The sequence below is a fragment of the Diabrotica virgifera genome, chromosome 10 (assembly GCF_917563875.1).
Source record: "Diabrotica virgifera virgifera chromosome 10, PGI_DIABVI_V3a".
Taxonomy (NCBI): Eukaryota; Metazoa; Arthropoda; class Insecta; order Coleoptera; family Chrysomelidae; genus Diabrotica; species Diabrotica virgifera.
The window spans coordinates 146,566,912-146,855,269 of NC_065452.1; the positions used below are offsets into that span (position 1 = coordinate 146,566,912).

Here is a 288,358-nt window from a genome sequence, read left to right on the forward strand (position 1 = left end):
TTCCTTGGCATTCGATTGCCAGTTTCTTAATATGTTCTTTCCAATTTAGATGTTGGTCGAATGTCATTCCTAAAAATTTTACAGTATTTTTCCGAACTAAGGAATTATTATATAGTGAGAGTGAAGGGTGATTAGGGCAGCTTTTCTTTGAGAATAATATAAATTGTGTTTTTTCTGTAGAAAATTGAAACCCACAACTTTGCGACCATTTCTCTAGTTGATGTAAGAACGTTTGTAGCATATTCGTGATGTTTTCCATATTTTGACTTCTCGCATAGATAACAAGGTCGTCTGCGTATAAGAGACCTTTCAGTGGTAAGTTCATATTGGTTAGGACATCATTTATTGCTACTAAAAAAAGTGTAGGGCTTAATACTGATCCTTGTGGAATACCATTCTCTAGTTTTGTTTTTGGTGATAGCATACCATTAGTTTTAAGTTGGAATGATCTATTGGTAAGGAAATTGTTAATGAACGCTAGGCAGTGTCCCCTGATATTTAAATTATGTAGTTTCTTGACTATTAGGTGTTTCCAAGTGACATCATAGGCTCCCCTAATGTCAAAAAATATAGCGACGCATTTTTGATTGACAGCAAAAGCTTCAAGTATGTCATTTTCTAATGCTAAAATATTGTCTATTGTTGATCGATTTCTACGAAAACCACTTTGATTTGGAATGATTAGGTTTCGATTCTCAAGAGTCCATAAAAGCCTTTTATTTACAATTTTTTCCATTAATTTACCCATAGCACATGTCAAAGATATTGGTCTATATGAATTTGGATTACTTTTTGGATTGTTTGGTTTTAAAATTGGTATAATAATAGATTCTGACCATTTTGGTGGAAATTTATGTTGAGTCCAGATTAAATTAAATAACCTTAGTAAGTACTGGTGAGCGTTTGAAGGTAAATTTTTTATAAATTTTACCGGAATATCATCAGGTCCCGCTGCCGAATCTTTAAATGAGTTAAGGGCTTCGTTGTATTCTTCCATTAAAAAAGGAGAGTTTATAGGACTTTTATCTATCTCATCGAAGTTAATTAGATTACGTTCTTCATGTTGCTTAAGTGTAATAAAGCTCTGGTTATACTGGGAATCTAAGGTCTTTATTGCAGTCAATTGGTTTCATTTTCACACACGTATTTCTTGCTATTTCTATCCTGGTCCTGATTTCTGTTTGATAATCATTTTCTGAAATCAAGGTTCTCAAGTATTTGTATTTTTCAATCCTTTCTATCGATACATTTCCCAAATGTATATATCTTTTTTGTATATTCGTTATTATCGTATATTTAGTCTTTTATATTCATTTTTATTCCGTATTTTTCACAAAAACTGCTTATTTTGTTTAGTAGCAGTTGAAGTTGTTAGCAGAGCTTGCCATAATCACGGTGTCATCTCCATCTATTATATTATTAATAGTTCTTCCGTTAATTATCATTACTTCACTTTCAAATAGTAATACCTTTTCAAAAATAGATTCACTGTATACTTTGAATAGTAACTTTTGAATACACTCCTGTCTAACTCCTCTGCGGATTTTAATAATAAATTTAACTCTAGCCTTTCTAACTGTTTTCCCTTTATAAACTCAGTAACAGCTCAGTAAACGTAGATTCTCTTCAAACAGTTGTATACCATCATTTTTTCATGGGATGTGGCCTTCACCTTTCTGCTTAGAAACATTGAAAATAGTAAATTAAAAAATCTTAAATCATCGTTCTTTAAAAAAAAACTGTGCCCTTTGTTTAACTGCTTTTCCCTTGATAAATCGTAAACACTCTAAAAAACGTAGATTCTCTTAAACAAATTGATACAATCATTTTTTTATGGACTATAGCCTTTGAATTTCTGCTTAGAAATATTAAAAGTAGTAATTTCTCTATAAAAAAATGTTAAACCGTCGTTTTTGATGCACTGTAGCCTTTCCATTTATGTAATGTCTATTTTACGGACTATAGCCTTTGATTTTCTGCTTAGTAACATTAAAAATAGTAAATTCTCTATAAAAAATATTAAACCGTCGTTTTTTGATGAACTTTAGCCTTTGATTAAGTGCTTTTCCCCCTTAAATCGTAGATTCTCTTAAAAACAAATTGTATACCATCATTTTTTCATGGCCTTTGATTTTTGCTTGGAAACATAAAAATAGTAAATTCTCTCTAAAAAAATATTCAACTGTCGTTTTTTGATGAACTTAAGTCTTTCCATTTATGCAATGTCCATTTGATGGACTACAACATTTGTTATTCTGCATAGTACAACCTTTGTTATTCTGCATAGAAACATTTAAAATAGTAAATTCTCGATACAAAATTTTAAACCGTCGTTTTTGATGAACTGAAGCCTTTGTTTAAGCGCTTTTCCCTTCATAAATTGTAAGAACTTTGAAAAACGTAGTTTCGCATCAACATATTGAATAACCATCATTTTTACATGGACTTGTAGCCTTTGATTTTCTGCTTAGAAACATTAAAAATAGTAAAATCTCTATAAAAAATGTTTAATCGTCGTTTTTTGATGAACTTTAGTCTTTCCATTTATGCAATGTACATTTGATGGACTACAACCTTTGTTATTCTGCAAAGAAACATTTAAAATAGTAAATTGTCGATACAAAATTTTAAACCGTCGTTTTTTTATGAACTTTTCACTTCATAAATTGTAAGAACTTTGAAAAACGTAGATTCGCTTCAACATATTGAATAACCATCATTTTTACATGGACTGCAGCCGTTCACTTTCTGCTTAGAAACATTAAAAATAGTAAATTCTCTATAAAAAATGTTCAATCGTCGTTTTTTGATGAACTTTAGTCTTTCCATTTATGCAATGCCCATTTGATGGACTACAACATTTGTTATTCTGCATAGAAACATTAAAAATAGTAAATTCTCGATACAAAATTTTAAACCGTCGTTTTTTGATGAACTGCAGCCTTTGTTTAAGCTCTTTTCCCTTCATAAATTGTAAGAACCTTGAAAAACGTAGATTCGCTTCAACATATTGAATAACCATCATTTTTACATGGACTGTAGCCTTTGATTTTCTGCTTAGAAACATTAAAAATAGTAAATCCTCTATAAAAAATGTTCAACCGTCGTTTTTTGATGAACTTTAGTCTTTCCATTTATGCAATGTCCATTTGATGGACTACAACCTTTGTTATTCTGCAAAGAAACATTTAAAATAGTAAATTCTCGATACAAAATTTTAAACCGTCGTTTTTTTATGAACTTTTCCCTTCATAAATTGTAAGAACTTTGAAAAACGTAGATTCGCTTCAACATATTGAATAACCATCATTTTTACATGGACTGTAGCCGTTCATTTTCTGCTTAGAAACATTAAAAATAGTATATTCTCTATAAATGTTCAATCGTCGTTTTTTGATGAACTTTAGTCTTTCCATTTATGCAATGCCCATTTGATGTACTACAACCTTTGTTATTTTGCATAGAAACATTAAAAATAGTAAATTTTGATGCAAAATTTTAAACCGTCGTTTTTTGATGAACTGTAGCCTTTGTTTAAGCGCTTTTCCCTTCATAAATTGTAAGAACTTTGAAAAACGTAGATTCGCATCAACATATGGAATAACCATCATTTTTACATGGACTGTAGCCTTTGATTTTCTGCTTAGAAACATTAAAAATAGTAAATTCTCTCTAAAAAATGTTAAACCATCGTTTTTGATGAACTTTAGTCTTTCCATTTATGCAATGTCCATTTGAAGGACTACAACCTTTGTTATTCTGCATAGAAACATTAAAAATAGTAAATTCTCGATACAAAATTTTAAACCGTCGTTTTTTGATGAACTTTTCCCTTCATAAATTGTAAGAACTTTGAAAAACGTAGATTCGCTTCAACATATTGAATAACCATCATTTTTACATGGACTGTAGCCTTTGATTTTCTGCTTAGAAACATTAAAAATTGTAAATTCTCTATTAAAAATGTTCAACCGTTGTTTTTTGATGAACTGTCTTTCCATTTATGCAATATCCATTTGATGGACTACAACCTTTGTTATTCTGCATAGGATCAGTAAAAATAGTAAATTCTCGATACAAAATGTTAAACCGTCGTTTTTTGATGAACTGAAACCTTTGTTTAAGCGCTTTTCAGTTCATAAATTGTAAGAACTTTGAAAAACTTAGTTTCGCATCAACTTATTGAATAACCATCATTTTTTACATGGACTGTACTGCCCTCATAAGCTAAAAGGCCCTCCAAAATTTTTGTAAATGTCTTTTATGGGCATTTATGAATCGACGTATAAAATACACCAATAAATGTCGTTAGAAAGCCTTAAATCCATCAAAATGACTAGTTATTGTGAAATATTGTGGCCCTAAATCCAGTTTGGTGTCATTTTTGTTAAAAGAAATCCCTATGTAGCGAAAAAAAACTAAAAGTACCCCAAATCCACAAACATTTGTATTTAGGGCCTTTTTTCTTCAAATTACGCCTATGAATACAGAATTAAGGCCGTCTTCTGTGAAATACCGTGGAATAGTTTTTGGAGTTACGGTATTCTTTCATAAAATGTTATGGCATTTTTCTCCTAAAGAATTTAAATATTCTTATGTTAACGTTAAAACCATAATTTTATCATTCAAACAAAACCCTTGACACATTAAATTCATTTAAAAATATCAAAACTGTGATGCTGGAGAAAAAATTGGTTTTCCTTGTCTCCTGCAAAATTTTGTTCTTTGGAGATAGGGCTTTTTAACTTATGAGGGCAGTGTAGCCTTTGATTTTCTCCTTAGAAACATTAAAAATAGTAAATTCTCCATAAAAAATGTTCAACCGTCGTTTTTTGATGAACTGTAGCCTTTGTTAACTGCCTTTCCATTAATAAATCGGACGAACTCTAAAAACAAATTGTATACCATAATTTTTTTATGGACTTATAGCTTTTCGATTTTCTCTGTATTTTTGGCAAATTTTAAAAAACATTTAAAATGATAAATTCTTTATAGGCAATGTTAAGCTGTTATTTTAGAATAGATATTTTTGATGTATTTTTTAAATGGCAGCTTTTACATGGCCATGGAAATTTATTTATGTTAATCAGTTATGTAAAATTAGAATAAGTGCTTTATAAGTTGTAACTCACCACAAAACTGTAAATATAAAAATAAGTTTATAATATTAAATAAAAATTTGGAGCAAAACTTGTGTTTTCTTTCAATTGTTCTATTTTTTATTACCTATGAGCATGATTACATGGATAGTGACAAAGATAAATGAATAATATGAGATAAAACAGAACAGCTAAAATAAATAACTCGAGACAAGTCAGCAATTAGAAGGAATAAAGAAATTTCTCAAATTACACAATTACAAAAGACATTATCTTTAGCTCTACAACATTTTCAGGGCCTTAACTTATTCTATCATTGTCTGCCATTATAATCTGTTCCGTGCTTTCTTTTTCCAGTTTTGTTCATTTTGGAGTTTTCAGACCTCTTTTTCATATATTATCTAAGTTTGGGTCATCCATTTGACTTACTGACGTCCATTATACTTACTGACGTTATTATTTTCTTTGGCATTTCATTCTGCTGCATCCTTTCGACATGTCCAATTCAGCGCAAATGTCCAATATTTGTACTTCTGGTTTGTATTTTCCTGTTCATATACTTTTTTCTGGTTAGTTACTCTTCGTTAGATACATGAAAAACACCCCTTGCTCTCCATGTACCCCCTAGAAGTCGCGAGGTAGACGTGAAAGTAGGATTCGATTGTTCGCTTATGAAAACTGTGGGAATTTCTTGAAAGTTTTACTGTAACATGGTTATCGGTATTTCTTTATACCTCCAAGGCCTAATACAAGCCATTTGACTTTCACTCACAAATAAACATTCATAAGATAAGGGGATGTTATATGCATAGAAGAGGGTTAACATACGAAATATGGTGAAGAAGAGGTCATTGTCTAAAATTAATATAAGGAAGCCATGAACAGATCGAATTTGATTATTTATAGCCTTAACTCATCTCTCTAACGTTTTTGTAAAAAAAGATATTTAAGAAAAATCCGAACTCCATCATAATCAACCACCGATTTCGAACAAAATACAACATTTCATATCAGGATAGCAGAAACGCATGAAGATGGTCGGATTCTCGATCCGTGATGAAATTAATTCGCACCTATCGAATCAAACCGTCAAAACATTAAGAATTTCAGATTTCTTATCAGGATAGCAGAAACGTCAGGAGATCGTCCGATTCTTGGTCCCTTGCTACATATGTCTCCCTTCCATCAAACTTTGTACACGCCCACAAAATGGTGGCCTATGGAAGCCATCGTAATTGTACCGACCCCGTACAGTATCCTTATTTTCACTAGTCTGGCACATAACGCATAGATGGCGCAGAGAATCAAACTATTATAACCAGCTAACACGGAAACTGTAATCGGCGGGTTACCATTAGAAACTGTAATTCTCCAGAAATCGACAGCGAATCGGAGGATCTATCAGCAAAACTTTGTACCTTTGATGACAGGTGGCGAAGGTAGTTATTTTTATAAAATAGTTTTTAATTCAAGAAAATACAAAATAAATTTTATTGTATATTTTTATACAGGGCATGATACTATAAATACAGGGTGTTTCAGAAAAAGTAAGAGTCTGTAAGATAGGTAAAAAACTGAAAAATATTTGGGGTTTGTTTAGTAAAATAGTTTTCTAACGCCATCCGTTTTCAAGATACATATTGAAGAACAAAAAATTTTACACATTTTTTTATAATTTTGCCGAAACTACTGGCAATATTGTAATGAAATTTGGTATTAATAGTATCCTTATTTTCACTAGTCTGGCACATAACGCATAGATGGCGCAGAGAATGAAGCTAAATTTTACAAAAATATTAATAAAATTTAATAATATAATTATTATTGATTATATAATAGTTATTTATATTTTATAGTATGCACATTTATTTTAAAATATTTAATTTAATTTTTTTATTAACTAAAAGCCTGTTATTAACTAAAAACAATCTTTATACGTTGTAACTAATTCAGCTACAGAAATAAAGTTTCTAATGCAGTGGCGGCTCGTACCACTTTAAGAAGGTAGTGCCACAACTCGGGCAGCCGCCAAAATTTTTAGTGACGGATTCACGATATTGTCAAAAAAAGGTATACTGACAACAAAAACTAAAAAAAAAAATATGCGCGGATACTTTTATCTTATGTACATATCTTAAGTTTATTGATCTGAGGTGCCAAGCAATTGTTCAACATTGATCAAAACAGTTCCGTAAATTAATTAATAATAAAAACCTCTTAACCTACCACCAGCATTTACTGCTGATAGTGCTTGAAAATTGTTATTACGATTTAGTCTCTATATTTACCAATTTATAAAAATAATATTATTTCATTATTCACACAGATGAACACATTTTTGTAATGTCACTTTTAAAGTTTACGATATATGAAGTTCATTCTTCTATTTTTTGGTTGCAAAGTTTTCAATGTCTTTATAATTAAAATTATCAATACAATTTACAAAATGCTTTTCTGCAGATAGCATACCTAAAGCACTAGGTTTCGATGTAAATATCGAAAAACAGCGTTCTGCTTCAGATGTTGATATAGGAATGGTAACTAAAATACTTAAAAGTTTAATAGTTTCTTTAAATGTGCTTTTTAAACCTTCCCTCTACAATAAAACCGATAGCGAAACAGCCCCAGAGGTAGTGCTTAATTCGTCTCGCTAATACAGTACCTACTTCTAATTCAGTTTTAAACCGAGTTTTGCTTAAAAATTAAAATTGTCTCCATAGTTCATTAAGAAATGATTCGGAGAACTGATGCTTATAAGCAGAAAACTTCTGCGACATAAATAAATTAGAAGCAACTAAATGTCCGGAGAAGGTAGACCTTTGAAAGATCTGGTACTTTGAATAATATGAACCTTTAAGTCGTTGTCTAATTCGGCGCTAAAATTGACCAGCTCCTTAAATATGCCTCTATTTTCTGAATTTTCTTTTTCGTCGTGACCTCTTAAAGCTAACTCGAAAGCTCCACAACACCTTATAACATTTGTAGTTTTGTTTTCTAGCGAAAAATCACCCAGAAAATTTTTAAAATACTAATCTTTATTGTCAATTAATAAATTAAACTTAAGAAATAATCAAAATATTATCAAAATACCCACGATCATGATGCACTAAAAGTTTAATTATAAATACAAAAACTTTTTAACAGAAAATATACATAATAAAAGCGACAAACCAGCACGTAAAGAAACTCAAAATAAATAGACCTGGCTTCATACCCTCGTGCCTGGCACAGAGATTCTAATGTTAAGGTATACTAATAGTCCAATATAGCTCTTTCTCTGTCACTTACATATAATGCTCGTAAAATCTTTCTCTCTTTACTCGTGCCAGTACTGACTTCGGCGCGAAGGAGATTCTCCTGTCGAATACTCTCCGCTGTCGGCAGGGATTGTATTGCGCCCATAGTTGCCATATTTTATATAATTTATGAAGATCAAAAGAAATACACACAAAAAAATTAATAGGAATTAAAAAGTTTTGAAGATAAAAAATATGTTTATGGATAGTTAGCAAGGTAGTGCCATGCCTCTATGGCACTACCTCACGGGCCCCCACTGTTCTAATGCCCCATCACATCAACCCTTGTATTTTCTTCCAATCATCCATTCTTTATTACCTATCAACATTTTCTTTTTGTCACATATCCTTTCAATATAAAATTGGATTGTAATTGTATAACTATATTTATATTACTTTACTAAAGAGCAATCGACAAACCAAGGAGGGGATGAACCAAGAAAGAGAACTGGAAGTGCTTCATCTAACCATCTCTTTTTTGGTTGACCTAGTTTTCCTTTGTCCCCATCTCTGATGTGTGCATAAGGTTTTTGGTATTCTTTCTTCTTTCTAAATGTAGGTACCAACGATTTCCCCATAAGCGTAACCAGAGCAGTGGCGGCCCGTGAGGTAGTGCCATAGAGCCATGGCACTACCTTGCTAACTATCCATAAACATATTTTTTATCTTCAAAACTTTTTAATTCCTATTAATTTTTTTGTGTGTATTTCTTTTGATCTTCATAAATTATATAAAATATGGCAACTATGGGCGCAATACAATCCCTGCCGACAGCGGAGAGTATTTGACAGGAGAATCTCCTTCGCGCCGAAGTCAGTACTGGCACGAGTAAAGAGAGAAAGATTTTACGAGCATTATATGTAAGTGACAGAGAAAGAGCTATATTGGACTATTAGTATACCTTAACATTAGAATCTCTGTGCCAGGCACGAGGGTATGAAGCCAGGTCTATTTATTTTGAGTTTCTTTACGTGCTGGTTTGTCGCTTTTATTATGTATATTTTCTGTTAAAAAGTTTTTGTATTTATAATTAAACTTTTAGTGCATCATGATCGTGGGTATTTTGATAATATTATGATTATTTCTTAAGTTTAATTTATTAATTGACAATAAAGATTAGTATTTTAAAAATTTTTTGGGTGGTTTTTCGGTAGAAAACAAAACTACAAATGTTATAAGGTGTTGTGGAGCTTTCGAGTTAGCTTTAAGAGGTCACGACGAAAAAGAAAATTCAGAAAATAGAGGTATATTTAAGGAGCTGGTCAATTTTAGCGCCGAATTAGACAACGACTTAAAGGTTCATATTATTCAAAGTACCAGATCTTTCAAAGGTCTACCTTCTCCGGACATTTAGTTGCTTCTAATTTATTTATGTCGCAGAAGTTTTCTGCTTATAAGCATCAGTTCTCCGAATCATTTCTTAATGAACTATGGAGACAATTTTAATTTTTAAGCAAAACTCGGTTTAAAACTGAATTAGAAGTAGGTACTGTATTAGCGAGACGAATTAAGTACTACCTCTGGGGCTGTTTCGCTATCGGTTTTATTGTAGAGGGAAGGTTTAAAAAGCACATTTAAAGAAACTATTAAACTTTTAAGTATTTTAGTTACCATTCCTATATCAACATCTGAAGCAGAACGCTGTTTTTCGATATTTACATCGAAACCTAGTGCTTTAGGTATGCTATCTGCAGAAAAGCATTTTGTAAATTGTATTGATAATTTTAATTATAAAGACATTGAAAACTTTGCAACCAAAAAATAGAAGAATGAACTTCATATATCGTAAACTTTAAAAGTGACATTACAAAAATGTGTTCATCTGTGTGAATAATGAAATAGTATTATTTTTATAAATTGGTAAATAGAGACTAAATCGTAATAACAATTTTCAAGCACTATCAGCAGTAAATGCTGGTGGTAGGTTAAGAGGTTTTTATTATTAATTAATTTACGGAACTGTTTTGATCAATGTTGAACAATTGCTTGGCACCTCAGATCAATAAACTTAAGATATGTACATAAGATAAAAGTATCCGCGCATATTTTTTTTTTAGTTTTTGTTGTCAGTATACCTTTTTTTGACAATATCGTGAATCCGTCACTAAAAATTTTGGCGGCTGCCCGAGTTGTGGCACTACCTTCTTAAAGTGGTACGAGCCGCCACTGAACCAGAGGGGGAAAGGGTTTTGGGGGTTATACCCCCCCCCCATTTGGATGTAGGTACTTTGCAGCTCTATATACTTAACATTATTATACTATTGCATACCCCCAGAGACCATCAAGTACCTAGCCACTTTATAGCTCCAAAAATTCTTCGCAATATTTTTTTCACATATCTTTATTTTTCTTCTTGTGATTGGGTTAGTAACATTGTTAATGGGACAATGGAACCACATCAAATTTTATTTTGTAGCAAAAGGTAGGTAGCAAAGAGGCATGCAAAAATTATTTGTTAAATAAATTTAAAAAAGCTTTATAGGTAGATAGAGATACATTTTCTATTTAGATTTTATATAATAAACCTATCTCGTTTCTCTTTTGAAATTATTCCAGTACAGACAGGGAAGCGTTTAAGTCAATTGCCGCCCTAGGCAATCCTTTGTAGCCGCCCTAGGCAATTCTCTAGTAGCGGTCCTTTAACATGTACAATTTTTTGTGTATTTTTGTTTTTGCCGCCCTCTCATAATTTACCAACCTAGGCAACTGCCTATATTGCCTACTAATGGATAAAACAGTCCTGAGTACAGATAAATAAAATCCAACTTCAAATTCACTCATTCAATCCAACCAACTCAGGATTTATAATTTCAGCTTTTGTGTCAGGATAGCAGAAACGCATGAAGATAGTCGGATTCTCGATCTCTCGCTACACACAACACCGAATCGAATAACAAACCGTCGTCACTATTAAGAATTTCTGATTTTGTATCAGGATAGCAGAAACGCATATAGATATCGGATTCTCAATCCGTCGCTAGATCCCAACATCGATCCAAGTGGATCCAATCTCGTCAAAACATTCAGAATTTCACATTTTGTATCAGGATAGCAGAAACGCAAGAAGGGCATTCAATTCTTGATCCGTGGCGCATCGACTACGTCAGTCTCTCCTCCCTATACTTTGTTTTGTAGGTCCACAAAATGGTGACTTGAATAAAATTATAAATATTAACATTTTCAACAATATTTAAAACTGGAAGTGTTTTATATAAAATTATTAGTATAATACTAAAGCTCCTCCATGATAATAACGTAGTAACTATAATTTAAACAATTTATAATATGTTTTATTAAAATAATTCAATAGTGTTGGATTCAGCATTGTTGCCAAGCATTCGTTGTTTACTGTAACCCAGTTCTGCATGGATTAAACATTACTCTTTTACAAGTTAATTCCTAGCAGAAGTTAATTATTAAAAATTATATAAATGATTTTACGATTTTATGATTTTATGATTTTTAAATAATCACTTCTGAATCTGATAAAATTTATAATACATAGTTTTAGTTTCCAACTACAAATATTTTGTAAGATCGGCAACACTGTATGGAGTGAGTCTTTCTGCCATTCGGCCCTGTTACAGTTTCCTTGCACCATCTATGCATTAGTCGTCAAACTATTATAACCAGGTAACACGGAAACTGTAATCGGCGGGTTACCATTAGAAACTGTAATTCTCCAGAAATCGACAGCGAATCGGAGGATCTATCAGCAAAACTTTGTACCTTTGCTGACAGGTGGCGACGGTAGTTATTTTTTAAAATAGTTTAATTCAAGAAAATACAAAATAAATTTTACTGTATATACAGGGTGTTTCAGAAAAAAGTAAGATATAGGATAAGTAAAGAACTGAAAAATATTTGAGGTTTGTTTAGTAAAAAAGTTTTGTAACGCCATTCGTATTCAAAATACAGGGGGTTGAAGAAAAAAAATTTTACACATTTTTTATAATTTTGTCGAAACTACTGGCAATATTGTAATGCAATTTGGTGGGTTTTAAGAGGTAGTTATTGTAGATTTTTTGACATACAATTAAGAATTTTATATTCATGATTGGCGCCCTTACGGAGAATGGTCTTAATGGAGGTTACATACTTAGTTCATCAAATATGCCGAATTAATATTATTTATCGCCAACCGTCACTAAAGTCATTCATTATTGTACTCATTTGCCCTCATTTGCGGCAGTAAAGTAATACTTTATTGTACTGAAAGAAGAATTTTACTTTACCTGCCGCGATTAATCAAATTAACTGAGATTGAATGTAAGTGGTCGATGGCAGTAATCGATTATTTATTTGAGTGAACTTAAAATTTATTTACTTTAATTATTGGAAATATTGTACACAATTTACGTTATTATTAATTAAATTTATGCCAAAAAGTGAAATTCTGTAGTATTTTGCAATTATATTCATATAAAATTAATCAAAGTTTTACCAATTTAGTAATTATTCAATATTGATAACTATCTATCGATTAAAAATCGAAAGCGGCATTCAGAAGTCACCTGTCATCACTGTCATATTTAAAAAATTTAAATTGAAAATTGTATTTATTGTAATAAAAGTTTTAAAACGAATATCAAATTATAGTACCTACAGTAGTGCTGCTTTGGAAATGGAAGAAATTACATGAACGCCACCTGAAATACGCAAGAAATCGTTAGAGGCAGTTTCAGAGCTTCTCCCAGAAAAATCCATCGAAAAATACAATAGGCAATATGACATATTTGAAGCATGGCGTGAAAAAAATTGTATTACAAATTATAGTGAAAGTGTTTTACTAGCATATTTCTCTGAATTGCCTAAAGAATATTCTCCATCGACTATGTGGTCCTAATAGGACCACATGGTGTCATGCCAAAATTAGCAGTGCGGGAACGCAGTGCCGGAACGCACTGCTAATTTTTGTTTACAAACCCTAAATTCTCTATTATTTTTTTTTCTTTTCTTAACCAGTGCGGGAACGGCGTTCCCACACGATGACACCACTGGGTCCTATTATTCAATGTTAAAGGCAACTTTGACCACAAATAAAGACATAGATATAAGCAATTATAAAAAAACTTACAGCTTTTTTGAAACAAAAAGGAAGAAATTACATTCCCAAAAAATCAAAAATCCTGCCGCAAGAAGAAGTGATGACGATAACGATTATTTTTAATGATGAAGGTAATTCAACAAAAATTAAATTACTATTGCATACATTGTACGTTAAGTTCTTTTTCATATCCTTGAATCTACCATGATTTATGTATAATGTCTTTTCATTTGATGTCAATTATTTTTTTTACATTTTTTACTTGCCTATTTGTTCGTTTTATACTTAATACCGGCCGTGTCTAGCAAGTGGTTGCGTAGGCTAGCGGTATGTGTATCTAGCTACGGACGTGTCAGTACTTGGTTCGAATCCCCCGTAAGGAAAACTTTTTTGTTTAATATTAATGGTTATTGACATACTTAGATATTATAAGGGCTAAGTACACACACTCTTTTTTCACTAGAAGGATATAATTAAGGAAGTGTTAAGTAAGTGTTAATGTTTTTTATGATTGGCGATAAAATTTTGTATGCACCACGTCAGTAAAGACTCTTTATCGAACTCGTCTGTTATTCGCCTTGCTCGCTACGCTCGCTCGGCTCATAATGTCAGACTCGTTCGATAAAGAGTCACTTTACTGACTTGGTACATAAATAACTATTATCGAGAATTTATAAATAAATAATGAATTTGTTTCTACTATTTATTTATATTAGAACCGATAACATTATTAATATGATTTACTACTATATTACATAATACAAATAATTCATATTGCACTTCAATTCCTACTTAAACAACGTTATGATACAATTCGTTTGTAGTATTCTTTCTCTAAATTTAGGTGACTTTATTACTGCTCTCAGAGGAAGAAAATACGCCATTATTGTGATTCAGACAAGTGGAACAGTCTACGTTTGGTTTCAGATTCATCGCCATTCCAACTGAAGTTCTCAATATCGATGAAGGTTCATCTGAAATAGTAAAAATTAATCAGTATTTTTAAAAGAAAAATTACAAAATTTATGAATAAAAATTTTTGGGTCGTGTTCAAATCTCCGTAGTTTAAATATATAGGGGAGAGTTGGACAAAACCGGGTATGCCTTAATTCTTCTAACTAACTACTGCTATCTATCAGACAATTTTAAAATTAGTGTCCCTAAACCGCCAACAAAAAACAGTGCCGCAAGGACAAAGCTGATTACATCTCTCAAATATGCAGTATGCAGAGAGGAACATGACTGTCGAAATGAACCGAGGGATTTATTCCAGAAGATCAAACTTCTTACCAGAGAATTTAAACCTCAAACGTGGTCTGTAATAGATAAGGAACGTAATCTAAAGACCGATAGAAATATTGGAAATATTTCAAATTGCAATAAGTCAAATTACAGTGTATGACGTGGCATCTTTATTTAATAGGGGAGACCGGGGTTAGTAGGCCCACTTTTTGGATTTTGATTTTTTACAATTACATGAAACTAGATTACTTTTTCTGAACTATTATACAATATAATACAAGGTGTGAGCACTATATTACAGTAGAAATAAATACTCGAAAACAAATGTTTAAAGGGATTATAGGTACATATTTTTGTTCGGTTGGTCCAGTGGGCGAACTAACCCCTGAAGCGGGGCAAGTGAGCCACATAATCGGGGTAAGTATGCCCATCCTTTTAAATAAATATACAAGACGATAATACCAAGAAAAATATATTTGTAAAAATATACAATCATTAATCCGTATCGGACACACAGTTATCGCACACAAAAAAGGATATCTCCAGCTGTGCAAGCTTCATGAGCCCATTATTTACAGTTAGTGCACTGTACCCATTTCTCCTTACTAATACTATTAGAGAATGATTCGAGACATATTAGACATCGTCCCCTTCTAAAGATGAATCCATCTCTTTAGCTTTCGTTTTTTTAGAACATATGTCTCTTTGTCTATACATTCTTTAAACCTGCTTTACTTTGCTTTGTCTTCTTCTTTTTTCTCTGCTGCTTCTCTAACTCAAGCTCATCTTTTATTGGTGTACCCGTTAAAATTGCTGTGGTTCTACGTTTTCTGCCTCCTGTTTTACTTGTTCTCTCTCCTCCTTTTTTAACGGTCTGATTTCTTCCAAAGATATCTCACAAACGGAAGAAGGAATATGTGACGGTCCGGCTTCTAACAAATTATCGTATCAATTTCTAATGTGCTATTATTAATCGAATTTGGTACAATCACTGTATTTTGACGTCTTTCATTGCTCGCTTCATATACGATTATCTGTTTTCCTTTTGTATGTTCTCATTTTTTTTTAAAGAAAAAGATTTCGTTTTGTATGTAAGCACAATAAAAGAGCAGGGTTTAGTTCGCCATATGGCTAACTAACCCCCGCTAATATGGGCCAACTAGCCCCGACAAGAATATTTTACAAAAATGGTAGCCAGTTAACAAAATAAGCGATATTTTAAAACTAGAATTCTACCAATATATTACAATCGTGGCATGTATTTGCAGATTTAAAACTAAAAACTTTTGGAATACCTATACCCACACAAACTTAAAAAATATAACAGAGGTAAAATTTACTCACCAATTCGAAAAACACTTAAACAGCGGTATGCACGCAACGAAGTCTTATAGATAACTAAAACGGAAGTCGCAGTTGCCGGGCAAGGTAACAAAGGAGTGGTCAGGCCATTGGCGCACTATCGTGGTTTACATCGGAAATACGGCATGTGGGCGAACTTGCCCCTACGGCACACTAACCCCTGACTACCCTAAAGCGTACAATAGAGTTGCCTCAAATACACCAGGGAAATAAGACAAAAATATACCATGTTCGGGACACTTGAGCAGCCAGGTTGCAAATGGTTTTTTTGGGTAGGTACTATATACCTAATACATTATAAATACAAAAATGCCCGTCACAGTTTGGACGAGAAACTTAGTTATTAAGAAATAAGGGTCAAAAATGGCAGTTTTTTCGTTTAAATCGCTACAGGTAAAAATACGGCAATTAAATGTCTTATTTATATTTTTCTTTTAGTAGATGAGCCAAGGTTTAAAATAGCGTTCTTTGAGTTTTGGTCCGATTATTTGTTGCTTCGGATATTGCAAAATAAAACTAAAATTTCGAAAATAAAAAATTTGCTATAACTTTTGCGAAAATGAATTGAGGACTTTCATATTGCATGAAAAGTTGAGTCAAACAGTCCATATTTTGCACAAAACATTTTAAGAAGATGCGTCAATTAGTTTAAATTTTATTCAATTTGTTTATCCCAAAGAGCTATTTTTTCGCAATGTTATTGTTCAGAAAATAATAATGATACAGCAATTCTGTGAAAACAATATGAAAGAAGAATAGTCATATTTTCAAAGCATTTAAAAAAATCATTAAAAAGTCATTTTTGTCACTCAGAAAACATTTTACTATAATAGAGTCATTTTTGGCTTATAAACAATTTGAATAACTTTGTTAATATTGACTGTAGGCTAAAACTACAACGGAATTTAAAAACTGGTATTTTTATACGAATTTTCAAAGAAAAACTTTTCGCCTAGGTTAATTACGGTCAAAGTTAGCCACTTTTTTTATTTAATTGACGGCTACTTTGTTTATAACAATTAAGCAACCTAACTAGAGCCATTTTGAAGTTGAAGTTATATATATAAAGTTTGAGTAAACTTTGAACCTCAATAGAGTGGTTAATAAAGCTTTAAAAATAGCGTCCGAACGGAATTAATTCGTGGTCGGTGGAGGGGAATTACTAAATACGTGCACTCAAAAGATGAAACTGATTCTGCAAACATATGCTACGATTAATATCGCTGGAACTTGTTGATGGATTTTGATCATAATTTGTTTAATTTGTATGTACTCGTAGTCTTATAGAGTACGTTATGTACACACAACCCCACGCCCCACCTAACATTACAAAATGTTAGGGGGAACTCCCCTTATCACTCTGGGATATGAAAAATAGATTACGACCGATTCTAAGACCTACCGAATATACATAATATATAATTTCATAAAAATCGGCCAAGCGGTCTCGGAGGAGTATGGAAACTAAAACAGGTGACAGGAGAATTTTATAGATGTAAATATATAGATGGCTATTAACACATAGAGGTTGGTGATAGAAGAGTAAGAATTAAGGGTTGTATGTATGTATTTTTTAATTCTACATCATATAAAATTAAGTTAGATAATTTTGTGCAAAAAAATAAAAAAAATGTCAGGGGGCAACCCCCCTTATAACTTATGGGTAGGGCTTACAATACCAAGCCAAAATCTCAATACCGGTACATATTTGGTATTTAAAATTTCAAATACCGGGATCCCGGTATTAAAACCGGTATTATGAATAAAAAAGATACACGTTACATTTATACTATTCTCAGTTGTTATATCGACTTGTTATTAAATAATATATAATGAAACCTATTAAATTTTGTTTTGAAATGAGTTGATGTTGTTTATAACATTACATAGAGAGTAGGGATAGATGATACAAAAAATGTGCAAATAGAAAAACTATATATTTGATTCTAGGATAAATTTTGCATATAATAGGATAGTACTTTTACTTATTGCTATTTGTAAATTAATTTAACTTTAAAATATATTAATATAAAGATTAACTTACTGTGACAAATATTTTATATGGATTACTCTTTATTTAGACCGCTATATATTTTCAATTATTATTAATAATTCAGAAAATAAGTAATCCTAATTTATACACCACAATACACAAAAAAATGAAAAATAGATCTGGAAATGTAAAAACAATTCTGATTAATAAATCTTACGACTTATTTATAAAATAAAGTAGTCTAATTTCAAATATTTAAGAATTTTTATATAACTCATTTTATGTATTAATTTGTCTAGACGAGATTTAATAATTTGGTTGTAGAAGCTGATATAACCCTTCGCCTTAAATTAACGACATTCACGCTTTTAGAAAGCTCTATACTTGACTTGTATGTGTAATAAACGTTTTTAATAAATATTTTTTACAATGATATTAGTTGTTTATCTTCAAAAATAATTTCTTGTAATAGAAAAAATATCTTAGAAAAAGTTTATTGTGCATAAATTCACTTTTTATAAATTAATCCAATACCGAAATACCGGTATTTTTATTATAAATACCGGTATCGAATAACGGACAAAGGTATTGGAGATCCCGGAATCCCGGTATTGTAAGCCCTACTTATGGGTATAAAAAACAGATTAGAACCTCTTCAACGTCCTACAGGATAAATTTGTAAAATTTTATAAAAATCCTGTCTCTCTCTCAATGCTCTCCACACTTCCCCAGGAATATCATCTGGTCCGACTGCTTTTCCTTTCTTTATTTTTTGAAGCGCTTGAGCCAATTCCCCGTTTGTTATTCTGGTAACCATTGCTGTTACTGTCTCCGTTAACTCCACAGGCTGTCTGTCAAATTCTTCATTTAATAAACTGTCAAAATACTTTCTCCATCTCTTTTTGACATCTTTTTCGTGAATTAGTATTTTATTATTTTCATCTCGGATACATCTAATCTGATTAAAATCTCTTGCTTTCTTTGCTCTCTGTTTGGCTATTTTATATATCTTTGCTTCGCCTTCCCTGGTATCAAGTTGATCGTATAGGTTTGAATACGCTTCTGTTTTAGCTTTTGCTACTGCTACTTTCTCTTCCTTTTTGGCGACCATATAGTTTTGAAGATCTATGTCCGATCTGGTTTCTTGCGAAGAAGATCGTGGAAGATACCCAATTTTACTACCCAATTTTAACCAAAGAAATTGGATACTCAAAGTATCGATTATGAACAGAACTGAAGTATTCGAAATGTTGATTCATAGACGGATGCTGAAGATACATTAGCCAGCAAGAACCATTAATGAGGAAGTGCTAAGAAGGGTCAACAAAGATATAGAACTACTAAAGACTGTTAAAGCGGAAAGTGTCTGATCTGGGACATATAGTGAAAGGAAATCGATATAGAATACCTACTACAACTGATCCTGAAAGGCAAAATAGAAGGACAGGAAGGCCGTAGAAGACAAGGAAGAAAACAAGTTTCTTGGTTAAAAAACATTCGTGAATGGACTCAGATATCAAATGATGATCGCCAACGTCGGATAATTTTAATAAGGCACGTGAAGAAGAAGAAGAAATTGATTTACAAATCATATTACATTGCTGAATTAATCAATCATTATACCTAATATTATGCCAGTTCTTAAAATTTAATTAAAACTGGATGTACACGAATATAGATCAGGAAAATACTTTGTGATCCTTATACATTTTTGGTGTACCTATTCATTTTCTTTAGTCAGATGTAGTCAGGTGTAGTCAGATTTTTAAACAATCTTGTTTAAGTAACTTTGAAGCTGAATGGTTTCGCTATAAAGCTGTAGGTGGGTATTTAGAATCCGACTGAATAGAGAAAGGTGTAAGTTAACTTCACAGAGTATTCATTTCTAAGCGGATCTGTTAATTACCAAAGTGTAATCAAATCCGGTAAGCATGTATTTTACTTCAATAAGTCTGAATTTAATTGGGAAGGATTCTACCTCTACAAGCCGCGACTGTTTGTGGATTTCTGTACGGATACGGAATTATACGGATGTATTATTCACCTACTAGATAATAAACAATATTGTTCGTATTATATAGTCTAATTTACCAAGAGAATTATATACACGTTTGTATAGTATACAATGTGCCCAAAAACTATATATATATATATATATATATATATATATATATATATATATATATATATATATATATATATATATATATGTATATATATACTTGAGAGAAAAACAATCGATGAATTATACACGTTAGATGTCTCGAATTTCCTAAACCTGTTGCCCGATTTGAGTGATTTTTTTAGTATGTTATAGCCTTATTCTTTAAGAATATCACTGTAATAATGTTGCTCGGCAGGTAAATGTCATTTTATACCGGGTGTAACAATCATACTGTGCTTTTTCCTTAAAGTTCGGAACATCCTGTGGAATATTCTAGCATATATAAAATATTGAATGAAATTAAAACTCAATTGTAGCCTTAGGCTTTATTAATAACTTTATTTTTTGATTAATTTGCTTACGTTGGATAATAAAAAAGTTAGGTACGTTAACAACTAGCCATGTTTTTCATCAACAAATCTCATTTTCTTCATAGTTTAATAAACAAGACTAAAGTCTTCTTCTTCTTCAAATGCAAATCCACTAATGGATGTTGGCGATCACATTTTCCATTAACTCTCTGTATCTTGCAATGTGTATCAGAGATTGTATGTCGTTAATCCCTGTCCATTGCCTTATGTTTCGGAGCCAGGACTCTCTGTTTCTTGCAATGTGTATCAGCACAGCCTCCTAAAGCTTACAAGCCGTGAAATGAGAAAATTGGCAACGTTGAAGCTAGTCCGATGGTAGTCCATATTTACTTTGTTTACATTGGGAGTTATGCTAATTTTGTTAATTTTTAGTGTATTATTGGTGAATTATTTGATTAAAAAAAGAAAAAGTATGTACCTCTTATGTGTATTGTAATATTTGTGTGATTACTAATAATAAGATATAGTACAAACTGTTAAATTCACAACCACAACATCGCTTTAGTAACTACAAACCCCATCTCGATAAGTGTTAATTAATTCATTGGTACAGGTACAATTAATTCATTTTTCTTTTATATCCTTTATTATAACACATTAAATTAGAGATGTCCAGACACTGCAGTGTACCAAATGACAAATCAAATTATGCAACTTACTTTAAAATATGAACAGGCCCAAAGTACATTCTCTTTTCCCAAAAACGATCACCTTCGTAATCAGTGAATTAGATCTATTAACCGTGAAAATTTTACAGTAACTGCTAGTTCAGTGGTATGTAAAAAACATTTTGATTCGACCAACATATTGAAACTAACTTCTTTACCGAAATTTGACATATCCGAAGTTGAAAGAGAATGCAATCCCAAGCATTTTTGAAAATCAACCTTCATATTTATTTAACCCAAAACCACCAACAAGAAAAATCCTGAAACTAGACGTGCTGAAATAAGTCTCTGGGAAGAAAATATTGTAAAGGAATTTGAAAATGAAGACCTTATCATAGCTTTCAATCAACTTGTACATGTTAGTGAGAAGATTGAGTTAAAAAACTGACAGATAAAAGTTGTAGAAGAAAGGATTTGTAATACATTATTAAATATTGACAGTCACTGCAGTGATGAGTGCATGTAAGTTACAGTAAAACCTGCCATATCCGGATCAATGTGGCGACAGACCGATCCGGATATCAAGACTACTACTTCTTTTACAGTCTCTGAAACGTTTTCTCCTTCATACATTCCAGTAATTAACGCCGTCAATAACTTTCGTCAATAGACATGTTTTATAGATTATATAATACATTATTTCGCCTTCTGTTAGTACGTTGTCCAACAACAGCCGTTCTTGGTAGATTTCGGTAGATCCGGACGGCGCAGAACCGTCCGGATATGACAGGTCCGGATATGGCAGGTTGTACTGTATTTCAAACATTAATATTACGAATTCAAAGGAAGGAATTACTTGTATCTGTATATATAAGGACAGCCCACTATAACCTCAGGATTTAAAATGGATTTTACCATTCGACTGTATATTATCGTGCTGGTCACAACTAGAAAATCTGCTATCCAGGTATTCTTTTTGTTTGAAAGCCTCAATGACAATAATTTTAAAATTACTAAAATATGTAGTGAAATTGACAGAGTGATAGAAAATACTGATATAGATAAAATAAAGGGAACTTTGGCTTTTGTGAAAAATTTGTTATTGTTACTAACAGAAAGTAGGCAAATATTCTCTACCAACAGTTCTTTTTGCTCTTACCATATATAATCAGGCAACGTCATGCTATATCATTCGTTAGTACTTTAATTTGCCCACTAAAAGATATTTACAAATGATTACATCATATTTTCATGTATCTCCTGATGATCAATTAGAAAATAATTATTTGTCATATGTAGCATCAAATTTGAATGATTGAGAAAAAGTAGTCAATTTACTTGTAGATGAAATATGTATATGTAAATCCCGGAGTTCTTTATCACTCACAGCAAATTACTGGAGTTGCTGCCAACAATGATAAACAATTAGCCAAAACTATTGTGACAATGTCATGCTTCTGTCATAAATATGTCGTATAACCCATATAAATAATAATATAAATATACGACACATGACGGAAGATTGAAACAAATGACAATCGTTGAAAAGCTCTATTATCCTAGTATTATTTTTGTCATTTAAAATGCCAATACAATGTATGTGTTTATAAATTTATTAACACACTGAGAATAATAAAATCAGACACCAATATAATGTATTTTTTATTTATAAACTTATTAACAAACTGCAGTCCAGTAAAAAAAAATTATCAACATTAACCTTATGGTGAATTATATTTTAAAACAAACACGCACACACACAGAATTTTGTTGTACTAGATTTGCTCCTGGTTGAAAATGTACTGTCACAGTTTGTTCTATATCAATATCAATAGCATCTTCATTTGCTAGTATTTCAAGGTTTTCTCTATTAACTACTGCAACAGAAGAAGAGGTCCAGATGACCAAGACATGAAGACTCGGGGATCCACAACAGAAGCAGTTCAAAGGAGAGCGTGCAACAGTGGAACATCAGTGAAGAAATGAAATATATTAAGTGAATGTATTATAAATATTATTAGGGCAATAAATGTATTTATTTTTATTTTATTTTTTTATATTAACTACCTTGACATTTTTTATATAATAACTTTTATATATGAGCCATTCCACGAACATACGCCTGTTTTGGATTACTTCGACAACGAATATTTTACTGTGCAACATAAGAAGTACGAAAGTAAATGGCGCTAATAATTGGCTCCAATAAACAACAATGTAATTTGCAATTTACTTTCGTTCTTCTTATTTTGCACAGTAAAATATTCGTTGTCGAAATAATCCAAAAGAGGCGTATGTTCCTGGAATAGGCTATATTAACTTTCTGCCTAGTAAATCTGAACTAGCCTTTATTATTTTTTGAACAAAAGGTAACCTGCATCTGATTCCACATGTCAAAATAATAGAAAATGTTCTTTCACTAACAATACTTAAAGCAATTATTAATTATACAGCACTTCAACTGCTGGCTGAGGATTCTGCCATTGTGTCATTGGGTAGTTGATGACTGGATATTCACTCCCCTAATAATACATTGTCCATAAATTCCTCATTTTATATACCCATACCATGCAAAAGTATTTAACAACTTCTAAAATAGCTATTTCTAATTGTATTGCCATCAAATACTATGGACTCTGCGTCTCTGCCATGTAATAAGATGATTATTAGGTTGTAAGATGATTGTGGTATTCTTCAAATCACAAAATAATTAAATTTAACGTGTTACTCCTTTCACTGATCTTATTTTAATTTTAACTAGGATCTTATTTATCCCTCACAACTGGTCACTTGGTCAGAATCTTCTAGGTTATTTTTATATTATACATACATATTCTTAATGTCCTTTGTCAAAATAAAAGTTAAAATACGTTTTCGATAATTCTCTTTTATTAGTCATGTCGTTTATTTTTATTTAAAGGATCTTTTAACTTTGTTTTCGCGATAAATAACTCTCATTATTCTGTTGTGCTGAAATTGTAAACAACGGGACTATCGGACTACCTTAAACAGCTGTTGCGGTGTTGCCTTTCTTAGTTCACGGCTTGTAAGCTTTAGGAGGCTGTGGTATCAGAGATTGTATGTAGTTAATCCCTGTCCATTGCCTTACGCGAAGTTCAGAGTGGACGAGCAAAGAGCAAAGAGCAAAGAGCAAAGAGCAAAGAAGAGAAATCAAACTTATACTGGGAAATGGAGGTACACAGAGTGCTAGCAAAGAGCAAAGCGGCGAAACCAGACAAGTTTGATTTCTCCGCTCGCACTCTTTGGTCCATGTTGTGAGACTGCTCCCGTCTGAAAAAAATTTTGATTCGGTTTCTTTGTCAATTCCTATTCAAAAATGTCCCCTTTAAACAAATCTGAAGAGCACCGGGCGGAATTTTTGGGCAGAAATTGTTTAAACAATTTTATCTACTCTATGTTATGTTATGTGTAAGTTTTTAGTTTGTGAAAACTGTCATTATAGATAGCAGTGCGTGAAGTGTTTAAAGTGAGCGTAAAGTAACAATGTATTTTAAATGGGACTTACTTTTTCGCACTGTTTTTAACACACTTTCATATAATCAAATATCCTTAACTTTGGCGTTGTCATGGTGATGACATAATGAGCAATAAATTACGACAAAAGTTTTTACAGTTTTGTGGTTTGAAAGAAGTTAGAATTTTTAAATGTCAAAGTTCTAAAAATTGTAGAATAGAAATGAATTCCAGTGACGAAGAGTTACAGTTTTTTTATTTGTTTATGGTAGAGTAGATATTGTATGAAACTGTGCATGAAGTACTTTTTGCAAACTTACGCGATGTATAGCACTCGCTCCGCTGTCGCTCGTGCTCTAAATATCGCGTGCGTTCGCAAAAAGCATACTTCACGAACTGTTTCATAAATAACTATTTTTAAACAAATACAAAAGATCACCTTTTTTTGCTCCGGAACATATATTTTTAGGTTTTTTTTGGGTTATTCTAAACAAAAAAGGTATCTTGTAATTTTTCCCAAAAATTAATAGTGTTCGAGTTATAGGCGATTTAAAATCTGAAAAATGCGAAAATACGCATTTTCGAGGCTTAAAAATTCATATTTCAATTAGTATTTTTGAGGTTACCAGATACTTAAATTGATGATTAAACATTCAGCTTCGATTCTGAAGAGTGATCGCGTCTAACCTTAATTTATACCGTTGTTTTTTAATTGTTAAATATGCGTGTTTATCAGATTTTTTGCCGGTGCGGCGCGCTCTCTTTCAAAAATCTCCTATTTCCTCCGAAAATTATTTTTTCTAGATTTTTTGGGATATTCTAAATAAAATAAGTTTCTTGACATTTTTCTCAAAAGTTAATAGTTTTAAAGTTATAGGTAAGTTAATAAAAAACTATTTTTGGATTTTAAATCGCTTATAACTTTAAAACTGTTAACTTTTGAGAAAAATGTCAAGAAACTTATTTTATTTAAAAAATCCCAAAAAATCTAGAAAAAATAATTTTCGGAGGAAAATAGGAGATTTTCGAAATAGAGCGCGCCGCACCGGCAAAAAAATCGGATAAACACGCATATTTAACAATTAAAAAACAACGGCATAAATTAAGGTTAGACGCAACCACTCTTCAGAATCTTGAAGCTGAATGTTTAATCTTCAATTTAAGTATCTGGCAACCTCAAAAATACTAATTTAAATATGAGTTTTTAGGCCTCGAAAATGCGTATTTTCGCATTTTTCAGATTTTAAATCGCGTATAACTCGAAAACTATCAATTTTTAAGAAAAGTTACAAGATACCTTTCTTGATTAAAATGACCCAAAAAACCTAAAAATATATGTTCCAGAGCAAAAAAACGTAATCTTTTGTATTTGTTTAAAAAAATTGTTTAAACAATTTCTGCCCAAAAATTCCGCCCGGCACCCTTCAGATTTGTTTAAAGGGGACATTTTTGAATAGGAATCCACAAAGAAACCGAATCAGAAATTTTTTTCAGACAGGAACGGTCTCACCACATGGACTATAGATGGTATATAATTTATTAAAATTTTTTTTCCTATTTGGATCTTTTTTAGGAAAAAAAATTTTTAAATAAATTATTTACCATCTAGAAAGGAAGATTTTTTACTTCTTTAGTAATGAACATATTAGCGTTTTTAGTAAATATATTTATTATAATTTTTGTGTCTTTGGATTTGTCATCCTCAGGAATAAGATAGTAAGTAATATTTAAAGTATTTTTATACTTCATTTGATCTATTTATCACTATGTCTGGAAATCTTTTAATCCGTAAAAACAAGGGGAGTATAGATCAGTAGTAGAGCGTTCGACTGGAGATCGAGAGGTCCCCGGTTCGAATCCGTGTGTTTTCTAATTTTTTTTTTTATTTTTGGTATTGTTTTAATAAACATTTTTGGGAAAGTAGTAAGTAAAAGTTAGTGTATTCTTTAAATAAAATACAAATAACCTGTTGAAAGTATATTTATTTCGTTGAAATGATATAATAGAAGTATAACTTCTTACATGCGTACAAAGTATACACAAATTCTTTTTTTGCAATAAGATAAGTCAGAAGAAAATAATGTTAGAACCATTTTACTGGTGTCAAATGAAAGAGCATGAGCTAAATTTTCAAATTGTTTTAAAAAAATGAATAAAAAATGCAATTATTAGTAATAAATAATTATGCAAAAGTATCGTTAATTTTCCTTATAAATTTTTGAATAATTGTTTTCAAAAAAATCTATTTTTTACCGTGTTTCAGGTGAACAACTACTAAGTAGTGTTTATGTGTATAATAATTGTTGATAAAAAATTGTAATAAATTTATATAATTTATTATACCGGGTATCCACTTATATTTTCCCCCATTTTAACTGCCTATAACTTCTAAACGGCTCAAGATAGAAATATGCGGTTTTCGCTGAAATGTTTTTTTAGCAAAAGTTTTGTTTGAAAAATGGCGCATTTTTGAAAAAAACGTTGACTTTTTTTAATGGAACACCCAGTATATTTTTTTGTAAATTGAAAGAAAGGTAAAATCACTGAGTAATTAATTTTTAAAATGAGAGGTGCAACGTGGATATCATACCTAAATAACATAAGCAAATTGATATTATGTTATGTGATTTCCACATTGCATCTCTCATTTTAAAAATTAATTGTTCAGTCATTTGACAACCGATTTTAAAAAAATTTATATCGTTAGATAGGTAAATGACCGTTTTTTCAAGTTTTTAGGTAAACAACTATTTTTTATATCGCTTTTAAATAAAAAATGGAGGATTTTTGAAAAAAAAAACGTTGTTGACTTTTTTTATTAAAACACCCAGTATATTTTTTTGTAGCTTGAAAAAACGGTCATTTACCTATCAAACGATATAAATTTTTTTAAAATTGGTTGTCAAATAACAGAAAATAATTTTTAAAATGAGAGATGCAATGTGGAAATCACATAACATAATATCATTTTGCTTAGTAATGTTATTTAGGTATGTGATATCCACGTTGCACCGCTCTTTTTAAAAATTAATTACTCAGTGATTTGACAACCGATTTTGAAAAACTTTATATCGCTGGATAGGTGAATGACCTTTCTTTCAATTTACAAAAAAATATACTGGGTACTCCATTAACAAAAAGTCAACAACGTTTTTTTTCAAAAATCGGCCATTTTTTTTTCGTATTTGAAAGTGATATAAAAAATTCAATACATTCAGACAAAACTTTTACTAAAATAAAACATTTCAGCGAAAGCCGCATTTTTCTATCTTAAGCCGTTTAGAAGTTATAGGCAGTTAAAATGTGGGAAAATATAAGTGGACACCCGGTATAAAAAAATAAAAAGTTTCTAAGGAAAAATTATTGATATCTTTGCATCAGGGCCGGACTGGCTCCTAAAAAAGGCGCCAACCCAAATCCTAAAAAAGGCGCCAACCTAATCTCTAAACAAAGGCGCTAGACCCCCTTCTTTACATCAAACTTTTTTCAAATCCTAGCGCATGTAAAGTAAATATTACTTGTGATTTTTTTTAATTTAATTTTAATTTAAATCCACAAAGTAATTTTCTATTTTTGTTGGGAATAGTAAATTATATTAAGATACCATAAAAATATAGCTTCAGTTTCCCAGTATACCTTTAACTCCGTTACATTTTTTGGTGCTCACTGGGGACTCTAAACAAATTTTTAAAAAGTTTGAGTAATTTTTCAACTGCTTCTACAGAGGAATTTACTGGTTCAAAAACATTTAACAAAAATCATGATTGGTGTTCAATAGAAGTCACTTTTTGAATTTTTTCAAATTTTTAGAGCGCTATGGAACTCTATATAATAGAAGAGTAAACCTCGATAAAAAATCCACAACCACACGGTGTCAAACGATCCATGCCTGAGTGGTGAATGACCTAGGTCAGACGGCAGCAAACGGAGCCCTCGGAGAACTGACGAAACCCTTTGAAATTCAAGCCTTAGCGTGGGCAAGGGCGCACTGCCTCGCCGGAGAGTATAATTCGCCCCTACTCGTGGGAACTATATGGATAAGTATTTAATCACGTAGAAAAAAATAAAACAAAACGAAGGGACAATGCAGCGAGTCACCAAGTCACCAGTGGTGATGCAGCTGGAACAAGCTATGAAGGAGATGATAATATGGTGTTGATAAGTAGTGAAGGAGACAAAGGGAACGTACTCAGCGAAAAAGAAAAGAGGAAGGAGCAGACTTCGGGAAAAAGGGGATCTGTTGAAAGAATTCCGGTCAGCGACCTGAACAAGACGGATCTTTCAGCGGAGGCAACCTTGCAAAGGAGCTGAAAGGAGCATTAGTGAAACTAATGTTCGACCATACAAATGCGAGCGAAAGTCGAAATCTACTCAAAAATACTAATTTAAATATGAGTTTTTAGGCCTCGAAAATGCGTATTTTTTCGCATTTTTCAGATTTTAAATTGCCTATAACTCGAAAACTATCAATTTTTGAGAACATTTACAAGATACCTTTGTTGTTTAGAATGACCCACAAAACTTAAAAATATATGTTCCAGAGCAAAAAACGTGATCTTTTGTATTTGTTTAAAAAAAATTGTTTAAACAATTTCTGCCCAAAAATTCCGCCCGGCACCCTTCAGATTTGTTTAAAGGAAATTTTAAAATATTTTTAAATAGGAATCCACAAAGAGACCGAATCGGAAATTTTTTCAGACGGGAGCGGTCTCATTACGTGGACTACTGTGAGAGTAAAGAGCAAATATCCTACCGCTCCTATCCATACTGCCGAGTGGAAAAGAACTAAACTCTCGTCTAAAGTAACTACCCGCTATTAGCACTTCTTTGCTCTTTGCTCTTTGCTCTTTGCTCGTCCACTCTGAACGTGCACTTTTTGCTCTTTGCTCTTTGCTCTTTGCTCTTTGCTCTTTGCTCGTCCACTCTGAACGCGGCCTTATGTTTCGGAGCCAGGACCTAAAGTAGGCTATGATAAATTAACAATTTAATATTTAATGAATGTCAAATTGTTAACAGTCAAAGAGTGTCTGGTTTGTTGTGAAAATTAGTAGATTTATTATTTAAAGTTTCAATTTCTTATTTTTTAATTTAAGTCCTTATTATTTTGTTGTTTGGTGGAAATGGAACGCGCTACAAGGAAAAGTGTGTTTAAGCATTTATCTTACATAGCGAAGGAAAGTTATTTTAGCTACATACATCATCGGTTCCTATCGGCTCCTTATATTAGACCAGGGTAGAAAAATAAAAACGGGAAAAAAATCAATACAGGTATTTGAAGGTGCTAAATCGTAGGGAGGATATAGTTAATTAAAAATACATACAGAGGTACTCGTAAATCGACCTCATTTTTTTATAAAAAAATGCTAAAGTCAGAAAATATTGTTTTTTGACTATAGCATTTTTAGTATCATAGTTACAGCAAAAGTTGTGTCATGAAAGTTGTGTACCTATCACAAAAAAACGATTAATTTGAATTTTTACAAGTTAAAATCCATAAAGAATTAACCAAGATAATTGCAAAAAACCACGTTTTATGCACTATTTTGGAAACGTTAATAACTTTTACCAAATAGGCCGTAAGGAACTTATTATACCTTGATCATGAGGTAATTAAGTGCCTTTATTAGTTTACAAAATCTCAAGAAGATCTGTTTGTTAGTTTACAAGTTATGTTAAATGTTTTTCCCAGACATCGAATGTTTAAACAATCATTGTTGTCCAAGGAGTGTCTTCAGAGCTTTTTGCCAAAGTTCAATGACTACTTAAAGACTCAAAGTACTAAGAAAGTTAAAAAAAATAATATATTTGTTTTGTAAATGTTGTTAAACAACTCGATAAAAATATGGTAAGTTTTTTCCTTATAAACAATTAGAATATCTTTGTCATTTTTTCTGATAAATGATTATAATTGGTTGTGTCAAAAAGCTGGTAAAAAAATGCAGATAAAAATGAAAAAAATAACTTTCTAGGACCAATAATAGCCAAGTTTTACTTTTTTTTTTTGAAAAATCACATCTCTATTGTTTATAAATATTAAGAGTTGAAATTTTTACAGCATCGTAATAAATATCTATATTTTATATGACAATTGATAAGTACGAAATATCTTCTATTTAAAACGAGTAATAACCCTTTAAAATCAAGTTACTCACGTTGACTGAGCTGGGACCGTGTGATATGGAAGAATGTCGGAGTCCAGTTTCTCTAGTCGAGATTTTGCCATAGAAAGTTCAATTTGGAGCGCTTGAAAAATTTTATAATATCTTAGCTTCCAGAGAACCTAGAGCCTTCAATTTTTTTTAAATTGGGGTAACTCGACGAAAGAATAACAACTAGCTAACTTTCATTGACCGGAAAAATCGGAAAATTCTGGAAAATGGATTTTTTTTATTCAACATTCATTTACAACGTTAGCACTAATATATTTTGATAAATATTTTCATAAAATATTATAAATTTGTGAATAAATATTAAAATATAATTATAGTATGTATATATTTATTTACATACAGGGTTGTTCATTTTATTCGCCTCAGTGTCTGTACGGAAAACGACTTGATTTAAAAAAAATTCTTCTTAGAAATATACAAAGCCATTAACACTACAATCTAAAAATAATATTAATTATACAGGGTGCTTAAAAAAAGAGTGGTATATCAAAGATATATTTTTTATGGAACACCCTACACCTGATGAAATTTTTGAATTGCTCTTAAACAATAAGTTAGAGCTAGCCTATACCTAAGTACAGGGTGTTTTGATATATTTCAATTAAAAAAAATGTAAAGTTTTAGAAAAAATAAATAAATAGGTATTTACGAATCTAAGAATTTACGAGTACCTCTGTGTGTATTATTAATAAACTATATCCCCCCTACGATTTAGCACCTTCAAATACCTGTATTGATTTTTACCCTGAAATCGCTCATATTTATTTTTCTACTCTGGTGTATTGTGAAGAAACAGAAAACACAAAAACACATATTATGTGTTTTTGTAGATACACATTAAAACTAGTTTTGGCCCTATAATGAGGTATGTTTTTGTTTATGTTTTTAGTTTTGTTGAATGTTTTTGTTTTTAATTAATTTTTAAATCTAAAAATGTACGAATAAATAATTATAAATTTTATTACAATAAATATCTGTTCCAATATGCAATAGAATAGTCTATTATAAAGATCCAAGAAAACATTTGTCACCGATTCTTAGATTCGTAGATATTAATTTTTTTTTCTAAAACCTTACATTCTTATAAAAATCGAAATAAGTCAAAGCACCCTGTATTTAGATGTAGGAAACCCTTATAAAAATATAGCTTATTTTTTAAGGAAAATTCAAAAATGGCTCACGTGTAGGGTGTTCCATAAGAGAAAATATAACTTTAATATACCCCTCTTTCTTGAAGCGCGCTGTATAATTATCATTATTTTTAGATTGTAGTGTTAATAGCTCTGTAAATTTCTGTGAAATTTTTTTTTAAATATCAAGTCGTTTTCCGTACAGAGACCGAGGCAAATACGATGAACCACCCTGTATATACATATACTGTACATTCTATTATTTATTTACAAATTTATAATATGTTATGAAAATATTTATTGAAATATATTAGTGTTAACGTTGTAAATGAAAGTTGAATAAAAAAAGTTCATTTTCCAGAATTTCCCGATTTTTCCGGTGAATGAAAATTAGCTAGTCGTTAATATTTCGTCGAGTTACCCCAATTTAAAAAAAATTAAGGATCTAGGTTCTCTGTAAGCGGAGTTATTGTAAAAATTTTCAAGCGCTCCAATTTGAACTTTCAATATCAAAATCTCGACGCGCGAAAGCGGACTCAGAGATCCTTCCCCCATCACACGGTCCCAGTTAAGTCAGCTTGAGTACCTTTATTTTAAGTAGTTATTACTCATTTTAAATAGATGATATACTGTAGTTATTAATTGCAATGTAAAATATAGATGTCTATTATGATTCTGTGCAAATTTCGACTCTTAATATTTATAAACAATATAGATATGATTTTTCAAAAAAAAAGTATAACTTGGGTATTATTAGTCATAGAAAGTTTACTTTTAGTTTTTAATATGTGTTTGTTTACCACTTTTCTGATACAACTAATTATAATTATTTGTCGTGAAAAATAACAAAGTTATTCTAATTGTTTATAAGGAAAAAACTCACTATTTATTAAACGACTTGTTTAAGAACATTTAAATAATAAATGTATCGTTTTTTTTAATTTCTCAGTAGTTTGAGTCTTGAAGAACTCATTTCACTTTGCTAAAAAGCTCTGAGAATACTCCTTGGGCAACAATAGATGTTTAAACATTCAATGTTTTGGATAAACAATTAACGTAACTCGTAAACTAACAAAACGATCTTCTTGATACTTTGCACTCTAATAAAGGCACATAATAACCTCATAATCAAGGTGCAATATGTTCCTTAGGGGATATTTAGTAAAAGTTATTAACATTTATAAAATAGTGCAAAAAATGTGGTTTTTTGCAATTATCTCGGTTAATTATTTATCAATTTTAACTAATAAAAATTAAAATTAATCGTTTTTTTATGATACACAACTTTTATAATACAAATTTTGCTGTAAATATGATACAAAAAATGCTACACGCAAAAAACAATATATTCTGACTTTAGCCTTTGTTTATAAAAAACTGAGGTTGATTTGCGAGTACCTCTGTATGTATTTTTAATTAACTATGTCCCCCCTACGATTTAGCACCTTCAAATACCTGTATTGATTTTTACCCTGAAATCGCTCATTTTTATTTATCTGCCCTGGCGTATATTGGCAACAATCTTTTGCTGATGCACAATCGGCGGGTGTATTTTCCTCACCAAAATAATTTTTTGCCTGCGTTTGGAAGATTATGTCATAATCCCACAGGTATTTTCCTCACCAAAACCGAAATGGTTCTTTCAGGTAGATTTTACTAAAATGCGTTCAAGGGAATTATTTTTATCTACTATAAAATTACAGTAGGTAAGTACCTATAATAATAATTAATTAATTAATTATAGTATCTTATTTTTAATCACAATTGGAATTTTGACAAAAATGGTATGTTTAATAGAAAGTAATCGCGGTAAACCTTTACTGGTATTGTTATGTTCGTGTAAAACTCCCTTAACCATGAATGTAGGTTGGTACTACTGTCATCTGAACGACAGCTGTCACATACTTAATACTGCGATAGAAAATGGAAACCATGTGCATAATTCTTTAAAATAAAGTATTTTACATCGAGTATTATTTCATTACAAATACTTACGTCCTTTAAGTACAAAGGACTTGACATTTGGCGACGAGGATAATGGATACAAATATTACAGACACTACATCAACTACAACGTTCCAACTACAGCCGGTACAAACACGAGTTCCTCGACTACAACTGCGATAGTTGCACCTGCTACAGCTCCAGTAATGTCTACACAAGTTTCTACATTCCAGTTTTCCGTTGAACCTTTTAACCAGACAGCTACAAAATGGTCCAGGTGGGTAAAACGGCTGGAAGGAGCATACAAAGTTTTTAAAATTCCAGAGGAAATGAAATTGCCCTATTTACTACATTACATGGGGTCGGAAGCATACGATACACTGTGCGATAAACTAGCTCCAGAGGTCCCTGAAGACAAGTCATATGAGGATACAGTTAAGTTAATGGATAATTTTTACAACCCTGCACCACTTGAAATTGCTGAAATATTTAGGTTTCAATCAAAAAGACAAGCAGAAGGCGAAAATATACAAGAATACCTACATTCTCTACAGAAACTTGCCATAAACTGCAACTTTTCCACATATTTAAAAAGTGCTATACGAAATCAGTTTGTTTTTGGTTTACAGTCAAAGAGGATTCAAGCCAGACTATTAGAAACAAAGGGATTGGACTTGGACCGAGCCGTAGAAATTGCAGCAAGCATGGAAACTTCAGAAAAGGATAGTAATCAATTTTCTCACAACAATAATTACAATCAGGCTAGTATAAATGTTTTAAATGCGAAAGCAAAAAGTTTTCATAAAAATACAAACACTAGTAAATTTAATGATAATAATACAGTAAATAATCATAGTAGCTCTCCTAATAATACTTTTACAATGTCAAATAACCGTAATAGGGCTTGTTATAGATGCGGAGACACCTCGCATTTAGCCGATAAATGTAATAAAAAGCATTTAATCTGTAACTTTTGTAAAAACGTCGGACACATTCAAAAAGTTTGTTTAAAGGCACAACAAAATTCACACAGGCAAGTAAATTCAGTAAACTCTGCTCAAGAGGTCTTAGAAGTAAATGCTGGAAATTGCAAAGATAAATTTTTTATAAATTTAAAAGTGAATGGTAATATTTTAAATTTTGAAATTGATTCTGGCGCTGCTGTTACAATCATAAATAAAAATATATTTGAAAAATATTTTCCTGCATTACAATTACAAAAATCGGATGTTAAATTAACTACATACTGCAAAAATAATTTGAATGTTTTAGGTTTAGTTTCAGTGGAGGTTGAGCACCAGGAATTAAAGCACACTCTAAAGTTGTATGTGGTGGATGGTGATGGCTACTCACTGGTTGGTCGAGAGTGGATACATGCTCTGGAAATCAATTTACATCAGGTAAATACAATTCTACATGAAAATTTTGAAATTGCAACTTTGTTAGATAAATATAAACATTTATTTGAAAAGTCAGTTGGTGAAATAAAAGGGTTAGAGGCTGAAATTTATCTAAAACCTGGTACTAAAGCAAAATTTTGTAAGGCCCGTCCTGTAGCTTTTGCATTACGCCCTAAAGTTGAGGCAGAATTAGAGTCCTTAGTAAATCAGGGAGTCTTAAAGAAAGTAGCATTTTCGGACTGGGCAACTCCTATTGTTCCTGTAGTTAAACAAAATGGGGACATACGCATTTGTGGTGATTTTAAAATCACATTAAACCCTTGCATTGAAGTGGATGAATACCCTTTACCTACACCAGATGACCTACTTTCCCAATTAGCAGGTGGGGACAAATATACAAAAATAGATATTACGAAAGCTTACTTACACTTGCCAATAAAAGATGAAATGAAACATTTACTTACATTAAACACCCATAAAGGTTTATTTCAACCAAATCGATTAATGTTTGGAATTGCTAGTGCTCCTGCCAAATGGCAACGTTTAATGGAGCAAATGCTACAAGGAATAGATGGTATTTCAATATTTCAGGATGATATAAGAATTACAGCTCCAAATAATACCTTACATTTACAAAGACTTGAACAAGTTTTAAAGAAATTATCTGAACATAATTTACATATAAATTTGGATAAAAGCGAATTTTTCAAAGACGAGATTGACTACTGTGGATATAAGATGAGTAAAACGGGTGTGTCTACTAGTGCAGATAAGGTAACTGCAATTGCAAATGCTCCAATACCTACAAACAGAACTCAAGTTCGGAGTTTCTGTGGCCTAATTAATTATTACAGACGTTTTTTAAAAGATACTTCTACAATTTTACAACCATTAAATAATTTACTTAAAAAGAATGTCAATTTTAAATGGTCGAATACTTGTCAAACTGCGTTTGACAAAGCAAAAAAAACTCATTTGTTCTAGAAATGTTTTATGTCACTATGACCCAAATTTACCATTAGTCCTAGCAACTGATGCATCACCCTATGGGGTAGGTGCAGTACTTTCACATATCTTTTCAGATGGTACAGAGAGACCCTTACAGTTTGCTTCTCAAACTCTTACTACTACACAGCAAAGGTACTCACAAATAGACAAAGAAGCTTACAGCATAATTTTTGGAGTAAAAAAATTTTACAATTATTTATGTGCTAGGAAATTTACTTTGCTCACTGATCATAAACCGTTAGTTCAAATTTTTGCACCTGATAAAAGCCTACCAGTTTTAAGTGCAACAAGAATGCAACATTATGCAATTTTCTTACAAGGTTTGAATTATGACATTCGTTACAAAAATACAGATTCTCATCTCAATGCTGACGCACTTTCACGTCTACCTATAAAATCAGAACAAAATTTCACACATGATGAGCCAGATATTTTTGAAATAAATCAAATTGAAACTTTGCCTACAAATATTAGAGATCTAGCTTTTCATACAAAAAATGATCATACCTTAAAAAAATTACTTGTTGGGTTAAAAACAGGAAAACCTGTTGATAAACGATTTAGCTTCAATATAAATCAAGCTGAATTTTCATTACAATCTGATGTTATTATGAGAGGACAAAGAGTAGTTATACCTACTAAATTGAGAAATAAAATTTTGACAGAATTACATACTGCACATTTTGGAATAGTTAGAATGAAATCTTTAGCTCGTAGTTATTGCTGGTGGCCTCACATATACCAGGATATTGAGTCACTTTGTAAAAATTGTTTAGAGTGCAATAAGCACAAGAACAACCCAATTAAAGATAATTCTCATATATGGGAGCCACCAAAATTTTGTTTTGAACGAGTGCATGCTGATTACGCTGGACCTTTCAATGGAGGTTATTATTTTATATTGGTAGATTCCTTCAGTAAATGGCCTGAAATTCATTTTACAAAAAAATACTACTACAAAAACTACTATTGAAATTTGCCGAAAAATTTTTACAACTTTTGGTATTCCTAAAGTTTTTGTTACAGACAATGGTAGACAATTTGACTCTCATGAGTTTAGAACTTTTATGAAAGATAATGGAATTACACAAAAATTTACTGCACCCTACCATCCTGCAACTAATGGACAGGGAGAGAGATATGTCCAAATACTAAAAAAATGTTTAAGGGCTATGCGAAGTGAGGGAAATGACAGGGAGTTTGAATTATGTAAGCTACTTATGCAATACCGCAGAAGCCCACATACAGTTACAGGTAAAAGTCCCTCAGAACTTATGTTAGGAAGACAAATAAGGAATAGATTAGATTTACTTAAACCTTCATGTAGTGATAGAGTTACCTATACTGATATGAGTCTAAGAAACTTTGATATAGGAACTAGGGTTTCCGTGAGGGATTATTTTCATTCTAAATGGCAATTTGGCATTATTGTACTCAGATTAGGGTTATTGCATTATTTAATTCAGTTAGATGATGGTAGAACATGGAAACGTCATGTAGACCAAATACGGCAAATTGGGGAATATACTCCATCTCAAAATAATCCAACATGTTACATTCCGGATACCATTACTCACAATTTGATTCCGAGGGAGGCATCAATTCCAGAGCACAGTGTCTCACCACCACCTACCGAAGTGATTACTGATGAATCCGAAATTTCAAACAATATGGAAAGTTCGAATAGTGTACCTGGGGCTCAAACTGAAACTGAGGAACCCATTTTAAGGCGTTCCACTAGAGTAAGGAAACCTGTTACCAGACTGAATTTGTAAGTACTTTTACTTCTAGTTAACTTTTGTAATTCATGGTCAAGGGAGGAGGTGTTATGTTCGTGTAAAACTCCCTTAACCATGAATGTAGGTTGGTACTACTGTCATCTGAACGACAGCTGTCACATACTTAATACTGCGATAGAAAATGGAAACCATGTGCATAATTCTTTAAAATAAAGTATTTTACATCGAGTATTATTTCATTACAAATACTTACGTCCTTTAAGTACAAAGGACTTGACAGGTATTTGAAAATGTTACTTACTTAAGCCGTCCTCTTGTACCTTACGGTGTCGAGGTGTTACCTTGAAATATTTGAAAATGTTATTTTTTATAAAGTGAAAGTTTTAAAAAGTGAAGAAGTGTTCTGGAAGTGTAATAAAACAACTTATAGTACGATTTTTTTACTATTGGTGCAAATTTTACAATATCTCGAAGTAGCCTACAACATAATTATGAACCAGATCGTCAGAAGATATATCGAAAAATTGTTTGTAACTCTTGTAAACGTAAATCCGAAGAGAATCTAACTGAAATACCAGCAGAAATTATATGCCAAGAGCTTGCAGCTAATTTGCCTAAAACAATTACTACGATTGATGTGCATAAGAAAGTATATGTATTATAAATATCGACGAAAATTGATGCCTGGTCGACTTTCTCCCAATATTGATGAGGTTCAAGAATTTGTGAGAGCTATGCTCAAAAAACAACCAAGAGGAAAATTTTCTCTTTATAAACTGTGCCAAAAGTAAGATAATTGTATTTTGTTGTGAAATAAATATAAGATTTTAGCCACATTGAATTTTGTACAGAGAGGGGAAAAATTATGGAATAAATTAATTTTCTCTAAAATGGACGATTTTGGAAAAAACTTCCGAAACAGGTCCATTTTTATCTTTAAATTAAAATTTTGTGGCATATATTTCATACTAGTCACATTTGGTAGCTCATTTAAAAGGTTGTTTAATTCTCTATTCAATAATATAAACATTAACATCATTATTTATACAGGGTGACCAACAAATCATTTTGGAATTAAATTAATTGACGCAGAAAGAAAAATGTAGGTATGTAATTTATTTAACTCAAAATGCATTGTACTGCTGTCAGAGTAGAAAATAGAGAAAAATGTTCATTTTACAAATAAACATTTCTTTTCACTTATATTAAAACTCAAACAACCTCGCACCTGCCTCGTGGCTTGATTTAACATCAGAATATACAAATGATTCTGAAGTAGGTATTAAGTGGCTCAAACAGACTTTTGGCCTTACATAAACCAGAAGACGTATCAGATTGTTTTGTGTTTGATTTAAATAATATGTCATGCAAACCAGAAAATGAAATTTTAGATAGATATGTTGATTATTTAGTTGAAACTTATATATAGACAAAAATACCACATTCTCCCCATATTTGTGGACAGGGGCAAATTCTTCTGTTATTGGTACTACGAATGTTTGCGAATCTTTTCATTCGCATTTTAATTCATCGTTTTATAATACTCATCCATCCATATAATATAATCTTAAAATAAATTAAGGAATTTCAGATATATACGTATGTTAAAATTTAAAGTTTGCATATTGCAAAACCAATCAAAGATAAAGAAGTTAAACTGAAATTGAAAAATAAATGTATTAAAGATATCAGTCTAATCAAATGAAATGGATTTTGTAAAGTGTGTCTCTTAGTATAATAATAGTATAATAGTAAATATTAAATAATAATTTATTATATACATTTTGAATATTATATATATTATAACCTATTATTATAATGTAAGGAATTTAATGTCTTTTATTTTCATAATAATCATTACATCTACATTTTTATTTTATTACCTGAGTGAGTTGGTGAGAAAAATACCTAGCGGATTAATAGAAACCCTTAAATTTGGTGAGGAAAATACCTGTCGGATTATATGTGTTTACCTTGTGTTTACTGGTTGGTGAGGAATTTACCTCCGCCCTGCACAATAATGCAAGATGTGTTCACGAATTGTAACCGAATATTTACAACAGTGAATGAATGAATTAATGAATGGATGAATGAATGAATTAATGAACCAACGAATGAACGAATATCGCACATCCGCTCAAACAGTGTCATAAGTCAAAAAAGCAAAGTTTCGAGAAAACAACGGTTCAAGTTTGTCGTACATTTTCGGGTTTAATTAAAAAACTATTAAAATTAGAATAATAACTACTTTAGTCACTTAGAATGGGTTTTGAAGCTCTATAAAATAGCATATTAATAGTGTGACCAACTTCAATTCAGTCGAATTCGGGACAAGGCTGAAAAAAACCCAAGAAATCCGAGACTTTTCAATGAAAATCGGGCCATTTTTTTAAATATTTTTTTTGACATCCATTTTATTGCGATCTATTTTATTCAAAATAATAGACAATACATATGAGTGTCAAGAACGTGGCACAGTCAGTATTCACCCAACGGTGAATACCTAAAAGAGTAATTAATTAATTGAAATAATTTGAATACCTAGTGCAATAGTAATTGGAATGAGTTTTTTGAAATATAGGACTTTAATATAATAGTTTTATTGGTTTTTTTAACATTTTTATGCTGACAATAATATTTTTGATGACATTAAGTTACAATTGGTTATCAGATGATTACAAAAAGTCCACAGTTTGAGTTTTTGTAGAACTATAATACCATGATATAAAATGCATGCGATATTGATGTGGTATTAGTTTTACACTCTAGAAATTGTCGACTTTTTTTCGTCCCGCCAATTCAATTTGATGTGAATTCTTAGAAGAATAACGTCTTCAAAATACACTCACCGGCAGAGAAAACGGGCACCCCACAAAATGGGTCATTTTTAATGTCTTGTATTTCCTAAACCTGATGTCCGATTTAAGTAATTTTTTTAATATGTTATAGCCTTATTCTTTAACAATATCGCTGTAATAATATTGTTGCTAGACAGGTACATTGTCATTGTATACAGGGTGTACGAATCAAACTGTGTTTTTTTCTCAAACTTTGGAACACCCTGTGGAATGTTCTAGCCTTTATAAAATACTGAAATTATAACCAAACTATAGCCTCAGGTTTTCTTAACATTCTGTTTTTTGATTCAATCGCTTATGTTGGATAATAAAAAAGTTAAGCACTTTAACAACTACCCCTGTTTTTCGTTAATACAGGGTGTTTTTAAATAAGTACGGCAAACTTTAAGGGGTAATTCTGCATGATAAAATAATGACAGTTTGCTTTATAAACGTATGCCCGCAAATGCTTCGTTTCCGAGATAGGGGGTGTTGAAATTGTTCTTACAAACTGACGATTTATTTATTTCTCTAAAACGGTTTGTGATATGCAAATTAAATTTGGTAGATTTTAAGAGGTAGTCATTGTGCATTTTTTGGCATACAATTAAGACTTTTATATTCGCCATTGTATGCCAAAAAATGCGCAATAACTAGCTCTTAAAATCTACCAAATTTCATTTGCATATCACAAACCGTTTTAGAGCAATAAATAAATCGTCAGTTTGTAAGAACAATTTCAACACCCCCTATCTCAGAAACGAAGTATTTGCGGGCATAAGTTTATAAAGCAAACTGTCATTATTTTATCATGCAGAATTACCCCTTAAAGCTGGCCGTACTTATTTAAAAACACCCTCTATTGACGAAAAACAGGGGTAGTTGTTAAAGTTCCTAACTTTTTTATTATCCAACATAAGCGAATGAATAAAAAAACAGAATGTTAAGAAAATCTGTGGCTATAGTTGGGTTTTAATTTCAGGGCCTATTTTACCACTAGGCCCGTGAGGCCCCTGCCTCGGGCCCGCATTTTAGTGGGGCCCGAAAAGATCACTAAAAGAATATTTCTATTGACTAAAAAAAAATAAATTTTCAAAATTATTTTATTTTACGAACAGGAAATGATAAATGATAACAAATTAGGTTAAAGTTATATTCCTAAACCATAAACCGTTCTTAAATAAATGCATAAATCATAAAACTGCAATAAGACTAGGTATATTGCCTTGTCGGTATCAATAACAATAAACCAAAGAAGGATTACAACAGGGTGCAAGAGGTAGGGTATCGGCACGTATTGTCATAATATTTATTGGAAATGCACTTTTTAATTCAATATTGAGTTTGATGGTTAAATGCCGTTTTCTGCAAGGCATTAGTCGTTTTATTAAATCTCTTTTAACACTTATTTTTCTTAACTAAGTAATCGTTTCGTTATTATCATGAGTTAAATATTTAAGTGGCAGTGAAAAACGAAAAAAGCAAAAATTAGAAGAATAGAAACGGCACGCACAAAAATATGCAATACTATCAGGGCCGTAACTAACATTGGGTCAGCCGGGGCAGTGCGCGGGGCTCCCGGTTAAGGGGGGCCCCACAGGGGCCCCCGTTGATTGTCCTTGCATAGATTTTAACGAGGAAAATAAAAATATGTATTTTAAAAGCCGATCCCAACGAAATATTTTCAAATGACACAATTTTAAAAATACCTTGCAGGGGCACCCTATAGATCTAGAACATCTGAGGCTGAATTAGAAGTTCTGAGGCCTGAGCTAAGTTGGGGCCCCCGAGACCTTAACATAAAAAATTCAATTACTTATAAAATTAGCTATTTCGGCATAATAAATTAGAAGTCCTGTGGCCAGGGCTAAGCTGGGGCCCCCGAGGCTTTTCTTAAAGATATAAATTGTTACTGAGGAAATTAGTTATTTTGACGAATTAAAAACTAAAATGCAACCGGAATAGGGGCCCAGCTACTTTGTCTTAATCAATTTACCCTAGACCACATCTTGGCACGTGAAAGGAACCAGATTTTTCCGGACCCCCCCTTCCGATGGGGGTAAACCACCAGACCCCCGGCAGGGGGCCCCCAGAGCATGTTTGCTTAGGAGCCCCCAACATCGTACTTACGGCCCTGAATTTTATCATATTTTACACCCCACAACAGTGCGCAAAAAGGAAGTTCGTCCTCCCATCCTGTTCTTCTTCTTCTTCTACGGCACTACAGCCCAGATTAAGCCTTGGCCTTTATTTTTTGCACCCATTCACTCTTGCACCTATTCTCCATACACGGATTCCTAAAAATGCTTGTGCATCGCTGCTTACTGTGTCTTCCCAGCGCTTTCTTGGCTTTCCAACCGGTCTCTTTCCCTGCATTCTCAACGTTCAGTGCTCTTTTTGGTAACCTATCCTATCACATTCTTATCACATGTCCGGCCCATTGCAATTTTTGTATTCCAATGAAGTCTGACAGGAGTGTTTCCTTATAAAGTTGATAAAGCTCGTTGTTGTATCGAATTCTGAAGATTCCGTTTTCCCTCACAGATCCTAGTATTCTCCTTAGTACTTTCCTTTATAATGTTTCTTTCAGGAATCATGTTTCACTTCCATAGCGTGCTATTGGTCGAATTAAGGTTTTATAGGTTCTCATCGTTGTATTTCGGTGGACACTTTTAGACCGAAATATATGGAAGAGGGCAATATAAGTTCTTTTTGCCTGCGTTATTCTCTTCCGTATTTGCCCTTCTTTTCTTCTTCTGATCCGTCGGCATATATTTCTACTCCCAGGTATGTAAACTTTCCAACCGTTTCAATGTCATCTGCATGTATAATGTTTTGTGGGACAATCTCTTCTCGTCTGTATCATTATTTTTGTTTTTCTGTGTTAATTTCCAGACCTAGTCTTTTCGTTTGCGTTTTAAACTCTGCGTATGTTTCCTGTGGTCTTGTTAATGTTCTACTCAAAATATTAATATCATCGGCATAAGCGGCCAGTTGAACGGTTCTGTTGGTCAGTAGGCTTCCTCATCCAGTTTGCATTTGCCCAACAACCGCATACTCCAGTGCCAGGTTAAACAATGTTGTTGGGGGTCAGCCTCCCCTACGTAACGCACTCTAATGGGCGTTTAACTATTGCGTAACGCAATTTTTGAAGATTTTTGACCCCCCCCACAACCTGCGTTACGTAATACTTGAACGGCCCCTTGTGTGGTATGCCAATATATGGTATAGTCTGTTCCTTTTGACTGAGTCGTATGCCTGCTTGAAGTCTACAAACACGTTATGAACATCAATGTCGTGGTTCCATGATTTGCTCAAGACCTGCTGGACTGTAAATATTTGATCCATTGTCGAGCTTCCCTATCTGATACTCTCCAATAATATTTTCTGCTGGTAGTTCGAGCCGCTGGTTTATAATATACTTACGTGAGGATTTTATATGAGAATCCACGTAGAGAAATTCCACGGTAGTTGTTGAACTTTAAACAGTTAAACTATGTTTAATTGTTTAAATATAAATTTTTTTTAATAAAAATTTAAATTTCTGATGCAACTCTAATAATAATTATATTGTAATAATTTATAATAATAATATTAATTAATTAATTATTATTAATAATAATTAATACATTTAAAAAAGTTATTATTATTAAATTATATTTAGGGGCCCGAAAATTATGTAGTGCCTCAGGCCTGATTTGAAGTAAAATAGGCTCTGTTTAATTTTAGTATTTTATAAAAGCTAGAACATTCCACAGGGTGTTCCAAAGTTTGAGAAAAAAACACAGTTTGATTCGTACACCCTGTATACAATGACAATGTACCTGTCTAGCAACAATATTATTACAGCGATATTGATAAAGAATAAGGCTATAACATATTAAAAAAATTACTTAAATCGGACATCAGGTTTAGGAAATACAAGACATTAAAAATAACCCATTTTTTGGGGTGCCCGTTTTCTCTGCCAGTGAGTGTAGAATTTTACAAAAACGTTGAAAATTCGGATGACCCGAAAGCTTTGTCCGGGACGCTGGGACACGACTTCGTAATTCGGGCCATGTCCCGGATTTTGCGGACTAGTTGGTCACACTACGTATTAAGTATATTAAAAATATTTAATTTTTTTTGAGTTGTTACACTATACAGTACCTTAGGCTTACTATTATTTTTCGCATGATTATAAATATATTTGAAAAAATATTGTTTTGTTCCTTTTTTGTGAATAACTCTTAAGGTGCGTATCCATTAGGTTCGCTGCTCCGCGCTCGCTGCAACTGTTCCAATCGATACGGCATGCGCTCCTTTACATATAAAGGTGCGTATCGATGAGGTTCGCCGGTCCGTACTCCTGCAACTGCTCCACATAATGGATACGTTGGCGCTCCTGGACCATGCAACAGTGCGCGCTCTGCTTCGGCGCTCCAATCGGTGGCGGTTTATATGTAGAGGAGCGCACGCCGTATCGATTAGAGCAGTTGCAGGGAGCACGAAGCAGCAAACCTAATGGATACGCACCTTAAAGTTAATATATATTCACAAATAAGGAACAAAACGGTATTTTTTCAAATATTCATAATCATGAGAGAAATAACTTCGTATAGTAAATTTTACTTTGCTTGGCCTAATAATTTGGCCACGTACTGTACAGATAACATAACGAAAAATTTACGAAATATTATTTATCAAAAGTGACACTGGCATAGCATACAGAATATACTATCATTATTATTATCTGGTTAAAAGACTTATACTTTTTAATGATGTAACTTTAAATACAAGTGTTGCTTTAAATACAATATTAAACACAAAATAGTGAAAAAAGAAAGATAAATAAGTGATAAATGTGTCACTTTTCTTGAGCACATATGCAGATTGTTTTGAATAAAGTAATCGCTTATACTGTCTTAACTCGACAAACGACGCTTTATACACTAGCACTAGATGGACAAATGCTTTGCACAAGTCGATATGTGACACTGTTTGTGTTCAATGCGTCGTTGATTTTGGATAATCGTATACTGACTCTAGTGTCATCTAACGATAAATACTTGACCCATAGACGTGACACTTTCTGAGATAGGAGTTTATAGTTTTATTAACCCTTATCCGGGCAAGGTGGGTCCAACGGGCCCGAGACGCCAATTCTTTTATCATAAACTGATAAAGAAAATTTGATTGAATTTTATGCATCACTGAATTTGTTTAGAAGTATATTTTCTTCAACATAGTCATGAGTAGGAAGCGGATTTATATGCGATCAAATTTGATGAAATATGCGCATATATATGCAGTAAAAAATTACGAAATATGCGCAAGATATGCACAAAAATCCAAAAAATGCTCATTTCGAGAAACCACATATTATTTTCTGTTCTATTCTATTCTAGGGGGTTCTTTTATAGGGGGAGCGGAGTTCTTCTTTATTGTCTTTCAAATAAAATCATTATTTTTTATATATGCAATTTATTCACATTTTTTACAAAAACTGGTACCAATAGTTACCTATTTAAAATAAAATAACAATGTCATTATATACAGTGCGTCCATAAAGTAACGCATAAATTCATTATTTCTTAAACCGGCGACTTTAACGAAAAATCCCGACATAGGTCGATTTTTATTTTTAATTTCAAATTTTTTAGCATATATATCATACTAGTGACGCCATCCATCTGAGCGTGATGACGCATTCGATAATTTTTTTTAATGAGATTAGGGGTCATGTGATAGCTCATTTGAAAGGGTATTCAATTCTCTATTCCATAATATAAACATTAACATACTTATTTATACAAAGTGTTTAAAAAACATTTTTTTTAATTAAAATAATTGAGACAAAAAGAAGAATGTATGTAATTTATCTAATTCAAAATACGTTTTAATGTTGTCAGAAAACAGAAAAAATGTTTATTTGACAAATAAATATTGTTTTTCGCTTAAATTCAATGTAGCTGTCACCCACCTATCTCTTGAAAGTTTCAACATTTCGTTAAGGCGAAAATCGATGTTTATTTGTCAAATAAATTTTTTTTCTGTTTTCTGACAGTATTAAAATGCATTTTGAATTAAATATGTTTATTAAATGCATATTAAATTAAATGCATTTTGTCTCAATTATTTTAATTAAAAAAATATTTTTTTGACCACCCTGTATAAACAATTATGTTAATATTTACATTAGTGAATAGAGAATTTAATACATTTTCAAATGAGCTATCACATGACCCCTATTCTCATTTAAAAAAATCATCGATTACGTCATCACGCCTAGACGGATGACGTCACTAGTATGATATATATTGCAAAAAATCGTAATTTCAAAATAAAAATCGACCTGTTTCGGGATTTTTCCTTAAAGTCGTCGGTTTACGAAATAACGAATTTATGCGTTACTTTATGGACGCACTGTATATATTCGATTATAATTCACTACAATGTGTTTTTCCAAATTTTTTACGAGGAAACATTTTCTTTGATCAGATAAAATATTTTTATAACTTGAAAAACTCCTTTCAACATCAACAGAAATAATTAAGGCGTATTTAAAATAACTTGTTAAAGCCGAAAATTCTGCACCAAAATCAATTTCAAAATTTCCATTAAAAATTTCGCATATGTCCTCCAAAGTTTTAAAGCCGTTTAAAGACGGGATCTGATCTAAAGCATGAATATTTCAATTTCCGTTAGAAAATCGTAAAACCATGGTTAAAGGTGTAAATTCTCTTAAGGCGAGTTGACACGATCCAAGTGTACTTTGTCCAAGTCCACTTGGATGCAGCGCGCGCAATACTTGGATGCTACTTTGATCGTATGAGGGGGTTGACACGTTCCAAGTGTTTTTCATCTTCATCCAAGTCCAAGTCCACCCTCCTAGTCTACTTGGACGCTGCGCGCGCAACGCTTGGAAGCTCCCTTGACCGTGTCACCACCCTCGTCAAGTATATTTCCATCAACAGGTTCTATCCAAGTCACATCCAAGTCTAGTAGGACGGTGGCCAACTTTCTTCCAAGTAGCATCAAAGTATAGTTACAATGGCGTGGCATCGGAAAATATAAAACGGGATATAACTACAAATAGAAGAATGTATTATAGTTAAATACAGCACCTAGAGACTTGGAGTTTTTTGCATTATGTTCAGGATGAAGTCAGGAGAAAAGTCTACTATTCAAAAATAAATGGAAATGCATAATTGCACTGTAAAGTAGTGTAAAGTGCATAAAATGCATCCAAAATTGCATAAATATAAAAATAAAGTCAAAATCAGTATACTAAGGACCAAAATTTATTATTTGGGGGGTTTTTGGGGTCACTGAATACGATTACGCCATCAGAACTGAACCCCGGATCACCTGGTGCCCAAGGTCACGGCAAGAGACGTCATCTTCTGGAGTTTCGATGGTTTTCGGCATTAAATCGATGCAAACGGGTTACTAACGGGTTTTAAGGGTCGCTAAATACATTGTCAGATATAAATAAAGTTTATATAAATTTGATATATACATAATAGACGAGGGCATTTAGCACAAAATAAATCAATTTTTAAATACAGCACCTAGAGACTTGCAGTTTTTTGTTTTATGTTCAGGATAACGTCAGAAAGAAAGTCTACTAATCAAAAATGGATGGAAATGCATAATTGCACTTTAAAGTGCATAAAATGCATCCAAAAGTGCATTAACATGTCAAAATCAGTATACTAAGGACCAAATTTTGTTATTCGGGGTTTTTTGGGCCACTGAACACGGGTACGCCTCAAAACCAACCCACGGATCATCTGGTGCCCAAGGTCACTGTAAGGGCGTCGTCTTCTGAAATTTTGAGGATTTTTGGCACTAAATTGATGTGAACGGATTACTCATGGGTTTTTGAGGTCGCTAGACACGAATATGCGATCAGAATTGATCTTCGGAGTACCTGGTGCCCAGGGTCCCTACTAAGGCACGTCGTTTTCTGGGGTTTCGAGAGTTTTCAGCATTTAATTGATGCCTAAGGCACGTCATCTTCTGGATTTTTGAGTGTCTTCGGCATTAAATTGATGCAAATGGATTACTCAAGGGGTTTAAAGTCGCTAAACCTGAATACGCAATCAAAATCGACCTCCAGAGCACATAGTGCCTAAGATCATAGCAAGGGACGTCATTTTCTTGAATTTCAAAGGTATTCGGAGTTTAATTGATACAAATGGATTACTGAAAGGTTTTTAAGGTCGCTAAAGACGAACATGCTATCAGAACCGACCCCTGGTGCCAAGGATCACAACAAGGGGCGTCATCTTCTGGAGTTTCGAGTGCCTTTGGTACTACATTGATGCAGATGGATTACTCATACGTTTTTGGGGTTGCTGAATACGAATACGCCATCAGAACAGACACCGGTGTACCTGGTGCCTAGGGCACGTCATCTTCTGGAGTTCTAGAGTTTTCGGTACTAAATTGATGCAAACAGATTACTCTTATGTTTTTGGAGTTGCTGAATACGAATATGACTTATATGAAAGACTTTGGAGTATCTAGTGACCACGAAGGATCACACTATCAAAAGAAAATATAATAAATCGATTTTGAAATAAATAAAGGAAAAACGCTGTCAGATATAAATTTAGTTTATATTTATAAAGAATTAAAAAAATTGTATAGTACAACATAGTTATTTTAATAAACAGTCTAAGTAAAATAGCAAAAAAAAATGTTACCAATTTGAACGTTTTCTTTGAACAGCAACTCAAAAAAATTCCGAGTACTCGGTGTGTACCAATTTAGTGTCGGAATGCCTCAAAATTCTAAAACATGATGTGCAAAGCAGCCACTCTGGTCACTAGGAAAGTGGGGTTCGGTTCTGATTTGATATTCGTGTTCAGCAAACCCAAAAACCTATGAGCAATTTGTTTTCATCAATTTAGCACCGAAATTTCTCGAAATTCTATAAGATGATATACCTTAGCCACCAGGTGCTCTGGTGTCTGTTCTAATGATGTACAGTCGAACCCGCTTATTGGAATAGCCTTTGTACCAGGCAAAAATATTCTTATAACCGGGATATTCTAATACCCGATCATTGGTGGCTAGTCGAAATAAGTGTACCGAATATACGTAATAATATTATTTACATACTATGCCAATGTGTAGTTTTACATACTATGCCAATATGTAGTTTTACATACTATGCCAATATGTAGTTTTACATACTATGCCAATATGTATATCATATATTATATACCTACATAATCAGTATATGTAAATGTTTTTAGGTCTTTTTACGTCAATAATACAGTAGTGTAACTACTACTTACTACTTATCTATGTATGTGTTAAATACCAAATTACATTATATTATGTATGTGAATGAATACAGTAGCAGTAGGTAATTAATATAAAATGTATGCAATATGTAGATACGTAAATATTTTCTTATTAAAATGCATATAACAAAATTACTTATCTTTTCTTGAGAAATAATCGGTAATTATAGCTTTTTGTATTGTTAATCAGTGTGGTCATCCTTAATCCATTGGTTGAATGGAACTTTTATTGGCGGAAAGAAATGGATGAATTTAACAAAGCCATAATTCGCATCTTGCAAACAGGTTGGTAAATACTCTCTGGGTGAATTCTAAATAAACTGCTTGTAACAATTTTATAGCAGGCAACAGTGTCTTTGTGTAGACAAATAAAAATTACTTTATGACCCATGCATTTTTCGGCTAAAGTTCGAATTGGTAGGTACTCGTAACAAAGTAATAAATATTTATTACCCTAATAATATCTAATCCAGCACTACATGCCCTTGACGACTGACCATAATACCAAACATAATTTAAATTTTTAGTAAATTGTAAAAAAAAATATTCGTTGACCTGCAAAATATGCTAATAAGCGGTATTATCTAATTAGAACCTATTCCAATAAAAGGATAAATTTATTAAGGAGTAAATGGAAACGTTTCGGGAACTCGAATTTATATTCCATAAACCGAGATATTCCTATAACAGGGATTCTAATAAGCGGGTTCGACTGTATTCGTATTCAAAATGTGTTTTCGATCGAAAACTCTAGAAAATCCAGACGATAACGTGCCTCAGGCTTATAGGTACTCCGATGTCTCTTTTGATGGCGTACTTATGTTCATCCACCCCAAGAACCCGTTAGTAACCCGTTTGCATCAACTTAGTACCGAAAACCCTCGAAACTCCAGAAGATTACCTGCCCTAGGTTCCAGGTGCCCTGGTGTCTATTCTGGTGGTGCATTCGTGTTCAACAACCCCAAGAACCCATGAGTAATCCGTTTGCATCAATTTAATGCCGAAACCCTCCGAAACTCCAGAAGATGAGCTGCCTTAGGCACCAGGTGCTCCGTACGTCAGATCTGATGGCGTATTCGCGTTCAGCCATTCCAAAAACCCTCCAGTAATCCATTTTCATCAATTTAATGCCGAAATCCCTCGAAACTCCAGAAGATGACGTCCCTTGCAGTGGCCGTGGTCACCAGGTGCTCCGCGGGTCTGTTCTAATGGCATATTCGTATTTGGCGACCTCAAAACCCCCGAGTAATCCATTTGCATCCATTTTATGCCAAAAATCCAGAAGATGACGTGCCTTAGTAGCGATCATGGACAACAGGTGCTCCGAAATTAAATTCTGATGACATATTCGTGATTAGCGACCACAAAAACCCAAGTAATCCGTTTGTATCAATTTAATACCGAAACCCCTCGAAACTCCAGAAGATGACGACCCTTGCAGCGACTTTGGGCACCAGGTAATCCGGTGGTCTGTCCTGATGGTATATTCGTGTTTAACGACTTAAAAACCCCCGAGTAATCCATTTTTATCAGTTTAATGCCGAAATGTCTCGAACTCCAGAAGAGGACCCCTTGCAGTGACCTTTGGGCTCCAGGTGCACAGAGAGTCGGGTTTGATGGCATATTCATGTTTAGCGAATTCAAAAACCCGTAAGCATCCCGTTTGCATCAATTTGATACCGAAAGCCCTCGAAACTCCAGAAGATGACGTCCCTTACACTGACCTTGGGCACCAGGTGATCCTCAAGTCTGTCCTGATGGCATCTTCGTATTTAACCACCTCAAAAAACCCCCGAGTAATCCAGTTACATCAATTTAGTGCCGAAATCCATTAAAACTCCAGACGATGACGTGCCTTTGTCGCGACCCTGGGCACCAGGTACTCGGGTGGTCAATTTTGGTGGCGTAATCGTATTCAGTGACCCCAAAAACCCCGAAATAATAAATTGTGTTCCTTGGTATATTGATTTTGACTTTATTTTTATATTTATGCAATTTTGGATGCATTTTATGCACTTTACAGTGCAATTATGCATTTCCACCCATTTTTGAATAGTAGACTTTTTTCTGACCTGCATCATCCTGAACATAATTTAAAAAACTGCAAGTCTCTAGGTGCTGTATTTAAAAATCTATTTATTCGGGTGTTTTTAGTGCTAAATGGCCTGGTCTATTTATACTTTGGGTATTGTTATGTATGTACAAATATCCGTTACTTGACGTTACATTACATGAGTTACGCTACATGATAATTGAATGATTTATGCACATGTTCATACAATTTTTTTTCTCTCATATTTGTATCAACTTTTTAAATTTTTGGATTGACCATTTGCAATAGTTGTTCAAATTATTCGGTAGTTATTTTTAAATAGTTTTTAAATGTATCTTAATCTTCATTTTTACTACTTCACTTAGAAAATTAGACGAAGCTCCAAACGCCTCACGTATCCAATCAAGAATCCAAATTTTATTTTTTAAATTTATTTTTTTCTTCTTTTTTCTGAATCTCAAGCTAATGTATTAACATATCAGCAGTCAGCAACCACTTGAATATCCTCCATAATCACTTTCGCCATCTTTGCAATGTTTATTTGTTACTTTTATTTGACATCCAAGTAATTTACACGATCAAAGTAGCTTCCAAGTAGCGCGCGCAGCGTCCAAGTTGACTTGGACTAAGTACACTTGGATGCAACTTGGATAGTGTCAACCCGGCTTTAACATTTAAAATAATCACCAGAATTATAGGCACCTACTAAATTGAGATGCAAATTGTACTAAATATAATAAAAGTAAATAAAATTCGGATTTCCCGGTAAACCATCCTTCATCATTTTAAGAACTTTGTGTAAAGATGGGGTAATTTCTAAGAAAAAATGAAAAGGCAGTGAATGAGCCGTCTCTCTTCAGGTAGTTCTCGAATTGATAGAACAGCCTGTGCGGGGAAATATTTTGTGTGGAATTAAAAATTTAATTTTTAATAGGCACACAATATGCATGTTTCTTTAAAAATATGCAAAATTTAGTAAAGTTCTCAAATATGCGAAATATGCATGCAATATGCATTTAGCATAAAATCCGCTCCCTAGTCATGAGCTATTCAAAATATTCGTTATCATTTTTGAAATTATTGCGTCGAAAGAATTTTGTCACGTAAAGGGGCAACACGGGCCCGTCGGACCCTATTTGTATTTATACCTAAAGTCTAAATCTTTGTTACACAAGTTAATCTGGCAGTCAGGTAATGTTTTTCTGGATTATCTAAACGACTTTTATGATTTCGGAAATCCAATAATAAAGTCTAAACGTGTAACAATGTAAACATCTCTTTGATGTTCACATCTAGTGTTATATCTATTCTTGTTCTCAATAGGTGTTATATCTATTCTAAATGAATTTGAAAAACTGATAATCATTGTTGGAATGCAATCATATCGTTAGGTAGATACCTATACATATTTTGAAATAAATAATGCATCTGCTATCAGTCGTTTGATATCGATGTTAGTGTCGACAACTAATCTCCTAAAATTATATTGAATTACAGTGAAAGTAGATAGTGTGAATAAGATGTCCAGAAAACTAATCTATGGTTTTTTTATTTTTATTGTTTTTTTTAACCAAATACTTAATAATAATTTAATTTGTCATATCAATTTGCTATTCTAGTTGGGAATAAGCTAAACTTGTGGCTTGTAAAAGTAAAATAATAATATTCTTCTGACTTATGCGCTTTATTCATTTTGTAAAGATTGTTTTTATCGGTACTTTATACATGAGCTGCTAATTATCATAATTTTTTCTCAGAAGAGATTTCACACAATAATGAAAGGCAACAACACCGTAATCTTTTTCCAGGGTATGCGTAAACATCAACCCCCCTTTTCTAATAAAATGGCATGGTAGATTTACAAAAGTTTTTATTTATTTATTAATTAAGTCTTTATTGGGCCGGCATAGCTCAGGAGGTAGGGTGCTTGACTTGAGTTCAAATACTCGAGTGGCCGGGGTTCAAATACTAGCGCCGGCAAGAACAACTAGACATTTTTAAAAATGTCTATGGGCCCCAGGTCGACTCAGCCTGAATAAAATGAGTACCTTGGGTAAAACCAGGGGTAATAATAGGCGGTTGAAGCGTAGCACTGGCCCTGTTACCTTCCTTGTATACCGTAGGCCCTAGATATAGCAGACTACCCTGCTATAATCCCAAAGCCACAAAAGCGGTATAAAATGGAAGACTATTATTATAACTAAGTCTTTATTTGGCTCCAAATGTTTATTACATGTGAATAAATATTTTTCTGCAAAAGTTTTCTTGCATTTCATTATTTTGTGCAAATCCTTCAGGTAGATCGCACCCTCGAGGTAGACCGCATACTATAGTAGCATACTTAATCTAGACAATTTAAATTTAACTTTAATAAAAAATCAAAAAAGAGTATTAGAAATATATGGGTAAATATGAATAGTACATTCAAGAACAGTGGTGGGCCCAACGGACCCGACCGAGTTGCCCGGTTACGTAAGTAAAATGTGTTGCCCGGTTAAGGGTTAAACTGTTGGTGCAATAAAACCGATTTAAAAATTTTTTGAGTTAAGTATGACAATCTTTGAGCGGAGGTGCTATATAATAACGAAACTTACCCCCTGCGCCTATTAGAAAATGTCGATGCAAGTCCTGCCTGTATAAGAAATTTGTCCTATCTGTGTTGTCGAAAGACAGTCTTGACAAGTTCCATATTTTCTGCGATATTGCAGAGATATCTTCTCGTTGACCAGCTAGCTCAGGAGTTGACTGAGAACTAGGAGAGGGTTCGACTGATGCAACCTGAAACAAATTTACTGATGCACTAAAGAATATTGGAGGAAAACACTATTTTTCTACATTCTATAAGGCAATTGTCAATTATTCGCCCAGTTGTTACATATGCAAGTAAACATAGATTCTACATCAGTGAGAAATAAATAAGGTGCTGGTATTTAAAAATAAAGTTCTCAGAAGTTTGAATCCTCAAAGAGATGAATTGATGGGAGAGTGGAGAAGGTACCGCAATGCTGAATTGGTGACCCTGTATGCAGTGGCGTAGCTGAAGTGGGGGGCCCCCGTATTATAAACATAACGACAACTAAATAACAGTATAATTACTAAAATATGTGTAAATGACAATGACCTTTCTTTAATAAGTGTTCATCAGTTAGTGTTCATAGATTTTTGGGAATAGACATGAAAACCTATAGACCAGGGCGCATCTGTAAAAATATTAGTACATTTGGACGTTGAGAGGTGACTCAAATTTTTTTGCAGAAATTGCTTGAAAATAAATCAAATAATAATATTTGAGTTATCCTCCCTCTCAAAAAGGTCCGAAACATTGTTTAAATAATCAAAATGTCAAAAAATTAAGGAAAAATTCGATTTTTTTCTTGGTTTTTTGATTATAACTTTAAAAATATTCATTTCCGAGAAAAGTTGTACTGACATAAAAGTTGCGTAATTAAATTTCCTACAATATAGAATTGGTTAAAAATTTATGAAATAGTCACCCTTGTTGCAAAATAGCAATAATTGTGAAAAAAACATACAAAAACAAGTATTCGCGTTTTACGTTTTTCAACCATTTATGCTACACTTAGGACCTTCATATTTCACCCTAAAAAATTTTATGATACAGTAAAACAATACTGTAAATTTCATTAAGATCGGTTCAACAGATTTTGCAAAATAAATTTTGCAATCCAGCTTTCGTAAAAAAAAATCATTTTTTCAAAATGTTACAGGACTGAAAATAAAGCAGATATCAAGTGAAATTTTTTTTGCGTATAGAAGTGTACTGTACCTTTCATTTGCAATTTTGCAAAATTAAAATCGCTTAACACCACGGCGTCAGGAATTTTTTTAAATAAACATTAATTATTGGTGCTACGCGCAGGACAGCGGATAGGTTGCTCTGATTGGGCATTCCAATGACCTTTGATAATGATTGATACATTTTAATTTTTATGACATTTCGATATACATAAATAAATTTGTTTATTGCAAAATAAAAACACATACTCTATCCTTTGAAATAACACTTTTATTAGCAAAAAATTTCTTTGTTCATATATTTTAACTTAAATAATAAAAGTTTATTATTTTTAAACATATGCAATTGTTTAAACAATATTTCACAAACAACAATAAAATTAGTTTAATTTTTGTGGAATTAAAAAATTAAAATACAACAAAATATAGAGTAAGAAAATAATATATTAGATAAAGATTGGAAGAAATTTTGGTGGAAATCAACCTGTGTGAATCGAACATCGCTGTCCTGCGCGTAGCACCAAAAATTATTGTTTATTTCAAAAATTTTCTGACGCCGTGGCAATTAATCGTTTTTAATTTTGAAAATTTCAAATGAAAGGTACAGTGTACTTCTATAAGTAAAAAAAAATTCAACTTGCTATCTGCTTTATTTTCAGTCCTGTAACATTTTGAAAAAATGGATTTTTTTTGCGAAAGCTGTATTGTAAAATTTATTTTGCAAAATCTGTTGAACCCATCTTAATGAAATTTACAGTATTGTTTTACTGTATGATAAAGTTTTTCTGGGTGAAATATGAAGGTCCTAAGTGAAGCATAAATGGTTGAAAAACGTAAAATGCGAATACTTGTTTTTGTATGGTTTTTTCGCAATTATTGCTATTTTGCAACTAGGGTGACTATTTTTTAAATTTTTAACCAGTTCTATATTGTAGTAAACTGAATTATGCAACTTTTATGTCAGTACAACTTTTCTCGGAAATGAATACTTTTAAAGTTATAATCAAAAAACCAAGAAAAAAATCGAATTTTTCCTTCAATTCTTGACATTTTGATTATTTAAACAATGTTCCGGACCTTTTTGAGAGGGAGGATAACTCAAATATTATTATTTGATTTATTTTCAAGCAATTTCTGCAAAAAAATTTGAGTCACCTATCAACGTCCATCTTAAAACAGATCCGCCCTGGACTACTATTATATACATGTCTCTCAATACGACAAACGTATTAGTAAGTTGTTGCAAAATTATAACTCCATTTATATTGAAAACATGAACTTCAAAACTTTTTTGGCTACGTACAAGTTATTTTTTCGTCGCAGCTGAGCCAATTGTAAAATTTTTTATACGTTTTATTGGTTTATTTTTAAATTCCGATAGTAGGGGAGGAAAGTATGCTAAATTTGCAGTTACTCGAGCGTTATGGGGACTTATTTGGTTGTGAAGATTAGGTCCTAAAACCAAAAAAAGTTAAATAAAGTTTTGCATTTAAGTGGGGACTTTCCATTTTTTAATTTAATTTTCCATTTCCAACAATCGTTTTTTCCGATTAAATGTCTCGAATAAGAGTTACTTATTTTTACGTAAGGAATCCAAATCTGCAATAAAAAATGGGGGCTACTATTTAATATTTTAATGTAACCCCCCATCCCACCTCCGTGGGGGGTCGTGTTTGGCGTCATTCGATATATTTTTCAAAAATATATTGAATAGGTGCGTATATTTTGCAGTTTTTCGATGTGATGTTTATTTCGCGAAATATCGCGTGGTTCCTATTTAAAATTTTTAATTTACCCCACCCCTCTCCGTATCGGGTAGAGTTTGGTATCATTCGATAGATTTTTAAAAAATATTGAAAACGTATTTTTAGCTTTTCGGTCTGACGTTTATTTCTCGAAATATTCGCCTTTTTTCTTGTGAAACTTTGTGGCTCACCCATTTCCTTACGCCCCGCTCAAACTGTCAGATTTTTGAAATATACACTGTTCTGCACTGTTCTGCATCTGACGGTTTAGAGTTTTTCTAAGGACAGAATTTTTTTTTGGGCCCCCCTTAACGAACTCCACTGTATTAAGATCTAATATATGGAAGTGGTACATTTACAGGGAACAAGGTTTCTCCCCATGTCATAATCTGACGCGCTCGAGTAACTGCAAAAATCCCCGCTTGGGCTCCCCTACCATAAGCTGATCATGTTTTGAAATATCTTGAGTGGGATCAAGTTTGAGTGGTATCAGTTTCTTGAGAAAGCAAATTTATAACTTCGATTTGTATTTGGAGACTCAAGTAATTTGTTTTAAGTTATTGTTTTTATCGATAAATTTAGCTAAAACAGGATCATATTTAGCTAGTAAAAGACCCACCGACAAAAAAATTACCTTTTTGGGATTCACTTTCATCTAAACTACCAATATGTCCATTCAATGCTAAATTGCACCCGGAAAGAGTAAGAGTTGCGTCAATTACCTGCTTCCTTACTTCCTTCGAAATTCCCTAATTTGATGCTTATTAGGGAAATATATTTTGATCTCCTTTAAAAAAAGTAGCAGTATTAGGCTTAAAGGCTTTAAGGGGCCTCTCCTAACGTCATGCCCCCCCCGCCTTGCGGGCCTATCAGCTACGCCACTGTCTGTATGGTACTGAAAACATCGTAAGACATATAAAAGCTAACTGGATAAGATGGGTAGGTCATGTGGTAAGATCAGAGTGTTAAAGACATTATTTTTTGAGATACCAGATGGTAGACGATCAGTAGTCCGTCCCAGAAAAAAAATAGAGGAATGATGTTGAAGCCGATTTATCTAGGATTGGGGTACAACAATGGGAAGATCTTGCTTCAAATTATCGCCCTATTGCACTCCTGCCCACGTTGTCGAAGATAATTGAAAGTCTGGTAAAAAAAAGAATCTTATCTTTTCTGTTGAAATACAAATTGCTTACTCCACATCAATTTGGATTCCTGAGTGACAAATGCACAAATGATGCTATGTTCTTCCTTTTCGATCATGTTTACTCCAGTCTAAACAACCATTACTCTACAGCAACAATTTTCTGTGATTTCTCTAAAGCATTCGATTGTGTAAACCATAACATCTTGACTGACAAATTACAGCACTATGGATTTAGGGGAAAGGCTCTTAAATGGCTTAAATCATATCTTAATAAAAGAAGTCAGTTTGTAAGGGTTGACACGAAGACGTCTTCTTGCATGCCATTAGAATGTGGGGTACCTCAGGGTTCAGTTCTAGGCCCTATATTGTTTCTGATATACATAAATGACATCTCTAGTCTGAACATTAAAGGTAAAATATGTCTCTTTGCAGAGTAACACGGATATTATGGATCTTCGCAATACCATAGCTACAGACCTAGTCACCATTAAATCGTGGTGCGATTCGAATCTCCTGTTATTTAACGTTTCTAAAACCAAAGTCCTACCTTACAACAGTATGAGTATGATGCCACCTTTAGTACTTAATAACAACAGTCTAGAGGTAGTTGAATCGGTGAAGTTCTTAGGGCTTATTGTAGATAAGTCTCTAAAATGGAACTTGCACATTGATGCCTTACACAAAAAATTAAGTTCTGCTTGTTTTGCGCTAAGATCAGTTGCTACGGAAATGAATTTGTCAACATCTAGGACCGTTTATTATGCCCTTTTTGAGTCTCATCTTCGGTACGCCCTTCCATTCTGGGGTACGTGTTGTGCGACTCAATTTGAGCGTATTTTTAAACTACAAAAGAGAGCTCTTCGTTACTCCCTGAGACTCAATAGCAGAGTTCATTGCCAAGAATTCTTTAAAAAATTTAAAATATTAACTCTTCCTTCTTTGTTTGTTTTTGAATCCGTTTGTTTAATCCGCAAACATGCATCAGAAGGTCCAGAGAGACCCACTCATAACTATCCCCTTAGAAACGTGGAGCATAATCTTTATTTGCCAACCCCACGGTCTGAGCTGGTTAAGTGCTCTATACTATACAATTCGAGAAAAATGTACAATCACCTGCCATCTAACATCAAATCTATTGCAGCATTTCCCGCTTTTCGCAAGACCTTGAAAGCTTATTTGCTGGAGAGAGCTTTATATACAGTGAATGACTTTTTTATAAACGATTTGAATTCAGCAAATTGACTTGCAGGATTATTACTTTCGAGTACTTTTGTACATATTTGCAGCGGCATAGAACTTTTGATTTACTTTCCCTTTCCCCTTTCCTCGTTCGCCTTCTTTTTGCTCTGACGTTGTATACATATTGTTTGCAAAATTTTTAATTTTTTAATGTGTACTTAATAACTGTAAAATTATATTAAGTAGTATAACTCACGCCATTTACTTGGTGTCTGTTTCTGTTTTTGTTTTGTTTGTAGTTTTTTACTATTTTTTGTTTTTTATTGTATTTTTTATTTTGTATAAGCTTTGTCCACAAAGTGGTAAAATTTTTTGACAATAAAGCATATCTTACTTACTTACTAATAGAAGCGCAAGATCGTAGAACAGGGGTCACCAATAATTAGTTTTCCTGACGGTCCGTTTCGAAAACTTATGACACTTCCGGGGTCCGGATTTAATGCTACCTGTGTCTGGTTATTCTGATTCGGTCTCTTTGCGGATTCTTGTTAAAACATATCCCCTATAAACTAATCAGAAGTGTGCTGGGCGAAATTGTTTAACAATTTTTTTAACAAATTCAAAACATCACCCTTTTTGTCCCCGAAAACATGTTTTTAGCATTTTCGGATCATCTTAAACAAAAAAGATCTGTCATTTTCCCAAAACGTGACAGATTTCAAGTTTTAAGCGATTTAGGGCCGGTTGTTCGAAAGCTAATCAACAATGATCATTATCAAATATTTAATTACTGCCACCAACTGTCAATGTCAACTTTGTTTGGGTTGTTGAAAACATAATATGAAATTACTTAATCAATTATGTTAATAATTGTTATGTTAATTGATTAACTAATCTCATAATTTTAATCAATTATGTTTTCAGCAACCCAATAAAAGTTGACATTGACAGTTTTGGTGACAGTAATTAAATATTTGATAGTGATCATTGTTGATTAGCGTTCGAACAACCGGCCCTCAAAGTTTGAAAAATGCGAAAACATGCATTTTTGAATCGTGAAGACTCATGTTTGAATTATTATTTTTGTGGTTGTCAAGTGCCTAAATTGAAGTTTAAACATTCAACTTCAATATTCCAATGAGTAACCGGGGGTTATTTCAATTATTTAGACCGTTGTTTTTAATTGTTAATTATGCGGTATAATTCGCGCGAAATAAGCCCCAATTATCCTTAATAATATTAAGCCTCATTAGAATCTTGAAATTGAATGAATAAACTTCAATTTAGATACTTGGCAACCTGAAAACTAATAATTTGCACAGGACCGGCGATAACGGGCCTGCAAGGGATGCACTGCAGGCGTTCGCCCCTGCTTGGGGGGCGCCAAATTGAGCTTTTTTCTGCTGGTGCTATACAAAATTAAAAGAAACCGAAGGGCGCCTATGCTAGTTTTGCAGACGGGCGCCTTATACCCTAGCGCCGGCACTGAATTTGCATATGAGTTTTCAAGTATCCAAAATGCCTATTTTCGTATTTTTCAGATTTTAATCGCTGATAACTCGAAAACTATCAACTTTTCAGAAATATGACAAGAGAACTTTTTTGTTTAAAATAACTCAAGAAATGCAGAAAGATAATTTTAAATTTGTTTAAAAGTTAAGAATTTATATTGTGAATGTTAATGACCCTTTCTTTAAATCCAGTTATTGAAACTGAGAAATGTAAAATAAATAATCATAGTACAAAATGGTAATTAACATGTTATCTTTTCTACATTAGTTTCAATACAAGCTGTTTGTTGCAAACTTATTAAATCTGAAACCTATTTCAATTAAATGCACAGCTCAAAAGTACTCCCACTTAAATCTACTTATAGTATAGAGAAAATAAATATAAAAAACGCACGTGACAATTTCATGTATACAGGGTGTCCAGAAACTCTACCGACAAACGAAGACAGGAGATTCCTCAGATAATTTTAAGACAATTTAACTCAATTCACCTAGTCCGAAAATGCTTCTTAAGGGAGCTAGAGCTCTTTGAAAATGGCGTCATGAAATTAGTTTTTCTTAAATACCTCCAGAACGCTTCTATTTAGAAAAACGAAAATTAGTATGCATATTTACTTTTCAGAGATGAATCGATTCCATTCATTGCAAATTTCTAGTACTGGTCATAAGCGTGCGTTTTGGGTAGAGCAACGGGTATTTTATCGCATAACATTTTTCTCCTTAACTTTTATGCATTTTTGACACCGGATTATTAAATTGTGAGGTATTCTAGTACTAAAAGGTACTCTTGATTTAAGTCGATAGGACACACCTTTTTCTAGAAAAATCGATTTGAAAGTTCTTTGTTTTTGGAATTTGAAAAAAAATTGAAAGAACTTTTCAACAAAAAACGAAGTATTTTACCAACATAAAGTAAAAGTAACTTTTAGTACTCGAATACCTCATAATTTAATAATCTAGTGTCAAAAATGCTCAAAAATTCAAGACAAAAAAGTTATGCTATAAAATAACTGTTGACCTATCCAAAACGGACGCCTATGACCAGTACTAGAAACTCGCAATTAATGAAATCGATTTATCTCTGGAATATAAATAAATGTACCAGTTTTCGTCTTTCTAAACAGTTTTTTTTTTGAAATTTTTTTTTTAATTCAAAAAGCGAAAAGTTTTCAAATCGATTTTTCTAGAAAACGGTGTGTCCTACCGATTTAAAACAAGAGTACCTTTTAGTACTAAAATACTTCCCAATTTAATAATCCAGTATCAGAAATGTATAAAAGTTAAAGATAAAAAAGTTATGCGATAAAATAACCGTTGCCCTACCCAAAAACGGACGCCTATGATCGGTACTAGAAATTTGCAATGGATGGATTAGATTTATATCTTGAAGATAAATATGTGTACCAATTTTTGTTTTTCTAAATAAAAGCATTCTGGAGGTATTTAAGAAAAACTAATTACAAGACGCCATCTTCAAAGAGCTCTAGCTCCCTTAGGAAGCATTTTCGGACTAAGTGAATTGGGTTAAATTATCTTAAAATTATCTGAAGAATCTCCTGTCTTCGTTTGTCGGTAGAGTTTCTGGACACCCTGTATACAGGGTGGGGCATTAGTGTGACAAAGTCCAATTACTCGTTTGTCGTAAGAGATGCGAAAAAAAGTTATTTAGGTAAAAGTTGGGGCACACATAGTACCATATTTTAAAAATATTTTCAAATATACAGCGGCGTCCGTATTGACAGGGTGACACAAAATTATGTTTTTTTAAATGGAACACCCTGTATATTTTTACATTTTTGAATTCTCCTCGATGTTTTCTTTCTTAAAATATATGGTTTTGTAATATTATACGAGGTAGTTTAAAAGTTAATTAGGTTTTTTTGTTAATTTCGTAGCAAAATCTACACCCTGTAGAATTGTAGTGATTTGACATCAAATTTTCTATTTACATTCAAACGATTTTTAGTATAGTCTACTACTGTTAATCATTAATAATATAGCGAAATGTTTAATTTTAGTATACAGAGTGGGTCGAAACTCGGAATGAGTATTTTCTGAGTTTTCTTAAATGGAACACCCTGTATTTTAGTATTGTAATGAAATTATATTTTATGGTACTTTTTTATTTCTTAAGCATTACCTATACCTAAGTGCTTTAATTTGTAAGTTATTCGTCATTCTTTAAGAAAACATTAATTGCAACAAAAATTACGTAAAATTTCATTAAGTAGCCGTGAAAATATCCAATCAAAAGTAATTTTTTGAAAAAAAATACATAATAATCTAGCCTGATCCTTAATTTATTAATATTGGTTGATAGGTCTGGATCCCGTGTATGAAAAAAAAGTTGATTAATAGCAAGCTGAAAATGTGTTAATAGCTTAAGGGTGTCTATTCGGACAAACTTTGATATATGGGAACACTGAAACAGGAGCAGTTTTAATTGTAGAACAGGTTAAAAATTTGGAACGGTCAGACTACGAAAACGGCACATGTATTTTGTCCGACAGAACAGACTTAAACTCTCCGAACAGAGATTAAACTCTCATGCAAAAACCAGACTGCTATTTATCACCGTTTTAGTGATATGGGCGTTTTAGTGAGTGGAACATGTAGAATATGTCAAATGACAGGAATTATGACAGGTGATAAATAGCAGTCTAATTTTTGCATGAGAGTTTAATCTCTGTTCGGAGAGTTTAAGTCTGTTGTGTCGGACAAAATAAATGTGCCGTTTTCGTGGCATGACCGTTCCAAATTTTTAACCTGTTCCACAATTAAAACTGCCCCTGTTACAATGTTCCCATATATCAAAGTTTATCCGACTAGACACCCTTAAGCTATTAATAAATTTTCAGCTTGCTATTAATCAACTTTTTTTTCATACGCGGGATCCAGACCTATGAGATATCCAAATACATTCGTAGTTAAGGTTGTTGGTGCTTAAAATATGAATCAAACATACAAAATTCTGCCTAGTTGGCTATGTCACAAAATTTTCTTAAACATTTGACATTATACTATTTATATAGTTCCAGTTGATTTGATACCATTACTAATATTAATTTTTGTAATGAGGAACGGATTAAAATGTCTTTGTGCTAGGAGAGTATAACAAAAATGAGATACTTGCAATAAAAATTTATCATCAGCAATTTCCTGATAGACGACAACCAAAAAGAGAAACTTTTGAAAGTATACTAAAACGGTTTCAACAGACTAGATACTTAGATTGTAAGAACGATTGTACTAATATGCAGATCCTCAGTGACACTAAGGATTACATTTAATTGCTGTTTTCTTCACTTACAATAGTTTTTATTCGAGCAGATTTATCATAATCTAAGTGATCAGTCCGTTGAAACCGTTCTAGTATATTTTTAAACGTTTCTCTTCTTAGTTGTCGTCTATCAGGGAATTTCTGATGAAAAATTCTTATTGCTAGTAGCATGTTTTTGTTATATTCCACTAGCACCAAAATCTTATTATTCAGTTTCTCATAAGAAAAATACATATTAGTAATAGTAACAAAGCAACTGGATCTATAAAAATAGTATAATGTCATATTTTTAAGGAAATTTAGTGTCATAGCCGACTAGGTAGAATATTGTATGTTTTTATTAATATTTTGCGCACCAACAACTTTAACTACGAATTTATTTGGATATTTCATCCAATATTAATAAATTAAGGATCAGACTAGATTATGATGTATTTTCTTTTCCAAAAATTATTTTTGATTAAATATTTTCACAGCCACCTAATAAAATTTCACGTAATTTTTCTTACAATAATATTTGGCTTAAAGAATCACGAATAACTTACAAATTAAAGCACTTAGGTATAGGGAATGCTTAAGAAATAAAAAAGTACCATAAAATATCATTTCATTACAATACTTAAATACAGGGTGTTCCATTTAAGAAAACTCAGAAAATACTCATTCCGAGTTTCGACCCACCCTGTATACTAAAATTACACATTTCGCTATACTGTTAATGTTTAACAATAGTAGACTATATTAAAAATCGTTTGAACATAAAATAAAAATTTGATGTCAAATCACTAAAATTCTACAGGGTGTAGATTTTGCTACGAAATTAACAAAAAAACGTAATTAACTTTTAAACTACCTCGTATAATATTACAAAACCATATATTTTAAGAAATGAAACATCGAGGAGAATCCAAAAATGTAAAAATATACAGGGTGTTATAAAAAACATAAGTTTGTGCCACCCTGTCAATACGGACGACCCTGTATATTTGAAAATATTTTTTAATTATGGTACTATGTGTGTTCCAACTTTTACCTAAATAACTTTTTTTCGTATCTCTTACGACAAACGAGTAATTGGACTTTGTCACACTAATGCCCCACCCTGTAGATCAAAATTAAATTATCAGTGAGAAAAATGACATTTTTTATTATGCAACCTGTCTGAAGTTTTGAGTGAGTTTAGTCCAACTGATTCTTATTAGGCAAGCCGCACACCAAAGAAACATGAAACGAAAAACATGAAACATTAAACGAAAAACATGTTTCATGAAAAGAAAACACTGCTAAACAAATCTCAAAGTCCGCCTACCAATGAAACGAGTGTGATTCATGCTCATGACACATTTTTATTTTCGGAGAGTTTCATAAATGGCCAGACGTATATTTGTTTAGCAGTGGTATATTTCCATGAAACGTAATTTACGTTTCATGTTTCTTTGATGTGCGGCCGGGCTAAGGGAGTTCTGTTAGCTGAGATCTGTACCAATTTTTAATAAAGTTCATTCCTGATAAAGCGGCTTCGCAAACAAAAGTTGAGCCAAACGTAGTACACAATTTTATGGCCAAACATTTTCAAAATTGCCAAGCACTATATTCTGAATTTAATGGCGGTCCGCACAAAACTAGCCCACGGTCCGGATGCGGACCGCGGTCCGCCAATTGGTGACCCCTGTCGTAGAAGATCGAAGCAGATCGAAGGGCTGTAGTGGATGCGGAGAAGACTCACAAAATTGTAAAGCCATTAAAGAAGAAGAAGAAGAAGAAAATAATAAGTAAGTTGACATTACGTTCCTGAATTTGTCATAATAAAATATTTTAAATAAATAGAATTGGGAAACATGTATAATAACCATTAACAAAACATTTGAAGCTCCAGTATTGTTACGTGAAGGAAATGACATAGTTTTATCATTCGATCTCGAAAAATCAGAAACTTAACAACTGTTACCTATTATTACTATATCCAGTGATATACACATGAAATTATGCCATGGAAATTATTCATGTCAATTATTCACTATCTGTCACGCTAATCAAAATCATATAATGAAATCACTTGCCACAAAATCCCAATATGTTATCTCTGTCTCTTTTTCACTTTCAGCTCATCATAATACTTTTATTCCACATGACCCGGCGTAAATAAAAATGGATTGTCGAGGATATGTAATAAAACCACAAAAAAACATTCAACCATTCATTTAGTAAAGCTTGGTAAAGCTCTCCACTCTGCCTCTGCGATTTCCAATAAAAGGGTTTTGATACTGGCGCATGAATTTTTAATTCGATAATAAAAATGATTAATACTTCATTATTCGAATTTGTATGGATTCATTAAATTGAATGAACATTGTGTGAATTTATTGATGGAGTGGGGAGCTACTGTTTGATGACATACCGGATATATATCTACCTGTAGTATCAGTTCTAATACTTTTTATCGACTGTCAATACCCCTAACGAACTCAATAATGCGATAAAATCATTCATGCTAATATAAATTAAATATTTGAGGGTCCAAGAATACAAAAAAGACTTAAAAAAGTTCGATAAAAATCATAAAACCTCAATGGGAAATTATAAATTGGTGAATTCCTAATAATTTTGGATCAAAGTCATAAAAAACTATTTATAGAGGTCTAAAATCCGTATTGAAATCAATCTATTTTGCTACGAATTTAACACATTTCCAAATTTTGCAATTTTGCGTCATTTTATTTCTAGACTATACGGTCCCATTGTTCATTTAGCTTACACACCAGGTAATCATATCTTGGTACTTTCTCTGCAGCTTTTCCTTTAATGTCGATTCTTTCCTCTTTAATCTTGTTCTTACATACATACTTGTTCTTACAATCATGATTTTTATATTAAGCAATTCCATACCTCTAGCAGTACTGCATGTCTGAGATTATTAGACCGATCAAATAAAATTACAATGCATGTAAATCAAAATGTAATTCCGTACAGGTTGGAATAAATTTTTTATCAAAGTTTAGGCCCAAACAAATGATATTTTCAAGAAAGTACACACACCGGCAAAATTAGCCGAACACCTTAAAAATGGGACATGTTTGATATCTTGAATTTCCTAAACCTCTGGTCCGATTTGAGTTATTCTTTTAGTATATTATAGCCATATTATTTAAGAATATCGTTGTAATAATACTGTTGCTAGACAGATAAATATCATTTTATACAGGGTGTACCAATCATACTGTGTTTTTTTCTTAAAGTTTCTAACACCCTGTGGAATATTCTAGCATATGTAAAATATTAATATTAATACTCGATTGTAGACTTAGGCTTTCTTAACATTTTTCTATTTGATTCATTTACTTATGTGAGATAATAAAAAAGTTATGTGCGTTAACAGCTATCCATGTTTTTCATCAATAAATCCTCATAATAGGGGAGAAAAGTATACTAAATTTGCAGTTACTCGAGCGTTATGGGGACCTATTGGATTGTGAACAGTATGTGCTAAAATCAGAAAAAGGTTAAGTTAAGTTTTCCATAAAGTGGGGACTTTTCATTTTTTAATTTAATTTTCCATTTGAAACAATCATTTTTCTCCGATTATAGCGCTCTATCCATAATTCGAAAAAATGTGTCGAATAAAAGTTGCTTATTTTTACGTAAAGAATCCAAATGTGCAATAAAAATTGGGGGCTCCTATTTAAGATTTTAAATTAAATCCCCCACCCCACCTCCGTGGGGGCTCGTGACACCCCACGGAGAGCGGTAGGGGGTAAATTAAAAATTTTAAGTACGAACCCTGCGATATTTCGCGAAATGAACATCAGATCGTAAAACTGCAAATACACCTATTCAATATTTTTCAAAAATCTACCGAATAGCACCAAACACGACCCCCACGGAGTGGGGTGGAGGGTTACTTTAAAATCTTAAATAGGAGCCCCAATTTTTATTGCAGATTTGGATCATTGACGGAAAAATAAGCAACTTTTATTCGCAACATTTTTTCCAATTAGGGATAGATGGCGCTATAATCGGAAAAAACGATTGGTGGAAATGGAAAATTAAATTAAAAAATGGAGAGTCCCACATTTTATGGAAAACTTAACTTAACTTTTTTTGGTTTTATCACCCACTCTTCACAATTCAATAGGTCCCCATAACGCTCGTGTAATTGCAAATTTAGCATACTTTCCTCCCCTACTATGAGTATTTATTGATAAAAAGCATGGCTAGCTGTTAAAGCACATAACTTTTTTATTTTCCATCATAAGCAAATGAATCAAAAAGGAAAATGTTAAGAAAGCCTAAGTCTACAATCTAGTTATAATTTTAATATTTTATATATTCTAGAATATTCCACAGGGTGTTCCGAACTTTAAGAAAAAAACACGGTATGATTTTAACACCCGGTATAAAATGATATTTACCTGTCTAGCAACAATATTATTACACAGATATTTTTAACTAATAAGGCTACAACATACTAAAAGAATCACTCAAATCGGACAATAGGTTTAGGAAATTCGCGACATCAAACATGTCCCATTTTGAAGGTGTTCGGCTAATTTTGCCGGTGTGTGTATATGACTCGTGTGAGGGGATCATTGTTTAAATAATTAAAAATTGGTAATTTTTGCAAAAAATTTACTTTTTTAATTGCTGCGGTAATTCGTGTTTTTATTAAGGATTTTACAATTTTTTTCCGCAAAGTTGAAGAAACAGTCTTTTATATAAGACTTACTAAATTAAATTTGCCCCTTAATTTATTTAAATAATTGTAAATCAAAATTGAAAAACAAATTTCCAAAAAAATATTTTGCAATATAAATAAGCACTATAAAATATTTTGTTTTTCAGAAAAAGTTGCGCTATAATATCACTATAAATTGACAAAAAAAATTGTTAATAAATATTGAGTAGTTTATGAGATATTTAATTTGTTTATAAAAAATTACCATTTTTTCGATTGCAAAAGCGCGGTTGTTGCCGATAGAGTATACAAGTTTTTAAAGTCTCATTTCTTTATATTTTATGTATGTTTTCGATAAATGTAATGGCAAATCAAATTTTCAATTAAACACCCCTCCAAAATGGCGTTTGAAGATTGGTGTAATTTGTTTTTAATTTATTTTTTTTATAACATCGCCGGGATTAAAAATTTTAAAATTATTTTTCGATATTCGTATTCTTGGTAATTTTTGACATAGCTACAAAAGAATAAAAAATTTCTAGAAGCATTTTTGGCCGAGATAGCTTTTCCCAGTTTAAAAATTCATAATTTGTTTATTTAGCAATGTTGACATTTAAAAGTACGTGAGTACATCTATTAACCTTAATACTTAACAATGTGATTTATACACATATAAAAATTGTAGAATATTTTGAAAAATGATGATATTCGTAGCACCTTAAATGAAAACTTTTTGTCTGAAAATTGGCGGAGGAGTGGTTTCCAATATCTCCGTTAATAATGGGCCAATTTCAATATTTTCTATTAATTTGGGGTAGCATATAAAAATAATGGCATCTGCATGAGCCTTTTTGTCATAAATAATCATTACCTAGTTATAAACAATTTTTTTTGCAAAACATTTTTTTTGTCTAATATTGTGATAAATAAAAGTTGGCACCAAAGATAATTACAAAAGAGCATTAAAACAAATTTTTATTTTAAAAATTTAACAAAATAGTAAAATTTTGTTAAAGAATCACAAAAACTTTGTTCTTTGTACAAATAATTGGCAAAATCTCGCAAAAATAATGTGAATACCTACAAAATTAAATATATAAAAAAATGGAGGACAACCTCTATATAAATAGATGTACATATAAGTGAATAAAAATTAACAAATATATACACAATTTTTAGTGTATTACCTGTTAAAAGAATATAAAATTAATTGTAAAATACATATATATTTTAATATTGTACAAAGAAAAAAGTCTTTAACAAATTTTAATGCTAATTCAGTATTATTTTTTTATAAAAAACTTTTGTGTCAATTTTTATTTATAACATCTAGAGAAAAAAATTTAAAAAAATTGTTTATAACAAATTGACGAATATTTACTGTTAAAAGTGTCATTTAGATGTACTATCTTTATAAACTACCATAAACTAAAAAGAAACATTAAAATTGGTCCATTATTAACGCAGATATTGCAAAGTACTACTGCATCACTCTTCATGCAAAAAGTTTTCAGTTAAGGTCGCTACGAAAATCATTAGTTTTTTAAATATTCTAAAATTTTAACTGTATGTGTTAATGACATTGTCAAGTACTAGGACTGATAGATGTACTCACGCACTTTAAAATGTTAATATTGATAAATAAACAAATTATGAATTTTTAAACTTGGAAAAGCTATCTCGGCAAAAAATGGATCTAGAAAATTTTTTTCTTTTGTAAGTGTGTCAAAAATTAACAGAAACACGAATATCGAAAAAAATTTCAAAATTTTTAAGCTTGGCGATGTTATTAAAAAAACAAGTTTTAAACAAATTACACCAATTTTCAAACGCCATTTTCAAGGGGTGTTTAATTAAAATTTTAATTTGTCAATACATTTATCGAAAATACACATAAAAGCAAACAAAATGAGGCATTAAAATCTTGTATACTCTATCGGCAATAACCGCGTTTTTGCAATTGAAAAAATGGTAATTTTTTATAAACAAATTAAATATCTCATAAACTACTCAAGATTTATCAACCAATTTTTTTGTCAATTTATAGTGATATCATAGCGCAACTTTTTCTGCAAAACAAAATATTTTATAGTGCTTATTTATATTGCAAATAATATTTTTTTGGAAATTTGTTTTTCAATTTTGATTTACAATTATTTAAATAAATTAAGGGTCAAATTTAATTTAGTAAGTCTCATATAAAAGACTGTTTCTTCACCTTTGCAGAAAAAAATTGTAAAATCCTTAATAAAAACAAGGATTGCCGCAACAGTTAAAAAAGTAATTTTTTTGCAAAAATTACCAATTTTTAATTATTTAAACAATGATCCCCCCATATGAATCATATACTTTCTTGAAAATATCTTTTGTTTTGACCTAAACTTTAATAAAAAATGTATTCCAACCTGTACGGAATTACATTTTGGTTTTTATTTTATTTGATTGGGCTATATTTAGGTACTAGCTGTCCGTTAATTGATATGCCTTCATTTGTGTCTTCTGGTGTCTCTTTAACGCCACTTCTGAGTATATAGTGTTATGCTCTGTATTTCTTTTTTTTATGAGATTGATCAGCAAATTCTTATTTTGATTAATTACTTAATTATTTTAATTATTACTTATGTAAAACAAAACCAAAATTAAATTGAATTCTCTAATAAATTTTATTCTCAGGGCTATTTTAATTTTAATGCATTACCTTAGGTTTGTGGCTTCTAGTATCTCTAGTTGCTTACTTCATCCAGGGACAAACCAGAGAACTTAAACGCACTCGATGTCATATAAATGTTATAAATATTTTTTATTTATCCAATATACCATAAATATAAGATTTAAAAATTATACTAAAATTTAATTCTGTTGCAACTTTTCTCATCTAATAAATTAAGCTTTATTTCTGATATCTCCTTTGTTTTAACAAAAATTTTATTTAAATAATTCGTTAGACTATTCTTACAAAAATACTAAAATTTATTTTTCTCCATTTGAATTGATTACTTATCTCTTCTTTAAATTTTTTAATGACTAAATTATGCTACAAAAATAAACAAATATGGTGTGGATATAAAACAAACTCGCTCTGTTTCACAAAAATTCTGACTAACCTTTTTGTTTCTTCTCTATTTCTTCTTCCTGGATTGCGCAGCCTTCCATTCTCTCACACTTGCTCCTAGGATGTAGCGAAAGGTCCTTCTCGTCCAAACTGCTTCACCAACAAAAAAAAACAAAGGGACTCACTCGAAATCTCTATTCAGTTTTCTCTCTGCTCGATATCTTGTGCAAATTGATACCCACCAGCTACTCGTTCTAGACAGAACACAGGAATCTCCTCGGACACAAGGAAAATGAACTTCTCAACTCGGTCAACGTTTTCGTTTCACCACGATCTGCTCTCAAAGGAAAATTTCACCACTTTACACCAACTTCTCACTTTTTAAAAACCGAACTGTCGTCTCCAGATATTAATTACACAGTGACCATTTTTTCTCTCTTCAAAATAAGACTCAACACTCTCATCCCTTCCATCCATCTTTCTCCGCTACTCACAAAAATCCTCTCTACTCACTACATTCATATTTTCATTTTTTAAGAACCCATTTATTTTGTATAAAACTTTTCCATTTTGTTAAATTCTAGGAGATACTAAATTACTTTTCGTTGTTTCAAAATGCTAAACAAAAGGTCTTATATTCTAAACTGCAATAAATTTGTTTACGGTCTCTCCTTCTACGAATCATTTACAAATGTCCTATTGTCGATTCCAACGCGAAAAAATGTACTTTCTAATTTTTACCGCCTAATTGTATATCCGTTCAAAAAACCATTAACAAATCACTTAACGACTTCACTTTCCGCGAATATAATATTTACAATTTTTGGTCATATACAGGGCGATGAAAATCTATGATCTCGCGGTCTCTGATATAAATTTATTTTCTAAAATTTTCCCATAAAAATTTTATAACAATATATTAATTAAACAGTAAAGGGGACAGTGCCCATTCTTGTCGTACTCCTCGTCTTACAGGAATTTCTTTAGATTTTGGTTGGTCTACTCGTATTATGGCTTCCTAATATGGGTATAAATTTGTAAGGATTCTCACATCCTAATCCTCTATTTCTGTGTTCCCTAATAATATGTTTTATTTCGTGTTTTATGGAAGGCTTTCTCAAAATCAGCTAGACAGATGAATATGTCACAGTGGACATATATGGACATTTTTTTATGGGTGTTTGTATAGAAAACAATGCCGCTCTAGTGCCCGAGCCATTCAAGAAGAATTTTAAAACACGTTTTCAATGCCCCTTTTCTTGTATATGCCAGCTGGTTCTTTATTTTTCCTGTATATTGTATACAGCTTATATTACATGTATAATATGAGCTGTCATTTTTCCGATTGGCACAATTCCTTAGCTTTTTTGTTTGATATAGTTTTATTTACGTTTTTCTAATTGCTATTCACAAAGACGCTATTGTGGAACGAAGGTATCTGCAGAAGTAGAAATTAGGAGGGGCGTTAAACAAGGATGTGTTCTGTCACCCCTGCGATTTAATCTTTACTCCGAGTTTCTATTTAAAGAGGCACTGTACGATTCCAAGGATGGAGTCTCAAGGTAAATGGCGTAAATATCAACAACATCAGATACGCCGATGACACGGTGTTGATTGCGGATTCCGACTTGGGTCTACAACGACTCATCGACAAGGCCAACTCGACCTGTGAACAATTTGGTATGAAAATAAACATTAAAAAACCAAAGGAATGTCAATCCGAAAAATCCGAAACGTACCGTAGGTACCTCAACCTTGCACAATAAATGGGCATATTTTGGAACAGGTCAAAAGAGTTAAGTGCCTGGGTTGTTGGATCGATAGCAGCCTAAATCCTGATCTAGAAATATCATCGAGAACAGGACAGACCAGAAAATCTTTCGAAAAAATCAAAAAACTGCTTTTTGATCTCGAATAAAACTCAAAATTCGACTACGTTTATCAAAATGCTATGTCTGGTTGACTCTTCTCTATGGAGTTGAGACATGGACCCTTAAAACATATACCGTAAATAAATTGGAGGCCTTTGGAACGTGGATCTACCGGAGAATCCTCACAATGCCATGGACATAGCATACCTCAAACGAAGAAGTGCTACATAGAATAGGCAAGGAAAGAGGTTGGCTATCGTCACCACTATCCATACCTTATTCGCGGCTGCTCTGAAAAGATCTACTGAGCTGCAACTATACCACTCTCTTAGGTTTCTCAGCCAGGAAATTCTTCTTCTACCTATAGATCTTTTACCCTTAATTTTACCTTGCATTATGAGCCTTCATATCATATATTGGACACCTCTGGTAATGTGGCCTAAATTCCAGCTTTATTGTTTTGATGTTCTTTATCCCCTCGCAATACTTTTGTAGCCTTCTTAACACTTCTGCATTTGTAACTCGTTGGATCTATGGTATTTTCAAAATCCTTCTATAGCACCACATCTCAAATGCGTCCAACTTCTTTATATGGTCTACTTTTAGTGTCTATCTTTCCATTTCATACAACAAAGTCTCAGCTCTCTTCCTCTGGAGCTTCTTCAGCTCCAGAGGAAGGTCTCGATTAACAAACATTATTTCATTTTTATAAATGCTTTTCTTGCAATTTCGATCCGTGTCTTGATTTCTCTGCCTTGGTCATTCTTTTCATTTTCCCAGGTTTTCTTAACGTTCATTTGTAGTCCAGATGTTATACTGATTTGATGTAATCTATGTGTACTAATCGTTGCACTGCTTCTCAATTGTCTGCAAAAATAGCAGTGTCGTCTGCGATTCTTACTATGTTCAAGATTTTTCCGTTTATTGATATACACTGTTCTTCTTCTGATATTGCTTCCTTAAAAATAGCTTCGCTGTACAGATTGAATAACAATGGAGACAACACGCAACCCTGTCTTACGCCTCTTTTGATTTTTATGGTTTCCGTTTCGACATTTTCGATTTTAACCTTTGCTTTTTGATTCCAGTACAGATTGAAAATAACCCGTATATCTCGACTGTCCATATTCTTTTCTTTTAAAAGTTCTATGAGTTTCTGATGTCGTACTCTATCAAAAGCCTTTTGATAATCATCAGGCCCGGCCCTAGGGATTTTGCCGCCCTGGGCAAGCCCAGCGACCGACGCCCCCCCCCCCTACTTAAGATTGTATTTTTATTGATGTGTGCTTGGTGCTAAATTATTTAATACGCCATTTTCTACTGTATTTGAACGATACATGCTCAAAAACACATATATGCAATATTTTCGTGCGATTTTACTACATTACTGTATATTAACATGTTTTAATAACCAAAAACTCACTATTCATATCCATAATTACACACTTACTTTTTTTAAATAAGTAGCACTCTTCTTATCTTGGCACGGAAAAAGTCTTTTATTAATTCTCCAAGATCCAGAGACTCAACTATTTCGTATTCAATAGAGATTGTCGCTAGAGCTCTCAAACGTTCCTGGGACATAGTTGACCTTAAGTAATTTTTTATTAGTTTTAGCTTTGAAAAGCTTTTCTCTCCAGAGGACACTGTCACTTGTAGGGTTAATAAAATCCTCAATGCAACACTAACATTGGGTGCGAAATCAAAATCATACTCTCTAATAATTTTCAGGGTCTCTAGAGGTGTACTCTTGGGCTTTACAATCGTGGAACGTACTTTGAGTTCATCTTTTAGATCAGCATAATTTAGATCTAAAGCATCACATAGCTTAAAACATTTATCTGATAAATAATGCATCTCTTTTGTGTGTGTCAAAAATAGCCCTGGAATTTTAAATAACTTCTGAGAAACGGAAAATGGTTTTCCGTTATTTCTAATGAACTGACAGCTTGATACATTACTATATCAATACTCTGCAGCGATTTGCTGACTATGTTGATGTGAAGTAAAATTTGACATGCCATATTACCACAGAGTAAAGAAAAGTAAAATCACGGATTTGATTTGCCAAACAGCTTGCCTCATGAGCAACCATTTTATCATTGTTTTTATTGACAGCGATTTCTACAAGAACATCGTAGATTTATTCAATTTGGTATCTGATCGGAGTAAAATTGCATCAATGATCATCTAGTTCCCATCTAGTTGCGGACAAAGGTTTCAATGTTATGCTAGATATATGATTTTTCAGTATAGCCAACGATGAATAGATGCTGAGAAAAAGTTGTAAAATTTTGCCGTTGTAAGGAAAGGAAAGAAACTGCAAACTATGCGGCTTTAGCAGCATCGTTCACGACTGAGTTGGGTGAATGGCTAGAACATGGGACAAAAAGTTCTTCACTTTCATGTTTGCCCTATTATCATACTCTTGTCCTCTCATATCTTACAAAGGTTTGCTCATTCATTCAGTGGTTTTCAGTTTTCAGGTTCATTCAGTTCTTGCAAAATAACGTTTGTAAGTCCCAAGCCAGTGGTTTCCAGTGCAGGCACAAATCGAAGAAAATGTTCTGCAATTTTAACACTTTGTGAACAGGAACCTAAATCGACAAAATGTACAACAATAATCATCTGTTCCACCCCAGAAATATCAGGTGTACAATCTAAAATTATGCTATTATACTTTGCTGATTTCAAAAAGTTTAAAATTTTATTTTTGATTTGGTCATGGAGGAGCTGAATAATTTCGTTTTGAATATGTTTTCTCAAGTAGTGTTTTCTCAACATTCGTTGTTCTTCTAATATGCTCTTGTAAAAGAGAATCAAATTTTTCAAATAGCTCAACAAGCTTTAAAAAATTACCATTGTTGTGATGAAAAAGTTTATTAGAATCGCCCCTCAATGGAAGACACTATTGTGCTAAGAACTGTATTATTGATATAAGTCGTTCTATTACATTTCTCCAATGACGAGTTTCTGAATTTAGAACTTTTTGCGTTTTTTCGTCTATGGTTTTGCCCGATTCTAGCCTAATTGCTAGTTCTACCACTGTCGTGGAGACTTAGCGTGGCTGGACAAAGCTTCAGCCACATGTTTCCAATTATTATATCCATTTTAAGTGAATTTCAGTGAATTTAATTAAGTTCTGATCCCACTATTATTATGCGATGAATAAGAAGGAGGTGTTGTCGATTTCCCGTCAAATGAACCTTGCAATTATTATTGTTTCACTTATTTAATTCTCGTTTTTACAGCTACATTTTTGCCCCTCTTGTTCATAATATTGATTTTTTATCATATTAAAAACATAATTTACTATTTCTTCAATTTCAAAAATCGGCTGTCCTCTAAAATTTGCCGCCCCTAAATTAGCCGCCCTGGGCGGCCGCCCAGTTCGCCCACCCCTGGGGCCGGGCCTGGATAATCTATCAAGCAGACATAGAGCTCCTGGTTTATGTCTAGTCGTGTTTACGCGAGAACGTTAAAAGGAACATAGCCTCTCTCGTTCCTAGTCCTCCTCTGAATCCAAACTGGGTGTCATCTTTATCTTCTTCTATTTTTTTGTATAGTCTTCCATGTATTATTTTGTAGAATATCTCAAAGTGTGTGGAAATTGTTCTATACTGGGAGCATTCTGTCGTATGTACTGACTTTGGTAGTGTTACAATCCTGGGGTATTACTCCTGTTGTATATATATAATTTCTTTAAATTTAAATAAATTTTAAGAGTTGATGAAAAATATTCAGTGATCTATAAATAGGACGCTGGCCTATATTATGTAGGTTCAGATACACTAGATTTTAGCATCTTATTATAAATAAAATGACCCATATGGTTTAATGAGATCAAAAAAAAAACAAATAGACAATTCATTTTTATTAAATTTTTATTAAATGGGTAGCAGTCTGCGATTTTTAAAAGGCACATACTTTTACAGACGAGTCTAAATAAAGCTATTTGAATGCAAGTGGTATTCCCATTCAATCAATACCGAATTAAAGAAGTTAAATTTTAAGAGCCGATTTTCTTTTTTAAAATGCGACTAGTTCACTCAATTAAAAGTTGAATGTAAATAATAGGCCGGCACGTCAGCTCCGAGCTGAGGGAACAATGAAAATTTCCTTTAGTTGAGCCCATCCAGTACCGGGTTTTATCGGTTTGCCTTCACGAAAAGTAATTTTTTAAACGCTTTTCTTTACTTCAATAGTTTGCATAAAATCTTTAGACGTTAATTTGACTGACTTGATTTTTGGTGATTCCGTCATACAGTTTAAAGGAAGAATTTTGCGAAGTTGTGCAAGGAATCATCCAAAAGGGGTTTAGCAATAAATCAAAACAAAATAAAATATCTAATATGCTCAAGAAAAAATGCAGTTAAAGTTTAAATATTGGCGAATATGAGTTTGATAAGGTAGAACACTTTAAATATCTTTTGGTCTCACTTAATGGAAATAAATAGTAAAAAGAACTGATAGAAGCATAGTAATCAATGAAAGAACCCTGGCAGGAAACAGAACCTACTGCAAATACAACAACTTCCTCAACGATAAGAAGCTTACTTAGAACACTAAACTGAAAATTTACAGAGCAGCAATTAGACCATTAATCACATATGGCGCTGAAGTAATGTGTCTGACACAGAAAGATGAAGAAGATTCTAGAGAGAAAAATAATTCGAAGGATAGCAGGCACCAGTGGCGGCTCGTCAGAGGAGGCAACGGAGGCTTAGTCTCCCCATAAATTTTTTACACATTTTATGTCATCTCTGGGACATAATATTTCTATAATTATTGATGAAATGTCACTGTTTTGTTTATTTTGAATCACGAGAAACAAAAAGCGCTCGTACTAATACAAAGTGTAAATTATTGCACACTTGTAACTAATGCATCTGGAACGCATCGATATACCCACCTATACGCTGTGAGCAGCTCCTCATATCCCTACCAAGGGAGGCAGAAACCAGACTCGACTCCGTTGTGTTATAAGTTACGACAAACTTCTCGAAACCAGCAATATAGTTTCCTATGCGTACAATAATACTTGATAGAGAAACGTAATATTATATCGCTTCACGTCATACTACCCAGAAATATAATGTAAGGGAGGCTAAACCAGAATTAGGCTCTCTTGTGTTTTTATTTATATTCTATAAGGAAGTTAATAGTCTTTCTTGGGTATTTCTTGGTGTGATTTATTATTAAAACCTTAGGAAGACCACAGCTAAATTTAACTATTATTAAATCCTCAGGTAATCGTCAAAATCGTGCATTTAATATTAATTGGTATAATAAATGGGACTGGTTAACCGGGTCTATTAAGAGGGAAAAAGTTTTTTGCTATCCTTGTATCTTATTTTCAACAAAAACCGAACATACAACGTGATCTAAAATAGGATATTCAGATCTAAAAAATTTACATCGTTCAACTGAAAGACATTCCAAATCTAAAGATAAGATATTTTTGTCGTGTAAATTAAAACTTTTTGCTAAACAAAATATAGTAACTGCTTTAGATACAGCTCAAAAAGAGGCCATAATTACTTATAATAATCAGGTTTTGGAGAATAGGATGAATTTAAAAAGGCTTATCGATATAACAGTTTATTGGGCTTCGCAAGAATTAGCTTTTCGCGGACACGATGAAAGTGATGATTCCATTAATCGCGGCAATTACAAGGAACTTCTATCGTTGTGGGCTAAATATAACTCAAAAGTCGAAAAATTTCGTTAATTTTATATTTAATCCTGTTTTATAAAGTTCTTTTAGTATCAATAATTCTAACAATATTATTATTATTAATTTATTACAAAAGCTACATCTCAGTTATCAATGCAAGCATGCGGTAAGAGGGAGGGTCCACGTAAGGTGAAATGTAAATAAAAATGGTCAAAAACAAATGGAGCCTTAAATTACATTTTTGGTGCAATTTTTTTGCTAGTGCAAATTTGTCTAGATTTTTTATAGTTAGAGCCTCCCCTATTGTAAAACTCACGAGCCGCCACTGGCAGGCATACTAAACTTAGGTAATAATGAATTTAGAAAACTGATGAACCACGAAGTAAAACAACTTTTGAAGGAGAAGACATCGTCAGATTTATCAAGGCACAACGACTCAGATGGATGGGACATATTGACAGAAGAAATCCAGAAGTAGTTATAAAGAAAATTACCAAATGGAGACCTGTATCAGGCAGACCATGAGGAAGACCCAAAACCAGATGGGAGAGCCAGATAGTCGAGGACCTTAAAAAGAATAGAGTTAGAGAATGGGTAACCATAAGCAAAAACAGGAATGAATGGAGAAAAATTGTAGAAGATGCAGGGCCCCCGCAAGGCTGATTGGCGCCCGCGTGCGGGACATATTTTGGCGCCCTTTAAATCTACTATACATATAAAACTAATAAATATTTTTGAAAAATTTAAACCCAGAATGAAAGACTACATTATTACTGAGGCCGAAAGTCCCTGAAAACTTCTATAATGTTTATTTTAATAAGTTACAGGCATGAGTGCCCATATAAAAAATTTAAGGGGGGGGGGCAGACGTGAAGATTTTGCACATCACATTTTGTACACTATGGATAACAGTATATAGTTTAAAGCATCCGAAAAGCTAGGGGGGGCACGCCCCCCCCTGCCCATGGATATGGGCGCCTATGGTTACAGGAGTGAAAATAAAAGAGAAAATTTAGTGTGATTTTTAATAATTGCAAATATTTTATTCAAAAGAAACTTTTTATTTATTTTAAGGGACTGTCGGCCATCGCCAATAACGTTATCTTTCATTCTGTGTTTAAATTTTATTAAAATACTTTAGTTTTCTCAGGATTCCAAAAAATGAATACATTTAAAACACATTGAAAATTTTGACAGGCGACATTTTGCGCCTCCCCCCTTAAATTTTTTGCAACATTAATGAAGCACCCTGCATATTAAATTAAAAATATACATTTAAGTAAATAAACAATAATATTTGGTCATTTCAAAATTTTCAAACAAATTTTATACAGGGTGTCTACATAACTAGGAGCCATATGGGAGACTGTTTTATTATTAATTTTACGAGAAAAAGTTATTCTTCATAAAAAGTTCTGCATTGTCTAGAACTCAGAATGCAATCATCAAATATCAAATTTTATAAATTTATACGAGGTATGTCAAAAAATATGAATTTCGGTCAAGAGCAAAGTACGTTTAGTTTTCACAATATTGAAAAGTTGTTCAACATTAAAAACTATGTTTCTATATGCAATATGCAATTACATCCTTCTAATTGAAATATATTGTGATCTAGAAAGGCACTTTACTTTTGATCGAAACTCATATTTTTTACATATATCTCAATATCTCATATAAAATTGAAAAAATTGACAGGATTTGATGGTTGCGTCTTAGATTTTAGACCATGCAAAGCTTTTTAGAAAGAACTTTTTATCGTACATTAATTGTACTTTTCAACAACGCCCTTTTCATTCATTAGAAATAATGTGATGTCTTTTATTATTAATAATAAGCCCTTTTCAGTTATTACAAATAATGTGATAACTCTTTTATTATTATTAATTAATTAGTCAATAACAATAAAATAGTTATTGCATTATTCGTAATAAATGAAAAGGGCTTTGGGTATCTGTAATTTGAGAAAAAAATTATAATAAAAGGATGTACATAATTGCATATTAAAACATAGTTTTTAATTAATTCCAAACAACTTTTCATAATAATAATTTTCGATATTGTGAAATATAAGGTACTCTTGATCGAAATTCATATTTTTGATACTCATAAGATTGACACAATTTTATATTTGGTTGCATTTTAAGCACTTTATGAAGAATACATTTTTTCCGTAAAATTAATAATAAAAAAGTTTCCCATATGGTTCCAAGTTACGCAGATGCAATGTCTTAATAATTTTCCTTTTTTTTTTCAAAATAAATTGTAAATTGTGGATTTTATTAGAGGAAACCCGATTATAACTATGATTATTCTATGCAATGATTATGATACATACCATTTTCACAATTAATTTAATTTCCACACCACTTAAAATAACAAGTAAAAAATATTGTCCAATATTTTTTACACGAAAACAAAAGTTTAAAATCAGGGCAGAACAAACCCAACGGATATTGCAATAATAGTCGTAGGTAATTATTAACACCAATATACATAAAATAAAATTTTAACCCTTTTACTGCAAGAAACCACCTCTTCACCAGTAACAGTAAATAATGTTTGTGACTAATAAACACATAGACGAGATGGGAAAAGATACTCAAGTCAAATACATAATATAATAATCATAATTCATAGAGTATTAATTGTTTACTTAAGAGTAATTATCATAAATTCGAGTATTTAAAAGATTCACTTTATACCAGTAAAACTGCTTGATCCAGCAAGTTGTGTTTTTGTTGGAGTAAAACTGCGAAGTTGCGTTTTATGGGTGTTAATTTATGTTTCTACTGGTCAAGGAGTGTGATTTGATGTTTATTTGATTATTTTGAGTGTCGCTTTAGGTTACAACATAAAAATTGGATGGTACGCCAAGCGTAATTCAATCTATGTACTTCAAAGAAAAAAAATAGGAAGGAACAACAAAATTTTGACGGAGTAAGTTCAACATTTCAGGACGGGAATAATTATTTTTTCAGTAATAACACAATATTTGATTTTTGAGATTTCTCTAGCTGTTCATGACATAATTAAAATTGTACATAAAAAATGATTATCTAATTTAAGATAAATATTTCTTATTTACCAAACCTTCGGTTTGACGCCCCTTTGGGGTTACGCCCGCGTGCGCCGCACGCGTTGCACGCCCTGTTACGGGGGCCCTGAGAAGATGCCAAGTCACACAACCAATTGTAAAACCAAAATGTTAATGCGAACTGATTAACCGCGATAAATGAATCGGAAGAGCCAAAATAGGGCGGCAATCACTTCGCTAGGAGTGTAGATGCCATGATGATGATGTTATATCATGTTGTTCTCAGTTTTTTTTAATATTGTTAACTGTCAAAGCGCATGTATTTGACTTGACATTTGACGTATATATACAGAACGTCATCTCGCGATTCTATTTGATTAAAAATCTTTATCATAATGAAGCACATTATGATACAGGTACTGAAATTGTAATAGCGCTTTGGCTACCAAATACTGTAATGGTTCTGCGTTGTGGTACCATAGGTATCACCGGTGATCAACCTTCTTGGTTTATTTCTGGACCATGTGTATGACCGGTGATACCATGCAGAGTATAGTTTAAATAACCATTAATATCGTTGGTATATAAAATCCGGCAAACAGAGTATGCCCATGGGGTGTAAGTGAACCTTATACCATGTCGGACAAGTGGGCATCAATGGTGATTCATCTTAGTCAAGTTACAAAAGTAATAAGAAAATAGCAAGATTTCACGACTATTATTAAAAATTACTCATTGTTCGCTGAATATTTTATTATAAAAAGTTACAGAAAAAAAAAGATATATCTTAACGGATAACAAATATTATCCTAGGGTCTTTTTTAAAAATATTCCAAACATAGCGCCGGAGCATTTGGGCAACTATGTAGTCCATGCTGGGGCCGCCCCGGTATGAAAAATTTTCTGATTCGGTTTCTTTGCGGATTCCTGTTCAAAATGTCCCCTTTTAAACAAATCAGAAGGTTACCAGGCGAATAACACGAAAACTAATTTCTTCTGGTTCATTCACATACCATGTGAATCACCGGTGATCACAAGCAAATCCCGCCTAAAAGTAATTCCGGTATGATCTTTAAGTCGTCCATAGTGACACCTATGAACCGGAGAATAAAGGGTACCCCCCGTTAAGATAGGCAAAATGCCCTCACTCTCAGAATTCAATTTTTTTTATTTTTTTACGTTCTGTGCAATTAAAAAATGAGATAACGCGGATTTTTAGCTCGCCACCCCCCTTATCCCTTCCCCCACAGCCAAAAACGTAGATATTTAGATTTAATTTTTTTTAGTTTGGGTTGCAATTGATTTAAAAATTTCAAAAAGTTTACGCGTGTAGCTGAGGCTTTTACAAAACATGTCCATTTTTTATGGACCCTTAGGTCGAGTGTACATAACCTCAAAATTTTTTTTAACTTTTTTAAAACCTATATCTTTTTTTTGGAGGGGGCTGCAGGTCCAATTTTTTTTGATTTTGTGTATTTTATCAAACGCTATCTCTCTGATATTTTTCAGATTTTTCCGTCAGGTGCGCCATCTTGAAAAATCCGGAAAACTGTTTTTTTAGGGGGTTTATAGGGAATTTCTCCATTTTATTGACTGCAACATAGATCAACTCAAGGTTTTGTTAATAGATTATGTATAATTTGAAATAAATGAGTATTTTAGGATTATCAAAAATTGGGCAAAACACCTTGTAACCCCCCAAAAACCAGGTTTTTTTTAAGTTATATGAGGGTTTTTGCGGGCTTATTGATATTTTTTGAGATCGATACAGCCTGAATTTTTTTTTCATTTTTATACGTGATATGTGATTAAAAAATAAGACTAATCGCATTTTTAGCCCACCACCCCTCCCCCTGCCCCCACAAAAACGTCAATTTTCTATTTTTTTTGTTTAAGGTTGCAATTAATTTAAAATTTTTATGAGGCTTCTACAAAACATATCTATTTTTTATAGACCCGTGTAGGTCGAGTGTACAATACATATAACCTCAAAATTCCTTTTTTATTTTTTTAAAACGTATTTTTGACTTCCAATCGATATTTTTTTAAAACGTCCAATGAATATTGTACATCTCTCTCTCGCGGACGGCCGCTTCAATACATGCTTAGCGCTCATTTTTAATTATTAAAAATATTAGTAATAAAATAATGACAAAAATTTCTTTAGGCTATTGCAGGGGGGGCTTTAAACTTTGAGTTGGTCACTTTATGACTTTCATAATAATAATTTTTAATCGAGTCGTTAAGCCTTGAAAATGGCCATTTTCGCGTTTTTCAAATTTGAAATTGCATGTAAGTCGACAACAGTCAATTTTATAGAAAAATTAAAAGATACCTTTTTTGCTCAGCTTGATCCAGAGAATCTAAAACAAATTTGTCCGAACTGAAAAAATTGATTTTTTGAATTGGTTTAAAAAAATTTTTAAACAATTTTCCGACCGTGGTACTGCCTGGGACCTTGTGGATTTGCTATAAGGACCAGTTTTTGAGAAGTTTGTGCAAAAAAATTAATCGGAATAATTTACCTAACGGGACAAGCATACAGCGGACTATTTGCATTATGAGCCAAACGTAGATGGTTTGTAAAATACACAAAACACAAAAAAAATTAGCAGCCATCGCCAAAAAAAGTTATACGTACCTATTAAAAAACAAAAAAAATGAGGTTATAATATGTACACTCGACTACAAAAATCTGAAAAAAATCAGAGAGATAGCTTTTGATAAAATACACAAAATGCAAAAAAAATTGGACCTGCAGCCCCCTCCAAAAAAAGTTATAGGTTTTAAAAAAGTTAAAAAAAATTTGAGGTTATGTACACTCGACCTAAGGGTCCATAAAAAATGGACATATTTTGTAAAAGCCTCAGCTACATGTGTAAATTTTTTGAAATTTTTAAATCAATTGCAACCCAACTAAAAAAAAATTAAATCTAAAAATCTACGTTTTTGGCTGTGGGGGGAGGGGTAAGGGGGGTGGCGAGCTAAAAATTCGAGTTATCTCATTTTTTAATTCCACAGAACGTAAAAAAATTTAAAAAATTGAATTCTGAGAGTGAGGGCATTTTGCCTATCTTAACTACCCTTTATAATTGCAGTGTGCTTGGTACCAAACAGAAGTCGATATAACATCGACTGAAGCTGATGTATCTACTTGGTTTATTTCTGGACCATGTGCATGACCGGTGATACCATGCAGAGTATAGTTTAAATAACCATTAATATCGTTGGTATATAAAATCCGCCAAACAGAGTATGCCCATGGGGTGTAAGCGAACCTTATACCATGTCGGACAAGTGGGCATCAATGGTGATTCATCTTAGTCAAGTTACAAAAGTAATATGAAAATAGCAAGATTTCACGACTATTATTAAAACAATTACTCATTGTTTGCTGAATATTTTATTACAAAAAGTTACAGAAAAAAAGATATATTTTAACAGATAAAAAATTTTATCCTAATGTCTTTTTTTTTTAAATATTCCAAACATAGCGCCGGAGCATTTGGGCAACTATGTAGTCCATGCTGGGGCCGCCCCGGTATGAAAAATTTTCTGATTCGGTTTCTTTGCGGATTCCTGTTCAAAAATGTCCCCTTTTATACAAATCAGAAGGTTACCAGGCGAATAACACGAAAACTATTTTCTTCTGGTTCATTTACATACCATGTGAATCACCGGTGATCACAAGCAAATCCCGCCTAAAAGTAATTCCGGTATGATCTTTAAGTCGTCCATAGTGACACCTATGAATCGGAGAATAAAGGGTACCCCCCGCTACGATAGGCAAAATGCCCTCACTCTCAGAATTCAATTTTTTTTATTTTTTTACGTTCTGTGCAATTAAAAAATGAGATAACGCTGATTCTTAGCTCGCCACCCCCCCTTACCCCTTCCCCCACAGCCAAAAACGTAGATATTTAGATTTATTTTTTTTTTAGTTGGGTTGCAATTGATTTAAAAATTTCAAAAAGTTTACACGTGTAGCTGAGGCTTTTACAAAACATGTCCATTTTTTATGGACCCTTAGGTCGAGTGTACATAACCTCAAAATTTTTTTTAACTTTTTTAAAACCTATATCTTTTTTTTGGAGGGTGCTGCAGGTCCAATTTTTTTTTATTTTGTGTATTTTATCAAATGCTATCTCTCTGATTTTTTTCAGATTTTTCCGTCAGGTGCGCCATCTTGAACAATCCGGAAAACTGTTTTTTTAGGGGGTTTATAGGGAATTTCTCCATTTTATTGACTGCAACATAGATCAACTCAAGGTTTTGTTAATAGATTATGTATAATTTGAAATAAATGAGTATTTTAGGATTATCAACAATTGGGCAAAACACCTTGTAACCCCCCAAAAACCAGGTTTTTTAAAGTTATATGAGGGTTTTTGCGGGCTTATTGATATTTTTTGAGATCGATACAGCCTGAATTTTTGTTTTCATTTTTATACGTGATATGTGATTAAAAAATAAGACTAATCGCATGTTTAGCCCACCACCCCTCCCCCTGCCCCCACAAAAACGTCAATTTTTCTATTTTTTTTTGTTTAAGGTTGCAATTAATTTAAAAATTTTATGAGGCTTCTACAAAACATATCTATTTTTTATAGACCCGTGTAGGTCGAGTGTACAATACATATAACCTCAAAATTCCTTTTTTATTTTTTTAAAACGTATTTTTGACTTCCAATCGATATTTTTTTAAAACGTCCAATGAATATTGTACATCTCTCTCTCGCGGACGGCCGCTTCAATACATGCTTAGCGCTCATTTTTAATTATTAAAAATATTAGTAATAAAATAATGACAAAAATTTCTTTAGGCTATTGCAGGGGGGGGGCTTTAAACTTTGAGTTGGTCACTTTATGACTTTCATAATAATACTTTTTAATCGAGTCGTTAAGCCTTGAAAGTGGCCATTTTCGCGTTTTTCAAATTTGAAATTGCATGAAGTTGACAGTCAATTTTATAGAAAAATTAAAAGATACCTTTTTTGCTCAGCTTGATCCAGAGAATCTAAAACAAATTTGTCCGAACTGAAAAAATTGATTTTTTGAATTGGTTTAAAAAATTTTTTAAACAATTTTCCGACCGCGGTACTGCCTGGCACCATGTGGATTTGTTATAAGGACCAGTTTTTGAGAAGTTTGTGCAAAAAAATTAATCGGAATAATTTACCTAACGGGACAAGCATACAGCGGACTATTTGCATTATGAGCCAAACGTAGATGGTTTGTAAAATACACAAAACACAAAAAAAATTAGCAGCCATTGCCAAAAAAAGTTATACGTACCTATTAAAAAACAAAAAAAATGAGGTTATAATATGTACACTCGACTACAAAAATCTGAAAAAAATCAGAGAGATAGCTTTTGATAAAATACACAAAATGCAAAAAAATATTGGACCTGCAGCCCCCTCCAAAAAAAGTTATAGGTTTTAAAAAAGTTAAAAAAAAATTTGAGGTTATGTACACTCGACCTAAGGGTCCATAAAAAATGGACATATTTTGTAAAAGCCTCAGCTACATGTGTAAATTTTTTGAAATTTTTAAATCAATTGCAACCCAACTAAAAAAAATTAAATATAAAAATCTACGTTTTTGGCTGTGGGGGGAGGGGTACGGGGGGTGGCGAGCTAAAAATTCGAGTTATCTCATTTTTTAATTCCACAGAACGTAACAAAATTTAAAAAATTGAATTCTGAGAGTGAGGGCATTTTGCCTATCTTAACGGGGGGGTACCCTTTATAATTGCAGTGTGCTTGGTACCAAACAGAAGTCGATATAACATCGGCTGAAGCTGATGTATCACCGGTGATTCATATGGGAGCCAAAGTGGTAGGTATATTAAAGTATGAGTGTAGAAAAAATATATAGAGACGGCTTTAAAATTTATGGTAAGTTCGGCACTGAGCCTTGTCTAAATTCTTCACGTTATAGACAAAAGCTGTGCAAAGAATAATATTCAAACATGACATAATGGAATTCTTACGAGTAAATTAAAACGAATTATATAGAATACGATGCTACAATGAAATTTAACGTTTGTATAACTTAACAATAGATTAATTACTGTGTTTCTATAGCACCATGAATATTTAAATATCCGAACTGAATATACACAATGTCAGTATTGAATTTACTCAGTGCATACACCCGTTTACTGTCTGACATCTCCCTCAGGGAAAAACTCAAAAATCACTAGATGGATCTGCGAAATGTCTGGGTATTCAAATAACGACTCAGCACAGGCCGCTTCATTTAAATACAGAATAATCATCGGGATATTTATCCTTCATTAGATATGCACTATTGAAATCTATTAGGATTAAAGGAAGTAAAATAAACCATGGATTTTCAGTTGCTTCTTGCCTTTTCCTCTAAGAGAAACAGATTTAAGGATTTGATCAGATTAAAACGTTGGCAATTTAGAGAAAATTAGAAACAATGAGTGCTGATTACATTTTATGGATATTATGTATATTCCAGTTCAAAATGTTAACCGTGTATTTCTGATATGGCAATTTCAAGGTAATCCAATATTAGGATAGTGTGAAGGATGGTAATTAAACGATATTTCAGTAAGGAAGATTTAAACTACGCATCTTTTAAAGTCTTATTTAAAGTCTTACTACTCTATTTGTTGTCATTCGGCTTATGTGGTTATTCCATTCTATTCTTCTGTTTCTTACCCAGTTATTAATGTTGTGCACTTTGCATCTACGTTGTATATCTGTACTAGAGATGCATCAAGTCAAACTAGTTTGATTTTACTCAACAAACTTGACTTGACTTGAAAATCAAACTTCTTGTATAAAAAAGTTTGACTTGACTTGATTTCGATATCTTTAGGTTTGACTTGGATTCAAACATCTTCAAACAGTTTGAAAAGTTTGAATATTACGCAACGTGTTTATTTTCAATTTTAAATGAGACCGCCTACGCCTATATTTGTTAAGTGGCGGATCAAGGGGGAGGGGGGGAGGGGTAGGGGAAATTCCCCCCTCTCCCAACAAGGTCAAAAAAATTTTTTTGACAAATTTCAATAAACCTAGAAATGTATTGGCTGATACGATATTTAAACCGCAGACAGACATATAAAACTCAATAAACGCGCCAGCTAGGATAATTATTAAGAAAGCTTAAGGCATATTTATACATTAATTTTTTTAAAATTTAAACCCAACATTTGTAGCCTGTATCTGAAAAAAATTTAAATTGTAGATATAAAACCATATAGACCTGGATCCCGCTTACCAAAAAAAGTTGATTAATAGCAAGCTGAAAATTTCTTAATAGCTTAACGGTGTCTAGTCAGACAAACTTTGATGTATGGGAACACTGGAACAGAAGAAGTTTTAATTGTGGAAAAGATTAAAAATTTGGAACGTCAGACTACGTAAACGTTCCATGTATTTTGTCGGACAGAACTTCCAATTAATTTGTTACCATTTCATTAAACTCTCATGCAAAAATCGGACTGGTGTTTATCACCAACTGGGCATTTTAATGAGTGGACCACGAAGAACATGTCAAATGACGGGAATCATGTTGGTTAGTAATAGCAGTCTGATTTTTGCATGAGAGGTAATTGAAAGGGTAGCAAATCAATTGGATGTTCTGACCGACAAAATACATGTGACGTTTTCGTAATCTGACGCTCCAAATTTTTAAACTGCTCCACAATTAAAACTTCCCCTGTTCCAGTGTTCCCGTACATCAAAGTTTTTCCGACTATACACCGTTAAGCTATTAACAAATTTTCAGCTTGCTATTAATCAACTTTTTTTTGGTACGCGGGTTCCAGGTCTAATAACCCTATGGTTAGTTTTGAATTTTAAAGAAATACCAACGAATATACAGCAATACTAACTTTTGTATTGTGGTACATATTTTCGAGTGAACTAGCAGCTTGGTACCACATGTTTTCTCGAACTGGCCCTAAGATAAATAAATGCATTTTTTAATAAAAGAAAGTCATACAAATTCCAAATAATTTTATTTTGAGCTGTCCCTTGAAAAACCAAATAGTCTTATTTTATTGTATCCCTTAAGGGTCATAGGCGTAACATGTCGCTTATCAAAATGTTCAATTTGTTTTAAATGTATTAATTTTTTTTAAATCCCGAGAAAACTAATAAGAATTTTAAAAACAATTTAAACGCAGCATGAAAGATTACATTATTTCTGAGGGACGAACATCCCTGAAAACTTCTATAATGTTTATTTTATAAGTTACGGGGGTGAACATAAAAAGGAAAATTTAGTGTTATTATTAATTGCAAATATTTCATTCAAAGGAAACTTTTTATTCAAAGGAAGTATTAGTTTTCTCAGGATTTGAAAAAAATAAATATCTATATTTAAAAGTTTTAAATTAAAACACATTGAAAATTTTGAATTTTATGTGGCACTCATTGTATTATTAATTTTCTGATCTTAATTGGCAACTAACATGTCTATCTCGACAAAAAAGTATATCTACTTACTAAATAAATTATTTTTCAAACTCTTTCAAACTAGTTTGACAAACCTGTACGATTGACCAGTTTGACTTGACTTGAAATATTTGTCAAAAGGATTGACTTGAGTTTGACTTGAAATTAAGTCAAACTCAAGTCAAGTTCAAACATTCAAGTCAAACTTGTGCAACTCTAATCTGTACTTCTAGCTCTGTCCCATAGAGTCTTACCATCGATTTTTCGAAGGGTTTTCATCTCCGTTGTTTCGAGCAATCTTTTTATCCTCTCTGTGTCGGGTCGTGTTTCTGCCGCGTATGTCAAGTGCCATATCTTTTAAAGTGCATATTTGATTACCTTTGTATGTTCTGCTTTAAAATATTTTATTTATATTTTGTTGTATAGTATTGGCACTTGGAGCTTAAAACCGAAAATGACCCTCTGGTCATATAAAACAATTATTATTATTAGGTCCATGGTTATACGTATCACTCGTATGGTGGTCATAAACAAAACAAACAACAGATAACGCCAAGCTGCAAAAAGTGCAGCGGCTAGCTTGTCTGGAAATCACAGGACCACAGAATCAATTTCATCATGCCCCACTGCAGATCTAGAGGCGATGCTGAACCTTCCTAGCTTGCAGTTCTGTATAAGGAGAGAGGCAGTAACCACAGCCTTAAAACTGCGACAGATCATCATCAGCCTCTCTCAATCCACTGCTGGACATAGGCCTCCCCTGTTTGTCTCCAAAGTGTTCTATCTTGTGCTTTTTGTATCCAGTTTTTTGTTGTCTTTCGTAAGTCGTCTTGCCATCGTATTGGTGGTCTTCCTCTGCTACGTTTATCGGCTCTTGGTCTCCATTCAACTAGTTTACGAGTCCATCTTCCGTCCTTCATTCTGGCAACGTGTCCAGCCCATTTCCATTTTAAGTTACAGCTTCTTTTAATGACGTCTATGACTTTGGTCTTAGCTCGTAGATCTTCGTTTCTAATCCTGTCTCGCAGAGTGGCCCCTATCGCCCCTGGCCCCTGGATCGCTCCATTCTTCTCTGCTCTACTCTTAGTTTTTGTGCGTTTTTCTTTGTGAGCGATAATGTTTCTGCACCATAGGTCATCACCGGTAGCACGCATTGGTCGACAACTTTTTTCTTCATGGAATGTCGCTCTTAAAAATGTCCCTAAGAGCTCCGTATGCTGCCCATCCTTGTGTTATTCTTCTGGATACTTCTGTTGTTTGATTGTCCTTACCTATCTTAATTTCGTGACCCAGATATATATATATATATTTGTCTACCAGTTCTACTTGTTCATTTTGCATTTCAAGGTGTTTACTTGGTACTAAGTTCGTCATATATTTTGTTTTTGTTATATTCATTTTTAAGCCTATTTTATGACATGCCGTACCAAGTTCTTCCAACATTTTCTTTATTTGTCCCAAATCGTCTGCAATCAGGACTATATCGCCTGCGTAGCTTAGGTGGTGTAGCATTTCTCCGTTCACATTTATTCATTTATCACCCCATTCGAGGGTTTTGATCGCTTTTTCTAGAGCCGATATGAAAAGTTTAGGTGATAACGTATCCCCTTGACGGATACCTCTTTGGATTTTTATTTGTTTGCTGTTAGCGTGTAGTTGTATCGAGCTTGTCGCATTTTTACATATATTACATATTAGCCTCGAATATCGGCTATCAATGCGGCTCTCGTTTAGTGCTTCTATAACACTGTCGAGTTCTACTGAGTCGAATGCTTTGTGGAAATCTACGAATGCTAAAACTAAGGTCTTGTTATATTCTATGGATTTTTCGATGAGTTGTTTTATTGTTTGGAGGTGATCGTTGGTTCCAAAGTTTGCTCTGAATCCAGCTTGTTCTCTACTTTGATACAGGTCTAATTTCTTGTCTAATCTTGTGGTGATTACTCTCGTGAAAAGTTTATAAAGATGTTTTAACAGACTGATTGGTCGGTAATTTTCCAGTCCTATTCCATTCCAGTTCAGTACTATTCCATTCAGATGGTATGGATTTCTTTGTCAAACATAGATTAAAGAGATCTTTTATTTTTCTCATTAGAGGTTCATCGCCATTCTTAACAGCCTCGATCACTATTTCATCGTCTCCTGGTGATTTATTGGATTTCATTTTATTCATCGCTTGTCTAATTTTACTGAGAGTTATTTCTGGCATGAGTTCAGAGCCTTGATTTAATATTGTTTTGTTTATGGCATCTTTTAGCTGTGTTTGGTTCATCCGTCTGCTTTTATAAAGTTCTCCATAGAAGTCTTCTACTATTGTTAAAAGCTCCTCTCTATTTGTTGTTATTTCGCCCTTTTTGTTTTTTAATTTAATGATCTGACTTTTTCCATTATCTAGTTTTCTTCGCAGACTTTTTAGGCCTTTATTATTTTCTATGGCTTGTTCGATTTTAAGTGTATTATACTTTCTTAAGTCTTTTCTTATTGCTTTCTTGACTTCTCTGTTTATCTCTCTCTTTTGCTCTCCATTTGGATCATTTCTTTCTGCAATAAGATTTCTTTGTTTCATTAAATTCCTGGTATCAGTACTAAGTTTTTCTTCGTTCTTACTTCTTGAACAGAGTTTTCTCATGCTATCTCCAATGGCTTGCGTAATATGTTGGTTTAATGCATCTATGTTTTCGTTGAGAGTTATGTCTGTGTTGTTTCTCAGTTTGGCTTCAATGTCGTTTTGATATTCTCTAATGTCTCTAGGTTGAGTCCATATTGGTATTGGTTTCGTATTTACTAATTTGCGTCTCTCTTGTTTTGTGCTTATTTTAACTGCTGCTCTTACCATTCTATGGTCACTACCAGTGTTGAATGCATTTAGGACCGTTACGTCTTGGATGATTTCTTTTTTGTTTGTAATTATGAAGTCAATTTCGTTTTTTGTTTTATTATCTGGGCTTGCCCAGGTCCATCTTCTATGTGGTTTCTTATAGAAAAAGCTATTCATTTGGACTAGATTATTCTGAAGGAGAAAACCAATTAAGGTCTCTCCTCTTTCATTCCTTCCATTTAGTCCAAATTTTCCAAGTGATGTTTCTTCTGGACATGCTTTGATTCCTATTTTCGCATTGAAATCACCACATATTATCACGTATTGTGTGGGTACGTCGTTTAGGGCTATTGAGATATCGTCGTAGAATTCTTCGACTTCTTCATCTGAATGGGTGGTTGTTGGTGCATAGACTTGAATTATTTTAATACTGTATCTTTTATTGAGTTGTAATGTTAAGTAGGCAACTCTGTTCGATATTCCTTTAATAGATGTAATTTTATCGCTATGCTTTCTATGTATAAAAAACCCAATGCCTCCCTCTGATGTTTCTTTATTACCCATACTGTAGAAAAGATGCCCTGTACTTCGGGTCTTCAGACTTTCTCCTTTCCTTCTCACTTCGCTGACTCCTATTATGTCCCATTTGATATTTTACATTTCACTTTCCATCTCTGTAAGTCTTTCTTCTGACAACACTGACAATTTCATCATGCCCCACTGCAGATCTAGAGGCGATGCTGAACCTTCATAGCTTGCAGTTCTGTATAAGGAGAGAGGCAGTCACCACCGCCTTAAAACTGCGACAGATACAACTAACGAAACCTGGAGATCTAGTTGGCCACCAAAATTCTTGGAAGAAATTCCATTGGATTCTAAGGACAGGCCGACAGATGCCAGTCCAGTCAAATTCGACTTCGAAACACCCTTTGAAAAGGTCTTTAAAAACACCAAATGAGTAAAGAAGTTGAACAGAAACGGGAAAAACATGCACCTGTATGGTTTACCGATGGATCTAAGATATATGAAGGGGCAGGAATGGGAGTTACTGGATCCAATTTCAGGCTATCCAAATGTGTTGGAAACGCTCAAACTATCTTTCAGGCAGAAATACATGCTTTAGACATTTCTTCTTCTTGTAGTTCCTTCTCCTATTGGAGGTTGGCTGTTATGTTATGTTTGAACAATTTTTTTCTTTAATTTTGGACCTTATTAGGGGGAGAAATTTTCTCATTTTCCCTCCCCGTAGATCCGCCACTGGCCAGAGGGCATCTTTAATATCTGTTTTATCGGGAACGTGCGTCGTCGTGAATAATGTTTGCAAGGCTATATCATGTATAATAGATATACATATACATATAAATAATCATAAACATTTAAATATTCATTTCAGTAATTGATGGATTCGACCGTTACTTGATGGAAGTTCATTTTATCTCACAATAAAACACTGAAAACTTTTGTTTTCTATACTTCCACAAAATTTATTATTTACAACTATGTGACTACAGCTGTTTCGGCAGAGTGCCTTTCTCAAGTGATATAACTTACAATGTGTTTGCCTTTTTAAGTCTCTAACTGAAGAGGTTGAGGAGTGGGGAGCTGTTTGTCTCGAGTTGGTCATTCAGAAATATATCTATATTTTTCAGTTTATTAATTTCCATAGATTCTAAAAAAGATAGCTTAAGGCCTTTATTTTGGATATGCAGAATTTGAAACTCTTCATTGAAAGAATGATTATGATCTAGAAGGTGAAGTGCGTATGTAGAAGTGTCTGTTTTTCTATTGTTGAAAGCCCTTTTGTGTTCTGTTATCCGTTTGTCAAAAGTTCTGCCAGTTTCACCGATGTACGTTTTCGGACAGTCACCACAAGTTAGTTTGTACACACCACTCTGTAGTTGCTTTCTCTTTCGGCTTTTATTGTTCTTAATATATTTGCAGTCTTTTCCAATTTACTTAATATATTTGCTTAAGTTGTTGTTAGTTCTGAAAGCTGGTATTATTCCTTTCTTTTTTATGTATCTGGCTATTTTGGTTGTTATCTTGCCAGTATATGTGAGAGAGCAGAAGGTACTGGGTTCTTTCTGTGGTGGTGGATACACTAATTTCAGGGCTTTCTTATGGAGTTTTTGATCTAAAATTTTGTTAAATGTTTGTTCGTTATAGCCGCTGTTTACTGCTATTTGTTTAATGATGTTTAGTTCTATCTCGAAGTTATTTTTTGTCATGGGAATTTCTGTCAGTCTATGTATCATGCTATGGTAGGCTGCTAATTTGTGTTGTGTAGGATGGGATGATCAATTGTGTATAGTTGTGTCAGTATGGGTAGGTTTATGATATACGGAGAACTCATGTTTGTTGTGTAGTCTGGTAATCGTTACATCTAGAAAGTTTATGGAATTATTCTGTTCTGTTTCTATTGTAAACTCAATATTACTATGAAGTGAATTAATGTATGATAGAAATTGGTCAAGTTGTCTGTTAGTTCCTGTAAAGCATACTAGTATATCATCCACGTATCTCCACCAATATAAGAACTGTTTAAATACGGGATGTTTAAAAATTGTTGTTTCAAGTTGGTTCATAAATATATCTGATAGTAATGGGCTTAGATTAGAGGATTACCCATAATAAGTCCTGCACTGTTGTTTGTGTATATTTGATTATTGAATTCAAAATAGTCTTGATTTATGTAAATTTCAAGGAGGTGTAAAATTTCAGATGCAATGATCGGATTTGTACTATTATGGTCTAAAAGATTTTTAACTAAAACCAAAGTTTCTGTAGGAGGAACACTAGGAAAAAGATTTTTTAAGTCAAATGAAATTAGTCTGGAGTTGTTGGGCAATTGAAAATGTTGTATTTTATTAACTAGTTCTAGTGTATTTTTTACGGTGAATTTAGCTGAAAATTTCCTAAATTACAACCTCCTAAATTATACTCTTTTATTAAACAACACAAACCTGACCACCCAATAAGGCCTGTAGTTTCTTTTTATACAGCTCCGTCATATAAACTTTCAAAAAAACTGTCAGATATTATTACAGAATACACTAAATTTTCAGCTAAATTCACCGTAAAAAATACACTAGAACTAGTTAATAAAATACAACATTTTCAATTGCCCAACAACTCCAGACTAATTTCATTTGACGTAAAAAATCTTTTTTCTAGTGTTCCTCCTACAGAAACTTTTGTTTTATGTAAAAATCTTTTAGACCATAATAGTACAAATCCGATCATTGCATCTGAAATTTTACACCTCCTTGAAATTTGCATAAATCAAGACTATTTTGAATTCAATAATCAAATATACACAAACAACAGTGCAGGACTTATTATGGGTAATCCTCTAAGCCCATTACTATCAGATATATTTATGAACCAACTTGAAACAACAATTTCTAAACATCCCGTATTTAAACAGTTCTTATATTGGTGGAGGTACGTGGATGATATACTAGTATGCTTTACAGGAACTAACAGACAACTTGACCAATTTCTATCATACATTAATTCACTTCATAGTAATATTGAGTTTACAATATAAACAGAACAGAATAATTCCATAAACTTTCTAGATGTAACGATTACCAGACTACACAACAAACATGAGTTCTCCGTATATCATAAACCTACCCATACTGACACAACAATACACAATTCATCATCCCATCCTACACAACACAAATTAACAGCCTATCATAGCATGATACATAGACTGGCAGAAATTCCCATGACAAAAAATAACTTCGAGATAGAACTAAACATCATTAAACAAAAAGCAGTAAACAACGGCTATAACGAACAAACAGTTAACAAAATTTTAGATCAAAAACTCCATAAGAAAGCCCTGAAATTAGTGTATCCACCACCATAGAAAGAACCCAGTATCTTCTGCTCTCTCACATATACTGGCAAGATAACAACCAAAATAGCCAGATACATAAAAAAGAAAGGAATAATACCAGCTTTCAGAACTAACAACAACTTAAGCAAATATATTAAGAACAATAAAAGCCGAAAGAGAAAGCAACTACAGAGTGGTGTGTACAAACTAACTTGTGGTGACTGTCCGAAAACGTACATCGGTCAAACTGGCAGAACTTTTGACAAACGGATAGCAGAACACAAAAGGGCTTTCAACAATAGAAAAACAGACACTTCTACATACGCACTTCACCTTCTAGATCATAATCATTCTTTCAATGAAGAGTTTCAAATTCTGCATATCCAAAATAAAGGCCTTAAGCTATCTTTTTTAGAATCTATGGAAATTAATAAACTGAAAAATACAGATATAATTCTGAATGACCAACTCGAGACAAACAGCTCCCCACTCCTCAACCTCTTCAGTTAGAGACTTAAAAAGGCAAACACATTGTAAATTATATCACTTGAGAAAGGCACTCTGCCTAAACAGCTGTAGTCACATAGTTGTAAATAATAAATTTTGTGGAAGTATAGAAAACAAAAGTTTTCAGTGTTTTATTGTGAGATTCATTTCAGTACTGTTTATTTTGCCGCATACTGTGTTTGTGAATACAGTAAAACCTTCGTTAACCGAAATAATTGGGGGGATGTTGTTTCGGATAACAAGAATTTGGGTTAAAAATAACATTGTTTTTTGTATTCTTCTTGTATGAAATTACATTTGTATTGAAGAGATATAGCTGCAAAACATCGTTGTCAAAGGAAAGCACAAAAGAAAATAGAAGATTTCTTAAAAAAACACTTTAAACATGTTCATTTTCCTTGATTTTATTGCTTTTTTTTTTAAATTTACTTTTTATTAACAAAATTATTGAAACTGTCAGCCATTTCGGTTAAACGATGTTTCGGTTAAAAAGTTTTCGGTTAACGGAGGTTTTACTGTAGATCTGGCAGTTTTCGTTTTTGCTTGTCTTCCTCGATCTCTAAGTACACGATTTCGTGGGTCATCTATTCTGATATATTACACAAATCCTGACTTTTTCTGAAAATAGCACAATTTGTCAATTCCCAATGTTCCAGTTTTGGTAGAGAAGACACCAATTTAGGCGATCAATCTTGTGCTGCCTGGATAACTCGGGAATCCATAACTGTCTCCTGCTGTATACTTCTTGGCACGAACTCTTCTTCTTATCGTTTAAACTGAAACAGTTACACCTGTAGCTTTCAAAAGCTGCCTTTGGAGCTGCAGGTGAGAAATGGTTCGGTGTCTTTCAGCTGATGAGACAATTAAACGATCGTGGCGAGCCGTTATTACTTTCTGGCGACTTTCCCTTTATTTTTGAGCTTTCCTAATTCCTGTTACCTAGCAGAGGTTTTGGACAGAACTCCCTGTGTTACGGGTAGCTCTGCAGCTCTATCCCTCTGAGAACATTACTTGCTCCACAAGACCAATAATCTTTCCCCGTTGTAAGTTCTATAACCTCACATAAGGCCAGTGGCGGCTCGTGGCCTTGGAGACAGGGTCGACAAGGTTTTTTTTGTCTCCTCATATAGGTATACCATCAAACTAAAAGGCTTAAATCATCATAGGAGATTTTGTTGTTTTTTTTTATTTGATGTACTTGACATTCTCTTTTGTTTGATGGTGTTTCGACAATACGTGTTGATTCTTTTGAGACAAGATAAATCCCGTTTATTTGAGGCAAAAATTGGTGGTAATAAGAAAATTGATGAACAGTTTGTTGTAATGAATTGCAGTACTTACTACATAGAATTATACATACATATTTTGTAACTTATCCCACTTTCTGAAAATATTTGGATCGGTATAATTTTTAAGTACCTAACTTGTAATAATAAATATCTTGGAAATTCTTTGGCAAAGGGAACTTTTAAATTTTGAATCGTAAAAGAGGTCAAACATTTGCAAATCTTCAAAATTCGAAAAACGAGAATCTATTTGCATATAATAGTAGGTATCCAAAATTTCAAGATATACCTACTCGTTTTTCGAGATATGTATCATGTCGGTGTCTTTTTTGGGATGGTTCGGAAATATCAAGCGAATCCAAAACGTCACTGCGTATATATTGGAAACTATCATTACGGAAATCCCTGAGATTTTGCACCAGATTTCGTATTCTATTTTAGGAATTAATAATGTCAGTTGACTGATTTTGAACAACAATGAATATCTTGGGCCAACCCTGTCTTAAAAATATTTAAAATAATATTAAAAGAGTAACCATTTAATAAAGTTCTCAAACCGATTGCTTCACGGATCGAGGTATCGCCGCTTTCAAAATCGTCACCTTCGATAATAAAATCAAAAACTTTCAAAAGCTGTTCACGAAAATCTGCTACAGATACTAAAACTACTAGAGATAATCTGCTTAGATAAAGCTAACCGAGATTTAAAATTTCATCGCTTCTGACAAACTGTTCGCTGTTTTTTCGAAACAAATTTGTTCTAAAGCAGTAATCCGTTTAGGTGAGCTAAACTGGCAAGAAAAGACGATATTCTTTATTTTTTTACACGTATCATGCAAAACTAAATTCATTATATGCGCATCATAGTTCATAGTGAGTAAATAAAGCTTGCGATGCAATCGTTTTAACTTTTGCCTGAAGACCATTCAATTCACCACACATCACAGCAACGCCGTCATAAGATTGCCCCAGTTTGCCCTACCAATTTATTTTTGATATCAAAAAATTTTAATCTGTTCTTTAAAACACCAAAAATATATTCTGCCTTATTGCTTTTACTCACGTCTCTAAAACCTAAAAACCTCTCATAAATATTACCACGTAACGCGTATCGAACAACAATAATTGATAATTGTGAATGACATGATAATCAGAAGTTTCATCTACTTCCAGCGAAAAGCAAATGGTTTTCTAAATCTCAGATTCAATAACGTTATTCAAAATGTAACTATTTGATTATATGTATTAGTTCATTCTGTATTACGAATACACTTCGAATCAGAAAGTAAATATTTCTAAAACAATTTTATTAATTCTCTATAATTACTTTGATTTTTAACAAATGCTTCGATCCATCATGTCCACGAAATGATAATTCCTGACAAATTAAAAAAATTACAATATAAAACGACGTAAAACGGCGTGATTTTTTTTGACAATTTCTGCCGATGCGATTCAAATGAAACACCGACCGGCAGATTTAAATGTGCCGTACCTGGCCGCGGAGAGAATGTATGTATGTTCGCTTTCGCTTGCTCATCGACTTGTTATTTCGTTGAGTTTTACGTGTAAATCGACAAGCTACGGACGAGTTGGGTACGGCTAGCCGAAAAGTCAGATGAATGGCTCGGATCATTCATTTTTTGAGAAGTCTGTTATGCGCAGGGATCACTTAACGCTCGGATTGATGAAATCCTTTTAAAAACCATGAATAAAATTTAGTCTGTATTATCTGACAGATTTTTTTTTACTTCACAGATACAAATATTAAAAAAATTTATATCTATAAATATGTGCGTCGGCACTGCCGACCCTGCCGACCCTGACCGGCCGCCACTGCATAAGGCGTATTTTCGTTTTTGGACGCAAAAGTTAGTTTATTTTTTTCGTTCAATTTGCAACTCAAGCAAATAACCTATACCGTACCGAGCTGTACTATCTTATTGTCTTGTCAATTTGTTTATTTTCAATAAAAACCTTTATTATTTGCAAAACAAGTTTTTTCAAAAGAAATAAATATTGTATGTTTTCAATCTGGTAGGATGTAGAGTAACATTTTTGGATGTTGTTTTTGCTGCACTCTCTGATTGAACTGGAATAATGACGCGGCTGTAGTTTCGTGTTGCAACGAAATTGAAAATGGTTATTCATTTTTGAAATAAATATTGCTTTGAAATACATGGTGATTCCATAAAAGTTTGTTTGTGTGTACACAGTGGCGTAGCTAGCCCCACGGGGGCCCCATATCAAAGTTTGTCGCGGGGCCCTTTTCCCCCGCCACAAAAGAAGCAAAAACGCTTGAATATAATAGAAATATGTTAAAAGAAATAGACACATTGTCACTGAAAATTTTACAATTATATGGGCAAAGCTTACAAAAAGTCGGAAAAAAAAACAAGAATAAATACAGTTTACTGAAATTACATAAATCGTCAATATTAGTGCAAAATGAAAGATAATGGAATAAAACAAAACAATATATTGCAAAATTTAAATAAATTGCACATTACATAATACAACCGTAGGAACTAATAAGTTCTGCGTATAACACCCACATATAGATAATAATAATAAACCTAATAAACCAAAGTCAAAAATAGATTTGAATTGTCGAGACTCATTATTTGAAAATAGGTTCAGTTTTTTCAATCCAAGGATGAATGGACATTGAAAATGAGCTTAAACAAAGAAGCTCTGTTCTTATGGTATAGCGGCGAGCGGCGGGCAAATACACTTCTCCAAGAACTTAACTTACCACCTTAAAAATTGGTCATTTTTGATGTCTCGAATTTCTTAAACCTGTTCTTCGATTTAAGTGATTTTTTTAATGTGATATGGCCTTATTCTTTAACAATAATGCTGTAATAATATTGTTGCTAGACAGATAAATTGTCATTGTATACCGGGTGTACCAATCAAACTGTGATTTTTTCTCTCAAAGTTTGCGTTACCCTGTGTAATATTTTAGCAGTTATAAAATACTGAAATCAAACCCAACTACAAAATTATAGTCTATAGTAAAATAAAATTACACTACATGTAAATCAAAATGTATATTCGTACAGGTTGGAACAAATTTTATATCAAAGTTTAGGTGAGTTCAAAAGATATTTTTAAGAAAGTATCCATATGACATAAGGGGATCATTGCGTAAATAATTCAAAAAGGTCATTTTTGTACAATATTTACTTTTTTAACTGCTGAGGTAATTCACGTTTTAATGAAGATGTTTAGTAGAATATTTTTGTGCAAAGCTGAAGGATAAATCTTTCACCTAAGACTTACTAAATTAAATTTGATCCCCTATTTATTTAAATACATGACTGTATATAAATCTTTAAAAACAAATTTGCAAAAAAATATTATTTGCGATTTAAATAAGCACTATAAAATATTTTGTTTTTTAGGAGAAGTTGCGCTATTTTACCAATACATATTTAGCAAAATAATTTATTGCTTAATATTGAATTTGTTTATCAATATAATTTATTGCTTAATATTGAATTTGTTTATCAATATCTATATTTTCAATTGCAAAAACGCGGTTGTTGCCAAAAGAATATACTCTTGTATAAGGTCTCATTATTTTTATTGTTATGTATATTTTCAATAAGTATATTGAAAAATTCAAATTTGAATTAAACTTCCCTCTAAAATGGCATTTAAAAATTATTATTCTAATTTCTTTATTATTTCTTTTATGAATAACGTCGCTGGGATTAAACATTTTTAAATGCCGTTTCGATAACCGGATTCCTGGGAATTTTTCACTAATTAACAAATTTTTTTGTCGTTTTCTCTTCTTCTTTTTTTTCTTGGAGTTATATTACTACAAGCCTTTTAAATATAAATAAATAGGGGTCAAGTTTAATTTAGTAAATCTTAAGTAAAACGTTATTCTTCAACTTTGCAGAAAATATCGTAAAGGTCTACATAAAAGCGTGAATTACCGCAGCAGTGAAAAAAGTAAATATTATGCAAAAATGACCCTTTTTAATTATTTAAACAATGATCCCCTTATATGATTTGGATACTTTCTTGAAAATATCTTTTGTATTCACCTAAACTTTGATAAAAATTTAGTTCCAATCTGTACGGAATTACATTTTGATTTTTTGATTTTATTAGGCTATTATAGCCTCATGTTTTATTAACATTCTGTTTTTTTATTCATTCGATTTTGATTCATTCATTCTTATGTTGGATAATAAAAACGTTAGGTACTTTAACAACTAGCCTTGTTCTTCGTCAATACAGGGTGTTTTTAAATAAATATGGCAAACTCTAAGGGGTAATTCTGCATGAAAAAATAATAACAGTTTGCGTTTGCTTAATAAACGTACCTATGTCTGCAACTGCTTCGTCTCCTATATAGATAGTGGGTGTAAAAATCTTTCTTACAGTCTGACGATTTATTTATTGCCCTAAAACTGGTTAAAATATGCAAATAAAATTTGGTGTGTTGTAAGAGGTAGTTATTGCGCCTTACGGGTAATATGACCCTTTTGTGCACAATGGTGAACATAAAATTCTTAATTTTATATTAAAAAATGCCGAATAACTACCTGTTAAAACCCACTAAATTTCATTTACATATATCAACCGGTTTTAGAGCAATAAATAGATCGTCAGTTTGTAATACAAATCTCAACACTCCCTATCTCGGACATACGTTTATAAAGCAAACTGTCATTATTTTTTCATGGAGAATTAACCCTTAAAGTTTGCCATGATTATTTAAAAACACCTTGTATTGTTAAAAAATGAGGCTAGTTGTTAAAGTATTACCTAACTTTTTTATTATCCAACGTAAGCGAATGAGTCGAAACAGTGCCGGATTTAGGGTACTTGCGGCCCTAATTAAGCATAAAGCACATTTCAAATTAATACATAACCTTTATTTTAATTTTACTTTTTAAAATTGGTACAACATACAAATCATAACATAAATGAATAGAAATGCCACTAATGTTCTATTTTGATGCGGTACGTAATATAGGTTGAAATGTTGCATTCACTAATTAAATAATCTTGGTTTACACATTTGGCTAAAACCCCAAAAACAGTTCTAACAACAATTTCAATATATATAGAAAATATATAATTCAAAAAGTTAGCAAACAGCAGTTATTATTAACATTATTTATTTTTATTTCCCGAATATAAGTTTCATTTTTAGACAAGTCTTTTCCTCTTTTTTCATAGGAATCAAAGTTGTCTCTCAGACTCAATATGTACTCCTTTAGAGATTTGTGTATGTTGCAAGATGCAAGTCACATTCAAGTCTATAGCAGTCTTTTACAATGTTTTGATACTGTTGTCAAAACTTTGCTGTAATAGTATATTAAGTATGGAGAACGGTAAGGGTTTTATACCGATCGAAGACAATTGTTTGGAGGAGGAGCGGAGCGACGACTCCAATTATTGTCTGAGATCGGTTACCCTTAACGTTCGACATGCTTATAACGTTTTTTGCATGATTGATACCATTATAAATTAAACATTTTCGTCATATTGACTAGTTTCATTCATTTTATCAAGATAGATACTTTGGTTGTTAGGTAGTAACTAGGGTGCATAACAACAATGGAGAATTGAGTTTTTATTTAGTTGTCAATAATTTTAAGTATAATTTTGATTATTATAAATTAAAATATGAGCGAAAGTGAATTTGAAGAAATTGAACGGGCTTGGGAAGAAGGGTGTTCCGCAATTATTCTAATACTAGTAATACTACTAATGTATGCGATTCTGCAATTAGTTTCTGTTAGAAGTGAAACCACAGCCCAAACAAGTGGGATTTCATTAAATAATTTAACAAATTGTACCATAAGTTTCAATATTAATAAATAATTCGTTAGTTTTCTTTATTCTTTCAAAAAATAAATTAAAATTAAGAGATTTTTTAACTCGACAATAAGTGAATTACTTACCGTCGAGTTGGAGCACTTACCGTCGAGTTGGATTACTTACCGTCGAGTTGCTAGTAAATGTCACCTACTGACGTAAAATCTGTCACGGTAAACAGTCAAAAATGATCAATCGTGCAAAAAATATTGTACCACATGTTTAGTAGAATGACATTCTCTAATTTGAAAATTGTTTACTGGTTCTATTAGCTTCAGCTCGGCTCCCATTTGTTTCCCGCGTATCGGCCGATATTTTTTTACTGCATGTAGTAGCTCCGGTAGTTAAGAAAAAAAGCTTTTACAGCATGCCATTTGGCAACCGACCTTGTAACGTTTACCCTTTTTGGAAGGAGTTTCTTTTCGTTATTGCTATTTTTCAAGGTTCATCTTGAAGTTGATGCGCTCATGAAAACGTAAAATTCTTGAATAAACATGAATAGTTTTGTTAATGCCAAACAACATTCAGCCGCATGTGGGCCTACTAGATTCAATGAATGAGCGGAGCATGGAACATACTCAATTGTTGTGTTATGTTCTTTTATTAGCGCTTGTAAACCTATATATTTACCTGACATATTCGAGGCATTATCATATGACTAGCCTCTCATATTGCACAATGGAATATCTAACTCTGACAGGGTATTTAAAATAATTTCTGCCATGTGTTCTGCAGTGTGATCGTGTCTTTCTACAGGCATACCATCACGTAAAACATACCGTAGGATCTGGTCTGAATGAGTGATGTCTGGTGTAGAATCAACACTAAGAGAATAGTACTTACTTTTCTCTCAGTGATGAAAATAAAAATTTAATTTTTTTTATCAAAAAAGATTTTTTTACAAAATTCTGCGGCCCCCTTTTGCTTGCGGCCCTAGGCCGCGGCCTAGTCGGCCTAGTGGTAGGTAAATCCGGCACTGAGTCGAAAAACAGAATGTTAAGAAAACATGAGGCTATAGTTGGGTTTTAATTTCATATTTTATAAAAAATGCTATAATATTGCACAGGATGACGCGAAATTTAAGAAAAAATCACAGTTTGATTGGTATACAGTCGGTACCAGTGGCGTAGTGGCCCCACAGTGGCCCCCTATCAAAGTTTGTTGCAGGGCCCTTTTCCACGACTGATATGGGATAGTGCTAAAAAAATGTTCAACAAAAGCAGCAAAACCGCGTGTATAGAATAGAATAGAAATATACTTTATTGTCACTGAAAATTTTACAATTTTACAGACAAAGCGTAGGTACAAAGAGTAGGAAAAAAACAACAACAAATACAGTTTACTGAAATTACACAAATCGTCATTATTATTAGAAAAAAAAATACAATGAAATAAAACAAAACAATACAGGGTGTTTCATTTATAATTGGAAATATTATAACTGTAGATTCCTGGGCTCAAAATATTACGGTTTAACACAAATCACCTCCGAAAGGCTTCCTAAGGGAGCTGGAGCTCTTTAAAGATGGTGCCTTTTAATTAGTTTTTTTGAAATACCTCTAGAACACATCTATTTAAAAAAACTAAAACTGGTTTTAAACCTTTTTTGTCTTTAACTTTTAAGCATTTTTTACACTAGATTACTAGATTATTAAATTGTGTGGTATTCTAGTACTAAAAGTTTCTCCTACTTTAAATCGGTAGGATACACCGTTTTCTAGAAAAATCGATTTGAAATTTTTTTCGTTTTTTGAATTTGATCAAAATTTAAAAAAAAAATAAAAAAACGGTGTATTTTACCGACCTAAAGAAGAGTAATTTTTAGTACTGGAATACCTCATAATTTAATAATCTAGTTTCAAAAATGTTTCAAAATGAAAGACACAAAAAATAATGCGATAAAATAACCGTTGACCTACTCAAAACGGACGCATATGACCGGTACTAGAAATTCGCAATTCATGAAATCGATTCATCTCTGGAATAAACATACCAGTTTTCGTTTTTTGTTTTCATAGTTTTTTTGAAAAATTTTCTCACATTAAAAAACACAACATTTTCAAATCGACATTTCTAGAAAACGGTGTATCCTACCGATTTAAAGCAAGAGTACATTTTATTACTAGAATGCCTCATAATTTAATAATCCAGTGTCAAAAAGGCTTAAAAGTTAAAGATAAAAAGGAAGATAAATAGGCGTACCAGTTTTGGTTTCTCTAAATAGAAGCGTTCTGGAGGTATTTAAAAAAAAACTAATTACAAGACGTGTTTTACAAAAAGCCCTAGCTTCTGTAAGAAGCATTTTCAGACTAGGTGATTTGGGTTAAATCTTAATACATATTTTGAGCCCAGGAATCTACAGTTAAATGATTTCCAATTATTAATAAAACACCCTGTATATTGCAAAATTTAAATGCAAACAATTGAAAAGGAACGAAAACAAAGAAGCTCTGTTCTTTAACGGCGAGCGACCGGCAAATAGATATACCTAAATACAATTAGATAAAGGACAGATTACACGAAAATATACCCAAACCATATACACTCTTTCAATGTTTCAACTTATCAAAGGTTAAGCGATTACAAATATTGCAATTTCGAATTATACATTATACAATGCCTCACACAGCCAACGGTGAATAGACACTAAGAAGTAGCTTGGAAACAAAAAACCACTGTTGTTATAGAACGGCAAGAGGCAAAAAATAGATAATAGGTACCTGTACAGTATGTACATAAATATAGTTTATAATAAAGAATCCATTACACGAAAATGTCAATATCCCAACAATATATGCACACTGTTTCAAAGCGTTTTAATAGTGAAATAATTGCAGAATATTTTGTTCAATTGTTTGAATAGAATTTTGTTTCGACATGCCGCGTTGGGGCCCTGAATGTCGGGGGCCCCGTATAATTGATACGACTGATACGGCGGTAGCTACGCCTCTGGTCGGTACACAAAGACAATTTACCTGTTCAGCAACAATATTATTGCAACGATATTGTTCAAGAATACGACTATAACATATTAAAAAAATTACTTAAATCGGAAAACACGTTTAGGAAATATGAGACATTAAAAATGGCCAATTTTTAAGGTGGTACGTTAATTTCTTGGAGAAGTGTAGATATACATAAATGCAATTATAGATAAAGAACAGATTATACGAAAATATACCGAAACAATAGATACTGTCAAATATTCAAAGATACATTATACAATAGATAATAATAATATGATTTATATAATTAATTATTTATATGGGAAATAAGCCACAATTAAAATGAAAAAATAATTTTATTAACGTTTCGACGCCCAAATCGGGTGCCGTTGTCAAAATACAAAATATTACTAAATAAACAAAAATGTTGTTGCTAAGCAAAAAAATTCTTCTAATAATTTATTTAATCTGACTCATTTATATTGGCAATTTAGACATATATTATACATTTTAAAGTAGAAGACTTTAAAATGATATTGCCAATATTTATGAGTTGCGTTCCTGGGACGACTTACTGAAAGATAGTTCATTCGATTACATGAAATCAACCCCAACTCAAGAATATCCGTCACAAAAAAATTATAGCATGTGATCTGTCTTTAAAAAGACAACCAAATGCAACGACAGTAAAATTCTTGCGTTAGAGACCTCATAGTAAATCACAAGGGAAAACCAGGAAAAACCTGTGATACTATCCCGACATCGTAAGTATTTGGTCTTACATTTAATTTACTCTCAAAAAATAATACCAAATTCTGACTTGTAACATGTTTAAATTATAAATAATATTAATAATACTAGATATATAAGTAATACTAAAATATAAAATATGTACCAGCTCGATGTTATTGACTTACTAATCTTGGTATTTTCTTTCTGTTGACTTCCTCTTTCAGTATGGGCAACCACATCCTACTGCATTCTACCGAGGAATTTGCGACACAATTGGTTTCATTTAGCAGAATTAGAGCCGCTTCTTTGATTTTTCTCTTTTTACTATCTGATTCTTTCAGGACTATACTTGAATCTCTCCACTGAACTCTATGTTCATTATCCCATGCGTGTTGACATATTTGAGATCTATCAAATTCTCTATTTTTAATATAAGATTGATGTTCACTTATTCTAACGATAGATAGATAATTGATAGATCTCAAATATGTCAACACGCATGGGATAATGAACATAGAGTTCAGTGGAGAGATTCAAGTATAGTCCTGAAAGAATCAGATAGTAAAAAGAGAAAAATCAAAGAAGCGGCTCTAATTCTGCTAAATGAAACCAATTGTGTCGCAAATTCCTCGGTAGAATGCAGTAGGATGTGGTTGCCCATACTGAAAGAGGAAGTCAACAGAAAGAAAATACCAAGATTAGTAAGTCAATAACATCGAGCTGGTACATATTTTATATTTTAGTATTACTTATATATCTAGTATTATTAATATTATTTATAATTTAAACATGTTACACGTCAGAATTTGGTATTATTTTTTGAGAGTAAATTAAATGTAAGACCAAACACTTACGATGTCGGGATAGTATCACAGGTTTTTCCTGGTTTTCCCTTGTGATTTACTATGAGGTCTCTAACGCAAGAATTTTACTGTCGTTGCATTTTGTTGTCTTTTTAAAGACAGATCACATGCTATAATTTTTTTGTGACGGATATTCTTGAGTTGGGGTTGATTTCATGTAATCGAATGAACTATCTTTCAGTAAGTCGTCCCAGGAACGCAACTCATAAATATTGGCAATATCATTTTAAAGTCTTCTACTTTAAAATGTATAATATATGTCTAAATTGCCAATATAAATGAGTCAGATTAAATAAATTATTAGAAGAATTTTTGAAGTTATACTTCTTTACCGGCGATAGAGGGTAAATTTTTATATGGGAAAACCTAGCGACCGGGCGCATGCGCATTATAACTTTGTTCTGATTGGATGTTCAAATGACATGTCAAAAATTATTCAATATGGCGGCTGTGGCACAGCTGTAGTTAGATTATTTATGGTTGTTGCATTTTAAAATTTGTGTGAAAAGAAACAACAAACAAAAGTTAGTTAATAGTTATACTGCCTTTTTAAATAGTTTTCATATACCTATATTTTTGGACTTTTGGACTATTTTGGACAAGAAAAATTCGTTCTAATTTGGTAAGTAGTTTTTATTATAATCATATTGCAATTATACATTTGGATTAGGTTGAAATACATACATTTATTTTTTCAAGAATGCGGATTTTAGAGAGAAATCGCAAATTAGGTTTGATTTTTATTTTTAAATTATGATTTTTTGGCAGATTTATTTATCTAGTAGGTATGTAATGCTTTGATTTACATACTTAATTTGATTACCAACAAAAGTTCTACCAATCTTCATCTAATATATTGTTTTCTTACTGTTTTGTTATATTTTTATATTTTCTTCCACAAAAAACTACATAATTTAATTTTCAAAACAACTGTCAAACAGTAAAACGTTCAGTTATACCCTATTCCACGAACATACGCCTGTTTTGGATTACTTCGACAACGAATATTTTACTGTGCAAAATAAGAAGAACGAAAGTAAATTGCAAATTACATTGTTGTTTATTGGAATAATTATTAGCGCCATTTACTTTCGTACTTCTTATATTGCACAGTAAAATATTCGTTGTCGAAGTAATCCAAAACAGGCGTATGTTCGTGGAATGGCCCATACCGTATTTTTCCACATGATAAATAATGTGGGATTGGACGAGTGAGTCTACGCTTCGGTTACGAGTCAAAGCGGCACGAAATTCAAGGGTTCAATTCCCGATGCAAGTTTTATTTTTTTATTTTTTTATGCATGTTATGATTGTAAGTATATTTGTTATATATTTTTTTTTTCAGAAAATGCGTATTTAAAATTTTTGCCAACAATTATTATCGTTCAGAAATCATTTTTTCTTTGTGGCATTTTTCAATGTGTTTGTGTGCGTTTTATTCTTGTATTTTTTTAAATTTTTGGTATTGTCTTAAAAATCACATAATATGTAGTAGAAGTATAACTTCTTACGTGCGTACAAAGTACACACACATTCTTGTTTTGCTTAGCAACAACATTTTTGTTTATTTAGTAATATTTTGTATTTTGACAACGGCACCCGATTTGGGCGTCGAAACGTTAATAAAATTATTTTTTCATTTTAATTGTGGCTTATTTCCCATATAAATAATTAATCATAAAAATGCCACAAGGAAATAGCTTCAGAACAACATGATTTATATAGGTATAAATAAAGAATCCACCACACCAAAATGTTGATATCCAAACAACATACACTGTTGCAAAGCGTTTTATTAGTGAAATAATTGTAGAATACTTTGTTCAATTTTTGTAAATGGAATTTTGTTATATGCCGCGTTGGGGCCCCTGTATGTCGGGGGCCCCGTATAGTTGATACGGCTGATACGGCGGTAGCTACGCCCCTGTGTGTACATATTTAAAAATAAATATAATTAAATTGATAAGTTATAGATTATGATTTTCAATTTGATTAAAATTGATATTCGCGTTTTGATATCTGGCGCTTTTGTCTAAGAGAAACATCTTATTAAGATTAATTTATATCCTCTTCTGTAATACAGACTGTTCTCCCGAGTACTTCTGATACAATAACCCGTAATCCTCCATGGATTTGAATACTATGGGGAATGAATTCGCCGTTTCCATGTTCACTAAGCGTATGAAGCTAAACCCACCTCAGGTTATTATTTCATTTGTATACATTTTTATTAAAGCAATAATCACAGTGTCTTTGTACTTTGTAATTTTGATTATTGTATTATGGGTGGCTGCTCTTAGGTGGATTAAATTTATTGCTTCGCAGTATACACTGAAAATAAAATATCCTTATAAACTAGTAGGTATAATAGGAGTGACATGCATGGGAAACTGGGTTGCGACCGGGAAGGGAAAAAGGAAAAGAACGGAAGGTAAGAGCAAATACAATTCGACCCTATTGAAAAGTGAAGAAGTAAAAAATAAATATAAAGAGAAAATAGAAATAGAACTGGCAACATGCGCACAAGACATAGAAATCGAAGAAAGATGGGAGAAAGTAGAACATCAATAACGAAGGCAAATGAGGCAGTTCGAAACAGTACAGTGAGAAAAGGAAAAGTAAATAACTGGTATGATGAAGAATGTGAAAAAGCAGCTGAAACAGTAAGGAGAGCTAGACAAATAATGCTATTAAAAGAAAATGAGAATAAAAGAAAAGTGTATAGGGACGCAAGAAGGGAAATGAAAAGACAATGTAGGAGAAAGAAGAGAATATGAACAGAAGATAAGCTAAAGGAAATTGAAGAAAAATTTCAAACTAAAGAAATAAGGTTGTTTTACCAGGAGGTTAAAAGAATGGACAAATGATATCAGAGCCGAAGCATCTATATTAAGGATGAAGAAGGATTACTAATAAGTGAAACAGCGCAGGTGCTAGAAAGATGGAAAAATTATTTCGAAGAGCTATTGAATAATGTTGAAGAGGACGAGATGGATATAATACAAGAACATGGAAGAAAACAATCTAATAGTAGAGACGCCAACAAAACAAGAGGTAATGAATTATAATCAGCCAACTTAAAAATAACAAAAGTCCAGGAGCGACAGAAATAACAGCTGAAATGTTAAAGGCAGGAGGAGACCAACCGTACGAGCAACTATATGGGCTGGTGAAAAAGATATGGGAAGAGGAAAAATGCCAAGTAACTGGATGCTGGCTAGAATTTGCCCCATACATAAAAAAGAGATAAACAAACATGTGAGAATTATAGGGGAATAGCACTCCTACCTAGAGACAGGGTATAAGATATTAGCACAATGCATACGTAGAAGACTGAACGACTACATGGAGGATACTGTGGGGGAGTACCGGGCAGGCTTTCGATCAAACCGTCCCATAACAGACCAGACTTTCACGCAAAAAGAATTACAAGCAAATTGCTATGAGTACAAAACGACCCTTTATGCGCTATTCGTAGATTTCAAGCAGGCATATTATGATCGTATAAATAGAAAAGAAATTACCGTGCTCTGAAAGAATTAAAAATTCCCAAAAAATTGATTAACTTAAAATGACGTTGGCAAAAACAAAAAGTGAAGTAGTGTGGAAAGATGTCTCAGAGGATTTCGAGATCAAACAAGGACTCAGGCAAGGTGACCCGATGCGATGTCAACCACGTTGTTTAATCTTTTTCTTGAGGTAATAATGAGGAATTACAACATAAAAATGGAAGAAACCATATTAAAAAATGAAAATCAATGTACCTATAGCTTTCGCGGATGATCTAAAAATATTGGCAAAATCAAAGAAAGAATTGTGAAAAAGATAGAAAAAGAAGCAAATAGGTTTGGCCTAAAGATAAATGAAAAGAAACCGAAATACATGACAATGGGGGATACACAGCAAGACAATGAAGAGTTTATAAAAATATAAGGGGAGAAAGATTACATATAGATACAGTTTTCACAGAGTGGAAGACTTTAGCTACCTTGGCGTGAAAGTAAATGAAAATGGACATGAAGATAAAGAAATATAATCCAGAATTACAAAAGGCAACCATAGATACGGAATGCTGAGATCCCTAATGTAGTGTAAGTATATTTCAAGAAAAAAACAGAAAGAATTTACAAGACAGTTATTAGAGCTACGGTTGTATATGGAGATATCGTGCATATCTTTTGTTTTTAAGGATGTAGCTTAGTTTGCCAAATGCGGCTCATGCCAGTCTAACTCGTCTTTTGATCTCTGCTGTTTGGGTTTCCTTGTTAAGAAGAATTGTGTATTACACAAAAATAAATAAATACACCTACGCTCATAAATAATACACCTGCGCTCATAAATATTTTTTTTTTCAAAATAATCAATTATAGAGTGTTTTTTTCAATTTGTCAACAAAATGTGATTTGGCGTTTACAACGTTGTTCCAGCATAGCATTCAATTAGTTAATCTTATGATTATGTTTTATAAAAATGCCCTTGTCTTAATTGACTGTTGTGCTTATACATAAAAATAAATATCGATTGCCAAACAGCTACCAAGAAGTAATAGAGAAAATTTCAACTCAAGTGAGGAAAAAAGATTACGTTACTAAACCACCGTGAGGGAGTATTAAACAAGGGCGCAGCTCTAGCGAATCACTCAGCAGTTCTTAGAAAGTAATTTTGAATTAAAATTTACATAATAGCTGCCCTCCCTTTTTTTATAAACCTATATGTATTTAACATTGTAACAGCACCCATCAAGTTTAAGACAAATTAACTCAGATGAAAACGACAGGCTCCCAGAGGAGAGTTCAGGTTTTAATGGAAAATTGGGAATGGAGACGGGAAGATAGCTGGTCATTGTTCACATCTTTACGTAAGTGACGTGGAGTAAACAAGAGCAGAGGTTAATTGGCTATGCTACCGTAATAAAATGAATATTACCATAAAAAACGAATATAAAAGACAAAAACATGTACAAAATGTATCTAGGCCAGTCAAAATAAAAAATATTATACTTTGTATTAGATTTCAACCTTTGACTAAGTTTTGAACCTTTAGAACTGATAGAACCTTTTGACTAGTTTTCAAAGTCAAGTTGATAATTCCGTATCGCTATAGTGCGGAAAAGTTGCGATTGGTAATTACAAGAAAAACAAAAAAATAATTATTCAAATCGGACTTTATCTTCCGATCCCGCAACGGGCCTAAGATTATGAAAAAAAAATAAAATAAAATTTTACCTTTTTTTCAAAAAATTTTATTTATCCTTCGAGTACGTTTTATTTATCGCTATAGTAAAATTTATTTACACTTTGCATGGTTGAGTACTAAAAAAATTGTTTTACGCATTTAACGGATATTTTCCGATCCCGCAAGGTCAATCAAAATCTATAAAAATTTGAAATTTTTGATGATTTTGAAAAATAACAAAACATTTAGTTATCTCATTTTTTTGTTACATTGTGAAGCTCTTCGCTTGTTTAGATATTGTATGACAATATTTAAACAACCCAGATCTCAAAACGAGGGGGTGGTTGCACTTCTAGCTCCACACGCATTCTTCTCTCCAACCAACCAATGAGTGTGTGTTTACATTATTTGCATATTTACATTTATTTTTCATGTATTTGTGTCCAGCTCTCAAACACCAACTTTGCATTGTGATTTCTTAGTAAAATCTGGCAGCATGGACCTTGATTTAAGTGTTGTCCTGATGCATCCATCACCTGATTGAGGCCCACATACACGATGCTTCCGCGGCCAACTTTAGATACCGCTCATCAGCTGGCTTGTGGCAGGGATAGTTTTGTACATTCCAGCCTGACATGTCGCCCGATGTAATACAAGGAGTTATATCTGCATTTGAAACTCTTCGAGGAAGTGGTGGAAAAGATAGTTTTGCAACATTCCAGTCTATTATTTTAATTTAGTCCTGTGCTTCAAAATTTGAGGAGAATTTGAGGAGAGTCCTTGTGCTTCAAAGGAGAGTATTAAAAGCCGGACAGACTAAAGCCAAGGGCAAAAGTATTAGAAATTTCATCTCTCCTACTTTAAATTTTCAAGCACAAGACCACACTGAAATAATAGACTGGAATGTTACAAAACTATCTTCTCCACCAGTTCTTCGAAGAGTTTCAAATGAAGATATAATTTCTTGCATTACATCGGGAGACATGCCAGACTGGAATGTACAAAACTATCAATGCCACATGCAAGCTGACGAGCGGTGTCTAAAGTTGCCCACGGAAGCATCGTCTAATGCTAATGTATGTGGGCCCCAATCAACAGATGGATTCATCAGGAAAGCATTTAAATCAAGGTCCATGCTGCCACATTTTACCAAGAAATCACAATACAAACTTGATGTTTAAGAGCTGGATACAAACATATGAAAAATAAATGTACATAATATATGTAAATAATGTAAAAACACACACTCATTGGTTGGCTGGAGAGAGGGGTGCGTGTGGAGCTAGAACTGCAACCACACCCTCGTTTTGAGTTCTGGGTCGTTTAAATATTGTCATACAATATCTAAACAAGCGAAGAGCTTCACAATGTAACAGAAAAATGAGATAACTAAATGTTTTTTAATTTATCAAAACCATCAAAAATTTCAAATTTTTATAGATTTTGATTGACCTTGCGGGATCGGAAGATATTCGTTAAATGCGTAAATCTATTTTTTTATTACTCCACCATGCAAACTGTACATAAATTTTACTATAGCGATAAATAAAACGTACACGAAGGATAAATAAATTTTTTTGAAAAAAGGTAAAATTTCATTTTTTTTCATAATCTTTAGGTCTGTTGCGGGATCGGAAGATAAAGTTCGATTTGAATAATTATTTTTTTTTGTTTTTCTTGTAATTACCAATCGCAATTTTTCCGCACTATAGCGACACACGCGTTACCAGGTGTCCCGATTTGCGCGGGACGTCCCGATTTTCAGGGGTCTGGGGACGCGTACCGATTTGACATTTGTACCTGGGACACTGAATGTCCCGATTTTCACCCACGAAAACCAATTTCAGGAGGACTTGGAGTGAATTTTACAACTATGTTATAAAATCAAGGCACTCCTAAAAGCGGCAACATCGAATGGAAAATATAATTTTAATAAAAAATAAATAATTTACTTAATCTACGATTTTTTTGTACTTTCGTCTGATTATCATTATTATGTAGGATTAAATACAGATTATAGAAACACCTTGAAGTCCAGTAAATGAACGGGAAATACGGCGATACTGTGTAATTTTCAGGATCCACTCCGAATTGCATGAAAATTTGGACTTCTTGTGCCGTTGGTTGCTTTTATTCGGAGGGTGACTGTCACCCCTAGTTTTGGGTGAAAAACCGCACGTATTAAATAAGTCCGGAGATGGATAAATTGACTAATTCTAAGCAATTTTAGTTCTATAGAATTTTAACTTAGTTAATACTTTTCGAGTTATTTGCGATTGAAAATGTTTATTTTTCGACAGAAAATCACGTTTTCAGGTGATTTTCACAAATAACTCAAAAATTAAGTATTTTATCGAAAAAAGTATTCTTAGCAAAAATGAAGCATAATATAAAAAATGAAAAAAATTGTGAACTCGTAAAGTCTATAGACCCAGCAAAAGCAAAGTTGTAGCTCATGAAAAATACGTTCTTATTCGTCAAATTCCAAATCAAATATTTCAACGTGAAATAACCAAGAAATGAAGCACTTTTCGGGAAAAACCAATTAAAACTTTTTTAATAAAGCTTTATTTTTATGTTTTAAAAAAGTTTCTAGCCTCAAAACTAAGCGAGTTGTTCTCAAAATCAAGTTGACTCCTTTTTTTTTGGTAAAAAAATCGTGAAAATCTCCCCCTACTTAGCGCCCCAAATGAAATTAATCGTTACCGCTTTACAATCAATTTACTTTATTTATGTATTTTTCACATGATTGAAAGGGACTAAACGAGTCACTAATCACTAGTGTATGCAAAATATGAACAGCCATATTTTAACCAATTTTTGTCTTACAGAAAAACAAAATGAATATGTTATATTTATTATAAAAGCAAAACCTACCTACCTTTTACTCCTTAAGATTTTTAGTATCCATAATACTTTTTAAGTTATTTTGGAAAAAAGGCATTTTCCAATATTCTAGGAAAATTTCTTTTTACCATAAAACCAATTTTTTCAAAATTAAGCACTCCCAACCGGTAAACCTTACAGATCGTATAAACAATACACGTATAAAGTAAATGGTAAAGCGGTAACGAATAATTTTATTTACGGTGCTAAATAGGGGGAGATTTTCACGATTTTTTTTACCAAAAAAAGGGGCCAACTTTATTTTGAGCGTAACTCGCTTAGTTTTAATGCTAGAGACTTTTATATACTTAAAACAAAATCCAAGATTTTTTTACCACTTGAAAATTTTTTAATAGGTTTTGCCCGAAAATTGCTTAATTTTTTGGTTATTTCAAATTGAAAAATTCGATTTGGAATTTGAAGAATAAGAACGTATTTTTGATGAGCTAAAACTTTGCTTTTACTGGTTTTATAGACTTTCTGAACATACATTTTTTTTTTGCTTTTTTAAAAGCTACATTTTTGCTAAGCATATTTTTTTCGATAAAATTACTCGAAAATTATTGACTTATAAAATAGATAATGACTTATAATTATAAGATTATATATAACAAAAGTTTTTTAGCGTTAGTCAGATGATCCATTTTAGGACTTACTTTAAACGCGCGTTTTTTATCCCCTAGAAGGGGTAACTGTAAGTGTCATCCTCCAAGTAAAAGCAACCAATGGTACAAGTTCAACTTTTAAGTAGACAGTACCTAAGTAGAACCTAAAACCAGATTTTCATGCAATTCGGTGTTGACTCTGAAAATTACACTCAAAAACGTTCATTTACTGGGGCTGTTTATTTGTCCCGATCTACAACCCTAAATCCCGATTTGTTTTTGCTTACGTACCGATTAAAAACAAATCGGACCTGGCAACACTGAAGCGACACGGAATTATCAACTTAACTTTTTTCGCACCACCCTAATGCGTATTGCCAAGGTTCAAGAAATTTTGAAACATATCTACGCTGTTTGTGAGTAATTGTCCGCTACTTTGACATAATAATACTAAAATGGAATTACTCAATTACAAGTTTTAAAATAAGCAGCTTATATTTCACTTTTTAAAAGCAATATTATGCCAATAACTTTCCTGTATACAAACAAAATTAATTTTCTACTGCATTGTTATCATTATCATTGTATGGACTCTAGCTCTAATTGAAATATGAGCCCCAACCTTTGGATTGATTAAAACATTTTGTCTATCAATAACATATTTCGGTATTCAACTCGGTTAAAACTTTCATTTAATTTTAGGCTTGACTAACGCCTACTTTAATTTTCGTGGGGTAAAAAAGGTCACCGTTTGACATTTCCAAATGTTCTTAGCTAACACCATTTAAGCTCTATTATGTTTTTATATTAGGGGTAGGACAATTTACGCCTATTGTGAGGAAAATGTGTCTATTTGTGTTTATATGTGATATATACATACTGGGTATAGTTTGTGATACTGCTGTTTTATATTATTAGAAATACCTATGTGTATTCCACATAGACATGCATCAAGTCAAACTAGTTTGATTTTACTCAACAAACTTGACTTGACTTGAAAATCAAACTTTTTTTTATAAAAAAGTTTGGCTTGACTTGATTTCGATATCTTTAGGTTTGACTTGAATTCAAACATCTTCAAACAGTTTGAAAAGTTTGACTATTACGCAACGTGTTTATTTTCAATTTTAAATGAAACCGCCTACGCCTTTATTTGTTCACTGGCGGATCAACGAGGGGTGGGGGAGGGGAAATCCCCCCCTCCAAACAACGTCCAAAAATTTTTTTTGACAAATTTCAATAAACATAGAAATGTATTGGCTGATACGATATTTAAACCGGAGACAGACAAATAAAACCCAATAAACGCGCTGGTTAGGATAATTATTAAGAAAAATGTTGAATGGGTTGCATGTGAGAGTTCATTTTAAATGGAAGTAAAAGACAGACGTACTCTCAATCATTTATTGTAACTTCTGACGACCGGTTTCGCTCTCTAAACTATGCAGAGCATCTTCAGGTCAACGGTTACAGTGAAACCGGTCGTCAGAAGTTACAATAAATGATTGAGAGTACGTCTGTCTTTTACTTCATTTATTAAGAAAGCTTAATGCATATAGTCCGTCCGCTATAACTTTTCCCATGCGGTACGATTCATTTTCAATCAAATTCAGTCAAAACAGAAAGTGAAACGTACGCCGATGTGTGTAGTATATAGTATACAGTATACAAAATGTATATACACATCGACGTTCGTTTCAATTTATGTTTTGACCTAATTTGATTGAAAATGAATCGTACCGCATGAGAAAAGTCATAGCGGACGGACTATATTTATACATTAATTTTTTTTAAATTTAAACCCAACATTTGTAGCATGTATCCGAAAGAAATTGTAGATATAAAACCATATATACCCGGATCCCGCGTACCAAAAAAAAGTTGATTAATAGCAAGCTGAAAATTCGTTAATAGCTTAACGGTGTCTAGTCAGACAAACTTTGATGTATGGGAATACTGGAACAGAAGAAGTTTTAATTGTGGAAAAGGTTAAACATTTGGAACGTCAGACTACGTAAACGTTCCATGTATTTTGTCGGACAGAACTTGTAATTGATTTGTTACCATTTCATTAAACTCTCATGCATGAATCAGACTGGTGTTTATCACTAACTGGGCATTTTAATGATTGGAACACGAAAAACATGTCAAATGACAGGAATCATGTTGGTTAGTAATAGCAGTCTGATTTTTGTATGAGAGTTTAATGAAAGGGTAACAAATCAATTGGATGTTCTGACCGACAAAATACATGGGACGTTTTCGTAATTTGACGTTCCAAATTTTTAAACTGTTCCACAATTAAAACTTCCCCTGTTCCAGTGTTCCCGTACATCAAAGTTTGTCCGACTAGACACCGTTAAGCTTTTAACAAATTTTCAGCTTGCTATCAATCAACTGTTTTTTGTAAAGTGGGATCCAGGTCTAATAACCCTATGGTTAGTTTTGAATTTTTAAAAAATACCAACGAATGTACAGCAATACTAACTTTTGTATTGAGGTACATATTTTCGAGTGAACTAGCAGCTTGGTACCACATGTTTTTTCGAACTGGCCCTAAGATAAATAAATGCATTTTTTAATAAAAGAAAGTCAAAAAAATTCCAAATAAGTTTATTTTGAGCTGTCCATTGAAAAATTAAATAGTCTTATTTTATTGTAACCCTTAAGGATATAGGCGTAACATATCGCTTATCAAAATGTTCAATGTGTTTTAAATGTATTAATTTTTTTCAAATCCTGAGAAAACTAATAAGAATTTAAAAAAAATTTAAAAGCAGCATGAAAGATTACATCATTTCTGAGGGACGAACATCCCTGAAAACTTCTATAATGTTTATTTTAATAAATTACAGGGGTGAACATAAAAAGGAAAATTTAGTGTTGTTATTAATTGCAAATATTTCATTCAAAACAAACTTTTTATTTATTCTAAGAGACTTTCGGCCCTCAGTAATAACGCAATCTTTCATTCTGCGTTTAAATTTTTCAAAAATACGATATACAATATTAGTTTTGGCAGGATTCGAAAAAAATAAATATCTACATTTAAAAGTTTTAAATTAAAACACATTGAAAATTTTGACTTTTATGTGGCACTCATTTTATTATTAATTTTCTTACCTTAATTGGCAACTAACATGTCTATCTCGACAAAAAAGTATATCTACTAAATAAATTATTATTCAAACTCTTTCGAACTAGTTTGACAAAGAGTTTGAATTTTCAAACCTGTACGATTGACCAATTTGACTTGACTTGAAATATTTGTCAGAAATATTGACTTGAGTTTGACTTGAAATTAAGTCAAACTCAAGTCAAGTTCAAACATTCAAGTCAAACTTGTGCAACTCTAATTCCACATGTAGAAAAACCTATTCTCGACGAATAACGAACTTAGAATAAATAACACATTATTTAACCACAAAAACCAACACACACATACATTCAATAACAGCCGTAGCTAGACAAAGATCTATGACAGATTATGTTGTAACCAACAAATATGTTAACGGCCAAACCCGATTTCAGGACAAACTAGTTTGGCCTAGGCCAAACTAGTTTATCCAGATATTAATACAGATACTGCAGGACCCACTAATAGTACGGCCTAGAATAAACATTATAATATACTTACATACAAATCCAGGGGCGTAACATAGGCCCCCGCAGCGTGAAGCTTGCGGGGGGCCCCAATCGAGCAGGGGCCCCATCTTGTCGTCTGATATTATGTAAAAATCTGTTATAGGTATATGATTTTACATTGTGTGTTTAAATTTAAAAACGTAGATTTCTAAATGGGCGTATTTGGCAAGTGAATCATCTCATATCTAGAAACTTAGTCCTTTCCGGTCTCACGAACAACTCTCCTGGGTGCCGACAATAAACTATAATGCTTTGTACGTGACTATTGAAAGATTTGAGAATTACAATTTGCCGAATTTTAGAACAATATTTCTAAATCTAGAAATGGGTTTTCTCTTTAATCTTTACCTACGTTTAGTATTTCGATACAATTATCCAGAGGCGTAACAGAGGCTCCCGAAGCATGAAGCTTACGGTAGGCCTCAATATGTTAAGGGCCCCATCTTGTTGTCTAATATATCTAAACATGTGTTGTTATATTATTTGCATACATACGTTTTTTAAGTAGTGCAGTATTCAAAATGAAGTTGTTCACCCGAATTAATAAAATTGTAGATATATTCGCTGATAGTAGATAGTGCACGAAGAAAGTTGTTCATCTCATAGAATAATACTAATGTTATCATTTAGTAATTTTTGTTCTATTTTATTCTATACCAATAAAGATGAAAAATGTAAGTCGTCATAAACAATGCATGAATACACCAATAGCTCAGTAAATTACAGTTTTGGAGTGAAATTATCAGCGTCTGGACGGACGTATTTGCTTGACAATTTGGATTTAGGTTCTAGTTACACTCCACTTCAAAGTTGGATTTATACCGTTGCCGTTGGTTGCTTTTACTTCGGGGGGTGACACCCCTCCTTAGAGTGAAAATCATATGTTTAAAATAAGTCCGGAAATGTATAAATTGACTAAGTATAAGCAACTTTTGTTCTATAGAGTTTCTTTGTCTATGTTAATACTTTTCAAGCCATTTGCGAGTGAAAATGTTTATTTTTCAACAAAAAAACAACGTTTTCAGACGGGTTTTTCGCAAATAACACAAAAATAAGTATTTATCGAATTAAATATTAGATATCGAAAAAATATTTGTAGCAAAAATGTAGCTTATAAGATACAAAAAAAATGGTGTACCTATTCATGAAGTCTATCGACACAGTAAAAGCACAGTTGAAGCTCATGAAAAATTATTCTTATTCGTCCAATTCCAAATCGAATATTTCATCCTGAAATAACCAAAAAATAATGTAATTTTCGGGAAAAACTGAATAAAACTTTTTTTAAATGTTTAAAAAAAGCTTTATTTTTATTTTTTTATAAAAGTTTCTAGCACCAAAACTATACGAGTGACGCTCAAAATAAAGTTGGCCCCTTTTTTGGTAAAAAAAAATCGTGAAAATCTGCCCTATTTCGCACCCCAAATAAAATTTATCATTAGCGCTTTACCACTTACTTTAAATATTTATTGTTTATATGATCTGTAAGTTTGACCGGTTCGAAGTTCTTATTTTTGATAAAATTTGGTTTTAAGTAAAAAAACTTTTTTTATTTTGGAAAATGCCTTTTTTTCAAAATAACTTAAAAAGTATTAGTGATACGAAAAATCTCTAGGGTAAAGAAATGTAGGTCTTGCTTTTATAAATATTTTGGATTTATTTTGTTTTTCTGTAAGACAAAAATTGGTTAAGATAACTGTTTAAAATTTGCATATGTATACTCGTGATTATGTAGTGACTCGTTCAAGCCTTTCAACTAGAACCCTTTTAAAAATAAGCACTTCGAACCGATAAAACTTACAGGTCATATAAAAAAGTTAAGTAATTTGTAAGGCGATAATGATTAGTTTCATTTGGGGTGCTAAATAGGGGAAGATGTTCACAATTTTTTTACCAAAAAATGGGATTAACTGTATTTTGAGCGTAACTGGCTTAGTTTTGATGCTAGAAACTTTTGTAAAAAATAAAGCTTCTTTTAAACACTTTAAAAAAGTTCTAATGAGCTTCCCCGAAAAGTATTTCATTTTTTGGTTATTTCACGTTGAAATATTCGATTTTGAATTTGACGAATAAGAAAATCTTTTCATGAGCTACAACTTTTCTTTTACTGAGTCGATAGACTTCATTTTTGTTTCATTTTTTTTATAAGCTAGATACATTTTTGCTAACAATATTCTGTTCGATCAAATACTTACTCTTTGAACTATTTGCGAATAAGAATCGCCTAAAAACGTGGTTTTTTTGTTGAACAATATTTTTACTCATAAATAACTCGAAAAGCCTTGAGTTGACCAATTTGGTGGTGACACTGAAAGTTACACGGTATCGCCATATTTTACGTTGATTTACTGTGCTGTAACACATATAGGTATTTATTGCACATGTCGCATTTAGTAATTTTTTAAAGGGGGCCCCATTTCCAATTCTGCGGGGGGTCCCGACGGAGTTTGTTACCCCACTGTACAAATCCAAAATAAGTAGATAAACTGAATAAAATACTCTGTAATTGGAAAATAATTATTTTTATTAAAACAATAACGAATCCGCGTTAAAACTAATGGACAATTGGTAATACAAACAAGCATATTATAAAAAATAATAAGTGTTTTTTTTTATAAAAGCAATAATTATAAGTACCTCAATTATAAAAATTTATATTTATTTTTCCATGGGGTGTTTTGGTCACACTTAGAATTGCGGAGTATAATTGCCTTTTAGCACTACTTGCATCTGTTTGTGTTCTATTTGCATTTGACAAAACCTTGTCCGATCCAACTGAATCTCTCGTAGCTGCAACCCTTAGCGATACTTTAGAGATAATTTAACTTTTTGGGGCATTAATGTCTCTAAAAGGTTTTTAATTGTTTTCAGATCAGAATTCGACATTTGTCATCAAACTTTTTTAAGGTAGTAGATATAAACTAAGGCACTGAAATATCGTTAAGGGTTGCAGCTATGAGAGGTTCAGTTGGATCAGGACAATGTTTTGTCAAATGTAGCTGTAACAAAAACTGTTCCACAAACAGATGCAAGCAGAGCCTATTTTACTTCAAATTAGGCCAGAGGCAATACACAATTTTCGGGCCCCTAAATATGATTTATAATAATAATAATAATAAATTTTTTAAATGAATTACTTATTTAATAGAAGTATAGTTGCATCAGAAATTAAAATTTTTATTAACAATAAATAAAATTTATATTTAAACAATTAAACATTGTTTAAATAGACTGTGTCGCATTTAAGATGGAGACAGCTCTATATTTCGGCTATCAAAATAAATACAAATTTGAAGTTTTGCACAGTCATACAGGTTGACATACAGGTTCACATTTTTTAAGATACTCAACTGAAATTTAAATTTTAATCGCAGCCTACTGCGAATCCCAGAGTAACAGGGTAAATTTTCTATATTTTGCTTCGCGTTAGAGATATCGGAAAAAAATTATTTGAAAAAGTACTTCCAAATCTTAATTGCATACCAAATTGCATGACAAAATTCGTACTTTTTTTGACTACAAATATTAAAAAAAAACTAAAAGTTCGAATTTTGTTATGAAATTTGGTATGTGGGGTTAGAATAATATTTGGAATAACTTTTTCAAATAACTTTTCCCGGTATCTCTAACGCGAAGCAAAATATCGAAAATTTACCGTTACTCTGTGGATTCGCAATAGGCCGCGATTAAAATTTAAATTTCAGTTGAGTATCTTAAAAAATGTGAACCTTCAACCTGTATGACTGTGCAAAACTTCAAATCTGTATTTATTTTGATATTCAAAATATAGAGCTGTCTTCATCTTAAAGGCGACACACTGTATACCTATAGGTCATTTCCTTTTGTAAATAATTTGGTTGTTGAACCGTAAAAAGATAGACCGTTTTTGGACCAAAATTTAATGGTTGGTATTATTCGTTGAAGAACGTTTCTCCAATGTTTCTTTTCTTCTAAATAACCTTTTTCCATTAATATTAGGTACAATTTGTTCTGTTGTACTACTACTTATCTTGACTAACGTACATGAAATATAGGAGATCGCTCATGTTGAATAATTGTCCTATATTGATATTTTTCCGGCATTATACCCATCGAACGTACTGGACACTAACCACCCGGAAGAATTTTTCCCCATTAGCTTTTATTTTATAAAAACGTTGATTGATACATAGTATACTTACCACCACTACCCCTATATTTATCAATCAAATATAAAAAATCGCACTTTGCAAATGACAAAATTTATTTTGTTATTGCCATAACATTGTTTTGGTGATCTTTCCGGGCCCCATTAAAACACGGGCCCGAGGCAGGTGCCTGGCGGGCCTAGTAGTAAAATAGGCCCTGGATGCAAGAGCAGGAAGGCAATGATACTCCGCAATTGTAAGTACTACCAATGCACTCCATGGAAAAGTAAATCATAATTTTTATAATTGAGGTATAATAGAGGCTTTTATAAAAACACTGATTATTTTTTTAATATGATTGTAATATCAATAATACTGTTTGTAATATCAATAATTGTCCATTAATTTTAACGACGGGGTCATTATCTTTTACTAAAAATGATTATTTTCCATTTACAGAGTATTTTATTAAGTTTATCTATTTATTTTGATATTGTAGGTATATTATAAAGGGCTTACTAGTTTGTCCTGCAGTGTGCGTATTAATATCAGGATAAACTAGTTTATCCTAGGCCAAACTAATTTATCTGATAAATATATTTGGAAATTCACTTATTGACCTGTTATATCTGATAATTTAATCAATTTAAAGCAAAGATTTTGAGATTTTCAAACAGCGATGATAGAGACATAGAGAAATGGTTAAAGACTCACGAAAATATGCGGTATTTCTCCAAACAAATAAAGATTGGTTAGATGGAACATGTAAAGTGGTAGAAAACAAATAAATGGAACCAGATCGGTTTTCTAAATTATTTGAGGACTCCAGTGAAAGGGTGAAAAGTAGAAAAACGTTCTTTGCTTGATAGTGAAGTTATCGTTCATGCAGCACAGACATTACAGGCTCGTGGAAAAAGGAATGCTTAAAAAATACTAAAAGAGATCTCAGAGATCCCAGCTAGTGCAGGGAAATACAGAGATGCGTACAAGAAATTAAACGTCTTTTAACTTCTGACCCTTTATTAACAATTTTAAGCAGCAAGAAACGTGTACAGAAAAGGGTCAAACCATTTTGTTCTGAAACAATCCAAATGCTGGTACCTACCGGGTGACCCAAATACTGAGTCCGATATGTCAGATACCGACTGAGGTATAAGTAAAAACCTGCATATTTTGTATTCATTTTAAATTTTGATTTTTTATATGAAAAATACAAGTAAATTAAAAAATATATTTTTCTTTGATTTGTACCAGTTTTAGTAGAAATATGCTGTAAAATAATTTTGGCCGCGTAAATTCATTAAATCGACGTATGTGCGACGCAATACTAATCTCTCAAAGTGAAGATGACTTACAACATATGGAGGGTTTAGTATCAAACAACGTTAACTACAAAAACATAAAGTGGCAGAAAATGCGAAAAACTGTTTTGAAACGTAATATCAGCCAACAAATTTGTGATTACGGAGGCAAAATACATTACAATAGAAATCTGTAAATTTATATAGTATTATTATGGTTTCTTTGATATATTGTAAAAATTATTACAGGTTATTGATATTCTACAGAGAAAAAATATACTTTTTTTCTAATAATGACCTGATAACGCTTTTTGATATTACCGATATATATTTTTTGTAACCGTTAACGTCGCACCTGATAATAATAGTTTTACTACAGGGTTAATACCTACTGCTGGGTGAAAATGTAAAAATGTAATTTCCCTAAAATGTGGCAAAAATTTTCCTGATATTTCCTCTTTTTTTCAGGACATCCAGTTTGACTTTAACTTAATTCGATGATATTTTCAAAATTTTCAGGATATCCAATGCAGCACTAACCCTGTATTATTAAAAATGTTAATAAGTGTATTTAAATAAAAAACTTTATTTTTCTAATAACATACAAATATTAAAATGAAAAAATATCTAAATACGTATACCATCTTTAAACGCCTTCATCTTCTGAAACATTTTCATTATGATCATCACCCCTTCCTTGAAGATTCTAGTAAAAGAAGTGATATTTGTTCTTTAATTTTTGCTCACAGAGTTCTACTAAACTTTTAACTTTTTATTATTAATCGTTAACGGTTTGCCATATTTTCTTCTTGGCACAAGTTTGTTAATTGAAAATGTTCGAAGTTGCCTTCCCTGTATTTTAAATTTCGTAAAGTTGTCTGATTTAAAATTATATTTGAAATAACTGGGTGCAGTGTCTTCTTTTATAATATGTATATTGTAGCCAAACTATGTTCAACCATTTGACAACATTTCCTTCAATGTCAGTTTTTTTATTTTTAATCATATGAATTTGAAGTTCTTTAAAATCCAAAATGTCTTCTTGATCTATTTCAACTACTTCGTATTTTGATTTCTTTAAAGCCATATTATTCACTGTACATATACCATCCCGAGGATCATAAATTTCCAAGCCTTTACTCGCGTTTTCGATGTGGGCATGGACCATAATATCACATTCCATTTGGGAATATCCGGGCTCAAAAAAAAACTTGTCGATTTTTGAAATATTTAGTCAGCAAACAGAAACATTGCGGAAACAATAATTGAATTTCCATTTTGGCCCGAACAAGTTTCAGACATAAAAGCGAAGTCTTTCCCAGTAACTTCACTTTTCATTGTATTTGTAAGGCAAGAGGCTACCTCAGAAGATCCACGACCCGCTAATGCTTCGTGTTCTGTCATACAAAGTTTTGTGCTACGACTGGACATTTTTCTGTTAAACACTGACAAAATCAAAATATTAAATAATTACGACAAATATATACGTAACCGGCAATAAGAAAATAACATCTATGTTTTCTTTTAACTTCGGCAAAACTAAAAAATGTAATGAGTAATCAGATTATTGTAATCATGTTATCATGTAATGAGTAATCAGATGGTAGAATCGAACAATATCGAAAATAAACAAATGTATTTAGCTATCCAGTATCAAAATGAAGTTTTTCAAACAAATACTAATTATAATAATAACCTGTCTACAATTACAGCTTAAAATATTAGTGTCAATAAACGTTAACAGTCGATAACTGTTTTTAATGTATCACGAAATTCACTGTGAAATAGCGTTATCACCTCTTAGATATTTTTGACATGAACAATTTTTTCCAATTGGTAGTTAACGTTTAATTTGTTTCGTAATCTGCTTCAGATAGAGATACAGGTTTTTGTTACTAAATGAAGTCGAAAACGGTGAACTCGATTATAGATATATCTCAATTTCACAAAAAATGTAGATAACGTTGTTTGACACTAAACCCTCGTAACAGATTTAATATAACCGCCAAAAAATTTAACATGTTAATTTCCTAAAACAGACAAAATGGATGGTTATAACAGCAAATCTAATATATAAATTAGAGCTGGAGGGTCAATATAACAAGTGATGGAGTAAGTATCTAGGCATCACACTATCTAGCTACGGAAAGCTCTAAACAGAAGTGAAAGATCAAGTGAATAGATCAAACAGAGCCGCAGGTTGCCTGAATGAAACAATATGGAGACATAAAAATATCGGAAAAGAAGTGAAAGGCAGAGCAAAACAGTGATCAAACCAATAATGACATACGATGCAGAAACACGACCTGACACAGAGAGAACAAGAAGCATGTAAAGTTAGAAGTAAGAAACTATGGAAAAGAGTTAGAAGTACAGATATACGACAGAAATGTAAGTTGGAGAACTGCTAACCTTAAGTCCTTCCTTTTCAATAAACCTTCTCCAAGCCTCCATCTTCTCATCCAGCATTTCTTTGCTCTACTCTACTAACACGATATCATCAGCAAAGAGCATTGACCAAGGAGCATCACCCCTTACCTTCTCTGTCAGTAAATCCTTTAAACAGATAGATAGAAGCAGTGGCGGCTCGTCAGGGGAGGCAAGGGAGGCTCAGCCTCCCCATAAATTTTTTACACACTCTACACTGTTTTGTTTATCATGAATCGCGAAAATAACAAGCACTCTCACTATTATACAACGTGTAAATTCCATATTATCACTAATTATCCATACGTACGGAGCATTAGCATTAGAACGCATGATCGCGTCTCAGTTTTATTACATATTATTGTAGGCAGGACCCTGGGTTATCCCTAGATGCATGAACGGAGCCGAGCCGAGAAGCCCAGCAGTCTCCGTTGCTAATGCTCCGTGCAGCGCAGCAGGCGTTTAAGGAGACCCGGTCTCCTAACAGTGCCATCACACGCTGCCCGGAGATATACCAAGGGAGGCAGAGTAGCTTCTCGGTTCCGAGAAGTATTCGTTGTCTCGGGACAACGAATTTTAGGGTCCTGACTAAAAATAATGAAAAATCTAAAAGTGCGAATTTTGTTATGAAATTTGGTATGTGGTGTTATAATAATATTTGGAACAACTTGCTCAAATAACTTTTTCCGATATCTCTAACTCAAAGCAAAATATCGGTAATTTATCGTGTTTTTGAATTCGCAGTAGGCCGCGTTTAGAATTAAAAAAATTCAGTTGAGTATCTTAAAAAATTTGAAGCTTCATTATGTATGGACTGCAAAACTTCAAATCTGTATTTATTTTGATATGCATAGGTATCTATTTACAAATAGATGGAATTGTTAACAAATAAACGACACAAACTTTGGTATTAAACTTTTACAATTAGACTAACTATTTTTAAAATGATATGATATCATGAAATTATGAATTAGTGCAAATTTGTCTAGATATTTTACAGTTAGGTATAGCCTCCCCTATTGTAAAAATCACGAGCCGCCACTGGATAGAAGAGCCTTGATGCAAACCAACCGTCACTAGAAAACTTTCGGTCAATTCGACACAAGGCTTTACTTTGGTGTACGTTTCCTTCCTTACGTACTTCTCGGGAACCCATTTCTCTCTTATACATCTCCACAGCTCTTGTCTAGGAATTGTGTCGTACGCCTTCTCAAGATCTATAAATATCCATTGTAGCTATGTCTTCTTCTAGCCGTATTTTTCTATCAAATGTCTCAAAGCAAACAAGGTATCTGTTGTTACATCCTCTTTCCTGGCATAGAAGTTTTACGATTTATTCGTTAAATTTTGTTGCAAAGGGCCTAGCCGGGTAAGATGGTGAAAAGTGCCCCCAACTCAATTTAAATTCCATATAGGGCACTTTTTAGCACATATAGAGGAACTCACTTTCTGAAATTTTTAGCCCCCTAGGTGGTCACGTGACCCCCCTAGAGCCTAATTAGGCTTTTTATGTTTTTATTTTTTATCTCAGCCGCATCAAGAGCTAGCCAAAAACTTTATTTAAAAAAGTTGTAAGTTTCAAAAAGATCTATATGAAATTTTTTTTTATTTTTTGGCGGGAAATTCGAATTTTTAGAGCAATTTTAAAATTTTAAATAACTCTGAAAAAAAAACTAAGACACTCGTTTTTACGAAAATCAATTATAACGTGTATTTTTGCACAATATTTCACCCTGAATTTTTTCAGATTCTTAAAATTGGTGAAACGTACCTTTAAAAATAAAAAACCGCATTTTTCGGTTTTTTTTCGTTTTTTGATACAATTTTATACATATTTTTCAAAAAAGGTAACGCCGTCACTAGAATAGGTAAAAAACTAAAAAATAATTGGGGTTTGCTTTATAAAATTGTTTTGTAATGCCATCCATTTTCAAGATACAGGGCGTTGAAGAAAACAAAATTTTACACATTTTTTACGATTTTGCTGAAACTACTGGCAAAATTGTAATAAAACTTGGCGTGTTTTAAGAGGTAGTTATTGTGCATGTTTTGACATACAATTAAGAATTTGATATTCATCATTGGCGCGCATAGGGGTAATGGTCTGAACTTTTTAAAGAATAAAGATAGTACGCCACTGACGTATTTCAAATTAACAATCGTTTTTGAATTCCTCGTTCAATTTGTGACAAAAAATCTATCTTCTTATTTTTTCATACGACGCGCCATTTTTATTCAAAAAATAAAAGATCTTAACCCTTACAAAGCATTCGAACTTCTAGTAGTTTCTACATCTATGTACATGTTCATACATAAACTCGTACATCCATTATAAAAATTAATTCGAATACTCTATAAGCGTTAAGATATTTTATTTTTTGTAACAAAACGGCGCGTCGTATGAAAAAATTGGAAGATAGATTTTTTGTCAAAAATGGAACGAGGAATTCAAAAATGATTGTTAATTTGAAATATTTCAGTGGCGTACCATCTTTTTTTCTTTAAAAAGTTCAGACCATTACCCGTATGCGCGCCAATGATGAATATACAATTCTTAATTGTATGTCAAAAAATGCACAATAACTACCTCTTAAAAACTGCCAAATTTTATTGCAATGTTGCTAGTAGTTTCGGCAAAATCGTAAAAAATGTGTAAAATTTTGTTTTCTTCAACGCCCTGTATCTTGAAAATGGATGGCGTTACAAAAAAATTTTATTAAGCAAACCCCAATTATTTTTCATTTTTTTACCTATTCTAGTGACGGTGTTACCTTTTTTGAAAAATATTTATAAAATTGTATCAAAAAACGAAAAAAAAAAACCGAAAAAATGCGGTTTTTTATTTTTAAAGGTACGTTTCACCAATTTTAAAAATCTAAAAAAATTCAGGGTGAAAGATTGTGCAAAAATACACATTATAATTGATTTTCGTAAAAACGAGTGTCTTAGTTTTTTTTTCAGAGTTATTTAAAAGTTTAAAATTGTTCTAAAAATTCGAATTTCCCGCAAAAAAATTTAAAATTCTTTTTCACATAGATCTTTTTTAAACTTACAACTTTTTTAAATAAAGTTTTTGGCTAGCTCTTGACGCGGCTGAGATAAAAAATAAAAACATAAAAAGTATAATTAGGCCCTAGGGGGGTCACGTGACCACCTAGGGGGCTAAAAATTTTATAAAGTGAGTTCCTCTATATGTGCTAAAAAGTGACCTATATGGAATTTAAATTGAGTTGGGGGCACTTTTCACCATCTTACCCGGCTAGGCCCTTTGTATTTAATTCTGTGCAAAAAGACTTCTGTCTGATGTCATTACACACACACACATACACACAGATCAATTTCATCATATATGAAATCATTTTCCTCCGTCAAATTATTGATTAAAAAAGAATTGAAAAAGAAGGAAGTGTTATAGCCCTGCAATAAATGAAAAGAAACTTTCTTGATGTATTTTAAAGTCGAACTGTTTAGTTTGAATCGTAGGAAAGTTTTTTGGTACGTGAAATTTAAAGTTAAAGTAGAAAAGTTGAGTTTAAAATTGAAAAAGTGAAATAATTCACATTAGTTGTGCTGCTAATAAAATAAATAAACATTCTAAGTTAAATGAGTTCTTGTTCTTGGGGGAATTGACAACAACCGGTAGAGAACAAATGTGTCCCTGTGGAAACATACAAACAGTCGATACCGTCGCTGATTTTGTACATGATTGCTTTTTTATATCGCTAAACAAGACACGTACACTTACAAGATAACAGGGTCATTTCAAAACAACTTAAGTGTTAGTCTTGGCTCGTTTCCCCTAAAAATAATGGCGCCCAGATTTCATAATATGGAAATTCTTCAGGCATCTAACTTCGCTGCTTGCCTTTTATAGTTACACCTAGACATTTTATTCTTGTTAACTTTTACTACTACGTTCAATAACCGTAAAAATTACACGTCATTCTGCGATATGCACGGGGGTTCCAGGGACGTTGCAAAAAAACTTTAGATATGCAAAAAACAAAACCATTTAAAACAGGGTAAAATATTGTTTTTTGCAGTGAAGTAAAAAACTTCCAATGTAATTGGAAGAAAGAACATTAAAATAATGAAAACATACAAAGGATTACAGATTTTCAAAACGTTTTCAGCACTAGAGATGCATCAAGTCAAACTAGTTTGATTTTACTCAACAAACTCGACTTGACTTGAAAATCAAACTTTTTGTATAAAAAAGTTTGACTTGACTTTATTTCGATATCTTTAGGTTTGACTTGCATTCAAACATCTTCAAACAGTTTGAAAAGTTTGAATATTACGCAACGTGTTTTATTTTTAACAACGAAGAACAACAAGGTTTTAGTAGGGAAGATCACGCACCGACGCTATATTTATAATGAGGCAGATTCAAGAAAAATCGTTAGAATACAACAAACCGGTATACTTATTTTTCGTGGACCTTAAGAACGCATTTGACAGGGTCAAATTAAAGGACCATTTATTGCACGCAAGAGAGGTACCTCTAGGAATAATTAAAACGATCGAAAATATCTACCAGAACAACACAATAAAAATAATGTAGATGAAGAACTAACTGACCCAATTGAAGCTGGCAATGGGATAAGACAGGGAGATTCCCTGAGTCCTCTGTTGTTAAACCTGATCATGGACGAGATAATGAAAAAAGTAAGAACAAAAAAAGGATACCAAATGGGAGAAAAACAACTTAAAATAATCTGCTATGCAGACGACGCAATACTAATCTCTCAAAGTGAAGATGATTTACAACGTATGCTGCACGAGTTTAATACAACCGCTAGAAAATTTAACATGTTAATTTCCCCAAAAAAAGCATATAACAGCAGATCTAATTAGGTGTAAATTAGAGCTGGAGGGTCAAATAATAGAACAAGTCATGGAGTCGTGGAGCTTGCCTTTACGTCTAGGCATCACACTATGCAGCTACGGAAAGCTCGAAACAGAAGTGGAAGATCAGGTGAATAAAGCAAACAGAGCCACAGGTTGCCTGAATGAAACAATATGGAGAAATAAAAACATCGGAACAGAAGTGAAAGGCAGAATTTACAAAACAGTCATCAGACCAATAATGGCATAAGCGGCAGAAACACGACCTGATACAGAGAGGATAAAAATAATGCTAGAAACAGGAGAGATGAAAACATTGCGAAAAATCGATGGTAAGACGCTGTGGGATAGAGCTAGCAGTGCAGATATACGAAGGAGATACAAGGTGGACAACTGGATAACTGGGTGAAAAGCAGAAGAGTAGAATGGAACGACCACATAAGCCGAATGACAACAAATAGAGTAGTAAGGACGGCGAGAGACGGTTCCCCAATAGGAAGACGATCAGTGGGAAGACCACGAAAAAGGTGGAATGACAACTTACTGGAGGCACATTGAAAAACAGGCAGAGTAATGTCTATATAAAAAGAAGAAGAAGAAGAAGAAATGTTTATTTTCTATTTTAAATGAGACCGCCTACGCCTTTATTTGTTCAGTGGCGGATCAACGAGGGGTGGGGAAGGGGAAATTCCCCTCCCCCCTCCCAACAAGGTCCAAAATATTTTTTTTGACAAATTTCAATAAACATAGAAATGTATTGGCTGATACGATATTTAAACCGCAGACAGACAAATAAAACCCAATAAACACGCCAGTTAGGATAATTATTAAGAAAGCTTAATGCATATTATTTATACACTAATTTTTTTAAAATTTAAACCCAACATATGTAGCCTGTATCCGAAAAAAATTTAAATTGTAGTTGTAGATATAAAACCATATAGACCTGGATCCCGCGTACCAAAAAAAAGTTGATTAATAGCAAGCTGAAAATTTGTTAATAGCTTACCGGTGTCTAGTCAGACAAACTTTGACGTATGGGAACACTGAAATAGAAGAAGTTTTAATTGTGGAAAAGGTTAAAAATTTGGAACGTCAGACTACGTAAACGTTCGATGTATTTTGTCGGACAGAACTTCCAATTTATTTGTTACCATTTCATTAAACTCTCATGCAAAAATCAGACTGGTGTCTATCACCAACTGGGCATTTTAATGAGTGGAACACGAAGAACATGTCAAATGACAGGAATTATGTTGGTTAGTAATAGCAGACTGATTTTTGCATGAGAGTTTAATGAAAGGGTAACAAATCAATTGGATGTTCTGACCGACAAAATACATGGGACGTTTTCGTAATCTGGCGTTCCAAATTTTTAAACTGTTCCACAATTAAAACTTCCCCTGTTCCAGTGTTCCCGTACATCAAAGTTTGTCCGACTAGACACCGTTAAGCTATTAACAAATTTTCAGCTTTCTATTAATTAACTTTTTTTGGTACGCGGGATCCAGGTCTAATAACCCTATGGTTAGTTTTGAATTTTAAAGAAATACCAACGAATATACAACAATACTAAATTTTGTATTGTGGTACATATTTTCGAGTGCACTATCAGCTTGGTACCACATGTTTTTTCGAACTGGCCCTAAGATAAATAAATGCCTTTTTTAATAAAAGAAAGTCATAAATATTCCAAATAATTTTATTTTGAGCTATCCATTGTCCATTGAAAAACCAAATAGTCTTATTTTATTGTAACCCTTAACGCCATAGGCGTAACATGTCGCTTATCAAAATGTTCAATGTATTTTAAATGTATTAATTTTTTTCAAATCCTAGGAACCTAATAAGAATTTAAAAAAAATTTAAACGCAGCATGAAAGATTACATTATTTCTGAGGGACGAACATCCTTGAAAACTTCTATAATGTTTATTTTAATAAGATACAGGGGTGAACATAAAAAGGAAAATTTAGTGTTATTATTAATTGCAAATATTTCATTCAAAAGAAACTTTTTATTTATTCTAAGAGACTTTCCATTCGGCCCTCGGTAATAACGTAATCTTTCATTCTGCGTTTAAATTTTTCAAAAATACTTATTAGTTTTCTCAGGATTCGAAAAAAATAAATATCTACATTTAAAAGTTTTAAATTAAAACACATTGAAAATTTTGACTTTTATGTTACACTCATTGTATTATTAATTTTCTTATCTTAATTGGCAACTAACATGTCTATCTCGAAAAAAAAAAGTATATCTACTAAATAAATTATTAGTCAAACTCTTTCAAACTAGTTTGACAAACAGTTTGAATTTTCAAACCTGTACGATTTACCAGTTTGACTTGACTTGAAATATTTGTCAGAAGGATTGACTTGAGTTTGACTTGAAATTAAGTCAAACTCAAGTCAAGTTCAAACATTCAAGTCAAACTTGTGCAACTCTATTCAGCACTATCAGACCAGTTTTCGGTCCCATCAGATCAGTGAAAACCTGGAAGTAAGTAATCATCATCATCATGGGCTCTACAACACGGACGAGTCTTGGCCTGTTCTAGATTCAGCTTCCATTCCTTCTTATTCTACTCCTTGGTTTTCCAATCGCGTACTCTTAACATGTGTAAGTCGTCTTCCACCTGGTCCTTATATCGTGCCCTGGGCTTGCCTCTATTCCTCACTCCCACACTGCCATACAGATCTTCTTCTTAAAGTGCCTATCCGTTCCGGATGTTGGCGATCATCATGGCTATCTTGACTTTGTTTACCGCAGCGCGGAACAGTTCAGTGGTAGTCGTGTTATACCACTTTCGTAAATTTTGAAGCCAGGAAATGCGTCTTCTTCCCGGTCCTCTTTTACCATTTACCTTTCCTTGGAGAATCAGTTGGAGAAGGCCGTAACGTTCTTGATTTCTCATTGCATGTCCTAGATATTCTATTTTTGTTTTGTTTTGATGGTTATGAGAATTTCACACTCTTTCCCCATTCTACGCAGGATTTCCACATTAGTAATTCGGTCAACCAAGGATATACGTAAGATGCGCCTATAACACCACATTTCGAAAGCTTCGAGCCGATTCATAGATGCAGCAGTTAGTGTCTACGCATTCCGTAGAGCAGAACTGTGAATATGTAGCATTTCAACATACGGTATTTTGTTTTTAATGATATGTCTCGACTGTTGAAAATGGGTCTCATTCTAACGTATGCTGCTTTCGCTTTTATTCTTCGCTGTTTAATTTCTGTTGAGTGGTCCCATTGGCTATTTAAATTCGTGCCCAGATATGTATATTGCTCAACTCTTTCGATACTCTGTTGGTTGATTGTAAGTTGAGCGTTTAGTATTGGTTTTTTACTAATTGTCATAAATTTAGTCTTCTTTATGTTTAGCGCTAGTCCGTATCTGTTGCTGACTTCTGTTATACGATTTGTTAATATCTGTAAATCATTCAGATTATCGGCAAAAACTATGGTGTCATCTGCATATCTAATGTTATTCAACCATTCACCATTTATTAATACTCCCTTCGCACAACCGTCTAAAGCTTCCTTAAATACCCATTCAGAGTAAATATTGAATAGTAGTGGAGGTAAAATACAGCCCTGTCGTACTCCTCGTTCTATTGCAATTTTATCAGTCAACTGGTCTTCTATTTTGATTTTGGCCGTTTGATTGTAATAAATGTTTCTGATAATTCTCAGATCTTTGTTGTCAATTCCAATTTCTTGCATTAGAGTTATTAATTTGTCATGTTTTACTCGGTCAAATGCTTTCTGGTAATCTATGAAGCATACGTATATATCACAAGTTACATCCCTGTATCTCTGAAAGAGCACTTGTACAGCAAAAGTTCCCAGAGCATCACGAAATCCTAATTGTGTTCTTGTTAGTTGTTCCTCGCACTTTGTATATATTCTTTTGTGAATGACCTTTAGAAATGTTTTAAGTAAATGCAGAGGCGTGCAGTCCATGGAAGCGGGGGAAGCACCGCTTCCCTATTTATACTTCGATATAAGAAAATATATTATTAATTAATATTTAATAATCAAAAATTTTTCCCTAATCCAAGTAATCTACATATTATCTAGAATCTAGGCAATAACATTGAAAAATATTAAAAATTAATCGCGTACGAACGAACTCAATATGCATACAATTCAACTATTCGGTCCACTCCTGACAGAAGCGCATCTCAAAATCACCGCTTGTCATGCAGTTGTCCAGTTTAAAAATTGGCCAGGGTTCAATGACCGCACCCACTAGTCGCGCGAATTTTAGTACTCTGAAAGCGCTCGTCCTATCGCCTTCCCGAAAGTGAGATGCCCCGACTGTTACTGCTGCTAAGGGGTGCTTAGTAGGTATTACAGTGGAACCTCGATAAGTCGGATTAATCGGGACATCGGCCGATCCGGGTTATCGAAAATCCGGGTTAGCCGGAGAATATGGTAAAAATTATTAAAATACGGTATACTTAGAGATAAACTCCATTATAAATGCCAAAACATGAAATCCATATGCACAGTACATTTAAATTACATACAGTTGTATAGAGTATTGTTTATTTCTTGGTAAAAAACTCAGTTGAAATGAAAAAATTTTTGTTTTGTCTGATGAAAATCGGTCCGGGTTAGCCGGACTTTCGAGTTATCGGGGGTCGACTTATCGGGGTTCCACTGTACATACATTCGCTTAAAGAATATTTCGATTTAAATTTTGTGCAGAGATTTTTCCTTTTACTGATCTTTTATTTGACATTTTACACAAATAAAATGGTATTGTATTTTGTATAAGACAAATTGATGACTTTATTAATACGATAATTAAAAAAACGAGAGCAGTTTGAACATGAAAGAAAAATAATGAAGATTGATAATTTCGGACACAGAGAGACAGAGAAAACAGAGGAAACAAAGAGACCTTTTGATAATATTCTACAACAAATGAATTCTAGCTTTCAAAATTTTAACGATTTAGAATTTGTAGAATTATATATAATCTTAATATTTCTAATTATAATTCATCAAAATTTCCCACAGAGGAATTTATTTCACTACGATTAAATAATGAAAATTTTTTGATATCCCAGCTTTGCATTCTCAGTTTAGTGTCATTTATGAAACAACTGACATTAATGATAAAGAAATACCCAGAAATCTGGGATTTCTGTATAACGACTGGTTTAAACAAGTCACTGTGTGAAGTGGTCAAGTTGTGTGAATTAGTACTAACTATCCCAGCCACAAGTGCATCAGTTGAACGAAGTTTTGCAGTATTAAGATGCATTAAAGTTTCAAATTAAGAGTTTAAAAGAAATTCAACAAGCGAAGACAGACTTTGAAAATTCGCCCTATTATCCATTGAAAAAGACTGCATTCAACAATTATCAGAAGTTGATAGGAGAATAGACCTCGAGTATAAATAAGTGTCATTTTAGTGAAAGTTTTGTGTTGTGGAAAATGCCTCGAAGTATAAAATTTTTTTTAAATAGGATTCTTCTTTAGAAAACCAAGATCGGCGCGAGGACTCAAGGCCCGAGCTAGCAATACAGATCAATGATAGGTCACTAGTCACTAGAATTAGCGGGAATAGAGTGCCTCACGCATTCACGCGTCACGGATTTAGTGTGTGAGTCCTTGTACCCAGGACGTCTCACATAAGTACTTTGCTGATAGAGAGCCCCTGCGCATCAGAGTGTTATCAGGGGGGAAGTGGCTCGACCCTCGACCCTTAAGAAAATATTTTTATATCCTTATTGAATCGCTTCCCTTTTCGAAAAAGTCACCGCACGCCGCTGAGTAAATGGCTCATAAGTCTTATATTTCTATAGTCTTCGCACTTTCTCGCATTGGGTTTTTTTGGAAGATTTATATTTAAAAGTTTATTCTAGCCATTTTTGGGGAAGTATATGCCTGCGTTATATATATTGTTAAATATATTTGTCAACCATTTTATGCCATCGTAGTGCACAAGTTTTAAGAATTCGGAATGAAAATTATCAGGGCCTACTGCTTTGACATCTTTGGTACTTTTGATGGCATACTTTACTTCTTGGAACGTAAGTGGAGGTCCAGATTCGCAATTGGTGTTTATTGTGATTCCAGTGTTACTTCGTATATCTTGAAAAGTTTTTTCCACGTATTTAATCCAAATATCCCTTTTTTGCTCTATTTCTAATACTATGTTTCCCTGATTATCTGTCAGAAGTCCAGTGTTCTTGTGTTTAGATATATAAGCCTGCAGCTTCTTTGATCTTTTTATGGAGGTTAAACCAATCATGTTTTTGTTGTAATGACTCTATCTCTGTACATTTCGAGCTTAACCAATTTTCTTTTGCTATTTTAATAGCCCTTCTTATTTCTTTATTTATTTTGTTGTAGTTATTTTTATTATCTTTAGCCTTTCTTCTGTCTTCCATCATACATAGAATCTCCTCTGTCATCCATTCATTCATAATATACATATACCATATAGCCATACAGATATATACGTTATTGCATTGCGATGGTTTGCCTTAAATTGGCAGAATTGTTTGTATTTGCTTCAGAGTTGAGACTTCTGAGCTTCACCGACCACCGATGAGGCATAAGGATGCTGAAATAGCTATATGGAGATGGTGGTCCAACTCTGAATCAAATATAAACAAAACCTGCCTTGACCTTTTTTATCTTTTTCAGTTTTACTCAGTTTGAGTATTTAGAAACTGTCTTTCGGTCCTTTTCCTTGACGAAGGGAAGGTAAATGCGTGGCCTAAGCGTCCTCTATTTGCTTTCTCCTACTTTCGTCGTCTCTTGTGATTATATATTGTAATATCCGGAGATACGGGATGCAGCCAGAAAGCAGTTTATTAACGAAAAGTCTTAGATTTAAAATATTGTTTATTGTATTTTTATTTCAATTATTCTAATTGTTTAAAAAGTGTTAAACTTTGTATCTGTATTGTTTGTATTTCCTTCAGAGTTGAGACTTCTGAGCTTCACCGATGAGGCATAAGGATGCTGAAATAGCTATATGGAGATGGTGGTCCAACTCTGAATCAAATATAAACAAAACCTGCCTTGATCTTTTTTATATACGTTATTGTGTTACTATGGTTTATTTGTGGGCCAAGGTAGGTATATGAACTCACGTACTCCTTCGAAAGTATAAGTTCCAATCGTTATATCTTCAGGTTTTGCTACTAGTCCAGGGCGCATCTGTTTTGAGATGGGCGTTGAGAGGTGACTCAAATTATTTTACAGAAATTGCTTGAAAATAAATCAAATAATAATATTTGAGTTATCCTCCCTCTCAAAAAGGTTCGGAACATTGTTTAAATAATCAAAATGTCAAAAATTGAAGGAAAAATTCGATTTTTTTCTTCGTTTCTTGATTATAACTTCATTGTTTATAAAATTATTATATTGATTATAAAAAGTATTCATTTCCGAGAAAAGTTGTACTGACATAAAAGTTGCGTAATTAAATTTCCTACAACATAGAATTGGTTAAAAATTTTAAAAAATAGTCACCCTAGTTGCAACATAGCAATAATTGCGAAAAAAATATACAAAAACAAGTATTCGCATTTTACGTTTTCCAACCAATTATGCTACACTTGATTTACAAGTTGATTTTTTTTTACTTATAGAAGTGTACTGTACCTTTCATTTGCAATTTTCAAAATTAAAATCGATTAATTACCACGGCGTCAGAAAATTTTTGAAATAAACAATAATTTTTGGTGCTACGCGCAGGACAGCGGTGTTCGATTCACACAAGTTGATTTCCAACAAAATTTCTTTCAATCTTTATATAATATATTATTTTCTTACTCTATATTTTGTTGTATTTTAATATTTTAATTCCACAAAAATCAAACTAATTTTATTATTGTTTGTGAACTATTGTTTAAACAATTGCATATGTTTAAAAATAATAAACTTTTTAATTTAATTTAAAATATATGAACAAAGAAAGTTTTTGCTAATAAAAGTGTTATTTCAAAGGATAGAGTAGGTGTTTTTATTTTGCAATAAACAAATTTACTTATTTATATCGAAATGTAATAAAAATTAAAATGTGTCAATCATTATCAAAGGTCATTGGAATGCCCAATCAGAGCAAACTATCCGCTGTCCTGCGCGTAACACCAATAATTAATGTTTATTTAAAAAAATTCCTGGCGCTGTGGTGTCAATCGATTTTAATTTTGCAAAATTGCAAATGAAAGGTACAGTACACTTCTATACGCAAAAAAATTTTCAACTTGCTATCTGCTTTATTTTTAGTCCTGTAACATTTTGTAAAAATGAATTTTTTTTACGAAAGCCGGATTTCAAAATTTATTTTGCAAAATCTATTGAACCGATCTTAATGAAATTTACAGTATTGTTTTACTGTATCATAAAGTTTTTCAGGGTGAAATATGAAGGTCCTAAGTGTAGTATAAATGGTTGAAAACCGTAAAATACGAATACTTGTTTTTGTATGTTTTTTCACAATTATTGCTATTTTGCAGCAAGGGTGACTATTTCTTAAATTTTTAACCAATTCTATATTGTAGGAAATTTAATTACGCAACTGTTATGTTAGTACAACTTTTCTCGGAAATGAATACTTTTAAAGTTATAATCAAAAAACCAAGAAAAAAATCGAATTTTTCCTTAATTTTTTGACATTTTGATTATTTAAACAATGTTCCAGACCTTTTTGAGAGGGAGGATAACTCAAATATTATTATTTGATTTATTTTCAAGCAATTTCTGCAAAAAAATTTGAGTCACCTCTCAACGTCCAAATGTACTAATATTTTTACAGATGGGTCCTGGTCTATACTTGCTTACTCTTGGTCACCTTCATATACTTTGTTTTACTTGTATAAACGTGTAGCCCCATTTAATTCATTTTGCTGCTTTTTCCACTTCCAATGCCGTGAACGTTATTCTGCGATATGCATGGGAGTTTCAGTGACGTTGCAAGAAACTTTAGATACGCAAAAAAACCAAACCATTAAAACAAGGTAAAATATTCCTTTTTACAAAAAAAAACTTTTTCCACCTACCTCTGCCGAAAGTATACTTTTCCGGACCTGATTGTAGGTAGCAAAGTTGTACTTTTCCTCCCTAGGGAGGAAAAGTAAAAGTGACGTCATGGTATTTCATTCATGAAATATAACTTATTGACGCCCTGTACAATATCTATTTTCTATTACGTAAGTATCTATACATTTTAACGTTTATTTATAAAACATTCTGTATTTTACAGAATGGTAAAAAACAGTAAATTGTTATTTTGATTTAACAATGTTTACATTAATAATTTGACTTATATTTGACAGTTGACAGTTATATTGTACCTACTTCTTAGTTTTAGTTCTAATAAATTTTGTTGGTTAGTTACATAAATAAATTAAGTAAAAATGAAAAAATTACTTGTTATTTGAGGAAGGTGGAAAAACCATATGTATAACATGGGAGTAAAGTGCCTTTTCCTCCCTTGAATGATTACTGCCCTCCGCTACGCGTCGGGCAGTAAACTTCATTCTCGGGAGGAAAAGTAGCACTTTCCTCCCTTGTTATACAAATAGCTATTTCCACCTACCTCTATCGAAAGTATACTTTTCCGGACCTGATTGTAGGGAGCAAAGTTGTACTTTTCCTCCCTAGGGAGGAAAATATTTTTCCTCCCTAGGGAGGAAAAGTAAAAGTGACGTCATGGTATTTCATTCATGAAATATAACTTATTGACGCCCTGTACAATATCTATTTTCTATTACGTAAGTATCTATAGGTACATTTTAACGTTTATTTAAAAACACTCTGTATTTTGCAGAATGGTAAAAAACAGTAAATTGTTATTCTGATTTAACAATGTTTACATTAATAATTTGACAGTTGACAGTTATATTGTACCTACTTGTTAGATTTAGTTCTAATAAATTTTGTTGGTTAGTTACATAAATAAATTAAGTAAAAATGAAAAAATTACTTGTTATTTGAGGAAGGTGGAAAAACCATATGTATAACATGGGAGTAAAGTGCCTTTTCCTCCCTTGAATGATTACTGCCCTCCGCTACGCGTCGGGCAGTAAACTTCATTCTCGGGAGGAAAAGTAGCACTTTCCTCCCTTGTTATACAAATAGCTATTACAATGAACTAAAAAATGGCCAATGTAATTGGTATATTTATTAAAGAACATTAAAATAATTAAATGCATTGACGAAGAAACACTGCATATTATACTTTTAGATCTGTTAAATAAGCTTGTTGCTTGTTGCTGAGAATTTACTATAAGTCAAGGCGTCAAACAGGGATGCGTGCTGAGTCCACTGCTATTCTCAGTGGTAAGTGGTACTGGATGAAGCGATAAAGAAAGCCAAGAGAAGAATGAGAAAACTAACATTAGGATACTGGCAAATGAAACGGACTCAACTATCGGATCTACTATTTGCAGACGACATGGTGTTGATAGCAGAAAACGGAGAAAACTTACAGAACAATCTTGAAATCCTAGAAGAAGAACTATCAAACATAAATATGAAAATTAATACAGAGAAAACAAAAACAATGATAATTTCAAATACGAGGAAGACACACGCAATAGAATTAGACGGGAAACAACTAGAGCAAGTGGAATATTTTAAATACCTAGGAGTAATAATCGAAGCAAATGGTAAACAAGACATGGAAATAAACGAGAGAATGCGACGAACAGGAAGCTTATTTAACGCTATGAAAACAACATTTTTGGGGAAAAAAGAGATACCGGAGAAAGTAAAAACGGCAGTCGTTAAATCAGTAGTTAGACGAACAATCATGTATAGCAGCGAGACGTGGACATTGACGGGGAGACAAAAATCCAGAGTCAATGCTATGGAAATGAGGTTCCTGAGGAAAATAGCAAACAGAAAGAGGATAGACAAAATACGAAACGAAACAATTAGACAAAACCTAAAACTGGAACCAATCAATGAAAAAATAGTGGAGGGACAACTAAGATGGTTCGGGCACGTGTGTAGAATGTCGAACGAGAAGCTTACAAAACGAGTGTTCGAAACGAGAGTGCAGAGGGAAAACAAAAGAGGAAGACCAGGAGTTATGTGGGTAGATGAAATCAGGAAAGAAGTCGAAAAGAAGGGATTGACATTGGAAAGTGCAAGAAACCTAACGCAAGATCGGAAAGCATGGAGACTACAATGCCAAACTCAACTCCATCAGCTACGCCTAAAGGTAGAAAGGCTTAGGACTAAGTAAGTAAGTAAGTAAGTAACCAAGCTAGTTACAAGAGGAGTAGTGCCCCAAGATTGGTTGCTGTCCACGTTTGTAATACTACCAAAATCAGTACATGCGACAGAATGCTCCCAGTACAGAACAATTTCCTTAATAAGCCAGATACTTAAGATATTCCTCAAAATAATACATGGAAGACTATACAAAATCATAAAAGAATATATAGATATAGATGACACCCAGTTAGGATTCAGAGGAGGACTAGGAACGAGAGAGACCCTGTTAGCTTTTAACGTTCTCGCCGCGCAAAGACGCTAAATATGAACCACGATCTCTATGTCTTCTTTATAGATTATCAAAAGGCTTTTGATAGAGTACGACATCAGAAACTCCCAGAACTGTTAAAAGAAAATAATGTGGACAGTCGAGATATACGGGTTATTGTCAATCTGCACTGGAATCAAAAAGCAAAAGTTGGAAACTTAACGGAAAAATCTTGAACAACAGAAGATTCGCAGACGACACCGCTATTTTAACAACCAGTCTAGAAGTACTGCAACGATTAGTAAACAGATTACATCAAGTCAGTATAAAATATGGGCTACAAATGAACTTTAAGAAAACCAAGTTTCTAAGCAACATACAGTAGGAAGATTATATATCGAGTGAAAACAACTAGAAAGAGTGAATAACTACAAATATCTGGGAACTTGGGTAAATGAAAACAATGACCAAAGTAGAGAAATCAGGGCACACATTGAAATAGCAAGACAAGCATTTATAATAAATGAAAAAAATGTTGGATAATCGAGACCTTCCTCTGGAGCTGAGGATAATAGCCATCCCAGCAAACAGGTTTGAGCCCAGTTACGTGATGATTACGTTAAATTTACGGAACATTTCAACGAATACGTAACTCGGTGATGTATGACGGGAAAAAAAACGTATTTCAGTGCCAAATGATTCACCTATACAGGGTGTAAGAAAAATACAGGTCATAAATTAAATCACATATTCTAGGACCAAAAATAGTTCGAATGAACCTAACTTACCTTAGTACAAATATGCACATAAAAAAAGTTATAGCCCTTTGAAGTTACAAAATAAAAATCGATTTTTTCGAATATATCGAAAACTATTAGAGATTTTTTATTGAAAATGAATACGTGGCATTCTTATGGCAGGAGTATCTTAAAGAAAAATTATAGTCAAATTTGTGCTCCCCATAAAAATTTTATTGGGGTTTTGTTCCCTTAAACCCCCCAAAACTTTTCTCTACGTTCCAATTAAATTATTATTGTAGCACCATTAGTTAAATTCAATGATTTTAAAACTTTTTGGATCTTAGTATTTTTTCGATAAGGCAGTTTTTATCGAGTTGCGGCTTCTTTTTTAATATGTTTACATAAAAATTTTATGGGGGTCTTGTTCCTTTAAACCCTCCAAATATTTGTGTACGCTCCAATAAAACTATTACTGCGATACCATTAGTTAAACACAATGTTTTTAAAACTTTTTTGCCTCTTTGTATTTTTTCGAGAAGGCACCTTTTATCGAGATATGGCTTCTTTTTTAATACGGTTCAAAATATACCTAAAAATGTAAATCATACATAAATTTTCATATTATTACAAAGTCTCCATAACCGAACTTAACCATATACAAATATGTGGTGGATTTGACAAATATTCAAAATATCTCGATAAAAACTGACTTTTTGAAAAAGTACTAAGAGCCAAAAAAGTTTTAAAAATAATGTGTTTAAGTAATGGTACTACAATAATAATTTAATTGTAACGTGCACAAAAGTTTGGGGGGGTTTAAAGGAACTAAACCCCCATAAAATTTTTATAGGGTGTCCAAATTTCACTATAATTTTTTTTTACGATGCTACTGTCATAAGAATACCATAATATGTCTATTTTCAATAAAAAATCTTTAATGGTTTTCGATATATTGGAAAAAATCGATTTTCATTTTGTAACTTCAAAGGGTTGAAACTTTTTTTATATGCATATTTGTACTAAGGTAAGTTAGGTTCAATCAAACTATTTTTGGTCCCAGAATATGTGATTAACTTTATGACCTGTATTTTCGTTACACCCTGTATATTAGGGCTTCCTTTATACATGTTTGACATTAGAATAATATAAAATCATATATGACGAATATAGTACTTGTTTTTTATTATAGGTGTGAATGTCGGTTACATCCCAAAGGTACGTTTATTTCACGTAAAAATCACAAAACAGAAATAACTTCCTTTGGTTAAATTTTGAGAAATATTTTGAAAAACAAAATTTTACAACGGTGTTAGTTAAATACGTATCGCTTGAATTTTACTCACTGTATCATATGGACGTCGAAAAATTAGATGTATTTCACGTAAAAGTAATGTAAATAATACCAATATTTAAACAAAAAGTTTATGATTTCGCTTTTAAAATCATTTAGCATAACTATTTCAATCCAACCTTGATTTGACGCTATTTTTGCTAGTTTTTTCTTTAAAAATATCACAGGAGCTAAAATGATGTTGAGTCTAATTTTCAAATCGCGCGCGGTGATGACGTACTACCAAGCCTTTCTCCTCCTTTAAATACTATCACGTGACCACGGTACATGATTAATATAGTTGGTTCGAAAACTAAATTAATCGATTATTTATCGAATAATAGATATGCTTCGATAGGATTATTTTTTTTTGTATTATTCTGGTATTGAAATAGATTTTTAGTAAGACCAATTAGTTAATAGTAGAAGAAATTTAAAAACAAAAAGAAAATACGTAATACTAATTTAAAGTAAGTAGAATAGTTTAACTGTAATTTAAAAATAACCGACTTTTAAAATCGATGATCATAACCTGTAATATCAGCTTCTCACATTTCTCACAACAAAAAGTGAAAGTGAAACGTGAACAGCTTTATTTCCTTCGTTTTATTTTAGGCGGGTTTATTTATAATAATGTAAGACAAATGTTTTAAAGTCTCTAAATTCTACTAAATAAATACATTGTTAATACTTTATATTATGCTTGTTTTATTTATATCATATGAGGATAATAAGTACGTGGTTCATAAGTTAATGAAGGTCGAATTATTTACGTGAACCGAGGACGTATCTTTCACGTGAATACTAATATATACATTCCCTAAAAGATACGTTAGTCAACACGTATTTGCAACTTGAATTTCCCGACACATGTTATTGCTATTTAAGGTAAATAACACGTCTATTGAAGACGAGTTATTCACGTAATTTAAAGACGTATTTTCAATGTGACATTCCAACCAAATTTTCACGTGAAATTCACGTAAGCAATTTACGTATATTGGTGACAAATGTACCCAAAATTCACGTAATTAGCACGTAGGTCTGTTTGCTGGGATAAGCTGCTACGTGTTTTCGACTTTGTTGTATGGAATGGAAAGCTGTACTATGAAAGTGGGTAATAAAGTAGTTGGAAGCATTTCAAATGTGGTGGGTGCTATAGAAGGATTTTGAAAATCCAGCGAGTTACAAATGCAGAAAAGTTAAGAAGGCTACAAAAGGATTGCGAGGTCATAAAGAACATCAAAACAATAAAGCTGGAATTTAGGCCACATTACCAGAGGTGTCCAATATATGATATGAAGGCTCATAATGCAAGGTAAAATTAATGGTAAAAGATCCATAGGAAGACGAAGAACTTCCTGGCTGAGAAACCTAAGAGAGTGGTATAGTTGCAGCTGCAGCTCAGTAGATATTTTCAGAGGAGCCGCAAATAAGGTATGGATAGCTGTGATGATAGCCAACCTGCGATAGGAGAAGGAACTACAAAAAGAAGAAGATAATTCAGGTTCATCCTCCCACAGCTGAAAGCACTGATGAAAAAGTTGAAAAGTTTTACCAACAAATAGACGACATCATAAAAAACCTGAGGAAATAAGACATGACAATCGTAAGGGGAGATTTTAAGTTCAAAATTGGAATAGGCTAAGGCAGGTAGTTGGTAAGTATGGGTTAGAAACAAGCAATATACTAGGTGATCGACTAATACAGTTTTGTCAGGAGAAGAACTTAATTATCTGGGAAATCTGGGAAATGGTTAGAAATCAGATAGATTTTATAACAATAAACAAAAGATTTGTAACTGTGTATATTATCTAAGTAAATCAAATAATATTTTGTATCCTTTCCGCTATAGGACCACCAATACCACTATTATCTTTATAATTGAGCCCTCTATTTGACAGCTCGACAGTGGTGCCAAATTTAATAGGACGGTATGTTCAAATAAAGACGGCCATGGTTCGGCAAGTTCTAAATCATCTTCATTCTTCATATTATGCCAATATTTGAGTAAAGGACACCGCACACATCACACATCTTATGGAAAATATAATGTCACTCAAATGAAATAAAATTTACATGAATAGATGCGTCCTGAAATTTCAATAATTTGATACCATTGCGCCAACTCTGTATTTTGATTAACAAGAGCGCAAATTGATAAAAATAAATCTAAAATCAAAAAGGAACTTGTACATGCGTGTGAACTTGCGTGTGTCAAAGAGAGAAAAAATATCTTGTGATTCGCTTACTCCATAAATATTTCTCGAGGGATTAAGGCAGAGGCTTACGGCTTACTCCTATCTTTTCCTATTATTATTGATAATAAAGTAGGTATAATTTGGTTAGTTGTACCGCCTCTAATCGGCTTAAGCTAGTGGTATAGACTGTATTCAATAGCCGCTAGACTAATATTATTTATGAATGCCAGTTTTATGGAGTTCAAAATGCGATTTCGATAAACTTTAATTACAATTAACGCACTAATTAAGCAAAATTCACAAAATCAGAGTTGGCGCAATGGTATCAAATTATTGAAAGGGCCTAGCCGGGTAAGATGATAAAAAGTGCCCCCAACTCGATTCGAATTCCATATAGGTCACCGTTTAGCATATATAGTGAAACTAACTTTCTGAAATTTTTAGCCCCCTAGGTGGTCATGTGACCCACCTAGAGCCTAATTAGGCTTTTTATGTTTTTATTTTTTATCTCAGCCGCATCGAGAACTAGCGAAAAACTTTAAATAAAAAATTTGTAAGATTTAAAAAGTTGGCGGGAAATTTAAATTTTAGAACGATTTTAAAATTTTAAATGAGTATAAAAAAATAACTAAGACATTAGTTTTCACCAAAAAAATATAGAACGTGTATTTTTGCATAATATTTCACCCTGAATTTTTTCAAATTTTTAAAATTGGTGAAACGCACCTTCAAAAATAAAAAACAGCATTTTTTCGGTTTCTTTTTTCGTTTTTTGATACAATTTTATACATATTTTTCAAAAAAGGTAACACCGTCATTGGAGCAGGTGAAAAATTTAAAAAGAATTGGGGTTTGCTTAATAAAATTTTTTTGTAACACCATCCATTTTCAAGATACAGGGCGATGAAGAATACAAAATTTTACACATTTTTTACGATTTTGCCGAAACTACTGGCCACAATGTAATAAAACTTGGCGAGTTTTAAGAGGTAGTTATTGTGCATGTTTTGACATACAATTAAGGATTTGATATTCATCATTGGCGCGCTTAGGGGTAATGGTCTGAACTTTTCTAAGATAAAAAGATAGTACGCCACTGACATATTTCAAATTAACAATTATTTTTAAATTCCTCATTCAATTTGCGATAAAAAAACTATCTTATCATTTTTTCATACGAGGCGCCGTTTTGCTGCAAAAAATAAAATATTTTAACGCTTCCAAAGTATTCGAATTTTTATAATGGACGTACGAGTTTACGTATGTAGATGTAGAAACTTTTAATAGAAGTTCGAATACTTTGTAAGGGTTAAGATGTTTTATTTTTTGAATAAAAATGGCGCGTCGTATGAAAAAATAGGAAGATAGATTTTTTGTCACAAATTAAACGAGGAATTCAAAAAGGATTGTTAATTTGAAATATGTCAGTGGCGTACTATCTTTTTTCTTTAAAAAGTTCAGACTATTACCCGTATACGCGCCAATGATAAATATAAAATTCTTAATTGTATGTCAAAAAATGCACAACAACTACCTCTTAAAACTCGCCAAATTTTGTTACAATGTTGCCAGTAGTTTCGGCAAAATCGTAAAAAATGTGTAAAATTTGGTTTTCTTCAACGCCCTGTATATTGAAAATGGATGGGATTACAAAAAATTTTTATTAAGCAAACCCCAATTATTTTTCAGTTTTTTACCTATTCTAGTGACGGTATTAACTTTTTTGAAAAAGATGTATAAAATTGTATCAAAAAACGAAAAAAAAAACCGAAAAAATGCGGTTTTTTATTTTTAAAGGTGCGTTTTACCAATTTTAAAAATTTGAAAAAATTCAGGGTGAAATATTATGCAAAAATACACGTTATATATTTTTTTCGTGAAAACGAATGTCTTAGTTATTTTTTTATACTCATTTAAAATTTTAAAATCGTTCTAAAATTTAAATTTCCCGCCAAAAATTAAAACAAAAATTTCGGACAGAACTTTTTAAAGCTTACAACTTTTTTATTTAAAGTTTTTCGCTAGTTCTCGATGCGGCTGAGATAATAGTTATTTATGTACCAAGTCAGTAAAGTGACTCTTTATCGAACGAGTCTGATATTATGAGCCGAGCGAGCGTAGCGAGCAAGGCGAATAACAGAAGAGTTCGATCAAGAGTCTTTACTGACGTGGTGCATACAAAATTTTATCGCCAATCATAAAAAACATGAACACTTACTTAATTACATCCTTCTAATGAAAAAAGAGTGTGTGTACTTTGTACGCACGAAAGAAGTTATACTTCTATTACCATGGTTTCAACGAAATAAATATGTTTTAAACAATTTTATCGTATTTATATTTAAATAATATACTAATTTTAATACCAAAAATTACCCCAAAAATTAAAAATACCGTTAATAGTTACGTTATTGTTTATGAAGTGTAGTGTAGCCTGCCGCAGCAAAGTTGATTTGCCGTGATGAATACTAGACAATCTAAATAAATATAATATTTGCTAACAAATTATCAGTACCTACATATCTATCACCGTCCTATATAATAGAATTAACAAAAACATCATTTTATACTATATTCGCATTAATACGAAACTTAGAAGATTTAAGAATTCTTTTACTTTTACACAAAATAAAAATTTCGTATGACAGTAATGACAGAAGGCTCTTGCTTGCATGATGGGCGATTTCGATTTTTAACCGATAGTTGTTAGGTATCAATATTAAATACCTAATTACTAAATCTTTAAAGTTGTGATTTGTGTTTTATAAATATAATTGCAAAATACTACAGAATTTCATTTTCTGACATAAATTTAATTAATAATAACGTAAATTTTGTACAATATTTTTAATAATTAAAGTAAATAAATTTTAAGGTCACTCAAATAAATAATCGATTACTGCCATCGACCACTTACATTCAATCTCAGTTGATTTGATTAATCGCGGTAGGTAAAGTAAAATTCTTCTTTCAGTACAATAAAGTGTTACTTTACTGCCGCAAATGGCGTCAAATGAGTACAATAATGAATGACTTTAGTGACGGTTGGCGATAAAAAATAAAAACTTAAAAAGCCTAATTAGGCTCTAGGTGGGTCACATGACCACCTAGGGGGCTAAAAATTTCAGAAAGTTAGTTTCACTATATATGCTAAACGGTGACCTATATGGAATTCGAATCGAGTTGGGGGCACTTTTCATCATCTTACCCGGCTAGGCCCTTTCAGACGCATCTATTCATGTAAATTTTATTTCATTTGAGTGACATTATATTTTTCATAAGATGTGTGCGGTGTCCTTTGTTTATTAATTCTGCACCTCTGATAACTTTTCTAAGCACTAATGGAGACACTAATTAAAAAAAATTATTAATAGAGACAACCTATAAAAGTATAAATCAAAAACCAAAAGATCGTTCTCAGAAATTTAGGACATACGATCTCATTAAAATCACTTACTAATACTATCATAACATAAAAAATATAATATAAATCTTAACATCTACTTTGATACCCGATATTAACAAAACTTCAGTAAGATTACTTATGTTTCTAGTGGATCAATTTTGAAAATATACATGCGCATTTTATTGGCAAATATTTTATGTAATGTGTAACAAGGGTGGGAAAAAACCTACCGGTTTTTCTACTTCGCAATAATCGGTTTTCCGGTTTTTTTGTCCCGGTTATATCCAGTTTTTTTCTTTGTAGAGTAATTACCAGTAAAAACCCGGACAAGTTACCTTGGAAAAAATAATGAATTCAGAGAAAAAATGAGGATTTTTTTTGCTCTCGCGCGCGCTGGTGGCTGGTACATTTTAGGCTGACTGAAACCGAAATCGATTTGACAATATTGATGACTAATTTCTATTTTGGATCCGATGATATGATAATCAACCCTATTCTGTAATTTTTAACAAATCGAATAGAAATGACCAAGTCGAAATGACAAAGTAATTATCCGAAATCGGAATATTGGATATCTATTGCGTCCTTTTCGTGTTTGGATTGGCATTCTGTCTGTAACTCACATCGTAATCAGTGTAAATCGCAAACGCCAACTTCTATTTGACCTCAGGAGGTGGTGGCAACCCTGCACTGAAAAGTGAAATAAGTGATTTGGCGTTAAGTTACTGGAAAGACTAGAGCGGCGCGAAGAATTCATCCAAAAAAGAAGAAATTTTGGTTTGTTTTGGTTAAGTTTGACAAATTGAACACAAGAATAAAAGATGGCAAGCGGAACACCAAAGAAAAAACATCTGCTGAGCATTTAAATTACATAGTAGACTTTATCTTTGAACATAAAATATTATGGCAAGGTAAAAGTACATAAGTTTTTTCCCTAAGAATAATTTTGATTTTTCGTTTGAAACACCCTAGATACGTTCAAATCTACACATTCTACCAGTAAATTAATTAGAGTGGAATTATCAAAAGGTTTAATGATTTCTATTAACCTTGATTCTGTATAATTATTGGTAAATAAAATTAAATATACAATTACCTAAATAAATAACAACACAAACTAAAATTGGTAGTCATTTAACAAATAAACGTCAAAACAACAATAATAATATCTATCAATGCGCAAGCCTTAAGACCAATGGGTCGAGATAAGTTACATAATACCAATTCCTACAAATTCCAATCAAACTTACTGACTATTCGATTTGACTCATTTCTATTCGTTTTGTAGTTACATAATAGGCCTGAATATATGTTTCCTAGTGTTGCCCAAAATCGGTCTTGGTCTTGCAGTCTTGGTCTTGTTCTTGCGTTTTCGCAAGACCAACACCAATACCAAGACCGCTTTATTTTAGCAAGACCAAGACCAAGACTGACCGTGCAAGACCTGAGCAAGAACAAGACTAAGCCTGCGAGACTCTTGCGTCTTGCAGTTAGGATTGCGTGTCATTTTAGGGAATATAGTAGTTCGGGTATATGCTTAGAGACTATGAGACGCAAAAAGATATGTAGGTAACAAAAATTTGGAAAATTGGACTCGTGCGGATTATGGACAATACAATAAACATACATAGCGAATCAAAATATTCATTAAAAGAACACTTGACATATTTATTTGACACGTACTCAGAGGTCATAATAAATTATTACAATGTAAAAATAAAATATTTTGTAATACAATCGTTCCTAGCAGACGACGGCGACGGACGCCTTCGCTCTGAAATTAATTGTTTGTTAATTGTCTAGATTTTGAGAATAGCTTTGTTTTTCCTGATCAGTTAGTAGGATTCTAAATACCACATCGTATAAAGATTAAACATCGTACTTGTAAACTTTCTACAGAGTGTGCAATTTTATATCAATGGGTCAAACATAATTTCTAGACAGAGAATGCTCTTTAATACAGTCAAGTTTATGGCATTTATTTGGTTTTTTGTGTTTTAACCATGTTTTAGCACATAATATGTAATATAAGTTATTAAATGCAAATGTTTAAAGAAACAGACTGACTCCCGTGGGATATGGTAGATGGCTCAGTTAGTGAGAGTATAGGCAGGGATAGTTCAGATCGTGAGTTCAAACCACACCCGATGTGAGTTGTTTAGACATTTATTAATTTGGTTGGTTTTTACTGTCTACATGGTGAGGCAGATAAATGTCCTATTAGAAATATCTCGAAAACTAAGGGCAACAGAATCATGAAAATGGGAACGAAGGGGTTTTAAGGAGTGATCTATTTAATAAAAGTATTTTCATCTATTTCCTACTTCCGATTATACCGGATGTTGCTTATAACTTCGTTTTTTTGAATGGGGCACCCTGTATATTTTTACATTTTTAAATTCTTCTCGATGTCTTCGTTGTTAAAATATAAGGTTTTGTAATGTTATATAGGGTAGTTTAAAAGAGAATTACATTTTTTTTTCTTAATTTCGTAGCAATATTCACACCCTGTGGAATTGTAGTAGTTTGACATCAAAAACTCTATTTACGTTCATATGATTTTTAATATAGAATATAATACTATTGTTAAGAATTGTTAGTATAGCTAAATTTTTAATTTTAAAATAAAGGGTTGGTCGAAACTCGGAATGAGTATTTTCTGAGTTTTCTTAAATGGAACACCCTGTATTTTAGTATTGTAATGAAATGATATGTTATGGTACTTTTTTATTCCCTATAAGCATTCCCTATAGGTACCTAACTGCTTTAGTTTGTGAGTTATTGGTGATTCAAGCCAAATATTAATTGAAACAAAAAATAAGTCAAATTTTATTAGGTTGGTCGTGAACATATTCAATCGCAAATAATTTTTCGGATATAGATACATATTAATCTAGACTGATCCTAAAAATTACCAATAATGGTTGAGCTATCAAAATACCTACGTAGTTAACATTGTTGGCGCGATTAACAATTAACCACAAATTAAAGCAGTTAGGTATAGGGAATGCTTAAGAAATAAAAAAGTACCATAAAATATCATTTCATTACAATACTAAAAAAAGTTCCATTAAAGAAAACTCAGAAAATACTCATTCCGGGTTTCGACCAACCCTGTACCTATATCAAATGCAACATTTTGATATACATACCTACTAATAATTTTTAACAATAGTATATTATATTAAAAATCATTTGAACATAAATAAAGTTTTTGATGTCAAATAACTACAATTCTACAGGGTGCGAACGTTGCTACGAAATTAATAAGAAAACGTAATTATCTTTTAAACTACCCTACATAACATTACAAAACCTCATACTTTTAGAAAGAAGACATGTAAGAGAATTCAGAAATGTAAAAATATACAGGGTGTCCCATTTTTAAAAAACGAAGTTATAAGCAACTTCCGGTATAACTTGAAGTAGGAAATATATAAAGATATTTTAATTAAATAGATCACTCTTCAAAACCCCTTTATTTCAATTTTCATGATTCTGTTGTCTTTAGTTCTCGAGACATTTCTAATAGGAAGGTTATCTGCCTCATCCTGTATGTTAAGTCAAGCTGAAAATGTACAGTTACGATCACTGAATAGTTTACACCTTAATTTTCATATTGTAATACTGTAAAATTGCAGTGTCGTACGGATTTCATAAATGTCAAAGTCAAAAAGTCAATGCTCGTCAAAAATTTCGTGAGTGTTGAAACATAAAATAACGATATCAAACTCCTCCAAAATGGTTATAATGAATTTGAATGATGCACAAAAGCAAGAGCAATTGCCAAACTCGAAGAAGGTTGGTTTTTAAGACAACTTGCTGCAGATTTGGACGTGGGCCATATATGTGAATATGGAAAATCAAACAAAGATTGGATAATTTGGGATATATATAAAATAAAATCGGTATTTTCAAACCAGACTTCCTTGTTTTCATTATTAAGACTTTCCATTCAAAAAAAAACTTCTTTCTATACTTTCCATTTTGTTAAACTTTGTAAAATATATTTTTATATTATTTTAATTTTTAATTTTAAATAACCTATTCTAGATACACCACTGTTAACGTCACTTTGACGTAAAAGGTTAGTTTAAACGAGGTAATAATTTAAAAAATCGGCTCCTAGATACGTAAGCCTGTAAACTATTCAATGACCGTAACTGTACATATACTGTTACGTTGTTCTAAGATCTAAAGTAACGTTTAATAAATAGCAATATGCTAGTGGGTAACTGCGAGACTTGCAAGACTCTTGCTGCAAGACCAAGACCAAGCCCAAGACCGGGAGTGCAATACCAAGACCAAGAACAAGACCAGGTGTATTGGTGCAAGACCAAGACCAAGACTCTCTAAGTCTCGTCTTGGTCTTGCATTTGGGCAACACCAATGTTTCCAATATGATCGATCGCTAAAAAGTTGCTGTTTGTGCATCGATTGATTATCTTACTATAGATGTATTATTTCGAGAGTATCGATTTTGATTAAAAAAACAAAACACCAATTTTTAGAATAACCTTTTTTTGACCGGTTATAACCACCAGGTTAAACCGTAAGTAAACCGGCATAACCGAAATCGATGATTTCTCAACAACCGCCATCCCTACTGAGTATTGCCGTTCGCAAAAAGAAGAAGAAGACTAAACAATTTGTAGAAGGAACATATGGTAAAAATTTTAGGTCACGATTGACGTCATATGAAACAAATAGGTTATTGATGATAACAATAATATAATATATTAATATTTAAATCTATAATTGATTGATATGGTTGACCTGCTAATGACTAATAACATAATTATATTTATTACCGCGGGAGTGAGGGGTAGTAATTTGATTGAAAGAATACTTACAGGTATTCAAATAAATAATTCAATTTTAATTCAGGAACACATCAATATTTGTTTACATTTAATCATTTTGAAAGGTTTTGCCACTGTTAAACATAAACACTTAAGTATTAGGTTACATTTGATTAAAAACACTAACACATTAATCGAGGGAAAGGGTGGCTGGTGACAACACACCCTGTAGAACCTGCATGGAAGGAGCTACAATTTTATTTTAGGGGAGAAAAAGAATAATATTAAGAGACCAAAATGCATTTTTTATTTGGCATAGGTATTTTGCATAATTTTCATATTTTTACAAGAAATTGCATATTTTTGTAAAAAAAATGTATAATGCCAATATTTGCTAATAAAATGGCAATATGGTAATAAAATGTTTTAGATAAACTGGTAAACAAAAACAATGTAAACGTGTGTATTAAGTCAAATTTTAAAAGTGCATTTATAGTGTAATTTTATTACGTAACCAGTGACTTAGTTAGTTTGTTTATATGACGATATCCCAAAGCTTGTTGTCTCAAGTCCTTAAAACTTCTCACAGATTCATCCAAAAAATTTACAAGAAGTGTAAGTTCCAGATGAGTCACACTCAATTCGGATTTCGAAAAGGATTGGGTATACGAGAAAAGCTATTTTTGCCTTAAATGTGTTAACACAAAGATGCAGAGACATGAATGTAGATGTGTATACATGTTTTATTGATTATCGTAAAGCATTTGACTGCGTTAACCATCAAAAGATGACCGAAATTCTGAGAACAGTTAGAATTGATGAACAAGACTTGCGAATTATCTCAAAACTATATTTTCAATAAACAGCAATAATTGAAATAGAGCCAACATCCGAGGATATACGAATCCGACGAGGTGTGCCACAGGGATGCGTCTTATAACCGCTATTTTTTAATATGTATTTGGAGTCTATATTCAGAGAAGTATTGGACGAGATCCAAGGTGGAATAAAGATTAACGGAACCAGAATATCAAGTACGCCGATGATACTGTCCTAATAGCAAGCAAAGCATAAGAACTACAAAATATAATGAATGCAATACTACGGCTGATCCTTGAAGGCAAAATAGAAGGCCTTAGGAGTGTAGGAAGAAAACAAGTTTCTTGGTTAAAAACATTCGTGAATGGAGTCAGATATGAAATGCAGGACAATTATTCCATGTTGCAGAAGATCGAGAAGCCTTCGCAATGGTGGTCGGCAACTTATATATGGCATATTATATGATAATTCTGACCAGATCGGACCAATGGACCAGATGAAATTCCTTAGAAAGTATGGAGAGCATTGGGAGAGACAGGAATAAGTTGGCTAGCAGGTGTATTTAATAGAATTATGGAAGTTGTACAAATGCCAGACGAATGGAGAATCAGTATATTAGTACCTGTCTACAAAAACAAGGGAGACATACAACAATGTACAAACTACAGAGCTATAAAACTACTTAGCCACACCATGAAAATATGGGAGAGAGTAATTGATAGACGGATACGTGAAGAAACCGAAATATCCGATAATCAATTCGGCTTTATGCAGGGCAGATCAACAACAGATGCAATTTTCATTGTAAGGCAACTGATGGAAAATACAGGAATAAAGAGACCAACGCTCATATGGTATTCATTGATCTTGAGAAAGCATATGATAGAGTTCCTCGAGAGATTCTGTGGTGGGCACTCAATAAGAAAGGAGTCCCTGGCGACTATGTAAAGATTGTGAGAGATATGTATGAGGGAGTAACGACTAGTGTTAGGACAGGTGTGGGAGAGACTGATAAATTTCAGGTGAAAGTAGGATTGCACCAAGGCTCGGTGCTTAGTCCTTATTTATTCTCATTAGTTTTGGATCAGATAACAGCGAAACTACAGGGTAGCATTCCATGGTGCCTAATGTATGCTGATGATGTAGTGTTATTATGAAATAGTGAAAGAGACTTTCTCCAAAAACTGGAATCAAAACTGGAACAGCGGAGACAAGCTCTGGAGGAAAAAGGTTTAAAACTTAGTAGGACAAAAACAGAGTATTTGGAATGTTCATTTAAAGATGGAGTTACTACAAATAAAATGGTTTCTTTGGATGGTGAAATGATTGTGAAAAGCAATAGTTTTAAGTACCTAGGATCGGTATTACAGAGTAATGGAGAAATATATTATGGAGATGCATGCAGTAGAATTAGGGCTGGATGGATGAAAAGGAAAGAAGCGAGTGGTGTGTTGTGTGACAGAAAAATTCCAATGAAGCTGAAGTGAAAATTCTATAAAACAGCCATAAGACCGGCTATGATGTACGGAACTGAATGAGAAATGAGGCTGAAATGACAATGCTTAGATGGATGAGTGGAGTGACAAAGAAGGATAAAATTAGAAATGAGTATATTAGGGGAAGTCTAGGTGCGGCACCAATTGATGCCAAAATAAGAGAGCATAGGTTAAGATGGTTTGGTCATTTCAACGTCGAGACGTTAATCACCCAATACGAAGAACAGCTGAAGTGCAAATCCCTGGAAGGAGTAGGAGAGGAAGACCAAAGAAGACCTGGGGGGAGACGATAAGGCAGGACATGTTGGTAAAGGGGATTAACATTGATATGACACAAGATAGAATTATGTGGAGAAATGCAATTAGGGAAGCCGACCCCGCATAGGGATAAGGCAAAGAGAATGATGATGACCAAATGCTGCAGTTTTAGTATGGTTTAGTCTTTGAGCTACATTGACGTAAAGTTTTCTTGCGATTAAACGTACCGCATGTCAGTGTTTACGTTTCTATAGTTAAAAGCAGTCCATTCAGTATTCATTCGCTATTAGTATGGCAGCAAGTTCATCAAGTTGTTCTACTTTCAAGTGCTTTCAAAAATACATAAGTTTACAGAGAACATAAAGTTTACAAAGGATTTTGTAAGAAGCTCCACCCATTTTTTTAAGATACATGCGTTCATAATTTTCTTGAAAAAATAAAGTTGTCAATTTTAATTAGAGTATTTTATTCTACAGCAGCGTGAATAATAATTCCGTAGTTGATGTAAAAAACAACGACAGTGATAAGTATAGGACAAATTCATATTTAAAACAAAGGAGAATAGGCAGCGGTATGACATACCGCGCAGAGTCTACGTCTTGAAACATCCACGTCAGTAGTTACAACGGCGAATCCAGCACCCTTGTAAGAAGGCGGCAATGAAATAAAAATGTTCTTGTCACTGGCGTACGCAGGATTCTTTTTCGGGTGGGCTGTTATTTTCTCCTTCCTCATGAACCATGTCCTTTCAGAACGTTGGTTACCATCATAGCTATCTTAATTTTATTCACTGCCACCCTAAATCAACCATGAAGTTCTTCTTCGTTCTGGACTGCGTTTGCCTACTATTTTCACTTACATATTATTTTGGAACAACTTATATTTCGGACCTCTCATTACCAGTGGCGGCTCTTGGCTTTAGGGACAGGGTCGGCAAGGTTTTGTCTCCAAAGGTTTCAATTTCATAGGAGATCTTTGGTTTTTGTTTTTTTTTTGTTTTTTTCCTATAAATTTAGAAACTATACCTGTTTATAAATTAACTCTAGTCTATGATGTTTCGAAGTAGCAAAATGGGTTATAATGTATGTAATTGTAAAATTTATTATTGTTTTGGAGGGATTTTAAAAGTTTTTTTCTATCGACATTTGAGACAAGTTTGACATTCTCTCCTGTTTCATGGTGTTTCGACAATACGTTTTGACTCTTTTGAGACAAGAGAAATCCCGTTCATTTGAGACAGAATTTGCCCACATTTGAGAACAATAATTTATTAATTTCGGGAACAGTTTGTTGTACCTAACGAATTGCAGTATATAAAATTATACATAGTCTGTAACTTATCCCACCTTCCGAAAATATTTGGATCAGAATATAAAACTGTTAATTCATTTTCTTATTTTATTTGATTAAAAAATTATGGATAATTTTTAATGAACTTGTCTAATAGATATTTTGAAAATTCTTTGGCGTAACTTTTAAATTTTGAATAGTCAAAGAGGTCAATGACTTATAACAGTGAGTAAATAATAGTTTTGCCTGGTGGAATTGTTTTAACTTTTGTCCGGAGACCATACAATTCACTGGACATCAAGACAGCCCCGTCATAAATTTGCCTTACCAATTTATTTTTGATATCAAAAAATTTAATCTATCCTTTAAATTAAAACACCAAAAATATATTCTGTCTTATGGCTTCTACTCACGTCTGAAAACCTAACAACCTCTCATAAATTTAGACGTAACGCGTATCGAAGAACAATTATTGATACTTGTGAATGACATGTTACCTCTATCAGTAGTTTCGTCTACTTCTACCGAAAAGGATCAAAATGTAACTACTAATTGATTCTTTCATTCTGTGCTGTTTTAGGTACGCCGGTATATTCTTCGAGTCAGAAAATAAATTAGAAAATTCCAGATCGTATTTGTTAAACAATTTTATTTGTTCTCTATAATTAACTTGATTTAACGAATGCTTCGATACATCCTGTCACCTAAATGGTAATTCCTAACAACTTAAAAGAATTACAATATCAATAATAATATTAATAATTAAACGACGTAAAACTACTTACCTATTTCATAATTATCCCGGGCGCGCCAGCAAGGCAATACGTGGCTACGTACGTGAGTTTCTGCCGTTTGCAGATCACAGCTCGGCCTCGGCAGAGGTACCCGCTGCCGTACTTTGCATTCAAATAAGTACGGAGAATGTATAATTGGTTGCATATCGGCTAATATTCCATAGCTTCTTATTATATAGCAAATCCTCGATCTGGGGACGGCATGCCGTGCCGGGCTTTATAATAAGAATTCACACAATCGCAATCGGGTGCGGGTGCATGGCTATAGGATCATTAATTTGAAAAGCCTCTTACGCACAGCGCACAGGGATCACTTAGCTAACGTATCGGGATCGAAGTCTTTTAAAAACAATGAATAAAATTTAGTCTGTATTATCTCACAGATATATGTTTTATTTCACAGAAACGAATATCATCAACTCCGATTAAATTAAATATTTAAAAAATCTATAATGTGTCCATAAATGTGTGGGTCGGCACTGCCAACCCTGCCGACCCTGACGAGCCGCCACTGCTCATTACATGTCCGAAATACTTCAGTTTTTCTTTTCTTGATACTTTTTATAATCTCAGTAGTCTTGCTGAGACGTTCTAGTATTGTGGAGTTTCGAATCTTCTCCACCCAAAAAATTCTTAAAATTCTTCTACAGCACCACATCTCGAAAGCCTCAAGGCGATTTAGATCGATTTTATTCACAGTCCAAGACTCGACACCATACAGTAAGACCAAGAACACGAAGGAGCGAAGTAGAGGGATCCTTAATGCGAATTTTAGGTCACGGTTACATAATACTTTGGACATCCTTCTAAAAGCAGCTCTTATTCGGGGGTTTTATTAAATCGTAATTATCTCTTTCTTAAAAAAAGTGTCATACGAAGTTTGATAGATTCAGAAATGAAGCTATAAGAAAAGATCTGGAACAAGAACCGATAATGAGGAAGATCGAAAACAAACAATTGAGCTGGTTTGGCCACATACAACGAATGTAGCAAAAGAGACTAACAAAGAAGGTACATGACGCCAAAATGAGAAACAAAAGAAAAAGGGAAGGCCGAGGAAGACATGGATGGCCTAGATCCAGGATATATGTGAAAGGAGACACATGAGTATAAGAGATATGAAGAACCTGGCCACCAGAACCAGACATCCAACGCCCTGAAGGGTACTATGGATTATGAGAAAGAAAGAAAGAATGAAAGAAAGTGTCAGTAGACACCAGGCGAGGTCTCATTGACCCCCCCCTTGGATCCGCTGAGTAGTTAAGGGTTAATGAAAGAATAAGTAAATAAAAACGACATTTAATATTGTTTTCTTGTGTGTGTTTCCGCTTGTTCCGCACCTGTTCCTCCCGATCTATTCTCCCGTCAATCTATTAATACTTGACGTTGTGTTGAATATTTACCGACTGTTACGCTCTCTTTATCTGCCACCTTTCTAATATTATTGATGACTGGCTGGACTCTATTCAAAGAATACACCCCTTAAATTACTTTTCTCATCAAGATAATATCGGTTAGTGTAAACTTGGCTACATTACATACTCGTTTATAAGTCTTTTATAGAAATAGTCTCAACTAAATATTTATATTAGATATGAAATCTTTCGTTTAAATAGAAACATATGAATATATGTATATATTAACAAAATCTTTTATACAGTGTGTGCGTAAATTCATCATTCTCTTTGCCTTATCCCTATGCGGGGTCGGCTTCCCTAATTGCATTTCTCCACACAATTACATCTTGGGTCATATCAAAGTTAATCCCCTTTACCAACATGTCCTGCCTTATCGTCTCCCCCCAGGTCTTCTTTGGTCTTCCTCTCCTACTCCTTCCAGGAATCTGTACTTCAGCTATTCTTCGTATTGGGTGACTAACGTCTTGACGTTGAACATGACCAAACCATCTTAACCTATGCTCTCTCATTTTGGCATCAATTGGTGCCACACCTAGACTTCCCCTAATATATTCATTTCTAATTTTATTCTTCTTTGTTACTCCACCCATCCATCTAAGCATTCTCATTTCCGCCACATGCATTCGTTGTTCCTCTTTCTTTTTCACTGCCCAACATTCAGTTCCGTACATCATAGCCGGTCTTATGGCTGTTTTATAGAATTTTCCCTTCAGCTTCATTGGAATTTTTCTGTCACACAACACCACTCGCTTTTTTCCACTTCATCCATCCAGCCCTAATTCTACTGCATGCATCTCCATCTATTTCTCCATTACTCTGTAATACCGATCCTAGGTACTTAAAACTATTGCTTTTCACAATCATTTCACCATCCAAAGATACCATTTTATTTGTAGTATCTTTAAATGAACATTCCAAATACTCTGTTTTTGTCCTACTAAGTTTTAAACCTTTTTCCTCCAGAGCTTGTCTCCACTGTTCCAGTTTTTGTTCTAAGTCTCTTTCACTATTTCCTATTAACACTACATCATCAGCATACATTAGACACCATGGAATGCTACCCTGTAGTTTCGCTGTTATCTGGTCCAAAACTAATGAGAATAAATAAGGACTAAGCACCGAGCCTTGGTGCAATCCTACTTTCACCTCAAATTTATCAGTCTCTCCCACACCTGTCCTAACACTAGTCGTTACTCCCTCATACATATCTCTCACAATCTTTACATATTCGCCAGGGACTCCTTTCTTATTGAGTGCCCACCACAGAATCTCTCGAGGGACTCTACCATATGCTTTCTCAAGATCAATGAATACCATATGAGCGTTGGTCTTTATTCCTGTATTTTTCCATCAGTTGCCTTACAATGAAAATTGCATCTGTTGTTGATCTTCCCTGCATAACGCCAAATTGATTATCGGATATTTCGGTTTCTTCACGTATCCGTCTATCAATTACTCTCTCCCATATTTTCATGGTGTGGCTAAGTAGTTTTATAGCCCTGTAGTTTGTACATTATTGTATGTCTCCCTTGTTTTTGTAGACAGGTACTAATAGACTGCTTCTCCATTCGTCTGGCATTTGTCCAACTTCCATAATTCTCTTAAATATACCTGCTAGCCAACTTATTCCTGTCTCTCGCAAAGCTCTCCATACTTCCCCAGGAATATCATCTGGTTCGACTGCTTTTCCTTTCTTTATTTTTTGAAGCGCTTGAGCCACTTCCTCGTTTGTTATTCTGGTAACCATTGCTGTTAGTGTCTCCGTTAACTCCACAGGCTGTCTGTCAAATTCTTCATTTAATAAACTGTCAAAATACTTTCTCCATCTCTTTTTGGCATCCTTTTCGTAAATTAGTATTTTATTATTTTCATCTCGGATACATCTAATCTGATTAAAATCTCTTGCTTCCTTTGCTCCCTGTTTGGCTATTTTATATATCTTTGCTTCGCCTTCCCTGGTATCAAGTTGATCGTATATGTTTGAATACGCTTCTGCTTTAGCTTTTGCTACTGCTACTTTCGCTTCATTTTTGGCGACCATATAGTTTTGAAGATCTATGTCCAATCTGACACCCTATATTTTATTTTATATTCGAAATCTTCTTAACTTCTCCTTCTAAAGGTTTGTTATGTTATACAGGGTATTTACAAAGTTATAACCAATTTTCTATGAAAATCGTAACAATAAGTTCAGCTCCCTGTATAAATAAAAATAAGCACAACAGCTAGCAATGGTTCATTGATGCCATATTTTTATATATATGTCTAAATGTCTATATGTCTAAATTTGTTAGTTTTCGAGATATTTTCATTTTTCGGAGCAAATTATTAATAAGGTGTCTAAATTTTTCCAAATTGTAAGCCATGACTGAATTGTCTAAAACTGACGGTTCACCATAATTGTTTGTGTATTGTGTTATTAATTAAGATGAATTTTACTGTTGATGAAATGATAGATATGATCTGGAATTGGGGAGTGCAATAAAAATGCGTTATTATCAGTAAGAATTTATCATGAACGGTTCCCTGAAAGACGACAACCTACAACAGTATTCTTTGAAACATTAAGGATTGGTTTTTAACCGCACTGGTTCAGTTATGTATAAAAAACACGGGCGAACAAAAAGTACCTACTGTAACAGAGGAAAACGAAATAACTGTGTTGCTGGCAGGTACTGTAAATCAACATACAAGTATACGAAATATTTCCAAAGCAAACGAACTAATTTACTACTCTGTGCAAAGAATTATTGCAAAAAACAGAATGCACCCTTACCGCATTCAATTGCACCAAGAATTAATTCAGGAAGATTCTGAAAAGAGAATATTATTTTGTGAATGGGCTTTAGATAAAATCAATTGGCAGATAGATTTCTTCGATAATGTACTATTTGGAGATGAAGCTACGTTTCATAAAAACGGTTCAGTTATAATAGGCATAACTTAATTATTAAGTTAGACACCTCATTAATAATTTGCTCTTAAAAATGAAAATATCTCGAAAACTAACAAATTTTGACATGGGGAATATTATATAAAAATTAAAGTACGGTAATGGTACTTTTCGATAGTGATATAAAATACAGGGTGTTCCATTTAAAATTTCTGAGGAAATAATGTACTTGCGTTTTGACTCACCCTCTATTCGATATAAAGAAAATTAGTAATATCAACCATTTTTAAAAATTTTCACAATCTACAAAAAAATATGGCACCAATAAACCATTGCTGTTGTGCTTATTTTTATTTATACAGGGAGCTGAACTTGTTACGATTTTCATAGAGAACTGATTATAACTTTATAAATACCCTGTATAACAGGGGTCACCTACCAGCGGACCGCGGTCCGCATCCGGACCGTGGGCTAGTTTTTTGCGGACCGACAATAAATTCAGAATAGGTATACCTAGAGTTTGGCAATTTTGAAAATGTTTGGCCATGAAATTGTGTACTATGTTTGGCTCAACTTATGTGTGAGAAGCCGCTTTATCAAGAATAAACTTTATTAAAAATCGATAGAGATCTCACTTAACAGATGAATATAACTCCCTAATGAGACTCAGTTGCACTAAACTCACTCCAAACTTCAGACAGGTTGTACATAAAAAAATGTCATTTTTCTCTCTGATAACTTAATTTTGTAAAGGGTTTTCCCCTTTATTGTAATACTTACTAATCATTCATTTTGAAACTAAGTAAACTGTAATATAAAATTGTCATGAACATTTTTTTATATTAATTTCCTCTCTACTATAATATGTTAAGTAGGAATAAAATAATCTTCAGATTTAATAAGTTTGCAACAAACACCTTGCATTGAAACTAATGTAGAAAAGATAACATGTTAATTAGCATTTTGTACTATGATTATTTATTTTCAATTCCTCAGTTTCCTTTCTACAACATTGAAGATGTCTAAAAACTTCATTAGCATTCAAAATATAAATTCCTAACTTTTAAAATATTCTCAGTAACAATATACAATACTGTTGTTCTCAAAATATACTGATAATAACATCAAAACAATACACAATGAATTTATATTTTATTTATTGTACCAGGAAAACTTACAGAAAAGTATACAGTAACCAAAAAACAATCAGACATTATTAGTTTTCTTTTCCATATTAGTCCATGTGTGAGGCCACTTTCGTATGAAAAATGTTTCTGACTCGATTTCTTTGCGGATTCCTGTTCAAAAATGTCCCCTTTAAACAAATCAGATGGGTGCCGGGTGAAACAATTTTTTTAAGCAAATTCAAAATTACTTTTTAGCCTCGAAAAATTTTATATATATTTTTAGGTTTCTTGGGTAATTATAAACAAAAAAGGTCTCTTGTCATATTTCTGATTGATAGTTTTCGAGTTATAAGCGATTTAAAATCTAAAAAATGCGAAAATATGCGAAAACTCCTAAGTTTTAATAAAATGACAGATCTTTTTTGTTTAAGATGACCCAAAAATGCTAAAAACATATTTTCGGGGGCAGAAAAGGTGATTTGTTTATAGGGGATATTTTTTAACAAGAATCCGCAAAGAAACCGAATCAGAACATACAAACACAGGCAGCATAAATCCGGACCCAAGGCCCCCGTAACCGGGCGTGCAACGCGTGAGACGCACGCGGGCGCATCCCCCAAAGGGCGCCAAACCGAAGGTTTGGTAAATAAGAAATATTTATTTTAAATGAGATAATCATTTTTTATTGAAATGGTAAACTTTTTTAATATAGTATAAGAACTTTACGTATTTTATTCTTCCTCCACCAATAGATGGAATGCCTATTATAAAACTACATGTTCCTGAGTTAAATTTGAAACCCCTAAGTGATATAAGATGGTCGAGTAGTATAGAAGCTTTAAAGCTATTCAAATATCGTATAATTAAAATTTGTAAGAATCTTATAGATAAAGCAGATATACCTTTAACATAAAAAGTAGACAGTATTAGAATAATTGATCAAGTACCTACTAAGTTCGTTAAATAATAGATTTATAATGTCTGGTTATGTTAATGTTTTTGGTTTTTTAGTGATATTTTTACATTAAGTGACGATGATATTTTAAAAAAAGCTGTCTTGCTCTTCAACAAAAGCTAACTGATCCAGTAAAAACGAAGGCGGATATTGTTACAACTGATTTATTTAGTGAGATAAAACCCGTCAAATCCTAATCTTCGGTATCTATATATTTGAAAATATCTAACTTCATCTTCACCAGATATCATTATTTCAATAAGAAGTCTCCTCATTTTACCTGTACCTGTCGTTTCTGGTGAGAGATCATTTTCAAAATTAAAATTAATTAAAAATTATTTGAGGTCTACTATGGTAGAGGAAAGATTATCTGGGTTGCCAATATTAGATAGCAAGAGCTCGGCAATAAAATTGACTTTGAAGATATTATAAAAGAATTTGCTACAGTACATCTAAAAAAAACCCATTTAATTCAATTTAGAGTAAAGGTATCGATTTCTACATTTAACTAATATATTAATGTTTTATTTGTTTTTTGCCATCATCAGCAAATCAGTTACAAGACAAATAAAATTTGAGTTCGTGTAATTACTGTTGTTTTATTACAAGTAAAAAATAAAAAATTATAGATTTATTTCATAAGTGAATACCTATATAGTAGATTTAAAGGACGCTAAAATATCTGCCGCGCGCGGGAGCCGCTCGGCCTTGCGGGGGCCCTGTCCGGACCCCGGAAGTGTCATAGGTTTTCGAAACGTACCCCCAGGGAAACTAATTGGTGACCCCTGCTGTATAACATAACAAACCTATATATTTTTGTGATGAGAAAGTTAAGAAGATTTCGAATATAAAATAAAATATAGGGTGTTTCATTAAAAAAAAAACAAAAGTTTGGTCTGCCACTATGAGCTATGAAGCTCAAAGGTGGCTACAATTGTTGTTATTAACTTTTATTGCTATCTATTACTGTAGCGGATCTATTGAGCTTTATCACACTAATCAATCACCCTGTATGTAATACCTAACAAAATGTTGGTTATGTAGGTATATTAGATGGACCACCGATTAAAATTTTTATATTTTCGGCGTTGCCAAATATACAGTTTCTGAGATAAACGGATATCACCCGCAGTGGTGTACTGAGCATTAGGGTGGTTCGAAAAAAACTTTTTTTCTTATTTCAGATCGCTATAGTGCGCAAAATTTGCCATTGGTATAGACTTGAAAAAAGCACTAATTATTATTTCTTTATTAATTTGTCTTCCGGTCGCGCAATGCCATCAAATTTAGCAAAAATTGTGAAAAACCTTAATTTTTCAATTTTTTTTTAAACAGGCCAGATGGTTTTAATTGCGTACCTATACCATGAATTAACTACTAAAAGTATGTAAAATCAATATAAATACACTTATTATACATTTGTTTCATATCTTCCGGTCGCGCAACGTAATACAAAATGAGTAAAATTAGTAGTTTTTGCAAAATTTCAAAGTTTGACTGTTTAGTACAATTTAATCATACGACTTTTAGATATGCTATTGTTTAATTCAATTACAATAATATATTTAAAATCCAAGCATCTAAGATACATTTTGATATTCAAGTAGAATTAGGTCGCGCAGCTTCGTCAAAAACAGCAGACTACCGAGAGGCGAGGCAAAAGTGACGAATGCCAGCGAAGCTCGCCCAGCCACAAATAGAGATACATGTGGGAAGACCTCAACAATGGAGTATTTGTCTTCTCCATTACAACGAACTGTCATTCCGCCACCTTTTCCAACACTTAGATAGAAATACAACAGGCACTATAGGATATCCGGACCGATTGGAAAGGCCCTACCTGATTGTGAAAGACTACCAGTTGTTGTTGATTTTAATCGTTGGCATCGCTGAGCGGTGCAATAATGTGGTTCTAATATAGCCGTCTCTGGAACTGTGTCCACGCACTTTACTTGAAGCTACGGTCACTAGTTTAACGCATCTTTCAACTGCCTGTGTCTGTGTATGGCATGGCAAAGTATCTATACTCATGTTTGAAGTCATTGCTCACATACTGTTTTATCTGTTCATTAGTCAATGTTCTTAGCAGTAGAGGGGAGTCAGTGTACTGGTGTTCCATTTGATAATTTAGTAATACTATTTAGCTTCAAAGTTTAAGTTTGGTGGTTTAAATATTCTGATAGAGTCACTTTCAGATATTGCTTGCTTTTCGTTCATGATACGCCTAAAGCCCAGCTCTTGATATGGTGTCTGTTATCAGTTACCATAGCCAAAAGTAAATTTTCGGGATGGGCAAAGTAAGCATTCCGTTGTAAAACGGGATCAACAACTTGAAGAAGCTCTTCTGGTAAGTACCTTGAATATTCAATGATTTTGTAATCATGTCTAGGCCCATCTGTGAATTTGTGGTTTATTTTTGTGTCAAACCACATAGGCATATTATAACATTTGAGAATGAATGTGACAATCTCTCTCAGATTTTCAGAAGGGTTGGATACAATGATGTATAAACGCAAAACTCGGTTTGCAGTAGTAAGCTATCTTGAATGTGACGTTGGGATAGGATCACGCACCCACTACAAAGTCTTCTGAACAATGTCCTGACTTGATGACTTCTGATATCTCAAGCAAGTACAATTATTGGTGCTTGCTAAGTATACGCTTGTCAACTTTTGGAATCTCACAATCAATAGGATTAAAATCAATAAGTCTTCTTTCACAATCAGGTAGGGCCTTTTCAATTGGTCCGGAATGTCCTATTGGGCCTGTTGTATTTTCATATAAGTGTTGGAAAAGGTGGTGGAATGTCAGTTCGTTGTAATGGAGAAGACAAGTACTCCATTGTAGAGGTATTCTCACATGTATCTATATTTGTGACAGCTCGCGCTTCGCTGGCATTCGTCACTTTCGCCTCTTATCTCGGTAATCTGCTGTTTTTGACGAAACTGCGCGACCGAATTCCACTTGAATATCAAAATTTATCTTATGTGCTTGGATTTTAAATATATTATTGTAATTAAATTAAACTATACCATCCCTAAAAGTCGTATGATTAAATTGTACCAGTCAAACTTTGAAATTTTGCAAAAACTACTAATTTTACTCATTTTGTATTATGTTGCGCGACCGGAAGATATGAAACAAATGTATAATAAGTGCGTTTATATTGATTTTACATACTTTTAGTAGTTAATTCATGGTATAGGAACGCAATTAAAACCATCTGGCCTGTTAAAAAAATATATGAAAAATTAAGGTTTTTCACAATTTTTGCTAACTTCGATGGCATTGCGCGACCGGAAGACAAATTAATAAAAAAATAATAATTAGTGCTTTTTTCAAGTCTATACCAATGGCAACTTTTGCGCACTATAGCGATCTGAAATCAAAAAGAAAGTTTTTTTCGAACCACCCTACTGAGCATGGTTCCGCGGGTTCCGGGGAACCAGGGCCCGGGCCCCACAGGGGCCCCTCTAACGCGCTTTTTGCTTTTGTTTTTTATTTGTTTGGGACATTTTGAGCTACACAAGTAGACACTATTGGTGTCTAGGTGTAGGTATTTATAAATAAAAACAAAAAATATTTATTCATAAAAAAAATTGAGAACCAAATTTATTAAGAAACACAGAGAACTCTATTGTAAGAGAGTAAGGGTAAGGTTCCTTCATTTTACCTGCTAAACAAAGCCCTTGTCTCAAAGTCTCAACACTATTAGAATAACCGCCAGTGCCTGCCTGAACACGTGCTAACACAAACATTTTATTAATTTCTATATTAGCATGATCCATAAGTTGTAAACTGCAAATGTATATAGAAGCAGGGTTGTGGCTAATAAAAAGTAAGTTCTTACTCGTTAATTTCCAAATCGAATATTTCAACGAGAAATAACCAAAAAATCAAGCAATTTTCGCGGGAAGACTGATTTCAACTTTTTTTAACTTATTAAAAAAAACTTTATTTGTCTTTTTTAAAAAAGTTTCTAACATGAAAAGTAAGTAAGTTACGATCAAATTAATGTTGGTCCCTTTTTTTGTTAGCAACAAAAATCGTGAAAATCACCCTCAATTTAGGATGCGAAATGAAATTATTCGTTACCGCTTCACAAATTACTTTACTTATCTATTTTTTATAAGATCTGTAAGATTCATTGGTTCATAGTGCTTATTACTGAAAGGGCTGTAGTTAAATGGACTAAACGAGTCACTAATCACGAGTTTACTCAAATTTTGAATATCTTAACAAATTTTTGTCTTCAGGAAAACAAAAAGTCCAAAATATTTACAATAGCATAACTTATATTTTTTTACTATTTGAGATTTTTAAAAGCTACCAATAATTTTTAATTTATTTAAAAAATTTTTCATAATTAAAAAACAATTTTTACTCAACGAATTTTTTTCAAAAATCAAAACTTTGAACCAATAAAACTTACAGATTATATAAACAATACATACATAGGTAAGTCAAGTAACATGTGAAGCGGTAACGATTAGTTTCATTTGAGATGCTAATTGTGTGGTGATTTTTACAAGTTTATTTTACCAAGACAATGGACCAACTTTGTTTTGAGCGTACCTTGTTTACTTTTTATGCTAGAAACTTAAAAAAAAAACAGTAATTCAGCTTTTTTAAACACTAAAAGGTGTGATAAGTTAAAATATTCGATTTGGAATTTGACGAATAAGAACCTACTTTTCATTACCTACGACTCTGCTCCTACTGAGTCTACAGAGGACTTTTTGACTTATTTCCGAAAAATCGTCTAGAAACGTAGTTTTTTTTTGTTAAATAATGAACATATTCACTCGCAAATAACTCAAAAAGCATTGACTTAGTGAAAACAGTCTATGGAACTAAAGTTGCTTAGAGTTAGTTAGTTTATCCAATTCCGGACTTATCTTGAACGTGTGTTTTTTCATTCTTGAAAAGGGGTGAAACTCACCCCCGGACAAAATCACACATCGGCACAATATCACTTTTTTTATTTGACATGTTAGCTATGTTTATGCCAAATTTCATGTTAATCCAAACGATTCTTTAAAATCTGGAGTAAAAACCGTGAGTAAAATGAACTATAAATTAGCTTGAGTTTTTATAAAAATGTATTATACATTTTATGATATATGATGATTTATATTCAATGTTTATTAAAAACTTTTGATATACAATGTGTGGTTTTATTGGGCAGGCGGGCCCGCATCCCAACTGGAACCAGGGCCCGCTGATCTATCAGTACGCCACTGATCACCCGTATATTTTACAATCTTTTGCTACAGTTTTTATTACCGGTACAACCAGGGGCGGATCCAGAGATTTCTTGAGGGGGGGGCGTAACCTTGTCAACATGGGCCCAATACCGGGGGGTTTGGGGGGTATGGAATACCCTTTTTTGAGTTTTGAAAATTGACGTTTTAAAACACATTTTTTTACTCTGTTCACACTGCGTTTACAAAAAAATAACCTTGAAATTGACAAATAAACTCTCTACTTCAACTTCAACTCTCTACTCTAGCAGATAGAAATGATTAGGATGATACGTGTAGTGACTGGTAGTAGACACTGTAGTCCTGTGGTACATTTAGACTGGAAACTCATCCTACTTAAATACTTTAAGAGTGGCTTATAGTCATTCCATTTGAACTATTAAAAAATGTAACAAGCAAAAAACACTTTTTTTATGTTTCATTATTTAAAAATATTTTTCAAATATCAAGATTACGTTTTTATAAGACACAAGGTATTAATATACTGTATAAAAGAAGGTTGCAAAATGATTAACTAACATTATGTTTAGTATGATTTAATTACTGACATTAGAAGTAAATTATAAAACAAAACACCGTTGTACCGTACAACATAATATTATAGTTAAAATTTTAACGGTCAGAGAGAGACTATTTGATTCCTGATGCAGGAATGTATGTATTTCATACATACTGTATGAAGAATTAAATATTCTCCTTGATCAATTAACAAAAGAAATGTGCGAGGAGAGCTGGAAGAGTAAACGTTGTTTTTACTCTTCCGTTTCTGACAACTGTTGCATAAAAATGAAACTCTTTAAATGCAATAAAAATGCAAAAGTTTAACTCTTGTATTTCTTTCTTTTCCAAATATTGTTGCTTATTTCATGGTGGAGTAATATTTGTCTATACTGTCTATTACACTTCAAGGAGGGGTTGAATATATATTGAATTTCCATTGGGTGTTAGTGTGAAGGACCAGCATATTAAAAGAATACACACTTTTTTACTAAAACCCTAGTTTTTAGTCTTTTTTATTCAAACACTATCAATAAACGAATTTATCGTATATAAAGGCAAATTAATATATAAAAAATTAACTATTTAAGTAAAGATTTAATTAGTTTTAAGTCTCACGAATTGAATCACTTTGGAATTTAAAAAGAAAACATTCTTACAGGAAGGCAGAAAAGTGTCTCCCAAATTAAAACGCATCTTTTGGAAAACAGGACAAATTTTTCAGCTAGAACATACAGAAATTGTAGCTACAAATACTTTTTCTGACGTATTAAAATTAAAACAAATCTAGAAGAGATTCTGTTTCGACTGGTCTATCCCTAATTAACCCTTAACTACTGACATGCGGTATGCCATACCGCGCCGAAAATATATTTTGTTGTAAAACATGTTTTATAAATTAATATTCCTAGAACACCACCTGTGTACCTTCAAGTACTGTTTAATTGAACCTGCTCTCACTGTTGCAGTTTTAGTATAGTTTGGTCTTTGAGCTGCGTTGACGTAAAGTTTTCTTGCGGTATTACGTACCGCATGTTCGTGTTTATGTATCTATAGTTAAAAGTAGTGCAGTGTATTCTGTCGCTGTTAGTATGGCCAATGGCCAGCAAGTTCATCCAGGGGCCTGATTCTAATTCATTTCGAGGTCGCTATGGAATTTCTACTCCGCCATGATGGTCGCAATTTATAGCGATTCTTATTCATTTCGATATTAGTTACGACTGGGGATATTAACGTTATCATTTTGACACTGCTCAGAATTTGGGTTGGCGCTCCGGTTTATTGGATTTATTGGCTACGCAACCACCGCAACAGTTGTTGATAGTCTGGGAAAATTATCGAAAAAATGCAATTTTTGGGGAAAAGTTATTTACCAGCTATTTTATTGCTAAAATCGAATCTTAAGATTGCATATATTAGTAATATGGGGTATGACAAGTCCGCAGAAAGTGTGTTATTTTATTTATAAACAAATTAGCAATCCTAAATTTTCTTTTTTTTTAATTAGTGCTCTGTAACTCCTAAGATTTTTTAGGAGAGAGTTTAGAAATAAAAATGAAACTCTTTAAATGCAATAAAAATGCAAAAGTTTAACTCTTGTATTTCTTTCTTTTCCAAATATTGTTGCTTATTTCATGGTGGAGTAATATTAGTCTATACTGTCTATTACACTTCAAGGAGGGGTTGAATATATATTGAATTTCCATTGGGTGTTAGTGTGAAGGACCAGCATATTAGAAGAATACACACTTTTTTACTAAAACCCTAGTTTTTAGTCTTTTTTATTCAAACACTATCAATAAACGAATTTATCGTATATAAAGGCAAATTAATATATAAAAAATTAACTATTTAAGTAAAGATTTAATTAGTTTTAAGTCTCACGAATTGAATCACTTTGGAATTTAAAAAGAAAACATTGTTACAGGCAGGCAGAAAAGTGCCTCGCAAATTAAAACGCATCTTTTGGAAAACAGGACAAATTTTTCAGCTAGAACATACAGAAATTGTAGCTACAAATACTTTTTCTGACGTATAAAAATTAAAACAAATCTAGAAGAGATTCTGTTTGGACTGGTCTATCCCTAATTAACCCTTAACTACTGACATGCGGTATGCCATACCGCGCCGAAAATATATTTTGTTGTAAAACATGTTTTATAAATTAATATTCCTAGAACACCATCTGTGTATCTTCAAGTAGTGTTTAATTGAACCTGCTCTCAATGTTGCAGTTTTAGTATAGTTTAGTCTTTGAGCTACGTTGACGTAAAGTTTTCATGCGGTATTACGTACCGCATGTTCGTGTTTATGGCATGTATCTATAGTTAAAATCAGTGCAGTGTATTCTTTCGCTGTTAGTATGGCCAGCAAGTCCATCCAGGGGCCTGATTCTAATTCATTTCGAGGTCGCTATTGAATTTCTACTCCGCCATGATGGTCGAAATTTATAGCGATTCTTATTCATTTCGATATTAGTTACAACTGGGGATATTAACGTAATCATTTTGACACTGCTCAGAATTTGGGTTGACTACGTTTATTGGATTTATTGGCTACGCAACCACCGCAACAGTTGTTGATAGTCTGGGAAAATGATCGAAAAAATGCCATTTTTGGGAAAAGTTATTTACCAGCTATTTTATTGCTAAAATCGAATCTTAAGATTGCATATATTAGTAATATGGGGTATGACAAGTCCGCAGAAAGTGTTTTATTTTATTTATAAACAAATTAGCAATCCTAAATCTTCTTTTTTTAATTAGTGCTCTGTAACTCCTAAGATTTTTTAGGAGAGAGTGTAGAGAGTCTTAGTTCTCCTCCTAAACCAAAAACATTCAAATAAAAATTCACCATAATTTAGTTCTGCACAAAGTTATTATTTTTTCGATTTCCTTCAACAAAAATTTTACTCGGAAAATCTGAGTTTTCCCAATCTGCAAATCTCAATTAAAATTTTAGGGAAGTAATTATTTATCAATAATTAAATAAATTGATGACATGAAATATTGTTTATAGTAGATTATATATTAGGAGGCCGGCGACAATTTAACCAATAGTTTGGCAATAATTAAAATGTTAATTAAAAAATTTCGGTCGAAATTATAACCAGAGAGATTATGATACACCAGAATAACTATGATTTTCGTATAAAAAAGCACTATACATATTCAACGTACTTTACAGAATTGAAATTGGACTATTTTAGCGGTCTCAGGAAGGTTATAAAGAAAAAAATTTTTGGCTTATAAACAAATAGAACCCCTCAGAAAATATTAGATTAAATTAAATTGAATTGCGAGGAGTGGTTCCAGGTATAACCGGTCAAATTTGACAGGCATTTGCGACAGAGGTTTAAACAACAGGATTTCAATCTTTGAACCATTACCTTTTTGATTCTGTACATACAAATTTTCATATCTTCAAGACAGTCATAACAAAAAAGATTTATGTCACCAAATTATTTAATTATTGATAAATAATTACTTCCCTAAAATTTTAGTTGAAACTTATAGATTTTGTTTGGAAAACCAGAATTTTTCGAGGAAAATTTCCGTCGAAGGAAATGGGAAAAAATATCTATGTGCAGAATTAAATTATTATAGTGAATGTTTTTGGTTTAACGTTAAAATCTTCTGTTACAGAGCAATAATTGAAAAAAAGATTTCGGAGCGCTAATTTGTTTATAAACAAAATAGCACACTTTCCGAGGACTTTGCATAGCTATATTACTAATATATGAAATCTTAAGATTTGATTCCAGCATGTCCAGCAATAAAATAGCTGGTACATAATTTTCCTTGTTTTATACTAATTTTCCCAGATTATTTCCTTACATCTTTCATTGAGTATTGAATTGATAATTCACGTTGTGGAAATTCTCAATTATTATATTTATAATTTAATACTATTCTAATTCCTCCAAAACCAGCAATTTTCCATAAAACCCAGCCATATTAATACCTTTTGCTTTAGTTTTCCTTGCAAGAAACAAACAAAACACATCTCCTAAACTAAACCTAACCTCGCTTTAGGCCATTAATGTCCGTGTCACAATAATTTCGACTCGAAATATAATATCAACCCAGTGTTCCCAGATGACTTTTTTGATGATCAGTAGGTGTCGCTTCAAAAGATCAGTAGATTTCAGTAGTATCAAGTCGCCTCAAAAATCTTATCAGTTTATACATAGACAACTAGATGTCGCCCCGAAAAATCAGTAGAATTCAGTAGAATTAGGGGGAAAGCAACCAGATGCCTCAAAAAATCGGTGGATTCAACCAATTTTTCGTTAAATTTACCGAATCCCTCTATTAAAATACGATGATTTTGAGTATTTTAGTATTTCAGTAGGTTTAAGGATGCCATCAGTAGATCAGTAGACGAGGATCGAGATCAATAATAGGTCTGGGAACACTGTATCAACCACTTTTTAGGAGTCACTATTAATTTCGATAGTCGCTATTTTGTGACGTCATTTCGTTAGTTCAACTAAAATCCACAAGGCTCGCACAGTCTCATTCCAACGTCGCCATATTGAATGCGACTTGTTTTGAGTCGAAATTTGAATTAGAATCAGGGCCCAGTTGTTCTACTTTCAAGTGCTTTCAACATTATTTTACTATTTTTAACTACCAATATTCAAGGTTTTTTGTAATTCAGTTTATAAAGGATTTTGTAAGAATCTCCACCAGTTTTCTAAAAAATTTTTCATAATTTTCTTGAAAAAATTAAGTTTGGAGCAGTATTTCATTCTACAGCAGTGTGAAGAGTCATTCCGTGGTGGATGTAAAAAACAAATACAATAATATAACACAAATTCACACATGTAACACACAAGAAACACTTTCTTAGAAAGGGGTATAGTGGTAACTGGTACGCCATCTGGTATAACTGGTATTTACTGTCACCCTGGGAGCTAAGGGTGGTAATACATCAGGTTCTTTTCAATGTTAAGTAGTTAAGGGAGAATGAAACATCTTACCTCGACGAACACCAAGTTTATTCTGATCTTTTAATTATATTATTTTCAATAATCAAAGTGTGTTATTGTTACAAATACACGGGTGCTTATTCAGCGCCCGTGGCCAAGGATTCGACACTCAATATTTAAATAAACAATCAAGGTAAATGTTAGTCGATATTACACAATCTTGACCCAGTTCAATATTGGATATTATTTAATATAATTCATCTTCTGATACTGATAAAAATCTTAATCTCATAATCTTATTCCAGGACAGGGGTAAACGCATATGCTCTAATTATAAAAGAATAACTGTTACCAGCTCAGTAGGGAGGTTGTACGGTCGAATAATAAAATAAAAAAATATAAAAAAAAAATTTTAAGAAACGCTTTTCTTTAGTTACGAGTGACTAAAATTAAAAATATTATAAAAAAATCAACTAAAAAACAAAAAATAAAAAAAAAATTGAAAAAATCTAACACGTCCGTCAAAGAAAAGTGTGGCGCGTGTTCATCGAATAAACGGTTTTCGTCCCACGCTTTTCTTTAACGAATGTGTTGAATATTTTCAATTTTTTTTATTTTTTGTTTTTTAGTTGATTTTTTTGTAATATTTTTAATTTTAGTCACTCGTAACTAAAGAAAAGCGTTTCTTAAAAAAATTTTTTTATATTTTTTTATTTTTTACTTTTTAGTCTTACACTTTTCAAACATTAAAATATATCGTCATGTTTATTAAAATATGTATAAAACATATGATGTACTAACATGAAAAGTAGTCGGAATCGGCAAAAAATTTGAAACTTTATTGTTTATTAATGAAGCATAGCGTAAACAATTAACGTAAAAATTGAAATTATGTATTGTTCATATCATTAGCTATACAATCCGTAAAAGTTTCAAGTTTTTACCAGTGGCGGCTGGTCTGTAAGTGAAGGGGGAGGTCATATCCGGTGGTTCAAGATTTTTTTGGAAAAACAAGACCTACAAATTCCATTTTAAATAATTTCTTATTCCATCATCTGTATTAGTTTCTTATAACTTATTTTGCAATATGTTGTTTAAATTTAAGCGGATCTTTATTTGACAAGTAAATATGAAATAAGTAAAAGGAACAAGTCTTCATTACTAATTGTCAAATAAATCAGATAAATAGTATGATATAATATGTAATTATAACAGCCAGAATATCAACAAACTACTTAAACTCAAAATCTAAAATAAATAAAAACTTACATTTTTATGCGGATTTAAAAAGTAAATCGATTCTTCTGGCCTTAGATTTTGCGAAATGATCGATCACTTGCTCGTTGAAATTTGTGATCGTTCGAATTAAAGATTTCTCCATAGTTAACATAGCTAAAGAACACAACCTGTCCTCTCCCATAGTATTTCTTAAAAACGTCTTGATGCGTTTTAACGTAGAAAAGCAACGTTCACTTTCCACTGTAGTCATCCACTATACGCACTATCTAATTGCATTCGGATGTCGGCACGGCCCAGAGTTGCAAAAGACATGGCACTTTTCATGTGATTACCAGACAAAGAATGTTTTTTTATTTTATCTTTCAAGTGTTTTAAATCAGTAACCCCCGTTTTGCACCACACTGGATCGTTAGAAAATAGTAAACACGGAAAACAATAAAATGCATTCGATACCTGACATCCACAAAGCCAGTCTGACAATTCATACATATTATGGCGAAAATACCGATGAACAGGTTTATTTTTGTCCATTGTAGTCTGCTTGATTTCAAGACACGGTTTTGGAATTCCGCAATCTTTAAACTTCAAACGTTCATTAAAATTTAATTTCATTTGGCGTTGGAGTTCATTATTTATACTAACCACTACCGACATTTTATAAAAATCTATAATAAAATAATAATAATCTCACGAACGCACTTAACTTTGAAATTCCAAACTAATCTTACTCCCTGCGTAGATAGTCACGAAAACGTTACCTACGGTCTACGGTCCGGTCAATGACCACGATTTAGTATTACAACTTGCATAAGTGCGTATTTTCGTGAACGTTCGGAATCCCAATGCTGTATTCTCACAGTGAGGTCAAATAAATTTCTTGACCATCGTGAATGTTCGTATTTAGATGTTTAAGAGTAGTATTGCGGTAAATAAATTTGGCTTTTCGGTAACTTTGAACGATACTATTGTATTTCGAACACAGAATGACAGTATTCTTAATACAGAAAATTTTATTTTTTTTAAGGAAATAATTACATTATAATCGTTTGATTGTACCGGGTGTCCCAATAAGAATGGCTCTCGGCCATATCTCAGGAACCGTTTATAGTAGAGCTTTGAAATAAAAAATTTTGTAACAAAAGTTGCCTCAGGAAAAGCCTGGAAATTATTTTCATAATTGTGGGTCCACCGCTAGAGGGCGTAATTGAATATCAAAAATTAAAAAATCTAAATTTTACAAAATTTTCCTAATGAAGGGGCACTTTAAATCCGATCGTCGTATTCTTCATAAAATTCTACGCATACTTGATTTGACAAGTTTAGGTCTACCTTTGAAAATAAGAGGTGGGGGTGAGTGGAACCTTGTTATGAAAAACTGGCTGTGAGTCCGGTTCTGCTTAATCAAATTTTGCAAACTTGGTCTTGTTGAAGATAGATCTTTTTCATCAATGTAAGCGTGATAATTTTGAACTATCCTAATAAGTAATAAGCCAGCTGGGAGGCGTTATTTAATTTTTTTCAGAAATCTAGTTTTCTTTGGAAAATATTAAATACAAGTATGCATTTTTAATCATACTTTATAAAATTAGATTAAATTAGCAATAGAATAGCGAAAACCGCATGTCGATACCTTTTTTCTATCTCAAGATATCTCGAGAAACGTGTAAATTTTATACATAACTGTTACTATCACCGGTAAACTAAGTTAATGAAAAGTAGTGTGCTGTGGAAAAAAACAAAATAACATTTTCCAGATGTCAACGTATAAAAATATAATTAATTAAAACAACAATATAAAGAGAAGCAATACTATTAAAATTAAATATAACACAGAACAAAAAGAACTACTTAGTGACGACCTAAATATTCAAATTGTTGCCCATCATACACTACTCTAGAATACATTATCCAGAGAATACTAAACGCCATTCAAAGCATATCGAGAGCAGAAATTGAGACTGCTGTTCAATCTACTCTTGAAAGAGTAAATGTTTGCAACGAAAATGATGGGCAAAAATTTGAACGTTTATGTCATTACTAAATAGTTGTTTTTATTTCTTTGTAATAGGGCTTTTCAACGCTTCTCATTTGTTTCGAGCCTCTGTCATATGCCGTATAATCCGTGTATAATATTAATATACGAGATATGAACGAGGCTCGAAACAAATGAGAAGCGTTGAAAAGACCTAATATACGTTGAGAGCTGGAAAATGTTTCTTTGTTGTTTCCATAGCACACTACTTTTAATTAATTATTTCGTTTACCGGTGACAGTAACAGTTATGTTTCTAAATTTACACGTTTTGTAAGATATCTCGAGATAGAAAAAAGGTATTAACATGCGGTTTTCGCTATTCTGTTGCTAATTTTGTCTTATTTTGTAATATGGTATTAAAAATGCATGTTTGTATTTAATATTTTCCAAGGAACACTAGATTTCTGAAAAAAATTAAATAACGCCTTCTAGCTGGCATATTACTCAGTAAGTTGGTTCGAAATCATAACTTTTACATTGATGAAAAAGATCTATCTTCAACAAGACCAAGTTTGCAAAATTTGATTAAGCAGAACCGGACTCACAGCCAGTTTTTCATAACAAGGTTCCCACTCACCCCCACCTCTTATTTCCAAAGGTAGACCTAAACTTGTCAAATCAAGTATGCGTAGAATTTTATGAAGAATACGACGATCGGATTTCCAGTGCCCCTTCATTAGGAAAATTTTGTAAAATTTCGATTTTTTAATTTTTGATATTCAATTACGCCCTCTAGCGGTGGTCCCACAATTATGAAAATAATTTCCAGGCTTTTTCTGAGGCAAGTTTTGTTATAAAATTTTTTATTTCAAAGCTCTACTATAAACGGTTCCTGAGATATAGCCGAGAGCCATTCTTATTGGGACACCCGGTACAATTATTACAGGGAGGTCATTGACCAATTGACCTAAAGGGATAACCGCCACTGGTTTTTACATTGTAAAACACAAGAGAATTTAAGCGTTTTCCATTAAAATCGTTTTTTTTTATTTAAACAATTAATAAACATAAAAAAAAATGACGCAAACTATTGAACTAAATAAAAGCGTTTAAAAAAGAATAGAATCAGAATACGAAGACATGGAAGAACAAAGTGGATTTCGTGCAGGAAGATCGTGCACTGATAATATATTCGTTCTGCAGCAGGTAATAGAAAAACGGAAGGCAAGGAATCTATCTACCCACCTATTGTTTGTAGATTTAGAGAAGGCATACGATACGGTACCTTTGAAAAAACTGTTTCACACATTGACGAAAGTAGGTCTCAGTAGAGAGTATGTGGATGCTATCGCAAATGTATACAAACATGCAAGTGTCGTTAAAGAAGGAAACTTTATATCTGAATCATTTCCAATAACAAATGGGCTTAAACACGGATGTTGTCTGTCTCCGATTTTATTTAAAATATATATTCAATCATCGCTAGAGCAGTATAGGAAACAAGTATCCGGAATGGGAATAGAGATAGGCGGTGGTAAATGTCTAAAAACTTTGTTTTTCGCGCAAATGATCAGGTAGTCGTAGCGAATGATGAGGAAGACATGGACTACATGTTTAGAAAACTAAAGAAAAAATATGAAAAATGGGGCCTCAATATGAATATGTCAATGACAGAGTATCTTAAAATAGGGGACGATGAAGAAGATCCAGAGTTAAAAATTAGAACCACAAAAACATGTTAAGAATATAAATATCTCGGATCTATAATATCTATAATATCTAAAGAAGACACTACCAGAAGAGATATCGAAAAGAGAACGCAGCAGGGCAAAAAAGCGGTAAACACTCTAAGCTCTCTACTGTGGTCTAAAGATATAAGACAAAAAACGGAATTGACAATCTATTGTACCTTGGTAGAGCCTATTGTGACTTATGGGGCAGAAGTTTGGCAGATGACGAAAAAAGATAGAAAAATAATAGAAGTAGTAGATATGGATTATCTAAGGAGAGCGTGTGGTATATCTAAAAAGGATCACACCAGGAATGAATATATTAGAAGGAGGTAGAGATGCATCAAGTCAAACTAGTTTGATTTTACTCAACAAACTTGACTTGATTTCGATATCTTTAGGTTTGACTTGAATTCAAACATCTTCAAACAGTTTGAAAAGTTTGAATATTACGCAACGTGTTTATTTTCAAGTTTAAATGAGATCACCTACGCTTTTATTTGTTCACTGGCGGATCAACGGGGGGTGGGGGAAGGGTAGGGGAAATTCCCCCTTCCAACAAGGTCCAAAAATATTTTTTTGACAAATTTCAATAAACATAGAAATGTATTGGCTGATACGATATTTAAACCGCAGACAGACAAATAAAACCCAATAAACGCGCCACTTAGGATAATTATTAACCTTTAACTACCCGCGCATCAAGTTATAACATAACTACACGCGTGGCGTACTTTGTACGCCACAAGGAAATACACTTAAAAACAACGGATTTGTTTAATTTTTTTTGAAAAAATACACTTAGTTGTTTGTTATAAACATTATTCGGCATCAGTGAATACTTGGAGTTCCTTTTCAGTAAGCCAATTGGGATTTATAACTGGAATCATGGAATAACTGGATTCCATGATAAATAAAATTACTAATAAAAAAAATTTTTAAATGTGATTTTTTACAGGAGAAAAAGTATTGTTTACAAAGAAAAATATATTTTTTGCCATAATGACTAAAAAACAATTAAAATATGTACTTATATTACGACTTATAGTAATATAATCCTGGGGTATATTGTCCACCACCGGAAACAACAAATAATAAAATGTAAATTACGATCTTTCCAGAGCGCCGATTATGACGAAACTAAAACCAAATTGTAAAGCACATTCAGTGAAAGGTTAGAAAAATAAGCAAGGTCAAAAATTAAATTTTTAAATATATTTCCAGTAGAATTCTTATATCTGGCGTACAAAGTACGCCAGCGCGTGTAGTTAAAGGTTAAGAAAGTTTAATGCATATTTATACATTAATTTTTTTTAAATTTAAACCCAACATTTGTAGCCTGTATCCGAAAAAAAATTAAATTGTAGATATATAACCATATAGACCTGGATCCCGCTTACCAAAAAAAAGTTGATTAATAGCAAGCTGAAAATTCGTTAATAGTGTAACGGTGTCTAGTCAGACAAACTTTGATGTATGGGAACACTGGAACAGAAAAAGTTTTAATTGTGGAAAAGGTTAAAAATTTGGAACGTCAGACTACGAAAGCGTTCCATGTATTTTGTCGGACAGAACTTCTAACTGATTTGTTACCATTTCATTAAACTCTCATGCAAAAATCAGACTGGTGTTTATCACCAACTGGGCATTTTAATGAGTGGAACACGAAGAACATGTCAAATGACAGGAATCATGTTGGTTAGTAATAGCAGTCTGATTTTTGTATGAGAGTTTAATGAAAGGGTAACAAATCAATTTGATGTTCTGACCGACAAAATACATGGGACGTTTTCGTAATCTGACGTTCCAAATTTTTAAACTGTTCCACAATTCAAACTTCCCCTGTTCCAGTGTTCCCGTACATCAAAGTTTGTCCGACTAGGCTAGTCACTAGACACCGTTAAGCTATTAACAAATTTTCAGCTTGCTATTAGTCAACTTTTTGGTACGCGGGATCCAGGTCTAATAACTATATGGTTAGTTTTGAATTTTAAAGAAATACCAAGGAATATACAGCAATACCGACCAGAGCAATACCGAGAACAACGACCACTGTTCTCTGGCAATACTAACTTTTGTATTGTGGTACATATTTTCGAGTGAACTAGCAGCTTTGGTACCACATGTTTTTTCGAACTGGCTCTTCGATAAATAAATGCCTTTTTTACTAAAAGAAAGTCATAATAAAAATTCCAAATAAGTTTATTTTGAGCTGTCCATTGAAAAACCAAATATTCTTATTTTATTGTAACCCTTAAGGTCATAGGCGTAACATGTCGCTTATCAAAATGTTCAATGTGTTTTACTTACTTACTTACTTAGTCCTAAGCCTTTCTACCTTTAGGTGTAAGGCTCAATGTGTTTTAAATGTATTAATTTTTTTCAAATCTTGAGAAAACTAATAGGAATTTAAAAAAAATTTAAACGCAGCATGAAAGACTACATTATTTCTGAGGGACGAACATCCCTGAAAACTTATATAATGTTTATTTTAATAAGTTACAGGGGTGAACATAAAAATTAAAATTTAGTGTTGTTATTAATTGCAAATATTTCATTCAAAACAAACTTTTTATTTATTATAAGAGACTTTCGGCCCTTGGTAATAACGCAATCTTTCATTCTGTTTTTAAATTTTTCAAAAATACTTTTTAGTTTTCTCAGGATTCGAAAAAACTAAATATCTACATTTAAAAGTTTTAATTTAAAACACATTAAAAATTTTGACTTTTATGTGGCACTCATTGTATTATTAATTTTCTTATCTTAATTGGCAACTAACATGTCTATCTCGACAAAAAAGTATATCTACTAAATAAATTATTATTCAAACTCTTTCAAACTAGTTTGACAAACAGTTTGAATTTTCAAACCTGTACGATTGACCAGTTTGACTTGACTTGAAATATTTGTCAGAAGGATTGACTTGAGTTTGACTTGAAATTAAGTCAAACTCAAGTCAAGTTCAAACATTCAAGTCAAACTTGTGCAACTCTAGAAGGAGGACACATACTGTATATTCCAGTGTAGATATAATTGAAACGAGACAACTAGTGTGGTATGGTCACGTGAAACGAATGAATGAACATAGATGACCAACGAAAGCTTTAAATTACATAGCACAACAAAGAAGAAGAAGGGGAAGGCCTTTATTTGCCTGGAAAGAAAATGTACGGCACATCATGAGAGATAGAGCCATCAAAGAAGACGAATGGATGGACAGAAAACGATGGCGGTCGAAATGCGAGAAGCGGCAGAGGCTGTAGGAACCTCGCTTATAGACAGGGCCGTAACTACCATTGGGGCAACCGGGGCAGTGCCCCGGGGCCCCCGGCCAAGGGAGGCCCCGCAGGAGTCCCCTTTGATTGGCCGAGATATTACATTGATTGACAGAGATTGACATAGATTTTAACGAGGAAAATAAAAATATTTATTTTGGAAGCCGGTCCTAACAAAATATTTTCAAATGACACAATTTTAAAAAGACCTTTAAAAAAACGCAACATAAAGTTTTAATTATTAACTGGGAAAATTAGTCTTTTCGACTAAAATGCAATTGGAATAGAACAGGGGCCCCTGAGGCCTGAGCTAAGCTGGGGCTTAGCTCAGGCTAAGCTTAACCTCCCGATACCTTAACATAAACATTTAAATTATTACTTAGGAAATTAGTTATTTCGGCTTAATAAAACCAAAAATGCCATTGGAAGAGGGGGCCTGGGCTAAGCTGCGGCCTCCGAGACCTTTCCTAAAGACATAAATTGTTACTGAAGTAATTAGTTATTTTGGCGAAATAAAAACTAAAATGCAACCGGAATAGGTGCCCCAGGTCCCAGCTACTTTGTCTTAACTAATTTACTCCAGACCACATCTTGGTACCACATATTGAAAAGAAAGGTAAGGGTAAGATAGAATCAGCACATTAGGATCAGTCCCACCAGTACACTGACCAGCTTCACCGAGTGTGTTCACTCACACTCACACTCACACTCACATTCAGCTCACACTGCAGTTGCTTAATGCACCTTAAGGCCGATGCCACATTATGCGTTTTGACCGGATGCGGTGAAAACGCATCCGTTTCCAACGCAACCGGACCGACCTGTCACACTATGCGTTTAGTCTGGTGCAGTTTGTAAGCGCGTACCGATGACTCAAAACACATCCGTTTCCAACGCAACAGGATCGATCTGTCACACTATGCGTTTTCACCGGATGCGGCGGAAACGCATCCGGTCAAAACGCATAATGTGGCATCGGCCTAAGGTGCATTTACGTTCGCTTGGTTATTCGTTCGCCACAAAGTAAGACCATTTATGTACATTTTACATTGTAGCGAACGAACGCATTCGTTGATGATCCATCCGCAATGTCAGATACAGATCGAGATGTAATCATTAGCGCTGTTAATTTTATAGTTATTGCAGGACATGCTGAAAACAAAAGAAAGAAGTGTGGTGTTCACACAGGAGGAAAATGCGTTTTCAAGGGGTTTAATATAAAACATTTTTCCTAACCCCCCTCCCGCTGGGGGGTACATTCTCCAGACCTCCCGGTAGGGGGCCCCAGATCACGTTTGCCCCGGGGCCCCCAACATCGTAGTTACGGCCCTGCTTATAGATAGATAACACAAATTTATATTGAAAACAAAGAAGAATAGGTAACGGTATGACATACCGTATGTAAGAGTCTAATGAAAATTTCTGGAAGTATAAAACAAACACATCCAAAACTGCTTATGAAAAAGGTTAACTCATTATTATCTTGGTTGATTGTTATTGAGTACGTCTTACATAATGTTCACCCTGTAATTCCAGGTAATTAAATAAAGCCAAATTTCTACACGGCCTTTAAAAAAATAAATATTATCGTTTATCCACAGTATCTTCATTCGATACGTTTCGTTCCCTGTTAAGCCTTCTTTTGTTTGTCATTGATAAAGGACGGAGCTAACAAGTGATGATGGTGTATTCCCTAAAGAGGGGTGGAAATTGACGCAATTATAACGAGCCCCTTATACATTGAAAATAACAGGAGGAATTTTATTACTGCGCACCCCAAATTAAAGAATAATGATTAGAAAAAGTGATTTCGAACAGTTCTTATTCTGATTTAATAGTAGTTGTATAATTAAGGCATATGTACATATATGAAATTCGACGAAGTAGTTTTTTATTTTATATTATATTATATATGAAATTATTAATTATTAATATAATTTCGGTTGTGTAGACTGTATGTTGTTAGGTTGCTAGTTCAAGTGGAATTTAGAGAAGTATTATTATTATGATAATACAGACAATATAAAAAATATTATAAAAATCTTAGCACAGTCACTGTTTGGTCACTGTTCACCCGCGTCTTGATCAAACACATATGCCGGTTTCACACGAGGTTTAACGTGTATATCGAATTGAACAACGTGTATAACGTGTATGTACAGTGGTATAACGTATATATAAGTATATACCACTGCCTAAAGGCAAGTCCTGGTAAAATCCTCTATTAATATAACTATAACAAAAGCAGTGCACAAATTCTATAAGAACATCCAGGCAAACATAAAAAACAGATTATCCGATAGCTTCATGGTGAATAAGTGACTACGATAGAGGTGCAGCTTGTCGCCAACACTATTTAAAATCCATATAAATGAGGTCTTGAATAAATGGCGAAAATCTTGTTCTGGTATGGGGATATAGCTAAACGACGACTCAACACTCTACACACTACATTTTACTGACGATCAGGTGGTGATGGCTCAGGATAAAGATGATTTAATATTTATGACAAATCGGTTTTTTCGAGAATACAAAAAATGCGGCCTATACGTTAATATAGAAAAAACCAAATATATGTGTATTGTATAGTATTTTTACTACAAAAGCGATATTACGTAGGTCAAAATTTTTGACGTATGAACACTGTCAAAACATTAGAATGTGACTTTTCATTATTGCCATGTTTATTATAAACATGGCAATAATAAAAGTCACATTCTAATGTTTTGACAGTGTTCATACGTCAAAAATTTTGACCTACGTAATATCGCTTTTGTAGTAAAAATACTATATTTGTGTATACAGCTCTGATTATGGAACGAGAATTCAAGTCTTCCAGAAAGTGGAAGGACAGAATTCGAAGTAGAGGAAAGAATAATAATTATAAAAGGAAAGAAAGTAACAAATTGAAGAGTCTCAGATGCAGAATCCACCAATTTAATAAAAATTAAAATGGTACATAGTAATTTAAACCTGAGACTTTTCGCGTTGAAAGTTCTTACTGGTACATCCTTAATCTGCGACTTTTTCAATTAATAAGACAGCCGACGACGAATATAGAAAACGAAAGGGAAACGATCACATTCCGCCTTCATTCGTCTAGGAAAAGGACAGCAGAGGAACTTTCAGTACTCAAAGAGAGTAAAGGAAATAAAATAATAAATGATGGTTTTGCTTGTTTTCGATTCAGAGGGTTGCACACCAGCTAGACAGGCTGTTTCTACCATTTCAGGCGTCTTCAGTAGCTTTTGTTAGCGTGCACACCTCTGAATCGAAAAATAGCTCCACCATCATTTTAAAGGGAATCTGAAAAATAATTCAAACTTCCCATTAGACGCGATACAGCGACATCTCATAACAAATTGAAGAGTCTCAGATGCAGAATCCACCAATTTAATAAAAATTAAAATGGTACATAGTAATTTAAACCTGAGGCTTTTCGCGTTGAAAGTTCTTACTGGTACATCCTTAATCTGCGACTTTTTCAATTAATAAGACAGCAGACGACGAATATAGAAAACGAAAGCGAAACGATCACATTCCGCCTTCATTCGTCTAGGAAAAGGACAGCAGAGGAACTTTCAGTACTCAAACCGAGTAAAGGAAATAAAATAATAAATGATGGTTTTGCTTGTTTTCGATTCAGAGGGTTGCACACCAGCTAGACAGGCTGTTTCTACCATTTCAGGCGTCTTCAGTAGCTTTTGTTAGCGTGCACACCTCTGAATCGAAAAATAGCTCCACCATCATTTTAAAGGGAATCTGAAAAATAATTCAAACTTCCCATTAGACGCGATACAGCGACATCTCATAACAAATTGAAGAGTCTCAGATGCAGAATCCACCAATTTAATAAAAATTAAAATGGTACATAGTAATATAAACCTGAGACTTTTCGAAAGAAAGTAATTAGAGCTTTGAACTCACTACTTTGGTCAAAAACATATGAAAAGAAAAGAAAACACAGCTGTATAATAGCATCTTTAAAAGGGTGGTACCGTATGATGTGAAACTTGGCAACTGAATCAGCGAACGCAACAGTGGTTGCTCGCACTGGAAATGGACTTCTGGTGAAGATCGGCCTGCATCTCTAGAGTCTCACACATAACGAATGAACGAGTACGAGATATTATGAATAGGAAAACAAACATAGAAGAAATACAAGAAAAACAACTTTGTTGGTATGGCCATGTACAAAGAATGGAGGAACTAGCCATCGACTCCCAAAGCTGATAATGAAATGGCAACCCCCAGAAGGAAAAGGGGCAGACCGAAAACTATTTGGATAAGTGGAATTCAAAAAGCATTGTCTTAAAGAGATCTACGAATACAAGATTGGACAGATCGACGCGGCTGGAAAAAAGGAACCGGAAGGCACAGGACGTCTGGTCCTGCCTATATATAACACCAAACTAGTGTTATATAATTATAATTTTGTTATTAATATTTCTGATATATTTCAGAGGGAGGATAAGTCAATTATTATTACTTAAGTTATCACTTTTTCTGGAAAAATTCGTATGCCACATCTCGCATCCATCTTAAAACAGATCCGCCTGGTCTATATAAATAAAAATAAAATAAAATTCCAAACTCACCTTTTCCTCCTTAAATTCCCAATTTGGGGCAGCATCTGGTTTATCGTCAGTAGTCTCAATATCAACCTCATCGTCGCTTTCTTCGTCCTTTTGGGAAACTGGCCTATCCACAACCGGTTGTACTGGTTTAAACGCTGATTGATAGCTTTTATCCATAGGAAAGAAAGGATTGTCTTGAGGAAACAAGATGGGATTGCGTTTCAACCAAGGAAAAGAAGAATAAGAGGTAAAAGCTAAAGGTTTATGGTAGATAAAGTCCATTGCGACTCTAGATATCGGTAAAGGTATATCTTGGCAGTTCGGTATTCTGGGTGCTGGAACTATAGGTTGTGGTTGCGGCTCTATTTTGCTCTGTTTTGGAGTTCTGGAAACTAACGAACTTGCTAGTAGTCTTTTACGTGTTCCTCCATTAAACATAGCTTTAACATCTTCCCAAGCATGAGTGATTTCTTCAGGGGGGCTTCCACTAAGCTTCATGTGACGTCTCCACGAGTTAAAGTTAGCCGCATCCGGTTGCACGTATTTGTCGTTAGCGCTTAAGCGATGCGAATGGAAAATGAACTTATTCGGCGAGAAGAATAAACCGCACACGGAACATTTGATACATTTTGCTCGCGAGGAATTGTACCGCGAAGGTAGGAAAGATCCTCTGCAGCCCCAAGCACACTCATGATGCACCGCAAAGGCGAAATCGTCTGGTAAACGAGGTGGAGCATTGTCTCCAAGAAAACTTTTGCAAAGTCTTTCTGCTTCCCGTCTAGTTATCATACCACATCTTCTAGAAGAGACCGGCATTGCTCCAGCTCTTCGTAGGATTTCAAGTTGGACTGGAGTGCACTGTACACATGTTATTCCTAGAACAAAATTATTAGGTAACTAGTGTTAAAAAAGAATATTGTTCTGAAGCAATTTCTTTGTGACATTTATGTAATTTATTATTCTAAATGGGAAATAAGCCACAATTTAACTTAGACAATAATTTCATTGACGTTTCGACTTCCAACTCGGACGTCGTTATCAAAATACAAAATATTACTAAATTAAACAAAAATGTTGTTGCTTAGTAAAAAAATTCTTCTAATAATCTAATTTAGTCTGGACTCATTCGCATTGGCAATTCAGACATATATTAAAGTAGAAGACTTTAAAATGATATTGCCAATATTTATGAGTTGCGTTCCTGGGACGACTTTATTGAAAGATAGTTCATTCGATTACACTAAATCAACTTTAACTCATAACTCAAGAATATCCGTCAAAAAAAGTCATAGCATGTGATTTGTCTTTAAAAAGACAACCACATGCAATGGTGACGTAAGTAAATAAATTTTAAGTTCACTCAAATAAATAATCAGGGCCGTGCGGTACATCTTTTCAATATGATGCAAGTCTTCGAAATGCCGCCCCCTAAATATTATTGAAACTTAATATAGTATTTATTTTTATTAAATGAAATTACACAAAATGAACGAAAACTTTTATTCTAAAAACAAAACTTACTTTAAATTAAATGAAATAATATGTATTAACATTAAATAACATTTATGAAAATTACAATTTTATCCTTTTGATATTAATTTTGGCAAACTCGTCAATCATTTTTTTGTAGTCTAAAGTAGCAGCTAGTGAGGACTCTATTGAAATAAGTGTTAATTTTTGAAGTTATACTTCTTTAGGCGCGATTGAGATTGAGGGTGAATTTATATTGATCTGCGCGCATGCGCACACCGACAGTATGGTATTAGTCGTTATACGGGCTCTGATTGGGTGTTTAAATGATCTGCCAATAATAAATAATTGTTCAATATAAAGGTAAACAAATGTATAATATATTAGTTTTATTGTTGTGAGGACAGAAACAAAAAAGTTTATAATTGTAGTGACATTTAAATAGTTTTTAAAAGCAACAGGTACGTAATAATTGTAAATGTATCATAGGTACCTACCTATTTGAACCTACCAAAATACATAGTATGTAATACTTTTATTTACATAATTTGATTACCATCAAAATTTCTATCAATGTTCACCTAATATATTGTTTTCTTACTCTATGTTTTGTTGTATTTTTTCAATTCTAAATCATTTCAATTCAAAATCAAAATAATTTAATTTAATTCAAAAATGTCAAAAGCTTAATCCGTTTAGTTAGTCGATCTTCGCACATAGTGACACATTGCCTCCGTGGCGAAGCGTTTAAGGCGAATGAACCCCAATATACCAACCGCGCTGATAGCTGATTTGAATCAAAATAAAAACTTTTATTTTTTTATTTTTTTTATACATTTTATGATTGTAAGTATATTTATTATATAATTTTATTTTCAGGAAATACGTATTTAGTTAAAAAAATTTCCGACAATTAATGTTCAGAAATCATTTGTGGCATTTTTAATGTGTTTGTGTGTGTTTTATTCTTTTATTATTTTAATTTTTGGCACTGTTTTAATAAAAATGTTTGAGAAGTAGTAAGTATAAATTAGTTTCATATTTAAATAAAATATAAATAAAAAGTATATTAATTTCGTTTAAATCATATAATAGAATTATAACTTCTTACGTACGTACAAAGTACACACACATTCTTTTTTTTTAGTTTTGTTTGTCTTATGGAGCTTCGTAAATAGTTTTTAATCATTTTTAATTTTGAAAAACTTCTTTTCCCAAGCTACCGAGACAGAGAGTGTTAATAAAATTTTTAGGGCCGGTACTTTCTGCACCTCGCATGACAAAATTCGTCTAACCAGGTTTTAATCGGAACAGATAATACCGGCCCTTAGTGAAACAACCATATTTGGGTATAAAGAAATTAGGTTATTTTGGCACAAATAGTTCAAAACCTCTAAAGGTTTCATGGAGTATGGTATCATTTGGGATAAATCATGCAATAAATTTTCTAGAAAATCATTTGCCTCTATATCCGATTCTTTTTCTATGAAAAGTATTGAATTAATATTTTCTAGTATTTTTCTAGTATTTTTCTAGTATTTTATCATCTTTCCCTTTTCTTATATTTCCCTCAATTTAAAAATATCATATAAAAATTTAAAATTAAAGGCAATGTTTAAAATATACATGAAAAAATTTACTTTAAATTTATCTTGCTCTGTTGAGAGCTAATCCACAGATCAAATTGACGCATTTTTCTCTTGCCTCAATATTCGTTTTCAGCAGGAAATTCGGAACTTATTTACAAGATTTTCTGCAATGTCATTATCAGTAATTTTCATTTGGTCATAGCCAAATTGTCAGTAAATTTTCATTTTTTTCATAGTTTCTGACATTTTTACACAATCTGACAAATTTATAGTTACATGTTGCAACATCTTCGTGACTGAATTTATATAAAATAAAATATAATGCCAAAGAACTACACCGCACATCAATTTATAATTTTTAATATTTTTTACTAATCCTCGTGCTTTGACTTTAGTTTCTGAATTATTGTTGACGTCTTCTATTATTTCGAATAAAGCATTATGTATTTTACAAAATTAAAATCTTAGAGATTTCAATGCATCTATTCGACTTAACCATCTAGTAGTACTTAACGGTTTTAGTGTTGGTTGTGAAACATGTTTTTTTCAGAACTTCCCAACGCTTTGTAAAACCAAAAAAAAAGTGTACAGTTCTTGTAGAATACAAAAAAAGTTTGTTGTTTCTGTAGAAGAAAACGCGCAGGGCACGTAAAATGCCCTCGGATATTTTTCAAATATTCTGTTTTGCACACCCTTTCTTATTCCTTTCATATTAACCCCGTTATCACAACCTTGTCCTCTGAGCAGTTTTATATCAAGAACTATTTTTTCCAAATTTGTCAAAATAAGTTCTGTTAAACCTTCACCAGTTAAATATTTTCGGCTGACACTTGGTCACACTTGGTCCTATATACAGGGTGTAACGAAAATACAGGTCATAAATTAAATCACATATTCTGAGACCAAAAATAGTTCGAATGAACCTAATTTACCTTAGTACAAATATGCACACAAAAAAGTTACAGCCCTTTGAAGTTACAAAATGAAAATCGATTTTTTCGAATATATCGAAAAATATTAGAGATTTTTTATTGAAAATGGGCATGTGGCATTATTATGGCAGGAACATCTTAAAGAAGAATTATAGTGAAATTTGTGCACACATAAAAATTTTATGGGGGTTTTGTTCCCTTAAATCCCCCCAAACTTTTGTGTACGTTCCAATTAAATTATTATTGTTGTACCATTAGTTAAATTCAATATTTCTAAAACTTTTTTGATTCTTAGTATTTTTTCGATACGGCAGTTTTTATCGAGTAACGGCTTCTTTTTTAATATGTTTACATAAAAATTTTATGGGGGTTTTGTTCCTTTAAACCCCCCAAATGTTTGTGTATGTTCCAATTAAACTTTTACTGCGGTACCATTAGTTAAACACAGTGTTTTTAAAACTTTTTTGCCTCTTTGCATTTTTTCGAGAAGGCACTTTTTATCGAGATATTACTTATTTTTTAATATGGTTCAAAATATACCTAAAAATGTAAATCATAAATAAATTTTCATATTATTAAAAAGTCTCCATAATCGTACTTAACCATATACAAATATGTGGTGGATTTGACAAATATTCAAAATATCTCGATAAAAACTGACTTTTCAAAAAAGTACTGAGAGGCAAAAAAGTGTTTAAAATATTGTGTTTAACTAATGGTACTACAATAATAATTAAATTGGAACGTACACAAAAGTTTGGGGGGTTTAAAGGAACAAAACCCCCATAAAATTTTTATGGGGTGTCCAAATTTCACTATAACTTTTTCTTAAGATACTACTACCATAAGAATGCCATATGTCTATTTTCAAAAAAAGATCTCTAATAGTTTTCGATATATTGGAAAAAATCGATTTTAATTTTGTAACTTCAAAGGGCTGTAACTTTTTTTATGTGAACATTTGTACTAAGGTAAGTTAGGTTAAATCGAACTATTTTTGGTTCCAGAATATGTGATTAAATTTATGACCTGTATTTTTGTTACACCCTGTATATACTTTTAATTATTGAATGGCTTAATTTGTATTTTGATTTTACTGATTATGCCGCCCCCTTGTGATGCCGCCTGATGCGGCTGCCTCACCGCATCATAGCACCGCACGGCCCTGTAAATAATCGATAACTGCTATCGACCACTTACATTGAATCTCGGTTAATTTGATTAATCGCGGCAGGTAAAGTAAAATTCTTCTTTCAGTACAATAAAGTGTTACTTTACTGCCGCAAATGAGGACAAATGAGTACAATAATGAATGACTTTAGTGACGGTTGGAGATAAACTAAGTTAACTTATTTTAAAGTAAAATTGTATCTTATTAAGAATAAAAATAATAAATTGTATATCTTTAGAAATCCCTTAAAAATCCTTACCTAACGCAACTCGTCGATTATGTATTTCATTATAACTAAACTGCTTCAGTAATGTATTAGATATCTGCGCTAAACATAACCTCTCCTGGTTTTCGATGACTAAGGAAACAATCGGGACACCGTAGAGCACTACAGTTGATACCTGAAACTTGATATGAATAAATACATTAAGAGACGATTCCATTAATTAATTAAACTTTGAAGACATTTTAACTAATTACTGGAAAATTATATTAGGTTAAAATCACATTAAACAATTCATGGAACAGACACAAAAATGAACATGGAATACAAATTTTATTTTAAAATTGACGGTTTTCTGCGTTTTTTTCTTATTTTGAACATATCTCGGGATCTGATACACTTACATTATTATAAACACCTAGACATAGAACTCGGCTATACCATATGCATAATCGGATGTCCGTAAGATCTATCGACTGGTGTTTACTAATGAAATGATATTATGTTTACATTGATATGTATAGCCTAACAATATACTTATATATTTCAACTATAACTTACTTCAAAAGAGTTTTCAAACTTCTGCGACAACAAATGAGACCATTAAAAGGCATTTTACTCATATATTGAGTAAATAACTCCCAAAAATTTAAAACAAAATTTGATTTTTACGTAAACAATGACAAAACACAACACAAACACGACCAATGACGCATATACAAACAAAAAGATATTCGATCGTGTCAAGTTCGTATCAACTTCGTATCAAAATAATAACAAAATTACCTCGGCGAGGTAATCATGTAGACCAGGGCACTTAGCACTAAAAGCACCCGAATAAATAAATTTTTAAATACAGCACCTAGATACCTGCAGTTTTTTTGCATTATACAGGATGAGGTCCGGAAAAAAGTCTACTATTCAAAAATGGGTGGAAATGCATAATTGCCCTGTAAAGTGCATAAGATGTATCCAAAATTGCATAAATATAAAAATAAAGTCAAAATCAGTATACTAAGGAACAACATTTATTATTTGGGGGGTTTTTGGGGTCGTCACTGAATACGATTACGCCATCAAAACTGACCCCCGGATCACCTGGTGCCCAAGGTCATGGCAAGAGACGTCATCTTCTGGAGTTTCGATGGTTTTTGGCATTAAATCGATGCAAACGGATTACTTACGGGTCTTAGGGGTCGCTAACGGGACATCCGGAGCATCTGGTGTCTAGGGTCACGTCATCTTCTGGAGTTTCGAGGGATTTCGGCACTAAATTGATGTAACTGGACTACTCGGGGGGTTTCTGAGGTGGTTAAACACGAAGATACCATCAGAACATACCTTAGGATCACCTGGTGCCCAAGGCCACTGTAAGGGACGTCATCTTCTGGAGTTTCGAGGGCTTTCGATATCAAATTGATGCAAACGAATTACTTACGGGTATTTGCGGGCGCTAAACACGAATATGCCATCAAAACAGACCACCGGATCACCTGGTGCCCAAGGTCACTGCAAGGGACGCCATCTTCTAGAGTTTCGAGGGCTTTAGGTATTAAATTGATTCAAATGGATTACTTATGGGTTTTTGGGGTCGCTAATCACGAATATGTCATCAGAATTTAATTCCGGAGCATCTGTTGCCTCTGATCGCTACTAAGGCACGTCATTTTCTATTTTTTATACGTCGTCGTCATATATTTATATACTACTTATACCATAAATATAAGATTCAAAATGTATGCTAAAACTTTATTCTGTTGTAAAAATTTCTTATCTAATAAAAATAATCTTTAATTCTTTCTTTAATTCTCCTTTTTCTTTTAACAAATTCTCATTTAAATGATGCGGTAGACTGTTCTTATTATTATAAAAAAACAATATTTAATTTACCTTTTAAATAGATCTTCTATGAGTTTATGAATGAATAATTTATGCTGTAAAAACTGTTAAATTGACAAAAAAACAAATATGGTATGTAATATACAACAACTCTCTCCTTTTCACAAATAATCTGACTAACCTTTTCTATCTTCTTTACTTCTTCTCATGGATTGTGTTGTCCTCGGTTCTCCCACACGTGCTCCTCGGATGCTGTCTCGGTCTTTCTCTTCCAAACTGTTTCACAAACAAAAAACAGCACTCGCTCGAAATCTCTCCTCTATTTAGTCTCCGACTCGATACAAATAATATCAATTTCTATAATTCCAAGATTTTTTTCTCCCAGCTCGATATCTTGTGCAAAATTGATACAAACCGGCTACTCGTTCCAGACAGAAACTGGAATCTATTCGTACACGAGGAGATTGTACTTCTCAACTCGATCACGATTTCGTCTCAACACGAATCTGCTTACACGGCCACCAAATTCACCACTTTACACAAAATTACTACTCTTCAAACTGGACTACTTCCTTCCGATCTTAATTACACAGTAAATCTTTTTACCTCATCAATCTGAGACTCAACCACTCTATTCTCCCTCCATCAATCGCCAATCACAATCATTCTCTCTACACATTACATCCCTACTTTCATTTCTTAAGAACAAATAGTGTTGTATACAAATTTTCTGTCTTGTTAATTTCCAGGAGATATTAAAATTAATTTTTTTCTTACATTATAGAGAAACCCTATGTTCTAAAACTAAACAAATTGTTCATCATCGTTTCTTTCTAGGAAACCATTTAGAAACATTCTATTCTCTACTCCAACAACGAGTACATTCACTTTCTAATCCGACCGTATTTTAGTTCATTGTTTAATTTGTATAAGTCCGTTCGTAGAATCTTTACCACTAAACATTTCCTCTTTCCACGAAACACTGCTTACGGCTAAATCATATTATTTACAAATTTTGGCTATATACAAGGCGATGAAAATTTACGATCTCGTGGTCTTTGACATAAAATTAATTTTCTAAATTTTCCCCATAAAAATTATTTAACAGTATATATAAAATTTATACTAAATAAAATATAATACAATATAATACTATAAATTTATATATTTCCAGATCGATTTACTATATTCTAATAGGACAATGTTATTATGCGTTGGCGTTATTATTGATCATCGTAATCACTAGGTACTTCAGAATCCTTCATATAAGCCATACTCGTGTTCAACAATCCCAAAAACCCAAAAGTAATTTGTTTGCATGAATTTGACTGAATTTGATTGAATTTGTATGAATGTGAAAGCACTCGAAACTCCAGAAGATGACGTCCGTTGCAGTGACCTTGGGCATCAGGTAATCCGGTGGTCTATTCTGATGGCATATTCATGTTTGGCGACCTCAAAAACCCCCCGAGTAATCCGTTTGCACCCATTTAATACCGAAAGCCCTCGAAGAATTGCAGTGACCTTGGGTTTCATGTGGAAGATGATCCAGAGGTCTGATCTGATGGCATATTCGTATTAAACCACCTCAAAACCCCCCGAATAGTCCAGTTGCATCAATTTAGTGCCGAAATCGCTCGAAACTCCAGAAGATGACGTGCCTTAGTAGCGATCCTGGGCACCAGGTACTCCGGAGGTCAATTCTGATGGCATATCAGTACTTAGTGACCCCTAAAACCCGTGAGTAGTCCGTTTGCATCGATTTAATGCCGAAAACCATCGAAACTCCAGAAGATGACGTCTCTTGCACTGACCTTGGACACCAGGTGATCCAGGGGTCAGTTCTGATTGCGTAATCGTATTCAGTGACCCCAAAAATCCCTAGATTAATAAATTTTGTTAATTAGTATACTGATTTTGACTTTATTTTTATATTTATGCAACTTTGGATGCATTTTATGCACTTTACAGTGCAATTATGCATTTCCACCCATTTTTGAATAGTAAACTTTTTTCCTGGCGTCATCCTGAACATAATGCAAAAAATTGCAAATCTCTAGGTGCTGTATTTAAAAATGTATTTATTTTGTGCTAAATGCACTCGTCTAATGTTGCTCCCACCTTTTACAGCAGTTGCTGAGTCTACTTTACGTCATTGATATTTTTAACATCTGCATAAAATTGACATGGTTGGAAAAATGACGTAGGTATCACGACAAAAATGATTTTCGATCTCTCGTTAGATAAACATTATTATCTGAGAAATTAAACGGCGGAGGAAACAACAAAAAAGCTGGATAAATACTATAGGACTAATGCTCCTTCAGACTATCATCATCATCATCATCATTTGGCTCTACAACTCTATGTGAGTCTTGGCCCCGTTTACTATTTCCCTCCATTGTTGTCGGTCCTGAGCAGCTATTTCCCATTGCTGTACTCCCATTTTGCGTAGATCACTAGCTACTGCGTCCTTCCATCTCTTTCTTGGGCGACCAACTGACCTTTTTCCATCGGGCCTTTCCCAGCATGAGCGTTCAGAAGTCTTTCGTCACTTGATCTTAGCACGTGACCCGCCCATCGTATTCTGTTTGCTTTAATGTAGCGTACTATGTTTTCATCTCCATATATTGTCTGGAGTTCATCATTGTGTCTTCTTCTCCATTCTCCTGTTGTCTCTTCTCTGCAAGGCCCATAGATAGACCGCAGTATCTTTCTTTCAAGTACCAGTAATTTTGTCGTTTCCCGCTGATTCAGAGTCCATGTTTCGCTTCCATACGTTATTGTGGGACAAATTATTGTCTTATATACTCTTATTTTTTCTGGTCTTGAGAGTATTTTTGATTTAAGTAGGGTCCTTAATGAGTAATATGCCCTGTTATCTGCAATGATCCTGGCTGCCACGTCCTTTTCATATTTATTTTCAGATGTTATGATCGCTCCCAGGTAGTGATGTTGAAAAAGTAACTATGCGTTATAAAGTACTCGTTACTTACGAATACCGAAAGTAACGATTACTATACAGAGAGGCAAATCGTTACTTTGATTACTCTGATTACTTCGTTACTTCGTACCAATCGTATCAGAACTAGTAACGACTATTGTATCTACTTTGATTACTCTGATTACTTCGTTACATCATACCAATCGTATTAGAGCGAGTAACGACTATTGTATCTACTTTGATTACTTTGATTACTCTGATTACTTCGTTACTTCGTATCAATCGTATCATAGCCAGTAACGACTATTGTATCTACTTTGATTACTTCGTACTTCGTGAAGGTTGGTATTATATCGGAATACCTATACAAATCTACCTGCTGAGAAATACGATTCTCAATATGATTACCGGTACTCAAATGCAAAAGTAACAAAAGTAATCATAGTAACCAAATCATTTTTATCCCTTAAGCAGATCGGTGAAAATCGTTGTTATATCGGAATACAAAATTGCTACCTACTGAGAAAGACGATTCTCGATATGATTACCGGTACTCAAATACAAAAATAACAAAAGTAATCATAGTAATCAAAGTAACGAATACTGTAAATGATTACTTTATACAAAAGTAACGATTTGTAACGAATACTCGAAAGTAACTATAATCAACATCACTACTCCCAAGTACTTAAATTCTTTGACGACTTAAAAATTGTATTCATTAATTTTACGTTTTATCTAACCCTTGGTCTTGGGTTCTTCGTAACCACCATGTACTTGGTCTTGTCCTCGTTGACCTTGGCTCCGTTCTCGAAAAGGGTGAAAACTTCTTTTGCATCTTTGGTGGATTCTGCAATTGTGTCCACGTCATCCGCAAAGGCTAATAGTATTTTTGATCCTTGGGCGGCAAATCCGTTTATCAGTTGTGGTTGAGCTTTCCTTACTGCATGTTCCAGTGCGAAGTTAATCAGCAGGGGGGCGAGAGGATCTCCTTGGCTAAGCCCGGTGTCAATGAGGAATTCCTCTGAAGTGATGCTGCCAATTCCGATTCGTGCGGAAGCGTTCTCCGTGCTCACCTTTGCTAATCGTACCAGCTTCTTCTTCAGACTAAACTGTCAAAGTTTAGTTCCGTGAATTTCGTAATGGCCTTATTACGAAATGAACAAAATGAATACGAAAAAATACAATGACATTGTGTCATTGTATGATCTACCTGCTGGACGGACTTCCGATGCAGTCACACCGGAAAATGTGAATAAAGTACACGAAATGGTTCCAGCTGATCTTAAATAGATCAGGGCATTTAGGAAAAGATAAATCGATTTTTAAATACAGCACCTAGAGACTTGCCACTGTTTGCGTTGTGTTCAGGATGACGTCAGGAAAAAAGTCTACAATAGAAAAATTGGTGGAAATGTATAATTACATTGCAAAGTACATAAAATGCATAAAAAAGTGCATAGACATGTCAAAATCAGTATATTAAGGAACCAGACTTTGTTACTCGGGGGCTTTTGGGGTCCCTGGATACGAATACGCAATCAGAAACGACCCCCGAAGCACCTGATGCCCAGGGTCACTGCTAAGGAACGCCAGCTGAAGGTTCGAGGGTTATCGACACTAAATTGATGCGAACAGATTTCTTGGAGATTTTTGCAGTCGCTGAACACAAATACGCCATCAGAACCGACCCCTGGAGCACCTGGTGCCCAGTGCCACTGTCAAGGCACGTCATATTCTGGAGTTTCGAGAGTTTTCGGCATTAAATTTATGTAAACAGATTACTCGCGATGTTTTTGGGGTTTCTGAAAACGAATACACCATCAGAACCGACACCCAAGACAATTGGAGCCTAGGGTAACGTCATCTTCTGGAGTTTCGAGGGTTTTAGCACTATATTGATACAAACAGATTACACGAGGGTTTTTAGGGTTGCTGAACACGAATGTGCTATCAGAACCGACACCCGGAGCACCTGGTGCCCACGGTCACTACTAAGGCACGTCATCTTCTGGAGTTTCGAGGGTTTTCTGCACTAGATGCATGCAAATAGATTACTAGGCGGTTTTTGGAGTGGCTGAATACGAATACATCATCAGAAACTACCTGGTGCTCAAAGCCACTGCTAAGACATGTTATCTTCTGGAGTTTGGAGGGATTTGGGCACAAGGTTCACCGGGAGTCGGTTCTGATTCTGATAGCGTATTCGTCCTTCAGCGACCCCAAAAACGCCCGAGTAAGTAACAAAATCTGCCGCTTAATACACTTATTTTGACATGTTAATGCACTTTTGAGTGCATTTTATGCACTTTAAAATGCAATTATGTATTTCCACCCATTTTTCTATTGTATAGTTTTTTCCTGACATCATCCTGAACATTAATTTGTTAATAACTAATAATAATAAGTCCAAAAAATCGACTGCAGGAAATATTATAAGTTCTTGTTACAGGGGTCCATGCTAGTCAAAACAACTGTGGGGTGCCTGACCAGGTCGGTGTCACGAAAAAATCTTATTTTTCCTGGGCTATAATAATATTTAAAAGTTTTTAGAACTGTTCCAATAAATGAATACACAAATTATATCTATAATAAATCTACTATATTTTACCTGGTTTGGCTTTGGACTAAGTTCTTTTTTGGCTGCTACTCCAGGTTGAGGGGATTCGGCCATTCTTGGTTTTATTGATTCCATACTGTAAAGAATAAGTATATATTTATTGGGTTTAACTATAGTCACTACAAAACTTAAAACAAAATAATTTACGAAAATAAGAAAAATTTAAGTAATTGTATAAATTAATTATGGTACTGATTGTACCACAATGTAGTACCACGTCGATTACCAAGGCTGAGAAGCCTGAGATCTAGAAAACCCTGATTATTTTCTAATTAACCACAAAGGATGAAAAATACAAAACTAGTGAAATAAATATTCTAAGACATAAAATATATACACCTTACATTGCAGTACCTAATTGGTAACCACAGTAAACATGAAGTTTCAAACTTCTTCTTCATATACGTTGCTTTCAGAACGGTGGTTACCATCATAGCTATCTTAACTTTATTCACTGCCACCCTAAATAGCATGCTTATATCAACACCATACCAATCTCGCAAGTTCTTCAACCATGAAGTTGTTCTTCGTTCTGGCATTGATTAATAACTACACAATGGATAGTTAATAATCAATGGTCCTGGGCTCAGTTTGCCTGCTATTTTCCCTTGCAAAATATTTTGTAGCAACCTATATTGGGGACCTCTCATTACATGTCCAAAATACTCCAGCTTTCTCATCTTGGTGCTTTTTATAATCTCTTGTCTTGCTGACCTACTAATGCATTTATTTGTATCGATCTTCATTGTTTAACAGTTCTTAAAAATATTATGCCCATCTCCATCGTATTGTATTTCCAACGAGTAGACTTTCTTTATTCCTACAAACAATTGTTCTTATGTTATTTGTTAGTCTAGTTTTCTTCATTTCTAGATAGATTTTCTTATGTATTTTCTAATATAGTTCTCTTCTATTGTTTTTAATGGTCTTTCCAGATATTCTCTCTTTTTTTGTTTGCAAATTCTTTTAACGTCTTTTTTTCCGTGCCGAGATTTTTATTGTTTCTTGGGTTCCATTATTGTCTTTTCCAGCTTTACCTTACTTATTAGCACTATCTCTCTTTACTCCTATATTGCCTAAGCAAACGCTTGTTGTTTCTTACATGCTGTTTCGATTTTATTCAATTCTTCGCCCACTGTATTAATTATCTAATCTTGCGTTCCTTCTCTATTGTAACCTCTCTGTTATGTGTTGTTACTTAAGCAAATCTACGTTATATCCCTGTCTTTTAGAATATACTAAATTTACAATCAATATGCAGTAGAAATAAACAAACTAAGTCACGTTAAATGCTAATAGGAGCACTCCCGAATCATAATTTACAATGTATATACGTTGTAAATTCCAAATCATGATTTCCAAAGTGTATACATTGTAAATTATGATTCGGGAGTGCTCCTAGTAGCATTTAACGTGTCTTGGTTTGTTTATTTCTGCTGCATCTTGAATGTAAATTTAGTATAGTTTATTACACAGGTAGTTTTAGTCCAGGGTAATAAGGTTTTTTCCATGACACTCGAGCAGCCAGGGTACTGAAGCGTTTTTTCGACAGGTAATACCTATGAGAACAAATTGTGACTATTTCCTGCGTAGGATCTGGCGGCCATTTTTATTTATAAACAATTTAATGTCGAAAAACGGCATTTTCTCCGATTTTTTTCAAATCAATGGAAAACAGTGCACCTTCTGGTTACATTAGAACAAAAATCTTCGAGAGCATAGAAAAACCTTTAAAATGACGTATTACAAAGGTTGATACACTTATTTATTGTTAATATAATTGAGAAAAAAGGTCTAAATTTCAAAAAAATTAATGTTGCAATAACTATTGTAAAAATTATTGTACAACTTTGAAATTTTTGTCAAATGAGGGTTAATTAGTGCTTAATACGTGACAAAAATTTCAAAGCTATTCATGTAATTGTTTATATTTTATTCAAATTGTTTATCCCAGAGAGCTTTTATTTGCAATAACATAAGTCAGAAAAACAGAATGTTAGAACCACTCTGCAGGTGTCAAATGTAAGAGCATAAGCTAAACTTTCAAACCTGTTTAAAAAATGTTAATAAAGAGTGCATTTATTAGTAATAAATAATTATGAAAAAGTCTCGTTAATTTTTCCTTATAAACAATTTGAATAACTTGCTTGTTATGGCCGGTACAAACATTTTTTTTACACATTCTAAAAGATGGCATTTTTATACGAACTTAGGAAAAAATAAGTTAGCCTAGGTCAATTAGGGCCAAAGTTAGCAACATTTTTTTAAAAATCCACAGCTAATTTGTTTATGATAAATAAGAATCGAAAATAGCGCTCTTCCACTTTGAAAGACACGAAGTATTCAGAAAAATTTTTGGATTTATTTGCTCTTTAAGAGAGTCGTTAATAAAGCTTCAAAAATGAAGTAGAAGCATAAAATCCGTGCGACCTAAAATTGAAATATCAACTTCAAAATCCTACAATTTTTTGTATCTTGGGAACCAACCAATGATTTTAATGTTTTTTTTTTAATTTGTATGTACTTTTAGCGTACTTTACAAAGATGGAGTCTGTTGATTTATAAATTTTTTATTAAACAATTTAATTTGTTTAAAATTTTTTTTTTCAAAAAAAATTTTTTTTACCGTATTTTAGGTGAACAACTACAATGTTATGTATGTAATAATTGATAAAAAATTGTAATAAATATATTATTACTACACTCACCGGCACAAAATTCGGCCACCCAAAATTTTTGATTAAGTTTAATAGTTTATAACTTTATTATTTGTGCTCCGATTTTTAAGATTCTTACACCAATTTGTAGATACGTATATTGATATCGTTTCGTATTTTTCCGGTAACAAAAAAAATTTGCTTGCGTGGCATTATACAGGGGTGAATGGAAGCGTTGTATTTTCTACTAACTTTAAAAAATTCTGTGGAAAAACGGAAGGGCTCATTTTGTGTCCATAGTCCTGTCATATTATCCCAGAGACATCACTAAAATTTTGTTTTTTGAATTATCCGAATATCTCTTTTCGTGTAAGAGCTGTATCATTTTTTGTAAGTAAAAGACTGATTTACTCATAAAATAGAGGTTGGATTGATAAGATTAGAATGGCCGGATGCAGCCCAGATCTCAATCCTGTTAAGCATTTATGGGATGAATTAAAAAGAGCTATTCGCCGTTATCCCAGGCCTCCAGAAAATTTGGTACAGTTATGGCCTTGGTAGAGGAATATCGGACTATTCCCCAGGTAATATTATTTTTTATTCATATAAATATAAAATCTAAGACATAAAAATTATTTGATAAACAATGAATCACAAAATTCAAATTACTGCAACTGTAAGTAAACTTATAGAGTAAAAGTCACACTTTTATAGAAATTTTTCTTTTATTATACATATAATAATATATACAGAGAGGGGCTAAATTATGGAATAAATTCATTTTCTCTAAAATCGACGACTTTGAAGAAAAATCCCGAAACAGGTCGATTTTTATTTTTAAATTACAATTTTTTTGGCATATATTTTATACTAGTGTCGTCATCCATCTGAGCGTGATGACGTAATCGATGATTTTTTTAAATAGGAATAGGTGTCATGTGGCACCTCATTTGAAAGGGTGTTCAATTGTCTATTCAGTAATATAAACAATTATATCCTTATTTATACAGGGTGACCAAAATAATAATTTTTGAATTAAATTAATTGACGCAAAAAGAAGAATGTATGTAATTTATTTAACTCAAAATAACATTGCACTGCTGCCAGTAAATAAAAAAAAATATTTCACAAATAAACATTTCTTTTCGCTTAAATTAAATCACAGACATCCTCTTTGCAGTTTTAACATTTAATTTAAGCGAAAATCAATGTTTATTTGCCAAATAAACATTTTTTTCAATTTTCTGACAGCGATAGAAAGTATTTTGAGATAAATAAACTGCATACATTCTTCTTTTTTCGTCAATTAATTTAATTCAAAAATTATTTTTTTGGCTACCCTATATAAATAATGATATTAATGTTTATATTACTGAATAAAGAATTGAACACCCTTTCAAATGGGGTGTCACACGACCCCTATTCCTATTTAAAAAAATCATAGATTACGTCATCACGTTCTGGTGGATGACGTCACTAATATGAAATATATGCCAAAACATTGTAATTTAAAAATAAAAATCGGCCTGTTTCGGGATTTCTCCACAATCCTCCATTTTAGAGAAAATTAATTTTTTCCATAATTTAGCCCCTCCCTGTATATATTATATATGTTCATAACAATTTTTTATCAATTATTATATACATATCATTACTTGGTAGTTGTGCACCTAAAACACGGTAAAAAATTAAATAAATTGTTTTTTTTTTGTTTAAATAAATTAAATTGGTTATTATAATTTATGAATCAACTGACTCCATACTTGTAAAGTACGCTAAAAGTACATACAAATTTAAAAAAACATTAAAATCCATTGGTTGGTTCCCAAGATACAAAAAACTGTAGGATTTTGAAGTTATTATTTCAATTTTAGGTCGCATGGATTTACATACTTCATTTCTAAAGCTTTATTGACGACTTTCTTGAAAAGCAAATAGAGCCAAAATTTTTTTATGAATACTTCGTGTCTTTAAAAGTGAAAAAGCGCTATTTTCGATCCTTATTTATTATAAACAAATTAGCTGTAAATTTAAACAAAAATCTTGCTAACTTTGGCCCTAATTGACCTAGGCTAAGTTATTTTTTTACAGTTCGTGTAAAAATACCATCTTGTAGAATATGTAAAAAAATGTTTGTGCCGGCCATAACAAAAAAGCTATTCAAACTGTTTACAAGGAAAAATTGACGAGACTTTTGCATAATTATTTATTACTAATAAATGCACTTTTTATTAACTTTTTTTAAACAAGTTTGAAAGTTTAGCTTATGATCTTTTATTTGACACCTGCAGAATGGTTCTAACATTCTGTTTTTCTGACTTATTTTATTGCAAAAAAAGCTCTCTGGGATAAACAATTTGAATAAAATATAAACAATTGAATAAATCGCTTCGAAATTTTTGTTACATATTACGCACTACATAATCCTCATTTGACAAAAATTTCAAAGCTGTACACTAATTTTTACAATAGTTATTGCAAAATTAATTTTTTTGCAATTTAGACCTTTTTTCTCAATTATATTAACAATAAATTAGTATATCAATCTGTGTAATACGTCATTTTAAAGATTTTTCCATGCTCACGAAGATGTTTGTACTAATGTAACCACAAGATACACTGTCTTCCATTGATTTGAGAAAAATCGGAAAAAATGCCGTTTTTCGACATTAAATTGTTTATAAATAAAAATGGCCGCCAGATCCTACGCAGGAAATAGTTACAATTTGTTCTCATAGGTATTACCTGTCGAAAAAACGCTTCAGTACCCTGGCTGCTCGAGTGTCACGAACAGGGTATATTTTTGCCTTATTACCCTGGCCTATTTGTGTTTAGGCAGTCATCACAAAACCAACGTAACCGGCCATATTAATACCAAAATAGGACAAATTGCTGCATATGCACAAGATGTAGTTATCATTAAAAGGAGAAAGCAACGACTAATGGAAGCGTTCAAGGAAATTGATCATGAAGCACTAAAAACATGTGACAATAAAAGTAATATCGCAATAGACAACTATACTATTGTACGTGTGGACGAAGGCAGTGGCGTAACTAGTCTGACCTGCGCCCCAATGCAAGTATTCCTCGTGCGCCCCTATTCCCAGACTTATTCTCCACCCTCCCCCCCAACCTCCAATGAAACTAACAACGACATTTCTCCAGAGAAAGATTATACAAAGAAATATAACAGTAATTTTAAAGTTAATTATTAAAAAGTTATTATGCAAAAAATTAATTGAAAGTAAAATTAAGGGGCTATCCTAGTGTAAAAGTACGAAATTCACATACTTTTTTTATTTCTAAAATAAAAAGAACTGTATCTACCAATTGTTTTGAAAATTTGCATGAGCATTGCACCGTGAAAATAAAAACATAGCTCCACTGCTGCAGTGATGATTTTTAATATTTTTTAATGAAAATTGTTTTACTTCTTTTTATAGTACCTACATGCTTATGCCAATTTTCAAAACAATTGGCACAGTACTTTTATATTAGAAATTCCCAAAAAAAGTACTTATATGAATTTCGTACTTTTACACTAGGATAGCCCCTTAAGTTACTGAACATTACAACGATAAATAAACAAAAGCAGTTGTGATGAGAAAGTCATAAACACAGATGTGCATCGTCGCGCCGAGGAGATAAGATAACGATAATAGTAAACGAAAGAGTCACCAACATTCTGTTGTGACTGAACGGAAGTGAGTGAACGGAATAAAATACCACGACCACGAATATTTTTTTTACATTTTTTATTTTCGGGAAGCTACAGGGAGTTTTGCTTCAACATATTTTTTTGCTAAAATTAGTTTTTTGAGTTAGATATCAGTTTTTGCGCCCCCCTAAGGCCTGCTCCCCAATGCCCCGCATTGGTTGCATTGGCGTTAGTTACGCCACTGGACGAAGGCCCAAAATGACTATCTACGAAACACTGATTAGACCCGTAGAAACATATGGTTGTGAAACCTGGGTAATGACGAAAAAAGATGAAGTCCAACTCAAAATATTCGACAGAAAGATACTGAGAGGGCAAAAAAGTCACTGTGCACTGAGGCGAAATGCAGTTTCTCCGTTTCTTTTTAACATAGCTGTAGACTCTCCAAACTAGACACAAGAGGGATGCAATTGACGGTTAACCATACTCCTAAGTCCTAAACGATCTAGAATACGCCGACGACATCTGCCTATTAGGACAAAGGTTCCAAGATGTGGCTGACCAATTGGAAACAATTTCCACTGAAGCCAATAAAATAGGTTTGAAAATCAATATATAGTATTAAAACCAAATCCATAAGAATCGATGCAAGAAACAACATACTATTTAATATCAACAACATGCAGTTTGAAAACGTGGAAAATTCTACGTATCTTGGAAGTGTCATAACAGAAAGCGAAGGTACAAAAGACGATATTCGTAAGGATACGAAGAGCTCAACAAGCATTCAGCATGCTCAACCCTGTTTGGAGGTCTGGCCAGTATACAACAAAGACAAAGATCCGAATATTTCAGTCAAATGTCATGTCTGTTCTACTCTACGGATGGATGTGAAACCTGTAAAGTGACAAAACCCTTACAGACAAACTTCAGGTCATCATTCATCATTCTCTTTGCCTTATCCCTATGCGGGGTCGGCTTCACTAATTGCATTTCTCCACACAATTCTATCTCGGGTCATATCAATGTTAATCCCTTTTACCAACATGTCCTGCCTTATCGTCTCCCCCCAGGCCTTCTTTGGTCTTCCTCTCCTACTCTTTCCAGGAATCTGCACTTCAGCTATTCTTCGTATTGGGTAATTAACGTCTCGACGTTGAACATGACCAAACCATCTTAACCTATGCTCTCTCATTTTGGCATCAATTGGTGCCACACCTAGACTTCCCCTAATATACTCATTTCTAATTTTATTCTTCTTTGTCACTCTACTCATCCATCTAATCATTCTCATTTCCGCCACATGCATTCGTTGTTCCTCTTTCTTTTTCACTGCCCAACATTCAGTTTCGTACATCATAGCCGGTCTTATGGCTGTTTTATATAATTTTCCCTTCAGCTTCATTGGAATTTTTCTGTCACAGAACACACCACTCGCTTCTTTCCACTTCATCCATCCAGCCAGTGGCGACGCGTGACTTTTTCTAAAGTGTTACCAAACCAGATGTAAAAAAATCTTATTTAAAAAAAATTATTTTGAACCTCCCAAATATAAGTTTTTGTTTTCAATCCTGTGGGATAAAATTAAACAAATCACTATTCCCAAATTATATGTATGTAATTATGTACAGTGCGTCCATAAAGTAACGCATAAATTCATTATTTCGCAAACCGGCGACTTTAAGGAAAAATTCCGAAACAGGTCATTTTTATTTTTAAATTACAATTGTTTGGCATATACAGGGTGCGCCAAACCTCTGGTCTTCTTTGATTACGGCTAAACTATGAGATATACAAAAAAATGTTTATAACAAAACTAATGTGTATCAAAGAGGTCTATAATTTAAAATTATTTTCAATTATACAGGGTGAGTCAGAACGACGGTATGAACCAAAGTTGTATTTTTTTTAATGGAACACCCTGTATATTAAATCATTTTTAAATATATTATTTAAAAATATGAAAAATTTGTATAAGGTCTTATAGGCCTAAAGTTAATAATTTTCGAAATATTTACATTTTTATTGAGAAAAATGGTAATATTTATAGGGTTGTGGATTATGTTTCCAAGGAAATAAAAATGTAGGTGATAGGTCAAAGTTTTTAAAATATAGTGTTATTTTTAAATAATTTAATATTTTTTACTTTTAGCCATCAAATATACAGTGTGATCACTACTTGCAAATACAAAATTTTCTCATTTTTTTTAAATAGGACACCCTGTATATTAGTTTTGCGTTTTGTAGTAAATATTACAACCTTTCTTTTGGTATAAGGTTATATGTACCTAGCATGTTTCGTTTTGTAGATATTTTAAAAAAACTATAGATTTTACGTTTTTGCGGATTTTTTATTTAAAATTTTTTTTGCAAAAGAAAATAATTATAATCTGGTTTTAGAAACATACACTAAAATATGAAAATAAAAACGTAATTAAAGATTAAAATAAATCGTATAGTACAATTCAATTGAATTTAATAACTTTAAATTATTTTACAAAAAATATTTTACCATATTAATGAATGCATAAATTAGTTACTAAATTAAATAAACAACCAAATTTTAAATCAACCGTAGTAATTCTTCTACCGCAGCAACTTTCCTGTACCAAATTAATTGTTAGTTATATTGTATTTACGAGTAAGATCAGTTAATAACTTTTTAATTTACCTACATCTTGAGAACGTATAAAGTATGCTTTGAAACAAATGAACGTTATGGAAGTATATTAAGAAGTAAATAGTATTTATGTACCTACTCGTGTCACAAAAGCTGGTAATAATTTCTAATGGTTTCGCCCAAAACAAATGTCATATCCAAAAATTTTTCGGTTAAAAAATTAAAATTTAAAATATAAAAAATTGTTACAAACATTTCAACTACAAAAGTATTACCAGCTTTTGTGACACCAGTAAATACTATTTATATTAATAAATAATTTGGCTGATACATTTAACATACATTTGTTTCAAAGCATACTTTATAATAATTTTTATATTCTCAAGATGTATGTAAGTAAATTTAAAAGGTAAATTAAAAGTTTAACCAAATACAATTTAACCAACAATTAATTTGGTACAGGAAAGTTGCTGTAGTAGAATAATTACTATGGTTGATTTAAAATTTGGTTGTTTATTTAATTTAGTAACTAATTTATGCATTCATTAATATGGTAAAATATTTTTTGTAAAATAATTTAAAGTTATTAAATTCAATTGAATTGTACTAGCATACGATTTATTTTAATCTTTAATTACGTTTTTATTTTCATATTTTATATTTTAGTGTATGTTTCTAAAACCAGATTATAATTATTTTTTTTGCAAAAAAATTTTTAAATAAAAAATCCGCAAAAACGTAAAATCTATAGTTTTTTTAAAATATCTACAAAACGAAACATGCTAGGTACATACAACCTTATACCAAAAGAAAGGTTGTAATATTTACTATAAAACGCAAAATTAATATACAGGGTGTCCCATTTAAAAAAAATGAGAAAATTTTGTATTTGCAAATAGTGATCACACTGTATATTTTATGGCTAAAAGTAAAAAATATTAAATTATTTAAAAATAACACTATATTTTAAAAACTTTGACCTATCACCTAAATTTTTATTTCCTTGGAAACATAATCCACAGCCCTATAAATATTACCATTTTTCTCAATAAAAATGTAAATATTTCGAAAATTATTAACTTTAGGCCTATAAGACCTTATACAAATTTTTCATATTTTTAAATAATATATTCAAAAATGATTTAATATACAGGGTGTTCCATTTAAAAAAATACAACTTTGGTTCATACCGTCGTTCTGACTCACCCTGTATAATTGAAAATAATTTTAAATTATAGACCTCTTTGATACACATTAGTTTTGTTATAAACATTTTTTTGTATATCTCATAGTTTAGCCGTAATCAAAGAAGACCAGAGGTTTGGCGCACCCTGTATATCATACCAGTGACGTCATCCATCTGGGCTTGATGACGTAATCGATGATTTTTTTAAATGGGGATAAGGGTCATGTGATAGCTCATTTGAAAGAGTATTTAATTCTCTATTTACTAATACAAACAATAACATAATGATTTATACAGGGTGTCCAAAAAGAATTTTTTAATTAAATTAATTGAGACAAAAACAAGAATGTATGTAACTTATTTAATTCAAAATTCATTTTACTTAGGTCAGAAAACGGGAATACATGTTTATTATATAATAAACAAATAATAAATATTGCTTTTCGCTTAAATTCAATGTTAGAGCTGCCACCCACCTGCCTCTTGGAAGTTTAACATTACGCTTAAGCAAAAATCAAAGTTTGTTTTTTAAATAAAACATTTTTATGTTTTCTGGCACCAATAAAATATATTTAGAATTAAACAAATTACATGCATTCATCCTTTTGTACCAATTAATTTAATTTAAAAAATATTTTTTGGACACCTGTATAAATAATTATATTAATGTTTATATTGTTGAATAGAGAATTACATACCCTTTCAAATGAGCTATTACATGACCCCTATTCTCATTTAAAAAAATCATCGATTACGTCATCACGCCCAGATGAATGACGTCACTAGTATGATTATGTATGCCAAAAAATCGTAATTTAAAAATAAAAATCGAGCTATTTCGGGATTTTTCCTTAAAGTCTCCAGTTTACGAAATAATGAATTTATGCGTTACTTTATGGACGCACTGTATATGTAACAGATATAACAATAAATAATAAACAAACTAAACATATTATTCTACCATAAAATTAACATAAAAAAATGAACAAGTAGGAAAAAGAATAGATTTTGAAAACTATTGTTTATATTTTAATTCTTCCATTTTCAATAATATCATTTTTTTTTCTTCAAAATTATATATAAAAAATATATACAAGAAGAATAACTTTTCAAGTAGTTGATCAATTACGCAATACGTAGCAACACCCTTCCATGTTTAAATGCACGCACACTGTAATCTGTAATAGGTACTAAACTAATGTTACCAATGATCGAAATGGTTACAATACTGATAAACACAGCGTGCCCGTGCGCCGTCTCTAACAGAGCCGTCGTCGCTCCTTCAAATTTTCAGAAACGAGCTAGTCCCGAGCGATAGCGAGGTTTCTCCTGCGTTACCACTGCCAGTATTGGTAACAGCATATAATAACGTGCAAGTGCAATGTATTCACATATCTCGCCAATATTTTCGTGCGTCTAGTTGGCTATTTACTGAATTAGGTACTATTAACAAATATTTCTGTTGGTAAAAAATATAAATGGAATTATTTCATAACAGTCATAAAATATTTATTGCAAGATTTTTAACTGTTACCAATGGTAACAGTGGTTACATGGACGCTTAGCCAGTGCATCCAGCCCTAATTCTACTGCATGCATCTCCATCTATTTCTCCATTACTCTGTAATACCGATCCTATGTACTTAAAACTATTGCTTTTCACAATCATTTCACCACCCAAAGATACTATTTTATTTGTAGTAACTCCATCTTTAAATGAACATTCCAAATATTATGTTTTTGTCCTACTAAGTTTAAACCTTTTTTCTCCAGAGCTTGTCTCCATTGTTCCAGTTTTTGTTCTAAGTCTCTTTCACTATTTCCTATTAACACTACATCATCAGCATACATTAGGCACCATGGAATGCTACCCTGTAGTTGCGCTGGTATCTGGTCCAAAACTAATGAGAATAAATAAGGACTAAGCACCGAGCCTTGGTGCAATCCTACTTTCATCTGAAATTGATCAGTCTCTCCCACACCTGTCCTAACAGTAGTCGTTACTCCCTCATACATATCTCTCACAATCTTTACATATTCGCCAGGGACTCCTTTCTTATTGAGTGCCCACCACAGAATCTCTCGAGGAACTCTATCATATGCCTTCTCCAGTGGCGTAACAAACTGCGTCGGGGCCCCCCCGCAGAATTTGAAATGGGGCCCTCTTTTAACCCGGGAGCAGTCGCGCCGTTAGAAAAAATCCAACTTTTTATCATTTTCCGTGATAACTTAATGAAACGTTTTGCAACATAACTTTCCACTTGTAAGTGTCTCGATGAAGATTGTAGTACCTAATGCGTAGGATTTTTTTTTAATTTTTTAATTTCATTTTTCTTTTTTTTTGTGGAATTTATGGCTTTGGTCGGAACCAATTAGTTTTAAAATTGTTAGAAATAAATATTTTTAACATAACAAGCAAACAAAATATTATAAAATAAAACTTTGTTTTAAATTCGTATTGTTAGATTTTGTTCTACGCGCGACTGCTTACGTGACAGAAGTGAGCGCGACTGCTCCCGCGTTAAACAATTACTAAATACGACTTATTTAACAAAAACTTTTTTGGGTTAGCGTTATCATTCACTGTTCATAACAACTTACATCTTTTCTCATCTTTATTGGTATACAGACCCATTCCAAATAAACAACTTCTTTTGTTGTTTTCTGTACAACTTACCTACAATACATTTAATAACCAGCTTTAAAAATAGTAAATGTTAAAACAATTCTTTCTTGATTTCTTATACAGTGTGTTTGTGTAGCTTGGAACTTATGGGAAACTTTTTTATTACATATCTATATTACGAAAAAAAAGTTATTCTTCATAAAATGCTCTGCATGGTATAAAACTTAAGTTGCAATAATCAGATATTAAATTTTATTGATTTTATACGAGGTATATCAAAAAATATTAATTTCGCTCAGTAATACCTATATCACCTTTATATTTTACAATATTGAAAAATTTTATTATAAAAAGTTGTTCGCAATTAAAAACTATGTTTAAATATGCAATTATATCATTCCAGTTGAAATATTGTGAACTATAAAGGTACTTAACTCTTAGAGAGAAATTCATATTTTTCGACATACCTCGTATAAAGTTGGTAAAATGTGATATATTACGATTGAATCTTCGTTTTGAGATAATGCAGAGCTTTTTATAAAGAATCTAATAAGAATTTTATAAAGAATTTTTTCGTAAAATTAAAAAATTAATAATAAAATGGTTATTATAATTGTAATAAAATGATGTTCTTTATCGGTAATTTGAGAAATATTTGGAAAAATTAATTTTTTATTTACAAGGATGTAATTACATATTAAAATTAAAATCGTATATTGTTAAATATAAAAGTACTTTATCCTTGAGTTAAATTCCTATTTTTTGACTTACCTCGTATAAAATTGATAAACTTTGATATCTGATGGTTTATCTGCCTTATTTTGTACTCAGATTTAAGACCATTCAGAGCATTTCATGAAGAATAACTTTTTTCGTAAAATTGATAATAAAAATGTTTCCCTCCCATATGGTTCGAAGACACGCAGACATACTGTATAAGTGCTCAAAAAAATTTATTTTGAATTTTTAAATTGTAATATCTGACAGGGCCGTAACTACCACTGGAGAAACCGCGGCAGTGCCTCGGGCCCCCGGCGAAGGGTAATGTAAGTAACATTATATTGTAGTATATTTTTTATGAAAACAGAAAAGATGTTATATTGATGGTAAATATTTAGCTTAAAATAATGTGATTTCAAATTTTTTTGTGTTGGTCAACTAAAATAGCAATATGTAGGTAGGTACAGGAAACTTCAGTCATGGAGTACATTAAAATGCGTTTTCAAGTGGTTAAATATCAATCTTCCCGGACTCCTTCTGCTGGGTGATTAACCCAGACCACGTTTGCCCCGGGGCCCCCAACATCGTACTTATGGCCCTGAGTTCATGACATATTCGAATTCAGCATAATCAAAAAGCAAATAGAAACATTTTTGAACAAAGTAAAATGATGAATTCACCAATATCTTTTAAAATTATTTAATATAAAACAGTTTTATTGTTTAAAGAATTAATAAACAATTAGAGGCATCTGTGAGTAGAACATTTCACTTTAAGATAAGATATATAAACTAACAAAAAATGTTTTAGAAAAATATAAGCTTGTTTGATTTTTTCCGAAACCGAAACAATGCAAGTTTTTCTACATTGACTTCCCTAAAGCGTAATATAAGTGTTATAATTTCCTTATCTGACCGTTTATCTGTTGAGAGATTGTCCAATGATTACACAAGAAAAGTCGTCAATAATTGTTAAATAAATGCGTACCAAACTGATGCAACTATAACCGTAAAACAACACAAACATAAATAACATTCAATGCAAACAACCAATATGAAATTACTGGCGATAATATTGTATCGAAATACTAAAAGTAGGTAAAGAACGGAGAGAAAGAAAACCCATTTTTAGATTTAAAAATATTGTTCTTAAATTCGGCAAATTGCAATTCTAATATCTTTCAATAGTCACGTACAAAGCATTATATAGTTTACTGTCGCTGCCATAAAATTTCGGTAGGCCGGAAGGGATTAAGTTTCTAGATATTATGAGATCATTCACTTGGAAAATACGTCTAGTTAGAAATTTTTACGTTTTTAAATTTAAACAGATAACGTAAAAATAATATAACAATAACAGATTTTTACATAATATCAGATGCCAAGATGGGGCCCTTAAGCGATTGGGGCCCCCCGCAAGCTTCATGCTGCGGGGCCCTCTGTTACGCCCCTGGCCTTCTCAAGAACAATGAATACCATATGAGCGTTGGTCTCTTTATTCCTGTATTTTTCCATCAGTTGCCTTACAATGAAAATTGCATCTGTTGTTGATCTGCCCTGCATAAAACCAAATTGATTATCGGATATTTCGGTTTCTTCGCGTATTGTCTATCAATTACTCTCTCCCATATTTTCATGGTGTGGCTAAGTAGTTTTATAGCCCTGTAGCCAAACTGCACGTCTTTGTTAACAAATCTGCAAGTATTTGTTAACAGACAAACTGCAGGTCTTTGTTAATAAATGCCTACGAAGAATTGTTCGTATTTTCTGGCCAAACATCATCAGAAACGAAGACTTGTTACATCAGCTGACCGAACAAAAGAGGGTAGAAAATGAAATAAAGTCAAGAAAGTCCAGAAAAAATAGCTCCAGTATTGAAAAAACTGCCCTAGAGTGGAATCTCCAAGGAAAACGAAAAAGAGGTCGCCTAGCACAAACCTGGAGAAGATCCATCATAGATAAGATAAGAGGTCAATGAAAGTCTTGGAATGAGGTGAAGCCCTTTGCGCAAAATAGAACTCGATGACACCTTTTCACTGAAGCTCTATGGTCCACTTAGGAGTTTAAGAACCTTATATATTTTTTCCAAGCCCTTAGACAATGGAAGAAAAAGTGCAATGGAATGGGACTACCGATAGGAGATTCGATACTCTATACGCTGCACTGTGCAGATAACCAAATTGTAATTGCACAGGACAAGGAAGATTTGGAATATATGGCAAGGAAACTAATAGAGGAATACAGAAAATGGGGCATGGAGGTGAATACCAAAAAACACAATATCTATGCGTAGGACGGGAAAAAACGGAGAACCTGAACCTGGAACAGGAGAAAATTACAAGTTGCATTGAATACATATATCTGGGAATAAAACTAACTAGTACAGAACGAAATGAAGAAAATATTAAGGAAAGGATAGTAAAGGGAAAACAGGTGATAGGAGCCCTGAATTGGTACTGTGGCAAACAAATATAAGAACAGAAAATAAAAAACGAATTTACAACACAATATTAAAACCAGTGTTAACCTATGGAGCTGAAGTCTGGCAATTAACCAACAAGTACAAAGATAAATTACTAGCCACTGAGATGGATTTTTGGAGAAGGTCAGCAAGAAGATCTAGACTCGAACACATAGAAAACATAAGAAACGATGACATTAGACAACAAATGGAAATATAAAGAACAATCATAGATGACATCGAAAGACAACAGCTAGTTTGGTAAGGACAGGTAAGACGAATGAACGAAAGGAGAATCCCCAAAAAAGTGTTAGAATGGACCCCTACAGAAAAACGAAAACGAGGAAGACCAGCAACTACATGGATAAAGGGCATCTCCAAGGCGATGTCTGAAAGAAATCTAAAAGAGGAAGACTGCCACAATAGAAAGGAGTGGCGATTAGGAACGTAGAACGCTATAAAACCGATATAATAATAATAAAATATGTGGCCGTTTGCCAAAAGCTGATCTCTAAAAATTAGCGCGTATTTTTCATTTCATTAATACATTATAAGTTATACCAAGAACTATCTAATACAACACTAATGAGATTTTAACTACGCTCAAAGCTATAACATATGTTCAAAATGACCTTCTTCACTGGTGGCAGAAGAATTTTATATTCATCATTGGCGCGCGTATGGGTAATGGTGTGAATTTCGTTTTAAGAAAAAACTAGTATGCCACTGAGATCTGTCAAATTAAAAATCATTTTTTAATTGCTCGTATAATTTGTGACAAAAATATATCTTGCCTTTTTTCATATGAGGCGCCGTTTTTATACAAAAAAATAATACATCTTAACGCTTACAAAGTATTCGAGGTAGTTTCCATATATGCATAGAAACTTATTTCAAATACTTTGTAGACGTTAAGATGTTTTATTTTGTTGCATAAAAACGGCGCATTGTATGAAAAAAAGATATAGATTTTTTATCGTAACTTGGACGAGAAATTTAAAAATAATTTTTAATTTGGAATACCTCAGTGGCGTACTATTATTTTCATTAAAAAATTCAGGCCAGTACCTGTACGGGCGCCAATGATGAATATAAAATTCTACTGTCACCTCTGAAAGAGGTCATTTAGAACATCTGTTGTAGCTTTGATCCTAGTTTAAATCTTATTAGTGTTATTTTCTATTGTTGTTCTAGTATAGTATTTTTTTATTAGATAGTTCTTGATAATGTATTAAATTAATGAAAATTACGCGTTAAGATATTTATTTTTTTACATAAAAATGGTGCACCATATGAAAATAAGACAAGAGAGGTTTTTATCATAAATTAAATGAGGAATTCAAAAATAATCTTTAATTTGAAATATCTCAGTGGCTTACTATTTTTTTCTTTTAAATAAATTAGACCATTACCCGTATGCGCGCCAATGGTGAATAGAAAATTGTTAGTTGAATGTCAAAAAATGAGAAAAACTACCTCTTAAAACCCACCAAATTTTATTACAATGTTACCAGTAGTTTATTTAAAAAACGTTTGCTAAAAGCTGATATGTGCACTTAGATCCGTAAATTTTTTGCATTTTGCAAAATTAACAGAAAATTTTTATGAAATTTGTAGCTAGGTTATCTGTAAACTCATATGGATAGTTGTAAGAAAATTAAACTCAAAACCAAATAAGATATTTCTAAAACTGTGATTTTATGGACGTCGTAGAAGTTTGAATTTGCTCTCCTGAAAAGTAGCAAAAATGGACATATCAGCTTTTGGCAAACGACCACTCAAATATATTTTTTCCAAGCAGGGTTACAAAACTAACTATTGAGAGACAAATCGGTTGATCCAAAAAAAAAGGATAATTTTTTTTGCAGTGGTGATCCGGTTACTATACTAAAGAATTATAGTATTTAGTATTAATAGTACAGCATCCAAACATTTAATGCAACTGCTCAGAAACTTATTTGAATAAAACTCGATGAGAGTTCAACACCATCCAAGAAACTCTTAAAGACATTTATAATGGGGGCGGATATAAACGTAATCGCTTCTTGTCCCACATTCAGTTTGTTATATATAGAAATTAGTATAGGGGAGCTCGTTGAACAATGAAGTGAGTATAAACCCACTTAAAATGCTAACGATATGTTTGTTAATGTTCGCATTAAATCGGAAACATCTGAAATCAAAAGAACCTATATTAATTAATGTGTTGCTCTTATATCGACCTAATTCTTCATTTTTATTGCGAAAATATTCGTTAATACAAGGTTGGCCACCTTGTCTACCCTGATATTTGGCAATATTCTTTGGATTTTGTGAAAACGCTAAAACAGCTAAATGTGCGTATTATACTCATCGTCTTCTTCTTCCCGTCATGTACCAAAAAAGAAGAGGCAGACCAAATGAGGTACTATCCCTATTTAATACCCAAATTGAAAGGTCAAATCAAGCCAAATACCTAGGCGTAATGTTGGACAAAACTAACAAAGCTAACCTTTACAGAACACGTAAAACAAACAATCAACAAAGCTAAAGCCCTTAGGAGTCAACTCTCATCGCAAATAGGTCGAGAGAGTAAATTGAGATTTAAGACAAAGATTAGGATGGCAAATTGTATAATTTTGCCAACACTGACATACGCCTCAGCCGCATGGGGGCACACGTTTAAAATCAACAAGAAAAAAATACAAACCATCCAAAACCACATGATCAGGGAAGCTCTGAATATACCTAGATATGTCCCAATAAGATACGTATTTGAACATACGCAACAAAAGAAAGTTCTGACAATGATAGACGAAAGAGCACACTAAATATTCGACAATATCAGGAACCATCCCAGCAGATTATTAAGAGAATTGACTTACTATGACGAAAACCAAAGAACGGTACATAGACGGCCTAGACAGCAGTTAGCTGTATATAGAGGAAACCCTTAAGAATGAATAATTGAGATAGCCACAGGATAATCGAATCACAAACGTCGCCCTTCTGGCACTAAGTACCCTTCAGGTAGGTCAAATGGACCATAGTCGCGGAAGTTGAGCATCGAGGTCACGTACCGACAGACGTGGGCTTGATGGCCACACCTATCGGGCGCTCAGCCGTCGAGGAGAACAAAATTTATTTTGCCAATTCGGCGGCTGAGTGACCGAGCACACACGGTCTGGACAGCGAGACACCGATTTAGATCGGTGCTTTGATGTCCGGAACACATTTTTTTTTAGGACACAAGTCCAAAGTAAAGTAACAAATTAAATAAGTCATTAATAGGGAGAAAAGCTCTTCTAGATACCTCTATAGTCAGGTGGCTTAACCACATGAAGTAATACAGAGGATGTCTCATTACCCAGGCCATCCAAAGTACGCGCCTCCCCATTCGGTATGTCCTTCGATGGGGAGGGGTGGTGGTATAGCTTGGGGCTCAGATAGGTACCACTCCATTACGGGGTGTGACCGGTTTGATCTTCGTACATGTGGGTCCCACTTTTCCATTGGAGCACACATGTCTCCGGGGCTGGGGTTGATACGAGCATGTGTGTGTGTGTCTTCTTCTTTAAGTACCGTGCCCAAATTTTAGGTGAGGGTAGCTTCCATGACAATTTGCCGATATCGTTCTCAATCTTGCGCGACATGTAATAATTCATATGCTGACCATTGACGAAGGTTTCGAAGCCATGAACATTTCTTCCTACCAATTCCTCTTTTTCCGTCGATTTTTCCGTTGAGTATTAACTGCAGCATCCTGTATCTGCTACCTCTCATTATATGCCCGAGATATTCAAGCTTTTTCTTTTTTATCATCTCCTTCGCCTTGACCTACTCTGTTTAAGACTTCTATGTTTTCAGATTTCACATCCATACAGTAATACAGGATACACATAACATTTTAGGAACTTGATTCTTAGTTGTAAATTCAGCTGAGAGTTGCTCAAAACAGATCTAAGTTTCATAAATGTTCCTCTTGCAATTTCTATACGAGTTTTAATTTCTTCATCCGGATTTAGTGTCTCGTTTATCCAACATCCTAGGTATTTAAAATGGTTAACTTTTGTTAAAGGTTCATTATTGACAATTAGTTGCATAGGGCCGAGCGACGTCTTGTTTGCTAACCAGAAGTAACTTTGTCTTTGTTGTATTTATGCCAAGTCCGTTATTGGAGCATTCTCGAGTGACTGGATCTATAAGGAATAGAAGATCTATAAGTAATATAGGGAGCGTTCAAGTATTACGTAACGCAGTTTGGGGGGAGGGGGGTCTTGTAAAACGTTACGGCGCGTTACATGGGGGGAGGGGGTTCGAACAGCGCGTTACGTAACATTCTTTTTTAAAAAATTAGTAAATCCTTTATAAAAGGTATATATTTTAAGGTAAATATATACCTTTTATAAAGGATTTACTATTTTTTGTATTACATGGTATACAGCCAACTACAGGAAAACTTTTTCCTTGTGGATTCTTTTTTAACTTAAATGAAAAAAAACTACGGAATTTCATTTATGTTTTACATAGACCCCTGAATTGTTTTATGTTGCACTCTCACGCTCCGTTCATGTTCCGACAAGATTACATAATAGTACGTTTTCAAGTGAAAAAATCTTAAAATTTGTAACACAGATGAAGCACAGTAACATTTGTTTCCAATAATTAGATGGACCTGTCTCCACAACAAAAGATTAAAAGATACAGATGTTATTTAAGAGGTTGCAGAAGGGAACTACATGTTCATAAATCTTGTATGTTTTCTGAAATCGTTTTCTGCAGTAGGTATTCATTAATGTTTTAAATACGCAAATTTTCAAATTATTTAAAAATGTCTTTAAATAAAAAGCATTAAATACAAAACCCACTATATTGATGCTTAGTTTAGAAAATTGATAGATATTTAAAAAATAGTACCCTTATTTAAAGTGTGATTTCAAAATTTCAAAAATTTCAAGTGAATTTCAAAATTTCACCTTGCATTATTCATAATAGACCCTACATAATACACATTTTTGAGATGAGGTTGTTAAGCAGCTTCTAAAAACAAAAATATACAGGGTGTTTAATTAAAATTAAAGATAATTTACTATGCTAGACTTGAGTGAATCAACCTGTATATTCAAATTTATGTTTAAATAGTCCATAGTTGAATTTAAAAGTTGACGTATCCTAGCGTTTTTATAATTTTCTAAAATAATGACACATGACAAAAACAATTTTATTCCATAAGTGGTTTCCATACATTATAATTTTAAATGTTCACCCTGTATTATTCATAAAGACCATAAATTCAGATTGTTAAGCAGCTTTTAAACATATAAAAATATACAGTGTGTTAAAAAATAAAGCTTATGGACTACGGTAGTCTTGCATAAATCACCCTGTACATTTAAATTTATGTTTAAAAAGCACACATTTTTATGTCTAAAAATCTACGGGTCTCAGCGTTTTTTAAAATTGATTAAAACATGGACCGAAATAATTTTATTCCATAAGTGCCTTCTTACATATACAGAGTGTTTGAGAAAAAGGTAACACGATCTCTAAGATAGGTGAAAAACTGAAAAATAATTGGGGTTTGCTTAGTATAAAATTTTTGTAACGGCATGCGTTTTCACGATATAGGGCGTTGAAGAACAAAAAGTTTTACACATTTTTTTCACTATTTTTCCGAAACTACTGGCAACATCGTATATTATTTGTTATACAAAAATTTTTACTAAGCAAAATAAAATATTGAAATAATAAATATGTTATTTTAAGTTTTTATTAAAGAAGATCAAATAGAAGAATGCATGAGAAGAACAATAAAGGATGAAGCCAAAAATGTATGTAAGGAGTAAGGATGGGGCCAAGCAGGGAAAATGTAAATGTAAATGTAAAATTAGTAATAAAAGATTATTATTCTCCACAAGGAAAGAAAAGTTTTCCTGTAGTTGGCTGTATACCATCAATCACAAAAATTGGAATAAATCCTTTGTAAAAGGTATAAAATTTATTAAAATCCCTAAAGGGCTACATCAAAACGTTTTCGATTTTATTACAAAATCATCATCAGTGTAAGACAGTCTGGATGCTAGCTGAGCCACCAAAGAAATATAGGGGTAATAACCCTTCAAATATAAAATGTATGCTTTACAGATGCATATTTACTTAAAATGCCTTGTAATGGGCAAAAGGCAACAGGAATAATGCCCTAAGGTAAGGTATTTAAATTCCCAACATGTGGGATGCAAAAAATTGAGTTTACATTTCGATGACTTTATGGCAACTGGATATGTTGCAGTTGCAACATATAGCAGTAATTAAATGATTGTCAGTAAGCCTTTGTTTCATTACTACATTTAATATGGACTCACATATGCAACCCATTCAATATTTCAATATAAGGAAATAATAATATTAATATATATAATAATAAGTGTTATATCTCAGAAATCATTTTTAGGCAGAATGTGACTTACACCGTTTGACTTCTGAGGCATCCATATAAGAAAAAGTTTACAATTCTACATCCCCTCCATTTTTCAAAAATAGAGGGGAATACCCCCCTCTCGAAGGTGAAAAATATACATTCAAAATAAGTCCGGAATTGGATAAAATGACTAACTCTAAGCAACTTTTGTTTTATAGAGTTTTTTCCCTAAGTCAATACTTTTCGAGTTATTTGCAAGTGAATATGTTCATTTTTAACAGAAAAAAACATGTTTTTGGACGGTTTTTCGGAGATAACTCAAAAAGTAAGTATTTCAGCGAAAAAAATATTCTTCGCATATACAGGGTGTTTCATTAATAATTGTCCATATAGTAACTGGAGAAACCTTAGCACAAAATACGAATATTTAACTTAAAACACTTAAATAAAATGTGATTCCTTACTGAGTTACAGGGTGTTTTATCTAAAAATTTAAAAATTATTTTTGCCCAGAATTTTAAAACTATTCAATGTATCTTTTTCATACTTGACAGAAAATGCGACTACTATACACCCTACTAAATTATGATAAACAAACGTTTCTAGCTACTACCAGAGGCGTACGGCAGGGGATAGTAAATGGTTGACCCTTCTCAAATTCTACGCCACTGGAGGAATTACTATTTTAGTACCATTTTTAGATTCTCCAATACTTTCTAAGTAAATACTATACTACTCATTGGTAACGGTAAAGTCATTAGTTTTCGAGATATTTGAAGTTAAATATGAAACGGCACAGTTATTTTGATTAATTTATGGTATGATTCATATGATTCATATGATTAAAATTTAAAAAATAATTATACCCAGTACTTTAACACTGTTTAGCGTATCCTTATCATACTTGGCAGAAAGTGTAGGTACAGTACACCGTACTAAAATAAGATAAATAAACGTTTCTAGCTACTACCAAAGGCGTACGGCAGGGGATAGTGACAGGTTGACCCTTCCCAAATTCTACGCCACTGACGAAATTGCTATTTTAGTGTATTTTTTTTATTTTTCAATACTTTTTATGTAAATATTATACTCTTCATTCGTAACGATAAAATGATTAGTTTTCAAGATATTTGAAATTAAAAATGAAGCGACACAATACATTAATCAAAATAACCGTGTCGTTTCATTTTTAACTTCAAAGATCTCGAAAACTAGTGACTTTATCGTTACAAATGAAGAGTATATTATTTTCACAGAAAGTATTGGACAATCCAAAAATTGAAATAAAATAGCAATTCCGCCAGTGGCGTAGAATTTGTAAAGGGTCAATCCTTAACTTTTCCCCGTCGAACGCCTCTGGTAATAGACGGAAACGTATGTTTAACATAATGTAGTAGTTTGTACTGTACCTATACTTCATGCCAAGTACGAAAAGGATACGTCGAACAGTTTTAAAATGCTGAGCAAAAATAGTTTTTCAATTTCTAGATAAAATACCCTGTAACTCAGTAAGGAACCACATTTTATTTAAGTGTTTTAGGTTAAATCTTCGTATTTTGTGCTAAGGTTTCTCCAGTTACTATATGGACAATTATTAATGAAACACCCTGTATATAGCCCATAAAAAATTGAAAAAAATGGTGTATGCTTGAGGTCTGTAGACCCAGTAGAAGCAGAGTTGTAGCTAATGAAAAGTAGGTTCTTCTTCATCAAATTCCAAATCGAATATTTCAATGTGAAATAACCCAAAAATGGAGCAATTTTCGGGGAAATTCATTTCAACTTTTTTAAAGTGTTTAAAAAAGGATTATTTTTGTTTTAAAAAAAAACTTGTAACATTAAAAGTAAGTGAGTTACGCTTAAAATATTGTTGGTCCCTTTTATTTTTTGGTAAAAAAATCGCGAAAATCACCCCCTAATTAGCATCACAAATAAATTTTATCATTGCCACTTCACAAGTTACTTTGCTTATGTATTATTTATATGATCTGTAAGTTTCATCGGTTCAAAGTGCTTATTTTTGAAAAACCTGTAGTTAAAATTTTGAACAGCCATAGCATAACCAATTTTAGTATAAGAAGAAAACAAAAAAGCAAAAATATTCAGAAAAGCAAAAGTACATTTTATTACTCTTTAAGATTTTTGGTATTACTAATAATTTTTAAGTTAATTCCATGAACAATTCCATTTTTTTTTCAAAATAAAAAAAATGATATTATGTAAAAATCTGTTATAGGTATATGATTTTACTTTGTGTGTTTAAATTTAAAAACTTAAATTTCTAAATAGGTATTCGGCAAGTGAATCACAAACTTAATCCTTTCCGGTCTCACGAACTTTTATGGGTGACGACAATAAACTATAATGCTTTGTCCGTGACTATTGAAAGATTTGAGAATTGCAATTTGCCGAATTTTAGAACAATATTTCTAAATCTAGAAATGGGCTTTCTCTTTAATCTTTACCTACGTTTAGTATTTCGATGTAATTATCCAGAGGCGTAACAAAGGCCCCCACAGCATGAAGCTTACGGGGGGCCCCAATATGTCAAGGGCCCCATCTTGTTGTTTATTGTAAAAATGTGTTGTTATAGTATTTGCATGCATACGTTTTTTAAGCAGTGCAGTATTAAACATGAAGTTGTCCATCCGAATTAATAAAACTGTAGATATATTCGCTGATAGTAGCACGAAGAACGTTGATCATCTCATAGAATAATACTAATGTAATCATTTAGTAATTTTTGTTCTATTTTATTCTTTACCAATAAAGATGAAAAATGTAAGTCGTCATAAACAATGCATGAATACACCAATAGCTCAATAAATAACAGGTTTGGAGTGAAATTATCAGCGTCACGACGGACGTATTTGCTTGAAAATTTGAGTTTAGGTTCTAGTTAAACTCCATTTCAAAGTTGGATTTATGCCGTTGGTTGCTATTACTTCGGGTGGTGACACCCCCCCTTGGGGTGAAAAACATACCTTTAAAATAAGTCCGGAAATATTTAAATTGACTAATGATAAGCAACTTTTGTTCTATAGAGTTTCTTTATCTTTGTTAGTACTTTTCAAGTTATTTGCGACTGGAATGTTTATTTTTCAACAAAAAAACAACGTTTTCAGACGGGTTTTTCGCAAATACCTCAAAAATAAGTATTTATCGAAATAAATATTAGATATCGAAAAAATATTTGTAGCAAAAATGTAACTTAAAAGATACAAAAAATGGTGTACGTGTACTTATTCATGAAGTCTAGCGACACAGTAAAAGCACAGTTTCAACTCATGAAAAATTATTCTTATTCGTCCAATTCCAAATCGAATATTTCAACCTGAAATAACCAAAAAAAGAAGCAATTTTCGGGAAAGACTCATTAAAACTTTTTTTAAATGTTTAAAAAAAACTTTATTTTTATTTTTTGTAAAAGTTTCTAGCACCAAAACTATACGAGTTACGCTCAAAATAAAGTTGGCTCCTTTGTTGGTAAAAAAAATCGTGAAAATCTGCCCCTATTTCGTACCCCAAATAAAATTTATCGTTAGCGCTTTACCATTTACTTTAAATATTTATTGTTTATATAATCTGTAAGTTTGATCGGTTCGAAGTTCATATTTTTGAAAAAATTTGGTTTCATAGTAAAAAAAGGTTATTTTGGAAAATGCCTTTTTTTCAAAAAGTATTAGTGATACGAAAAATCTCAAAGAGTAAAGAAATGTAGTTCTTGCTTTTATAAATATTTTGGCATTATTTTGTTTTTCTGTATGACAAAAATTGGTTAAGATATGGCTGTGTAAAATTAGCATATACTCGTGATTAGCGAATCGTTCAAGCCCTTTCAACTAGAACCCTTTTAAAAATAAGCACTTTGAAACGGTGAAACTTACAGGCCATATAAAAAAGTTAATTAATTATTTGTTAATGTATTTTGAGCGTAAGTGGCTTAGTTTTGATGCTAGAAACTTTTGTAAAAAATAAAGCTTTTAAACATTTTATAAAAGTTCTAATGAGTTTCCCCGAAAAGTATTTCATTTTTTGATTATTTCACGTTGAAATATTCGATTTGGAATTTGACGAATAAGAAAAACTTTTCATGAGCAACAACTTTTCTTTTACTGAGTTGATAGACTTCATTTTTGTTTCATTTTTTTATAAGCTAGATACATTTTTGCTAACAACATTCTTTTCGATCGAATACTTACTCTTTGAACTATTTTGAAACGTTCAATACGTTTTTCAAACGTATACACGTTTGAAAAAACGTGGTTTTTTTGTTGAACAATAAACATTTTTACTCATAAATAACTCGAAAAGTCTTCAGTTGGCCACTTCGGTGATGACACTGAAAATTACACGGTATCGCCATATTTTACATTGATTTACTGGGCTGTAACACATATAGGTATTTGTTACACATGTCACATTTAGTAATTTTTTAAAGGGGGCCCCATTTCCAATTCTGCGGGGGGGCCCCGACGGAGTTTGTTACGCCACTGGGTCCAATCACGAAAAGAAGAATAGGTTTGACTTTTCCCAGGCAAATATGATTTGATAGCTACAGGAAGATCTCAGAAAAGAGGGAATTGATGATTGCGAAGAAAGAGCGACAAACAGGAGAAGAATAGTAAGTCAATTTAGTAGCCCAGGAGCATGATTGGACAAGAGACCACTCCACTTGATACAAGTTTTATAATATATAAGTATTATATTAATTGTACTTTAGCCCTAGGCCTTCAAGGTCTGTTGAGCTTTGTAAATAAATACCAGTACAGCTGTAGCTAATAATTAATAAATTGTAATAGGTCTTGAGCCCAGACTTAAAAAAATTATTACCTCCTTTATGAGACTTTTTTTATTCAGTTATTCATGTTGAGTCGGACAACTTTTCTATTTCGGAAAATTTTTGGAAGGGGGACGTTTCGTAAACATAGAGGCAGTGACGTATTGAGCACGATTCCGCGGAATCAGGGCCCGGGCCCCGCAGCTTCTTTTGTTTCTAATTTGATGGGACATTTTGAACTACACAAGTACACACATAGGAAATGTAACTGCTTAATAGATTTTAATTTTTGTGTAGGTACTTATAAATAATAACGAAGAATACCTATTCCTCAAAAAATTTGAAAACAAAATTTATTGAAATACAGGAAACCCTGTTGTAAGGTTCCTTACACGTTTTACCTGCTTTCCAAAGCCCATGTTTCAACATTTGTAAAGACTATAAGACTAACCGACAGGGCCTGCCTACACGTGATAACTCAAACACTTGTATATTAGCAAGATTCATGAATAATATGTAGGTAAACTACAAAGTTGTAAATATGCATTGCAAGTTTTATACGGCCATAAAAATAATCCCAATACAATAGGCTCGATACTCGTGGTTATTGAACCGTCATCATTTAGCCTGTACTTTTATAGAGGTAGGTAATTTTTAAAAATTGAAATTAAATTCTAAATATAGACAATAGTGGTAAGGATAACAAGACCCTATAGACACTAATTTCTTTTTAAGAAAATCTCGTCGTTTGATAGAAGATAGCAACCCCACCGTTATCCAGGGGTTTTTTGATATATTTTTTAAGCGTTTTATCTCCCTATCCCTAGAGGTTTGTATGTAATTATTAAACTTATGTAGGTATAAATGTATCATATTATGAAATTTCAGAATCTATTTTGTTGATATAAATTTTATTACAATGTTCATTTTTTAATTTTTTTTAATTTAAAACCAAATTGTTTTCAAAAATGAGCACTTTGAAGCGGTAAAACTTACAGATCATATTTATAAGGGTGTCGTTGCAGATGCGGTAGTAGCATTTGCGATCGTGGCTACTATCGTTGCATTTGCGGTCATACAAAAATATGTTGATTTTAACGTTGCATGTGCGGTCATTGCCTAATAAACAAATCATATTTTTACCTTTTTCTACCACTATTACATGAATAATTCTATAACCAAATTTTTGTAAGATTTAAATAATATTTACCATAGACGTTGATAAGAGGAGAAAATGCTTACTAATAATTTTATTAAGGCAAAAAGTATTTTGATATAAAAAAACTTTCTTCTTTTGAGAGTTTAGTGAGATTATGTGCACTAATTAAAAAAAAATGAAGATAGTTGATTTAATAAACCTTAGTGTCACATAAATAAAATATTAGCGAATTGTTGATTATTTCTATATAAATTGGCTACCTTATTGTTTGTGTCAAATGTTAAAAAGTATTAAAAATTTAAAAATGGGAGTTCCTTCCCTAAGATGCTTTCATGTCTTTTTATATTTAATGTGTATTAGTTAAGTACAAACATTTAAAAAAATCCTTCACATTTTGTCCAGGCTTAGGACTGGCTATGATGAATCATAGGCATGTTTAATTTTTTTTTGTTTTTTTTTATCTTTTTTTAGCTTTTTTTATCTATTTTTTTCTGCTTTTTTATCTTTGTTTTTTTTTGTCTTTTTTTTTATTTTAATGTTTTTTTAGTGAAATTTTTGAATATTTGCCACGGACACCAAAAATGATTTTATATCACAAGAGCGCTGCAATAGTTCTGCTGCAATATTTATCCTATTATCCAGTTGAATATACATTTTCTTTCGTTTCTTATTTTCTAGGTTTAAGTCCATTCTATTTAATATGAAATCGAAATATTCTGTTTCTTTTCTTAAATTTTTTATGAGAATGTATATGTTTGGATGAGGTTCTTTAACATTCTGTTTAACCAGTGGTGTCATGGCAAAATTAGCAGTGCGGGAACGCAGTGCCGGAACGCACTGCTAATTTTTGTTTACAAAACCTAAATTCTCTATTATTTTTTTTCTTTTCTTAACCAGTGCGGGAACGGCGTTCCCACGCGTTCCCACACGATGGCACCACTGTGTTTAACCGGTTATTCCATCCTTCCACGGCATTATTTGTTCGGTGTCGGAGGCCATGGCAGTTCCACATATTCATGCTAATCACTGGATTTTCTAGCCATTCGTTAACGAAGTAATCATAAAATTTTGTCAAATTTTCATCTTCCGGAGAATCAGATTGAATAATTAGCCACCCGTCTTCTATTTGCTCCAAAGGTAAGTATGCCAATGCAGAACACATTCTTAAATGAAGTCTAACGTTATCGTCGGTAATGTATTGTGTTGTCAGTCCGATCGACTGAATGTTCCTCCAAAGCGACTGATTAAAATGGTAGTTGCATCCATGCAGTCTAACATCTGGGAAAACAGTGTTGAGAGCTTGAATAACAGCATCTTCAAAATCAAGCGTCACTGTTGTTGGTTTTCATCCGCCTAGTTTTTTTGTCAGTATTGTAAACAGCCTTCTATACGTTTTCATTTTTTTGTTTGGTAGAAGCGCATACAACACAGGGACAATTCTTGTTTCGTCGTCAGTGCTGCCCATATCAACATGCATGGTATATATTTGTGTAGACTGTTTGGAGGAGCTCTTAAATGTACCGTCGACAAAAAAATCTGTTTTTGTTGCTAACGTTTCCTTTGCTTTCGTAGTCGAAAAACATAAAATTCTTTCTCCTTCTTCAGTGTCGTCAAAACACAAAACACTCTGACCATCTTCTAATGTAAACATTTCCAGTGGGATATCTATTTCAATAGACGACGCGTGGTTCCGTCAGTTTTGTCTTCATCCTCCCTTTACAGTTGTGGTGACGTTCTTTTACACATACCCAAGTTACAACATCTTCCTTATTCTTCCTATATTTTCGATACTGATATCCAGCGTGAAGAGCAGAAGGTTTTCCCTTGGTGGTTTCAATCACTTCAAAATTTTCCATTATTAAAAGTTGTTACTGTTATTATTAATATATTGTTGTTATTAATATACAAATAATATGCATTTGTTTTTATGTTTAGATTTTGGTAATTCTCCCCCAACCTTTTTAATTAGGCAAATACAAACTTTCCAAAAATCCGTAATGAGGGGATTATTGTGGTTTAGTCATTACTGTTTTCATTACCTATTGTTCGAAATATAGATAAGCGGAATAAAATATTTCAATAGGGTCGACCGGGCCTGCTAATAACTCCGGTGCGTGGTTACTAATTTACGACCTTCTTACATTTCTAGCTTTTAAGTAAAATGTCTGATCGCAAGTGCAACGTTACCTGCCAAAATATTTTGGATTGACCGCATTTGCAACGATAATTACCTTGACCGCATATGCAACGACCGCATCTGGACCTATTTCATTTATAAGCAATTCCAAGTAGGTAACTTGTGAAGCGGTAACGATTAATTTCATTTGGGATGCTAATTAGGGGGTGACTTTTACTATTTGTTTGCCAAAAAAAGTGTCCAACTTTATTTTGAACGTTACATAGTTAATATTGATTCTAGAAACTAAAAAATGACAAAAATATTATTAAAAAAGTTGTGATGAATTTTTCTCGAAAATTGATTCATTTTTAGTTTTTCACGTTGAAATAATCGATTTGGAATTTGACGAATAAGAACCTTCGTTTCATGACCTACTGGGTTTAAAGACTTCGTATATACACCATATTTTTCACTTTTTTATAAGCTATTTTTTTACTAAGAATATTTTTTTCGATAACATACTTACTTTTTGAGGGTATTTGCGAAAAACCGTCCCAAACCTTTTTTTTTTGAAAAATGAACATATCCACTCACAAATAATTCGAAAAGTATTGACTTAATGAAAAAACTCTATAGAACTTAAAAGTTCCTTAGAATTAGTCAGTTTATCCAATTCCGGAGTTATCTTGAACGTATGTTTTTCACTCGAGAAAGGGTAAAACACACCTAGGGCAGAAGCGCACATCGGCACAATAGGTATAGGTATCACTTTTTTTTGTTTGACATGTTAGCTATGTGTAAGTATACCAAATTTCATCCCAATTCGAGCAGTTCTTTAAAATGTACAGCAAAAACCGTGAGTAAATGGACTATAAATTAGCTTGAGTTTTTATGCTATATTTTATGATATAATATATGGTGATTTATATTTAATGTTTTGGGCGGGGCCCCGCATCCCAACTGGAACCAGGGCCCGCTGATCTGTCAGTACGCTACTGCATAGAGGTTTCTAAACTAGGAGCGTCCGAGAACTGGAGTACCCTTAAAAATTTGTCGGACAGTATTACAAGTTAATTGTAAAAATATTTTTATTAAACAATCCCGCAAAAATCAGCTGTGGTTGTGAGGGTATAAAACCCCCCATATGGGGGGCACACAATGAAGTAATAAATGATATTTTTTGCAGGATTGTTTGATAAAAATACTTACAATTTACTGGTAATACCTATTTTCCAACAAAGGGCCTAGCCGGGTAAGATGATGAAAAGTGCCCCCAACTCGATTCGAATTCCATATAGGTCACCGTTTAGCATATATAGTGAAACTAACTTTCTGAAATTTTTAGCCCCCTAGGTGGTCATGTGACCCACCTAGAGCCTAATTAGGGTTTTTATGTTTTTATTTTTTATCTCAGCCGCATCGAGAACTAGCGAAAAACTTTAAATAAAAAAGTTGTAAGCTTTAAAAAGTTCTGTCCGAAAAAAATTTTGTTTTTAATTTTTGGCGGGAAATTTAAATTTTAGAACGATTTCAAAATTTTAAATGAGTATAAAAAAATAACTAAGACATTCGTTTTCACGAAAAAAATATATAACGTGTATTTTTGCATAATGTTTCACTCTGAATTTTTTCAAATTTTTAAAATTGGTGAAACGCACCTTTAAAAATAAAAAACCGCATTTTTTAGTTTTTTTTTTTCGTTTTTTGATACAATTTTATACATATTTTCACAAAAGGTAACACCGTCACTGGAGTAGGTAAAAAACTGAAAAATAATTGGGTTTGCTTAATACAAATTTTTTGTAACGCCATCCATTTTCCAGATACAGGGCGTTGAAGAAAACAAAATTTTACACATTTTTTACGATTTTACCGAAACTACTGGCAACATTGTAATAAAATTTGGCGAGTTTTAAGAGGTAGTTGTTGCGCATTTTTTGACATACAATTAAGAATTTTATATTTATCATTGGCGCGCATAGGGGTAATGGTCTGAACTTTTTAAAGAAAAAAGATAGTACGCCACTGACATACTTCAAATTAACAATCGTTTTTGAATTCCTCGTTCAATTTGTGATAAAACATCTATCTTCCTATTTTTTCGTACGAGGCGCCGTTTTGCTGCAAAAAATAAAATATCTTAACGCTTCCAAAGTATTCGAATTAGTTTTTATAATGGATGTACGTACGAGTTTATGTAGATGTAGAAACTACTAATGTAATAGTAGTACAGTACACTCGCGATTATCCGAGGTAACTGGGACCGTGACTACCTCGGATAAGGAAAAACTCGGTTAACACTGAGATTGGTTATATTGGTAGAAAAACACATAAATGATCATGACTGTGGATATTTTAATGACAAAACTAATACAGTAATGTCTATAAAAGATAAAAACATTTACTTTATCAATATTACTGTTTAAAAAAGTCTTTGATTTTGCATAAGCTTCATTCCTCTTTTTGATTTTGAGGCGGTGATGTTGCACCAAGGTTGAAAGTTGTAACTCACCAGTTATGACTTTTGCCTAGGTTAACCGAGGGGCTCGGATAACCGAGACTCGGATAATCGCGAGTCTACTGTATTTTATTTCATAGAAGTTCGAATAGGTTGTAAGGGTTAAGATGTTTAATTTTTTGAATAAAAATGGCGCGTCGTATGAAAAGATAGGAAGATATATTTTTTTTCACAAATTGAACGAAGAATTCAAAAACGATTGTTAATTTGAAATATGTCAGTGGCGTACTATCTTTTTTCTTTAAAAAGTTCAGACCATTACCCCTATGCGCGCCCATGATAAATATAAAATTCTTAATTGTATGTCAAAAAATGCACAACAACTACCTCTTAAAACTCACCAGTTCTTTACCTACTTCAGTGACGGTGTTACCTTTTTTGAAAATTACGTATAAAATTGTATCAAAAAACGAAAAAAAACCGAAAAAATGCGGTTTTTTATTTTTAAAGGTGCGTTTCACCAATTTTAAAAATTCAGGGTGAAACATTATGCAAAAATACACGTTATATATTTTTTTCGTGAAAACGAATGTCTTAGTTATTTTTTTATACTCATTTAAAATTTTGAAATCGTTCTAAAATTTAAAATTCCCGCCAAAAATTAAAAACAAAATTTTTTTCGGACAGAACTTTTTAAAGCTTACAACTTTTTTATTTAAAGTTTTTAGCTAGTTCTCGATGCGGCTGAGATAAAAAATAAAAACATAAAAACCCTAATTAGGCTCTAGGTGGGTCACATGACCACCTAGGGGCCTAAAAATTTCAGAAAGTTAGTTTCACTATATATGCTAAACGGTAACCTATATGGAATTCGAATCGAGTTGGGGGCACTTTTCATCATCTTACCCGGCTAGGCCCTTTATTTATCTACTCTACTCTTCCAACAAATTTTTAAGGGTAAGGGTAGGTACTAAAGTTGTCGGACTAAACAAAGTTTAAAAACCCCAATAGTTACGAAACGCCCCCTTTCGAAAATTTTCCGAAATAGAAAAGTTGTCCGACTCGGCATAAATAACTGAATAAAAATGATCTCATGAGGGGGTAATCAATTGTTTTAATAAGGTCTCTAATTTTTATTATTATTAAACTTATATTTTAAGATCAATTTAATCATCATGAATTTATTCGAGCGCACCAGAAATAAACTTTTTAATGTATTAAATCAAATACCTATACTTCTTGTATAACCAAAATTTTCCAAACACTTTGTATATTAAAAATGTTTCCAATATGAGAAAAGGTAATTTTCAAAAGTATTTGCTTAAATTCCACTTACATTAAATATGCAATCCGTAAATCCCAAAACAATAGTAAAAATCCACATGTATCACAAAAACAAAACTTCAAACCTCCATGAGCTGTGAACCTTTCAACCCTTAGAGATGAAATGAGAATATTTGTTACATGGCAAATCACATTTCCAAAGCTCCGCCTTAAACACTGACTAGGGGTTGTGTTTACACTTCAACCCTCTGTTTTGCCCAATAGAAAAGTTGGAAGAGCATTGACAGCGGAGAAGTGCTTCCAACCCTTGATAATTGACCAATGGAACTTTGGATACAGCCCGACAGTTGCCTTCAAAATGTGATACATAAATACCGTTTTTTAAGGATTTCTACTTTTTAATTCTAACGTCTTTTCACTTGGAGACAATGTTGATTACAAAGGAATGGAATTTAACTTGAGGGGGGAGTAATAAGGACATTTCAAAGAAATATTTACTGAGAAATCTTCTAAGAGTAGGATATGGTGATAATTTAAGGTATTCTGCCTTGTAACTACATAAATCTCTTATTAGTATAAATACATAATAAACTTTGGATTTTACTCGTTTTTTACTGTCATATTCAAAGTAGTAAAATATTCATTTTATATTATTATATTATTTATGAAGAGAAGTATCCATATTTCTCAAATGTCGTCTTGAGGTAACAAAGTACAAAAAACTCGAAGAGGTACCACAAAGTTTTTTATTAAAAGGTCATACAAGAAAGCGTTTCGGCTCTACACGAGCCATCATCAGCTTAAATACAGGAACATAGAAAACAAAGGACTGACCAGAAACAGGAAGGAGGAAGAATCAACTAGTTTACATTATAAATAAAGATGCACACACTTCATCATTATTGGTTAAGCTATTTTTAGCATTTTGTTCTGATTAAACTGTAAAATATTGTAGAGCTTCACATGATGGTTCCTCCACATGCAGAAGTTCTACAATATTTTACAGTTTAATGTACAGAACAAAATGCTAAAAATAGCTTAACCAATAATGATGAAGTGTGTGCATCTTTATTTATAATGTGAACTAGTTGATTCTTCCCAAGGGCGCCCATATAAAAAATTTTAGGGGGGGGGGGGCCAAACGTGAAGATGTTGCACATTACATTTTGTATATTTCGGATGACAATATATACAGTAGACTCTCTCTATAACGAACACGGGTATAACGAGGTTTCGCTTATAACGAGGTACATTAGGTGTCCCATGAAATTCATATTGAACTATAACGCTCTATAACGAGGCATATTTGGTTACAACGAGGAAAATTGAAATCGAAGAATACGTGTGTTTACCTGTTTTTAGCGTTGTAATGGTCATAAATAAATAAATGCCCCAACTGCCTGTCCATAGAAATGCCCAACATCTGTCTTATTATCGAGGCCAGTGCTGTAATAAACTCGGCCACCTGTAATAAACTTCTGTCTGTTTATCGACTGATATTGAATATTATAGGAAATTTACAATTTATGACGGCGAAGTCTCATTGTTAACTGTTCAGGTTGACCATCGACATCTAATAAACTACGTAAGAGGCATCAAAACATTTCATTATTATTGTTGTTTGATATAACGAAATCCGCTTATAACGAGATAATTAGTCCATCATTTCAGTTCTCGTTATAGAGGGAGTCTACTGTAGTTTAAACCACCTAAAAAACCTAGTTGGAACCCTGTTGTGAAAAATTATTCATACATTTAAATACTAGACCAAGTTTTTAAATGGAAATGTCATGGGTACCACAAAAGTTGCGCCTCTCTTTAAAACCCGTTTGAAAAGAATACAATGCTTGCAAAGCCCTGCCTTCAACTTTGGCGAGTAGACTAACTAAGAGTAGGTATGTGTCGAACCAAGTTTTTACTTTAAAATCTTAAAAAGGAGCCCCCTTTATTTTTGCAGATTCAGAATCCTTATGAAAAATAAGTCACATATATTCCAAACATTTTTAGAATCGTTGATAGATGGCGCAAATAAATCGCATTTTTCGATTATAGCGCCATCCGTCAACAATTCTAAAAAAAGTTTCGAATAAATGTTACTTATTTTTTGAAGAGGAAACTCAATCTGCAATAAAAAACGGGGGTTCCTATTTAAGATTTTAAAGTTAACTCTCACCCCACCTCCAGAGTGTGGAATGAAAAATCCTGTTTGGTGTCATTCTATAGATTTTTGAAAAATATTAAACACATGTTTTTTAGTTTTTCATTTGGAAGTATATTTCTAGAGAAATTAGACCGTTTCTAAGATTTTAAAGTTACCCCCAGCTCCACACCCAGGGGTTGAAGTGGTGGACTTGTTTAGTGTCATCGCATAGATTTTTGAGAAATATTTAACACATATTTTTCAGTTTTTCGATCCGATGTTCATTTCGCGAATTATTCGACCTTTCCGCTACTTTTGGGACACCCTGTATATAACACTCATTCGTCATTAAAGATCACCTGTTTTTCATTTAAATAAAATTGTTGTGTTCATCATAATGTACACTTTAAAAATAATCTACTTACTAAAAAATACTTTTGCAAAATAAAATTTGACTAACTCTGTTCAATAAATTTAAAAAATTATTTTTCAATATGAATTTATTTCTGCTTATGAAGATGGTTCTATTCGGTGTACACAAAACTTAATATTATAGAAGAAAACAAATATAATCACAGATTTTACACTTTATCTTTATAGTGCCAGTTCTCAAAGACGAATGGCTCATTAGTGATTATCGGTCAGAGATCGGATTTCTTGCTGATGTGATTTTCTTTGCAGTACATATTATAAATGATTCATTTAATTTGTAATTTTGGGTGTCGGTTACAGTATATATTATGTTCCCCCGTTTCTAATCTCTTTCAATGTTTTCGTTAATAGCATACACTGACTGTGCGAAATGTGTATTATGCACATTCCATATCGACCGCTGTCGCAGACACACAGATTTTCTGTTAAACTATTAATTACCCAATATGTGAATTTTTTTATTAATAAATATGTTGTTTCCAATTTATCTCTCAAAATTATCCAATAATTTTTTGACAAAAATACGTTTATGTAATATAAATTTAATTTTTGTTCTTTCCCGAAAAGCTAGGGGGGGGGGCACGGCCCCCCCTGCCCGTGTGTATGGGCGCCTATGATTCTTCCTCCTTCGTGTTTCTGGTCAGTCCTTCGTTTTCTATGTTCCTGGTTCCTGTATTTAAGCTGGTGATGGCTCGTGTAGAGCAGAAACGCGTCCTTGTATGACCTTTTAATAAAAAACTTTGTGGTACCTCTTTGAGTTTTTTGTAGTTTGTTATATTATTTAGTTTTTTATCAGAAGACCAACTTAAAAAAACACACACAACTATTAGACCAGGGCGCATCTGTAAAAATATGAGTACATTTGGACGTTTAGAGGTGACTCATATTTTTTTTGTAGAAATTGCTTGAAAATAACTCACGTAATAATATTTGAGTTATCCTCCGACTAAAAAAGGTCCGGAACATTGTTTAAATAATTAAAATGTCAAAAAATGAAGGAAAAATTCGATTTTTTTCTTTGTTTTTTGATTAAGTATAACTTTAAAAGTATTCATTTCCGAGAAAAGTTGTACTAACATAAAAGTTGCGTTATTAAATTTCCAATAATATAGGATTGGTTAAAAATTTAAAAAATTGTCACCCTTTTTGCAAAATAGCAATAATTGCAAAAAAAAACCATAAAAAATACAAGTATTTGCATTTTACGTTTTTCAACTATTTATGCTACAGTTAGGACCTTCATATTTCACCCAAAAAACTTTATGATATATAATAAAACAATACTGTAAATTTCATTAAGATCGGTTTAATAGATTTTCCAGCTTTCCCAAAAAATATGCATTTATTCAAAATTTTGCAGGACTGAAAATAAAGCAGGCAGCAAGTTGAAATTTTTTCTACATATAGAAGAATACTCTACCTTTTATTTGCAATTTGCAAAATTAAAATCGGTTAACTATCACGGCGTCAGGAATTTTTTTTTAAATAAAAACATTAAGTTTTGGTGCTACGGGCAGGATAGCGGATACGTTTGGTCTGATTAGGCATTCCAATGACCTTTGATAATGATTAATAAATTTTAATTTTTAGTAAATTTCGATATAAATAAATAAATTTGTTTACTGCAAAATAAAAACACATATTTAGTCCTTTGAAATAATACTGTTTTTAGCAAAAATTTTTCTTTGTTCATATATTTTAACTTATAAAATAAAAGTTTATTATTTTTAAACATATGCAATCGTTTAAACAATATTTCACAAACAATAATCAAATTAGTTTGATTTTTGTGTAATTAAAATATTAAAATACAACAAAATATAGAGTAGGAAAATAATATATTAGATAAACACATTTGTTTGTCCCCAGCCGCAATATTCGATAATTTTTGACAGGTTGGCCGATTTTAATTTTGTAAATTGCAAATGAAAGGGACAGTGTCCTTCTATATGTAAAAAAATTTCAGCTTGCTATCTGCTTTATTTTCAGTCCTGCAACATTTTGAAAAAATGAATTTATTTGCGAAAGCTGGATTGCAAAATTGATTTTACAAAATATATTCAATCGATCTTAACGAAATGTATAGTATTGTTCTATAATGTAATAAAGTTCTTCTGGGTGAAATATGAAGGTCCTAAGTGTAGCATAAATGGTTAAAAAACGTAAAATTCAAATACTTTTTTTATGTTTTTTTTCGCAATTATTGCTATTTTGCAACAAGGGTGACAATTTTTAAAATGTTTAAACAATTCTATATTGTAGGAAATGTAATTACGCAACTTTTATGTCAGTACAACTTTTCTCGGAAATGAATACTTTTAAAGTTATAATCAAAAACGAAGAAAAAAATCGAATTTTTCCTTCATTTTTTGACATTTTGATTTTTTAAACAATGTTCGGGAGTTTTTTGAGTGGGAGGATAACTCAATTATTATTGTATGATTTAATGCCAAGCAATGTCAGCAAAAAAATATGAGTCACCTCTCAACGTCCATCTCAAAACAGATGCGCCCCGAACTATTTATATGTTGATGAGATCACATTACACAGGACCAAAAATACAACATTAGTGAAATACATATGAAGAGTACAGGGGAAAAACAGGGAATGTCATATTTTATACATATTGAGATAAACAGCAATAAAGGTTGAATCCTTATGATATCTAAAAACTATTTAGGAGATTCAGCAGAATTCTAGCAATTCTTGAAATTAATGAAAAACCAAAATTAATGAAAAAGTGACATTCCTTGTTTTTCCCCTGTACTCTTCATATGGCAAGACATAAAAAATATAAACTGCACACTGCAGTAGGTACCTACCTAACTGTAACCACAGTAACCATCAAACTTCTTCTTCATGTACCATGCCATAGCTACAGTGCCGGATTAACCATTAGGCAAAGTAGGCAGTTGCCTAAGGGCCTCGACCCCAAAGGGGGTCTCGCAGCCCTCGCAGGGCCCAAAACGAAAACTATAAAATTGTTAAAATATAAAAATTTGCCAAATTTTTACCTTTACCCAACTGACAATATATAATCTAAACAATATGTTTCTACGAGTTGTATCTGTTTTGAGTAATACCTACTAAAATATTTTTATACCCAAACTGTTGAAAAACATTTCAGGTAATCTAGTAAATAAGTACAAGATTTTAGCAATATAAGTACCTACAATGAGGTAAGGTTATATCAACCATAATAAATTTATTTGAATTTGGACATTTGTCACGTACAATTCTATGAAGTTTTATAATTCTGTTATGTATATACTAAAACTTAATATTATTGGGGTTGGGTGGTTTTATTTAAACATCGATGGTTCTTTCAATCTAATATTTATATCGAAGTCATCTTTTCTTAGTTTGGTTTTGTTCTTTGGAAGAGAATAATTGTTATCGTGTAGTTAGGTGCAATAGTTGATTTTATAAATTTGCACATTAGATTGATTAATATTTTATTCTAATACTCTTTATTTTAAAGCAGTGCCAGGGCACTTTTAAGTGATCGCCAGACACCTTAATTTTTGACTTAGTGTATTTATCTGTTGTGCTTGGTATAATATTGAAATTTAAGCATTTGTTTTGATCTCTACAATATTTAAACCACGTAAGTTATTTTCAATAAAATGTATATAGTCCAGGGTAATAACTAAGGTTTTTTCCATGACACTTCAAGAGCAAGGACACTGAAGCGTTTTTTCGACAAGTAATGCCTATAAGAGCAAATTGTAACTATTTCTTGCGTAGGATCTGGCATCCATTTTTATTTATAAACAATTTAGTGTCAAAAAACGGCATTTTTCCTTTTTTTTAAATCAATTGAAAACAGTGAAACTTATGGGTTTTTAGTACAAACATCTTCGAGAGTATGGAAAAAGCTTTAAAATGAATTATTACAAAGTTTGATACACTCAATTGATACTCAAAGTTTGATATACTAATGGATTACTACAAAGCTTAAAATAATTGCGAAAAGGTCAAAATTGCGAAAAAGGTCAAAATTTCAAAAAAATTAATTTCGCATAACTATTGTAAAAATGAATGCACAGCTTTGAAATTATTGTCAAATGAGGGTTCTTTGGTGCTTAATATGTGACAAAAATTTCAAAGCGATTCATTCAATTGTTTAAATTTTATTCAAATTGTTTATCCCAGAGAGCTTTTTTTGCAATAACATGTCAGAAAAAAAAATGATGTTAGAACCAATACACAATGAAAGAGCATGAGCAATATCTTCATCTTGGTTTAAAAAAAGTAAATAAAAAATGCATTTATTAGTAATAAATAATTATGCAAAAGTATCATAAATCTTTCCTTATAAACATTTTTTTTATAGAATAAATTATATATATTTATTACAATTTTTTATCATTTATATATAAATATTATTACTTATTAGTTGTGCATCTAAAACAGAGTAAAAAATAGGTTTTTTTAAAAAAGTTATTCAAAAAGTTTTAAGGAAAAATTGACGATACTTTTGCATAATTATTTATTACTAATAAATGCATTTTTTATTCACTGTTTTTAAACCAATTTGAAAGTCTAGCTCATGCTCTTTCATTTGAAACCTGTAAAATTTTTATCACCTATTAATCACCAAAGAACCGTCATTTGACACAAATTTTAAAGCTGTACACTAATTTTTATAATAGTTATTGTGAAATTAATTTTTTTGCAATTTCGATTTTTTTCGCAATTATATTAACAATAGTTAACTATTTAGATGGGAAATAAGTCACAATTAAATTGAAAAAATAATTGTGGCTTATTTTTATATTTTATTATAATATAAAAATTAATATTGTTCTGAAGCTATTTCCTTGTGGCATTTTTATAATTGAGTATTTTCTATGGGAAATAAGCCACAATTTTACTAAAAAAATGAATTTATTAACGTTTCGAAGCCCAAATCGGGTTTCGTTGTCAAAATACAAAATAATACAAACTTATTTCCCATAGAAAATACTTAATTATAAAAATTAATTTATTAACAATACATGAGCATATCAAACTTTGTAATACGCAATTTTTCCATGCTATCGAAGATGTTTATATTAGAAAAACCATATTTTCTATTGATTTAAAAAAAAAGGAAAAAGTTTCTTCCAACGTCCAAACGAAAAAATCCTATTTTTTTCAAAAATATTCATTCTAAACCCGTCAAAATATTTGAGGTTCTTACTAATGCTAAAGTAAAAAAGTCTTATAGGAATTACTATAAATTTTAATTTTTGTGAAAATAACGATGTTTTATTTTTCACTTTTTTCTAAAAAATTTGAAAGTGTCCTCTTAGTTTCACAATAACTTGCTTAATTTTGATGTTATTTCCCGATATTTAAGCTTGAATATGTACCTATAATCCGTTTGAAAATTATTGATTGTATAGTTTTTACGACGCAGCGCAAGTCATTAATTTTTACCTATTTACGGACAATAGATTTAAGTACTTGCAAGAAAAAAATAGACTTTCAATTAACTATAACTTACTTTGAATTAATATTATTATTAAAGGTTTTTAATTAAGGAATTTATATTGTATTTTTTATTAGCTTCAATTTTGGTAATAATAACTTTAAAACCGATTTAAAACATGTATTTTTTTCACAAAAAATAAATGAAAATCTCTGCTTCTACAGCGTCTACATACACCATGGTATATACACCATTGCCTGGTGCGTGTTATATACAGGGTGAGTTTTTAGTGCGGGATCGGTCGATAATTCCATTACGGTATAGAATACCGAAAAAAGTAATTTAGAAAAAATGTAGGCAATAATATTCTCCACGCTTGGAAAATATGTCCATTTCTACAGGGTGATCAATAACAGCGTGGTATATCAAACATATAATTTTTTAAATGGGATACCCTATATATTTTTTCATATTTATATTCCCCTCATAATTCTTGTTCATATAATATAGGGTTTTGCATTACTATACAGAGTATTTAACAAGTTATGACCATTTTTATTTCGAAATCCCTATGAGATTAACACCCTGTATATAAAGAAGTAATTCATAGACAATAATTTGTTTTATGTAGTAAGATAAACAATATACTGTAGTTTTTAAATTAAGTCCAATTGAAATCATTCACGAATGTTTGTATACAGGGTGAACTACAAAACCAAATTACGATTTTCTCTATTTTTTTAAATGGATCACCCTATATTTTATTTTTCAACATTATTGTATTTAATATACTCTTTCATTTTTATATAGCATTCCCTATATCTAAACTTATTACTTTCGGAGATATTTTTAGTTTTCTTCAACTTTCGGGAATACATTCAATTTTTCTAGTAGAAATAAGTTGGTATTGAATGATAATTAAACAAAATTATTTTTATTCAATAAATAACTAACACAAAATATAAACCATAGCAATATGCAATGAATGTATCAATAAATGTGATATTAAGGAATTATCATATTTCCCTAATATACAAGAATCATACAATTCCTACAAAAAAAATATAGGTATCTTGTGTATAATAAAATTACAAGATTATTTTTATTTAATAAACAACTCACACAAAACATAAACAATATACAACTAATTTAATAGTTTTTAGATTATTATATCAACAGCATTCTAAGCCAAGAAGTTTTTAGTAACACATTCCTAATTGCAGATTGTGACCCGCAGTTATTAATAATATAATTTTCATATTAAATTTCATTAGTATGCATCAAGAAATCCCTACTTTGTTAACACTCAAACTAGGTGATATATAAATGTTTAAGGTGATATTGTTACAGATTATGTGATTGGTCCACATTTTTTGACGGTTGAGGTTTTTATACGACGGTGCTCCAGTTCTTCCAAAATTGATTTTTTTCAAGTGGGGCTATATAAAAAACCTTGTATACCAGAAGCATCCAACAACGCTTGATGATATGAAAAATAGAATAAAAGAAGCTTTTAATAATATTGACTTAAAAAAATGTTAGAAATGTGGCTCGGTCATTTGAATATCGGTTACAAAATTGCATAGACGTTGAAAGTGGTCATTTTCAACATTTATTTTAGACTTGTATCCTTAACATCACATTAATTGGTACATTCAATAAATTTTGTTATGGTTTATTATTTTTTTGTTAGTTATTTATTGAATGAAAATATTTGTTATATTATTACGTAATACTTATTTGTTATGTAAGTTATTTATATTTATAAGATTTGAATGTATTCCCGGCAAATGAAGAAAACTAAAAATATCTCAGAAACTAATAAGTTTAGGAATAGGAGATGCTATATAAAAATGAAAGAGTATCATAAATACAATATTTAAAAAAAAATAAAATATAGGGTGATCTATTTAAAAAAAATTGAGAAAATCGTAATTTTGTTTTGTAGTTTAAAAGTGTTCATAAAAATGAATGTTCTACTAAAAAATTCTTGGCTTAGAATGCTGTTGATATACCAATCTAAAAACTGGTACATCAGTTGTATATTGTTTTGATTTATGTTTCATGTAAGTTATTTATTGAATAAAAATAATCTTGTTATATTATTATATACAATACAAAGTTTTTTTTGTAGGAATTTTACGATTCTTGTCTATTAGGGAAATATGATAATTTCTTAATATCACATTTATTGGTATATTCACTGCATATTGCTATGGTTTATATTTTGTGTTAGTTATTTATCTAATAAAAGTAATTTTGTTTAATTATCACTCAATACTAACTTATTTCTACTAGAAAAATTGAACGTAGTCCCGAAATTTGAAGAAAACTAAAAATATCTCGGAAAGTAATCAGTTTAGATATAGGGAATGCTATATAAAAATGAAAGAGTATATTAAATACAATAATGTTGAAAAATAAAATATAGGGTGATCCATTTAAAAAAATAGAGAAAATCGTAATATGGTTTTGTAGTTCACCCTGTATACAAATATTCGTCAATGATGTGAATTGGACTTAATTTAAAAACTACAGTATATTGTTTATCTTATTACATAAAACAAATTATTGTCTACAAATTACTTCTTTATATACAGGGTGTTAATCTCATAGTGATTTCGAAATAAAAATGGTCATAACTTGTTAAATACTCTGTATAGTAATGCAAAACCATATATTATATGAACAAGAATTATGAGGGGAATATAAATATGAAAAAATATATAGGGTGTCCCATTTAAAAAATTATATGTTTGATATACCACGCAGTTACTGATCACCCTGTAGAAATGGACATATTTTCCAAGCGTGGAGAATATCATTGCCTACATTTTTTTTAAATAACTTTTCTCGATATTTTATACCATAATGGAGTTATCGACCGATCCCGCACTAAAAACTCACCCTGTATGTACATGCCTTAATTTATTGTACAGAGCTCTATATATAAAGTACTCTAATTATCTGTTAATTTTCTTTGATCTGTGACAAAGTATCGAATGTGCAATCCCAGATGAAGCCTATTACTTCTGAAAAATTCCATTACTTCCCTGGAAAACAATACATTAGTATATAATAAGAGATGTTGATAAAATGGAATTACTAGGGTATTATTAGGCAAGTCAGTGTGATCTGAACAATAGGATAAAGGAATAAGCTACTTAAAACCAAAACAATTACTAATGGAGTACAGTATGTATTTCAATTTTATGAATATTAAAGAGGAAGTATGCGAACATAAATTAAAGGAAATGGCAGAATTTATATAGGAAATATTATACAGGGTTATTGATTAGTGGGGTAAAGCTCCGTAGATCCGCTATAGTAATAGATAGCGATAAAATTAATAACAAACATTGTAGCCAACTTTGAGCTTCATATTACAAAATTAGTTAGAATGTTACAGGGTGTTCGATAACATAGTGTCAGACTAATAACATAGTGGCAGACAGACAACATACCCGAATTTGATAAACTGGACTGATTTTTTGGGGTTACGTTAAGAATGAAGATTATAAAATTACTCAAACAACAAGGGATGAGATGAAAAATAGAATACAAAGTGTATTTAGAAGTGTTATTTTACAAACGCTTCGTAGTGTAAGTAACTCATTCAATAACCGATTTTAGGCATGCATAAATGTGTTAGGAGGTCATTTTGAACACCTAATGTAATTAAAGATTTAAAATATGTTATTAAAAGTAGCTTTTAATTTTTTCAAAAATGTTGTATTTTGTGTTCATGTTTTTTTTGTAAAGTTTTTTACTGATAAATTATTTTTCGTTCATTACTTGTTACATTGTTACATTTACATACAAAAGTAGTTTTCAATTGTTTCAAAAAGATGTTATTTGGGGTTGTGTTTTTTTTTGTAAAATTTATAACTAATAAATTATTTTTCTTTCTTTATTTGCTACATTGTTAAATTTATTACCAGATTGATAAAGAGTAATCGTAAATTGTCAGTTTTAGACAAAATCGTAAATTGTTCAGTCATGGCTTACTTAAAATTTGGAAAGATTTAGACCCGTAATTAATAATTTACTTTGAAAAATAAAAATATCTCGAAAACTAATAAATTTAGACATAGGGAATATTATATAGGGTGTCCCAAAAGTAGCGGAATCGAATATTTCTCGAAATAAACATAGTATCGAAAAACTGAAAAATACATGTTCAATAATTTTCAAAAATCTATCGAATGACAAAAAATACCACCTCCACTCCACTCCCTAGAGGTGGGGCAGGGGGTAACTTTGAAATCTTAAACGGAAACCCCAAGTTTTTATTTCAGATTTTGATTCCTTATGTAAAAGTAAGTAACTTTTATTCGAGACATTTTTTTGAACTATGGATAGATGGCGCTATAATCGAAAAAAAAACATTTATTCTGATGTCATAAGGTAAATAATAGAAACGGTCTAATATCTCGAGAAATACACTTCCAAATGAAAAACAAAACAAAAAGTACCTAATATTTTTCAAAAACCTATCGAATGGCACCAAACACGACCCCAGAATTCACAACCTGGAGGTGGGGTGGGGGTAACTCTAAAATCTTAAATAACAACCCCTATTTTTTATTGCAGATTTGGATTCGTCATGAAAAAATAAGCAGCATTTATTCGAAACAATTTTTAGAATTGTTGATAGATGGCGCTAATAAATAGTCTTTTTCCAATTATAGCGCCATCTATCAATAATTCTAAAAATTGTTTCAAATAAATGTTGCTCAATTTTTCATGATCAATCCAAATCTCCAATAAAAAATATAGGTTGGCATTTAACATTTTAAAGTTAACCCCCACCCCACCTGTAAGGGGTTAGGTGGAGGGTCATGTTTGGTGTTATTCGATAGGTTTTTGAAAAATAGTAAACACATGTTTTTTGGTTTTTCATTTGAAAGTGTATATCTCGAGATATTAGAGCGTTTTTATAATTTACTTATGGTATTACAATAAATTGTTTTTTCAGATTATAGCGCCATCTGTCCACAATTCGAAAAAATGTCTCAAATAAAAGTTGTTTACTTTTACATAAGGAATCAAAATCTGCTATAAAAACTAGGGGTTTCTATTTAAGATTTTAAAGTTACCCCCACCCCACCTCCAGGGAGTGGAGTGGAGGATTGCGTTTGGTGTCCTTGGATAGATTTTTAAAAATTATTGAAAACGTATTTTTCAGTTTTTCGATCCGTTGTTTAGTTCGCGAAATATTCGACCGTTCCGCTACTTTAGGGACACGCTGTATAAAAATTAAAGTACGGTAATGGTACTTTTTGATAGTGATATAAAATACAGGGTGTTCTATTTAAAATTACTGAAAAAATAATGTACTTGCATTTTGACTCACCCTGTATTCAATATAAAGAAAATTAGCAATATCAATCATTTTTAAAAATTTTGCCAATAAATAAAAAACATGGCATCAATAAACCATTGCCGTTGTTCTTATTTTTATTTATACAGGGAGTTGAACTTGTTACGATTTTCATATAAAATTGCTTATAACTTTGTAAATACCCCGTATAACATACCCAACCTTTATATTTTTGTGATGGAAAAGTTGACGGAATTTCTAATATAAAATAAAATAGAGGGTGTTCCATTTAAAAAAAACATAAGTTTGGTCTGCCACTATGTTATTGAACACCCTTTAACATTCTAACTAATTTTGTAATATGAAGCTCCAAATTGGCTACAATGTTTGTTATTAACTTTTATCGCTATTTATTACTATATATTTATTTTTTACTATTTATTTTTTAATATTAGTCTTATTAATGTACATGCCCCAACAGAGGACAAGGAAGACGAAGAAAAAGACGAATTCTATGATGAATTACTAATTAGAAAGAGCATAATATGACAGTTGTCCCAGAAGTGACATTAAAATAGTAATCGGTGATCTGAATGCAAAAATCGGAAGGGAAGAAATATATCTACCGCACATCGGTAAATATAGTCTCCATAATAATACCAATTAGAATGGACACCGAGCAGTCACCGTCGCAGCCGCAAAGAACATGATGGTAGGAACACATGTTTTCTACACACAAAAATACATATGGGAACTTGGACCTCGCCCGATGGATTAACGAACAACCAAATTGATCATGTGATCATAGATGCTAGACACTTCTCAAACTTGATGGATGTCTGGACCTATCGAGGCGCCAATATTGATTCAGATCACTTTCTAGTTGGCACAAGAATTCGAGCTAGAATCTCAAACGCGAAGAAGGAGAGAAGTACCAAAACAACGCGCCTTAATATTGAACTCCTCAAAAATCCGCAAACGGTAGAAAGGTTTCAAAACTATATCGAAACTAACTGCATAATTAATGAGATTCTAACAACCAGCGAACAATGGGAAATGTGTAAAAGTAATATTAAAGACGCAGCAAATAATATTCTAGGGCCAGAAAAACCACCATCACGCAATGACTGGTTCGATGCTGAGTGTGAGGACATTACAAGAAGAAAGAACGATGCATATAAACAGATGCAGCAAAGAAGAACCCGAGAAAAACAACAAAAATATAAAGACCTTAGAAGAGAAGAGAAGTGCATTCATAGAAGAAAAAAGAGAATTTATGAAAATAGAATACTGGAAGAACTTGAGACATTAAAACAGGAAAATCAAACAAGAAAATTATATAAAACTCTGAATAATGTAAGAAAGGAATTCAAACTTCAAACCAAGGCTAAGACAATGTAGGGATAAGGAGGGGCACATACTCAATACAAAAGAAGAAATATTGAAAAGGTGGGTGGAACATTATAAAGAACTACTTACCATCGAAGTAGAAGATCCAAATCAACCAAACCCAAGAGCAACCAACAATACACCATTAGAGCCTCCATCAATTCAAGAAGTACGGGATGCAATAAAACACCTAAAACATAATAAATCTCCAGGAAGTGATGGTATATCCGCGGAACTTATTAATTATGGAGGTGCTACTCTAACTAATCAAATATATAAAATAATACTGAGAGCCTGGAATGATGAACAAATCCCGGAAGAGTGGTGTATTTAAATCGTTTGCCCGCTACACAAAAAGGGTGATCAATTTAAATGTAGAAACTATAGGGTAATAACCCTCCTTAATACAGCTTACAAAATATTTTCGAGTATCTTATATGGTCGCCTAAGTGCACATTCAGAGGAGCTTCTTGGAGAATATCAAAGTGGTTTTAGGCCTGGTCGATCAACAACAGACCAGATCTTTGTGCTAAGGCAAATACTGGAAAAAACCAATGAATTCAATATCGACACATACCATCTTTTCGTAGATTTTAAATCGGCCTATGATAGTGTCCTAAGAAATAAATTGTATAAAGTCATGGATTAATTCCACATTCCTGATAAACTAATAAGATTGGTTAAGGCTACAATGCGTAAAGTGGTTTGCAAAGTCGACAGGGAGATGCGCTGGCGTGTCTCCTCTTCAACATAGCTCTGGAAAAGGCGGTCAGAGATGCCCGAGTAGACAACCGAGGGAATATTTTTAATAAATCATCCCAAATTTATGCCGATACGTGGACCTAGTTGCCCGCACAACACGCAAACTAGAAGAAACACCACCTTCTCAAATGCCTCAAAAATACGGGCCTGAAAGTAAACGAGGAGAAAACTAAGATGATGGTATCAACACCTAACAACAGATCCAGAAACATGGGTCACCAATTCACTGTTGATAACTCTACCTTTGAAGTGGTGGACAAATTAACATACTTAGGCTCCCTGATCACCAAGGAGAACGTCATGACGGAAGAAATCAAGCGAAGGATAATTCTAGCAAACAAATGCTATTTTGGACTGAGTAGACATATGAGAGGCAGAAACTTAAGCCAAAAAAACAAAAATAACCATATACAAAACCCTCATACAACCAGTGTTGACATATGGATCGGAGACATGGACCATTTCCAAGGCAAATGAAAACCTTCTCCTTATATTTCAACGAAGGATCTTGAGAGGAATATTCGATGGCATCTGTGAAAATGGTATTTGGAGGAGGAGGTACAACTACGAGGTATACCACAGATATAAACATATATTTGGTGGTAAAGACGTAGTATCTCTTATAAGAATAGGCAGACTAAGATGGGCAGGACATCTAGCAAGATCACAGCATAACAACCCTCCTAGAAGAATCCTTATGTCACAACCTGTGGGAAGTAGAAATAGGGGTAGGCCCAAAACTTAGATGGAAGGATGGTGTAGATGAGGATGGGAGGAAAATAGGCGCAGCAAACTGGTAACGGTTGGCAACGGATAGGACTGACTGGCGTAATAGACTTGGGAAGGTCGAGGCTCTTTCATAGGGCTGTAACACCATTGATGATGATGATTACTATAGCGGATCTACGGAGCTTTACCCCACTAATCAAGCACACTGTATGTGACAGATTGTAGCGTTATAAATGTCACTTGTTTGTTATTTTTATTTAAATAATTATTATATTCCAATTTCTATTGATTTTATTCAATTTTTAACTTTGTGTTTTGCTTTACTATATTTCTTCTAAAAATAGTTGGTGCTCAAATATTTTTATCAACTAAATATTCTGTGTAATCTTTCACTTATTTTCTATCCTTATCTGTTCCACGTATTCAGACGCAATAACTAACTTAATCATAGGCATATATTATATAGTTAATAATTTCTTTATTATTTAATAATTTCTTATACATATATGTTGTATACATAACTTAATCTCAGACCACGGTTTATTTTGTTTCGTAGGTATATGCATGTAAAATATTTTTCTTCTTTTTCCTCTTTATAAGGAATTCTGCTTGTTCATTGTCGGATTGATACTTCTATGGAAGGTTGTCACTTCATGTCTGTTCTGTAAGTTGTCCATCAGTCCATCTATTCTAAATTCGTTTTTGTTGTTTTGGTAGATGTTTTCAATTGTTTTTATGATATCTAGGGTCTATCTCTGATATGTAAAATCCTCATTATATTACTTCACTAAGTTATTTTAATAATATGCAATTATATTCATTTTTAATAATATGTAATTATATTCATTTGAATCTTTTCAGACCATAAAAATGAAAAGACCTTCTCCAAAGATATAAAAACTTATACTGAAATGATGGCATCTCCTGAGGTAAAATATGCCGAAAGTAAAATGAGCCTCTGTTCGGATCTCCGGGTGAGGACTATCTCAGGGGGAACACCATTGCAGGTTAGAGAAATCAGGATAGGGTCGTGGAATCTTGGTAGTCTTACAGGTAAGAGTCTGGAGTTAGTGAATGCGCTCAAACGAAGGAGAGTTCAAATTGCTTGCATTCAAGAAACTAGGTGGAAAGGTCAAAGGGCGAAAGAACTAGGTGCAGGTTACAAATTGTGGTATGCAGGGAGTAGTAACACTAGAAATGGAGTTGGTATAATTGCTGATAGTAAAATGAAAGATAACGTAGTGGAAGTTGTAAGAACGAGTGATAGAATGATGTCAGTGAAATTTGTAATTGATAAAGAGGTATTGAATGTTGTATGTGTGTGTATGCTCCTCAAACAGGTCTGGGTGAGAATGAAAGAAGAGCTTTCTATGACCAATTAGGAGACGTCCTGAGTGATATTCCGTCAGAGGAGAAAGATATAATAGGAGGTGATTTCAATGCACATGTGGGCCAAACCAAGGCAGGATACGAAGCAATACATGGGGGATTAGGCTTTGGAACTAGAAATGAAGCTGGAGATGACATGCTTGAATTAGCAACAGCATTGGATATGGCGATTGTTACACATTCTTTAAAAAGAGAGAAACTCAACTTATTACCTACAAAAGTGGACAACATCAATCCCAAATAGACTACTTCATGATAAGGAAAGAAGACATACGTGAATGCAAGGACTGCAAGGTAATAGTTAGTGAGACAGTAAGTCAACAACATAAGCTGCTTGTTATGGACATCGAAGTAAAAAGCGAAACTGAACAAAAATATCGGAGAGGATCACAAAAAATCAAGTGGTGGATGCTAAAATATGAGAAAGAAGGTCTATTCAGGAGAAGAATAGTAGAAAAAAATAGGTTGGAACATGAAAAGAAGCCCTAATACAATTTGGAGAAAAATGGCCAGTAGTATTAGAGATACTGCTATTGAAATACTTGGGAAAACGTCAGGAAAAAAGTTTGAAGATAAAGAGACTTGGTGGTGGTCAAACGAAGTACAAGGAAAAATAAAAGAGAAGAGAAAATTATATAAAAAGTGGCAAGAAACAAGATCCGACACAGATCTTCAAAACTATATGTTGGCGAAAAAGGTAGCGAAAGTAGCAGTAGCAAAAGCCTAAGCAGAAGCGTATTCAAACCTATACGATCAACTTGATACCAGGGAAGGCGAAACGAAGATATATAAAATAGCCAAACAGAGAGCAAAGAAAGCAAAAGATTTTAATCAGATTAGATGTATCCGAGATGAAAATAATAAAATACTAGTTCACGAAATGGATGTCAAAAAGAGATGGAGAAAGTACTTTGACAGCTTATTAAATGAAGAATTTGACAGACAGCCTGTAGAGTCAACGGAGACAGTAGCAGCAATGGTCACCAAAATAACAAACGAGGAAGTGGCTCAAGCGCTTCAAAAAATAAAGAAAGGAAAAGCGGTAGGACCAGATGATATTCCCGTGGAAGTATGGAGAGCATTGGGAGAGACAGGAACAAGGTGGCTAGCGGGCCTATTTAATAGAATTATGGAAGTTGGACACATGCCAGACGAATGGAGAAGCAGTATACTGGTACCTGTTTACAAAAACAAGGGAGATATACAACAGTGTACAAACTACAGGGCTATAAAACTGCTTAGTCACACCATGAAAATATGGGAAAGAGTAATTGATAGACGGATACGTGAAGAGACCGAAATATCCGAGAATGAATTTGGCTTTATGCAGGGCAGATCAACAACAGATGCAATTTTCACTATAAGGCAGTTGATGAAAAAATACAGGAGTAAAGAAACAAACGCTCGTATGGTATTCATTGATCTTGAGAAAGCATATGATAGAGTTCCTCGAGAGATTCTGTGGTGGGCACTCAATAAGGAAGGTGTCCCTGGTGAATATGTAAAGATTGTGAGGGATATGTATGAGGGAGTAATGACTAGTGTTCGAACAGGTGTGAGAGAGACTGATAAATGTCATGTGAAAGTAGGATTGCACCAAGGCTCTGTGCTTAGTCCGTATTTATTCTCATTAGTTTTGGACCAAATAACAGCGAAACTACAGGGTAACATTCCATGGTGCTTAATGTATGCTGATGATGTCGTGTTACTAGGAAATAGTGAAAGAGTCTTAGAACAAAAACTGGAACAGTGGAGGCAAGCTCTGGAGGAAAAAGGTTTAAAACTTAGTAGGACAAAAACAGAGTATTTAGAATGTTCATTTAAAGATGGAGTTACTACAAATAAAATGGTACCTTTGGATGGTGAACTGATTGTAAAAAGCAATAGTTTTAAGTACCTGGAATCGGTATTACAGAGTAATGGAGAAATAGATGGAGATGAATGCAGTAGAATTAGAGCTGGATGGATGAAGTGGAAAGAAGCGAGTGGTGTGTTGTGTGACAGAAAAATTCCAATGAAGCTGAAGGGAAAATTCTACAAAACAGCCATAAGACCGGCTATGATGTACGGAACTGAATGTTGGGCTGTGAAAAAGAAAGAGGAACAACGAATGCATGTGGCGGAAATGAGAATGCTTAGATGGATGAGTGGAGTGACAAAGAAGGATAAAATTAGAAATGAGTATATTAGGGGAAGTCTAATAGGTATGGCACCAATTGATGCCAAAATGAGAGAGCATAGGTTAAGATGCTTTGGTCATGTTCAACGTCGAGACGTTAATCACCCAATACGAAGAATAGCTGAAGTGCAGATTCCTGGAAGGAGTAGGAGAGGAAGACCAAAGAAGACCTGGGGGGAGACGATAAGGCAGGACATGTTGGTAAAGGGGATTAACATTGATATGACCCAAGATAGAATTGTGTGGAGAAATGCAATTAGGGAAGCCGACCCCGCATAGGGATAAGGCAAAGAGAATGATGATGATGTAATTATATTCATTTGATCCTTGCAAAGTCGCTATTTTTATTTAATATTTTTTTGAAATTGTATCTAATATTTGAAAACATGGTAAGGAAATCTTAAAACGTATGATGTCGCTAATACAAGTTTTCTCATTGCAGCATTCTGGCCTTGTTAATTTTTTGTTGTTCACCTTTTGGTGGAACATACCCTATTTTCATTTTCTTGTCCACTAGAATTTGCGAAAAACTTATCAAATAATTGCTTTTGTCTGTGCATAATTAAAGAAAACTACAACTAAAATTCCAGTCATTACTATTTACTGTTGCTGATATTGTCTACATTTTTTATTTACTACATTATTTTCCACTTGTGCATGTCTAGTTAATGCTGTTGGATGACATCGCCTTGCGTGAACAACAGACATTAATAAACCTTTCAAAATGTGTTACTGTAACAGTTAGGAACGCAAATCAAAAATTAAACCCTAGAACTTATTAATTAATTGTGTTTAATTAATAATAAAATGGAGTATTTTTTCGATATTCGAGGTAACAATAGTTTATATTATGCTGTCATAATTCTAATTCAAATCAAAATTTAAGGAATAAAAACTGCTTTAAATTGTAACATGAAGATTGAAATACACAGAAAATATTAGTGTCCTCCAGAGGATCCAAGATTTCTAAAAATGATTTTATGGTCGAATATTTCACTGTTTAATTTATTCGTCGTTATTCAGATTTGTTTAGATGAACTAATATACTGTATAATATCTAATATAGCTCTAAACTTTACCGAAAATCTAGTTTTAGTCATTTCCCAAAGGTTTATATTCACATCTACCAGAAAATATGTAAATTTTCTATGTAAATTTATCTGATGCTCCTAACCTATATCACAGTTATTGGAAATGAAATTATTCAAACTTAATTTAATAGACAACATGGACTAGTTTCCATTCCAAACATCATGATCATCATCATCATCATACGGTTAAAAAGGTTCAATAAATTATACTACATACTACGCTATTACATATATCCAAATTATTTTCTGAACTAACTGAACTGCTAAAATATGGAGGAAGAACACTACTCAAATGGCTCCTACAATTATTTGTCGATATAATAAATATCGGAGTAGTACCAGCGGAATGGAAGGAAAGTCTCCTGCTACCGATACTCAAAAAGGGAGACTCGAAAAATCCTGAAAATTATAGAGGCATTAGTCTGATGAACAGCACATTAAAATTGTTGACGGCAGTCATAAAAGATAAAATCGAGGAAAAAGCGAATATGGCAGATGAACAGCAAGGCTTCCGGAAGAACCGCAGCACAATAGATGCAATTTTTATTATCAGGCAAATAGTAGAAAAGTCTATTGAATATGGAAAACCAGCATACATGTGCTTTGTAGATTTAAAAAGTGCTTTTGACAGGGTGAGACGAAATGATATTTTAAATTTATTACAAGCTGAACAAATAGGCCACCAGATAATAAGGCTAATTAAGGAAATTAACAAGAACAACAAGACCAGAGTTATAATGTCAACAGGAGAAACAGAACGCATAGAACTAAAAGGAGGAATCCGCCAAGGAGACTCGCTCAGCCCATTGTTATTCAATATGATGATGAATCAAATAATTCACGAAGTCAGAAAACGACATGGATACCACATGTAAGCGCATAAAATCACGATACTATGCTATGCCGATGATGCAGTACTAATTGCTGATAACGAGGATGACCTACAAAGGCAGCTCCACACTTTCAATCTCACAGCAAATAAATTTAATATGAGAATATCGGTAGAAAAAACTAAATGTATAGTGATAAGTAAAGAGCCGCGTAGATGCAAGTTAGAAATAGACGGCAAAATTGTAGAACAAGTAATGAAATTCAATTACCTAGGAGTAGAGATCACTAGTGACAGGAATATAAGAACAGAGACCACAACACAAGCAACAAAAGCGTCAAGAGTAAGTGGTTGCCTCCGAGAAACCATATGGAGAAACAAATATCTGACCACGGAAAGCAAAATAAAAGTATACAAGACAACAGTAAGACCTATCCTAACATATGCAGCGGAGACAAGGACCGATACAAGAAAGACGAAACAACAAATCAACAATATCGAAATGAAAGTATTAAGATCAATAGCGGGCATATCATTAAGAGACAGACAAAGCAACAAAAGTATACGAGAACGTTGCAAAATTCAAAATATTAACAGGTGGATAAAAACAAGAAAGAAAAACTGGAACGAACATGTAAATCGAATGGAACCAGATAGATTAGCGAACATCTGTAAAAACAACAAGCCGTATAGCAGAAGACCCGTTGGAAGGCCGCCGAAAAGGTGGAAAGACAATGTACAGTCAACAACAACTGAAACAGAATAAGAGGCAGACAAACAGGAGTAATCCTAGTCGCGCGAAGAAGAAGAAGAAGAAGAAATTATTTTCTGTAAAATGCCCAGTTAAACATTGAAATTCAACTTCTTCTTCTTTTTCTTCTTCTTCTTCTTCTTCTTCCTCTTTATAAGCAATTCTGCTTGATCATTGCCGGATTGATACCTCTATGGAAGGTTGTCACTCCATCTTTTGCTCGGTCGGCCGATACTTCTACCAATTGGTGATTTATCTCTTGCTATTTTGACCAGACGTGTCTCCCCCATTCTGGTTATGTGGTTGTTCCATTCCCTTTTTCTATTTAGTGTCCATTCGTTTATACACTGTACGTTACATTGTCTTCTGATATCTTCACTCCTCTTTCGATCTCTCAGTGTATTTCCTGTAATTCTTCTCAGTACTCTCCAGTGGCGGCCGGTCAGGGTCGGCAGGGTCGGCAGTGCCGACCCACACATTTATAGATATTATAGATTTTTTTAATATTCAATTTAATTAGAGTTTATGTAATTTTTTGTATCTGTGAAATAAAAAAACTGTCAGATAATACAGACTAAATTCTATTCATGGCTTTTAAAAGGATTCGACCAATCCGATCGTTAAGTGATCCCTGTGCATTTTCAAACACTGAATGATCCGAGCCATTCATCTGACTGTTCGGCTAGCCGACCCCAGCTCCTCCGTAGCTTGACCATTTACACGTAAAACTCAATGAAAAATACAAGTCGATGAGCAACCAAACATATATTTCCCCGAATGTATTAAGCGGCAGGTACGGCATATTTAAATCTGCCGGTTTCATTTGGAAGCATCAGCAGAAATTGTAAAAAATAATCACGCCGTTTTACGTCGTTTAATTGATATTGTAATTTTTTTAAGTTGTCAGGAATTATCATTTATTTATAGATATGTAATATCGTATAATCGTTATATAATATAATTATAGATAACTAATAAAATTGTATAAGAAATACGATTTGGATTTTCTAATGTACTTTCGGATTCTAAGATATTTTGCGGCATGTCTAAAACAGTACAGAATGAACTAATAAAATTAATTAGTTACATTTTGAATAACATTATTGGATCTGACCTTCAGAAAACCATTTGCTTTTCGCTAGGAATCGATGAAACTTCTGATTATCATGTCATTTACAATAATTATCAATTGTTGTCCGATACGCGTTACGTGGTAATATTTATGAGAGGTTTTAAGGTTTTACAGACGTGAGTAAAAGCTATAAGGCAGAATATGTTTTTGGTGTTTTAAAGAACAGATTAAAATTTTTTGATATCAAAAATAAATTGGTAGGGCAAACTGGGGCAAACTTATGACGGCGCTGCCGTGATGTCTGGTGAATTGAACGGTCTCCAGGCAAAAGTTAAAACTATTGCACCACAGGCTTTATATTAAAAATATCGTCTTTTCTTGCCAGTTTAGCTCGCCCAAACAGTTTGTCAGACTCGATGAAATTTTAAACCTCGGTTAGTTTCCACTGTAGCAGATTTTCGTGAACAGCCTTTGGAAGTTTTTTAAATTTATTATCGAAAGCGACGATTTTGAAAGTTGTGATGTGATATCTTGATCCGTGAAGCAATCGGTTTGAAAACTTTTTTAAATGATTACTCTTTTAATACTCTTTTAAATATTTTTAAGAAAGTGTCTGCCCAAACCGATTTGATATTCATTGTTGTTCAAAATCAGTCAACTAACATTATTTATTTCAAAGATAGAATAAGAAAACTGGTGCAAAATCTCAAAGATTTTCGTAATGATAGTAGTTTTCAATATATACGCAGTGACGTTTTGGGTTCGCTTGATATTTCCGAACCACCCCAAAAAAGACACAGGCATGAAACATATCTCGAAAAATGAGTATATTTTTAAATTTTGGATATCTACTATGTATTATGCTAATAGATACTCGTTTTTCAAATTTAGAAAATTTGTAAATATTTGACCTCTTTGACGATTCAAAATTTAAAAGTTACCTTCGCCAAAGAACTTTCAAGATATTTATTATTACAAATTACTTAAAAATTACGCTGGTCCAAATATTTTCAGAAAGTTATATTTTTTTTTGTTTTTTTTATTAACATCCAAGTTTTTTTTACAATCTGTTTTACAATGAAAACAATAAGTAAAATTGTTTGTCTTTACAATGGCAGAGAGATGTAAGGTCCAGTGACCAAAGCATCACGACACACACACATTACCTTGTTTACCGGTGAGATGCGCACATACACTGATACGCGAGCACGAAAACTAAAACTAAAACTGGCACAGAACACAATGGCTGGACGCTGTTGAAGGCGTAGCTTCCTCTGCTGTAGGCTCTGTCAGGATCGGTTAGGTAGGTCCAAGGGATCATATCGCCTCAATCTCTTCGCTTGTTGCTTGTTGAGAAGATTGTGTGCCAGGGTGTTTGGATGTACCCGCAACCTATTTTGATATTGTTCAGAAGATTTTTTGCACTCTTCGGAGACTGATAGTACCTGAAGATCTCTATGTATTGCGTCATTATGGATGTACCAAGGGGCATTAGCGATTGTTCTTAGAGTTTTGGATTGAAATCTTTGTATTTTCATAATATTAGATTTGCTAGCTGATCCCCAGAGCTGCGAACCATATGTCCAAATGGGTTTTATTATTGTTTTGTATATAAGCAGCTTGTTATCGATCGATAGGTGAGAGTTTTTTCCCAACATCCAGTAAAGTTTTCTGTATACAATTCCCAGTTGAAGTCTTTTCGTCCATATATGTTTGGTCCAAGTTAGTCGTTTGTCAAGGTGAATACCTAGATATTTTACGTCATCCTTTTGAGGTAAAGGATGTCCATCGAGATTAAGTTCTGGACATGTACCTCTTCTTAGAGTGAATGTAATGTGTGTGGATTTTGAGGGGTTTACTCTAATTCTCCAGAGTTTAAGCCATTCATTTGTTTTGTTCAGATGTAGTTGCAGTCTCTCTGATGCTATTATTGGATTACCATGAGAGGCCAGGAAAGCAGTATCATCTGCGAATGTTGCAAGTGTTAGGTCGTTGCTTGTTGGCAAGTCAACCGTATATATTAGGTATAGGATCGGTCCGAGCACACTACCCTGAGGTACACCAGATAGGATGGGGTAGAGTTTTGTATAGGTTTCATTATATTTTACCAGATATCTCCTTTCTGTAAGGTATGATTGAAGCAGTTTGAAGTAAGTGTAAGGTAGGTTTTTCTTTAATTTGTACAGAAGTCCTGTGTGCCACACCTTGTCAAAAGCTTGAGAGGCGTCTAAAAAGGCTGCAGTGCAGTATTGCTTGTTTTCGAGACTAGTTCTTATTGTTGTGTACAGTCTGTGAACTTGTTCTATTGTACTATGTTGATTACGAAATCCGAATTGATGGTCAGGTTTGAGACTCTTCTCTTCTAATATTGGTTTTATTTTTCTTAACAGAAGTTTTTCAAACACCTTAGAGATGACTGGGAGCAGACTTATCGGTCGGTATGAGTTGACATCTTTTGGATCTTTTCCAGGTTTTTGAATTAGTATAATCTGTGCCACTTTCCATTGCAACGGGAAGTAGTGCAGATTTAACATAGCATTAAAGATCATAGTGATTATTCTGTAACAATCATCGGTTAGTTCCTGAAGGACCTTACCCGTTATGAGGTCGAATCCTGGTGCCTTATTACGTTGTATCTCATTATTTATTATCTGTTTTACTTCTTTAATATTAAACTTGGAGATTGGCAGTTCCATTTGATATGGAGCCTCAAGAAAAGAATGAAATGGTTCTTCTTGTTCTAATGGTACTACTCTAGTAAAAGGACTAAATACTGTCGAAAGATGTTCTGCGAATGTCTCGGATTTCTCTGTGTCTGTTCTTGCCCATTTACCTTTGGCATTTTTTAAAGGGGGTATGGCGTCTTTTGGTCCTTTTACTTTTCTCGTCGCCTTCCATAGCGAATAGTTAGTGTCTTTGAATGGAGTCAGATTTTCTAAGTAAGTTTGAATCCCCCTGTTTTTTTCTTCTTTTAATTATATTTTTAAGTCTTCTGGTAATTCTGTTTAGATTTTCTTTGTCAATAGGTGCATGTGTGTTTTGCCATTTTCTCCTAAGTTTTCTTTTTTCTTCAATCATGTTTTTTGCACTCAGAGAACAATTTATGGTTTCCTTCCATAATGTTTGTTCAGGTGTAGCACTCCATCCCGCCTTTTGTATGGAGGTAGTAAGTTGTACTGCATTTTCAATTTGTATTTCTGTTTTAAGTGGCAAATTCGTTGATATTTGTTCTGTTAATGCACTTCGGAATATGTTCCAATTTGTTTGGTTATTGGTTAGGACTGGAGGCTTATTTCTGAGTATGACTTTGAAGTCTAGGTCAATTAGAATGGGAGAATGATCTGACGAGAGGTCCCAGCATGATTGTATTGCTAAGTAGTTAAGAGAGATACTTTAATCACACAGAAGTCTAAGAGATCTGGTGTTTTATTTGGATCTGTAGGCCAATAAGTTGGTTCTCCTGTAGATATGTGTTGTAGATTGTTTCCTATTATCGACTTCAGCAGTTTTCTACCCCTTGTTGCGATTATTCTAGAGCCCTGATCATCAATTCTCTTATTACCACCAACTTCTGCTTTAAATGAACGGGATTTCTCTTGTCTCAAAAGAATCAAAACATATTGTCGAAACACCATGAAAAACAGAATGTCAAGTAAACCAAACAAAAAAATCTCCTGTGATGATTTAAGCCTTTTAATTAGATGGTATGCCTATATGAGGAGACAAAAAGACCTTGCCGACCCTGTCTTTAAGGCCACGAGCCGCCACTGGTACTCTCATCTCTGCCGTTTCCAGTAGTCTTTGTGTTATGGCTGTATCGGGTCTTGTTTCTGAAGCATATGTCATTATTGGTTTTTCACCGGCTTTATAAATTCTCGACTTCATCTCAGTGTTAATATGTCGGTTTCGCCATATAGTGGTATTAAGGCATCCTGCTAGTCTATTTGCTCTTTGTACCTGATTTCTCACTTCTTTGCCCAGGTCTATGTAACTTGACAATGTAATTCCAAGGTATTTTATTTCCATAACTTGTTCAATACTGATACCATCAATTTCTATTTTACATCTGATTGGTTCTTTACTTTAGCAATCTTTAGCATTTGTGATTGTGCTAAAGATAACAGTGACTATCGGACAATTGCATTAATGAGCCACACATTGAAAACCTTCCTTAAAAGCATACATAACAGAATCCACGCGAAATTAGAACAAGAAATAATTGATTCACAGATGGGTTTTAGAAAGGGTCTAGGAACTAGAGAAGCATTATTCGGAGTCAATGTTCTGACACAACGATGTCTGAATATGAATCAGGACATATATGCTTGCTTCATAGATTTTAAAAAAGCTTTTGACAGAGTTCAACATGAAAAGCTTAAGTATTCTTAAGACCAAAAACATAGATAGTAGAGATCTACAAATTATATCGAATCTGTATCAAAATCAGAAAGCAAGAGTAAGAGTTGAAGGAGAACTTACAGAGGAAGTAAGTATACTTAGAGGAGTTCGACAAGGGTGCATACTTTCACCACTCTTATTCAACGTCTACAGTGAAGTGATATTTCAAGAAGCTTTAATGGATATTGTGGAAGGTATTTTGGTCAACGGAAATAGCATTAATAATATTAGATATGCGGACGATACGGTCATATTTGCAAGTGACATGGAAGATTTACAGTACATAATACAACATGTATACAATGCATGTGAAAGGTACGGACTGCAAATGAATCTCAAGAAAACGAAATCAATGATATTCTCAAAAAAACCACAAAATGTAGATAACCTGATCATCAATAATACAACGATCGAAAGAGTAACAACATATAAATATTTAGGAACGTGGCTAACCGAAGAAGGAGATCAAACAAAAGAAATCAGATCTAGAATAGAAATGGCAAGAAACACGTTCATAAAATTGAAGAACTTACTTTGCAACCGTAACCTTAATCTAGAGATCCGCACAAGAATGCTACGTTGTTACGTTTTTTCTACTTTACTATACGGCATGGAAGCGTGGACAATAAAACGGTCTGAAATCAAAAAATTAAACTCCTTTGAGATGTGGTGCTAAAGGAGAATCCACAGAATATCGTGGACTGAAAAAGTAACTAATATAGAGGTGTTACAAAGAATGAAGAAAGAATGTGAAGTCATAAAAACTGTTAAAATTAGAAAGATTCAATATCTGGTTCATATAATGAGGGGCGAGAAGTACGTATTACTTAGGTTAATTATGCAAGGGAAGAGAAACCCAGGACGACGCAAAATATCCTGGCTAAGAAATTTGAGAGAGTGCGAGTGGTTTGGTTGCAGCTCATTAGAATTATTCAGAAGTGCGGCCAATAAAATTAAAATTGCGATGATGATTTCCAACCTCCGATAGGGGAAGGAACCTGAAGAAGAAGGTTCCTTAGTGATTACTATTGTTTTGGTTTTCTGAGATGAAATTGTCATATTGAATTCTTTTGCTCTTATGTTAAATCTGTGGACTAATCTTTGCAGACTATCTTCATCTTGGGCTATCAATATTGCGTCATCTGCGTAGCAGAGTATTTTTACTTCTTTGTTTCCCATTCTATATCCTCGTCCTTTGTTGACGTTTTTGATGATTTCGTCCATGATAAATTGAAGAGCATAGGACTCAATGAGTCTCCCTGTCTTATTCCGCTGCCTATATCTATAGGTTCTGTAAGTTATCCATCTATTCTGACTTCCATTTTGTTGTTTTGGTAGATGTTTTCAATAGTTTTTATGATATCTAGTGCGACTTCTCTATTATACAGAAGATGGATTACATATTTGAGTCTTACTCTGTCAAATGCTTTCTTCAAGTCAATCAAAAATATAAATGCTGGTCTATTATACTCTAGTGATTTCTCAGTAATTTGCTTTATGACGAATATTGCATCTGTGCACGATCTTCCAGTACTACAAAAACCCTGTTGTTCATCTACTCAACTCAGTGGCGTAACAAACTCCGTCGGGCCCCCCCCCCCAGAATTGGAAATGGGGCCCCCTTTAAAAAATTACCTAATGCGACATGTGTAACAAATACCTATATGTGTCACAGCCCAGTAAATCAACGTAAAATATGGCGATACCGTGTAATTTTCAGTGTCACCACAGAAGTGGTCAACTCAAGACTTTTCGAGTTATTTATGAGTAAAAATTTTAGTGTTCAACAAAAAAAACCACCTTTTTAGGCGATTTTTCGCAAATAGTTCAAAGAGGAAGTATTCGATCGAAAAGAACATTGTTAGCAAATATGTATCTAGCTTATAAAAAAAAGTGAAACAAAAATGAAGTCTACCGAATCAGTAAAAGAAAACTTGTAGTTCATGAAATTGACTTATTCTTCGTAAAATTCCAAATCGAATATTTCAACGTGAAATAACCAAAAAATGAAATACTGTTCGAGGAAACTCATTAGAACTTTTTTAAAGTATTTAAAAGAAGCTTTATTTATTACACAAGTTTCTAGCATCAAAACTAAGCCAGTTACGCTCAAAATACAGTTAATCCCATTTTTTGGTAAAAAATTGTGAAAATCTCCCCCTTCCCCCTATTTAGCACCCCAAATGAAACTAATCATTATCGCCTTACAAATTACCTAACTTTTTTATACGACCTGTAAGTTTCACCGGTTCAAAGTGCTTATTTTTAAAATGGTTCTAGTTTAAGGGCTTAAACGAGTCTCTAATAGTATATATGCAAATTTTAAACAGCCATGTCTTACCAATTTTTGTCTTACAGAAAAACAAAACAAAGCCAAAATATTTATAAAAGCAAGACCTACCTACATTTCTTTACTCATTAAGATTTTTCGTATCACTAATACTTTTTAAGTTATTTTGAAAAAAAGGCATTTTTCCAAAATAAAAAACTTTTAAATTTTTTCAAACATAAGAACTTTGAACCGGTCAAACTTACAGATAATACAAACAATAAATATTTAAAGTAATATAAATGGTAAAGCGTTAATGATAAATTTTATTTGGGGTGCGAAATAGGGGCAGATTTTCACGATATTTTTACCAAAAAAGGGGCCAACTTTATTTTGAGCCTAACTCGTATAGTTTTGATGATAGAAACTTTTATAGAAAATAAAAATAAAGCTTTTTTCAAAACATTTAAAAAAGTTTTAAGAGTTTTTCCAGAAAATTGCTTAATTTTTTGGTTATTTCAGGTTAAAATATTCGATTTGGAATTGGACAAATAAGAATAATTTTTCATGAGCTTCAACTGTGCTTTTACAGTGTCGATAGACTTTATGAATAAGTACACCATTTTCTGAATCTTATAAGCTACATTTTTGATACAAATATTTTTTCGATATCTAATATTTAATTCGATAAATATCTATTTTTGAGTTATTTGCGAAAAACCCGTCTGAAAACGTTGTTTTTTTAATTAACATTTTCACTAGCAAATGACTTCAAAAGTATTAGCATAGATTACGAAACTCTATAGAAGAACAAAACTTGCTTATAATTAGTCAATTTATACATTTCCGGACTTATGTTAAACGTATGTTTTTCACCCCAAGCAGGGGTGTCACCCCCGAAGTAAAAGCAACCAACGGCATAAATCCAACTTTGAAGTGGAGTATAACTAGAACCTAAATCCAAACTGTCAAGCAAATATGTCCGTCGTGACGCTGATAATTTCACTCCAAAACTGTCATTTACTGAGCTTTTGGTGTATTTATGCTTTGTTTATGACGACTTACATTTTTCATCTTTATTGGTATACAATAAAATAGAACAAAAATTACTAAATGATTACATTAGTATTATTCTATGAGATGAACAATTTTCTTCGTGCACTATCTACTATCAGCGAATATATCTACAATTTTATTAATTCGGATGGACAACTTCATTTTCAATACTGCACTGTTTAAAAAACGTATGTATGCAAATAATATAAAAACACGTTTTTACATATATTCGACAACAAGATGGGGCGCTTGACATATTGGGGCTTCATGCTGCAGGAGCCTTTGTTACGCCTCTGGATAATCGTATCGAAATACTAAACGTAGGTAAAGATTAAAGAGAAATCCCATTTCGGCAAATTGCAATTCTCAAATATTTCAATAGTCACGTACAAAGCATTATAGTTTATTGTCGTTACCATAAAATTTCGGTAGGCCGGAAGGGATAAGTTTCTAGATATTATGAGATGATTCACTTGGCAAATACGTCTATTTAGAAATTTACGTTTTTAATTTTAAACACACAACGTAAAATAATATAACAATAACAGATTTTTAGCGATTGGGGCTTCCCGCAAGCTTCACGTTGCGGGGGCCTCTGTTACGCCCCTGACTAAACTTATCCTCTGATTCATTAGGTCTTGTAAAATGTAAGTTGTAAGTTTTAGGGTAGTATTTAACAAGTTGATACCTCTGTAGTTTTCTGCTGCTTTTTATCTTCTTTTTTGAATGGTAGAATTGTTCGCTCGTTCTCCAGTCTTCCTCCATTCAACTTATTACGTACAAAAGGAACCGAATATAGATTATTTCATGACAAGAAAAGAAGATATAGGTGAATGCAGAGCCCCCGTAAGCGTTTCTGGCGCCTGTGTGCAAAAAAGATTTTGGCGCCCCTTAAGGCATTTTGAATCATTTTTTTTATGTATTTTTTTGACAGTAGGTAGGTGCTTGAAATAAAGCAAAAACTGAACTTTAGAAGTCATATTCATAGTCCATTCACCCACGGTCAAATGTTGCAAAACCTCCGAATTTTAAAGAACCGCTTGGATTGACATGAAATTTGGCATACCATAGCTAACATGTCAAAGAAAAAGTGGTATTGTGCTGATGTGTAATTTGTCCTGGATGTGAGTTTCGCCCCTTCTCGGAGATAAAAAATCATAAGTTCAAAAAAATCCGGAATTTTTGTTGCTGATTAATTTCATTTGGGATGCTAATTTGGGGGTGATCTTTACGATTCTTTTTCCAAAAAAATAAGGGAAAAACTTTATTTTGACCGTAACTTAATTACTTTTGTTGCTAGAAACTTTTTTAAAAAGCAAAATAAACCTTTTTTAAACACTTTTAATGAGTTTTACCCGAAAAGTGCTTAATTTTTTTTATTATTTCACGTTGAAATATTCGATTTGGAATTTGAAGAATAAAAACCTACTTTTCATTAGCTGCAAATTTGTTTCTACTGGGTTTACAGACTTCATAAATATACACCATTTTTTCACTTTTTTGTAAGCTATATTTTTGCTAAGATTATTTTTTTCGATAAAATACATACTTTTCAAGTTATTCGCGAAAAACGGGGTTTTTGTTGAGAAATAAACACATTCACTCGCAAATAACTCAAAAAGTATTGACAGTTAAAAAAAATCTATAGAACCAAAGTTGCTTAGAATTAGTCAATTTATCCAATTCCGGACTTATTTTGAACGTATGTTTTTTTCATTCCCGAGAAGGGGTCAAACTCACCCCCATGGCAAAAGTTATGGGCACAAGATCACTTTTTTTCTTTGGCATATTAGCTATGTGTACCTATGCCAAATTTCACGTCAATACGCGGTTACAATAAGCGGTTCTTTAACATTCGTAACAAAAGCCGTGAGTAAATGGACTATTATTTTGTAAACCAAACTATCAAAATGATACAAACAGAATAAAATCATAATAAGATAAATTAAATTGCCTGATTTCTGACATGTTCTTTTACATAGAAATCAGCAGTAACTGGATGTTATACTAATAAAATTTCGAGTGTATTTATACCTTCTTCTTAGGTACCGTGTCCGTATTCAGACGTTGGCTGTCATCATGTTTACAAGTTCCTGAAACATTTCTCTATCGGCTGCTGCGCGAAATAATTTTCCTAATGTGGTTCCACACACTTTTGTCTAATATTCCCCAACCATGAAAGTTTCTTTCGACCAATTCATCTCTTTCCCTCCACTTTTCCTTGTATTAAAGGCGAATTAGATGGTATTTAGGTCCTCTAAATATATGTCCGAAGTATTCTGATTTTCTCCTATTTATACCTAATCCTATTTAATTTCTCAACTTTTATTTTAAAATTAATTTTTGTTTGTTTTTTTTTTAATTATTTTGCAATTTTGGACCCCGGGTTTTGGCGCCCCTAAAGGATGGCGCCCGTGTGAATTGCACACTTTGCACATATGGTAGCGGGGGCCCTGGGTGAATGTAAGGACTACAAGTTAATAGTTAGTGAGAGTTTGAGTCAAAATGATAGTTGTTTGTTTTGAACATCGAAGTAAAAAGCGACACTAAACCAAAACAAAGGAGAAGACAAATATCTCAAGTGGTGGATGATAAAAGATGAGAAAGAAGATCTATTAAGGACAGGAATAGTAGAAAATATGTGTTGGAAAGAAAGTTCTAATACAATTTGGAGGAAGATGGCCAGTATCATTAGAGATCCTGATATCGAAATACTTGGAAGAACGTCAGGAAAGACGTTTAAGAATAAAGAGACCTGGTGGTGGTTAAACCAACTTCAAGAAAAAATAAAAGAGAAGAGAAAACATATAAACAGTAGCAAGAAAATAGGTTAGACACAGATCTTTAAAACTATAGGGTCGCCAAAAGGAAGCAAAAGTAGCACTAGCAAAAGCTAAAGCAGAAGCGTATACAAATCAATATGATCAACTTGATACCAGTGAAGGAAAAACAAAGAAATATAAAATAGCCAAACACAGAGCAAATAAAGCAAACGATCTTAATCAGACTAGATATATCCGAGATGAAAATAATAAAACTAATTCAAGAAAAGAATGCCAAAAAGAGATGGAAAAAGTACTTTGATGGTTTATTAAATGAAGAATTTGCCGTAACCGCAATGGTCACCAAAATAACAAACGTGGACGTGGTTCAAGCACTTAAAAAAAAGGAAAAGCAGTTGCACCAGATGCTATTTCTGGAGTAGTGTGGAGAGCATTAGGCAGTGGCGTAACAAACTCCGTCGGGGCCCTCCCGCAGAATTGAAAATGGGGCCCCCTTTAAAAAATTACTAAATGCGACATGTGTAACAAATACCTATAATTATGTGTTACAGACCAGTAAATCAACGTAAATAATGACGATACCGTGTAATTTTCAGTGTCACCACCGAAGTGGTCAACTCAAGACTTTTCGAGTTATTTATGAGTAAAAATGTTTAATTGTTCAACAAAGAAACCACGTTTTTAGTCGATGTTTCGCAAATAGTTCAAAGAGTAAGTATTCGATCGAAAAGAATATTGTTAACAAAAATGAAGTCTATCGACTCAGTAAAAGAAAAGTTGTAGCTCTTGAAAAGTTTTTCTTATTCGTCAAATACCAAATCGAATATTTCAAGGTGAAATAACCAAAAAATGAAATACTTTTCAGGGAAACTCAGAACTTTTTTTAAGTGTTTAAAATAAGCTTTATTTTTTACAAAAGTTTCTAGCATCAAAACTAAGCCAGTTACGCTAAAAATACAGTTAATCCCATTTTTTGGTAAAAAAAATTTGTGAAAATCTCCCCCTATTTAGCACCCCAAATGAAACTAATCATTATCGCCTTACAAATTACCTAATTTTTTATATGACCTGTAAGTTTCGCCGGTTCAAAGTGGTTATTTTTAAAAGGGTTCTAGTTAAAGGGCTTGAACGAGTCACTAATCACGAGTATATGCAAATTTTAAACAGCGATATCTTAACCAATTTTTGTCTTACAGAAAAACAAAAAAATCCAAAATATTTATAAAAGCATGACCTACATTTCTTTACTCTTTGAGATTTTTCGTATCACTAATACTTTTTAAGTTATTTCGAAAAAAGGCATTTTCCAAAATAAAAAAACTGTTTTTACTATGAAATCAAATTTTTTTCAAAAATAAGAACTTCGAACCAGTCAAACTTACAGATCATATAAACAATAAATATTTAAAGTAAATGGTAAAGCGTTATAATAAATTTTATTTGGGGTGCGAAATAGGGGCAGATAAGGCCTTGTACCGGCACAGGGAGCGCTGCTGGTATGGACAGTTTATTTCTCCCATACTCGTGGGATCAATATGGAACCATGCAAAAATTTAAAAGATTTAACCCTAGGGGTCTCGCAGGAGAACCCAACAAACAATCAAACTTCCACTGAGACTGTTCGGCAGAATCTGGAAGAAAATAATCCCATCACATCGGGTAATAAAAATACTGAGGACGCAATGCGTACTCCTTTAAAAGATGCTGAGGATGAGGTTTCTCGGCCAAAAATATCTGGGGCACAGAGAAGAAAGCTTCGGAAAATGAGAGAACAGGGAATTGACACTTCTAAGGTCAAATTACCTCCTAGACCTCAAAATAAAACTCCTGGAAATGCCGAAATCACACAAGCTGTCAAGCGGACTGTGTCTGATAGAAGCACTCCTGAGGAGAAATTAACAAAAAAGAGCAGAACTGCTGCTGCCTCTTTCAAAAAGCTCAGCAGCAACTACAAAGCAGCTCTTACGGGAATAAAGACGGCAATAATTCCCAAAGAATACCCAGACATATCTGTAACGGAAAAAGACGTTGGGGCAATAAAAGAGGCCCTAATTAAACTTATCGATGAGGTTCCTTGCGCACCTCGTTACGAAGGTAATCGGCTCATGGATGGATACTATGGGTTGATATGTGCTGACGAGGAGTCCTTTAAGATCACAAAGGATTTCTTGGAAGAAAATACGGAGTGGAAGGTCGTTAAGGCTGAGGAACTCCCAAAATCGAAGCGTGTACTGATGTACCTTCCAGAGACTAAAAATGAGGATCTGAAAGTGCCACTGGCACGAATTGAAAAACAAAATCCTGAACTAAGGACCAGTCGTTGGGCAATTCTGAGTTCCAAACCAGCAACTGACGGAGGACTGCATGTGAGTCTCCGAATTGATAAGGAGTCAGAGGCACAGCTCGAAAGGCTTCAATGGAAGCCTTATTACCTTCTACAGCGAGCAAGTATTATACCGTTGGAAGAGGGTAAAGCAAGACAGGCTGGGAACATTGGGGCACCAAAACCTGCAACGATTACTTCCGAACTGCAGGAGGCCGAAGGGGAATCTATGCAGGTGGAAGAAATTACAAGAGGGCCTGTTAGAGACCCCAAAAAGGAATAAACTGCAAAATTAAGATCATACAGATCAATTTGCAGCACAAAAAAACAGCTTCGGCACTTTTGTGCCAGGAAGTAGCTGAGAAAAACATTGATATGGTGCTTATTCAAGAACCGTGGATAAATGAAGGTAAGATACGGGGATTAAATGTTAAGGGATGGGAACTAATTTTGGGAGTACCTGACAATAAAATAAGAACTTGTATATTTTGTAGATCTGACCTTAACCTGGTACCAGTTATGGAGCTCTGTACGGGAGACATGACAGCTGCCAGAATTAAACTGAATTGCAATGGGTTGGTTACAGAGGTGATTGTTGCATCTCTTTACCTTCCTATTGACAGTAAAGAACAACTTCCAGGGACTAACCTAGAGAACCTTCTAGAATACACCAATGATAAGCATACAGAACTTATCATTGGAGTCGACTCCAACGCCCACCACATCATTTGGGGAAGCAGAGATACAAATAATAGAGGTAAGTTACTTTTTGAGTACCTTTGCACTACTGAACTTGATCTTCTGAACAGGGGTAATAAGCCCACCTTCAGGACATCAAGAGCAGAATCACTAATCGACCTAAGCCTATGCTCTATGGGGATTGGGAACATAATATCTGACTGGCATGTGTCGGATGCGTTATCCTTATCGGATCATGCATACATATGCTTTGAGATAAACTCAGTCAAACCCGAACCAAGGTTCTATAGAGACCCTAAGGTGACCGATTGGGAATCCTTTAAGAGGGATCTTGGAACAAGGGTACGGAATTATCCTAAAAGGCCAAAAAACAATGTTGAGGTTGAGATGGCAGTAGACTGGTTGCAGCATGCAATAGTCGTCTCATATGAGGAAAACTGCCCGTTAAAAGAAAGTCGCCCTCCCAGGCAAGTAACTTGGTGGAATAAGGAGCTGTCTGATCTCAAAAGAGAAACAAGACGGCTCTTCAATAGGGCGAAGAAATCAGGTGATTGGGAAGCATATAAGGCTAAACTGAAAATCTATAATAAGAAAATCCAATCCGCTAAGGAAAGATCCTGGAGAGAATTCTGTGAAAACATTGAAAGTGTACCTGAAAGCGCCAGGGTTAACAGAATCCTCAAAAGAGATAACATTAACAAACCCAAGTCAATGAAATTGCCCAATGGGAAGTATACGTACACAGAGAAGGAGGCTGTAGAGCATCTTTTAAGTGTTCACTTTCCAGGGTCGACGCAATTGACTGCTAATAACAATCATCAAGCAAACAATAGCCCAACCAAAAGGGACTGGCTGACCTCTGACGAGATCTTTGGTTCTCACAAGGTCAGATGGGCTATTGAAACTTTTGAACCTTATAAAACTGCGGGACCGGATGGTATATTTCCTAAGCTTCTCCAGGAGGGTCTGGAAATAATCATGGGTCCCCTGGTCACAATATTTAGAGCTAGCCATGCTCTGGGATACATTCCCAAAGCTTGGAGAAGGGCAAGGGTGGCGTTTATTCCCAAACCAGGAAAAACAGATTACACCTTAGCAAAATCCTACAGGCCTATAAGTCTGACCTCATTCATGTTAAAAACCATGGAAAAAATCTTGAACGAACACATCAAGAAAAACAATTTAAATGAAAATCCACTGCACCAACGGCAATGGGCGTATCAGGCAGGGAAATCAGGTGAAGCCGCCCTGCACAATCTAGTGTCGGAACTCGAAAGGAGTCTGCATCAGAAAGAAGTCGCCCTTGCTGCATTTTTAGATATAGAAGGTGCATTTGATAATACCTCAATCGAGTCTATACAAAGCGCACTGGTGAGGAAGAAAATCAACAACACAACATGCAAGTGGATTATTCAGATGCTTCAGAGCAGAATAATATCCACAGATACGCATGAAGATACCATAAATCTGAGGGCAACTAAGGGATGCCCTCAAGGCGGTGTATTGTCACCGTCATTATGGAACATAGTTGTCGATGATCTGATTCATGGGCTAAGCGCCCAAGGAATCTGGGTCCAGGGTTTCGCAGATGATATCGTGATAGTAACTAGGGGAAAATTTCCCAGCACTGTTGCGTATCAGATGCGATATGCCCTTCACTACATAGAGAACTGGTGTCTGAAAGAGAACCTCTCCGTGAACCCTTCTAAAACTAAACTGGTAGCCTTTACAAATAAGAGGAAGCTTACTGGACTGAGTGAGCTGAAATTATTTGGAGAGGTACTGGAAAGAACCAATGAGGTTAAGTATCTAGGGGTAACCCTGGATTCGAAACTCAATTGGAATACTCATATTACCAATATAACCAATAGGGCTAAGCGACTCTTCTGGAACTGCAGACGAGTTGTAGGTAAAACCTGGGGATTGAAACCAAGGGTGATATGTTGGTTGTACACATCAGTGATACGACCGACAGTTACTTATGGGTCAGTACTCTGGTGGAGAAAGACGGCTTTGCAATCTTGTGTGACCACTCTCACCACCCTACAAAGACAAGCGCTTCTAAATATAACAGGAGCCTTGAATAGTACAGGAACGGCTTCATTAGAGGCTATCACAGGTCTCCCTCCGCTGGAATTGTATATTTCGGCGGTAGCCTTTATGACCATCCTGAGGCTCAAAGCAAACAATACTTGGAGGCCAAATTATGTATTGAATAGCCACACAAACATTACTGGGACTATACTTGAGGAATACATCTTTATGATGAACTTAGATATGATGACACCAGAACTAATCTTCACTGAGAAGATTAACACAATTATACCATCTAGAGAACAAAAAGTCCCAAACATTAATGGAGACTTAATATGGTTCACTGATGGATCTAAAACTGCCCATGGTACTGGATCAGGAGTCTTTGGGCAAACATGTAACTATAATAAATCTTACAGCCTAGGTCAACATACAACGGTGTTCCAGGCTGAAGTTTTTGCTTTGGTGGCCTGCATTGATGAAATAATTGATGAGGACCCTAAAGCTAAGAGAATCAACATTTACACAGATAGCCAATCGGCTATTCTGGCTGTAAAGAACCCTCTCACCAAATCAAAACTGGTGAGAAACTGCAAAGATCTCCTCAATAACCTGGCAAAAGACAACAAAGTGTCTTTAATATGGGTGCCGGGTCATGAAGGGGTGCATGGGAACGAACGAGCAGATATGTTAGCGAAACAAGGCTCGAGAAAAACTTTTGAAGGCCCAGAACCTTTCTGTGGCATCACTAAAGATGCTATGAAAAACGAGGTTCAGAAATGGCTGATAAAGAATCATCAAAATAAATGGAGAACCACTCAAGGGCAAATCCAGACTAAAAAAATAATCAAGAATATTGATAAAAAACTCTCGAACAGTTTGATGAACCTCAATAAACGAGAGATCAAAACGGTCACTGAAATGGTGACTGGACATTGTCGTTTAAGAAATCACCTATACAAACTAGGTAAGGTGAATGAACCATGGTGCAGAAAGTGCGAAATGGAAGAAGAAACTGCCATACACATACTATGCTATTGCAGTGTGCTAGGTGATGTAAGGCAGAACTTCACTGGTCAAATGAGGTTTGAACCAGAAGAGATCTTAAAACTACCAATAAGAAAACTGTTGGCCTTCGTTGAGGCCACAGGACTTATTAAAGTTTAAGGAGAAGAACAGGGTTTGGTACAAAGGTCTTATGACCAAGTGCCAGAGACTAACGAGTCTCGCCTGAGTTAAGAAGAAGAAGAAGAAGAAGAAGGGGCAGATTTTGACGATTTTTTTTAACAAAAAGGGGCCAACTTTATTTTGAGCGTAATTCGTATAGTTTTGATGCTAGAAACTTATAAAAAAATAAAAATAAAGCTTTTTTGAAACATTTAAAAAAAGTTTTAATTAGTTTTCCCCGAAAATTGCTTCATGTTTTGGTTATTTCAGGTTGAAATGTTCGATTTGGAATTGGACGAATAAGAATAATTTTTCATGAGTTTCAACTGTGCTTTTATTGTGTCGATAGACTTCATGAATAAGTACACCATTTTTTATATCTTATAAGCTACATTTTTGCTACAAATATTTCTTCGATATCTAATATTTAATTCGATAAATACTTTTTTTTTGAGCTATTTACGAAAAACCCGTCTGAAAACATTGTTTTTTTTTTGTTGAAAAATAAATATTATCACTCGCAAATAACTTGAAAAGTATTAACATAGAAAAAGAAACTCTATAGAACAAAAGTTGCTTATAATTAGTCAATTTATACATTTCCGGGATTATTTTAAACGTATGTTTTTCACCCCAAGGAGGGGTGTCACCCCCGAAGTAAAAGCAACCAACGGCATAAATCCAACTTTGAAGTGGAGTGTAACTAGAACCTAAATCCAAATTGTCAAGCAAATACGTCCGTCGCGACGCTGATAATTTCACTCCAAAACTTTCATTTACTGAGCATTGGTGTAATCATGCATTGTTTATGACGACTTACATTTTTCATCTGTATTGGTATAGAATAAAATAGAACAAAGATTACTAAATGGTTACATAAGTATTATTCTATGAGATGAACAACTTTCTTCGTGCACTATCTACTGTCAGCGAATATATCTACAATTTTATTAATTCGGATGGACAACTTCATTTTCAATACTGCACTTCTTAAAAAAATGTATGTATGCAAATAATATAACAACACATTTTTACATATATTAGACAACAAGATGGGGCACTTGACATATTGGGGCCCCCCGTAAGCTTCATCCTGCAAGGCGCCTCTGTTACGCCTCTGGATAATCGTATCGAAATACTAAAACGTAGGTAAAGATTAAAGAGAAAACCCATTTCTAGATTTAGAAATATTGTTCTAAAATTAGGCAAATTGCAATTCTCAAATCTTTGAATAGTCACGTACAAAACATTATAGTTTATTGTCGCCACCCATAAAAGTTAGTGAGACCGGAAAATATTTTTCTAGATAGGAGATGATTCACTTGCCGAATATGCCTATTTAGAAATTTACGTTTTTAAATTTAAACCTACAAAGTAAAATCATATACCTATAACTGATTTTTACATAATATCAGACGACAAGATGAGGCCCCTGCTCGATCGGGGCCCCCCGCAAGCTTCACGCTGCGGGGGCCTCTGTTACGCCCCTGGCATTAGGAGAGACAGTAACAAGTTGGCTAACAGGTTTATTTAATAATTATGGAAGTTGAAAAAATTTTAGATGAAAGCAGAAGCAGTATATTAGTAGGCCTGCCTAGTACCTACCTGTTTGCAAAAGCAAGAGAGATATACAACTATGTACAAAGTACAGGGCCATAAAACTACTTAGTCATTCCATGAAAATGTGTGGAAAGAGTAATTGATAGACGGATACGTGAAGATACCGAAATATCCGATAATTAGTTTGGAAGACAGCTCAACAAGAAGCAATTTTCACTATAAGGAAGTTGATGTAAAATACAGGAATAAAGAAACAACCGCTCATATGACATTCGTTCTTGAGAAAGCATATAATAGAGTACCTCGAGAGATTCTGTGGTGGACACTCAATAAGAAAGGAGTCCCTGGTGAATATGTGAAGGTTGTGAGGGATATGTATGAGGGAGAAACGACTAGTGTTAGGACAGGTGTGGGAGAGACTGATCAATTTCATGTGAAAGTAGAATTGCACCAAGACTTGATGTACATTCCTAATCCATTCTCATTAGTTTTGGATCAGATAGTAGCGAAACTACAGGGTAAGCTTCCCTGGTACTTAATATATGCTGGTGATGAGACGAATTCAATTTCAAATAATTCAATTTTAAGAGAGCTAAAGGTTGACTAACGACTCTCCAGTAAAATCCACCTACACTTTGGACATGTTATGAGAGCAAACACAGAAAACATGGAAAGACTCATTATACAAGGAAAGGTGGAAGGCCGAAGATTACGAGAAAGATCCCCAACAAGACAGATCGATCAAGTTACAGGAATATGCAAAAGACCTATAAATGAGTTAAATTAAATGACCAGAGACGGACAATACACGACATCACGTTGACTACTACACTCCCTCCGGGGGGTCAGGATTGAAGAGTGCAAACAGTGGAGACAAGCTCGTGAGGAAAATGGTTTAAAGCAGTGATTCCCAAAGTGGTCCAGGTGGACCCTCAGGGCTCCAACAGGGACTCAATGGGAGTCTACGTTGGCGTGAATTAAAAATGGGGGTTCACAAGTTGCAAGTGGGGGTCCACGAAAATTTTATAGCGATTTGGTATTTATTTAAAAAATTTGCATTTTTTTATTGTAAAATATCAATGGAAAAACTAATATTTTAATAAAAGTGACTCAAAAATATTATTATAATCCATCATAACAAGTTATTTTGATTAAAAACAAGCTTTTGATCAAATTTTAGTGTAGAAAACGTTAAAATACTGTTTTTTACATTTTCCTCCATTTCCAAAACACACGTCTTTCGATTTGACTGAAAATTTGCCCACAGATAGCCAAAACACAGGACTTTAAGTGGTTAAAAGAATTTGTATCGTTTTACAATACAAAAAAAAAATACATGGAATAATATCAGAGTCAAAAATATAGGCGTCTACTGTGAGTACAATTAATTCGGAAAATATCGACCATACGAAAAAAATGGTTAAGAAAATTATAATAATTATTGTAAACACAATTTATTTGGATCAATTTCAGTTCCTAACATTTTTGTCAAAAAGTTGAGAATTGCGGAGATATTGAACAAAAACCACTGCTATCAAATCAATCAGGGCTTATGCTCGCGCCTTTACCGCATACGTACTACCTGAAATATTGATTTAAGGAAAAACATAAAAGAGATCAAAATTGTATAAAATTTAATTCTCTCGAATTTTGTATAGGTACTGTTTTGTTATAAAACTAATAATAAACGAGATAATTCAATAATTATGCTGTATGGTATGTTTAACAGTAAATGGTTGAGTTCAATTAGTTACCACTATAAAAATCCTGGATTAACCGATAATAGTATAAAAGGCCCGGTTTCAGGTAAAATTTATTTCAGGCTTTATTATGGGAGTACCGTCTAATTAGTGTTAATTGCAAAAGACCAACTCTGTCTACCTCGGTCGCTTATCCGGCTGGGTCTTAACAATGGGCCAGGTCAGATAAATTTAATAATATTTACGACCGCACTAATTGAACTCAACCATTTACTGTTGAACAAACCATAACTGTCACTCTTTCCCCCATAACTCGGAAAATATCGACGGCACAAAAAAAATTATAATAGAATAAATTATACGAAATCATATTTTCCACAACTTCAGTCCTTACACTTGTTGTCGAAAAGTTAAATATGGCGGAGATATTGAGCAAAAACGGTTCTCTTTTATTCGCGATTTTAAATTTACACTATTGACCCCCTTAAGATTAGAAAAATAGAATATTGCTTGGGTAGCTCGGCATACAAGATCAAATGCTAACCCGACTGTACTATATAATTTTGACTCTTTATTGCATGTAACTTTTCTTGTATTGTAAAACTATGCAAATTTTTTAACCATTAAAGTCCTATGTTTTGGCTATCTGTGGGCAAATTTTCAGCCGACTGGAAGAACATGTATTTTGGGAATGGATAAAAATGGAAAAAACCATATTTTAACGTTTTCTACGCTAAACTTTGATCAACAACTTGTTTTAAAACAAAAAACTTATTATAATGCCTAATAATCACATTTTGGACAACCCTTCTATTAAAACATTATTTTTTCAATTGATAATTTACGATAAAAAATGCAAATTTGTTTAAATAGATTCCAAATCACTGTAAAATCGCTTAAAATGATAATTTGAGAAAAGAAAAGAAGACGAAAAAGACCTTTAATGCTTTATTTTTACCCCCCCCCCATGTTTTTCATTGGAAGTATGGTAAAAATGTAGCAGCAGGGGGTCCACCGAAACCAGTATATTTTTTGAAGTGGTCTACGAGAAAAAATAGTTTGGGAGCCTCTGGTTTAAAGCTTAGTAGGACAAAAACAGAGTATTTGGAATATTCATTTAAAGATGGAGTTACTACAAATAAAATAATATTTTTGGATGGTGAAATGATTGTGAAAAGTAAACGTTTTAAGTACCTAGCATCGGCATTACAGAGTAATGGGAAAATAGATGGAGATGCATGCAGTAGAATTAGGGTTGAATGGATGAAGTGAAAGAAGCGACTGGTGCGTTGTGTGACAGAAAAATTCCGATGAAGTTGAAGGTAAAATTCTATAAAACAACTATAATACTAGCTATGATGACCGGAACTTAATGTTGGGCAGTTGAAAGCAAAAGGAACAATGAATGCATGTGGCGGAAATGAGAATGCTTAGATGGATAAGTGGAGTGACAAAAAACGATAATAGTAAGAATGGGAATATTAGGGGAAGTATAAGGGTGCCACCAGTTGATGCCAAAATGAGAGATCATAGGTTAACATGGTTTGGTCATGTTCAACGTCGATACGTTAATTACCGAATACGAAGAATTGCTGAGCTTCGTGGAAGGAGTATGAGAGAAAGACCAAAGAAGACCTGCAGGGATACACTTAGACAGGACATGTTGGTAAAGGAGATTGATATTGATATGACCCAAAATACTTAATACTGTGTCGGAAAAATTAAGACTGTTATGTGACTCTTGAATAAAACTCGAAGTTCGACAACGTTTATCAAAATGCTACGTCTTGTCGGCTCTTCTCTATTCAGCTGAGACATGGACCCTGAAAACATCAACCGTAAGTAAATTGGAGGCCTTTGACACTTGGATATAAGTCTAATATCATATCTAGGTCACATACTGAAGTAAGTAACAATATGCTCAACTAATAGTGAAAAGAAATATCGAGGGAAAGAGAGGAAGAAACATCTCACAATGGACAGGGCTAAATTTTGAACAGTTAATAAGAACAGCTGAAGACAGAGAAGAGTTTGCAATTGTAGTAGCCAAGCTCCAGTGAGGAGAGGCACTTTAAGAAGAAGAAGAAGGCATAGACACAGCCAAATCTTATACTAGATATACGAAGAGATAACAAGGAGGTAGTTGCTGTTGCTGAATACAAATATTTAGGAACAATATTCAATCGAGAAAGAACAGATGACCAATAAATTAACACCAGAATAATGCAAGCCAGAAAAACTATACGGTGGCTTAACGGAATTCTTTGGACCAAAATATAACAAACACCCTTAGTCGAAGGAATAAAGCACTGAACCTCCGAAAAAAAAACGATCTTAATAATTCTTTTTTGCATTCGATTCGTGAATGCGCCAGGAAACTTTGTGACCCCTAGCCATGAGATAATATTGAAAAACTGTATATAAAAAATGCATCTCAAACAGACAATAAAAGAAATTCAGAACTCGTCAATTATCGGCGGAAATGAGTTCAATTTTGTTACTCGGGGGTTTTTCGGGTCGCTGAAAACGAATATGATGTCGTAAGTGATATCCGGAGTACCTGGTGCCCCGGGTACTTACTGTTTACCTCGTCATTAAAATTCATTAAAAAATTAATCAAAAATCATTACTCGGGGGTTTTTTAGGGTCACTAACGACGAATATGACATCGGAAGTGATCTACGAAGTACCTGGTGCCCAGAGTACCTACTGTTTACCTCGTCTTGTGGAGTTTTCGGTTTTATATTAAAAATTAATCAAAAATCATTACAAGTGGCTTTTTGGGGTCGCTAACGACGAATATGACATCGGAAGCGATCTCCGGGATACCTGGTGCAAGGGTACCTACTGTTTACCTCGTCTTCTGGAGTTTTCGAAAAATTAATTAAAAAATTAGTCAAAAATCATTACTAGATAGATAGATAGATAGATCTTTATTTAAATAGAAAAAACCTAATATACATACAATATAAAGAAAAGAAAGTACACTATAAATTTTTGATATGTTGTTTAAGCAATATTTTGAAATCATTGAGACTAGTACATTTTTTTACAGCTGCAGGTAACTGATTAAACTTAAGAAAGCTTTTAAAAAGAGCGAATTCATCGTACTTTTATAAATAGTTCTAGGTATATATATGTCATCTAAACCTCTGGTATTATAAGAATGAATATCTTTATTAAAAGAAATGAACTCTTGAAAATATTCAGGTGATAAGCCATTTACTATTTTGAAGACCAAAATCATTGTGAAATAAAACAATCTATCTTCAACAGAGAACCAGTTTAGGGTATTTAACATCGTCCTAATTGGAGTACGACGATTTGTTTTAAGAATTATTCTCATTCCACGGTTTTGTAATTTTTGTAGCATGTTAAGTTTATTAAGATTAAATAAATATAAGATTGATGAGCAATAGTCAAAATGAGGTTGAATAATTGTGTTATATACTGTAATTTTTGATTCCATTGACAAATTTTGAGATATTCTGCTCAGAAAGTACAGTTTTTTTGATATTTTTTTATGAACATACTCGAAATGACTGTCAAAATTCAGAATATTGTCAAGTTGGAATCCCAAATATTTAGCTGTTGTAACCACTTCAATTTTTTCATTATTAATATTTAAATTTATGTTCTCAGAATCGAGCAAGCTATATTTATGTTTACTAGTGAAAACCATTGCATTTGTTTTTTTAACATTCAACTTAAGTTTATTAATTATCAAGTATTTGTTAACCATATCTAAAATAGTATTAATTTTTTGAATGGCTATATCAAAATTTTCATCACTACAACAGATTAGAGTATCATCGGCAAAAAGGTTAATAAACTCACAATTTACAAAAATATCGATATCGTTAATGTACAGAATAAATAAAAGAGGGCCTAATACACTGCCTTGAGGAATACCTGTATTACTATCCATTTCAGATGATAATTGGTCTTTAAAACGTACTTTCTGTTTGCGATGTTCTAAATAATTTTCTAAC

The 288,358-nt window shown here is 32.8% G+C and overlaps 1 protein-coding gene and 1 long non-coding RNA gene across 4 annotated transcripts; one reads left to right on the forward strand and one right to left on the reverse strand.

The window, feature by feature from the left end:
• Nucleotides 1-14,127: 14,127 nt before the first annotated feature.
• Nucleotides 14,128-241,019, reverse strand: LOC126893404 (SKI family transcriptional corepressor 1 homolog-B). 3 transcript variants are annotated; one of them, XM_050663544.1, is made up of 6 exons: nt 240,928-241,019; nt 206,743-206,827; nt 199,385-199,526; nt 193,985-194,838; nt 54,834-55,017; nt 14,128-14,416 (listed from the first exon to the last, which is right to left on the reverse strand). In XM_050663544.1, exons 2-6 carry the CDS (start codon nt 206,824-206,826, stop codon nt 14,283-14,285), a joined length of 1,398 nt encoding a protein of 465 aa, XP_050519501.1. In that variant the 5' UTR covers nt 206,827; nt 240,928-241,019; the 3' UTR covers nt 14,128-14,282. The 3 variants fall into 3 exon arrangements, 2 of the variants coding, with proteins under 2 accessions (XP_050519501.1, XP_050519500.1); XM_050663543.1 differs by having other exon boundaries at nt 199,385-199,532; XR_007701167.1 differs by lacking the exons at nt 54,834-55,017; nt 193,985-194,838; nt 199,385-199,526; nt 206,743-206,827; nt 240,928-241,019 and adding an exon at nt 16,029-16,178 and having other exon boundaries at nt 14,268-14,416.
• On the forward strand, nt 20,825-23,226 carry LOC126893406 (uncharacterized). Its single transcript, XR_007701169.1, has 2 exons — nt 20,825-20,984; nt 23,043-23,226. It is a non-coding gene; the product is annotated as an uncharacterized LOC126893406 (long non-coding RNA).
• Nucleotides 241,020-288,358: the final 47,339 nt, after the last annotated feature.

Coding starts and splice junctions, on each gene's coding strand:
- LOC126893404 (XM_050663543.1), bottom strand. CDS start 206,826: ATGGAATCAATAAAACCAAGAATGGCCGAATCCCCTCAACCTGGAGTA. Junction 199,533..206,742: donor TTAGTCCAAAGCCAAACCAG/GTAAAATATAGT, acceptor ATTCATATCAAG/TTTCAGGTATCAACTGTAGT. Junction 194,839..199,384: donor TAATCGACGAGTTGCGTTAG/GTAAGGATTTTT, acceptor ATTTTGTTCTAG/GAATAACATGTGTACAGTGC.